The sequence below is a fragment of the Metopolophium dirhodum genome, chromosome 5 (assembly GCF_019925205.1).
Source record: "Metopolophium dirhodum isolate CAU chromosome 5, ASM1992520v1, whole genome shotgun sequence".
Classification (NCBI taxonomy): domain Eukaryota; kingdom Metazoa; phylum Arthropoda; class Insecta; order Hemiptera; family Aphididae; genus Metopolophium; species Metopolophium dirhodum.
This window is the reverse complement of record NC_083564.1, coordinates 4,198,135-4,474,248: the sequence shown is the minus strand read 5'-3', so window position 1 is coordinate 4,474,248 and position 276,114 is coordinate 4,198,135. Positions and strand designations below refer to the sequence as shown.

At 28.5% G+C, this 276,114-nt stretch overlaps 28 protein-coding genes across 44 annotated transcripts; 14 read left to right on the top strand and 14 right to left on the bottom strand.

Annotated features, from left to right (window-relative positions):
- The first annotated feature begins 16,365 nt into the window (after positions 1-16,365).
- LOC132945402 (EEF1A lysine methyltransferase 2) lies at positions 16,366-20,413 on the top strand. The gene is made up of 5 exons (XM_061015132.1): positions 16,366-16,610; positions 17,891-17,989; positions 19,691-19,775; positions 19,850-20,174; positions 20,238-20,413. The coding sequence occupies exons 1-5, from the start codon at positions 16,555-16,557 to the stop codon at positions 20,330-20,332; spliced, it is 660 nt and encodes a 219-aa protein (XP_060871115.1). The 5' UTR covers positions 16,366-16,554; the 3' UTR covers positions 20,333-20,413.
- On the bottom strand, positions 16,607-17,659 carry LOC132945401 (testis-expressed protein 9-like). The gene has a single exon (XM_061015131.1). The coding sequence runs from the start codon at positions 17,500-17,502 to the stop codon at positions 16,654-16,656; it is 849 nt and encodes a 282-aa protein (XP_060871114.1). The 5' UTR covers positions 17,503-17,659; the 3' UTR covers positions 16,607-16,653.
- Positions 20,339-25,180, bottom strand: LOC132945403 (uncharacterized). Its single transcript, XM_061015133.1, has 4 exons — positions 25,014-25,180; positions 21,315-21,467; positions 20,577-20,714; positions 20,339-20,483 (listed from the first exon to the last, which is right to left on the bottom strand). Exons 1-4 carry the CDS (start codon positions 25,141-25,143, stop codon positions 20,410-20,412), a joined length of 495 nt encoding a protein of 164 aa, XP_060871116.1. The 5' UTR covers positions 25,144-25,180; the 3' UTR covers positions 20,339-20,409.
- Positions 25,181-52,896: 27,716 nt separating this feature from the next.
- Positions 52,897-66,057, bottom strand: LOC132944945 (uncharacterized). Of its 2 annotated transcripts, none has more exons than XM_061014515.1 (5): positions 65,603-66,057; positions 60,889-61,041; positions 59,096-59,251; positions 54,766-55,483; positions 52,897-53,083 (listed from the first exon to the last, which is right to left on the bottom strand). In XM_061014515.1, exons 1-4 carry the CDS (start codon positions 65,844-65,846, stop codon positions 55,401-55,403), a joined length of 636 nt encoding a protein of 211 aa, XP_060870498.1. In that variant the 5' UTR covers positions 65,847-66,057; the 3' UTR covers positions 52,897-53,083; positions 54,766-55,400. The 2 variants fall into 2 exon arrangements, with proteins under 2 accessions (XP_060870498.1, XP_060870499.1); XM_061014516.1 differs by having other exon boundaries at positions 52,910-53,083; positions 59,096-59,233; positions 65,603-65,997.
- A 4,248-nt stretch (positions 66,058-70,305) lies between these two features.
- On the top strand, positions 70,306-71,232 carry LOC132944743 (uncharacterized). Its single transcript, XM_061014225.1, has one exon. The coding sequence runs from the start codon at positions 70,306-70,308 to the stop codon at positions 71,230-71,232; it is 927 nt and encodes a 308-aa protein (XP_060870208.1).
- A 513-nt stretch (positions 71,233-71,745) lies between these two features.
- On the bottom strand, positions 71,746-72,950 carry LOC132945418 (uncharacterized). The gene is made up of 4 exons (XM_061015157.1): positions 72,363-72,950; positions 72,216-72,302; positions 72,075-72,152; positions 71,746-72,034 (listed from the first exon to the last, which is right to left on the bottom strand). Exons 1-4 carry the CDS (start codon positions 72,579-72,581, stop codon positions 71,777-71,779), a joined length of 642 nt encoding a protein of 213 aa, XP_060871140.1. The 5' UTR covers positions 72,582-72,950; the 3' UTR covers positions 71,746-71,776.
- Positions 72,951-76,475: 3,525 nt separating this feature from the next.
- Positions 76,476-83,165, top strand: LOC132945167 (zinc finger protein 501-like). Its single transcript, XM_061014835.1, has 3 exons — positions 76,476-76,949; positions 80,435-80,594; positions 81,084-83,165. Exons 2-3 carry the CDS (start codon positions 80,437-80,439, stop codon positions 82,291-82,293), a joined length of 1,368 nt encoding a protein of 455 aa, XP_060870818.1. The 5' UTR covers positions 76,476-76,949; positions 80,435-80,436; the 3' UTR covers positions 82,294-83,165.
- Positions 83,166-95,754: 12,589 nt separating this feature from the next.
- On the bottom strand, positions 95,755-101,656 carry LOC132944443 (uncharacterized). The gene is made up of 2 exons (XM_061013772.1): positions 101,246-101,656; positions 95,755-97,129 (listed from the first exon to the last, which is right to left on the bottom strand). Exons 1-2 carry the CDS (start codon positions 101,387-101,389, stop codon positions 96,929-96,931), a joined length of 345 nt encoding a protein of 114 aa, XP_060869755.1. The 5' UTR covers positions 101,390-101,656; the 3' UTR covers positions 95,755-96,928.
- Positions 101,657-101,764: 108 nt separating this feature from the next.
- Positions 101,765-104,646, top strand: LOC132944442 (mitochondrial intermembrane space import and assembly protein 40-B). The gene is made up of 3 exons (XM_061013771.1): positions 101,765-102,198; positions 102,290-102,383; positions 103,895-104,646. The coding sequence occupies exon 3, from the start codon at positions 104,094-104,096 to the stop codon at positions 104,478-104,480; it is 387 nt and encodes a 128-aa protein (XP_060869754.1). The 5' UTR covers positions 101,765-102,198; positions 102,290-102,383; positions 103,895-104,093; the 3' UTR covers positions 104,481-104,646.
- A 1,933-nt stretch (positions 104,647-106,579) lies between these two features.
- Positions 106,580-122,543, top strand: LOC132944441 (sideroflexin-2-like). 2 transcript variants are annotated; one of them, XM_061013770.1, is made up of 9 exons: positions 106,580-108,883; positions 112,990-113,163; positions 115,939-116,149; positions 116,405-116,530; positions 116,616-116,682; positions 118,736-118,839; positions 121,140-121,187; positions 121,321-121,987; positions 122,065-122,543. In XM_061013770.1, the coding sequence occupies exons 1-6, from the start codon at positions 108,735-108,737 to the stop codon at positions 118,816-118,818; spliced, it is 810 nt and encodes a 269-aa protein (XP_060869753.1). In that variant the 5' UTR covers positions 106,580-108,734; the 3' UTR covers positions 118,819-118,839; positions 121,140-121,187; positions 121,321-121,987; positions 122,065-122,543. The 2 variants fall into 2 exon arrangements, with proteins under 2 accessions (XP_060869753.1, XP_060869752.1); XM_061013769.1 differs by having other exon boundaries at positions 121,321-122,543.
- A 558-nt stretch (positions 122,544-123,101) lies between these two features.
- Positions 123,102-128,333, bottom strand: LOC132945765 (uncharacterized). Of its 4 annotated transcripts, none has more exons than XM_061015523.1 (10): positions 127,930-128,333; positions 126,678-126,977; positions 126,113-126,289; positions 125,217-125,288; positions 124,979-125,148; positions 124,725-124,917; positions 124,478-124,654; positions 124,243-124,410; positions 123,972-124,139; positions 123,102-123,663 (listed from the first exon to the last, which is right to left on the bottom strand). In XM_061015523.1, exons 1-10 carry the CDS (start codon positions 128,011-128,013, stop codon positions 123,409-123,411), a joined length of 1,764 nt encoding a protein of 587 aa, XP_060871506.1. In that variant the 5' UTR covers positions 128,014-128,333; the 3' UTR covers positions 123,102-123,408. The 4 variants fall into 4 exon arrangements, with proteins under 4 accessions (XP_060871506.1, XP_060871505.1, XP_060871508.1 ...); XM_061015522.1 differs by having other exon boundaries at positions 124,243-124,416; positions 127,930-128,313; XM_061015525.1 differs by lacking the exon at positions 127,930-128,333 and adding an exon at positions 127,161-127,515 and having other exon boundaries at positions 124,243-124,416.
- Positions 128,334-131,591: 3,258 nt separating this feature from the next.
- LOC132944996 (negative elongation factor D) lies at positions 131,592-138,421 on the top strand. Its single transcript, XM_061014589.1, has 13 exons — positions 131,592-132,009; positions 132,176-132,291; positions 133,455-133,564; positions 133,748-133,857; positions 133,940-134,047; positions 136,083-136,235; positions 136,371-136,501; positions 136,563-136,747; positions 136,823-137,072; positions 137,337-137,547; positions 137,678-137,818; positions 137,887-138,016; positions 138,073-138,421. Exons 1-13 carry the CDS (start codon positions 131,956-131,958, stop codon positions 138,096-138,098), a joined length of 1,725 nt encoding a protein of 574 aa, XP_060870572.1. The 5' UTR covers positions 131,592-131,955; the 3' UTR covers positions 138,099-138,421.
- LOC132944999 (guanine nucleotide exchange factor MSS4 homolog) lies at positions 138,072-140,765 on the bottom strand. Its single transcript, XM_061014591.1, has 3 exons — positions 140,179-140,765; positions 139,858-140,117; positions 138,072-139,666 (listed from the first exon to the last, which is right to left on the bottom strand). Exons 1-2 carry the CDS (start codon positions 140,317-140,319, stop codon positions 139,872-139,874), a joined length of 387 nt encoding a protein of 128 aa, XP_060870574.1. The 5' UTR covers positions 140,320-140,765; the 3' UTR covers positions 138,072-139,666; positions 139,858-139,871.
- Positions 140,766-141,311: 546 nt separating this feature from the next.
- On the top strand, positions 141,312-143,025 carry LOC132944998 (calcineurin B homologous protein 1). The gene is made up of 4 exons (XM_061014590.1): positions 141,312-141,661; positions 142,140-142,409; positions 142,481-142,574; positions 142,643-143,025. Exons 1-4 carry the CDS (start codon positions 141,595-141,597, stop codon positions 142,785-142,787), a joined length of 576 nt encoding a protein of 191 aa, XP_060870573.1. The 5' UTR covers positions 141,312-141,594; the 3' UTR covers positions 142,788-143,025.
- Positions 142,916-147,930, bottom strand: LOC132944995 (protein transport protein Sec23A). Of its 2 annotated transcripts, none has more exons than XM_061014587.1 (17): positions 147,772-147,930; positions 146,475-146,627; positions 146,279-146,409; positions 146,123-146,209; positions 145,883-146,038; positions 145,613-145,794; positions 145,412-145,556; positions 145,075-145,349; positions 144,862-145,004; positions 144,635-144,786; positions 144,456-144,562; positions 144,233-144,386; positions 144,002-144,153; positions 143,760-143,934; positions 143,492-143,647; positions 143,344-143,409; positions 142,916-143,280 (listed from the first exon to the last, which is right to left on the bottom strand). In XM_061014587.1, exons 2-17 carry the CDS (start codon positions 146,620-146,622, stop codon positions 143,191-143,193), a joined length of 2,319 nt encoding a protein of 772 aa, XP_060870570.1. In that variant the 5' UTR covers positions 146,623-146,627; positions 147,772-147,930; the 3' UTR covers positions 142,916-143,190. The 2 variants fall into 2 exon arrangements, with proteins under 2 accessions (XP_060870570.1, XP_060870571.1); XM_061014588.1 differs by having other exon boundaries at positions 147,759-147,923.
- A 2,057-nt stretch (positions 147,931-149,987) lies between these two features.
- LOC132945449 (peptidyl-prolyl cis-trans isomerase FKBP8) lies at positions 149,988-154,100 on the top strand. The gene is made up of 5 exons (XM_061015197.1): positions 149,988-150,736; positions 150,795-151,003; positions 151,814-151,922; positions 152,848-153,228; positions 153,615-154,100. The coding sequence occupies exons 1-5, from the start codon at positions 150,353-150,355 to the stop codon at positions 153,717-153,719; spliced, it is 1,188 nt and encodes a 395-aa protein (XP_060871180.1). The 5' UTR covers positions 149,988-150,352; the 3' UTR covers positions 153,720-154,100.
- A 2,267-nt stretch (positions 154,101-156,367) lies between these two features.
- LOC132945000 (transcription and mRNA export factor ENY2) lies at positions 156,368-162,159 on the top strand. 4 transcript variants are annotated; one of them, XM_061014595.1, is made up of 4 exons: positions 156,368-157,061; positions 157,145-157,257; positions 157,960-158,120; positions 158,195-159,366. In XM_061014595.1, exons 2-4 carry the CDS (start codon positions 157,220-157,222, stop codon positions 158,293-158,295), a joined length of 300 nt encoding a protein of 99 aa, XP_060870578.1. In that variant the 5' UTR covers positions 156,368-157,061; positions 157,145-157,219; the 3' UTR covers positions 158,296-159,366. The 4 variants fall into 4 exon arrangements, with proteins under 4 accessions (XP_060870578.1, XP_060870579.1, XP_060870576.1 ...); XM_061014596.1 differs by lacking the exon at positions 156,368-157,061 and having other exon boundaries at positions 157,068-157,257; XM_061014593.1 differs by lacking the exons at positions 156,368-157,061; positions 157,145-157,257; positions 158,195-159,366 and adding exons at positions 157,264-157,806; positions 161,525-162,159.
- On the bottom strand, positions 159,403-172,073 carry LOC132944994 (catenin alpha). 2 transcript variants are annotated; one of them, XM_061014585.1, is made up of 18 exons: positions 171,618-172,073; positions 171,359-171,548; positions 167,027-167,193; positions 166,698-166,907; positions 166,446-166,631; positions 164,468-164,671; positions 164,333-164,362; positions 162,743-162,858; positions 162,554-162,671; positions 162,225-162,474; positions 161,959-162,159; positions 161,725-161,876; positions 161,353-161,422; positions 161,141-161,205; positions 160,853-161,034; positions 160,311-160,551; positions 160,107-160,229; positions 159,403-160,047 (listed from the first exon to the last, which is right to left on the bottom strand). In XM_061014585.1, exons 1-18 carry the CDS (start codon positions 171,717-171,719, stop codon positions 159,889-159,891), a joined length of 2,766 nt encoding a protein of 921 aa, XP_060870568.1. In that variant the 5' UTR covers positions 171,720-172,073; the 3' UTR covers positions 159,403-159,888. The 2 variants fall into 2 exon arrangements, with proteins under 2 accessions (XP_060870568.1, XP_060870569.1); XM_061014586.1 differs by lacking the exon at positions 164,333-164,362 and having other exon boundaries at positions 171,618-172,071.
- Positions 172,074-176,245: 4,172 nt separating this feature from the next.
- LOC132944470 (cathepsin L-like) lies at positions 176,246-190,108 on the bottom strand. Of its 4 annotated transcripts, XM_061013836.1 has the most exons (17): positions 189,788-190,108; positions 184,304-184,519; positions 184,137-184,247; positions 183,971-184,081; positions 181,661-181,807; positions 181,503-181,589; positions 181,310-181,435; positions 181,087-181,245; positions 180,937-181,008; positions 180,301-180,414; positions 179,919-180,138; positions 179,575-179,723; positions 179,321-179,417; positions 178,538-178,809; positions 177,193-177,286; positions 176,991-177,064; positions 176,246-176,630 (listed from the first exon to the last, which is right to left on the bottom strand). In XM_061013836.1, exons 1-17 carry the CDS (start codon positions 189,860-189,862, stop codon positions 176,556-176,558), a joined length of 2,199 nt encoding a protein of 732 aa, XP_060869819.1. In that variant the 5' UTR covers positions 189,863-190,108; the 3' UTR covers positions 176,246-176,555. The 4 variants fall into 4 exon arrangements, with proteins under 4 accessions (XP_060869819.1, XP_060869817.1, XP_060869816.1 ...); XM_061013834.1 differs by lacking the exons at positions 176,991-177,064; positions 183,971-184,081; positions 184,137-184,247; positions 184,304-184,519 and adding an exon at positions 176,874-176,947 and having other exon boundaries at positions 189,788-190,104; XM_061013833.1 differs by lacking the exons at positions 183,971-184,081; positions 184,137-184,247; positions 184,304-184,519 and having other exon boundaries at positions 189,788-190,102.
- Positions 190,109-191,191: 1,083 nt separating this feature from the next.
- LOC132944790 (uncharacterized) lies at positions 191,192-193,250 on the bottom strand. The gene has a single exon (XM_061014298.1). The coding sequence runs from the start codon at positions 192,957-192,959 to the stop codon at positions 191,745-191,747; it is 1,215 nt and encodes a 404-aa protein (XP_060870281.1). The 5' UTR covers positions 192,960-193,250; the 3' UTR covers positions 191,192-191,744.
- A 283-nt stretch (positions 193,251-193,533) lies between these two features.
- Positions 193,534-208,484, top strand: LOC132944471 (exportin-7). The gene is made up of 19 exons (XM_061013837.1): positions 193,534-193,724; positions 195,426-195,672; positions 195,751-195,917; positions 196,739-196,966; positions 197,041-197,241; positions 197,312-197,431; positions 197,598-197,744; positions 198,149-198,515; positions 202,010-202,233; positions 202,363-202,454; positions 202,519-202,663; positions 202,732-202,879; positions 202,953-203,315; positions 203,376-203,587; positions 204,895-205,033; positions 207,394-207,471; positions 207,599-207,780; positions 207,860-207,987; positions 208,062-208,484. The coding sequence occupies exons 1-19, from the start codon at positions 193,701-193,703 to the stop codon at positions 208,159-208,161; spliced, it is 3,312 nt and encodes a 1,103-aa protein (XP_060869820.1). The 5' UTR covers positions 193,534-193,700; the 3' UTR covers positions 208,162-208,484.
- An 824-nt stretch (positions 208,485-209,308) lies between these two features.
- Positions 209,309-217,641, bottom strand: LOC132944472 (scaffold protein salvador). Its single transcript, XM_061013838.1, has 11 exons — positions 217,011-217,641; positions 216,706-216,838; positions 214,428-214,507; positions 214,247-214,374; positions 214,072-214,186; positions 213,285-213,416; positions 212,427-212,523; positions 212,033-212,213; positions 210,813-210,976; positions 210,583-210,748; positions 209,309-209,756 (listed from the first exon to the last, which is right to left on the bottom strand). Exons 2-11 carry the CDS (start codon positions 216,794-216,796, stop codon positions 209,597-209,599), a joined length of 1,314 nt encoding a protein of 437 aa, XP_060869821.1. The 5' UTR covers positions 216,797-216,838; positions 217,011-217,641; the 3' UTR covers positions 209,309-209,596.
- A 781-nt stretch (positions 217,642-218,422) lies between these two features.
- Positions 218,423-227,373, top strand: LOC132944845 (spermine oxidase-like). The gene is given in 10 exon segments (XM_061014367.1): positions 218,423-218,779; positions 220,438-220,591; positions 223,043-223,307; positions 223,375-223,579; positions 223,893-224,123; positions 224,184-224,312; positions 226,569-226,604; positions 226,606-226,775; positions 226,909-227,032; positions 227,095-227,373. Coding segments are annotated over 9 exon segments (1,428 nt in total). The 5' UTR covers positions 218,423-218,779; the 3' UTR covers positions 227,209-227,373.
- LOC132944844 (uncharacterized) lies at positions 226,993-229,728 on the bottom strand. Its single transcript, XM_061014366.1, has 8 exons — positions 229,573-229,728; positions 229,226-229,336; positions 228,960-229,097; positions 228,831-228,878; positions 228,467-228,748; positions 228,293-228,397; positions 228,163-228,225; positions 226,993-228,093 (listed from the first exon to the last, which is right to left on the bottom strand). The coding sequence occupies exons 1-8, from the start codon at positions 229,639-229,641 to the stop codon at positions 227,476-227,478; spliced, it is 1,434 nt and encodes a 477-aa protein (XP_060870349.1). The 5' UTR covers positions 229,642-229,728; the 3' UTR covers positions 226,993-227,475.
- A 1,555-nt stretch (positions 229,729-231,283) lies between these two features.
- Positions 231,284-238,196, top strand: LOC132944927 (uncharacterized). Of its 2 annotated transcripts, none has more exons than XM_061014484.1 (2): positions 231,284-234,817; positions 237,839-238,196. In XM_061014484.1, exons 1-2 carry the CDS (start codon positions 234,285-234,287, stop codon positions 237,891-237,893), a joined length of 588 nt encoding a protein of 195 aa, XP_060870467.1. In that variant the 5' UTR covers positions 231,284-234,284; the 3' UTR covers positions 237,894-238,196. The 2 variants fall into 2 exon arrangements, with proteins under 2 accessions (XP_060870467.1, XP_060870468.1); XM_061014485.1 differs by lacking the exon at positions 237,839-238,196 and adding an exon at positions 235,935-236,656.
- Positions 238,197-240,417: 2,221 nt separating this feature from the next.
- LOC132944976 (mitotic apparatus protein p62-like) lies at positions 240,418-243,559 on the top strand. Its single transcript, XM_061014556.1, has 4 exons — positions 240,418-240,592; positions 240,950-240,999; positions 242,657-242,936; positions 243,006-243,559. Exons 2-4 carry the CDS (start codon positions 240,950-240,952, stop codon positions 243,441-243,443), a joined length of 768 nt encoding a protein of 255 aa, XP_060870539.1. The 5' UTR covers positions 240,418-240,592; the 3' UTR covers positions 243,444-243,559.
- A 4,912-nt stretch (positions 243,560-248,471) lies between these two features.
- Positions 248,472-254,588, bottom strand: LOC132945252 (zinc finger protein 678-like). Of its 3 annotated transcripts, none has more exons than XM_061014944.1 (5): positions 254,240-254,588; positions 251,427-251,536; positions 251,258-251,365; positions 251,064-251,174; positions 248,472-251,003 (listed from the first exon to the last, which is right to left on the bottom strand). In XM_061014944.1, the coding sequence occupies exons 2-5, from the start codon at positions 251,507-251,509 to the stop codon at positions 249,140-249,142; spliced, it is 2,166 nt and encodes a 721-aa protein (XP_060870927.1). In that variant the 5' UTR covers positions 251,510-251,536; positions 254,240-254,588; the 3' UTR covers positions 248,472-249,139. The 3 variants fall into 3 exon arrangements, with proteins under 3 accessions (XP_060870927.1, XP_060870926.1, XP_060870928.1); XM_061014943.1 differs by lacking the exon at positions 254,240-254,588 and adding an exon at positions 252,196-252,433; XM_061014945.1 differs by lacking the exon at positions 254,240-254,588 and adding an exon at positions 252,306-252,433.
- A 194-nt stretch (positions 254,589-254,782) lies between these two features.
- Positions 254,783-258,876, top strand: LOC132945253 (serendipity locus protein alpha). The gene is made up of 10 exons (XM_061014946.1): positions 254,783-255,183; positions 255,263-255,436; positions 255,533-255,796; positions 255,865-256,002; positions 256,103-256,280; positions 257,012-257,214; positions 257,271-257,457; positions 257,515-257,673; positions 257,808-258,056; positions 258,139-258,876. The coding sequence occupies exons 1-10, from the start codon at positions 255,079-255,081 to the stop codon at positions 258,294-258,296; spliced, it is 1,815 nt and encodes a 604-aa protein (XP_060870929.1). The 5' UTR covers positions 254,783-255,078; the 3' UTR covers positions 258,297-258,876.
- Positions 258,877-276,114: the final 17,238 nt, after the last annotated feature.

The window sequence follows — 276,114 nt, the reverse complement described above, 5'->3', positions numbered from 1 at the left end:
ATATAATTTTATAATAGCTATTTTTATACTAAAACCAAAATTGAGCGAGTTCTACTCAGACTGCGTAACCGCGTTTTGTGTATGTCGTCCGCGTGTAAGACGGATATAACACAATATGTGGTTTGGCGTCCTCTAAAATGTATCTATTATGATATAATAATTCGTCTCGTATAATATGATTTTTTTAAACAGATTTTCAAATTCGATATCCAATTAATTAATATTGTATAGGTATAGGTACCATCTATATAATCTATATACTTTTATACAACTATATATATAGGCACCTACCTATGTTTTTTCAAATAATAATTTAACTATTATTTTCTTTTAAGTTTTAGTTTATTGTTGACACAATTGTTCAATTATTGAAATATCAAAAAACTTAGATCGTATTGATTTACGCGTTGTATTTATTGGTCTTAGCTTCATCCGCAAATCGACGAAGCTATATAACCTCCGTGGTTGATAATACGGATTAGTACATCATACAAAACATTTTATATGACTGTGCAAATGTTAAAATTGAATGAAATGGATTCAAAGATCATCAGATCACACCCCTCATAAAAACAAGTGAAGCGTATATATACTATAATATATACCTACACGAAAATTCGTCAGTCATTTTTCATTACTCCCCTTTTTCATACGACTACACTTCTTAATATATTAATATTGATATATTAACATTGATAAATAATATTCATATTTAATATTAATAATGTGCAGTTTGTTGCCATTATAAAATCTATACAGCAATATAGCATAGATGTATATAATATAATATATAAAATCTCATAAATTTCACGAAACAATATAGGCGCAGATAATAATAAAAATAAAACTTGCGATTTAATTTAACTTGAGTAATACGGTGTATATAGACCTAACCAATCATAGATAACCAATCATAGATTAAACAAATTAAGCATTCTTCAAGTAAGTTTCTGGGCAAGACTTATTAATATGTAAATAATAGTGATAGATATATTGTATAAGTACCTACGAATATTAAATTAGGTGGATATTGAATAAAATATTTTTTAGCTTGAAGAAGTATGCCTAATGTTTATATAGGTATACGTATACCATATAGGCATATATATATAGGTACTACCATTTATTATGAAAACTAAATAAAAACTAATACTAATACTGTATTCATATAATCAATGGTACTATACCTACATTTACTAAATTATTAGGTATTTATAGTAATTCATCATTAAAAAAAAAAAACAATATGAAATGTATATACATATACTTATAGTAATTATGGATAGTTAATATTTTTAATAATATATAGGAGGTATCTGTGTATTATATTATAAAAATTAAATGCGGTAGCATAATAAACTATCTTACATTCATGAATAGGTTAATATGTTAATAATTTATCAAGTAGCAGATACCTATACGGATATACATTAACATTGTATTCATATAATACGACATCTTTTTGATTCACAACTATATTTGCCGACTGCTGACACAGTATATAATTTTATAGGAAACAGATTATCAAATGATAGGTACTGTAGGTTATTGTACAATTATTTATTTTCGGTTTTTACTATTTTAAAATGAGTACATAATAACTATTCTATATTTTATAATATAAACTCGGTGGAACGAATTATTCTCCCGAAAAGATATAGATACACGTATAATACAATGTATAAACTTGAAACTACATTTATAATTTAAATTTTATAAATGCTTATATTTACAGACAATATTACACCATATTAAACATTAAAATGATATGTAGATACCTACTACTATAAGTACCTATATATATACAAGTAAACTACATTTATAATTCATTAATAGGTACATGTTATAGTTAATTATATTAAAACCCTCCAGAGCTTAACGTTTTCAGAATATTATTATTATGTTTATGTAAATGAAATTAGCAGGATTATATCATTTTAAAAAAAACAGTTTAAATCAAAATATAATGTAATACGTATTATATTAAAATGATCTCAACTAATAATAAATCCTTTAATACACCATGAAGTATTCTCATGTTAATTAAAAAATATTATATTGAGGGTGGATCCCTCCGATCTTTGTGTGTTATCATTGACGTGCCAAACCATTGTATTCAGTTATATTATATACCATTACTAAATAGTGGGGGTTTAGAAGTCACTAATTTAACAATGCCCCCTACATTTTTCAAATTTGATTTTTATTCTAATAACTGTTTTTGATTTCATAACTACATTACCCGATACGACGAGACGGTATAAATATAATATATGTGTTATACATTTATAATAACTACGTGCGATAAAAATCATTTAACTTGTTTTTTACTTCGCCCATATATCATTTTTATGGCTTTGAATAGATTAACGAAAATTATAAATTTTAGTTCGTTAGCATTTGCCACAGTTCACTCATAAATCTAATCGAATGTATAAATACCATATAAATCTACTATATGGGAAACAAATTAAAAACCACTAAAAAAACCCCCCAAAGTATAGACGATTGTACAAGCCATATCCAACCCAATTAAATGATTAAAATATTTTTTACTATAATAAAGAATATTATACAACACTGGCATTATACAGGAGGCGGCGTCGTATAGGTATACGTAATAGTCTAAATCATGATCGTAATCATCCAAATCATACATCGTTCGAGATTAATTTAGTAGTATTCCATAGATCACATACAGTATGTACGTATAATTAACATTACCTATATTATACAATTTATACATACCTAAGACCTAAGTTACCTAACTGAATAGACATAGACAGATGTTCAGTTGTACATAATATGTACCCATACATTATAGGCTTGTGTAAAATACAAAATTAAACATTGGTACATTTGTATCGTTTATTTTGTATGGTTTATACAATTATAATATGCTTAACTGAGTCAAATATTTTCTATTTAAAATATTATAATATGAACTCTAAAGGGAAAAAAATAGTAAATTGTTTCTAGAACCACACAACCTATATTTATATATATATATGTATACATATATCCATGAAACTAACAACGTTATTCTAGAAATTAAATTAAAGTTGTTTCTAAAGAACAGAGCTAAAAAAAGTTATGGTCCGGGAAACAATTTTATATCTATATACCAACTAAAACAGTAAAAATTATTCATAAGCTATTAATTTTGTTCTGCGTTATACACAGAATATTATTATAAAAAATATTTTCTCGTTTTAGAAATGATTGTTTCAATATTTTTTTATAATACTTAATTTTATGTGCCACGTTTAACTAAATATATCAAATAGTTTTTTAATTTAAAAAGAGTATACTTAGATATAATTGAATTATTTTATAAATAATATTATATTATATATAATTTTGAAATCCATTAATCACTTTTATTTTATTGTTTCCCGTCAAAATATAATAAAATATATTTATATACAGTGGAAATCGCGGGTTATAATAATCGGTTCAACAAAATGTTGCTTAAAACAATTAAAAATGTAAAGTCCCGGCTGTATAGAATTACTGCATTATGGAAAAATCGTTTGCAACAAATGCCTAATATTGCTTATAATAAACAAATTAATATTTTCTTATACGAGTTTGCTTAATAACTGATTTCCCCTGCAGATACATCATAATATACGGTATAGCTATTAGCATAGGTAGAAACCGGGGGAGGGGCTAAGCCCCCAGATTTCCTACTACCACCCCCCTAAAAGAAGATGTATAACTTTTTAATTGTTCAAAGCCCCCCATCACATTGCTATGTTAGCTTCCCCCCCCTTGAAAATGTAATGCTATATATAAATGCCTATGGGTATTTGTATTATTATTATATGCCTATCTAATACCTATAGGTATACTGCAATTATATTTACTTCTAATATAAAGTACAACATTCATCATACAGTATTATAATTATTGAACACACCACAGCAACGAATCATAACAGTTGTTCTATACATGTGAATTATAAAATAGAATATGATATATTATATACGGTATAGAATTTTATGAATTATTATGAAATTTTAAGTATTTTTTTTGTATCCGTAGGTTTGCAGATATTATTAAATCATTTAAATTTAATACAAAAAAAAATACTTTAAATTTCATATAATAATTCATAAAATTCTAGTATGATTGTTGAAAAATTCAATAATTTTAATCGAAACTTTGACTCGTTGCCATTTAGTCAATTTTGATTTTATAGCTATGGTAAAAAGGACCAAATCGACTTAAAAAAATTCGGTCTATCCGAATTCGGTATTCAAAACACCTGTTTCCGTTTACAAAAAAATGCAGGTTGTATTGCGCATGCGCACACGGAAAGATCTAAAAATGTAAAAATCATCAAGAAATGTGTATTTATGTATATTCCCTATCCCCTCCAGAAAACCGCATATTAATCCGACGTCACTGGACAGAATTATTTAGTGTTACCTTTAAAAGGAATCACACTGTATATAGGTACCGATATATAGTAGGTATATATACTATTTAGAAGTAGAACAACGTGCATCATGGCCGACCGCCACATCTATATACAAACTTCTTATATACTTTATTCATTAATGTCGTCTCCGTGTATTTTTCGACCGTTATTTTCTACACGAATCTACTCGACATGCGATGTTTTTTTTTTTTTTTAGAAAGCATAAGAACAGTTTCGTACCTATAGCTTGTTTGTATGCCATCCGTTGACAATTTCGCACGACACATTCATCATGCCGCTTTCATTGTGTTATTATAAGTATTGGTAGGTACATATTATATTAAAATAATACATAAGTAATGTATGTTTTCCTTTGATATTTTCACGGATAAAAATAATAATATACGCTGTACTGTTATGGATTTAATTGTGTATACCTACATAATATTTGATATCGCAACACTGCAGCTCAAAACGATGCAATAATAATATAATATATCGAAAATAGATAAAAAAAAAAATATATGATTGTCACAAGATGAATACACGTATGGGATCGGATCCCCTAAATGGTAATTTTGTTTGCCCTAATTTGGCGTCAAAAACATCTGTCCGCCTTTATGCGAAGACACCTATAAATATATTAAGTATAGGTACATATATAGTGTGTCACAACGGATACAATATAATGAACCAAACAAATAATTTACCCCTAGGATATTTCGAAACACGTCAATACAAAAGGGAGAGGACTAGAGGAGAGACAATATAAAACTACACAATTTATTTGAAGTCAACTAGGTATATAATATATTACATTTTTGATATACTATTGTATATTATTTTCCTACTCAGAAAACCAGCAATTGAAACTGCAATCCGCGTATTATTCTGAATAATTAATGATCACAGTTGTTAAGATATAGGTAAGGTACACTACAAGGTTTCATTTTAACACAAATGAAAATGTTTATTGAAAAAAATAAAAAAAGTACATCACATTAATATTATAACGGCCATTTGTTATATTTTATACTGTTAAATATCGTAAATGTATATCAATAGTATGAACAAATTCAAAGACCATTTGTGTTTCAGTTTTTGTTTTCCTAAATAAAAAAATATAAATAAAAAATATTGTTCAATATAAAAATAAAAAAAAAACAAATGGAAAAAACAGAGAGAAGAAATCTTCTGGCAGGGATATTGTATTAAAACGGAAAATTAAAAAACATCAATTTACGCCGTTCTTTCTACATTGTTTATTGGATGCTAACTTTTTAATACAAAACTTTTTTTATACCGATAAGACTGTCGCAAAAGCAGCCAATTTTATTATTTCTTTTTGTTCTTTTTTTATATCCTTGATAACTTAAAAGAACCACCCCTGCTTATATACAAATGGCTTCGATATTGGCAAAGGTTTTCATAACTTTTTTTGATTTCTATATTAAACGTGTTACAAGTACAGTAATAAATTATACGCCCTAATAATGTTTTTTTTAACCTATCCACCTCCTCAAACTCTGCATTTACTTTTCGAAAGAAAAAACCTCCCGTCATCCCTTTGCAAATTAAGTTACTTTTAGTGTAATAACGAGAAAAGAGGGGACGTTCTTTTTTTTACACTCCATTAGTCTTCTAAACTATAAACAATCTCGTTTATTTTGAAAACATTTACAGCGTTATTATGCTATACTATGCCAATTTTTAGTGTAATTGATATTTTGTCGCACATGGCGACAACACCCAAGTTATTGAACGAAAATAAAATAAATACATTTAAACACTTCTTTGCTACTTACCAATTATATATATTGTAATAATTGTTTTAAAGTAGTCAAAAAGACAAGTTTAATAATGTACCCACTGGCCACTACCTATACATAGACCATGTCTTATCACATTAAACCACTTAGAGCAAAATATATTTTTACAAAAAAAAAAACCATTCGATTTTATATTCAGTTAAATCTATGTTAATTAAACTTTATGTATAGATAAATATAATAATATTATTTATAATGACTAAATCAACTTGAAAATAAATCATGCGTAGGTACACCTAACCTAACCTAAGTGTAAAAGTACGTACATAGGTAATATAATATACCTACCTTTATGGAAATTAGATATATTTTATATAATATCTAATGGCTATTACATGGATAAGATTGCTACAGTTTTAGTTAATTCTTTACGTGGAGATTCATTTTCTTTTTTATTATTGAAAAGAGATTGATAACAATAAAGTTTTTCTAACATTCCATGAACGAATGGATAATATATTTTATTAAACTCACATAAATATTTTTATTTTTTTGATAAATAATTGCATATTTTTTAAACTATACCTAATGAAACTGATACCGTTTATATTTTCAATGGATATTAACTATATATAGATTATGTTATGTAGCCCCGTAGTATTTTACAATTGTATAACCTGTTGCTCTCATCTATATGTGTTTAATAGAACTGTTAGGGTTAATTATAATAGATATTGAAACATTTTAAATTTAAATTAAAATGTAGGTTTTATTGAAATTTTAATTCACTGTTATATTCATTTTTAATATAATTACGTAAAATATTTTTGGAGTTCTCAAAACAAATGATCTAGGACCATTGATGGTATCATATTATTAATATATACCTATAGGTTATAATTATAAGTTTTTCATCCGTCACCTGCACATACTATTAATTTATATTATTATTTGTATAAGTAAAAATACTACCTAGAAATTTGAGGGGCTGTAAATCGGGAGCTGACCTGTAAATCAGGTCTATACTTGATACTTTTATAATATTTTTAAATTATAGTAGTAAAATCATTAGTTTTTTTTGGGGAGGGGGCTAAGCACCCCCAGTCCCCTCTATTTGCGCTCTATGACGAGTAGTAACCTATTATAGTATTATATGGCTAGATACTATTTAATTACCTTGCATATAAATAAATAATATACATTTGTATAAATACTATAAGCATACAGACAACACTTGTTGTCTGTGAATAGTCATTCCAAAGGGGTGATTTCTCAATCCACTGATCCTGTATTATGTTATTATCACCAGATGATAGTCTTAAATAGGTATGTATAATCAATACATTAGGATATTACACCAAATTATTGATGATTATTAATTTATTTTATAAAATAAGCAATAAAAAAGTTTTTAAGGGGTATTGGTATATATATTATAGTCAACTAGGTATGATAGCTGATATTATATTATTTATACAAATATTTAAAAATCAATTATAAAACAATACCTATATCATATACATATAATTCCACCTATTATACGTAGACTATCATAGTTATATAATTCTACATTTGAAGCTTTAAAGTTTAAACAATAAAGTACCACGCCTTTATCTTTTTCCATTTACGTCATCATGCATTACATATCAGCACTCGAGAAAGAGTATTAGAAAAGTTTTAAAGTAAATATTGTGTTTCAAATTTCCCCAAACATATCTCACACGGTATACCTATATGTGCAGATAAACAGCCGTCAGCCAGTCCAATAAATGATAATATATTGATTGGTATTTATTATAATATATTATTTCAATCAGTCCCATATCATAATGCGTGATTGTTGTGTATATAATGACGAAATCATATTTAAAATTCATCGAAGACGATCAGCTATTTTATTGCTTATTCTAATACAATAGTTTAGTGGTAAAACAAAAATTATAAAAATTATAGACAACCATAATTTTATGGTACCTCATATCGGCCGTTTCAGCGTTTGCTAAATTACTATAAGTATAGGTACCTTTTTTTTTTTTTTCCTTTTTGAACCGACGACGCCGCGGGGATTGCTTTCGCATTACTTCCGCGGCGGAGTATAGTTACCTACCTACAATAAACCTAACTATATTTCATGATATTTAATCTTCTAAATTCGCGTACATTTTCTTTTCTAAACGATTGCAATTTTTCGTTAAAATAATATTTTATAAAAAGCTATTTTAAAACTTTCGTTTTCATGAAACGTATTTTATCCGAGCTTTAATTATAAAATCAGTTACAGCGATGTGCGTCGATGCAGTGTTTGCAGTGTACAGAAAACTGTCTGTAAAACGTCCTCTTGATATAAACGGTTTAAATTTAATTGTAATTATAAATTAAATATTTATCCATATTCTATATTGTAGTAGATGAATATATTAAGGAATTAAATAATTATTTAAAGTATATTGATAAACCTGTAAATATTACAGTTACGATGGATTATAGTGTATTTAACAACGTTTGATCATTAAATGCATGTCAGTATTCAGTAACAATATTAAAATTGATTGTAATAAGTACACTAATAACCATGGAATCAAATTCTGACCAGCACTTGAATAAATATTATACCATGTGTAACTACACGCATATACGTATCTATATAGAGTGAGTCCGGGGGGAGGGGGGGGGGGGTAGTGAAAAATGGACAACGTCCGCGTGGATATATCATATAATATAACATTATGCGTACACACTGCAGCGGATCAAAAAGAGGGTGCCCCGAGGCACATGTGGTCAGCTTGATTTGTTTTCGATAAGCGAAAAGGTATGACCCTCGGGACCCTTTCTTGTATAAAGTATAATAAAAACCACGCCCACACACTTACATGCGCGTCGTAATAATTTAAATTTTTTGGTGTGTGTGGAAAAAGCATGACTTCGACGAGTGGAATGCGGGGGTACCAAAAAAGAAAAACGAATTGTGGAATTACGAGTTTTTATAGTGGAAAAAAAGAACATATAGGGGCAATACGGTTTTACGGTTACCTGTAGTCGTAACTCGGACGGAATATTGAAAACATCTGATCAAGTCGTAAAACGGTGTGTGTTTCGTAATACCGTTGTGGCCAGCATGTTGGATGCGAAATAGGAAATATCATTTCATTGTAAGGGATTTATTAAATTCTGAATTGAATGCCCGAAAAAAAGAAAAAAACATTTTCACTATGTCGCCGACGAATGTCATTTCATAAGACATTCTTATATAAAAGTTATACCTCTGCAGCTATAATGTTATATATACCTGTATTGATTTTAAATCTTGTATATTCTAGAGAAATAGACTTGGGCTATTACGTCTATATTATATGTAGAGGTATACATCATTATATTATATTAAATCAATTTTTAGCTGCAGGTATACGCTTAACGTTTTAGAAACGCCTTAATGCGAAAAATTATATACGCTTATTATATTATAAAATAGAATTTGATTATACATAGTATAAATATAATAGTATACCTTATTACTGCAATAATGTTTATTGTTTCATCATTAAGTATTAGATAATAATATGCAGTGTACAGGACGTTAAATACATAATATTAGGTATACCTAATATATAAGTATACATAATTTTTGATTTAACTGAATAATTTTTTTACTATGTATCCTATATATAGGCTATAATCAATGACAATATAGCTACTTATGTGCATAAACGTTTGTTTAAGTTCATTATAATGAAAACCTATAGGTTTAGCATTTTAACTCATAAAACCATGTACAATGTATAAAAATCATATTTCAAAACAATTTCCACCAGGAAAAAGATTAAAAAAAATAACGATAGGTTTTGATAATTTGTTTGTAGGTAGGTACTGTGCCTTAATAACGAATAGTAATTATTTATTATAGTAGTGATAACTTATAGGTGTTACTACTCACTTTATATAGTACACATAATCTATATATATAAAACTGAAATCAAGCAAAAGAGGAAATCTTTGTTACGGTTTGGCTTCGAAACTTCTTATCCAATTGTCATGCAGTTTTTTTTTAAATGAAAGAGGATATCACGGAGCAGGTTTTAGGCATAAATAAAGTCCGATAATGTTAGTCAATAATTAGTTATCTATACATATAAAATCCAAATACCACTGACTCACTGATCGCTGTATCTCAAAAACTACTCAACGTACGGACTTGAAATTTGGAATAGAGGTTCTCCTCATATTTTCATCGTGTAATAAGGAAGGATTTTCAAAAATGTTGCGTTTTAGTGGAGTAATTAACGATTATAATTATTCACTGCCAATACGTGATAAAATTTCTATCGTAAATCTCAAAATTCCTGTTTAAGCACCTACCGTGGGTGATCACTTCCCTTTTTAAATTAGCCTATGACACTCACAAAGAATGTAGCTTTGTATTGGTGAAAGAATTTTCGAAATCGGTTCAGTAGTTTCGGAGTTCATCCCGAACATACAAACAAACGCTATCATTTTATAGTATAGATAAAAATGAATATTTGTCTGTAGATTAGACCTCTGGGAAGAAGATAGGTTAATTTAAAAAATGTTAAATTTGTTTTTTTTTTTATTCATCGGATTTTAGTACGGTTGCGTTAGGCTTTTGTATTAATTGATCATATTAATCCTCCGAAGGTGGAATTAAGTAAAAATGACAAAATTTGTACAATTTTGATACTTTAGAGTTAAATATTATATACTTACGTACAAACAGCACGGTAGATAGCCTACCTGATAATATACTGCTGCGAATCAGAATTTTTATTCCGGGCAACAGAAAAGTTAAGATAAATTTTGAACACCATACACCCTACACCGAATATTAAATAACGATTTGAACAAAGTTTGAGTCATATAGAATTGGTACATTTAACGGGCAACTAAGTGCCAGCGGGATCAGCTAGTATTATATAATTATCATCATCTACCTATGTATGTTTTCTATTAATTATTAGCACGTCTATAGTAAGTTGATTATAATATTTATATTTTGTATTAAATTTTTTTTTTGAGATTACTGGCCTCTCGCACTGAGCCAACTCGTGTATAGTCGTGTTATAATATTAATCACTTTAATTTCATAAACAACCGACAACCGCACTGTACGATAAACGTAGTATAATTAAAATCTAAAACCTACTTAAATATAAAAACAATTATTTACTTTTAAATTGTAAATAGTTTAGAAAACTTTTATAAATTTGACTATGCTGTACTATACTATACTGTTCTACATACACCTTTACTCTTCAATAATGTTTATTGTTTCATCATTATAGGTATTAAATAATAACCTGTATTGTATAGGACGTTAAATACATATATCTTATACATAATAGTATACAGCATTTTAATTTAACTGAATACTTTTTATTTTTTAGGGAAATTTGTACTTTTCAAATGCGCGATTACTCTCGTTTACTATACGTAAACAAGATTTATAATTAAAATGTATAAAGTTATACCTTTTCTAACCAATGTCAAGCAGCCGCCATAAATAAACATAACAATAAATTATATTGAACCATTTAATTTAAATGGTTACAGCAGTTTTTTCCATTAAAAAAATAAAGTATAAACATTTCAGAAAAGTTTCATGCGAAATAATATATCATATACTATATACCTACCTGTATAAAAAATAAATAAAACTAGAATATTTTAAAGTTGGTCATATTTTTAATTTGTATTTAGAGAGATTTTATGAGCTTTAACTTAAACAAAATTAAGTGCATAACTGTATAGTTCGTAACTAGGTATATAATATGTGCATTTAGATGAACGAGTGCTAACGATGTAATATTGTATTAAATATGATTGTTGTAAATATGATTTTTAACAAACCGAATATTATATTAAGATATAAACTATTCTAAAAACTCATAGAAATAAAACAACGGCGAAAAAAGCTGATGTGAATTGAGCTTCGTTTCGACGGTATTTTTTTAAACAAACTGCAGCAGCTATTATTTTTCTCATGTGGTTCTCAAAACAGGCAATAGGCGATATTCGTGTTAAAGGAATTTAATTAAACGATCCTAAGTTTAGGACTTATTGCTTTGTGAATATTTAATAATTATTAATAGATAACAGTTTACCCTGCGTTATCGGTATAAGTTACGTACATTTGATATTTTGTCGATGCATTTGTAATTTTCATATTGTACCTAATAATCGTGTAATAAAATTGACATAAAATGGAATTAAACTCTTTTCAATTTAAGGGCTCTAATTAAATGGAATTATTGACCTGCAATGTTTTGATTGATCGTTTACCCGTGCTTATAAAACATAATATCGCGTATATAAGTATAGGTACCTCGTACCTATATGTAGTATATATAATAAATAATATTATTGCGGTGATTGATGACAGTATCTCTTTAGAAAAAATGTCGTACTACATGCATCGCGGTCTGGTTCTGTAATAAAGCCATTATTGTAAGTACCTAATAAGTGATGTTAAAATTGTTTTTTGTATAGAAATCATAAATAGACTTATTTCGAATATGCAGTACCTATATAGTTATATAATCATTGTTATATATACATATATACGTCGACTGCAGTTTTTTGCGATATATTGAAAAAAAAATCACGACAAATATTTTTATATTTTATGTTCATTTGATATTCATCAATATATATTTTACCATTCGAATACGTCGTAAAAATAAAAATAAAATAAAGATCGTACTTCGTCTGTCAGTGTGTGTACGATACTACACTGCAGCACGATATTGTATAGTGAGGACATGTTTACGCCTCAATTCCAATTGAATATTCTAAGGGTCCGGCGATGGCATCAATATTTTGTACTTTCGTGCATCTTGGGGGATTACCGTAGGGTAAAAACAAGGAAAGAAAATAGAGGGGTGGGGTCGGCAGAGAACGGAAAAAGGGTGGATATCGTATTCACATGCGAAGGCGTCAGGAGAAAATTGTATATATCAGTTTTGAAGCGCAATAAAATATTTCATACACGTTGTTATATATCAGTCGGGGGGTGAGAGGGGGGTGGAAGTGGAGGTTTGTACGAAACCCTTGAGTATAGAAGGAAAACCGAAATCAAAAAAAAAAAAAAAACTTGGACAGTCCGAATGGGGATTTTTATTATTATATATATTCTCCATCCGTATTCAAAACGCCTCGACCAATGATAATTCATTCGAACGTGTTAACAGGACAGCTATACGTGCATGTAGCACATCTAATGCTTCGGTTCTTCCTATAAGGGGAATAAACAATGTTTAGAATGTATAAAATGTATAAAATAAAAACTTTACAACAGTAAAATAAAAAACTTTACTATAACTCGTAACTTATGCGACCATCGTTTCGGCGAATTGCGACATTTTGTTTGCCCTGTACACAAAATCACTATATTATGTTGTGCTCTATATTATGTACACAAGGTTGGGTTTTTATGGCGGCCATATAAATAAAATGCAATTTTAAAAATTCATAATCTTAAAACGATGTACGTTTTTTTTTTTTTTTTGAAATAGATTGAAAAACCTGATACATTACTGAGCGTGTCCGAGTAATACAACAGTTAACAATTATTGGTAGATAATAGATAATATGAATATTCGGTATATTTGTATAATTACCTATATAGGTACCTAAGTCTATTTAGGACATTTAGGTACCTATATAATATGTGTTTTTAATTTTGTAGTTAAGACTATAGGTACCTTTCTACCTACGATTAATTAGGTTTTAAATTATAATGTTGATGAATGAGTTTTAAGATTATTAAGAGTATTTCTAAGATGCCAATATACCCATTAACCGCACAGAATTTATGTAATTTTTCACGAAAAGTAAATATTATATCGTAAATTTGTAAAAGTAATAGTACCTACAATGATGTTGACTGTAGATATAATATTATATTAATATCATGGCTAAATATATTGCCATATATAATTATTATTACTGTAGACTATATTATGGACTATGGTAGACATCTTATACTATGAGTATATTATAATAATTAATATTGTTCAAGTAAAAATTAGGTTATAACTTTTGAATAGCACAAAATCATTTTCAATCTGAAATGTTTAGTATAAAATATAGTTTCCACGATGATTTTCAAAAATCATCCCTGAAACCGCGGGGCCTATATGATTTGGTGTAAACTTAATGTAGGATCATCCAGTGGTGAACGCTCGGGAGAAGGGTCGGGTCAACCCAAACTTAACAAAAAATAATAATATAAAGTACCTACTATTAATTTACAACCATATCTATGAATATTATAACATTAAAAAAAAAACTCCCGCCCAGATGTTTTGCTGCGTAACATACAACATGACACGATATACGTGGCATTTATTTGTCGCTACTATGCCTATAAAACAATCTTTAATTATATTATGATACCCTTGTAACTTATTGTTAAAATCAATCACATTTTTAGATTCTGAGCACCGGTATAGCGATGGATTGATTTTATTAACAATGATGTTTTTTTTTAGTGTGTATGTTATCACCTTTCGGAATAGTAAAAATCATTTTCAACTTTAATATTTTTTCTGATAAGAAAGTAAATTTAGTAAGTACTTAACTAAGATAATTAGAATATTGACGAAATCGTAAAATAATGATTTTTCATTAGGAATCTCTCTCAACGATTTTCTTATTATGTTGTAAAGACTTGTAGCTTAAAAATAAATTAATGTAGATACATGAATATTTTCATAAATTGTTTATACTTATTAACATTTTTTACAATATGGTATAATTTAAAAAATATTTTGACTCTTTTTGGGCTATTTATATATATATTTAAAATTCTTATAAATTCCATAAGTATATACTATATAGTCTAAATTAAAAAAATCTAAAAAAAAAAATGTACATTCACAATTTTGTTTATAAACATTAAAGTTCAAATTTTGGCGAAATCATAGATAAACCTTAACCTTAACTCTTCAAAGACTGAATAAATGGACTGATGAATGGCGACAAAAAACCTCTGATAAAAATAACGTCATTGAACAAACTACCTAAAGTGTACCGGGGTTATCCGACTACCTCGGAAGGAATGGATGAATGACCCTAAATACACTTACAACTGATCTCGGAAATACGAGATAATGATATATAAAAGGAGACTTAGAGTTAAGAGATACACAACATGTCAACATGATACTCAGATAGTCATTCACATTGTGGAAGAATGTCCAGTACCTACGTAACATACAAAGTGGCAACAAACAATAAAATATTTAAATAAAACTCGCAAATAGCAAACGTATTGCTACCAGGACCAGCTCGCGCGAAAATAGTGAACTAGGCAATATCAAATGTTGCCGCCCTTAACAATAGAATATTATCAGTATTTTGAAAATGCCGCCCTTTTACTAGGGTGCGGCTTAAGTGCCGCCCTAAGCGTGGGCCTATGTCGCCTACCCCTTGAGCCGGGCCTGATTTTGCTACGAATATAAATGGTAATTTATAATGTAGGTATATCTATATTATCTATATTTTATATTTTATCAATTTATATCTTTTATTATACTATTTACTAATATTCTATACTTCTTTGTTGTTAATTATTTATAAAAACCTTTGGGTCTTTTAAATAATAAAGCCCCAGGGCCCCGAGCATATTTAAAATAATACCATCACCAGTATCCTCTATTATAGATCTGATTTTAATTCACAAGGCCGGTCTTTGATTATTACAAGTAGGTCGGTATACACCAGATTATTTTCTTTAATTTCATAATTTAATTTAGTTTAAACAAGTACGAAACCCCTTGAAAAATTCTGATTGAGCCACTTTACTTACATAGGCAAAGGACAAAGTCACAAAGGTACATCTAATTTTTGCAGCCCATTTATATGCAATAACAAAATATAAACTTTTGTTTATTGCTATCATATAAATATAAATATATGTTTCTACAAAAAATAAAAACTTAAGATCGAAAAGATCAAAATAGTTGGGTAATTTGTATTTATTTTTACATATTTTAATTCAATAAATTACAATTGATATTGCTGGTGCGCCATCTATAAGCAAAACCACACATAATCCTTAATATTATCTCAATATTATACTGTTAAAACAGATTATAATATTATATTACGAAAAAAAAAACTACACATTTACTGATAAAGTGATAACAATTATTTACATTTTACAAGTCGGTTATATTATATTATAATTTATTTTTTAGAAACTTCGTATTAAATTTAAATATCTTATAACTAAACAATAGACATTGTATAAAAAAAATAAATGGGCAATTGGTACCATAAAGTTTAAGCAAAGCATATTTTCGTTATTTCCTTGGTAGGTACTTAATTCATATTTTTTGTTTCAAAATGAGCTTTGATGAGGATAATTCTGAAGATAAACCTAACTTGGCTACAGAAGAATAGTAAGTTAATTTTTGACACCTACGACACATCTAATAAATAATCTTATTTACCCTCTAAAAGTTTACTAAATTCATTTTCTAAAACATTTATTTCTTCTTGTAACTTTGTTCGTACATTTTGTCTCTTCAGCGAATCAATTAATTCCAATTGTTTTCTGAATCCAGTAATTAGTACATCTTTTTCCCTAACACATTTTGCCAAGATATCGTCGTTCTTAGATAATGCTTTTGTATACTTTTCTTCAGCGTCTTTATGTGCGGCTTCCAGCTTTTTTACAGTTTCTTTTAGCTGTTTGTTCTCGTCTGAAGATTTTATAAAAATTGATCTTTGTTTTTCATGTATGATTTGTTCGTGTTTAAATTTTCTCTCTATACATCCTATATCTTTCAGTATTCTGTTCACTTCAGAATCTCTAGTTTTCAATGTTCCAGTTAAATGTTCAACTTCTCTATCTTGTTTTCTTATTTTCTCTTTGAGTAATGATACTTGATGAACATATTTGTCTTTTTCTTCAGTTAGTTTTTTATTTTCTTCTTGTAAATGGTCATTTAGATCATCTTTTTTCACTAGTTCATTGTTTAAACGATCAATTTCTTTTTGTAATACATAATTTTTGATAGTTATTTCTTTACTTGAAACAGTCTTGAATTCTTCAATAGTATCACCAGTATCAATAATTTTCATAAATGTATTAAATTCTGAAGATCTAATTGGTTTTGGTTTGTGTTTAACATCTGGTGTACTATGGTTATCATAATCATCTATCTTACTTTTCATTTCATTGATTTCATCCATAAATTTTTTTGTTATTTTGTTATTTTCCTCATACTTCATTTGTAGTACTTCTTCATTTTTTAATATTTCCCCTTGTTCCCTTGGCACGCGAGCCATAATTTCTGTGCTTAGCAAATATTAAGGACTCTCCGAAATTGTATTTACTGTATTATTTATTTTTCATTGAGATTAATTATAAATTAAAATATATGATATTATTTCATTTTAAATTAATAAAATAAAAATTAAATTAATGCTAAAATACCTACGTACAATTATTTGTTTTGTTTACATTTTTCAGTGTCCTAATGATCATGGTTACTATGATATTATCAATAAATTAACAGTGCTACCAAAAATTAATGTTTTTGTAATTTCTAAATCCTAACTCGGTGTATAAAAAAATTGCGAATCAACTTCTAAAGTTATAACTTTGTATTTAATATTATAACAAATTGTATAATTTTTAACATGTATTGTATTAATATATTCTTTTAAATTTCAGTTGGAATGATACTTACAATGTAGAATTGGACAATTTCAAAAACTTTGGTGACCCTGGTGCTGAATGGTTTGGCCATAGTATAGGACTCAAAATGATTAAGTAAGACGAGTGTGGCTAAACCATTTTATACAGTAAAATTAAACAAAAAAAAACCATTTATTGAAACATTGATATTAATGAATAATAATTGCTTAGAGGTGTTACTTGATTATAGTTAAAGATTGCAATAAAGCACCGTCCTTTCCTTAATAACTATTTGAAAATAGTTGAATACATTAGGTACTAATACAATCTGGAGATATTTGTAATGCCAAATGTGTAAAGAACCAGAACTAAATTGTTTTCAATCATTGAACTCAATCTTCATATTAGACTTTAATTGCTTATGCAAAAAATCTAATTAGTAAAATTTGTTTAGTTAAATTTAATAAAAAAACAAACTGGTTTAGGTAACTAAAATGTTATAAAAAAACAAATAAAATTAATTGCAATATTGGAAGATTACAGTTCACCAAGATTTCAATAATTACCAACCAAATAATATATTAAGAGGACGTGATACCCGCATGTGTGTCTCCGTCTTACAAGTACGTAACATAGCAAATTTTAGGCTCAGCAGAACATGTGTAGCTCTGTTAGTTTAAAAATTAGAGCGAATTGACCTCTTATAATTTCTTAATGTAAGATTATTATCTAGGCAACCTCATGGGTTTTTTTAATATATTTTAACTTTAAAGCGAGTTATGAGTATTTTAAGATTTACAAACAATTTTAAATTTTAAAATACTCATAACTCGCTTTAAAATTAACTAAAAAGCCCACGAGGTTGTCTAGATAACAATCTTACCTTAAGATTTTATAAGAGGTCAACTCACTCTAATTTTTAAACTAACAGAGCTACACGGGTTCTACTGAGCGTAAAATTTGCTATGTTACACACTTGTAAGATGAAGACAACACATGCAGGTATCACGACTTCTTAAATTTTAAGTTTTAAACATACAATTAATATTCATAGTTTTTGTTCTAACTATAAATATGTCGTTCTCAGTATGAGGGTAAATTAAAACTTCTTTGAATATTGTTGTAGCCTCCTAACATTTTAACATCATTTAAAATAATAACTTTGGATGAGTATTTTTCACAGTAGTGTTAATTTATTCAGCCCTAAATTAAACATTCATCAACATTTCAATTTGTAAGTTATTTAACCTGTAGATTCTAATCTGAATTACTACTATTTTGTTTTCAAAATATAAATTTATTCAAATTTTACATGTTTAAAGTAATTAACTTAAACTTAAATTTACATCATAGTGAGATTAGTTGTAATTTTAAACATGTTTAAAAGGTTAACATTTATCTTCATTTCTTATTTTATAACTATAGATATTATTCTAAATAAGTTACTAAGTTTATTTTGTATGGTTTACATGTAATTCCTTATTTGTGTGTATTTGAGCCTTGATCTATCTAAAATCTTAACTAACGGGAATTATAAATGAGTAGAAAAGAAATAAGGTTAAAGATTATTCAAGTTGATTATATAAAAACAAGAGTGAAGAGCTTATCTTTTTTAGATTCTATTCATATAGTCATATATATTTTAATTTTTAATTAATACAAAGCATGTTTATAAACTAATTCATTACCTATAGTAATAAGTTATTACTAATAACTATGAATTACAACAAATTAATGCTCAACTGTACCTATATTATAAAGTATAAACTGTTAATATTTTTATAAATTAAAAAAATAAATTATTTATTCAAAATATATTTATATATTTTTTTTTAGGTGTATACAATCAAACTGTAAAATTAGTCAAAAAGATTCCATTTTAGATGTTGGATGTGGAAATGCTTTACTTTTAACTCAATTAGTAATTATATTTTTATTTTGTTTTAAACATGTGTAATAATTAGTGTTGTTAAAAAAAAAAACAATTGTAATCAGGCTAAATTAGGATTTTCCAATCTATACGGCATAGATTATTCAGCTCCTGCAGTAAAATTGGCGAATTCAATAGTTAAAGATCAAAATATAGAAAATATAACACTAAAAGAGTTCGACTTTTTGACTAATGACGTGAAAACATTACCAACATTTTCATTGGTCTTGGATAAAGGTACTTACGATGTCGTTAGTATGGACGATGAAAGTAAAGAAAAGAGAAACCGATACAAAGAAAACATAGTCGACTTGTTACAGCCAAACGGAATGTTTTTGATTGTTAGTTGTAATTGGACACAACTAGAATTGAATGCACAATTTGGCGATGGTAAGAAATTACTGAGTAATAGTTTTATTTATTAATAAAGAAAAAATTTGTTTTTTCCTTTAGCTTTTCAAGTTGTTCACACTATACCGACTCCATCGTACCAATTTGGAGGAGCTGTTGGTAATACACTGTCAGCCACTCTTTACCAAAAATTATAAAAGAAGAAAAAATTTAATGTTTTATTCAATACTGTTAATTTACTATGTGGTATTCTTTGCAATAAAATCTAAGCTATTCAATTGTGGTTATTTTGCAAGATGGCGGCAACTAATACCGCTAAACATATGGATACCATTGCTCGTACACCACCTGTAACATAATTTAATACATTTTATTGTATTGACATGTCATTACTTATATGAAACTAACTCTATGTTATTTGTTTCCAAACATCCCACTCACCACTACAAGTCCCATCGTCATCGGCATACTCCTCTCTACACTGACACACCTTGATGTCCGAGTGCGTTTCACTAACATTGTGCGTACAATGGGCCAACTGGATGCATTGGATGTCTCTTTCACAAATCATTCCTAGCTCTGAAAACCATCATCCATGAGAATTATATAGCTGGTATACTTAAACCAGTGTTTGGCAAGTTCCTTATAAAAAGGAATTCGTTCCGTTCCTTGTTCCTTAAAAAAAAAAAATAATTCGGTCCTTTGGAAAATGCATCGAGTTCCCTTTTTAGCTCAAAATAAAATAAAAATTCTCATTTAATCACTTGTTTTTTTTTCATATGCATACTTATTTAATTTTTAATTATAATATTTAACTACAAGTAGGTACATATTATATAATTCTATTTTGAGATTTTCTTCAAAATTAAATTGTTGGCCAATGTATGTCGATTGTCTTAACATTGATACTCGATAACGATCACTAATTAGCTATATTATACACATTAAAAAAAATATATCTTAATTTCATTTATTTACATAATTATTTGTATAAATTATTGGAACTAGAAAGGAACGAACAATTTTGTTATTTTTCCTTGAAAAAAAGAACTAGTTCATTTTCTCGTTCATTTTTTATAAAAAGGAATTCGTTTCAGGAATCCGTTCCTTTTGGATCTCGTTCCTTCCAAACACTGATTTAAACACAATATTTCGAATTAAACCAACTCTCAGGATTACCTTGTGGGGATGTTATGCAATCGTCGTTGATCGGATGCGTTTGATCCGCACACAGACACCGACGTTGACCGTCTACCGGATCCTTGCCACATGACGTCTTTGGCCATGCCTTGCAGTTGTTGTCGACACGACACTCGGACCGTCGAATGGCGTCTAAAACCAAGTATAAATTATGTACTTACGAATAGTGAATACCTACCTAGTACCTATGATACATTTTCAAAACATTTCTAAGATGAACGGTAGAGATATTTTTGGCTTATTAATTATATGAACCTAATACAGGGGCACAGAGCACAAATTTAAATGCAAATAAATTATTTTTCAGAGTAGGTACAGTTGACCTCTAAATACCAGACACTCTCGGTTGCTGACATTTTGCCCGCTATTCGGAGGGTTTGTAGTTGGTTCCAAGTTTGTAGGGTATGTTAAGGGGGTTTCACTGTATTCTAAAACGTAATTGCTTTTCAAAAACAAAATAATTTCATAAATACTAAAATTTTAGACAATTTTATGAAAATAAAATATTTGTTTTGTGTATTTTGACTTTTATTTTAGTGAATAATTTGCAAATGTTCACATGTTTTATAAGTACAGGGCCGTCTCTAGAGCGGGGCCCCGGGCCATCACAACAGTTGGACAGGCTCCGCTTTTATAAATATAATTAAAAAGTCAAGTTAAGGATAAAAAAGTGGATGTCACTCTGCCGTTTAGTAGAATACAAGTGGGTCACTGTAACGGATGGTGTTAAATTTGAATTAAATGATATAATATCAATGTATAAGAAAAACGATTCTGAGCGATAACGGTCAGTCAGCCTATGATATTACCAAGTATATTTGATGATATTATTGTGAATAAAGTAATTTATACATATATGTAAAATAAAACCTTGTAAAATCAATACATTCATCGCTTCGCTCAGAATCTAAAATATGAATTTCAAACGCTCATAAAAATTTAATTAGACTTTCTTGTAAACATTTTTTTTTTATAAAGGTAGACAAACTTATGAGGAATCTTGTATAACATTTTCAAATCTTAGATTTAAAAAGAAAAATTTTTATGAATTCTCAACTCAATAATTTGCTAATTTTCGTCATTTTTACGTATTTTGTCAATATTTGAACTCGTTGCTTTAATGCTTATAAAAAAAAACTGTGACTATGGATTTTTAATTTTTTTCATCTGCTTTTGAAATAATATACTATGAGCCTTATATTACATTTTTAAGCTTTTTTAACCAACAAATAAAATGTTATTGATATTAATTGAAAAAAAAACTAAAAAAATTGGAAACTAAAAATGTTCCTTAACAGTTCAAAACAAATCAAAATATTTTGAAAATTTTATCGTGTATAGAAAATGCAAATATAAACGACCAGTGAAAATGTTATGTACCTGCGTTAATTTGTTTTAAATTTACACCAAAAACCAAAATCGATTTTGTGGAAAACCGATTTTGCGTAAAAATTCCTGTTTTTCCTTAATTCGTATGCTGTTTTTCCCGGCGCTTTTGAAAACTATTGGTAATTTTAAAATTTGACCTCTCGAATGCACCAACTAGATTCACTTTCCTTTCGAACAAGATACTGTTGATGAAAATCGAAGCAGTTTTACTGCCCCAAACCATGATGAAAGATACAAAAATTATAAATTTTAAAATTTTAAAAAAACACTCAGAATCTAAAATAATGTATCATTTATATTTTATACATTCTATCGTTATAATTTGTACTACCTATACTTACTTATATTAGTTGACTTCAAATGAATGTATCGAATTTTAAACGAGTTAATGATTAATATTCAATTTTCAAAAGTTAAAATTATAAAAATAACTATCTTTGAAGCGCTTTGTCCCAAAATAAGGCATCAACTTAACTATACTATCTGTAGAAAAAAAATTGCTGACCAACTAAAATATAATGCAATTATTGACACATTTGCTAATTTAAGACGTAGGAAGGTTAATTTATAATATTGTATTAGATTATGAGAGGTATTGATTTTACAATGATGTGTTTTTTTCTGTTTTGTCAGCCACATTTTGGGAAGTAAAAGTGGTAATTTTTATAAAATTGTTTAATACAAATAGCTATAGACTTGAGATGTTTACCAAATATTTATATTAGCATTTTCCATACATTGTAAAATTTTCAAACTTTTAAATCTTTTTGAGCTATTTATAGCCATCATTAATTTTGTAAATTATTTTTCAGTTAGAAATTCATAAAAGTTTTTCTTTTTGTAGTTAACATGAGGAATTTTAATAGAAAGATTCCAGCAAGTTTTTGTACCTCTATCAAAAAGAAAAAAGTTCACCAGAAAGTCACGCTATTTATAGCCGTGAGTATTTTTGATCTTTGTTCATTTTTTTTTTAACTATTAAATTTGATTATTTTTACAAGTATACAAGGCTGATACAACGTTTTTGCTCAGAATATTTTTTCGTATACAATGATTTATCAATGCAATTAAAATATAACACACCCAGTACAATAACGACATGCTACTCTATATATACAGCAGTGCGCCGCCAGTGCGGTACCTACTTGTCCATCTTTTATTATATTGTATTAGGTACCTACCTACTGGCTACTATATATTCATTGACTTATTAACTAATCAATATTATTAGGTATATTAAGTTTAATATATAAGCGTGATTGGCAGGCTACCGCAGGTACAAAGGAAAATTAATCAATCTTGATTAGTTCACAGAAGACAAAACTTAAAACAAGAAAGTTATAAACCGTAAAATGTGTATGTATTTTTTGTAACATTTAAGTACATTATAATAAAGGTACCTATTGATTTTTAAGACATTTTTTGTTTACACTAGTTTTTACTTTTTTAGAGCATTTCAATACACGCCATACTAATTATTACACTTGAGTGACAACTGCCGTCTATCTGTCTATCGGATTTTAACAGCGGGTGCAATTAACGAGGTCTTTATCCCCCAAATATATCACTCACCATCGTCAATCAATATACGAACCTACCTAAATATATTATAATATAGTCTTGACCATGATCATGAACATGCCGAACATATTATAAACCTTCGGTAGGTACCTATAATAACCTATACCTAATAGCAGTAATCTAGACCAGCGTATCTCAACCTGAAGGTCACATCAGTCAGAAATAATTAAACAGTGATGTAGAAAAACAACGTTTTATTTACATTAAAAATAAAAAACAATACATAATCATAATGGTAAAAATGAAAAAGTTAGTTTATAGAGGTTACACTATAAAGTATAAACTATCAATAATAAAGTAAAAAATATAAATTAATATGATATTTGAGATGGTTTTATATTCAAAAGTTTTTATTATAAGGGAGGGTGATGGGGTGACTGATTTTATTTTCCCCCTATTTTGATGGTCGTGAAGTGTACAATTTTGAGAAACGCTGGTCTAGACTCTAGGCTATATAAGTACGGTATGGCGAGTGATATATTCGGGAGATAATAGGACCTTGTTTACCTCGCCGATGTCGAGTCACCAGCGATTGTGGTGGTGGTGGCACCTACATTATATATATACGAGACTCCGAACTGACCAAATCCCTATATAGATTCTGAAAATGTTAAGGTCCGTCACCGACGCAATGTGCTGCAGCGGCAGTATAATAGTATTAATACTTGAATACCTACATTTAATAATAATAATATTTTGTGTACCTACCTTTGGGCCTGGAGGCCGCATTACCGGGAACTACACCTCGTTTGGCCCTGAGTGCTACGGAGGAAGCGTCGCAACAGGAAAACGTAATAATCGCGCATACCGCGACCAAGATCCTGCTTAGAGCGCGCATTTTGGCGGAATGACCAGGAACTCGAATTCTTGCGGTGGAAGGGTCGGTCTGGTCGTTTCCTGTCGTGCAACGCCCACGCCCTTGCTGTTATTTATTATGTACATAAACACACACACACACACACATGCATAAATGGGTTATATTATAGTTCTATATTTCGCTCACGTTATCTGTACATTTCGACATAATCAGACACATAAACCTTGAGTCTTGCATATATGAGAGTACGAAATTGTAATACGTATACGTCGAAACGATTGTTTTGATCGACTATATATAATATTATTGGTATAGGTATACATATATACCAAACACGATACGAGTGATATTTAATTTTCGACGAGCGTGCTCGGATGCAATATCATTGGCATATAAATGTGTAATATGTTATTATTATGACACTGTAGCTGTCGTCAACCTTTGTGTCTGCACTTTTCCAAATATCGCATGGAAATCGGGAAACGACAAACGCCACTCGTAGGTGCACTGCAGCTTAAACCCTTAAAGGATTATGACTTAACGACTTCACAACAATTTGAAAATGTATATGTACCCATAGCCACGTATATATAGGTAGATATACCTTATACCTATGTACCTACAGGCTACAATGTGTCCACACAACTGAAAACACTCATGATATCTCAACGCAAAATGGTTTCATTTTATTTATGATTTTTTTTCGTTTAGAAATTAATAAGAGTAATCGCTATTTAAATGTTGTGTATTATTTGCATGTGCGACGTGTATGAAATAATTTTTATTTATCGATGATTTTTGAGCAGTGTGAGTGTGAGATGGTCTCCCCCGCTAATTTTTCTTTCGTATGGTTTTTTTATATTTATTATTTGGTTTTGGCCTGTGATTATAAATATAGGTTAGCTAAAATTTGATTATGACTAGGGCAGTGAAGTTATTGCATTAAAAAAATTAAAATACCTAAATATAAATATGTTAACTAGTTTATAGCTGTATAGTCATATTTGTAGGTACTTAGTGAATTTTGTACACTGCGCTACTTAACTTAATTTTAGATTCTGAGCGGAGCGAATGATGTGTGTTTTTTTATTTTTTTATTTTTGTGTCTGTCATCACCTTTTAGGACAGTAAAAATGCTTAGATTTTCTTAAAATCACTTTACTGATAGGAAAGTGAATCTAGTAAGTACGTTGGGGGTCAAAAGTAAAAACTTCTCAGTAGTTTTCAAAAGCGACGTGAAAAACAAAAGAAAAATTAAGGAAAAACAGGAATTTTTACGCAAAATCTGTTTTCGAGAAAATCGATTTTGGTTTTTGGTGCAACTCTAAAACAAATGACCGTACATGAAATTTCGACTGAATGTTTATATTAGCATTTTCTATACACCATAACATTTTCCAAATATTTTGACTTATTTTGAGCTGTTTACGGACATTTTCAGTTTTCCATTTTTTTTTTTTTAGTTTTTTTTTATAAATATCAATAAAATTTTATTTGTTGATTAAAAAAGTGTGAAAAATTAATGCAAGGCTCCTGATATATCGTTACAATAACAGTTGAAAAATATTAAAAATACATAGGCACAATTTTTTTTAAGCATTTAAAGATCAAATTTTTTCAAAATTTATCACATTTAAAATTTAATAATTATTTTGTAGTTAAAAATTTATAAATGTTTAACTTTTATAGCTATAAGGAAAATTTAAAACAAGATTTCACGTAAATAGGTTAAATATAAATTACTTTATTCACAATAATATCATCAAATTTCAAATATACTTAGTAATATCATAAACTGACTGACTGTTTTCGCTCAAAATCGTTTTTCTTATACAATGATACTATATCATTGAATTCAAATACTGTGCAGCAGAGCGACATCCACTTACCCACATTTTTATTTTATAATACATAAATATTCTCAGAATTAGACAACAATTATGAAAAACAATTAAAATGGCACTAAAATAAAAATAATTGTATTTAAATTAATATTTAAGCGAAACACATTTTAGGTAAACATTTAGAAAATCGATGAAAATGCATTAACTTCAGTGCCTTAATAGAACGCCACGCACCCAAATTTGCAGTAGCTTTTAGTCTTACAAGTGCGTAACATTAGTACTAACATGGCAAATTTACACTCGGACAGTAATTTGTTGTTTAAAAATATTATTATAACATTAAAGTGATTATACTAATATATTATTCTTAATTATTATAATATTATCATTATAAAATTCTACCAATTCGTCTTTAGCTTTGTTAGTTTAAAAATTAGAGCAAATCAATCTATTTAGAAATTTAATGATATGTCGTATGTCTGTATTTTACGATAATTCAGTTTATGGCGATTGGCGAGTAGGTAATAAGAATTTTTTAATTGCGCCATGTTAAATACCTACTCAAAACTTGGTGAAAATTGAATTATGTATCGTAAAAAACCCGACTTACGAACACACATAATAAATACTCTAAGAACGACTTACCATTAAGTTTCATAATAGGTAGGATTCACTCTAATTTGTGAACTAACGAAGCTAAACGTGAACTACTGAACATGCATTTCCATGTTATAGGTACGCACTTGAGTGCACTTATTGTAAGACGGAGACAACAAAATGCGGGTGTGGCGACTTCTTATAATTATCACTGTTTTCAAACATCGTTCAAGGCATTTAGAAAACTATAAAAAATGGTCAACTCTATATTGAGTCATAAAATAATTTTGTATTTACCGTAATTATGCTGACTGCGTTCAATGAAACTCTTAATCTTTTGATCAGTTTTTAAAATATTATATTCCCGAGTTCATGATTGATTTTGCTTTTATCTGCTTCACTTAAATATTTTGGTTCCGTAGTTTATTATTTATAAATAAACCTATAAATGTAAATATATTACTGAGACAACATTTTTCATACAATTCTAATCGCAGAGTAGGAAAACTGTAATAACGAAAGGAATTATTATAAATAGGCTAATAAATAAATATAACACATACAACACACAAACAATAATGACACATAAACATAATTACACATGTATACACGCTGCACTTATCCACTCGATATACTCTATACTTACCTACTGTAACATCAATATGTATAACGTCCCTCCGTACATGCGTGTTGTGTGAATAACATATTATATAATATGTTCATGCATGTGAGTTCCATGGCTAAATATTTATATTCATGTGTTATTCATAATCATTATACTATATTAGGAAATTATTTGGAACACACATTTTTAATTTTGATCATGATGCACGATAATGTGTACAAAACAAAATCGATCCAATGCATTGAAATGCGGCGATGTTATTAATAATTTATCCAACTTTGGTATCACCCTATATAATTATTATTATATTTTGGTCATTGTGACCTACTATAGTAGGCTGGGGCCCGGGGTCCTGGACCCGTGTGTTTGACACACGCAACACACCCGGTTATATTGTGGCACTGCACTGAGCTAAAAAATGCCCGATTAGTTAAATAATTCACACGTTACACATAATATAGAACATAGGTCATAGCCTAGAATTTAAAGTGATACTACACAGGCCATTTTTTAAATTGTAAAGTAGGTTGAACCACTAATGTTCATAAAAAAAAAAATACAAAGAAAATCATAATTGATAGTGAAAATGGAGGCTCCAATTAAAAATAAAAAGAATTTAGTACTACGCTGCAGGTAGAGTTGGGTACTGACGATCTCGAGCGCGTGCGTAGGTATATTTACGAATAAATAACCCGTGGAGCGCAATAATTATTAAATTCGGAATTGTGCACCTATGCAACTACTTTGTAAAAAAATTAGAACGAATTGACCTCTTATAAAATCTAAAGGTAAGATTATCATCTAGACAACCTCATGGGCTTTTTATTATATTTTTAGTTTAACGCGAGTTATGAATTTTAATATTTTAAAATTGTAATTTTTTTATACATTTTAAAATACTCACAACTCGCTTTAAAATTAAAATATACTAAAAAGCTCATGAGGTTGTCTAGATAATAATCTTACCTTTAGATTTTATAAGAGGTCAATTCACTCTAATTTTTAAATTAACGGAGCTACACGTGTTTTGCTGAGCGTAAAATTTGCTACGTTACGCACTTGTAAGACGGAGACAACACATGCGGGTATAACGTCCTCTTAAGGTTATTTCTTATCACTGCGCTGGTATAATAATTAATATTACTTACATGAAGTCGCAGAATTCAGTTTTGATGTAGTTATTTAAATTCGAACCTATAATATCTACGTGATTGTGGATTTGTTATAACTATATAACCATGAATAATCGGTATACGGGTGTATGCAACATAGTGTCCACTTGGTGACAGTCTGTCAACATCGTCGTATAATCGTTATCTTGGCAGTTTATGCAGACAAAAAGTAACTAGCGAACTGATTTTGTTGAATCTTTTAATGCATTTATCATGACACGGTTCAGCCACGCAGAAATCGGTGCTGGTTGGCGGTTGCATCTTACATAATTAAAGGTTAAATGTATGTGAACAGGAAATGTATAGACATGACTCAATATGAATTATGATCTTGTTTGTACATTTACTAAGCAAAAACATACAAATCATAAAAGTATGGAGCGCTTACTAAATTGAAGTTGTACAACTTCAACAAGTACCTACTATATAGGTAGTGTATAAGGACATAATAAAGTATATAACCGAATAAAAATATATTTCTATGATTTTACATTTTAATATGTCTTACCTTATATAGGTAGGTACAAGAAATTTAAAATGCAATCAGTATTTAATTTAATTTTTGCACATCTGTGTATTAAAAAAAAAAAAAATGCTTTTTGACAACTAATATGGCGTTTACCATATTAATTCAAAATGATTTATGCGCCATATTATATTGTACGATCCCTGCGATACCTTCATGTACTATCTACTAAGTATACCAATTAATATGTACATATAATATAAGCTTCCCGCTTAAGTAACCGAGTAAGTATCTACTAAGACTAAACGTTACTATTCTGTCATTTACTGCAATAAATATTAAATACTAATCGAGTTCCACTGAGTATACATGTTTTATAATCGAAAACCACCTTTCGCCACATTGAAGATTTGAGAATGTTTTTCTGTTATAAAAAATCGTATTTTCAGACACGAATATAAACACATATAGGTGCATCATTGAAAACCGATATCGCTCCACTGAGAATCTAAAATATCTATTCGAAAACGATGAAAATGTTAAAAATGTTAAGTATAACAACAATAAAATATACACACTGTAATACTGTATAATATGTATACCTTTATAATATATAAGCTCAAGGCGGTCTTGATGACCCTATTTTCGACATCGTGGGTCGCATGGCTCGTTCGCACGCTATGCTCTTAAAGTTTCCACTTTATCAGATACAATGACGTTCGTTTTATTATATAGGTACCCTTAGATTGTAGCACGTTGATAGCGTTTAAATGTGACTATCGAGCGAATAAAAAATCGTTGTCGTTAGACGTTGGATATAGGTACGCGGGATTAACTGTTTTTTTATGGTTTTCGCATTATCTTGCTTGTAATCACGAGCATTATAATTAGGAATAAATGGAAATTAAAATATATACGTGTGTATTTCATTATAAATAATTAATATATACTAGGAGGTACCTACATATATTGTTAACGTTCGTAACAGGTAACAACCAAAAAACACGGTATCTCGACGAATTACGACTGATGGAAAATTTTGAAAAGTAGGTGAACGCTTATAGTAGGACAAAACACGATAAGCTGCAAGTGCACAAAATGTCATCGCGCGACGCCCGCTGGCCGCTGTTATAGGTACACCGACAACCAACTGGTGATATCATCTTTGATTTTAATGCGACAGTATTCGCTTTATAAAAAAAGGATTCTGAACCGTTTTTTTGATATCAACTTGGAAATAGTACAATGTTTTTGTCACAGCCAAAATACCGTCGACGTTTAGGTTTAACTCCGATTGGTTAGATACAGTTATTACGCTGTGCCTGAGGCCTCTAACCACCCAACACATTATAACCATGATATCATTCAATAACCATTGAGTCTTGACATTTGTACAGAAATTTTGTAAACGTGATGAGGTTTTTAAAATATTGTAGCTGTTTTTAAACGTACTATGAAGTTTTAGATTTTTTTTAGTTCTTTTTTCAAAAAAAAATTTGAAAATAAACCATTATTTTTAAAAGCGTTAAAAATTTAAAAATTTGACAAAATGTACGAATGATTGTATAGTTATATATACAATGTAGTGAAATTCACTTAATTTTAATACCTAAAACTTGAAAATGTAACAAAGGGTTGAAAAATAAAACTAAAAACCAGTTTGTAAGTATCAAAGTATCTATTGATGTAACTTAGATTAAAAATAGTCTATAGTGAGTCTATAGAGGACGATAATACAAACATTCGTACATTTATTCAGCAACTTGATACGCATTTATAAAATTAAGTATTGACTATAGAAAATTGCATGTATACTATAGAAAGATAACTATATTTAAATTTGGGTACCTATAATACACTTTATCTATCACGCTTTTTAGATTCTGAGCGGAGCGATGAATGTATTGGTTTTACAATGATGTGTTTTTTTTTTTAATTGTGTCTGTCATCACCTTTTAGGACAGAAAAAATGCTTAGATTTTCTTTAACAGTATTTTTTTCTGATAGGAAAGTGAATCTAGTTGGTACTTTGGGGGGTCAAAAGTAAAAAATGCCCAGTAGTTGTTGTAACTCTAAAACAAATTACCATAGATACATGTAATTTTTACTGAATGTTGATATTAGCATTTTTTATACTTGATAAAATTTCCAAATATTTTGACTCTTCGTGTTGTTAACGGAAATTTTCAATTTTTGGTCGCTTCGCTCGCATCAGATATTTAATCTAACGTCTTATAAATAAAATGTTTCGTACGAAAACGTATTTTTTGTTTGGTTGGGGGCTGGGGAAACAGCATATGAGGAAAGTGTTTTTTTTCGGTTGTAAGGGATTTTTGAAAAATTTCTCGTTAAGTCGTACAAATTCCGTACTAAATATCGGCATAGAAGTTTCACATAAATAAGTAGTTTTGGAAATAGGGAGGAGGGTGGAGAAACGTTTCTATAGCCCCCCACCCTATTTCTCGTATATTTTCGAAAAAATTTTGTACAAATTGAGGGTCTTATCGTACAAATTCGGACGAATTCTGTACTAAATATCGGCACAAAAAAATTGCAAAAACACAATATGGTAACACAATAAAAATTTAAAATACTATGTTAAAGATCCGTAAGCAAATTCTTGACTTGTCGTGGTATTATTATATTGTTAAAAATGACAGTAGGTAGGTAAGTAATAATAATTTATATAAAAAGATGAATAGTTTTAAATTCAAACTATTTGGTGAATATTTTATTCTGCAAAAAAACAATGTGTAGACCCGAGTGGGCCCTCCAACATAAACATAGACGGGGACCTACAGGGAAAATCCCTTTTTCCCTATGGGCCTATCCACCCCTGGGTTAGTATATGTGACCTATGGTTATACCTACCTACTTTAACTTTTGTTTATATTAATTTTTTTAATTAGTTGTCAAGAACTCAAGCAGCTAACTTAATATTTATTAAATGTTTTAATACATTTAGGACACTCTGGATTTTTGTAATTTATGATTCGAATAAAAGTAAACAATAAAATAATAATATGTACATTATTATAATTTAAATGTTACGGTTAACGAACTAAGTAATAAATTAATTCAACAAATAATCATTTCCATTTTATTTATTTTTAATTTGTTATTACGATATTATATTGTATTCATAATATAAACTAAACAATTCGAACCTTTTTATTACTGCAACAAATCAGATATAAAGATGAATGTTTTTATAACAGCTTTAAAGCCAATTTTAATGTTGTGCAAGATTGTAGGCATCATCAAAACATCGTATTATTTAGAATCAGCTAATGGATTATTGGTGAAAAATACAAACTCGAGATATCATTCGCTTTTTGAATTTTCAAAAACAGTTGTCTTGATGTTACTTACTTACTACAGTCACAGAAAATTCGACATTATCGATACATTGAATCTATATATATTTTGGACCGCCATTATTACATCAAGAATATCAGAAACCTGGATCATAAAGTATGATGAATATTTTAAATTGTTATTATATGAAAAGTTATTTTATTTTTGAATATGTAATAAAATCTCAACATTTATGTAATTATAATAACCTTATCATATCATAGGTGATAGTCGATAGGTAGAATGTATTGACCAATTTGAACTATTATCTTTTTTAAATTGTTTATGCAAGTTCATATGTTGGGTATTGCATAGGTATTATATGGCTGTGCCCCGAAGTTATATTCTTTTGGTCAATTGTTTTGTCTAAGAGCATTAGAAAAGTTTTATTTTTCAGATTAATATGTCTGGTTGTAAGAAAAAGTCGTAATTTTTTTTTGATAGCGGTTATTAAAATCAATGCGTTTAGTGTGTTTATAGATTGCCCATGTCAAGTAACGGTCTAAAATCATAGACCTGATAGTAATATTACGAGTTAAGCCTATTAATATAAATTTCACTATAGTAACACAGAAGACAGAACTCTATATAGAAATGACTAAAGTTCCTACATAACAGAGTCTGCGTATTTTTTTCTGGTCACGTGCCAACATTTTGTAATCAATGTTTAAAAAAAACCACGTGCCAGTAATAATATATGATCAATGATCATTAATAGGTTAGAACCTACCTAAATTTTTCTCAGTTATGGACGTCTTAAGAAAATTTGTACTGAAATTATTTTAATATCAGTAACGAATTTTTTTGGTCATAAAATATGTTAAATCACGGTTCACGAGCAACATTAACTGAAAGCAACACTGTACCTAGGATAGAAAGGTACAATCCACTCCTTTAGTCATGTTTGCAATAGATTACCTACACGTCGCACGGTAGACAATCCACCTTCACATCTTTCCACACTTAATTTTTCTTCTCCAATGTCTTTGTGAAAGCAGCACAATCTGTCATTTTGAAATGTAAAGTCAACATAGTAATAGACTCTAAATTTGTTGAGTGTTTTCACAATTGTCCATACCTACTTCTAAAACGTAAAGCGTTTCACGAACGCACAACATTAACACAAACCATGCGATTATAAAAAATATACAAATTGAAGCGAATCCCGGATAAACCCCCAAAACAGTGGGGTTGGATCACTAAAATGTACACTTTAGCAACATAATAGGTATACTAGCTAATACATCTTAAACGAATATATATTAAATGAACTAACAAAAAATAGTATAATCAATACATTTAGGAATAAACAACAGAACCAAATCAAACATTTACAATGTCAGTCACACAACAGAACGACCTAACCTACTTACTAGTTATCACCCACTCCTCTTGTCGTGTCCGCCACGGATCTAACCCGATTTGGTAGACAATCCACCTCCACACACATATATGATTATTAAATTATTAAAAGGCTCTCTAGAAATGACCACTGAACTAACGTTGGATCTATTAACTACTATAATATATTTCAGAAACATCTTATCAAATTACCGCAGAGAAAAAAGGTGAAAATAATTTACAATTATAAAACAAAAATAAATTGTACATTTCGAGTAAAAGATGAGGCAAGGCCCGGGATATATTTGAGTAGATTTTAGAATTTAGATAATGTTAGTACCTAAATTCCTAATGAGTAATAAGTAAATAATGATTACGAAACTCTTAATCAATTATTTCACATTCCACATACATAGAAACAATATGTTGTGTGTACATACCTTTTTGCCAATTACAATATAGAAATACCGGTAAAAACCGCAGTTAAGATTAATTTATGTTGATACGTCATCTCCATGATTATTTTTGGTTTTTTTCAGGTTGATTAATGGCATCATCGAATTTGATCAAAAACTGACATATCTCCCAAGGCGCTTACAGGTTCACCAGCGTCAGTTAAACAAACAACATTGGAATAGAATCTTTGTTTGTGCAACTTTGTATTACATAGCAATAACATTATTGTACATGTATTTATGGCCTGTAAAGATAATGGATATTACTATCGTCATTATATATTTTGTTCGCGTTCGTTTCATCGTAGACTTTACAGTGATTGTTTCTTCGCACTTTTATTTACAAAACTTAGAGTATAGATTCGAACTATTGAATGATTTCTGGAAATGCCTTCCAGCTGGATTGTTGGATGTTCCTGGTGAATGTTCACTCCATGATATAGCGATGATGGTGGATAACATACGATTGTTACACGCTGAACTATCTGACATATTAAGAATATTCAGTATGGGTTACGGACAAATGCTTTTGGGTTATTTTGTGCTCAATTACATCAATATATTGGTTCATCTTTTTTATACGATTTGCTTTAAATTTTCAATATCGGCAGACCGCAATGCAATGATGGAAAAGATCATAAAAGAATCTGTACTATTCATCTTTTATTTACAAAGTATAATTTTTACCATGTCCGTTTTAACTGCAGCCTCACGAGTAAATGATAAGGTAAAAACAATACACATATTTGAGTTATTAATCATAATAATTAATTATAATTGTTTTATTTTGTTATACATTTAATCATCATAACTGTTATATTTATGTATTGTTATATTTATTTTATCATTTAAATGTACAACTTTGATGCGATTATTATAAATTTTTATCTTGGTACCTTATATAAATATGATGTACTACTGTACTCAATATTTCAATCTCATAAAATCCCACGGTTGTTACCTAACTTAAATTTTACATTTACTTATTGTTTCTAATATAGTTATAACTATAATTCTTTTTTACTTTCCTAGGGATAAATATATATTTTTAATTCTGAGCTATGAATTTACTAGTTTTACAATAATGTGTATTTTTTTTGTCGGACGTCACCTTAGGAACAATAAAAAATGCTACGATTTACGACTTTGTGGATGGTATCCGTTCTCCAATTAGATGTTCAAATTTCCCAATAGTTCTCAAAATAATCTGAAAAAATTTAATATGCGTCTAGATTTAGACAAAATCAGTTTTTGATCAATCGGGCAATGTTTTTTTGTTGTAATAATTCTAAATTGAATAACTATATAGCAATTAGCCACTTGCAATTTTTACCAAATATTCACCAAGTATTTACCAAGTATTTACCCTAGTAAATCCCTGACTAGGGGGTCTGACGGTCTTGGACTAGGTATCTACTCCACACGTCTCAGTTTTGGACCTTAGTGGCAAAGTCTAGATCAGCGATCCAAACCTGACCAGTGACGATCTTAATATTGTTTAGTGTTTTAACTGTATTATACATGAATTGTACATTTATTTTACTTTATATTTTCAGAAAAGACAGATAATATCTTATTTACGGTTAACCAGGATTTCAAATTTATCCACTGCCTTAAAAATCCAGGTCATTAAATTAATTTAATTTCGATTTTAAACAATTTCTAGCCGGGGCAACATTGACATGGCCCTGACAACTAATTTATATTATACTGTATATTATAATAATTGATAACCACGATTTAGGGTATACAGGTTACTCAACGACCCAATGCATATACACAAGAAAAGTGATGAGCGAAAATGTTGGTCACAAACATGCTCCAAGCGTGATTAACATCGAAAAACAACGTACATTTTATATCTATATTGATATTTTTTGTAGTACCAAGAGAAATCACTATAATACAAAAGCGCTAACTGTAATTATTGCTATGACAAGATCGTTAACTTTTTGGGTACCAAAAAATAAGTTTCGTTGAGTAACCTGTACATCTCAAATCGTGATAATTACGTATGACTAATATTTTCTATTGGAAATATATTATACTAATTACTTTTGAATTAGATTAAAATGTTTATGAATCAAGTATCAGTTTTTGAATCAAACGAAATAACAGCTTATGGATTTTTCAGTATTAATTTGAATCTGGTTATGTCAGTAAGTATGTATGGTTATATAATAATAATAAGTCTTATTCAATAAAAAAAATTTTAAATGTAGACTATAATATCTACAAGCTGATTTATACCTATCTAGATTTAGAGTTTGATTATATTTAAAAAAAAAAAATACATCACCTAGGTACCTAATACCTATACAATTTTAAATGTACCTATGTATTTTTTTTTACAGATAATAATACTAATTATTTTTGGAATAGCAACATTAATACAAATGAAAGAACACCCATATATAATGCAAACAGTTAATGATACAAAGAATTTCTATCAACAGTTTAATATATCGGTGTAGTGTACTCGCTATGTGCACTGTTTACTATTATATTATTAATTATTATCGTACCTACTGGCGTTAAGCACACTACAGGGGGCTGGTTTATAATATTTGTTTAATATTTATCTTTTGAATAGAATATACTTTTTTTTACCAATGTTCGTATATTATGTACAATATATAGATATGGCCATATGGCTGACAAATAAAAAATAAGGAGGAGGCAGAATTTCCGTTGAGCTAAATAGAAGACCAGAGTGCCAAACCTTGTGAAAAGAGTAACTAATAAATATTATTAGTTAATATTTCGTTTGTAAAATTAACATATACAAATGTGTGATTGTAGATTAAAAATTTAATAACACACATTATGGTCTATACTAATATAGGTAGGTTTTTTTTATTAGATAAGATTACGAGTTTAGAATAAACTACCTAACCAAGTGCCCAATGGCTAGTAGTATAAAATGCAGGTGATATTGTGGCATATTGTGTTTAAATTGTTTAAAACACATATTTTTTTTTGTTTTTTTTCGTGGAATGGAAATACCCGAAATAGTATCCTATCAATGATAAAACGCTCTATAATTCAGAGCGACTTTCCCGTTTTCTTTCAAAATTGGAAAATTATACCAACCCTGGCGTATACCATGGCAACATGCATTTTTTTCAAGTACAGTATATTTATGCAGTACCTTATATAGTTTTTAAATTTTTATTTTTTTTAAACGAAGTTTTAATAAATTATCAATATCTTTAAAGGTATACTGGTTTAATATACTCATATTAGTATAGGTACTTACTTAGTATTCTATCGATTTTTTTGCACCTGCGATATTTTTATTTTATTAATTATAATTGATAGTAGCTACCTACTTAAATAGCATCTATATTCTATAAAGTATTATTAATAGTCTTTTTTTATAATGCTACCTATTCGCGTTACGATCGTGTCTCAGTCATTAGTCATTACTCTTATAAGTTCTTACCAATTACCATTACCTAGCAGTTTTTAGTTACGACCACCGATGTGCTATATGTGATATTCGTGTTGCAAAATATTTCTAAAAAATGTTTACTTAATCATGTTTCTATATATTATGCCCATAGTTTTATAAGTATTTACTATTTAACGACTGGTTGCAAAAATAATCTTGAACGGTCCGTTAAAAGTATAACAAGCTTTAGGCATGGGTAAGGAAGTACCTATACTAAAACAACAATAACTTATTAATTATTTTAAATTAATCAATAAAATATAATTGATAAACTAACCTGGGTAAGGTATAGAAACCTGGGACCACGGCTAAATAATGGGCTCAATGCTACGGAATTTTGTAGCGATACGCAGCAAAATTGTAAAACGACTATACCTATCTAAGGTCCACCGGAATTTAATATGGGAATATGAAATTTTTTTCTAGATGAGTTATACCTACGAAGTTCGAAAAACCGAACCAAACGAAAGTTTGAAATTTAATAATTAATTTAAACTCCAAAGAAATTTATGAACTCCAAAAATAAAATTCACAAACTAAATAATATGGTTTTTGTCTAACTTAGACTAACTGAGCAGAGATTTTGCCAATTTTCGTAATTTTAATGAATTTTGTCTACATTTTAACTTCAGAACTTTTTTAATTTCCAATAACAACAAGTTATGAGGAACGTTGTATTACAATTTCAAGTTTTTTGACCGTGCGTCCGTGCATAAAATATTTTAATTTGTATCATAACTTTACTATGACTTAAGAGTAACTGTATATTAGGTACTTCCATAATAAATAATAAGACATTGAGGCCGCTAAGTTTTGAAATTTCTCAATTAAATTTTAAAAATATCAGCACCACTGAATTATTTTAATTAAACATATCCTGAAATATCAACAACGACTGACGAGTACTATCAAAGTGATCCAAACGATATTTGTGACAAACTAAAATTATTATTACCATCGTCCATCACAAAAATTTAAAAATTAAAGATATAACTATAAAAGGTATCACGGCTGAAAATATTAATATTTATTCTAAACTTGTTACTATTCACCTCTAAATCCCCTATTCGCCCCATTTTACGGTACGTCGGTACTTATAAAAATATGAGATGCAAGACAGTCTTCGCTAAAATTGTTTTTTGTATGCAATGGTTTATCATTAAATTTTAATTTAACACATAGGTACCGACATGGTTACATCACAACAACTTACTGAAATACTGAATGACAAGGTACACTTGACACCTATTATAGGTTATGACTAATGTCCTATGAACTATACTGCGCCGCATAGTAATTATACCAACTCTAGCAGCTAACTTAATATTTATTAAATAATTTTAATTTTAATACATTTCGAACACTCGGTGTTTTTATAATTTATGATTCAAGTAAAAGTAAACAATAAAATAATAATATGTACAATATTATAATTTATATGTTACGGTTAACGAACTGACCTAATAAATTGATTAAACAAATAATCATTTCGTATCGATTTTATTTTTTTTTATTTTATTATTACGATATTATATTGTTCATAATATAAACTAAACAATTTGAACCTCTTTATTACTGCGACAAATCAGCAATAAAGATGAATGTTTTTATAACAGCTTTAAAGCCAATTTTAATGTTGTGCAAGATTGTAGGCATCATAAAAACATCGTATTATTTCGAATTAAATGGATTATTGGTCAAAAATACAAACTCAAGATATCACTCGCTTTTCGAATTTTCAAAAACATTTATCTTGTTGTTACTTACTTACTACTGTCACAGAAAATTCGAATTTCTCGAAACATTGATTCTATATCCATATTGGACCGTCATTATTACATCAAGAATATCAGAAACCTGGATCATAAGGTATGATGAATATTTTTAATTGTTATTATGTTGATGAACCCACGCGATTTGGTAGACAAATCACCTTTGCATACATATATGATTAAATCCAAATAATCCAATAGGTTCTCTAGAAATGACCACTGGACAAACCATGGATCTACTAAGTACTAATATATTTCATAAACATATTATCAAATTATCCGTAGAGAAAAAAGCTGAACATAATTTAGAATTATAAACAAACATAAATTAGACATTTAAAGCGAAAGATGCGGTAAGGCAAAGGAAATGCATGAGAAGATTTTAGAATTTAGATTAATGATGAAATACCTAAATACATAATGAGTAATAAGTAATAATGATTACGAAACTCCACATCAATTATTTCACTTTTACAGTTTTACATTACATAAAAACAATATGTACCGAGGACTGGAACCTTAAAGATTTTTACGGTTTTGGTTCCGATTCGGTTACCAGAAAAACTAAATTAGTAAGTAAGTTTCGGTTTACTTTCGGTTAAAAAAAAAAAATTAAGGTTTCGGTTCTTAAAAAATGAAAAATGTGTTAACTGTTATGGTTTTATATAAAGTAGACTGATGTAAAAAAATTTTAAAGTAAAAGTAGTAGTAAAAGTATTGGTTCCAGCAATGAACCAGTTTTTATATTAATTTAAATAAAGGTTCCGGTGAGGTTTCGGATTCCAATATGCAAAGGGTTCCGGTTCCAAAAACAGTTCTTTTCGGTAAGGTTCCAGTCCCTGATATGTACATACCCTTTGTCAATAAATTGCAATATAGAAATGCCAGCAAGAACCTTGGTGAAGACTAATTTAATATTCATTTTGATATACATTATCATGTATATTATTGGGGTTTTTTCAGGTTGATTAATGGCATTATCAAATTTGATCAAAAACTAACATCTCTACCAACGCACTTGCAGGTTCACCAGCGTCAGTTAAACAAACAACATTGGAATAGAATCTTTATTTGTGCAACTTTGTATTACATAGCAATAACATTATTGTACACGTATTTATGGCCTGTAAAGATAATGGATATTACTATCGTCATTGTATTTTTTGTTCGTGTTACTGTCATCGTTGAATTTACAGTGATTGTTTCTTCACACTTTTATTTACAAAACTTAGAGTATAGATTCGAACTATTAAATGATTTCTGGAAATGCCTTCCAGCTGGATTGTTGGATGTTCCTGGTGAATGTTCACCCCATGATATAGCGATGATGGTGGATAACATACGATTGTTACACGCTGAACTATCTGACATATTAAGAATATTCAGTATGGGTTACGGACAAATGCTTTTGAGTTACTTTGTGTTCAGTTACATAAATGTGATGGTTTGTCTTTTTTATGTAATATGCTTTAAATTTTCCACATCGTCAGAAGATAATGCAATGATGGAGAAGATCATGAAAGAATCTACACTATTAATTTATTTTTTTCAAAATATAATTTTTACTTTGTCCATTGTAACTGCTGCCTCGCGAGTTAATGCTAAGGTAAAAAAACAAATATTTTAGTTATTAATCTTAATAATTAATTATAACAGTTTGTTTATTATGTATTACATTTAACTATCATAACTTACTCTTATAACTATATTGTTATATTTTTTTTTTACCATTTAATTTAACAACTGTGATTTGATTATTTTAATTTTGATATACCTATAAATATAGTATACCAATATTTTAATCTCCTAAAATCCCACAATATTGTTAGTTGTTACCTAACATACAATTTTTTTTTAAATTTTGCGCAATGAGTTTAATAGTTTTACAGTGATCTCTGTTTTTTGTGTCTTACGTCACCTTTGGGAGCAATAAATAATGCTAAGAGGCCCTTGAACGTGGTAAAATTACCGCGGTGAAAAAAAAAAAGACTGTGAACATACAAATGTATACTACTGATGTTCAAAATTCCAAATACTTCTAAGAATATTTATGTTCTATTATTGATTCTTTAAAGGGTTAAAAAAAAATTTAAAAAAAGGAGAGTCACAATTTGAAAATGGTTGAAAACCACTGTCATACACTCTCAAGTTTGGATTGTGAGTTTTCGTATGCCGGGCAATGCTTGACAGCTTGGGGACTGTTTTCCCCATGATACAATAAAGAGCCCACAGGCATAATACATCTACACGGTTCAAAATTGTACGTTACCCTGGCTAGGTGGCCCGACGGTCTTGGACTGGATATCTACTCCACACATCTCAGTGACAACTTAGTAGAAAGTCTAACTTAGTGATCCAAACCTGTGATGTCAAACTAGTGACCATCTTAAATCTTAATATTGTTTAATGTTGTAATCGTATTATACATGCATATATTATTGTACATTTGTTTTACTTTATATTTTCAGAAAAGACAGATAATATCTTATTTACGGTTAACCAGGATTTCAAATGTATCAACTGCCTTAAAAAACCAGGTTATAAAATTAATTTTATTCTGATTTTAAACAATTTCTACTCGGGGCATAATTAACTATTGGCTCTGACTTTTTAATTCTCTTATACTGTGTATGGCATATGACTATTATTTTCTATTGAAAATGTATTATACTAATCAGTTTCATAATTACTTTTGAATTAGATTAAAATGTTTATGAATCAAGTATCAGTTTTTGAATCAGACGAAATGACAGCTTATGGATTTTTCAGTATCAATTTGAATCTGGTTATGTCAGTAAGTATGTATGGTTATCTAATAATTAGTCTTCTTCTATAAAAAAATTTAAAAATGTAGACTATAATATCTACAAGCTGATGTATACCTATCTAGAATTACGTTTATCCTATTCAGCACCTACCTATACAATTTAAAATGTACCTAATTATTTTATTTTACAGATAATAATATTAATTATTTCTGGAATAGCAACATTAATACAAATGAAAGAACACCCATATATAATGCAAACAATTAATTCTACAAAGAATTTCTATCAACAGTTTAATATATCGGTGTAGTGAACTAGCAACGTGCAGTGTTTAGAGTATTATAATATTATCGTACCTATTGACGTTATGCACACTACAGGGGGCTGGTTTATAATATTTGTTTAATATTTAACTTAGGAAAAAAATATTTAAATGCTTTAAGTAGATGGTCCACATTAAAATATGCTTTTATTATTATTTTAAGTGTTTTGTTTTTTTGTTTTAAAATAACCATTCTTCTTCTTCTTCTTTTGGCTTTACAATTCTTTAAGAATTTTGGCCGCCACCGTCACCGTTCTCCAATAATCACGATCCTGAACTCCATCTTCCCAATTTGTCACTTCCAATGTTTCTAAGTCCTTCCTTATTCCATCCATCCATCGCTTTCTAGGCCTCCCTCTTGGTCTTTTCCCTGTCGGTTGCCACTCCATTACTGCTCTCGTATTAGTGGTTTCTGTTTTCCGCATGGTATGACCAAACCATTTGAGTCTTTGACACTTAATGTGGCTTGTTAATAGTGGAACTTCAGTGATTTCTCTTAGTTCAGTATTTTTTCTTCTACGCCAATTATTTAGCTCGCTATCAAACACTGGACCACAAATCTTCCTCAGTATTTTATTTTCAAATACTAGCAGCCTTTTTTCTAATTGTTTGGTTGTGGGCCATATTTCACATCCATAGGTTACCATTGGTCTTATTATGGTCATGTACAGTCTGATCTTAGTTCTTCTGGAAAATAGTTTTGATTTGAAAAATGTATGTAATGCAAAATAAGCCCTTTCTGCCTTGCGTATACGACTTATAATTTCGGTACTCTAATCATTGTTGTTGGTAATCGTCGTTCCAAGGTATTTGAATTCTTTAACTTTCTCAAAGGTATAATCATTGATAACCACGTTTTCTTCCCCATTGGGGAGTAATTCCATTACTTTCGTTTTATCTTGGTTTATTTTTAACCCGACTGATTTAGCACCTTCTACGAGTGTGTTTATATTCTGTTCCACTATTTCCATACTATCACCAATTATGTTTAAATCGTCAGCAAATCCTAGTATATCAATTTGTGTGGTACCAATATTGGTTCCCAGGTTATTATTTTTTACACTACGTATTATTTTCTCTAATGCTATATTAAATAATAGTGGTGAGAGCGCGTCCCCTTGTTTCAACCCAGTTATGACTTCAAACTCTTCGGACAGCGTTTGGTCTACTCTCACTTGATATTTCGTGTCATTCATGCATGTCCTTGTTAGGGCGATAAGTTTTCTCGGGAAACCAAATTCTTGCATAATATTGTACAGACTATCACGGTGTATGCTATCGTATGCTTTTCTGAAATCGACAAACACTTGCCATATGTTTTGTCTAAATTCGAATTTTTTTTCAATTAATTGCCCTACTATTGTTAGTTGGTCAATTGTCGACTTACCCTTACAAAAGCCACTCTGGTATTCACCAATGCATTTGTCGGCTATTGGTTCAAGACGTTTTAGCAAAATCTTTGAGAATATTTTATATGCAGAGTTCAGTAAAGATATTCCTCTATAATTGCTGCAGTTGAGTTTGTCGCCTTTTTTATATAGTGGGATTATTATGGCTTTTTTCCAATCATTTGGCAGTACTTCTGTTTTCCATACTTCGCTACAGATTTCATGAATGATCTTATGTATTTCCTCGCCTCCGTATTTAATTAATTCTGCTGGTATCCCGTCAGATCCTGGAGATTTCCAATCTTTTAGACTTAAAATAACCATTATAGTTTTAAAATCAAAAAATATGTGAATATACGTAAACTCAATGAGGTGATTAAGACGTTCGTCAAATGGACGTATTCATTTCGACGTTAGACAATTTGGTCACTAAGTAATTTTGATCCGTGTTAATTAAACGCATATGACATAAATTGGACGCACCGTATCTCCGCATCCTTAAAATATTTTAACACCAAAAGTCCACATGGCATAAAACCGATATAATATAAAATTGATAACATATTATAGGTAATAACTAATAACCAATATATGAGACGAATACAAGCAGTTGGTCTTGTTCAAGAATATAAAAATTATTAAAAACAACGAATCCAACATAGGAAAATGGCTCAAACAATTATTTGGTCTTGTGTTTCTAGATCCTTACAAAGTTGAACTATGTTTTGAAAATGACTTTAAAAATGACCAACCCAAGGATGCACGAATTAAAAAAAATATCACTTATTTAGACAAAACATACATAAAACAGGATGCAACATTTCCACCCAGAATTTGGGCCAAAAAAGAAGCAACACTGGAAAGAACAACTAACAACTGTGAGTCTTTTCATGCCAAATTTGGTATTTATTTACTTCAGCACATCCAAATATTGCAGTTTTCATTAAAAATTTATTAGCCATGCAGACAGATTCTTATATGCGAATGAATTCTGCCAATAATAATGAAAGTAGGATAATTAGAACACAACAAAAAAACAATAAACAATTTATAAATAAAAAAATAGAATTGTATAACGACAACCAAATTGATAGGTATAATTTTGTAAAGAGTTTAGCCTCATTTAATGCAATTTAATTTTAATTTACATTAAATATTTTATTTTATTTTACCGACGACGACAATGTCTTTATTATTATTATTTTTATACTATTTAGATTGATCTTAGATAATAATTGATATGCATGAACCTTTTTATTCTAAAATATTATTTTTATTTAATTTTAATAATATAATATATTGTATTTAAAATAAATAATTTAATATAATTAATACAATAATAAATACGATATATTTTATACTGTGTGCGGAGTTAGGGTGTTAAAAAAAAATCCTGTATGCGGAGATAAGGTGTCGAAAAAAAACTTGTATGCGGAGTTAAGGTGATATATTGATGTATATATTAATGTAAGTTGTTAAGTTAGAAGTTACTATAAGAAAAAGTAAATTGTTACCTTTGTCATTTAATGAAAAATAATTGAATTTTGCTTAACTTAATTTTTGAAATTGTTAATGCCCAGCGTTAATAATTTGTACATACAAATGAAGTAAAAGTTAATAAGTGACTTTAGTTGAATACGTATAAAATAAAGTGGATAGATTCCAATACTGAAATATAAGTATAGCTACAATTTATAGAAAAAATACTTGAATTTAAACATTCAATTGAGATGGCATTAAATGCACAGAATACTGGAGTAAATGATCTCAATATTCCATATTATTTATTAATTGTTATTATACTATTTAATAGGTAAGTCTACGAAAAAGCTATTAATCCACTTTCTGATGAAGTATTCAAGCAGTGGCGGCATCTGGGGGGGGGGGGGGGGCTGGCATAAGGGTGCAGTTGCATCCACGACAATTTTCCTACAAAAAAGTGTCATTTTGCGCCCACAGACAGACAACCACAACAGTGAAAAATATTATATTAATATATTATATTTTTGTTATTTTTATTGCCAAGAATTGATACTGATATAATTTCATTTCACGCTAAATCGGTTTTCCACAAAATCGATTTTGGATTTTGGTGTAAATTTAAAACAAATTAACGTAGGTACATGACATTTTCACTGGTCGTTTATATTTGCATTTTCTATACACGATAAAATTTTCAAAATATTTTGATTTGTTTTGAACTGTTTAGGAACATTTCAGTTTCCAATTTTTTTAGTTTTTTTTTACAATAAATATCAATGACATTTTATTAGTTCGTTAAAAAAGCTTAAAAATTTAATATAAGGCTCCTAGTATATTATTTAAGAGATTTATTTTGAGTTAAATTCATAAAAAATTTCTTTTTAAATCTAAGATTTGAAAATGCAATACAAGATTCCTCATAAGTTTGTCTATTTTTATCAAAAGAAAATGCCTACAAGAAACTCAAATTAAATTTTTATGAGCGTTTGAAATTCATATTTTTACAACATTTGATATTCACTCGATTTCTCATGTAACGATTTTCTTATTTTGTTACGAATGACTGTAGATACTTGAAAAATTCACTGAATGTTTATATTAGTATTTTCGATAAATGATAAAATTTTGAAAATAATTTAACTGTTTTTGAGCTGTTTACGGACATTGTCAGTTTTAAATTTTTTTAGTTTAATTTTTTTTAAATATCAATAAAATTATATTTGTTGGGTAAAAAGCGTGAAAATTTAATGCAAGGCTCCTGATATAATGTTACAATAGCATTTGAAAAATATTAAAAATATATAGGCACAATTTTTTTTTATAAGCATTTAAAGTTCGAATTTTGACAACATTTATCAAATTTAAAATGTAACAATTATTTTGCAGTTAAAAATTTATAAAATGTTCAACTTTTATAGTTAAGGATTGAAAATTTAAAACAAGGTTCCACGTAAATAGGTTATATATAAATTACTTTATTCACAATAATATCATCAAATATACTTGGTAATATCATAGGCTGACTGACCATTTTCGCTCAGAATCGTTTTTCTTATACAATATTATATCATTGAATTCAAATTTAACACCATCCATTACAGTGATCCACTTGTAACCTACTGTACAGCAAAACGACACCCACTTGCCCGCCTTTTTTTTAATTTAGCTGTCAAGCACTCTAGCAGCTAACTAAATATTTATTAAATGTTTTAATACACTTCGGCCACTCGGTATTTTTATAATTTATGATTCTAGTAAAAGTAAACAATAAAATAATACTATTTACAAATATACAATATATTATAACTAATATGTTACGGTTAAGGAACTGACGTACCTAACAAATTGATTAAACAAATAATCATTTCGTATTGATTTTATTTTTTTTTACTTCATTATTACGATATTATATTGTTCATAACATAAACTACAAATTTCGAACTTTTTTAGTACTGCAACAAATCAGCTATAAAAATGAATGTTTTTATAATAACTTTAAAGCCAATTTTAATGTTATGCAAGATTGTAGGCATTATCAAAACATCGTATTATTTTGAATCAAATGGATTGTTGGTCAAAAATACAAACTCCAGATATCACTCAATTTTTGAATTTTCAAAAACAGTTGTGTTGTTGTCATTTACTTACTACAGTCACAGAAAATTTGAATTGATTGATACATTGATTCTATATAGATTTTGGACCGTCATTATTACATCAAGAATATCAGAAACCTGGATCATAAAGTATGATATATATTTTTAATTGTTATTATGCCAACGATCCCACCCGCATACACATATAATTCTGCAATCATGGAAGATACGAAAATCAAAATTTTATTTTATTCTAGGTATTATTCATATAGAATAATAAAATAAGAGAAAAAAACCATAGTAAATACTAAATTTTTTAGAGTTATACGCGATTTACTTTTAAAAATATTAATTTTTGATGAAAAATAATTACTTTTTCAAATTAATAAAAATAATTTGCACATTTTTGGTTTAATTGCGTATGTTGGTTGATAGAACACTTAAATACCTTTAAGATAAAAAAAAATTACGTCAAAATGTTGATTAGTTTTGAAGATACATAAAAAAATGTGTGATATGTTTGGTTTTGATAAAAAAAAAGTTAACTGCCCATAACTTAAAAAGTTAGACCCACTTTTTAAAGGGTATTTCTTCATCATTTTGGGTATACTTTTATATGACATCGGCCGGTCACTTCCCTCCGGAACACATTGTATAAGTAATGAGCAGGGCTCGGAACTTTATGCATTTGCACCTTTCTCGGGAAGCTGCATATTTCAAATCTGATTCGATACAAATTTGTTTCGTGAACCATACAGTTGAAATACAACAATTTATGTTGCATATTTTTGCATATTTTACTGAATTTATATGATTATGCATATTTAAAGATTTTGAGTATATAAATGCATTTTATGGTAAAAATTTATAAGAAATCTACAACAAACAAGTTTTTGATGGTTGAATATTGTAAATTAAATAATTTAAAAATAAATAGCCGCCGCACACGGTTTCCTAGTCTATATTTTGAATTATACTATACCGAGTAATAGTTGAAATATTGTGTAAATGTTTATAAATATTATAAATTATAATCGTCTTATTTAATTGAAAATATGTTTTCAAGAATAAAATATTTATTTTTACCAATCGCCCGTATGGTTTATAGTGTTTTTACTAAGAAATAAGAATTAGCCTTTAATGACCGTAATGACCGGCCAGGTTTACAGATTGAGTATTATCAAAAGAAAAATATAAATAAAATATTTATGATTCAAAAATAATTTTTTTTTCTCTATAACTATGCTTTTAAATACATTTTTTTTAAAAATAATAAATGCATATTATACCGCATATTTTGGTTTTTTTTAGTGCATACGTATGCACATATTTCATTGTTTTTTAGCGCATAAAGTTCCTAGCCCTGGTAATGAGTAATAAATAATAATGATTACGAAACTCCAAATCAATTATTTCACATTTCACATTACATAGAAATAATATGTAGTACATACATACCTACCTATATATTAATTTAAATAAAGGTTCCGGTCAGGTTTCGGATTCCAATATGCAAAGGGTTCCGGTTCCAAAAACAGTTCTTTTCGGTAAGGTCCCAGTCCCCGATATGTACATACCTTTTGTCGATAAATTTCAATATAGAAATGGCCGACAAGAACCTAGGTCAAGACAAATTTAATATTCATGTTGAATCAACATTGTTGATACATTTTCAAGTATATTTTTGGTTTTTTTCAGGTTGATTAATGACATTATTGAATTTGATCAAAAACTGACATCTCTACCAACGCACTTACTGGTTCACCAGCGTCAGTTAAACAAACAACATTGGAATAGAATCTTTATTTGTGCAACTCTGTATTACATAGCAGTAACATTATTGTACATGTATTTATGGCCTGTAAAGATAGTGGATATTACTATCGTCATTGTATATTTTGTTCGTGTTGGTTTCATCGTAGAATTTACAGTGATTGTTTCTTCGCACTTTTATTTACAAAACTTAGAGTATAGATTCGAACTATTGAATGATTTCTGGAAATGCCTTCCAGCTGGATTGTTGGATGTTCCTGGTGAATGTTCACTCCATGATACAGCGATGATGGTGGATAACATACGATTGTTACACGCTGAACTATCTGACATATTAAGAATATTCAGTATGGGTTACGGACAAATGCTTTTGGGTTACTTTGTGTTCAGTTACATCACCATGTTGGTTCATCTTTTTTATACAATTTGCTTTACATTTTCAATATCTGCAGAACACAATCCAATGATGGAAAAGATCCTGAAAGAATCCATAGCATTCATCTATTATTTACAAAACATAATTTTTACCATGTCCATTGTAACTGCTGCCTCGCGAGTTAATGATAAGGTAAAAAAAAACAAATATTTTAGTTATTAATCTTAATAATTAATTATGACAGTTTGTTTATTATGTATTACATTTAACTATCATAACTTACTGTTATAACCATATTGTTATATTTTTTTTTACCATTTAGATTTACAACTGTCATTTGATTATTTTAATTTTGATGTATAAATATTGTATACTCAATAATTTAATCTCCTAAAATCCCATACTTGTTAGCTAACATAATTTTTTTTTTAATTCTGAGCTAATAACCTAACCTAACCTAACCTTTGGGAGCAATAAATAATGCTAAGATTTACGACCACGAGGATGGTATCCGGTGTTCAATTAAATGTTCAAAATTCCAAATACTTCTAAAATTATTTATGTTTTATTATTAATTTGTTAAAGGGGGGAGGTTGAAAAAATTAAAAAATGGAGGGCTACGATTTGAAAACGGTTTAAAACCACTGCCATATACACTCACTCAAGTTTGAATTGTGAGTTTTGCACGCCGAGCAATGCTTGACAGCATGACGACTGTTTTCCCTATGATACATTAAAGTTTACGATATCATGGTTTTCCCCAATTTGAATCTTCCAAAATACGAAATTGATGGAATACGTAATATTTTAGTATTGCAATCACAACGATTGTTAGAAACTCAAATTTGTTTATTATTCGGAATTTGAATACCTATACTATATAGTATTAAATAGGTTTACGCTACATAATAATCCACTGTGCCTGATTGTTGAACCCACAGGCGTAAGACTTCTACACGGACTATGCCAGCCCGGTCCAAATTGTCCGTTACCCTGACTAGGTGGCCTGACGGTCTTGGATTAAGTATCCACTCCACACACCTCAGTTTTTGACCGTAGTGTCAAAGTTTAGCTCAGAGATCCGAAGCTGACCAGGGACCATCTTAATATTGCTTACCTAATGTTTATTTGTATTATGCATGCATATTATTGTACATTTGTTTTACTCTATATTTTCAGAAAAGACAGATAATATCTTATTTACGGTTAACCAGAATTTCAAATTTATCCACAGCCTTAAAAATCCAGGTTAAAAAATTAATTTTATTTCGATTTTAAACAATTTCTATTCGGGGCAACATTAACTGTTGGCACTGACTACTTAATTAAATTATACTGTGTATGACATATGACTATTATTTTCTATTGAACACTTATTATACTAATCAGTTTTATATTTCTTTTTTAATTAGATCAAAATGTTTATGAATCAAGTATCAGTTTTTGAGTCGGATGAAATGACAGCCTATGGATTTTTCAGTATTAATTTGAATCTGGTTATATCAGTAAGTATGTATGGTTATCTAATAATTAGTCTTATACAATAAAAAAATTTAAAAATGTAGACTATAATATCTACAAGCTGATGTATACCTATCTAGAATTACGTTTTATCCCATTCATCACCTACCTATTCAATTTAAAATGTACCTAATTATTTTATTTTACAGATAATAGTATTAACTATTTCTGGAATAGCAACATTAATACAAATGAAAGAACACCCATATATAATGCACACAATTAATGCTACAAAGAATTTCTATCAACAGTTTAATGTATCGGTGTAGTGTACTGGCTAGTAATGCAGTGTTTAGCGTATTATGCTATATGTATTATCGTACCCATTGGCGCATGCACACCACAAGGGGCTGATTTATAATATTTGTTCAATATTTAACTTTTGAATAGAATATATTTTAAATGCTTAAATAGATGTTTTACATTCAAATATGCTTTAATTATTATTTTAAATGTTTCGTTTATTTTAAAAATAAATTATAGTTTTGAAATCAAAAAATATGTCATCAGGTTATTAAGTAATTTTGATGCGTAATAATTTGACGCATATATAACATACATTGGACGAGCGCACATTTGATGTAACTCGTGTACAGGCGGTTCTATGAGATACCAGACCTTCGCTTCCCGGAGGACACATTCAGTCACTTTAGACATGATGGGTCTCTAGTCACTTTCAGTCATATTATTGGAACATTAATATAAAAATCCTGAATTTTGTTATGGATGTCTATGATCTACAACGATTCATAAAAAGTGAAAACACAGCAAAATGAGACGATAATAAAATTGTTTTTAATATTCTATCTACTAAAAATATTTTATAAGAAATATTCATTAAGTACATGTTTCAAAATATGTATAATAAACTAATAATAGATCAATAATTAAAAATGTTATTAAATACCTAAATATTGATATCATATTTTTTCCATAATTTCCTTTTAAATCATTTATTGACAATATGTGTAACAATATTTATTAACTATGATAGTGATTGATTGATTATTGTGAGTTCATTTTACTAAGTACTCATAAGTATATAAATAAATGTGTTGGGCAACAGATTTTTTTTATCTTTTGCTTGTTTTTGTCAGCTGAATACTCGTCACCGATTCAATTTCTTTAGCTACTCCATTAAATAAACAGCATCTGAAAAAAATTAATTTTAATTATTAATTGAATAGCTAAAGTACATACTTTTACCCTAAATTTATATCAAAAATAGCGTTTCTATTGCTATAGGAACAAAGTACTTATGAGGTACACTAGAAACGTACTATATACAGTAAAACGACTTCCCCAGTTTTTAAAATATTTGTTTCACATGATTTTCCTGCTTACTTCTTTATTTGTACCTATCTACTTTCTTTTTATCGTTTTTATTTCATCACTTTAATCTCATAAATATTTTCTAGTTTGTTGGATTAAGAAAATTAGAACGAACTTCACAAAATGATGATGATTTGACTTACTGCACCTTCTTAATTTTCATATCCCCACTTTCAATTCTCGGTCCATTCCTACATTCGCGATTCCGTTCCACCATAATTCTTACGGTGCTAATAATCCTATTGACCGAATATCTCGTGTACTTAACGGGCTAAATAATTATGATATGTTTATTTAATGTTATATATGTGCACTGTTTATGTAACTCATTGTTTAATTTTACCTTTTCATGTCATTTATAAGCATTGATACTTTAGTATTTTTAATTTTAGGTACCTTATTTGTTTATGTAATGTTTTTCTGAGTTATGTAATTTTTTATTGTTTCTCTGAATCGATGATTCATTCTCTGTCATTTTATATTTTATGATGTACTGCACTTGAGCCTTTGGGCGTTTACTCAATGAATAATAATAATAATAATAATGAATGAATGGGGAAATTTATAGGTAGGTATTGAAGGTATTCTATATTTTTGCAGTAATTATACTCGTCTTTTGTCCATTTATAATTTATCATTTTTATTGAATTTTTTTGGGGGGGGTATTTAGAACAATCTTACTATAGTTCATAATGCTGCATAATTTATATATTTATTTGTATGGGTTAGGATAAGTTTTTTATCTTGTAAATATGCTATGGGTTTAACAATTAAAAATTATTCCTAAGCATTTTAACTGGAATTGGTTGAACTTAAGTTTTCATGAACTTTAACTTAATTTTTTTCACAAACTTTTAGAACTTTTTCGAACTTCTACGAATTTTTAAAAATTTACCAATTCAAATTTTAGTTTATAATTGTGGTAACATTTTAAGTTTTAATAGTCTTATGCCGTGGTTGCAAGAACTTTATCAGTACTAAATATTTAATGAATAGCGCTCTAATTATCCTTTAAACAAGCTTTCTAAATTTCTAATCAGAAGCACACTTTACACACTCAAACATTTAACCTATTATTGAACCATTAAGTTGATAGATTTTTATGCAACCTGTTAAAAGAATTAAGAATGTTAACTAACAAGAATCAAATAAATCTGCTGACTGCTGCTGTACTTAAACATTTCGAACTTGGTATGTTGATTGGGTATCCTGGTTTTCACAATTTAACAAAAATTAAATTAATAATTTTGAAAATAAAAATGTCATTGCTTATAGTAAAATATATAATAAACGTATAGAAGTCCCCACAAATAATCTTCTGAATTACCTACAGCAAAATAACTAACATCATTATTCTTAGTTTAAAATCTAATGTCGCCTAACTCAAATGTATATAAATAAAAAATTTTTTTGGTTTCAATATCTATTGAAGAACTTATGAAAAACATTTTTAAATCATAGATATGACGGTTTGATCACTCATAGGGTATGTCAACACTTACACACATCGTATAGTAAAATCGATACATTATCGTCGTTGCTCCGCTAAGAATCCAAAGTATCATATTTTGTTCCTTTATCATTTTTATCTAAATATGGATTTATATCATTACATCAATTTATCATATATGTTATACATATTGTCTGATATATTAAATCTACCTTATATAATTAATAATATATATTGTACCTATACATACAGTAAAATAACAATTTAAATCAAACTTGTAAATTAGAATAAACAGTAAGTTTTATTTTTAATTCGAGTTTGAATTCGGTAAAATATTTTAATAATAAATGTATTCATATTAGTACAATATATTAATATATTATATTAAATTAAAATGCAATATATATAATATCGTTTCACTTAAGTAATATCAATCTTAAATAATGTGTAATAAAAAAATGATATAATATTAAAATAGTATAAATTATATTATAAATTAAAACATATTAATTTAACTAAAATTAGGCAAACGATATGTAAATATTACAACAGGACCTAAAAATATTATTTTTAATTTGTGCATTAATTTAGTGAAGTATAATATAAAATATTATAGTTTTATAATAGATAATAAATAATGTGCAAGTATAGAAAAAACATTTTTTTTTTTTTTTTAATCTATTATGATTATGCACGATGATAATTCCAAACCCATGAAGTGAAAACTGCGATCAACAAGGTCGTGTAATTGAAAGTTAATAAATCAGCATCTGAAAAAAAATGATTTCATTAACGATATTAGTATTTTATCATTAAAATATACATCTTAATATATCAATATTGTTAGTAACATAAATAATAAATATTAATAGGACAGTTAATATCATCTTAGCACTATAGTTTTGGTACTATATTAGTACCTATATGCTAAATTAATACTAAATTTAAAGGAATAGTGAATGTTAATGTTATGAACTCAATCTATGAAAACGTTTTATGTTTTTTTAATTAAAATCTTTGTTTTTTAAAAGCCAATGGAAACAATTTGAAAAAATCACACTATTGTCATTATACACTCTAGATAAGTATAAATTCACTCTGGTTAGTTTATATTTCAAATAAAGCTAACCAATTTGATGGATCTTTCGTTTATAATCTAATTTATTTTAAACCTACTGGATTATGTGAATTTAAAAAAATCTCAAAAACAATTTTTTCCTTACACTAATGTAATATACTACCTATATTTTACATTTCGAAAAACCTGGTCAATTGGTTAGAAAATATTCAAATATTTTAATTTAAAAGAGTTTTAAGAAACTTGTATACATAATATTATATCATCCATATATTATTAAAATTTATGATAAAATACGTATTAATGTACGACAAAATTGTTTTCTACACATAGCTGTACCGAAATTGCCTATCCAGTGCACCGTTTTCATATTATAATATATTAAAATATTATAAAGTTATAAGGTTGTTTTTTTTTCTTATAGATAATTAAATATTTTTAATTTTGAAGTACTTACGTATTATGAATAAAATTAGAAATATTTAATTACCCTTACAAAAATAATAACTTAAAATAATATTTTACACACTACACCGACTACACCGTTATATAATATAATGTAATAATATAATTTAATAAGATTGAATAATATTATATTTATTAGAATTAATTGTATTGATTTAATCAAATTCAACAAATAATAGTTGAATGATAAATATTATATACTTTATAATAGTATAAGGAAATATATTCGGAATTTTCTGTATAGGTACCTGATATCAAACATTTTAAAATGTTAATACAACGTCCCACAAAATGTTTACTTATAGTAATTTTAAAATATTGAAAATAAATGTTATGCACAATTTGTTTATACAAAATTTAGTTTTAAACAAAAAATAATGATTTTTATGACTAGTTATAACACAAAAATATCATTCGTAGAGACTTCACGAATCTGTATATTATTATAAAATATACACAATAGTATTTAAAAAATATTAGTATAACTAATAAAAAATTAGAAAATATATTCATTAGAAATATAGGAAGTTGACAGACGGTGATTTTTCATGTCATTGAATTTGAATTTTCCATATCCATTATATTGACCAACTCTATAGCTTGACAGTTGACACATATTATAAAGCAGATTGATTTTCCTAGATTTTACCCATTAGTTTTAAATTGCAAATTTAAATTAAAAAAGTACCTTCGATTAGTTATCTAGTTTCCATCGGTTTCGACAATTGTATAAATAAATAATGTGAATTCCCCCTTTGTGTTACTACTTATTTTTTTTTTTTTTTTTGATGAAATCAAAGTCTTAAATAAAAATAAAAATCCATTATTTAAAAATTGATGGACTATCAATATGTCTCACATTACACGAACACTAAAGGTCAAATGTCCAACCAACTTCGCTGGTTGCGCTATTAATAATTTGTCGGTCAATCGCTTTAAACTCGACCAAGTCACGCAATCTTCATAACAATAGAGAACAAACGGTCAATTAAAATAATTTGAACCGACTTATTGGTTTCTATGTTGATACGCCTTTATTATTACTGACATCTAACAACCGATTAAAATAAACCAAAATGTGTACATACGAACAATATCAATTTATAACCGACACCCATTAAATTAAGTACGTACGTTGGAAATACATAATATTATGTGTTATATAAATATATTATGTATTTATGTATATACACATAGACGACAGACCAACCTATATAAATATTATATCATCTATTTATAAATTATAAACAGAATACATAACAATTTACTCAAAATATTAAGTTTATATACTTGTAAACATATAACACGCAGTTATTTTAGAAAAAAAGACTACCCATTTTTCTCTTATTTAATTTATGTATACAGTATCTTATTTATCCTTAATCCTTATGCAATTAGAACACGAGATTTAGTCTTGGTTTATTGTTAAACATATTTTAGTTATTGCATACATTACTTATGCGATCGTAACATTTAATTATATATACGTCGGCAATGACTATAATTATTACAGAATAAAAAGTCTTAAATTAAAAAATTAAAAAATATGTTTGGCCTGGAATACAAGCTTTGCTTTTAAAATGAAAACTATAATTTAATTTAATTATGTGTTTTATTTGTATTATCTTATTATAATTTGGTGTCAATAAATGAACTTATTATTATTAAAACATGGTTGATTTACAAAAAAATTGCTAAAATTTAAATCATTATTTAAAAAAATATATAAATATATATTTTTTATAAACTCTAGAGTGCATTGTTAAACAGTTTGTACTAATTCAATATATTATGTATATTCAATAAAACGTTGATAGTTTTTTGAATGTTTTTAAAATTATACTAACAGGATTTAACGATTTATTTTTTACCTTGAATCAATAGTTTATAAAATAGCTGCGTGTATTTAATATAAAATATAAATTGTAAATTGTAAACTCCCAAAAGTAAAACTACAGTATTGTTAAAGCAATAAATTATCACTGACTCTTAAAAATTTTAATTGAAACTATCAAAAAAATACTAAATTCAACAGCAGATGTATAGAAAATAAATGTCTATAATTTAATAACGGTAAGGTAAAAAAAAGAAACTAACTAAATTCTATATTAATGTTTTGCTTTATAAAAAACAACTTTTAATAGACATTTGAACAATACCATGGTCGTTGAGGAATATTTTCGTCAGTGTAAAATATAACCATACGCCTATCTATATCCAAAATTAAACTTACGAAATTATTATTATCAAAATATTAGTATTTAGTATGTCTTCTAATTTCTAAAAAAACGTTTATCGTATTTAATTTGAGACTAGATAAAGAATCGAAAAATAGTACCCACATAGTTTACCCTACAAGTCTTATTATAGAATTAAAAATAATTACTTGTAGAGTTGTCATGAATTTTGTGAAATTTTCGGCGAAAATAAAAAATATTTTCAAATAATATTACCTACCTACATTTAAGTAAATAAAACGTACTAACAAACTTCAATTAAAATTTGTTTAAATTGTATTTTAAAATTTAAATTATGCTTGGTTTAACTTTTTACTCAATAGATCTTAGATGTAAAAATGCATACTTTATAAAATGAAAATAAAAGTTTTTTTCAACATTTCATATCTAGCCCGACAATTGTAATAATGAATTACCTTTATGATAGTAGGTACAATATAAGTATTTGTGTTCATCTGATAATCTTGTATTGTATTATAACAAAGATTATTTTATAGATTTTTATGTTAGTTTTTTTCTTTATTTTTAAAGAAAAAAAACCAGTCTAAACAGTTATGAAATGCTAGCATATATTAATGTAAAATTATTTAATATTTAATTACAGTTGCAAGACTCCTTTTCCTCAGTAAATCCATCTTTACATGCACATATCTTCAATCTTGGATTCGTTAATGTGGCGTTATTTTTGCATATAGCATTCGGCAAACATTCCACGTCCGTTTCACACGATGTTTTTAATGCTGGAACAAAAAGCGGTCCTGGCAAAAAGTTAGTACATACTAATACCTAGATTTATAATGCATTAATATGTAGGTACGAAGGCTAATTGCAAGAATAATTAATTAGAGTATCTAGAAAATAATGTATTGTATGTTATTTTGGTTCAATAAATATGGATTAGAATAATTCATGATGTGAAACTCAATAGTTGCAACAAAAATTTTAAGTAAAATATTATACAACTTATTGAAATACTGAATAATCAGGAATAAAATTAATAATGCTAAACATTGGTTACTTACATACACGGTACACGTTTTATAACGGTTCAGCAAAATTGAAATGATTGGAAATATTATAATCGTACTTTGGCAATGAATAAATTCCATTTTATATCAAATATTTATGTTTATCCAGTTAAAAAAGAGCTTAAATTCTGATAAGGTTATACCTATATTTATCATCAAACAATAAACAATTAACAGTTTATTGTATTTGTTTTATGAAGCTGGCGGCGCATTGTATGGACAGCGCATTACCTATGCAGTTTCAAAATCACAATGGGTAAACTATTCATAAATAGGTAATGTATGAATAAATATGATGTACTTATATTGAATACGTTATTATTTTAAATTGTAAATATATAAAAAATGATGTAACACAACTAAAATTGTTGATTCTCTAATTATCCGATTATTATTCGAAAAGACCTAGTCGGTTTATTATTTGAATACTATCGGTGGCTGTAAAACTACTTTTTTAGAAATAGTGACTGTTTTTTTGTATTGTGTATTTTCGTGATTAAGTCTGTGGTAATTACATATAGAATAATGTTACATTATTAGTTATTACACTATAATAATACAATAATGTTACACTTAATTGTTTTCTGCGCTTAGCTGTATCAAGATTGCCTATTCACTGCGCCGGCGTCATATTACGAGTAGGTAGACGAAGTTTTTTTTATAAACATTATAATAATATACTTCTTTTAGATTCTGAGTGGAGCCATGAATGCATTAGTTCTACAATGGTTTATATTTTTTTTATCATAATAAAAATAATATCAAAAAATCAAAAAAAATTTGGGATATTTAACCTTTTTTGCAATACTAGTTTTTGACAAAATCAATTTTGTTCTTTTGTTGTAACGCGAATGTAGTTAAGGTAACGTTGTTTAAGGTTGTTTTTAGAAAATATTAGTTCGACCTATCGTAGTACTGTATAACTAATAAAACAATTAATTATACTCATACACAATACAAATACATGATAAAATATCCTTAAAAATATAGGGTGACAGACCACCTTCACCCAGAATCATTATACAATTATATATCATTGAATTTGAAAACATATCCATTACAGTGACCTACACAATGACGAGGTACATTCAAAACCTATTACATAACACATCCCCTTGGTTTTTTTAAGTACCTATATTATATGTGTATGCTGTAGGGATAAAAAATTGTAAGATACATTTTGAAAATTATCATAGGCAATACACGAAATATTGATAAATAAAACAAAATATTTGATATTAATTTTGATATAATTTAGTAAAACTGAATATTACGTTTTAATAGAATAACTGATTTTGATTCAACTAATTTGGGACCTTACACTATTGTTTGACTTGATAAATTATTTATTGCGTATACAGTTATACCTCTTGGTTTTTTTAAGCAGTCACCATTGGATGGCTGTTTTCCATCTGCACACAGACATTTTCTTTTCTTGTCACTCGGATCGAGCGCACAAGATGTAAATGGCGTATCCAAACAATCGGAGTCTGTAGTACAATCCTGAACTGCATTATTAACTGAAAATAATATTCACAGATTTAATTTATTTCTAACTACCTAGCAATTTGTCGTTTTACATTACATATACCAAATTTAATTCATGGAAAAATAATAGTTCCTATTATCCTTTTGCCAAAACAAGACGTTTGAACAAAAACATATCGCGAATTTAATAAAGGGCAAAGCAGGATAAAAGTCTAAGTATGACGGTGATTAGTTTTTTTATAAATCACGCACTTTAAAACGAGTTTTTGAAAAATCCATTAGACACGCCCTCAATTGTATAATAAACAGTCGACATAATTTACACGTACATTGAAGTGTGAATTTTAACATAACAACACATTACAATGACGTAGATATTATAAATATATTGACATTAAGTTTTTCAGTTTTAAATTCTGACATAAATCGTTAACTATAGTAAACTGCGTATACTGTATACACTACCACTTACGTAAACTATATAAGTACCTATATAATAATTTTTAGGCAATTTTAATGTGTTTATTTTATAAATGTAATAGTGGCTCGGTGCGGTGCAGTGGCTGAAATCAATCACGCAACGTGATTGAGAGTAAGCTACCGCCCGCCGCTGCTACTAGTTCCCGGATGGGTGACCACCCGGGTCCATAGTGGCATATAAATACGTTTATCGATAAATGTTGTCAGTACTTTGTAGATTTTGATACAACGATAAAATATAAAATTATCAAATTACATAACAAAAAATCCCTGCTGTAGATAATATCTGATGACTACCTACCTATCTTTTTCGTACGAATTTCGTTAGTTTAAAACCGTACATCAGTCAAGACTTTTGAATTTATCGTGTGTCAGTGAGTGAACATACTACTATACTAGCTGTGTTTAAAAAAAAAAATTCATAAATTTAGCTTTATAAAGATTTAAAAGAAATTATTTCAAATAAAAGGGAAGATAATATTAATTTAAAGAGTTAAGACGTACATATTGTGTAACGGAGGTCCCACAATAATTTACACATACACACATTCATAATACTTCCTATAGTATTAATATATTTGTGTTTTTAATAACTTCCGACATTTAATACATTTATCTTGACTTTATATTTTTACTATATTTTTTCTAGTAATATTTTTTTTCGTAACCAATAATTTACTTATTCCTAATTATATTAGTGCTAAATACTAAATAATTATACTTACGTATGTTATCTACAATTTATTTATTATAAAAATAACATATTATTATGATTATCATATTATGAATTATTAAGCTAATGAAAAAATGATTAAAATGTTGAATGCCATAGCCCATATAGGTATCTTTGAAAATTAAATCGTTCAATTATTAGTGTGTGAATAATTTTATTTAACCGTTCACCACGCGTATTTGGATAATGTTAATTATTGGAAGCTAAAATCTGAAATATTGTATTATTGTCATTAGCTAAAATCTGCGGTTAAACTTAACGTCAGCTGAGTAATCTTAACATAGGCCAAGCGTCGAACATTAACCGTAAAGTGTATATTTGATTTTATTATATACCTAGTCAGGCAAAACGCCTATTCCGTTTATAACGTGACCCAAGTAAGGTGGGTATGCTTGTTTTCGTTAAGGGCGCTTTGCCGTTTTGACGTGTTATATAGCTTCAACTTATACATGCCTATAGAAATAGGTAAAACACCTGGCCTAATTCTAATACAATTTAAACGCCGAAACTATATAGGTACTTATCTTCTACATAATATATTCTATAATTGCAGGCTATTTCTGAGTTTGAACGCTTCAGTGTAATCTACTATATTATACCTACTAATATGATTTCATTGATGAATCTAGACATAATGTTATTTTTGTGGGTACTCTATTTGTGTATAAACTTTTGAATGGATCTATCGACAGGCCTGATTTATTGAAAAATATATCATTCAATGTAGATATCGTAAATAAATACTCGCAATTTTCGTGGCTTCTATACAGCAAATATTATGTTGTTCTAAATCGCCCCTCTATCAAATTATCATTTGTATTGATAATAAATTGAAACATCGTGCTCTTAATGTATTATAGGTTGCTATTGATTATTTGAATACATTACAATATTTATCTTATTATGTAGGTACCTATCTGTTTATGCGCGTTTAATGCTAATTGTACCTACTATTGCCCCTCATTTGCGTAAAAATCATTGGATAAAAATTAAATAATTACAATATATTATAATATACTGTTGTACAGTGGTCGACCGGATCACCCATCACCATTTGGTTGATTGCGACGAGTCTTTATTATTTCGTCTGCCCGTGCAATGCTTAAATCCAAGATGGTTGGCGTAATCCTTACATCTTCGTTTACGTTTTTATATTTTATTATATTATATTATACTCATGAAACTATTCAAAAAAAATTTAAGAGTGATCAATTTGTAATTTAATCGTTTTCAATTAATTTTTTTCAGATAATACATGGCGCCTATGTACTATATATTAACATTTTCATATTGGTATGGATCCAACACTGCTTAGATATGTAATCATAATTGAATAATGTATTTTAACGATGTCGGTTTTTATGTAACTACACATACATTATCGTTAAAAACAATCAAAAATACCTGTCCCGAAAATTCTAAAAGATAAAACGGAGAATAATAATACAATTGTTATTAGCGCCTTGTTGTACAGGAAGTTATTAGTAATACTCAGTATATCTTATTACAAAGCCTCATTGAGGGGCGGGAAATTGCTATATTAGGTACCTATCTTATATCGGTTAACGAAGCCACCAGTAATTCGCGTAAAACGCAAACAACCATAATATATATCAGTGAACGTCGTCGGAATACGGCGGGCTCGCTTGAATACCTACGCTAAAATGATATTATTCTTGCGCATATATTAATAAATGTCGAGGAAAAACCCGTGGTCGATGTGTATGAAAATGGTTTTTTATAACCGAATTGGTGATGCCACAATTGAACAGAAATATTTTTTGGACCCGAAAAGCACTCTGGCCCGCGATGTGGTTCACGAACACGCACCCACGGACACGACGTCGAAACGGAGAAAGCCGAAAGAAACCTCGGGAGGGAAAACGGACAAACAACCCTGCAAGCAAATCGTGTGTACACAGTATAATACATCATACTTTAACGTTTATAATAATTATTGCGATTGTTTGCACCGAGTTTTGTGTACATATATATTATGTTATAAATTATAATATAATATACCGTAACGCCACATAATTTTTTTTTCCATCTTTACGTCGTTATTTTAATATTATACCGTAAACCATTTCATAAAGGTCCTGCTACTTGTAAAAAAAAAAAAAAAAAGACTATAAAATATATATATATATATACACACATTATACAGGTGGGCGGCAGGGACACGCGGTACCTACGCGCACAAAACAAATTTTTAATGTAAAATTGTATGCACTTGGGAATTTTTTTTCTCTCTATTTACCGCGTGTTCGACGAAGGCGTCAAACCGTTCCGTTTGCAGTCGTTGCCGCCATGGTCGTCGCCACCACCGCTATATAAAGCACAGCACACTTATAATACATAAACATTATGATATATGTATGTATATGTATACATAAGTACCCATGCTGTTATACCTTAGCTGCCGCCGCAGCCTTAGCGTGTGAAACAACCGTAAATAGTGCATGTATATGTATGATTTTTTTTTTTGCGCCCCTCACTATTTTACTTTCTAACCCCCGGCCACCACTCTTAATCCTTTCTTTCCGCGTATTTTTCCTATTCACCGCTGACTTTTTAATTTCCCTTCATGTCCGAGCACGAGCATTGATAATATTATTCGCTCAAACACAATAATATACACAATGCACTGAAGTGTATACTGCGGATCGATAAAAAAAATTAAAACGGTTGTTGGTATACCTATAATATACCAGATACCTGTACAACAATGCTGTCGAAGCGTCAATGTATGAATGTGGAGTATAAAATAAGTAATAAAATTATAAAATAATTTATGAATCGGATGTAAACCAAAACGATTGAAATTTCGTGAGCGCATTCATAATCGTTCCATACGTTCTTCGACGTTTATGTATACTATTACGTCAAATTAGGGAAAAAGTGGAATGGGATGCTGCGAAATTCGTGTGACTTATCAGTCATCTTCTATATAATATTTCAAAAGTGTTATCTCTGTTGGTCCTGAGACTCAAGTTGTGTTTAAACTGTGCTTAAGTTGTCCCGGACGATGCTGAACCTACCTATATTTACCTATTTTCAGTCTGACCAGAACATTTTTTTTTCAAAAAAGGGAACTAATTTACTGAATAAGAGTAATGAGCATCATACTCCAAATCCTGCAAGTACGTAATAACAACGCAAACTTAAAATTTGTACTTGTAACGGTTGTACGTTGGTTGGTCAACGCATGCTCAAACAGCGCACTTGTGAGAACAAGAAACTGTAATGTTCAGTATAATAATAGTATTGTCTACACCAACGTGGATTTACGCACGCCGGGTACAAACCATAAGTGAGTCAAGCATACACTAGTCATTATAGTATAATATCATACCGTCATGCGGCCGGATCACGCTCACCTGTCACGTTCTTGTTGCCCGAGTTTCCTCCGAACGTCGTGGACCATCGCTTGTTCCGGGCGGCGGACGACGGTACCGGAACGACGCCGCCGGGGACGGTGTCTGCCGCGGCGGTACCGAGTGGGCCACCGCCGGCCACCCCGACGACGGCCATACCGGCTGCCGGCTGCAGCAGCAGCAGGGCGGCCATCGCGAAACAACAAGAGTACGCCGCCAAAAACTCGTGCACCGTCCGCTGGGCCATGACTGTCTTGTAGACGTGTCCGCGGCGCCGCGTCTCAATAACAAATGGCCCGCGGCGTCGGTCGCCGCTCGCCGCTCGCTGTTGGTGTGTGTGGCGTGCAGTGGCGTGTGCGTGTACGTGTGTACTTGCGTGCGCGCGCGTGTGTGTGTGTGTGTGTGTGGGCGAACCGTCGTTAAGAACTATATATAATATATATTATATATTATTATACGAATATTAAATTTTAAAAAAAAAACTTTTTCGAGTATGACTGGCGCGCGTACGCCTCACGCCAACTGTGGCGCCCATGTACACAATATTATTATTATATTATGTTTTGTGTGGCGGTTTTCGTTTTCGTTTAGTTTTGTTTTTTCGATTTTTCACGTTCAAATAAGGAAATCGGCTTAACACGCAAACTGATTAATGAAGTTTTTATTGGACGGTAAATATGCACGGTGGGGAGTGGACGTGAAGGTAGAGGTGGAGACGGTCAGTGTTTATACATAATATATATTATAATATACGAACATTGCGAATCCGTGACGGTGGAAGCGGCGATGGGGGACGGCCAACGGCAGAGTTTCGTTATTTTGTATTTTTTCTCATTCGGTAGGTTATATAGGTAATGTACGTGTACGTATGCACAAACTCGGCTAGGAACGGTCAATGAAATTAAAATTCATTATTTAAAACGCGTCCGCCGTTCATGGTTTTGATGAAATATATGACCAGCACCCGACTTACCTGTGTATACATACGGAACATAATATAATATAGGTACATAATATATAATACCTGTTGTGTGTGTGTGCGCGCGTGTGTGCAAGTACATACACATAGGTAATATACATATATACGCGTGCAATAATTTATCAAGACTTTTGTACAATACTAATATAATAATATTATTATATATTATACACAATAATATGCACGATTATATAGGGCACAGTAGCGCTTGAAAAAATTGTGCTTTGCGTTGTTTTAATATACATAATATTTTTAATATGTATTGTTAATTTATTATGCAAATCAAAAAACTAGCGTTGAATTATTATAACGATATATTTATACTCAGATTATAGCTATTTTTTTTTTTATTATATATTATTATTTTCTCGAAAGTACACCATTTTTTTTAAACGTCATAATTCAATATTCTTAAGCTTTATATTGGGTACCTACCTATGTTTTTATTTTTAATGTACATCGTATATACCCTCGTCCTCATCACTCATCCTCATCACCTCATCCTCATCACCTCATCATCATTACCGCCGATTCGTGACGTATATTATATCCCCGCGCGCAACCAGCTCAGCCGCATACGTATACGATATACCCTGCCACCCCGCTCTTGCCCCTTCTGCTGATCCACGTACACAGACGGCTGATCATCTATTACACACGTATACGATGTACCCCCGCCACCCCGCTCTTCCATATCAATTGGCCGCCGCCGCGCGAGGAAAATAATTAAAAAATTTTATTCACCGGACCGGGATTCGAACCCGCACGTCGATCGACCGCCGCACCGCTGCGCAACTTACTCGCTTATACTTGCGAGGTGTATTCTATCTAATTTAACTGGAATAATGACAATTGCTCGCATATGTACGAGACGTATAATTTCCCCCATATATTACACGTCATTCTAATAATATATTATTGTAATCAGTTATCATTTGTTATCATATATATATTTACCCGCCCGACCTTACCAACGGCCGCCCGATCACGCTGCACGTGTGCAACATACATTTAATCAGTTATCATACATTATCAGTTATCTTATTTCCGTACTTAGTCGATTCCAAACCTAATATATTTTACCCGTTAAAGTGTACACGATAAATATTATTTAGTTTTAAGTCTACATTGTTATCATATAATATATATTTCATCAGCGCGTGCGTACAACAGTCATGAGACCAATATATATATATATATATATATATATTAATATAGTTTTAAGTCTATACATTTTTAGTGACTAACTATTACTTTTTTTTTTATGACAAACTATTTTATATATATTTATGTTTAATGTAAAATATATCAAGTACAATATCAATAGCATATGGTCGAGGTTAACCCATTATAATGAAATCGTAGCAATTTCGATTTAAAATGTCTAACACATTAATTACCGATATTAATACTTTCTGTCGGATGCCTACAATAAAGAAATAATATTCGTTCTTTACATACTTATTCGCTCGAGTCGCCAGGATGTCGCAGACTATTAATAGCCATTTTATATTTGAATCGACAAACATCTTAATAATCGTATACTCTTAATAGCCTCCCCCATTAGATGAACATATCCGTGATTAAAGAAGAATACATTAGTGAATAACCGATATTAAGCCTAATAATTGTCACAGGTATTCACACGTCAATCAAATAAATACAACAATATATTGCCATTAGAATTAGATATTTCCTTATTCCATTATCTTAATAGCCATCACGGGAGACATTAACAACCGATATACCTACTTTTGTATATAAAATGCCATTAGGATTATTCGATATTATGTTAAATACCTATTTTTCGAAATTCGCACGACTCGTGTCGCCCAGGATGTCGCCGACTCATAATGTATATCCCTACACCACCTCTCACATATTATCCATATTCAATTCATCGATAATCAATTAAGAACGTACGTCGCACACTAAAGAGATATTAAAATGCCTATTAGTGAAAAAACACATTAATGACCGATATTAGTACCTTCTGCCGGACGTATACAGTGTAATATCAATTAAGTGTCAATATTCCCATTCGTCTTTATATATTCTGAAAGAGCCAACAGTTCTTCAGTACGTGTTAAACCGTCGTATACGCTCCGTCTTCGAGTATTTCTGAGTGTTTTGAAATGTTTACAAGTGCTTAAACATTTTATTATTTTTCTTTTTAAATATGTTTAAATGCGAACAGTGTCCGTCGGTTTTCACACGTAAAGATAATCTAGTCAGACATGGGAAAACTCACGATGGTGTTCGTTTCACGTGCACTATCTGCGCGTCATCGTTCAGTGTCGTGTCAAATCTTAAGAGGCATGAGAAAAATGCTCATGGTATGTATACTTATTTATTTTTATTATTAATTTATATCTAATATTAATTTATATCTAATGTTTTTTTCCAAGGCATCGTTCCGCTTCATCGTCAGCCTGCACCGGTTGTTGCTCAACCCACTCGACAGAGTGTCATACAGTTCGCGCCTCGCGTTGCCCCACAGGGAGACATACAGATTGCCCCTCAAATATTTGTCCCTGATGTCCCAGCTGGTGGCTCGAACATGATGTCAGAGGACGAGATTTGCATGGCAGCAATGGACGAATTTGAAAATGAAGAAGTTCAAAACGATAATACGGGTTAGTTTTTTTTTTTTTATTATTGGGGCCCGAAATAAAAGATTTTTTCATAACAAATTTTTAATAGATAGGTCAATAGATTTTTAATAGATTCCATATCACATTTTTATTTTCATTAGATATTAATTAGGTTTTTTTTTTTAAAAAAAAATTCTTACACCACATATGTTAACGGAAAACGCACTTCCACCGCGAATACCACGTCAGCTGCTAGGTTAAATTTGAATAACTCTGAGCCAGATAGAAAACATCGACTAAATTACGACGACTTCTGGAGAAGTAAGCTCTCGCAATCTTTTGGTTTTCAGTAATAATATCGTCGAAAATAAACACAGAGTTTGGTAAAGCTTTCTCAGGTTCAATAACTTGTTAATTTTCATAGAACGTAAATAATTTTATACCATCAATATCTGATAATATATCACTTAGCATTTTATATTTGGGTTGATCCAATGTTTTTGAATATATGTATACGTTGTGAAATCGTATTCCGTTTATATTGGTTAATAAAGTGAAAATTAAATTCGTTTTTCCGCAGCCGGAAGGACCCACAGTAAGCGCACGTATCGTATTAGGTAGAAGCGCTCCGTGTCTGTGTTTTTTATCCGATGTAGGCGGGTCCACGTTTTAAACCTTCAGTTTTATTTCTTGTTTGATGGACTTCATTATAAATAACTGAGCAACGATGATAAATCAATCAGTACACAATGTCACTCGCTCGAAGAAGAATAAAGGCGCTGGCCTTATCAACACGCTTATAAACAAATTACCAATCGAGCTTCACGTACCTGGTATTATATATTCGTTGAGGTACCTAGGCATCCAGTTTTCTACGAACTAAACACGACTTCAATAACTAAAGTAAATATCGTGCTAAAAGATCAAAACGATTGTCTAATTAATCTGCGCGGTGAACCGATAACAATTCGTTTACAAATTACGCGCGGATATGGCGCTCAAATTTAATATAAAAAGAGCTTCAATCAAAAAACCTATATCAGTATACCACCTGCCGTTAAGAAGTCTACATCTAAACCGAAAAATATCAAGCTCACGAAAAATAATTTAAATTTTCTCTGTTCTTTACTATGATGGATGACTCATATTTAGACGTGACAGCCGACTATGCCGACGATTGTAAAATAACTCAAAAAAGTTACCATTCGTTCACACCGTATTCAAGTACCGCTCTATCATACAATGAGGAAATTAGAATTAATTTTCAAAACATGGATTCTTACACTTTACCGTGTGACAGTTATATTTTCATTGAGGGCAAAATAAATAAACCTGCCGATGCAGTTGGAAAAGTTCGATTTTCGAATAACGGACTGGCATTTTTATTCTCCGAGATGCGATATGAAATAAACGGAATAGAAATACAGAAATTGAAATCACCGGGAGTTGCGTCTTGTTTGAAAGCATACTGCTCGTACACTCCAAACGACTTGAATACATTAGCTAACGTGGCTTGGGACTCGGCGATGGATAGCGAAGATAATACAAATTTTATGACCAATAATATATTTTCCGGATGTATTCCATTAAAACATGTATTCGGATTTTGTGAAGATTATAAAAAAATATTACTCAATTGCAATCAGCAACTGATTTTGAATCGCGCATCTACCGACCTTGATGCGATACATGTTGTGGGTGAAGGCGCAACCGCTGCCGTCGATAAAAATAAAAAAATTACAATTGAACTGACAAAGGTGGCTTGGAAAATGCCAATTATCAGAGTGAGCGATAAAGAAAAATTAAAGTTATTGAAAGTATTAGATTCTCGTAAAACACTATCGTGTGCGTTCAGAACCTGGGATCTATGCGAGTATCCCGTGCTCCCTAGAAACACTTCTCATTCGTGGACTTTTAAGTCTAGCAGCTTGCTCGAAAAACCAAGATTTGTGTTGTTTGGACTACAAACAGATCGGAAAAAAAATATCGAAAACGATGCTGGTCGGTTTGATCATTGTCAACTGAAAAATCTTAAGGTACACTTAAACTCTGAAGTGTGAAAGAAATATGAAGAATTTCGAGCTGATTTTAAAAATAATACCACCAGCATACTCTACAAAGCTTATACAGACTTTCAAAAATCGTATTACGAAAGAGATTATTGTGAACCGTTGTTATCAAAACATATTTTTCAAAACTATGTGCCAATCGTCGTTGTCGATTTGTCGTATCAGAATGATAACGTTAAATCATCGACCGTGGACCTACGAATAGACTTTGAAACGGACACAGTTATTTCAGAAAAGACATCGGCTTATTGTTTAATACTACATGATCAGATTATAACTTACAATCCGTTTAGTGGAGATGTTAGAAAATTGTAAACCTTGTAAATATCTTATAATTATTTTTATATACCTTTTAAGTATCTTATATTATTTTATATACCTTGTAAATATCTTATAATTATTTTTATATACCTTTTAAATATCTTATAATTATTTTTATACCTTGTAAATATTACCTTATATTCTAATAAATAAAAAAAAAACTTGTTTCAAGTATCACGCTTGTTTTTATTTTACACAAAATTATTAAATAATATTATTCAAACAGTTTGCGTTTAGCGTTCCGCTTATTTAATTTTTTCGTGGGCTCGCCGCCTGTGAAGTCGAGAATAGATGGCGAGTGGTTGAAAGACGTCGGACCGTCGTTCTCATCAACTGCGGGGCTCGTTGGTGAAGATTCAATATATTGAGGCGCTGTATACCACGGAGGGGGCTGTGCAAAATTGTCTGAATCAAACGATGCGGGAAGAGTGTCTATGATCGTCGTCGGTAGACTGCCAGGATCATCAATAGGCTAAACAAATAATTATTTAAAAATTAAATGTGAAATTTACCAATGGTTTTGTTTTCCGAGCTGGTGCCCATGTCGCCTGTGTTAAAAATTCATCGATACCACGTTCCTCGTCAGCTACCTAAATAATTATTATATTATAATTAATAATTGTATTATTTTTTATTTTTTAATTATAAATTACCCTTGCTTGTGAAAGGTCTTCGTGCATTGGAGACATACTCGAATATCTCGGAGGTGAAATGAGCCTCACTTCGGATTCAGTGAATAACTATAAAATAATAACTATACATTAAATATTTTTTACAAGCGATATAAATTAAAGGTTTACCTCTGGTGACATTTCTCCATTCCATCGTTGCGCCCATTGTTCAGCTAATTGAGATGAAGCATACATTTTGAGTTGACTGATGAGATTGACATCATTTTTTGGAATTTTTGAAATTACACTTTCGTCGTGTAAATTGTTGATAAATGCGATCATTTCTTCAGGTGTTTTCGGTGGTGAATCAACTTTGGAAAATTCGATATTGATATAGTTTAAAAACATTTCGAATTGTTGAAGACAGCTGGTTGTGTTATAATTGATTTTCTAACGACTGTTTCAAATATGTACCATTCCAAATATTGAAGTTGAATAACTTAAATACTACTATTATCATATACGATATACATTAAAAATAAAAATATAGGTAGGTACCCAATATAAAGCTTAAGAATATTTAATTATGACGTTTAAAAAAAATGGTGTACTTTTGAGAAAATAATAATATATAATAAAAAAAAATAGCTATAATCTGAGTATAAATATATCATTATAATAATTCAACGCTAGTTTTTTGATTTGCATAATAAATTAACAATACATATTAATATATTATGTATTAAAACAACGCAAAGCACAATTTTTTTAAGCGTTACTGTGCCCTATATGATCGTGCATATTATTGTATATAATATATAATAATATTATTATATTAGTATTGTACAAATACTGAGGGGATATATGCGCGCGGGGATATAATATACGTCACGAATCGGTGGTAATGATGATGAGGTGATGAGGATGAGAATGAGGTGATGAGGATGAGGGATGAGGATGAGGGTTCAGAACCGCTCTTTTTATACTACTGATAATATAAAAATATATAATTCTAAACCTCGTTATTCTCAAAATAATAACCCTCAATCATTTTTTTTTTAAATAGTCTCTTAAACACACTAAATATCAATCGTAATATTTGTTGTCTCGCTCACTTAAGTCTACTGAAATTAACTTTTTTCTATATAGGACCAACATTTAAAAATATAAATACATATAAATATATTTAGCCATGGTATACATGAAGACTAAGGAGGCCAAACTCTACCGCAAAAAAAGTCCCATAAAACATAGCACACTATAATTTCTCCACCAATCTGCGTGGCGGTGAAATCCGAGGCTGGCTGGGAGTATAATTAACCCGTATTAGATAGGGACATAGGCACTTGACTTTATTACCTTTAAAAAATTATAATTCAAAAACTAAATATCGTATTTAAATTATAGCTACACCATAGTATGCAGCGCAAATTTATCTATAATAATAAATTACAAAAATAATATTAATATTTACGTAATAATTGTACATATAAATAGTAAAAATAGGTAAACTGTTTCGTTTTCATAATTATTATTATTATTCACTACAGTTTGAATACTTTCCTGTTTTTTTTTTCGTTTTTTCCTTACTAGTTATAGTATCTTTATAATTGCCTCTTTTTACAATAAAACACAAGCGCATTATTAAAAAAACGGACAATATGACTTTAGAAAATTCTTCATTCTGATCAACACAACCAACCAACTGGATTGAATCATTAACGTAGTAGTAATAAATTATTCATATTAAGTTCTTCATTTTTCAATGTTTCTAGTGTCGATTTTCTAAAGTAGAAATTAAACTAAATAGATTATTAGATGAATGTATCAAGTGGCCCTTTGATCGCATGTCTATAAGTTTGTCTCTAGATAAAGTGGAACAATCATTTCTTAAGCTAGAAAGACATATATAAATTTTCAATAGTTTCTCGATTTAGTGTAATCAATCGGTGTCGTAAATATGAATCTGGGGGACGGAGTGGCCGAGCGGACTAAGACGTCGGCTGCGACGCAGCCGGCCCGAGTTCGATACCTTGGCCGCGGGCGGCATTTTTCTTCGGCATTTTTGTCCGGAGAACAAGTGCCGCCATCCCCCACCCGGGCATGGCAGATACCTACGGGTGCCCAATCAAAAATTCTGCCAAACTAAACACATACGTGTTCCTCCCCCTACCGACTTAATAACCTACAGTAAAAACCAAAAAATAGCTAATGGCCTCAGCTGCCGGGCTCAAGATCAATAAAAAAAAAAAAAAAAAAATATGAATCTACCACTAGAAAATAATATGCACCAGTATAATACATTTCTTGTCTTAAGAAATAATTAAAACACTTAATTTAATAATACAATTTATAACGTAAATACAGAATATTAATACTATTTTTGTAATTTATTACTATAGATAAATTTGCGCTGAATACGATGGTGTAATTATAATTTAAATTTTTATTTTTTTAATTATAATTTTTTAAAGGTAATAAAGTCGAGTATGTCCCTATGGAATACGGGTTAATTATACACCGAGCCATCCTCGGATATGACCGCCACGCTATGTTTTATAGAACCAATTTTTGTGCAGGCGGCCAACAGAGTTTGGCCTCCTTATCTCTAGTCTTCATGGTTTCTTACCATAGACCATAGACATATAAATAAATTTATTAAATAAATTTTATTTATATGTCTATGCCATGATAGTTGACCTATAAACTAATGGACAGCTCTTAGAGAGCGAAAGAGAAAAGAGAACGTGGGGGGAAATGTAGTATTAGTTTCACACGTCAATGATTACCCCCTTTATGTTCTTTCTCTCTTTTCTCTCTTCGTTCTTTCTTCTTTCTTTCTCTTATATGATTCCCGTGCATTGATGACAGGGCGGAGTAGAATGCGTTTATAGGTCTATGGTTCATACCATAGAATATTCTGTGTTCATACCACGGTTGTAGTATATCTTAAGCCGTGGTTCATGCATAGATAATAAAAGTATATCTACAACCACGGACTATCTTAATTCGCCCGTGTCGACAACCATAAAACGACGAAGGCTCTACATCTCGGACTAAGATAGTCTAAGATAGTAATCTTTACTATATTATGTACTGCTGATTCCCAAGCTACTTTGTTACTTTCGTATACTTTGAACAGTGTTACATTTATCTGATCTTCACGACTTTCACATTCATTGATTGAACATTTACGTACTTTACGTCTTGGTGCCATTTTGCAACTTTTAAAGTAGGATAGAAAAATTAAATTTGATGTAAATACGTATGTAATAACTAATAAGTAATAAAACCACCGACTAAGATAGTACTATGTATGTGACGGTAATCGGAAAAAAATCCCCAGGAAAAATCCCCCGACGAACAACCTCGGAAAAAATCCCCAGACTACAATATTACTCACAACCACATGCAACAAATATTTTTTAAACGTTAATTAGTATCTATAATTACCATTTACCACATTAATAATATTTAATTACAAGTACGTATATTATATTATGTTATTAAAAAAATTACATATTATAAATACAATTTTGTTTTAAATTACGATAATATATTATGTGTAATATGCCTCGTGCCTAAATTGAATAAATTATTGTTTGGTAATTATGATTATTATTACCTATATTTTGTATAATATTTTTGTATACTATGTTTTTAACTTTATTATTCGACGTATCGATCATACGAAATATTTTTATATGCTATATATTTGTGAAGTTGTTAAATTAATTAAGTTGAATTACACATAATATTTAAAAAAAAATATTATTCATAATGTATAATTTTTTTAATAATATAATATAATATAATATACGTATTTGTAATTGAATATTAATAATGTGGTAAATGATAATTATAGATACTAATTAACGTTTAAAAAATATTTGTTCATGTTGCATGTGGTTGAGAGTAATATTGTAGTCTGGGGATTTTTTTCCTAGGGTCGAGGATTTTTTTCCGGGTTTGTTCATCGGGAGATTTTTTTTTCCGGGATTCGTATGTGACTAAAACCAAGTCAAATGTGATGAATTATAAACACGTAAATAAATAAAAATTACAATAATATACATTGGAGGGAAAATTCAAAAAGTAGAAATGTATGGTTCTCATATATAAACATAGATAGAGCGCGAATCGTACTTGCCCAACTTCACCCCGCACAAGCCTACTCCTAACCTTAAGCGGACCCGTGATTATAGCCGTTCGTTTCCAGTCCATACTATCTTATAGTCCATGCTCTACATATATACTATAGTATCGTTAGTGCCCTAACCCCCTAACGTGTGTAATGGAAACTGGAAACCCGCCTTTACAAAAAATTAAGGTTAGAATATTTTGCTGACGTATCTCGTGCTGCGTGGCTGTGAACTGTGAAGCTGGTGTGACAAGCTGCGTAACAACAGGTGTCTGTTCCATCTTTTCTTCGTCGTGCTTACATCGTAAAATATAACAGCAGGCTTTACTCGTGCATTCTTCTGTTACTTTCGTACTCAATGATCATTGACCGTAGTATCCGAAAAGAAGTGTTGTTAGTTATTATTTATTATTACACAAGATCAAAGTGTTTATACAGATAACAATTTAATAATTTTTATATAATTTGTGTTGTTTATATCATGAAATCGTGATCGCACATACCTCGTTAGATACTCATAACTCATATTCGACATTCGCAAGCGGTGACTGCATTATGATGGTTTAAAATTGTAAATACTTATTGTCACAGTCCCACTGAGCACATACTACACATTATTTAGTATTGACACTCTTGTAAGTATATATAATAGTGCCTATATGGACTTTTAGTATATAGCAGGAATGGGCAACTCAAAGTTACTAGAGGGCCAATTTTTAGAAACTTTAAAATCTATTAGGCCAGGGCATAGATAACATTTTCCAATGCAACAATTAAAAATCATTAAAACATCATAAAAATGGATTTGTTTGCAACTCACATAACTCTAATTAAAATGTAGCATCTTGCTTTTAAATTTTAATTGCCATATAGGATTGCCATAGTTGTATGAATTTATTATCTACGATCGATTGATTGTTCTCCATGTGAGTAGCCAATTGGACACAGTTTACTACCCAGTACAATATGTATTTTTTTAAGAGACTGCATATTAAATCATAATAAATAAAATTAAGAAATACAAATAAAATAGTATAGTACACCTATGTCCTGCAGGTGTTAAGGTGTCAGGTATTAATGCATTTTATCAGTGGGTATTTTATATCTGCATTGTATTTAACTTCATATTAAATTGGTGAATATTACTTAGTTATCTTTGTCAAATTTCAGTCCCTGTGTACTTTGTTGCCTAAGTATATCTAAAAAGTGAAGTTTTGTTTATATGAATAATAATAATATGCTAATATTGTGTTTTCTCTCTGACAACGTAAATCAGCCAATACTGAAAATGTAATTATAATCTGTAACCTAAAGCAACCCCATATGTTTTAATTGATATCTACTAAAAATATTCGATTTCCGTTTGCCTGTGTGAACTTATATTGTGATAAATTAGCTAAGGATGTAGGAAATCAGGGCTGTATTTAAGTGGTGGTTCAGGAGGGCAATAGTCCACCCTCGTAAATGTTATGGAGCGACTATAGAAAAAAGTAAAAAGATGTTTTCGAATATGCTATGGAAAATTATTAATTATTAATAAATATACTAATACATTTGTGTAATATTGGTTCCTAATCTACAACCTCGGAATATTATGTCATTTTTTTTTTTTAATGATATCTTTTTTTACTAAATACTAAATTAGTTATCATAAATCCCAATAATTATACCTTGAGGCTTATAGCATACCAAATAGTATGCTATAGAAATGCTATATTTATTATTTTAAAACAAAATAGGTATCCAAATATTATTCAAGTCCTTAGTCCGCAAAAGAGTACTGTCACGTTAATTTATTATGAGAATAATATAATATAATTCAGTCTTCTATAAAAGTTTGCTATGTATAATTTATAATCATATATTTAGTAATCATAAAGACAATTTTTTTTTTGATTTTTGGTAGACAATAAATTTGTGTAAAATTATAGAAATATGAAAAATGAATCATAAGCAAAGTGGGGGGCGCCAAAATGTTGTTGCCTACAGGCTGAAAAATCTTCAATACGGCCCTGTAGGAAATTAATTTAATTCTACATAATTTAAAGCCCTCAACTGCATTATTGTAGTAAGTTACTATTATTATAGTCAATTCACAAAAATAATAATAATATATACTATACTCTATTCGGAATGAGATTGTACCCCGGTGGCCTAACCAACGTGTCACCGTAGTGGGGACGGCATCTGACCATATATCTGACCACCGCCCTACGAAAACTGGTCGCCGCCGGGGTACGGTCTCATTCGTATAGATTGTCTAGATTATAATCATAATACCTATTTGAGCCTTTTTCAAAATACTGCCAACTTGAAAATAGTTTCCATACCTACTGTCAAAAGGAACTTGGGTATCTCTTGTGTTTGCTTTCTAACAAATCTATTACATATGATGTATCTAACATATTTGTCGCATATAATTAGGTTCTCGTGTTTTTTAAGTCATACCTACTTTAATATCCTAAAACATAAAATGCATAAACATACATTCACTCAAAATTATGTTTGATTTTATTCAGTTATCGGTCTTAAATTAATACAAAATGTGATACTACGACATACATATAGCCATGAATAAATAAATGTATTTAGTCATGCATATAGCCATAGAGTCTTAATCTTAACAAGTTTGTGTGGTTCTAATCTAATGATAGTTATCTTACTACCTGCTAATTAATTACTAGGGCCCAGATTTATATGCATTTGCATGTTTTTTTTTAACAATCCAAAAAGTAGCTAGATAAGCTACAAGTATGAATTAAAGTCAATGGATAGAAAACAAATTTTTACATATTTTGTCATTTTTTTTTATTCATATTGCATATTGCTATATTTTACGAATACCTAAGTGTTTCATACCCATTGTTTTACCATTGTTCTTTGGTTTTTCTGGATTATTCTGGACAAGTCAACATTAAGGAAAAACAATGTATTTGACATATACGAACAAACCATTGCCAGAATTCGTGATTTTGTTTCAAATCACTAAATATGAATAAAAATTGTGTAATATAATATAACTATTACAACTAGGTACACTTATTTCCTCTGTACTTAATTTAATTATTAATTAAAATACATTTTTGTTTGGAAATTTTTGCATATTTTAAGTGCATATAATTCCGGACCATGTAATAATTACAAAGTAAAAATAAATATATAGGGTGATATTTAAACATGCTCGTCCTATTTTATTTTGCTCAAATTATGCATATAGCTATAATTATGCATTTTATTTCGATAACATTTTATAAGCTATTTATTTTATTTTATATATTTATACCTGGCAATTATGTTTAGTTTAGTAAAATATTTGTATTTACCAAATGTTGTGTTGAAAAAATAATAAGTGAATATTTTTAAAGCATATTTTTATGCGCTTATAATACTTTCTAAGTGCATTAAGTTCTGATCCCTAGTAATAACTATTAATTTATCAATATAAATAATTTGTAAAAATGATCCAAATATAATAGATACCACATCTAATATTACATACCTAAAGTTTTTATTTTTATAAAACCATTTTATAGGATTATTATCCTTAGTATTAACATTTTAATAACTCATTAGAATTTTGATTTAAATATATCAACAGTTTCAAGAAAAGTATCTGCTAAATAATTTTCAGTAAAAATATGGGGTTCTTGTTTGAAAACTATAAGTTTTATCACCACATGACACTCCTTAAGTAGTACAAAAAAATATCAGAAATTTAAAAATATAGTATTTAGGTATAAAAAATTAAAAATCAGAATTTGAATAAATGTACTATTAATGTGAAAAATGGGGAAAGGGCATACTTAAAAAATCACCCTGTAGATAATCTCATTGTTAAATTGTCTGAACAATAGTATATACAATTTAAAAAATGTTTCTTTTCCTTTATAGTTTAAATTTTCTTAAAATGTTCTTTTGTTTATAAAATCCTAAACTAATTTTGGATAAATATTATGACATTTTATGTCACATTTGGATTGCATAATATGATAACTTGCATTTATTTTTAGATTTCCATTGAAGAAATTATTAATCTAATGTATTGCTAATATATTAATCACTTAGTATTAGAAACATTTAATGTGTTATAAATGGTTACATTTTTCATTGTTTTTTTTAGATATGTTTTTGAAAGTTCTAAAGCCAAAAATGTTCAAGATTTCACCAAAAATATGTATGCCACAAAATATAAGACAACTTAGATACATTAAACAAGAATCTATTGATGAACCCACAGAAGACAATGTTAATTATGATGCTAATGATTGTCAAACAACTTGGTAAGTATTAGCTTCATAGAGACACCTACCTGATTGTCAATATTATTATTTTATTTTAATATTGTAGGATTTTTACCTTCATTTTTAATAGACTATCTCCAAACACATTAGCTATAACAATATTGTGCTTTGTATTTTTACTGATATGAAACCAGTATTTCTTAAACAGTTAGAAGTGTAGAACCCAATTAATAAATGTATATAATTTAAGAATAACAAAGGAGTCTCTTAAACACAATACAATATAGTACCTACAAAATACAAAAAATATCCATAAACATTTAAAATAGGTTAATTATAATCCTTTTTTTATTACACTTGTCTACTACTGTGTATTATTTTATTCTACTAATTTGTGTAAAAGGGCAAGCTAATCTAACAATAATTAGTGTTTACGTTAATTATGATTATACTATAAGAGTTTTTTGTTATATTTTAGCTGTTAGTTAGTTACACTATGTGTATTTTAAATATTAATTGTTGTTTCAGTGACATAAAAGATTTTAAATGTAAAATAGAAAATCTAGAAGCTGCGATAAAAACTGAAGTGGATGCAATTGGCGATAATATATATGAAACTTTTATCAAGAGTGAATACAATGATGTACCATCAATTGTGTCTAATACAATTGACAAGTTACACATTGGAAATAATCCTAAACATTCCAATATCAACACAAAACCCTTAACTACAGTTAAACACAAAGTGAAATCGTCAAAAAAAAATGAGGAAAAACCACACAAATGTACTATTTGTAACAAATCATTTGCATGTCAAAGATATCTTACTCAACACTTTAAGATTCATAAGACTACTATAACATACAAATGTGATGTTTGTAAAGAATCATTTTCTAATGCATCAAGATTTAATAGGCATACAATGATTCATAAACCTGGCTATGATATATTAAAACCATACAGATGTCATATTTGTTTTAAATCGTTTGCTCAATTATCATATTTATGTAAACACAAAATTATTCATAGAGCTCATAAACCATTTATTTGTGCTATATGTAATAAATCATTTTTTCAGAAACATAGTATGAGAAAACATATTAGGATTCATACAGGAGAAAAACCTTACAAATGTTTAATTTGTAACAAATCTTTTTCTGATGTATCAAATTTAAATAGACACAAAGTGATTCATATACCCTATGATCCATTAAATCCGAATGCTCAAAAACCATATAAATGTAATATTTGTTTTAAATCATATTCACAAAACCACGAACTCACAAAACACAAAAAGATTCATACGGGTGAAAGACCATTCAAATGCAATGTTTGTAAAAAATCATGTTTACGTAAACAAGATATGCAAAGACATGTTAAAATTCATACGGGAGAGAAACCATTTGAATGTTTGGTATGTAATAAATTTTTTACTCTTGAATCAAATTTAAAAAAACATAAAAAACTTCATAATATACCCCGCGATATGTTATATAAATGTGATATTTGTAATGAATCTTTTTTACGAAAATACCACATGAAAAGTCACATTCAGATTCATATGGAAGAAAAACCATATAAATGCATGACCTGTTATAAATCTTTTCTACATGCGTCAAGTTTAAGTAAACACAAAATTGTTCATAAAACCAATAAACCATTTAATTGTGCTATCTGCAAAAAATCATTTTCTCAGAAAAAACAAATAAAAATTCACCTGAAAAAACACAAAATATAGTATAATAGATAAAAAAGAGAATATGAAGATAAAATATATCTATTCTTTCGTTAAACTATATTTTTTATTTTTTATGTAATATTAAATTTAGTAGATACAAAATAGAAGAGTATATATTTTTTATTATATAATACCTAATACCTATACATATTATTTGAGTTATAAAATTAACATGGTTTACTTAACCGATTTTACAAATTATTTTATTTTTAAGGAATATATGGAATCATTTATTAATGTTTTGTGACTACACATTATCCATTATCTACATTGTGTCTTTATCATAATTATAATTTATTATAATCTTATTATTATTTTTATATTGCGTTTTCCTGATCTAAAAATTGGTTCGACATCTGAATTTTTATTAACTCTTTATTTTTTATTATTTAAAAAATTTTGTATAGAACAATCTTTTCCTGAAAAATTGTTTAATATAGTTTAAGAAATAAATATTAGGATTAAATTAATCTGTAGGTACTTTACTTTAAAATATATGTTTACTTTATTTATGTTATATTACTCAATATTATACATTTTAATATACATATTTAGATTTCACAAAATTAGTTTAGTTTATAATTTTGGAGTTAAGTTATGAATTATTATATTTTCATAAGATATTATTGTATTTTATCCATATTTTTTGGTTATTGTTCAGTGGCTTATATAGGGTGGTGGGTAGGGGTTCAAACCTACCCACTCCCTCTCCATGAAATTAATTCCTATATACGCCACTGTAATTGTTAACTGTATGATTATTTGGTAAATATGTAACAATTATGTATTTATGTTGTGTGCTTAACAATGTGTTAAATTTCAAAGGGCTTGTCCCATGAATTTATAATAAATAAATAATTAGTTACAATTAATTGATTTTTTTTTTTGATAAAAGATGACATAACGTCACAACTGAACAAATAATAAAATAATGTTATGTAATCATTTTGTTATTACCATAGACATATAGAACAACTAGATAGCCGACTATAATTTGTTATTGAAGCCGTGTCCCTTATAGCAGTTGCATTAGCATATGCCACCACGAACTAAGATATACTAGGATATTTTTTTTTTCAAGGCTTTTACGAGCCATTTAGATTCTTGGCCGCCAAAACTACTTCCTTCCATCGCTTTCTATCATATGCCTGCTCCCAGCCCACTCCAATTTCTTCTAAAAATTCCTTAATGCTGTCCTTCCATCTTTTCCGCAGTCTTCCCCTTGGTCTATTTCCCATTGCCATATATGTCAATGCTTCTTTCAACATACTTCCATCGGCCATACATGGACTGCCCATTCTATCCTTGTCCCTCTGGTTAATTGGACCACATCTTCTCTTTTGTAAAGCTGGTACAGTTGGGCGTTCGTTCTTATTTCCCATTTCTGTTCTGTATTGTTGAATACGGGTCCATACATTTTTCTAAGAACTTTTCTCTTAAATAACCGTAGTTTTTCATCATCACCTCTCGTTGATGCCCATATGGCACATACATGTCAATACAGGGTGGATGTAACTGATGTATAGATGTTCTTTTGTCTTCTTTGACAGCAGCTTAGATTTAAAGAGGGTTTTCAGTGCATAAGGCATCAGTTAGCAGCGCTCAAATCTGATATTGATCTCTACATGCATGTTGTTTTGGTTATTCAGGGTAGACCCAAGGTACTTGAACTCTTGTACTTGTTCAAAGGTGTTATTTCCTACGTGGAGGTTATTATGCCATTATGGTCACCCCTTCCTCGCTTTGCCATCATGTATTTAGTTTTTCCACTGTTGATTGTTAAGCCAATATCTTTTCCTATCTTTATCAGTTCTTCAACAGTATTCTGGATACCTTCTCGCGAATTCCCAATAACCACTATGTCGTCTGCATATGTTAGTAAGACATTACCTTCATCAAGGTTTAATGTCTCGTTTCGTGGAATCTTTTTTATTACACTCTCCAGTGCCATATTGAAAAGCCCTGGTGACATCGCATCCCCTTGCTTCAATCCATTATTTATTATAAACGAAGATGATATCTCGTTGTTCGCCTTGACTCAACTGCTGGTATTCGTGTTCCACAGTCTTATCATGTTGATTAATTTAGTTGGTAAACCAGAGTCTTTAAGAATTTTCCATAGTTTCTCTCTTTTTATGGTATCATATGCTTGTTTGTAATCTACAAAAACCATATGTAGATCTTTCGCGAACTCATAACTTCTTTCCATAATTTGTCTTATCACAAATATGTTATTTTTAATTCTTAATTTATTTTTTCTGAATCCGCTTTGGTAATTACCTACTATATCATTTGCATAAATTTGCAATCTTTTAAGTATGGTTAATGATAATACTTTATACCCAGTGTTCAACAAAGTTATTTCTCTATAATTCTCTACTTTTTTTCGTTTACCTTTTTTGAAGATTGGACATATCAATGATTCATTCCAGTCTTGTGGTATATTTTCCTTTGTGTAATTTTTGTGTTAGGTTTTGTCCTCCTAACTTCCATAATTCAGCTGCAATTTTATCATCTCCTGGTGACTTATTATTTTTTAGAGTTTGGATTGCATACTGTATCTCTTCTTAACTCGGGTTTAATACTTCTGGTTCAGCTGTATAATGTATGGTGTCGTCTTGTTCACCTATTTCTGTTGTTGAGTCTCTGTTAGGGAGTTTTTCAAAGTACATTCTAAATTCCTCGGCAATTTTTTCCGGTCTTGTAATTAGAGCACCATTATAACATCTTCTATCATCTGTATAGTTGGTATAAATCCATTTTTATATGTTTTGCAACGTTTGAAGAATTCTCTAGGGTTGTGTTTGAAGTTTTCAATCTCCTCTAATCATACTTTTTCCGCTATTCTCTTTTCTTATCAGTATAGTTACTTCTCTTCGTTTGTTATCGAAGTCCCTTGTGTTCTCGGGGGTTGGTGTGTGGATTGCTTTGATTCTGGCTTCATTCCGTTCTCTGATTCCTTTCTTGCAATTATCATTAAACCATTTATTTGTTTTCTTTCTTTGTGTGTGTTGAATGACTTTTTCTGTGGATTCCGTTATTGAGGTTTTTATTATTTTCCATGACTCCTTAACCTGTTGATTATCTCTTCCCTCTCTTTTTCCTAAAAGATTTGTCACTGTTTCTTGAAATGTCCGTAATGTTTCTTCATTTTTTAATTTATCCACATTGTGTTTCTCGAGTATTTTTTGTTTATTATTCCATTCCATGGACATCTTTACTTCGAAGTCAGTCAGGATCAAGTAATAGTCTGTGTCTGCGTCACGGACTAAGATATAATATAATTTAGTCCATGGTTTAAGCTATAGACTAAATTTTAACAAAATAATATTTTTTATTTTAAATAAATATTGTATTTTTATATGTATATAGAAAAATATTTATATAAAAAATGGTGTACACAAGCAAAGCGATTGGCTTCAAATACCACCTAATTTGTCTTCATGATTATTGTACCAATGAAAGTGTTGCACCTGCAGACGTTTAATAAAATTCAGAAAACAAAGATATTTACAATATTATTTAGATATTTATATATCTATGATGCATGATGGTTCATAAAGAATGAAAACACTGCAAAATTAAATGGTAAATTAGATTCCTTGAATATTCTTTATTTCTATCTTCTAATGTATATAATAATCATAAGAACCATTTTAATCGATTATTCAATAAATAGTATAAAATATATTTCTCTAAACTCCTTTAAAGTTATTTATTACAACAGTTGTTAGATAATTTTAATTTTAATGAACAGCATATTATAATAAATTGATATTTTATTTTATTTCTTATACATATTCATACCAACAATGATACTATGATAGTCGATAGGATATAATTTCTAGAATATCATAATATAAGTGTTGTGCATATTATACTGATACAGGTAGGACGTCAGTGGCGTCATTTGTGGGGAAAAGTGGACCCTGTCTGATTTTAAAAACAATTTACAATTAATAGTTGGAATATATTTATTTTATATTTAGACACATGCAGTACCTACATGAAAGTTGAAGTGTGCGTGTTATGTACTATAAATAATATGTATGTTTTGTGAAGGAAAAGGAACATATTGTTGTATGTACAGCAACAATAATAGACATTGGGTGGCCGAGCGGACTAAGGTGTCGGTTGCGACCCGCACCGACACCGGTTCAAAACCCCGGCCGCGGGCGGCATTTTCTTCGGACAAGTCACGGTGTCCGGAGAGAAGTCCCGCCATCCCCCATCCGGGCATGGCACATACCTACGGGTGCCCACTAAAAAATCTGCCAAACTGTGTAAAACGTGTTTAAACCAACAATACCTTCCCACACAGTTAAAAACCACCCAATGGCCTAAGTTGCCGCGGGTCAATAAATAATAAAAATAATAATAATAATAATAATAATAGACAATAATAATAGACAATAGGTATATAATTAATATCATAATCCCATATATACCTAATACCTATGTATAGTTGTATTTGTAAAATCTAAAGTTAATACAAATTTTAAAAACAACAACCGATTGGCATTCGGCACTCTTATTTATCATTGATTAACAAGTTCTATTAGAGACTTCAGTTAACTTGTGACAGTCCTGTACTCTATGGTGTTTAATTTAATTTATTATATTCAAATTTAATTTTTTCGGCATGTTTCTTTAATGTTTTAATATGGATAATAAAAAAGAAATGGATAGTATACTAGTGTGCCAAAAAAATTAAGAAAGTGTAAATCGCTGAATAATTGCCAATAATTGTCAATATGTTTATAACAAACAAACTTGAACCAGTAAGTATAAGCAATACAAAATAACATTATTATTACTTAAAATAATATTAGTTTACAGTTTTAATTTACAAGTACAATTGTTTTTATAAAATATCTGGTATCTTATATTTGCATTTTATATTGTTAACAAAAAGAGTTTCAACTATTAGATTAAAAAAAATATTAAAATTATAAAATATATTTATACATGTGAGACGAGAATGGTAATTTGATAAAAATGTAAATGGATTTGTGCTTGCGAGCTTGATTGTTTTAAGTTACACATTTGGGCTGATCAAAACTTTTACCCCCCTCTAAATAACGCCACTGAAGTAGGTACTACTATTACTTATTTTTCATATATAAAAAAAATCTGTTGATCGACAGATTTCTTTGATCTTTTGCCTACTTTTGTTATCCAAATACTCGTCACCGTTTCCATTTCGTTGCTGGTATATCTTCTATAAGAAGAGTAGTTGTTAAAAGACGAACGAACAGCTTCTGAAAATAATTAATTATAATTATTAGTTGAAGATCAGACTGAATATTATATTAATTATTTCTTATAAAGAATATTACAGTCAAATTGTTTTCTACGCATTTCTGTATCAAGATTGCCTATCCAATGCGCCGGCCTCGTATGCTATAAAATAGATCCAAGATTAAATATTAAAAGTAGTTTTAAATATAAAAATAGATATGATATCCTTATTTTGGATTTTGAGTGGACATCCAGCTGTGGATCGATGAATGCATGTATACGTTTTACAATTATATGTGTTTTGTTTGTTATCACCTTTAAGAGCGCAAAAACATCAAGTTCTTTTTAAAAGAAATAGTTCCTACAGGGAAAGAAATTTAAAAAAAAATCGGATCAACTGGGACATTTACGCAATATCATTTTTTGATAAAATCGATCTTTTTTTGTTATAATTCAAATATTAAGTTTTTATAGATTTTAAATTTCGATTTTTCTGTTTAGTTTCCTTTTCATAGTTTTATTATTGCTGCTGATAAAAAATGTTACGATCTGGGGTCCATTTTAAACACCTTATGAATGGTTCATATAGGTACGGAAAATTGAAATCAGTGTACTGAAAAATAACATGAAGATATTCGTATAGTTTGTAACTTGTAATATCAGCATTTTGAACATAATTGTTCATGCGCAAAATGTCTTGCATCTATTATAATCCTATAACCATTTAATGTTTAATAAAATATAAGAAAAGAGGCAATTGGGTATATTTTAATAAATACCTATACCTATCAACATGTTTCTTAATAATGCTTGGTCATTATTTTAGTTCAAGTTTAACCTATAATTCGAATTTAAATACCTAATTGTAATAATAATAAAACTTTATAATATGTAATATTTATATTATGTATATTATACATATTATAAGTTTTGGTAGTGCCGTAGTGGCCGGTCCTGACGAATTGAAGAGTGCTGCTGTGATCATGCACTGAAGTAGATAAAATAACCCGGTTTTTTACTGGATTAAATACAATAATGATTTAACCAAAACAAAAAAAATAAGGTAATAAGAAGTCAAGTAATAATACAGTAATAATACTTTCGGTAAGAAATAAAAAAACTATAATAATCAGTGATAATATCTTAATAATTATAGTTTGTAGTTCAGACACATAATTGTGAACACTATAGTCCACAGATATTTGATAATACAATAGTTTGTAGGACATAATGTCTGCGAACTACTAAACTAGGCAAAGAAGAAGCGTGATATAATATAAACAACTATAATAAAAAAAAAATAGCAAGGTATTAAGAAGTCTAAACTAGTGGTATTCAACCGGTGGGTCGCTACCCAATCATGGGTCACGTAACCTATAAAAATGGGTCACGAATCACGATATCGTCGACAGGTCTTTTATGTTAAAAAATAAATAAATTTATAAAATTATAAATTATGAATTCGAATAAGTTATGAATGCATTGAAGAACTATATTTTACAGTAGATAATATAATGACAGTTAAAATGTCTACTGACATAGAAAATCAATAAATTGTGCTTACTTGTGATCTCAAATTTAAACATATGTTTATTGAAACTGTTTTGGATATGTTTTGGGCACACTTGTGCACGGGAAATTACACAAAACTAGCAGCTAGTCTTTTTTACTTTCATGGCCTACAAAATTTACACGAGTGGTGAAAATATTGTTACAAAAACAGTGGACCGCGAGTCAATAAGTTTGAACACTACCTACTATTAAAAACCATAGAAAAGATGGGTACCTTTAGCTACCTAGGTATCTTTGACAAGTGACAACAATTTAGATCCACTCAAAATTTTAATAATTATTATTTTAGGCATTAGTTCGTACCGTCCCGGCGTTCCCCCGTCCAAGTAAAAGTAAATAGTTGGGGCAAAGAAAAAATAAAAATAGTAGAGGAGCTCCGTCCCCCTGCGCACACCACCAGTTCGAGCACTGAGTTCTTAAGTCAAGTTTAGTAATAATTTTAAATGCATCATGCCCTAATAGCGTAAGTCATATTAAATAAAAATCCAATTATCTTAAATCACTTAAAAATAATGAAGAATTGATTTTAAAGTTCTACTTAATATAGTTATCATAAAAGTTGGTATATCGAATATTAAATTTAATTAATTATCAGCTCACACACTATTGCAGTCTACGATTTCGAATGATTTTTCAATGTTTTGTTTAATCTTCCTGAAAACTAGTCATTTTTGACATTTATACGACAAGTACGCCAAAGATATGTTTCGCGCGATCTAGTATTCCTCCCAAGCACTACTATATCCTACGAAAGTATTTTGTCTTCTCCGACAAGGTGGCGTGAACATATTCGCTACAAAACACGGTTGTCAGTTGAATATAGAGTCTAGACGATTGTTCTATTTAGTATCTAGACGCCGTGTCACAGAATAATCTGATTTAAATAAAATAATGTAACAGCAACGTTTGATTTACATAAGTGGGCATTTGCCCCCCCCCCCTTGTCATTTGCGGGCCGGCTATGGGCTAGTTTTGGGCCGTCATATAGTAGCTAATAGGTAATATAAAATTTTGGTATCCCTCTATTTATGTATTGATTATTTAGTCATTGACACTCATTGTTATCGCTCAAAAAAGGGGGTATTTGACATTATTCTGTGATTTAACCACAGTTATCTCAGATAACCGTGATAGTATAACTAGCACGGACCAAGATTAATTATATATGGTCCGTGGTAACTAGTAAGTATAAAATTATGTAAAAAAGGCTATTTGTATTGAGATAAAAATGCAATTGTAGTGTAATGTAATTTTCAGTGAGCGGTTTTTTCAGTTTTATTATGGGCCGGTCAAAAATGTTGCCCCCCCCCCCCCCCCCCCTAACAAAAACTGAAATTACGTCACAGTTTGTATTACTTTACATATTATTACGATATTAATTAACGGTCACCGATGGATAAGATGAACTGGACGGGCACGGATTAATATACGGATGTATGTTGTATTCTATTGTAATTAAAAAACGATTGACTGTAGATACTTGAAAATGTCACTGAATGTTTATATTAGCATTTTCTATACACCATACAATTTTGAAAATAATTTAACTCTTTTTGAGCTGTTTATACGGACATTGTCAGTTTTCAATTTTTTTAGTTGTTTTTCTATAAATATCAATAAAATGTTATTTGTTCGGTAAAAAAGCATGAACATTTAATGCAAGGCTCCTGCCTTATATATTGTTACAATGGCAGTTGAAAAATATTAAAAATACATAGGCACAATTTTTGTTATAAGCATTTAAAGTTCAAATTATTACAAAATTTATCACATTTAAAATTTAATAATTATTTTGTAGTTAAAAAATTATAAAATGTTCAACTTTTATAGCTAAGGATTGAAAATTTAAAACAAGATTCCACGTAAATAGGTTATAATACATAAATTACTCTGTTCACCTTAGTATCATCAAATATACTTAGTAATATCATAGCTAGGCTGACTGACCGTTTTCGTTCAGAACCGTTTTTCTTATACAATGATATTATATCATTGAATTCAAATTTAACACCATCCATCAGGGCCTAAAATTGGGTGAAGTAGCTAATATTAAATGTTCAGTAGATAATTTTTAAGTGTCCAGTACTTATTTTCGGCTTTTATAAATTTTTATTTGATTAATATTCAATATTGATTATTGAAAATTACTATTTATTTTAGCATATTGTATTCGTTTAAAATCCTTAACAATAAAAATAATACAGACTACACCATATTTTGGGCGGCTTATAATATAATAATTATACTAACCCAAGCTATTTCGTTTTTAATTTTAAAATGTTCAGTCATATAACCATACAACCTATAGGTATCAAGGAATTTTATAGAAGATTGTCTTAGATTGTATTATAACTAATTAATAATGAATAGAAAAAACAAATATTAAATGATGTTATGTGTGGCATGTGCACTACTAGGTCTATGTTCATTGTTTTTAAATATTTTGGTGTGGAATCAGGTGTGCAGTAACAAATTATCTTAATTTTAGGCCCTGCCATCCATTACATTGACCCACTCAGGCGCGGATTCAGCCCCCGGCTATGGGTGCTCGGGCACCCCCTATCGTCTAAGCCACTAATATAATAACCAGAAAATAAATTTGTATTCAAAATTACATAATCTAAAATAGAAAGGTGTAACCATTTTTTTTAGATTCTGAGTGGAGAGATGTTTTTTTTAAATTTTTTTACTTTTATGATTCCTCATAAGTAGGTATGTCTACTTTAATCAAAAAAATATCTACCGCAAAGTTAAATAAAATGTTTACATCATTGTCTCTCGATTTCTCATGTATAACACGTAGCGATTTTCTTATTTTGTAGTAATTCAAATTTCAAACACGAATAACTGTAGATACTTGAAATGTATACACCATATGACATCTTATCAATTCCCATACTTGATAAAATGTACAAAATATGTTAACCCGTTTTTTGCTGTTTACGAACATTTTAAATTTAAAATTTTTTTTGTTTTTTCTTTAACTGTTAATAAAATGTCATTTGTTGGGTAAGCAATTGTTTTTAATAAGCGTGATAATTTAATACAAGGCTCCTGCTCTATTTTTACTATAGTAGTTGAAACATTTTTAATATATACATAAAGGCACAAATTTTTATAAGCATTTAAAGTTTGAATAATGGCAAAATTTATAATTTAAAATTTAAAATTATTTTGTATTTAAAAATGTATAAAATGTTTAGCTTTTATAGCTATAAGGATTGAAAATTTAAAACAAAGTTCCATGTAAATAGGTAAATAAATTATTTTATCCACAAAAATATCATCAAATATACTTCGTAATATTATAATCTTCGCTCAGAAATCGTTTTTTCTTATTATACAATGATATCATATCATTGCATTCGAATTTAACACCATCCATTAAAGACTACAATGATCCAATTGTAACCTACTGTACAGCAGAGCGACACACACTTGTCCACCTTTTTTATACTTGTATTAACTCAAAATATAACAAAATATCTAGGCTTTTAGGAAGCCAATTTAAAATTTTTAATTTTAAAAGACCTTTTAATTAAGTTTTTTTTTCAAAAATCCCATGAAATTGCATTACAATTTACATTTGTATTTATTTTGGGCACATCTGATTTTGAATCAAAAAAGTGATTCCTAAAGAGTATAGTCTAGAAGCTTTATAATTCAACCATTTTAACGAAATTACAATCGAACTTCAGACAGAACCTATGTTTAATTTACTAGGTACCGATTTTAGTAATTTTTTTAGTTATTCAAACAAGAATATTTCATTTTTTGCGAAGTATTGACATGTGCGAGAGTTGTATCCGACACGGCATTGCATAGCATAAGTACATTAATTTTCATTTACTACTCACACATAGACATCAGTGGCGTAATTACGGGGGAGGGGGAAACGACACCCAAATCCCCCCATGACTTTTTTTTAAACTGGCGAACTATATTTATGTACTTATTATTTATTGATACTAATATAGTATATATTTTATAGAAACGCAGAAATAGTACATTTAAAACTTTATTAAATAGTACATACCTAATTATTTATTTTCATGTATACAGATAACAGAGATAAGAGGTTTTTATGATAAAACCATATTTTTTTTTTTGGTGGTTGGTGGGGGGATAAATGGTTCAATCCCCCTCCCCCTACAAACATGACGAAATTACGCCACTGGTTTAGGTTCGATGACAAACCAATACGAACGAAGAATGGCTTTGTTTATAATAAAATATTAGTTGAATATTTTGTTGACATTGACTTGCCTAACTGCCTAAATCTGTTTTCAATAAAAAAGATCAAACAAAAGTTTGATGCCCGGGGCAATTCCCCCCCCCCCTTTATATACGCCACTGGATGATCTAAAATGATAAAATTTCAAAAATAAATTTACCTATATTGACCGGAGATAAAATTATTTTTATTCATCCACATTAGGCCACAGACCCACAGCGTACAAGTGTGTCTTTTTAGGTACCTAAGTTAAAGGGAATACCTTGTGAGCGCAGTCAGCGGTAGGAGAAATGAGTAATAAATACTAGGCGTTGAGTATTCCAAAAAAGTTATTATTATGGTTACACTCGACAATATACACTAGAATATAAGCTAAATAAGTATCTATTTAGAATTATTATTAAACCACATAATATAATATATTGTCTACTTGCATTACACCTACCTTCACTGTTTAGTTTTTATTGTTAGCCATTAAGGCAGATTCCCGACCAGGGTGCCGTGAATTTGGATTGAAGGTGTCGTCGTGATCTTATTTAAAATATAAAGCAATCATACATATTTTTACAAATTTAAGAAAAAAGATTTCTGCATGAAGGATGCAACCGGACACCCTATTTTTTACAATTTTTGTTTTGTTTTGACATAGGCATGTAGTTAAGGCACGCTAAAAACGATGGCGAAATTAGAATTTGACCGTTGGACTTAGTTTTTAAGTTACTATATTGTTATATACCTTATTATTATAATAATGGACGATTATGTAGGTATTTTATTTTGATTTAAATTCTAGAATATTTAATTGTATTAGTTTCTACTTTCGGTATTTCTACTTTCCGCGGTCCAAATAATAGACTTATTTATAATATGTTTCTTCAATTACTGAAACTAACAATATTTGTTCAAGCAGTGGAATATTTTTTTATTGATTACGATACAACCGTTAAAACCCCCAAAATTTAGTGGTTGCAAAATTACAGCATTACAAAATAGTCCGTTAAAAAGTTGCATTAGTGATTATAACTGTCTAGTGACCTTCAAGATTCGACGATGAAACCATCTCATGAAACCTACCAAAATGAAGTAGCATGAAAGTCCTTGAGTAGCTCATTAAACACAATTACCTTGCAAGTACTAAGTGTGTCATTATGTATACATTTCGACATTATGATGACAATAATAGTACAAGTTCAGCCAAATGTTTAATACAATTTCGAACATAATCGAGATTACTTAACAAATTAAAAATTCAATACTGTGCAATTTATTTTTAAATATGAACGTATATTATTTATTATTTAAACATTACCACTAGCCTTCTCTTTATTCATTCCATGTTGAAATATTACACAGTACCTACACGTATATTATAAATACATATTATTATTTGACACTAGATTTATAGAGATTTTAAAACATTAGCTAAATATAATATAATATTTTTGTAAAAACAAAACCTTTTATAGCCTTAATAATAACCTAATACAATTACTAAAAAACGTAAAATGTAATAAACTAATAAATAATTATTGTAATTTGTATATTCACTATGTAGAAGAAATCTATATCGGAAGTCTTTTATTGAAGTTGGCTATTTCAGTCCTACACATAAAACACGATATATATTTAAACTTTTTGATTTTTAATTCAATTTGGTACCAAATTGTTTTTATTTATAAAATAGGCAATAAGAAATATAAAGATAGTACATTTTAAGAATGCCAATGTACAATTTAAATTAGGGATATATTACCATTTCCCTACAATGGGGCAGGATGCACCAGTGTGCTTTAGCCTTTAGCACACTACGTCAGGGGACTGATAACCATTTAACAATATTACCGATTACTTGTAGGTACTCAGTATACCTTATGTTCTAGGAAAACTGAGCAATATACGATACACCTCCCCCCCAGTCCACCCAGTTTACAGTTCCCACTTTACCAGTTTCATAATTTTGAAGCTTACTATAAAGATTTTACCAAATATTGTATGTCCATAGTTTGTCACATCTATCAGCTCACATCTTCAATATTTTATTCGACCAGATAGGCACTAGAAATATGACAATTTTCATTAGTTTTTTAAGATAATCATAATATAACACTATGTCATATATGCTATATATTTTTAGAACCACCTATTTTGAATTATTAATCTGTTTTATAAAATCATAGCAATCTACGACTAAGCTTATTTCTTACTAAGCCAATACATAATTTAATTCAGAAAATATTTTCTTTTTATACCAATATTCAAATGTTGTATGCGGTTCTTTAAGTTTGATTTCTAGATTGTTTTAAAAGCAATTTCACTAATTGTATAGAGTACCTATCAGTTTCCCAGTCCTATTAATTATTTTAAACTATACTAAGATTGAAAACGGTGTTAAAAAAATAAAATGCAAATAAATATAAGTTTTTCAAATGACAAATTATAATACTATCTTTTTCACATCTTAACAATTATTTATATTGCAGGTCAAGTTAACAAGAAGATAAACATATTTAATGGAAGTTCAAAATTTTTACAAAACATAACACAATAAAAATTTTTTTTTTTTAATTTTGTTAAATTACTATTTCTGAAAAAGAAGTACATCATAAAACATAATAAATTAAAAGTTTCAAACAATTTTTTATTCAGCGCCAATTCATATTGCACTTATTGTACTATTTTTCTAGATCTACAAAGTAAAATATAAACTTAAATTTTATAAAATATTAATACTTAAATTGAATTTTATAGGCACTGATTTTACTAAAAAAATCAATTAAAAATTAATATTTATTGGGATGTCAAATTCAATATGTTAAAAAATTCAACAAATCTGTACTAAAAACCTTCCCATAAGTTTGAGATCAGGAAAAGTTCATTTCAAATTATATAAAGTGAATACTTTTAAAAATTAACATAAAATTAAAGACAAATGGCACGCCATGTTATTTAAATACGTTGGTGGTTTAGTAAACAATAGTAGTAACCCCTTTTTGAAATATAATTGAAACTATTATAAGAAAAAAAAATTGATGATAATGTGTATGCATTTTTCAAGTCTTCAATTGAACATGAATAACTTTATAATATAACATATTATGTTCAATTATTAATATAAAATACATTTTTGTTGGTTTTCTATGTCCTATTTTGTATATGATACTTGAAAAATGCATAGTTGTCAAATGCAGTGGTAGATTGGATATCTATACATTTACTTATTATTAACATATTTATTTTGACTACCCCTAATATATTACTAATAGGTCTACATCAGCACTATTCTTAAACAAAACAAGCATTTTAGCTTACATAAAATTAACTTACATACAATCAAAAATAAATTATTTTAGGTATTTTTAATGTTATACATAGAAATATAATTATATACTTAAAATAATTTTTGTTAAATAACCTTATTGCTCAACTTAAATCTAATAAAAACCGTTAGTAAAACACTTTTAGTAATTCACTGATGAGACTTGACAAATTTGAATAACATTATTCAGCTCATGTGTTTTGAACTCAATTTTTATAACAGTCTTCATTGAAAAAAAAAAAATAGGTATATACAATAAAAGAAGACGAAAATCAAATTGACTGTACAGCTGAGCTGAGGTGTATTTGTTGGCGTTGATTACACTCGTCTCTTCCGGTGGTAGATTCTACTGTGGTGCGAGATACTATACGAGCAGTACTGTGCTTTATCGCCATTTGTAATGTGTGCCTGCGATTTAATCTTTGAACACATGATACACATAATGTGAGCGGCAAACCATCAGAAGATTTAATCTAAAACAGAATAAAACATTCATTTGTCCCAGATTATTGACCAAGCATAATCTTTTTTATAAATATCATATAGAAAACAAGAAAGACAGTGTCTGTAATATAAAAATATCCCGAATAGAATAAAATTATTTATAAAGAAGTCCATAGTCAGATATAGTAAAGAATTAATTCCTTATATTTTTTTAACAGATTTACTTAGGTATAGTGTATAACTAAAAACAATGCACTATTTTGACTATAAAATCCTTTCATATAGTACCTATTATTTTAAGTATATTGAGTCTCCATCACTGAACTGTGAACATGTACATATAAGTTCACAAATATTTTACAATAAATTAATGATATTTAGAGATGATGGAATAATTTAATTTGTATATATTTTAAAGTGCTGATACTGTAGTATAGTTATATAGAACACTATATCATTGAAAACAACAAAGTTTATACGAAAAAAGGTCACACTTAGTTAATTTAAATTTTTTATTTGTAATAATAATAATCAATTCATTTTTACACTTTTACAATTAAGCTCATGTATACTTTGTCCAGTGAGAGAATGCGCAGATTCTGCGCACTCCCCGCCCCCGGCCGTCATGTCATCCTGATATCAAAACCGGTTCGCCTATGGTAGAATGTTGCATGGTGATGCGTAGAAGAACAGATGTTGGTCGGCCAGCACGCCAGAGTATAATTTAAATATTTTATAAACAAATATGAAAATATTAAATAAATAATCCATATCATTACAAATGATGTACTTGTGATAGTAAATATCTAATATCCTGAATTGTTTAATCAGATACCAATATTTTGTTTAGCAATTAGAACTTTAAGGATGGCTGATCAATAGATTCAGTTGTTATTTACTTAATAAATCGTACCACAACTTTACTACCTATTTATAGTTTGCTACTAAGATGATCACAATTTTTTTTCAATCCAAGTATTAAGTATAAAAAAAAATATAAAACATATACCATTTATTCAAAGAAAGTAAATTATTAATTATAAAACATTTAACACTAGTATGAATTCTAACAAGCAATCAATAAAACAAAAAAAAGAATTTGTTATTTTTACAGTTTAAGATTCATTCATATTCCTCAACATCTATAAATACTGCATTTAATTTGTTAATAGGTCAAGAATTTTGAATTTACGGCATTTAAATTCAAAAGAATTTATATACCCAACTAATTATTTATTCTATAAATTTAAAAATAGGAATATATTTTTAAATATGGGATATCTGAGACGTAAAATTAATGGGGAAATTCACTAAATTGGTAGGTTTGGTACCTAAATAGTTAATAAAGAATTTTTTTATCAAAAATTTCCAACACTACATTTTTATCCACTTCTCTAGTTTTTAAACTAGTTAAACTTGGTAAATGATTCTATACATAGGTATAATTTATAATATTTTTACTATTATACAAATGTTTAAAGATACCTATAACAATACAGTTATTATTGTTGGAGCACTTAATTTGTTAGTAGGTGATCAATTAGTATTGAGTATGTAGAATAATACCATAATTAATTAAAATTTACAAATTACTTTATAAAAATCTATTAAAATAACAATTAGGTAGGTACAAATTTTTCTACCACATTTAAACATTGACACTTACACAATACGTGTGAGTTCATGTATTAACACATTATAGTTACATTTTTTTTTAAAATTAATTGATACTTAATGAGTACCTAGTAAATAAGTACCTAAATAACAGGTAACTAGGTATTAATTTTAAAAGTAATGATAATGAACTTGATACATGCATTAGGTATTATTAATCTACGTATTTGGAGTACATAAATATGATTTATTAAAAATTATGATTCATCAATAAACGCAATATGTATCGAACAAACCCACAAATCTTTTTCATTAGGTAACCAAAATTAAGAAAATTCAATACTAAGTAATTAATAATGACAATAACATTCTTTTTAATTTATAAAAACCTATGATTTATGTTTAAGTTTTTCATTGATAAATATTACTTTTTTTTATTTAAATATGTCTCATTTAAAATATTATAAAATAAGCAACAAAATGGTATAACTTTAGATAGTACCTATGGGAGATGGTAGTAAATAATCAAATATTTGTTACAAATCAAGGGCACTTGAATGTTATTGTTATCACAAACAATTAAACTAAACAATAAAAAAAACATAATTGACAATTGTCAAACCCACAATCAAACAGTCTTCTTAATGTTAAAATAATTTAATATGGTTCAAGACCAAATAGGTATGTGTTATTAAGAATACTTTTCCTAAGTATAAATAAGAAAATATTTCAATAAATATAAATACCTATATATTAGTAGGTACCTATATTTAAATTAATTTCTATAAATAATAGGTAGATACCTAAAAGTAAAGAGTAAACATGAATATTTAAATTCTAGTCTACATAGGTTAGTTAAGTTAGGTTAACCTTACATACCTAATCCAAGAAATAAAATTTATAAAAATCAATTATCGTTGTATGCTATAGTTCTAAATAAATAAGGAAATAGTTCGTCCATGATTTGATTTTGAGCTTGACAACGTTAAGATAATGTCTAATAGGTACCTACAATAACTATGGTTAATCAAGATTTTAAAATAAAATAATTGTATGTAGGTATATAGGTAATTACACAAGGTAAGTATATTGATAAATATTATAACTTTATCTCATAATCGTCCAGTACCTACATCAATATGACATCACCAATTTAATCATTGTTAAAATTGCATACAATCTGTATGATTTCAATAGTGTAACCAATTTAATATCCTTGACTTATTTTCTAATACTTTTAATTTAAAATATATCCAAATAGTAGGCAATCTGGTAAAGTTGGGTCAAGGTTACAAATGGACCATGGAAAATGTTAAAAAAGGACATCAAAATGTCTATTCCCAATTCAACGTGTATTAAACTGCAATCAAATAATTTGCACCTAAATAATACAACGAAAATTGAAAGAAAAAAAATAGCAATTCACTTAGAAAGCCGATATTGTTTGAGACCTTGAAATCGAAACTAAAAAAAAAAAAGTGGACAGCAAGTAGACTTAAGAAATTGCACACACCATGTGGGTACCGACGTACTTGTCGTATGGTACGCTACTACTACCTATCCCGGGCAGGACACACACATTGTGGATGTGCCGCACGCGTAATTAGTTACTATTCCAAATTTAACACCACGACGCGCGGGCGGAGAAATTAAATTTCGAAAACGGGTACCTATTTTATAGGTAGTACACAACCGTTTGCGTTACAATATTATTATTGTGATATTGCCATCGAATATTACGCGTAAGGAGATCGAGCGTCAAGGCTACAGCGTCCTCGGCGCCTATGAAAGTAACACACTTTTAATAACCCTGAAAAACAACAAAAAAAATAGTTCACCGAAAAACCCGAGGTCAAGGTTGGTGGCGGCGGAGGCGACGTGTCGGTCGGAACCAAAGGTGGGACGGAGGAATAATGTGGGTCCCGCGAAAATGTGATAAAAATTTCGGTGGAAACCCTGGGCCGGGAAACGCCGAAGCCACGGGAAAACTACCGCGACGCGGCCCGCGAGAAACGCAGACCGTCGCCCCCGCGACCGTCTCGGCGATGGCGTAAAAAAACAGACGTGTTTCTACACACATTTAGTGCTAAATCGCAACGGCCCGGTGATAACGCAACACGCACACAACCTACAGGCGTGTGTGTGTGTGTGTGTGTGTTTGTGAGCGCGCGCGTGTGCAATGTGCATAATAATATATGACATGGTATACATTACTACACATATACACACACACACACGAGCGCGCGTGCGCGCACAGATTTCGTCATACTCGTTTCGAAACACAATAACGAAATTCAATAGGGCCGACAAAAACAAAAATCGCCGCCCGAAATTTTTTTTCAAACCCGACCTCTACCACGTTCATCACGAGGACCGAAAAGACGTCTCGACTTCGGAGAGTCGGCCGCTGGTCCGAACACGACCGTAGAACGGAAATACAATAACAGTAAAAAAAAAAATAAATAAAAATAAATATAGACGTCAACGACCGCTGAGGTGCGGTGCGATCGGTGTGAGTGTGTGTGCCTTACCTTTATGGGCAAATAGTCTCTGATCTTTTGAACCAAATTGTATTTTCTGCCTAGTTCGCCGTAGATGTGCACAACGCGCTTGTCGATTTTCGAACACAGACGACATATGAAACCGCAACGGACAGCGTTGTTCACGCTTCCCATTTAGACGTGTCGTCGTCGGCAACAAACGCAACGAAACGGCAACACGCACACGCACACGCACGGCACCACACATACACACGCGTGCAAGACGGGAGACAGCAACGGGCAACGGCAGCGTCGGCGAACTGCGCGAGATCGGTCGATCGGCACGGCAGACGGCGGCACACGCACACACGCACACGAAAATGGTGTGAACACGACGACCGCGGTGGCGGGTAGGTGCACTACAACAAAAATAATAATAACAACAAGAGTCTGCACTCTGCGGCGGCGGCAACCACGGGACGAATGGAACTTGGAAGCGAAAATCGAAATGATACCTATTTTGTCATTCAAAAAAAATTAACGCAACTCGTTGATAGCGCGGCGGGACGACGGACGGACAACCGGTGGCGCGCTAACAATGATCGTGTCGGAGGTCGGACCCCTCGGACACGGCCACTCAGCCAGAGTTCCGTTGGCCACACTGATCAGCGCCCGACGATTGAGATCTCTGAGGTCTTAACTCTTAACCTCAAATACGTTCCAACCCGATTAAAAATTGTTGATAATGCATTATTACTTATAATAGTGCAATAGCCAATAGTGCATTACTCGCTGGCCGCTGCATTTGCGTAAGGCACTTTAAATAGGTGCACTCGTCTTCTGCACATCCGTGTAGGTTGTGTCCGTTTTTTTTTGTATATTTTTTTTCCAAAATACAATCGTAGACCGTAATGGTGTAGTACGTCCTGTTAGGTTAGGTTACGATAGAATAATGTTGATAATATACCGATTATGTGTTCTTATTACTTCCTAGAAGTCACATTGTGAGTAACTTTTGAATCGTAAACCCTTGCTTAATCAGTATTTACTTATTTAAATTGTATTTATATTAACCGATTCTATTTCATTGTCTAGGAATGTTCTCGATAGAAAAGGCGATAACGTTGACGTGAATGACGGAAAATTTTCATTTTACATCAAGGAAGCCCTTAAAGAAGTTTTTGGCCAGGTACAAAATTATGTTTACTAATATGTGTTAAATTGTGTATTATTGTTGTTCTCTACAATGTTTAATGACCCAAACTGATAGTCATTCTACACCCACAGTATTTTTGACATTTCACTGACACTAAGACATTTTAATTTTTAATTCATTACAATATAAGTGATCACAGTGGCATACGCAGGATTTTTCAATGGGAGGGGCTTGAAAATAAGTTACTATTTTACTTTTATTTTGTCCAGTCTAATAATTACAGATGTTTATTTGAGGTATTTTAAAATGTTTGTCACTTCTCAACTTTTCTGGTAGAAAAAAATGCTCCGATCATAAACTTTGATGTATGTTAATGGATCTAATTGGTACTTTTAGGATGTTGAAATTGAAAATGCTCCTTGTTTTTTTAAGTAACTGGAAAAAAAATGAAAATTTATTAAAATTGTTTGGTAACCAGCTTGGTTATACTGTCCTCACTTGGATTTTATTTGATTAGTTAAATTTTTTTTTCTATAAATGTCAATAAAAAATTATTTATCCAGTCTAAAAGCTTAAAAATGTAATACTTATGTAAGTTTTTATTGTAGCTAAAATATTAACGTTGCATATATATCATGGTTATTATTTATAAGCATTTAAAGTTCAAATTGCTGGTAAGACTTATATGAAATTTATGTCTTGCTTACTATAGTTGACAGCTGAAACATGATAAATATTTTTTTTAAAAGTAATTTGAATATGGGCAATGGGGGGGGGGGCAAACAGGCTGTTTGCCCCCCCCCCCCGCGGACGCCACTGTGTGATCAACAATTTATTATGTTATTCAAATATTTCCAACAGTCAAATTTCGAAATGTATAGATTTTTAGAAATTATAACTTATATGTTCCTATATAGATTTAAAACTGTTTCTAATTTATGTATTTAATTAAACATTTCATTTAAATACATTTATTTATTTAGGTATGTCCACCATATTCTATGATCATAGACTAGATTTTGTTTAATGATTTACTTGATTTTTTAATTTACTTCATAGTTTATTTAAATAGACTTGCACTATTAACTTTTGGTTATACATGCTACACTTAAACATTATTTTACAATCACATAATTATTAATCATTTTAGTAACATTTTTATAAACTTCATAATATACAATGTGTAACTATTTTATGAATTCATTATTATGTTTTATATTGTTTTATCTACAAAACCAAACCTTAACACTTTCAACGCCACTGACGCGTATACGCGTCAACAGAGCTTATTCCAATACACTGGTGACGCGTTGACACATCACAAAATTATACATTTATTTATGCTATAATTAAACTGGATTTTTTTTTTTTTAATTAACTCTGAAACTAAGATAGGGTATTAACAATGAACTCTAAATTTAAAGGTATGGACGGTTTTAGTTTTTGTTTTTTCTGTCGTTTCTGAAATCACGAGGGGTGGCGTTGAACGTGTTTATGTTTCTTACATTATTTGGAAAAAATTTAATATTTATTTCTTTTTTTAGTTTGGATCGAGTGTCAACTTTGATGTACTAAGTTTTAAAGCTGGAAAAGGCATAATTCGGTGTCCATCTAATTTTTACATTAAATTTCGTGGAGCGCTTACTTTGTTTGGACGCCACAACTCAAATACTGTTGCATTTAACGTGCATCGTGGTGCTTCGTGTTTAATATCATTCATCACAGAAGACAGAACTTATAAACATGTCACAAGTAATTAAAGATGGTAAAGATACAATCATATTTGCCACAAAAGAAGATCATCAGTCACCTAGTAAAGTCATATTATCACCACCAGAACCCTCACCGGGTCTCATATTTCCAGATGGCTCCATCAACTGGAATTGTCCATGTTTAGGAGGAATGGCTACTGGGCCTTGTGGGGTTGAATTTAGAGAATCATTTACGTGTTTTCATTATAGTAAAGAAGAACCTAAAGGTATGGAATGTAGAGAAAAGTTCACAGCTATGTGGACTTGCATGGATCAATATCCAGAAGTATATACAGAAGGTTTAAAAGATGATGAGGAATTTTTAAATAAAGAAGAACAAGCTGGTGAAACCATCAAAAATAAAGAGACAAATTCGTAAGATTTGTTATTAAACTGTGCTGTTTTAGAATTTTTTTTCGTTTTAAATAGATGTTTTAGGTATTAAATTTATATTTTTGTTTTGTTTTTATGTGTACTTAATCATATTAATTATTATCAACATATTCTATTAGTAAAAACAAAGAATTTGTTATTTGGTTTATGAATCATGCTTAATCATTTCATGTTACCATTCCGCAAAATATGTTTGATTAAAGAAATATGAACGCCAGAAGATAAATCAAATAATGGTACTAATTATTAAAGGGTTGTCCATTTATTTCAAAATTAATGTAAGTGAAATGCCCTATACTCTGTTCCACTAGAGGACATGCCGGTTCTGTGCATCCCCCGGTGTTACCCTGCTATTGAAACTGGTTGTCCTTTGGCGGGGTGTCGATGGGGATGCTCAGAAAAACCAATTTTGGTCAGGCCTCGGCATGTTCTTTCATGGACCGAGACACTGAGTCTAATATAGTTATTTGTTGTCAGATTTACAAACATTTAAATGTCTATTATATTATATTTTTCAACGATTGAACCTATAGCTTTATGACAATATAGTAATTCTATGACCAGACATGTTAATTGTTCTCAAAGCATTTGATTTATTAATTTGCGGAAATCAGGGGAGCGTAGCCCTGTGTGAAGTACAGGGAAAAAGTAAAATTGTATTATTATAAGATTTGATTCTTAATTTCTTTTCTATCTTAATTGTAAAAATAATATGACAAATTGACATTTACTTAAAGCGGTCAATTGTGAATGAAAAAAGATTGAGAAACCCTGAAACTTCCTTTTTTTTTGTCATAGGTTTATTAATCCTCAATGATAGGGTCAAAAATCTTTGTATCAATTTGAACTTCAAAGATAATCAAATAAAGTTTTAGCCAAGAGAACTTACATTTTAAGTTGCACCACGGATTACGATATAAACATAATTATATCTTATTCCGTGAGTTATACGCATCGAGATAGATATTAGATAAACAACTATTATAGTTATTACAATTAAATGAAGTATTGTTTAAGTACCTCAATACTCAATGGTTATATCTTGCACACGATATTGTGATCTTACATGTTAGGTTTATCATAATATATAGACCTATACACTTATAGGCAAGGTGGATAAATATTGGATTATATATTTGGTTTATAGATATCTCTGGCTAAATATTTAGCCATGAGATATCTTAGCATAAACACAGAATTAATTAAATTTCATCTGTTCTGTGGTAAAGTCCGTAGTTTTTAGGTTGTTATCTTTCTAAACCACTACATATTGATAACGATAAGCGACAGAAGAAAGTCCGTGCAAAATGTAAAACTAGTAATTCTAGTATCTTTTCATTATAGGTATTCCAGAGTCCTGATTTGAATTTCCTATTTTAGTATTTGATTAGACATTAATTTAGATCACAGTGTTGTAAAATAGTGAAAGTTAATACCTATTTTATTTAATTGTACTTAAAATAATTAATGTACTTTTGTGGGTGTCTGGTGCATAGAGTAATACTCTATGGTCTGGTGTGAGCTCTGAAATTTAGTTAAATAAAAATAATTAAAATCACAGGCCAAGGACTCAGCATTCGGCGATTGTAGCTTAGAAAAAATAAATCTATGGATTTATGTAAACGATGGCAATCGTCACTTTGACTTACCAATTACTATGATCTGTGGTGTTTGATGTTCATTTAGCAAATCTTTATAATATGATTAAATATAAAATAATTTTTTTTAAAGTATTTTTGAACTGTCATTTGTAATTATTTTATAGTTATTAATATAGTTAGATCCTTTCAAAACGACCACCATATAGGTAAGTAAGTTGGTGCTCAACGACATTTCGTTGTATAGGTGACTGTCTTGAGTTTCTACTTGTCTTAAGCAGTGGTGGATCTAGGGGATGCGAGTAATGCAACTATTTACCTCTCCTCACACATTCACGATTCATTGTACATTTTATATGGATATATATAGTAGTATTATTTTAATATTTCCCTTTTCCTATATATAAAACAATACGTATCGCAGCCCCCCCCCTCCCAATGGCGTATTCACCACTGGTTTTATGAAATATATATAATAATATAAACTATTACTATAATAATGTAGGTATAGGTATGTAGAATGTACTATGCACCTATATGTAATATGTATCTTACCTTAGGCTATACTGTAATGCATAAATCGCGGTTCTCTCCTGGTCCTCGATATTACTTAAATAAAAAGAAAAAAGGCTATACTGCTATAGGTACCTACAGTGGCGTGCTGAACAGCTATTTTTTGAGATAATTGCCTCAGGGAAAATACGGGTGGGTGGGTTACTAGGTGTGCAACTGGGCATTATTTTGATCGTACATTTTAAATATCATATAAATGTATACAATTTGTTACAAAAAAAATAGCGAAAAAACCTGATGGTGGTAGGGTGGGTGGTCTAATTGTATAGTTTGCCTCAGGTCTGAAAAATGTTCTGCACGCCACTGGGGGGTACCTACATAATATGGCGTAAGAACTGCAAGCGATCACTTGCAATATATCTTCAGACCCCAAGATTAGGCATCGTTTGGCGTCTCCTGCACGCAGTAGGTAAGATGATTCCCGAGACCTACTTTATGTATTAGTTGATTCCCGGGTCATTTTTAGTTACGTACGAGTTGATTCCCAGGTCATTATATGTTACGGTATACTGGTAATTTCATTACCCGATACCAATTTTTAAAAACAATGTTACACATTTTTACCGAATTACAAACAGTTTTTAATAACAATTTTTTACCTAACAACTACATTTTTTAATAATAAATTTTTACCTACTAAATTTTTTTACAAATAATTTTTTAACAAAAAATTGAATGATTTTCAAATTATGAAAAAACTAAAAAGAACAACATCTTTGAGAAACTTGTCTGCCAACCTCCTCATGGTGTTTCTTGGGTTAGGCTAGGCTAATAGGCTGAATATTTGACTACATATTGAAAATAATATTTAATGACCAGGGAATCAACTCAACGGTATCAGTGCAGGTAAACAGGTACCCGGGAATCAACTCGTACGCAGCCCTCTTGCAGCTCCCGGATTCTTACGCTGGATTTCTACGAATCATCGCCTCACATACAAATGTATTGCTCAAAACCAACCGTAACCCCACAAAATGCTAATGGCCATAGTTTCCGGTGTTCCAAAAATTAATGATAATAATAATAATATCTTCCCAGTTCCACAATTACACACAACAATACAGCACGTTTTGTTTCATATTAAATACTTATACTAAATCCTAAAGTAAGCCAGTCAAATATACGTAAACATATTAATTACCTATTCAATAATGATAGTTATAAATACAAAAATTTGTTTTCCAAATTACCCACCCGCCAAAAATTGTTTAGGAAAATTGCCCCAAAAAAATATGTTCGTGAGTCGCGACATAATCCACAGCACATCGCGGAATTTAAATGGACAGATCAGCTGGATATAACCATAATTACACACTTTTTATTTAAGATTTTCATTTCTTCGTACAATCTAGATTCTTTTTTTTTTTTTTTTGATATTGAGGACCGGAGAAGGAACCATGTTGCCAGTACTTCTCCTGACAATCTAGAATCTAGATGTCAATTAGTTTTGTGACAAAGAGACTCATAAAATCTTACGTAGGTACCATATGCGCAAATAGAAGGGATTTATGGGCCAAGCCTCCACCAATAATTTTAACTGCACTCCCAAACATTTTCTAATTTTTTTTTAAGCTTATTCATTATAATAATAGTAGGGCTTAGGCTTCAGCTTCCCTAAACCTCAAACGCTATTTGAGCCTATGCTACCTACCCAGGGGTATTTAAAAAAATATATTTTTGAATGTTATCCAACATGAGATTTTTCCCGACAATTTTACGTAGGTACATAAAAATAAAAAATACGAAATATGCACAAATATGCTAGACATTTCAAATTCTAACTTTATTTATAACTTAATTCATAATTTATTTATTTCGCCATTTCATTATACAAGCTTATAACTTACCTAGAATAATCTACGACCACTACAAAAAACATGCAAGTACAATAGAAGTCCTGAACCCTGCCCATAACGTCATATAGATTACGAAATTGTACATTAATTATATATTGATACAAACATAGTTAAGTTATTCGCAGGGTTAGGTTAGGTATATGATATATATATATTATAATGTTGTACTAATGTACTCACCTATTTTTTGTTTTTTTTTCAGTACCTATCATAATGGAAAATCCTAAAACAGTGTCATGTCCATGGGACCTAAATACCTATTTTGGGCGATGGCTGTATTATTCTTGGATTACTAATCCAAAATTGAACTTCATCAGCTCTGGAACCATTGAAAATGCCAAATTATTACACCTTTCTTATTTGTAAGTACCTATTGTACAATTATTTTTTTATTCTAAAAATAAATCAATTTAAATGATAATCATAATCTGAAATTTCATATTCTAAAGTGGTTGATCACCAACATATAAATAACGTATAGCTATTAGCTATAGTATAATTTATATTACATATAAATAGCTAGTTACACTGTAATAAATAAGTAATAACCAAAGGTATTGGCAATAACTTAACTAACTAATTATTTTTGTTTTTAACTTATTAACTTAGTTCAGATTTTTATTGTTGTAACTTAATTTTTAAAAGTAAATTATCATTGTCGTGAAGTTAGGTTAATTTTCTTTTCGTGTCATGCGTAACTAGACAATATTGATTTGTTGACTATTTTTCGATTTTGGTCATTTATTTACTTATTATTAGGGCTCGGATTTCAATGCAAAGTGCATATTTTTTTGGTTGATCATACACAATGCTTTCTAACTACATAATACGTTTCATGTAACGAGGTTTTTGAATGCTACAAAATTTATTTTACATTTTTTTGCATTTTTTAACATTTTTTTCATTTTTGGAGCATTTTAAGCATTATCGGGTAATTTTGTTGGTTTTTAATGCATATTTGTTCAATATAGATATGAAATTTAGCCTATTTGAAATATTATCTAAAGATACATTATTTTTCTTGATATTTAAGAAGGCTTATATTATAGGTCAATTTTTTTTTTCGATTCAAATTTTATATTATCTTAATTTATGATGATTACTGCGTCACCCATATTCGGTCAAATAACAAATAATCAGTCAGTTCGTGTTACATCATAGGTTAGGTATAGTCATATTTCAAATTTTCAGTTTTTTTTTAATAAAATAATAAATTAATAAATAATAATTATATTTCATTTATAAATTACAATTTGTATAAAAAAAATATATGGCATTTTTGTGGTAAAATGCATTTTTTAAGGTCATTTTTGGCTATTTTTTAGAGCATATTTGTATGGTTTTGAATGCATTTAAATCCGGGCCCTATTTATTATATACCTATTATAATAATAAAAATAAAAATACTTTTAAGTGTTTTTTAAATTTTATATTTTAATCCATAATATTACTAAAAGTCATTTTTAAGTCATATTAAATTAGGTCCATAAAAAAAAAACTGCACTCCAATGTTGGTCTGCATTGTATTTCGGGCATGACAGAAATCTAAGGGTACCCAATTAGAAATTTTTCAAAATAGGCGTCTGAACTAGGCCTTCGGGCCTACTCCCAGACTCCCGTATCGCCCACATTTTAGATTCTGAGCGAAGCGATGAATGAATTATTGATTTTACAATGATGTGAGTTTTTTTTAAATTTTTTTTTGTGTCTGTCATCACCTTTTAGGACAGAAAAAATGCTTGGATTTTCTTCAACAGTAACTTTTCTGATAGGAAAGTGAATCTAGTTGGTACTTTGGGGAGTCAAAAGTAAACATTTCCCAGTAGTTAAAAGCGGCGTGGAAAACAAAGAAAAATTAAGGAAAAACGGGAATTTTTATGCAAAATCTGTTTACGAGAAAATCGATTTTGGTTTTTGGTGCAACTCTAAAACAAATGATCGTAGATACATGAAATTTCGATTGAATGTTTATATTAGCATTTTCTATGCACCATAAAATTTTCATAATATTTTGACTTTTTTTGAGCTGTTTACGACCATTTTCAGTTTCAATTTTTAAAATTTTTTTTTCTATAAATATCAATAAAATTTTATTCGTTGGTTAAAAACACTTGAAAATTTATAGAAGGCGCCTAAATTATTGTTTTAAAAGCAGATGAAAAAAATTAAAAATCCTTAGTCACAATTTTTATTTATAAGCATTTAAAGTTCAAATCTTGACAAAATACGGATAAATCACAAAAATTAGCAAATTGAGAATTCATAAAAATTTTTCTTTTTAAATCTAAGATTTGAAAATGTAATACAAGATTATCCATAAGTTTGTCTACCTTTATCAAAAAAAAAATGTCCACAAGAAAGTCAAATTAAATTTTTATGAGCGTTTGAAATTAATTTTTAATGTAACGATTTTGCTATTTTGTTGTTATTCAAAAACGAATTACTGTAGATACATGAAAATTTTACTGAATGTTTATGTTTTCATTTTCTATACACCATACAGTTTTAAAAATATTTTGACTTTTTTTGATATGTTTACGGACATAGCCAGTTTTCAATTTTTTTAGTTTTTTTTCTATAAATACCAATAAAATTGTATTTGTTGGGTAAAAAAGCGTGAAAATTTAATGCAAGGCTCCTGATATAATGTTACAATACCAGTTAAAAAATATTAAAAATCCATAGGCACAATTTTTTTTTATAAGCATTTAAAGTTCAAATTTTAAATTTTATAATTATTTTGTAGTTAAAAAATTATAAAATGTTCAACTTTTATAGTTAAGGATTTAAAATTTACACAAGGTTCCACGTAAAATGGTTATATATAAATTACTTTATTCACAATAATATTATCAAATATACTTGGTAATATCATAGGCTGACTGACCGTTTTTGCTCAGAATCGTTTTTTTTATACAATGATATTATATCATTGAATTAAAATTCAACACTATCCATTACAGTGACCCAATTGTAACTTATACTGTACAGCAAAGCGACATCCACTTACCCACCTTTTTTTTTATAAATGTGAGTTTTTTCATCCTTACGATTTCGGTGGTATCTGAAATTACCTGTCGTACTTACTTTTTATTTTATTGTTAGTAAAGTAATTTAATAGAAAACTGGAATACGCAAACTCGCGTACTTTGTACCCATAACTTTAAAGTTTAAAACTAAGGTCGACCGATAAATTCTAATTGCACCATTGAAATACCATTAAATACTCATTGAAAAAAATTTCAAAAATCGCTTGGCTGCTAAACCTCACTTATGTCACAAAATGCATAGTAGTTAAGGGTTAGGTTAGATTAGACCAGTGTTTGGAAAGATCGTTCATGCTTGTTTGCGCGTTCACGTTCATGTATAGTGAACAATACGAGAACGTCACTCGTTTTTTGCTAATAGAACGTGGACGTGAACGACGCTTATATTTTTAATGAATTTGATCGATTTTTAAGACGTTCATTTTATTTACTATTTAATAAATTTGATATGTATAAAAATATATATTAATTAATTATATTATAATAATAATATTTGTTTGATTGCAAAATATGTAAATTAAATACGTAAAATTACAGTGTCCCCGGCTAGACATACAACAACAATAATATTATGGATTTCCACGAATTTTTAATAAACCTAATCGGTTTATCATAATAAGTACCTTAATATTCGTTTAATTTTATCACTAAGAAATCCTTATCAAAATGTAACTCAAATACGTGTCAGATATTAAAAATTAATTCAGATACTTTTATAAATTGTATATGGTCTAAAGTCTAAATTGTATTTTTATTTTTTTGTTTAGTCGTTTATGTTTATGGGTTTTAATTTTTATATTGACTACAGGCTAACGATTCATAAAAAAAAAATTAAATGAACGACCCAATTAACGCGTTTGTTTTTTTAAATGAACGACCCAATTAAACGCGTTTGTTTTTTAAAAAGAACGTGAACGTGAACGCGTTTGTTGAAAAAAACACGAACGTGAACGTGAACGCGTTCCTTTTTTAAGGACTGAACGTGAACGAGTTCATTTTTTTAGTAAACGTTCCGAACGCTGGGTTAGACTAACCTTTACTTGTAAGCTAACCTTTAATTTTAATAAATAACTTTTTTTTGGTAGGGGGTAATTATGTTGCCCCCGGGGCGCAAAATGTTCAAATAACGACATGCGTAGATACCTACCTATTTACCTATAGTAGATTAAAGATTTAGTAGTAATTAGTAATAGTAGTATATACTTACCGGCTATCCATATACCTAAGTAATTTAGTATGGACTATATGGCATTTGTATACTATGCTTCAGAGCTCATGTAGCTCATGATATTTGTTTTCATTAGTCAACTCATATATAGTCCTCCTAAGTCCTAATCATATAATTTTATAATTTCGTGTATATTTTATGATATTTGACCATTTGTTCTATACTTCTATGTTAATGATCAATACTGGAATAGAAATGGATCAATTTCAAATGATGATATCACAGAAACAAAACTGTTATATGCACATCAAATCTACGAAAGTGTAATTCACCCCGACACTAATGAACTTCAAAATCGTTTTGGACGATTATCATTTATACCAATTGGAAAATCATTATTAGTTGCTGTTCTACTATCTCAACTGACGTAAGTTATATGTTTTATAAGGTATAGGTAGCATATACCTATAAAAAAACTACAGTTTTTGAATTATCAAAATATTTTACAGGGTAATATCATATTAATATTCGTTTATTAAGGAACAATTACAAAATATTACGTAGTTTTATATTAAGTCCTATTTATATTTTATAGTTACTACTCATATAATTTTGAAGTTCTTAATTTTTTTTAATTCATTTAGATTGTATTATTTATACAATTAATATTAAATTGGGTAAACTATCGTGTATTACTCGTTTTCCCATAAAGCTAATACTGTAGACTGTAGAGTGTAGGCAAATTTGGTAGGTACCTACCTTGTAAGTAATTGCACTTAAAAGTCACTATCCATCAAAAAAAAAACTTAAATTGTGCTGTTTTTACTATGCACTTTACTCAAATAGCTAATATTTATTTTAATCTATTATTTCTATAATATCTTATAAATTAATGAATGAATTAATATATTTTTATTAATATACTAATTAATTAATAGGTATTAGATATATTATTATATTATATCAAAACTTAAAAATAAATATAATTATCAATTATTAGTGGGCGTAATTTCGGGGGGGGGGGGGGGGGGCAAGGGGCACTTGCCCCCCTCCAAATAATCCACATTTAAAAGTATTCTTAACAAGACTGTTAACATAATATTATAATAGAAAAATATTTTTTTTCCTCAAATTACTTTATAAAAGTTTTATATTTATTTTAGGTTTATCTTGTTGAATAAAATAAATGTAGGTATTGTCAGTGTTACTGTTATTGCAATAATCGCATTATCGGTGACTATTATTATCCGTGATTTGTAAACACGTTATTATCTTGAAATCGCGATTATGACTACAGGAACGGCCGAACGGGAGGTTCATTTATTTGCCTCCCCTAGATTTTTATCCAGTTACGCCACTGAATTATCATAAACAATATAGGTATACAGGACCATATTAGCGCATAGGCACTGTACCTAGGGCCTACAAAAATGTGTGGCAACGATTTTTTTTTGTAATATTTTATGTTTTTTTTTATAATTATTATTATAATTTAATATGTAAAATTTGACAAGTAAAATATTGTGTATATAAGAATTTACAGGCTGTTCTGAATAATGATATCGTAGATATATTGAACCAATTTCTTAGGTTTTCCATCCAAGATATTTGAGCCTTGAGGTCGTCCGCGGTTCCTTTTCCCACCTATTTTTCCCTGAATTATTAGTTGGAGTAGACTATATTCTTTTGGATGAATCGCATAACATGTCCCAAATATTGAAGTTTTCGCGTTTTTCTTGTTTTCACTACTTTCAGATCTTATTAATTAGTTATAATACGTTGATATTCGATATATGTGATCGCACAATTAATTTTTAATACTCTGCGGTATATCCACTATCCACATCTCAAATGCTTGGATTCGGCGTGTTTGGTTGAAAGTTGAAAATTTGGATAGAGCCCAGTCCAAGTCTCTACTCCGTAATATTGGTAAATTTGATCAATTATATTTGTGAGATATATCATTAAATTTGAACTTAAATACTAATGATATTAATGCAAAATAAGAATTCAAAATAGAATATAAATAATGAACTGAAAAATGTATGTTTAAATATTTAATTATGCCTATATAGGGCCTACTAGCTACCTAGGTAGGCATAATATTATATAATATATATTACATTTTATCAATATTTATATTATATACATTTTAATATAGATTAATATGGTACATTAGTTTACTACTGACTACCGATATATATACTTAAAAATAAATAATAATAATTCATCAACAGTTATAGCTTAAACCCATTGTCCCAATGATAATATGGATTATGTATTATAGTATTATCATATTATGATATAATTGTACTGTATTGCGTATGTACTGCAGGACCATTGACGCAACTGGGGGGGGGGGGGGCTTATCCCCCCTGACTAAGATTTAGCCCCCCCCCGAAAAAAACCTTTATTGATTTAGATATAAGCCTCCTATAGGTTATTTTTAATAAATAGTTTTGCTAGCCCCCCCCCACCAGAATTTTAACCCTAGTTGCGCCTATGTGCAGGACGCAGGAGAACGGAGTACTCCAACTATTTTTTCAGACATTTTAGCGTAGCCAAACTATTATTTTTAAGAGGAACGCTCGGGATGCTTCATAATTCTGTATTTGTATCAAAATGTGCGAGATACCATCATAATGTGTCTTATGGATTAATATGATTAATTTATTTACGTTGATTATCCATTTGAGTTTGATATTATTTATAAGTTATAACTATAATAATATTATTTATAATAGGTTGCTACAATAATTACCCATGTCTTATATTAACTTGTATTTTTTTTTTCAATTGATTATTTATAAATATTTTTATATGATTTTAAAGAGGTTGCATTAGGAGGTGTCAGGGCATAGTCCACATGCCCACACCCCCACGGCTCAATAATGTTCAACAAGTGATGGGGACGCTCTTTTTTAAAATGTTACCAGAGTCTCACGATCCCCTACTTTAATTTTACCAAGTCGAGCACTGGTCTATACTCATTAGTCTATACAATAAATACATATTTTAAATTTATTATTGAGCTTATAATATTTAAGTTGTACATATAGTTATTGTTATATAATAAAAGCATAGTATATTGTATAGGTAGCATTATATTCATAAATTATGTAAAAATAGTTCAAATAGTATATTTATTATTAAATTATTTATACCTTCATTACTATACATTATATTTATTATAATATTTTAGAAAGAATTATTCCAGTTATGCTTGGCATGGTCTCAATCAATCATACGATTCATTAGTAAATTTTACTAACCGTAACGGTGATACCAAATTCATTCCAACTAATCAATTTAGATTCGGAATATCCATTTTGGCTGCCACAGCTACATCGACTTTGGCTGCATTTCATATTGAAAGATTTCTCCTTAGCAAGATATGTCATCCAATACTTTATGTAAATCTATTAATCCAATAACATTATGTAGTATGTAATATTTTACCCGTTACGCCTTTTCTATGAATATTATTTTCATTCGTCTCCAGATATATATAGTATTTTTAGCGATTACACGGTATGTTAATAATATAATAAATATTTGAATTCGCTACAGATGTAATAATAATACCTACTAAATGCTTGATTATAGATTCATTATTCATAATTAAAATTATATCTAATTTGTATTTGTTGTTTTTTTAATTACCAAAGCGGTTTGTCCCATTGATAACATTTGCGAGTGCCAGTTTTATTAATGTACCAATAATGAGACACAATGAAATCATAGATGGTGTAAGAATATATGACTGTAATAAAGAAAAAGTTGGATATTCAAGAGTTAGTATTTACTATTTTATGTTAAGATTATACAATTAAACACAAATAAAATTATTTTAACAATATTTTTGCTATTTGTTTACAGTTTGCTGGATTAAAAGGCATAGGAGAAACCATAGTTACTAGAATTATAATGCTCGCTCCGGGAGTAGGTATGTAAGAACTCTTAAATATTATAATGTTCCTAGGTAATTCAATTAATAAATTTTGCATGACTTAAATTATTTTAATGCAGCACACAAAACTTAAAATACTTTACCATATACCAGATGTTTCCTAGATGGCTAGATATGTACCTACCTTATAATAAATAAACATTATCTTTTAAAACTTGTTTTACAATTAATTTTGTGATACAATAAATCAGCTGTGAAAATAACAAGAAGCAAATTTAAAAACTAATAGAATACATTTTTTTTTCTAATAGGGTTAAGGCTTCAATTACTAAGATTATTAGCCTGTGGTACTGTGGGGGAAGGTACTGACGTACTGTAGATTTGTTTACACGTGTTTGTTTATTTTTGGCAGAATTTTTTGATTTGGGCTCCTGTAGTTATCTGCCATGCCCTAGGTTCAAACCAGCGACGGTGCGCATTGCAACCGACGCCTTAGTCCGCTCGGCCACTCCGTCCCCCTATAGAATACCAGCGACATATTAGCAACCGCGGCATAAAACTATTAAAACTTAAAATTTGACCTATTGCATATTTACAAAATTAAAAATTAATCCTAAAACATACAAATAAATATACACATTATGTAGCATTATAATTTATAAACTATTATAAGATTGTTTTAAATATCCAAAAAAAAAATGCAATAAAAATGACAAAAATCGAGTATAAGACATAAGTACTGCAAAAATATAGAATACCTTCAATGCCTATACCTATAAATCACACCATTCATTCATCATCGTTTTGTGAAGTTCCTTCCCTTTTCCGTATTGCATACGAAAGACGTTACGTTTCGCACCGTTAATAACGTTATTTCCGTTTCCGAAGTTTTTTTCTTGTTTTTTGGTTTACCCGATTATTTTGAAAACTGGAAATATTTTACTTTTGATCGATCCGCTCATAATCTAAAAATCTAAAATAGATTAAAATATAGGTAGTGGGAATAAATAAGAGTTCTTAAGAGGATGTCAGCGCGCTATTGGTTTTCTCTCTCTGGCCCACGCGCAACATAGACAAAACTCATTTGCGCAGAATCGTTTTTTCTATGTTTTTAAGTAATCTTAGAGTAAAATTACCCATTACAAAAAAGATAGAGAATAATATTTTTGAGGGAATGTCATATCGATTTCTCTAAATATTGTTTCAAAACAATTTAAACATCATTTAAATTTACAACATTCTTTGTTTATTTTGAAACTCAAATACAAAGTAAAATAACAATAAAATCTAAAATCCATATGACATTCTCTCAAAAATATTATTCTCTATCTTTTTTGTAATGGGTGATTTTACTCTAAGATTACTTGAAAACATAGAAAAAACGATTCTGCGCAAATGCGTTTTGTCTATGTTGCGCGTGGGTCAAAGAGAGAAAACAAATAGTGCGCTGACATCCCCTTAAATCGTTGACAAAGATAATTAATATCATTTATAATTAGGTACTAATTAGTTACCTACACCCGTACACCGCGTCACTGCGCACACTGAATAATATTTGAAATCTCAAATTCATAAAATATGATTCCCTTTAGCTAACCTAACCTATACCTTGAATATCCTTATTACTAATATCTTTATGGCTTAATATTAGGTACATTAATTATGCCATAAATACATTATATAGTCAGGGGGTTTTGAGTGTTTCACCTCCCCCACACACACATTGCCATCCCCTAATAAATGTATTATTATTTATTTGTATTATCTATTTATGAAAACTGTAAGAAACTTTGTTTAATTTATACTTAAACCCCCACCCCCCTTTCATAATTCTGGCTAGGACACTGAATATAGCCATATACCATAAGTTGCTTAAATTGTGTTTTATAGGCACATGTTGCATACTCACATACCTACAGGCTACATTATAAGAATAAATTGATGTTAAAGTAACAATACGTCACTACGCAATTGATATATGACGTGTTGTATTAAAATATATAATTAAAATTAAAATACCTAGGTACTTACCAATGAGGCACTTGCCATCTCTGTACAAATATGAAATTACAATTATTGCTATTTTTAGTTTTAATTCAATATTTGGAAGACGTGTTGGATAACAAAAGCTGCTGGTTTAGAAAAAATAAATGGGCACATTTTTGCTTTTAATTCAATTGGATTTGGAATTATGTAAGTACTACATATTATATAAATTAATATACATAATTAATTGTCAGAGTTATATTTTTTACCAAAATATGCGAAATACCTACTGACATTATAAAAATGACATACAGTTACAAATGTATACTATAGTATGTATAGGTATAGTAAAGACCTGCACAATTCCGGGTAAGCCCAGCCCGGACGGACTTTGGGCCGAGCCGGAATCTATAAATTGCAAGACCATCAATTAGCACAAAAGTTACGGGCCGGGGCGGGCCGGACTTTTCTTAAATAAAATCCTTAATAATATTTTAAAAGTTAGTTATAATATATTAGGTACTTAGTACTTACTACTTAATTTGTTATTCGAAAGACTGAGTATATTGTGTGATATTTGTTAGTATTTGTATTTTGTATGCTCAACATGTTGGTGAATTCTAATTTTCTTCTGATTTTCTTGAATACCTACGACCTTTGGAGGTTATGTAAATTAAAACAGTTACCTACTACCTACTACCTAGTACCTACACAATTTTATCATTAAAAAAAAAAATTATTTTAAAAGAATAGAGGTCTCTACTTAAAAACTACAAAAACTTCGGACTGGGCTTTCTCAAAAATTATTTTACCATGGTCATCATGATGGACGAAAAATATATGGACTTAACCATGCCGTGCTTAATCCATTCAATTTTTAGATAGGTATTGGGCAGGACCAGACAAATAAATAAAAAAATGGGTCTACCCATGCCAGGTTTACTTACGACAAAAACTATTCACGGGCAGGGCCGGGCCGGGCTTTCTAAAAATTTTACCAGGCCGGACCGGGCTGTATAAAGTATCGGTCCGTGCAGACCTTTAATAGGTAGTAGAAGCAAGAGGCGTGTTTAGGAATTATTGATGTGTGTGTGTGTGTGTGGGGGGGGGGGGGATATAACTTAGGCTATAACTTAAAAACTAATGAATTTTTGCAACATCGTTCTTATTAACTCGTTATAAATACTTATAATACATAAGATTTCCGAAAAAAAAATTTAAAAATTACCGTGGGTGCTAAACTAGATTTATTCCTCATAAATTATTATAATTATATATGTACCTAAGTACAATGTACATATATTATATTTATAAAATGTCCATATGGTGGGGGGGGGGGGGAGTTTAAAAAATCCTGTCTTTGCTTGATTTTTAAGTTATTTTTCTGAATCCCGGAAAAAAAACCAAAATGATAATATAATCAGAGAATTAGCATTATCACCATCACTGGCATAGTGGCATGCATAGACTTATAAACTTAATAGGTCTAAAGCGCGCCGTTCGGACTATCTTAGTACGTGGTATAAACATGGGTGCCAAGGGGGCCATTGCCCCCCCCCCCTGGGAATTTTTAACTGCATGTACTTTAATATCAATATCGCTATAACTAATATTAGACTACACTTGGGTCTAAAGTTAATAGGTCTATGCTGGCATGAAATCTACTTAGTCATGATCATCACAAAACATAATATACAATCTATATGCTGTGTTATCAGTATTATAAAAATTATAAATTAATTAATTATACATTCAAATATACAATTAATTAGGTATATATTTATTTTATCCAATTTCAAAGCTGAGCAAGTTAGACACTTTTTTCAACTAGTTAAGTTAGGTACTTTATTATAAAAAGTAACTAAGTTAGGATATGAGTAAGTTTCTGAAATTTACCAAATTTCTAACTTAGTTCGATAGAAGTTAGTTTTGTGAAAATAGTAACTTAAGTTAGAAGTTAGAAATTAGTTTTTTTTAGTTTAAAATATAAATTTAAAAAACCATTTTTTTAAATGTAATGTATTATATAAATTAATTTTTGTTTTTTTAATATTATTTGATAATAACAATACAATTATTATTATTAAGTAACAGTAATAGAATAAAGGAAAAATTTTGATTATATTATAATTTTGGTTTTTTTTTTTCCTTATACCTATTTTTCCCGGTGCTTTAATAGACTAATGAGAATATGGGATATTGACCTCCCTAACGCACCAACTAGATTCACTTTCCAATCGAACAAGATACTGAAGTTAAAAATCGAACCATTATTTCAACTAGTTACACTTTTGTGTACACACAATAAAAAAAAAACACATTTCATTGTAAAATCAATACATTCATCGCCCTGCTCAGAATCTAAAATGTTAAATACATATTGATTATTGTCCCTGTAGTCTGTACTATAGTATTATATTTTTGAATACCTATTAATTTGATAAATCATATTTGTATATTATTTTAATAACATAAATAAAACTTTTTATATAAATTTGTTTACACAGACTCATTGGTATGCTCCCAACAGCATGTGCTGTATTTCCACAATTTAGGTAAGTAATTTGTTTTCATAGTTCATATACTTGATTGACTTAAAAAAAAAATAAATGGTATAAATATATGCTAAACGACTATAATCTATATGTGCAGCCAAGACGTCTAGTATTATGTATTTTCACTTTTCAGTTCTGTTAAATTGAGTACATTAAAGCAATTTGATAAAGAAGCTTATAGTCAAGTCACTGAAAAATCTGCTGAACTTTCAGATACATTATACTTCAATAAAGGACTTTAAAAAATATTATCAACTAATAATTACAATTTATATTTTACATTTTAATAAACTTTTTAATATTATTAACTAGTGTACATTTACTACTTATTTAGTAATAAAATTAGTCTAATAGTTATTAGGGCCCGGATGTTAATGCCCTGGAAAAATATGAATTTATGACATAAAAAATGCAAAAAATAGTATATTATGTTAATCACCTCAATACTTTAATAAAGTAAAAAATAATTTTTTCAATTTAAAATTAAAAAATCACATTCTTACAATTTGTAAACATATGTGATTTGAATTTCAAAACGAGTTTTTATCTAGAAAATAATTCCAAATTTTGTTTTTAGTATTTTTTGTAATACTTCGGTGTTACAATCAATCGTTAAAAAAAATGTAAGAAGTTCTTAAAACCTTAAAAATTACATTTATCAAATAATTGCAAAATTAAAATTAGTTTTATGGATGTGTATGTTATTGAAACATATTTTAAGCTAAGAAAGCATCGTCGTCTATGGAGTATAATGTTCCAAAAAACATGCAAAAATCATCAACATCTATGGGGCCCTAACAGTAATGTACCAATATTAGGTTGTTATTAGTCACTTATTAGTAATTACATTTTAACTTTTTTTTTTTTTTTTTTTCAGGTTTAACCGACGGCGCCGTGGGAATTGCTTTCGCATTACTTCCGCGACGCCGCCATAATTACATTTTACCTAAACCTATGCAGTAGCATGGTGAACTTAAAAGTGTTCAGAGGCCTATAGTTAATTTAGAATACTAAATTATCACCTATATGCCATTATCCATCCATCGACCATTACCCATTGAAAAACACGGAGACAGCAGCCTCTCAATTACAGCTTTTGCTACACCACTAGCCTATAATTAAATAATGATTTAAAGATTCCAAGCAAGCATTTTTGGTTAATTTAATGTTTTTTAGCGGCTAATTAATAAAGTTCATGTAATAATCTTTTAGTCTCACTTGCTGATTTTCAAGGCTTTAGTGCTCAATAAATATACTTTCTTCATACTTAAGTTTACCATTAATCAACCAATAAATAAGTATCTGGACATTTAGATACTTGAGATGATTATAGTTTATCACTTGATCCAGTATTCACAAACCCATTCAATAATAAAGCTGTCATTGTCAAAGTTTATCTTAGTTGGATTATGTTTTAGTAATCTTTGGCTAAAAATGTATCATGAAGATTGTTTGATATTGAAATACGTGTATAGAAATAATTAATTTTACAAAGTATATCTGTAATTACAGAAAAATATTTTATTACTGAAAAATAAATATATGTCTTATATAATTATTAAGTTTTAAATAATATACAATATTTAATAATAGGTACATAAAATACATTTGAAACCAATGTCACTTAAGTTTAAACCAAACATATTTGGAACTTTCTAATTACAACACTTTAGATGAGGTAATTCAAATTTTAATTATTTACACATATGTAAAAATTTGTAATTATAAAGATGCCAACAATACAATTTAACAAAATTATCAATTATTAACTTATAAATAAATAATAATTTAATCATACTTTTTAGTATTGGGACAAAACTATAAATAGCTATCAAACTCAATTACCAGCTATAATTACTTAACATAATAATTGTGTTTCTTTTTTAATTTTAAATGGTAAGGAGAAAATTAACATAAATAAAGTAATGTACTGTAATAAAAAGTAAAATAATTAAGCATTTGTATAAGAGACACAATAGTATCATATGCTATCTATATAAAGGTAATATTTCTTATACTTATCATTTAATAATAATAGTAATTTATATATCAAACAGTCTGTACCTTACCAACAAAAAAAGTTAAATAATTATAAATTAACAACAAAGTAAAACAATTAAACATGTAACAAGAATGTTATGTAAAACATAATAACTTGGATATAGCATTGTAGGTACTATATAAATACTATAAAACATGATAAAGAATACAAATATAATATTCATAAGCAGGCAAACATTGAATCATTTGAATAAATCAATGGCACTGTTAAGTTAACATTGATAATCATCTGTTCAGAGTTGGTAGGGTCAATGAATAAACATCTACCATCAGCATGTAGTACATCCAATGGAACACTGTAAGGCTGTACTGGGCCACTCCACGAATGTTGATCAGTATCGTTACATAAATTACTAGTGGTCAGTATAGCTGTAGTTTGTGAAGCACTTGTATTGTCACCATATGATGAAACATGCTGAAAACAACCAAATTATTATTACAATTATATTGTTAACTATATTTTATTATATAAGATTAAGTTTGGCAATGACCACCCCGCTCGATAAAATTGATTTTCGTTATTAACTTATATTTCTAACGATTGGACACAACCAAAAAATTGCTGTGTTTAGGAAAATACAAGCTATACGGTGACGCTAATGAAATTGAGGCAAGCATTAACCCCCATGGCCACATTACCACTTACGTGAATAGAAGCACCCCACCTGAGCTTAATCTTATATGAAATTAATATTCAAATAATTACATCTAATACAATAATACCTGAATGGTGGCTACAAATGTACGACTATAGCTATCAAATGCAACGGTGATTATATAAATGGTATTTTGTACGAATTGTAAATGAGTAAAAAAGCAGAAATTTTGAATATCTTGACATCTGAACACATGTGCAATTGAATTTCCATAGTATATCATTTCTTGGTGGCACTAATAATAAAACAATTAATATATTATGTTATGTTATGTTATATTTAAGTAAAACTCATATAATTAACTTAAGAAGAAAAAGATTGAAAACAAAATTACTTACTGTAAACAAATGAACATATAAAGTTGCAGAATGTGAATACCATAAGCAACCAGCAATTGGACAAGGAAGCATGTTTGCAAATTCTGCTAGAGTGTGGTTTGATCCTATTGTTTGATCCTGTTGCTCACCATGCCCTGTCTGTTCATTTGAAATAGACTCATTATGATTCTGTAACTAAATAATAATTTGACTTAATAATTAATATAAAAAAGTTATAAACATATTTCTGTGTTACATGTTCTGGAAAAGACCAAGGACTTGTTAATAATCTTGATTCATAGTACTGCAAGGTTCTAATCACTTCACAACTGGAATCTGGAAGTTGCATGAACTGGACATTATTTGTTTCTATGTAATTTTGTATAACATCATTTTGTACTAATGCTGTATCTTGTGGCCCTAAGAGAGAAACCTAAAAAGCAACAAATCCAAATATACTTCTTGCTTTAATCGGGATAGTAACATTTGTAGAAATAATTTACATCGTCTAATGGATTAAATGTTTCACAGTTAACAAACGGTGTTGACATTTCTCCACTTTCCATACGAACTGACATAGCCCAACGTTGATCAAACTCTTGCTGTTCTTTTTCAATGTTCTCTGCAGACTCATTACTCAAGGTATCAGAATCATCAATACATAGCATTGTTGTTTCTGTATCAGTTTGATCATTTCTATAGAAAATAAATTATTTAAAATTGTGAATAATAATATAAATTATTCATATAATTTTACATGCTATAGTTAGAGTTATCTAGCTCAAAACTCGCATTAATGTCTACATCAGCCAGTTGTGGGATATCAGGAAAAGCTTGAAGGTTAGATAGATAACCACTTCCAGATACAGTAGATTTGATTTCTTTTGTAGGTATGTTTAACTTTTTATTGCTGTTTTTCCACTTTATCTAAAAAGTAAACACAAAAGTGTGAATAAATCAAAATATCAATAAATTCTTTATAATGCACAAATTACTCGAGATGAGTTTTCAGCAAACGATGAAGCTCTATGCGAAACTTCTAGATTTAGAGGTTTTGATTTGTTCAACTAAAACATATTGTTTTAAAATTAATACAGTCATGCAACGAGCATAAGTGAAATAAAGGGTTGACGGGTTGTTAATTGTATTTTATAAATATAGGTACATCTTCTATTTTATCCTATGAGATAACGCATTGAGTAGTAACTAAGACATTAACATTCCTATTATAAAACATACATATGGCATTCTCAGAAGTTACTGGGGGGGGGGGGGGGGCAGGAGGACTCAGTCCCCTACCTCTGACGGCGGTTAAAAAGTGTTCCCTTTAACAAATTAGGATTTTGTACATTAGACATTATACATAACATTATATATGGAACGCTTAAAATTATATGGAGACATTAGTCCCCTCTGGAATTTTTTCCGACTTTAACCCCTGGGCATTCTCACCAGATACCTTCATTAAACAATAGTCTTTGGTCATCTTTGTTATGAACACTATATTATGAAGCATAATAGTGGTAATAATTATGTTTGATGTGTAATGGTAAATTTCACTCAAAAGGTGTTGTCATAATGCAAAATCAAATATAAGTTTTAACACATATTATGTCAGTGTTATATTACAAGATTGTATATTTTGAGATAAACACAAAAGATAAAATATGGGTGAAAATCAAATAAAAAGATTAATTTAAAAATAGTGTACTTATACCGCTGTTTCTGGTATGATTTTTTAGAGACCATAAAGTCAGTGCTATAGACTTTTACAATTAAAAAATCAGTTATTTACTATAGTAAAAATACCTAGCTAGTTAATGACAAGTGAAATGTTAGGTTTGTTAGTGTTGAAATAATTAGGAAATTAAAATTTAAAAAAAATCAGTACCTGATAATAGTTGCAATATGGATTGCTATTGTTTGAAATAGTAAGACTAGCATTTGCTGAAGATCTATTAAACCTAGTTCTATCTGTTGAAAGCAACATATTTCTTAAAAGTGCACTTGTAGTCTTTGCAATTGGAGGTCGATAGACAATGTTTTCCATAGAGCTAGAAGAGGACACCTAAATTTAAAAACAACATTAACCATACAACAATTTCTTTGTCTTTAAATAAATTTACTTATGTCTAATAATATAACAAGTACCTAGTTCAAATTATCAAAATCTAATAACAATTAAACTATAATACCTAGGTAGGTGCATAAAACAAAAATTAAAATAAATAGTGGCAAGCAGCAATACATTTTTCACATGCTCAGAGAGCAACCACAATTATATGTCCTCCCAATTGTTATTTGTTGAAGAAAATAGAGAATGATGAAGATAAAAAAAGCATACACTAATACTCACTAATATTTCAATAGGTGTCAGTAACACATTGCTACTGTATAATGTTTTCCACTGATACAAATATCTAATTATATTTTAGAATATTAACATAAATACATACATGAACTTCAGAATTAGGCTTGGGTTGTCTTAAAGTTGAGCGGATTTGAGCTTTTTCAACTGGAATACTTGTAGCTACTTGTGTACGCATTTTTATACACTCTAATGAAGTTTCAGATGACAATTCATCATATTTAATTTTTGATTTACGAGGTCTTCCGACAGATCGCTTTTTTACCAGCTTCTTGGTACTGGTTTTTTTCAAACTCTGTCTTTTCGTTTTCATAATGTGCGCCAATGTTTTACATTCAAAGTGAAATCCCATTCGATGCAATCTCAATAATTCAACATACTCATCTTTCTGTAAAATATTGAATTATCTGCGTTTATTAAAAAACTTAGATGAAAAAAAAAGTAAGACCGAAACATCAATCGATGTGAAAGCGAAACTGTATTTCGAAGACAAACCACCCCACAAACTTTGGGTACAAAAAACAACATAGGTGCATAGTATTGTGGTATTATTTAAATCGAAAATTCGTACAGCAGACGAGGTGGACGCACAAGAAAATCGTCAAGCGACTGGCGCTGCAGGCGGTCGGTCGTCGGCCGGAAAAATAATGCAGTTCGTGGATCACGGGAAAAATGTTCAAAGACAACGATCTTTGGCGCGAAACACAGGGGCGGCGGCTGAAACGGGAATAAAGAACAACACACTTGGCGGGACGACGTGAGGCGAACGCCGATCAAGCACCAAACTGTCCGAACTACAGAAGTCCGATAATCCGATTGTCGCCTGTCGGCGGCGGGTTACAATCCGGCAATCTGCCGCTGCTGCCGCAAAGTCCCTTTGGCGCGGCAGCCATTGGCCGGTTGACCGATTACGTGTAATTCTCGAGCGTACCGGCCGGACGCAAAACCGGTTTGCGGCGACGAGCGCGTTCTATATTTACACTTATACACAGGACAGCGTCGGGAAAACCGGGAAAAGCACCGCACGCCAATCATATTATCGCGGACGACCCACATAACATACAGGACGGTACAGTACGGTTGTATACCTATGTACACGAAACATGGGTATATACTATATTATAGTATGCATCGTTAATTGAATTAATGATATTATTTTATCTAAGTTTTTACGCGATAGTAAGTAAACGCCAACGACGTCTTGCTTAATGATTGAGTATAATAAATTAAGATTAGACGATTATCGTCGCGTCTTGTTTTCGACGATTACAATTATTATTATTTATTGTTGTCAGTACACAATGTGTAACTACAACACTATAAAACCACCTGCAACTGACCTTTAGATTCCCGGGCAGGCCGAGGCTTAGAGCACACTTCACCAGCGTCCGGTACGGTGACGACTCCGTAATCGCATCCGTCATTATCGCGAGTCGTTGGTGACGTTAATTGCCTTGGATAGTGTATTCAGTGTTGAATATCAGTGCTCGAACCATGCACAAATGCACAATGCTGTAAGGTTTAAAAAAAATTCTAACACAACACTTGAAGATACTCGTGGACCGTGGTTTAAGGATAAGTGTATAACCAACAGCAGACGTTTTCTGGTAGAATGGCATCGATGTTTTTGTTCGAATTCTTTAGGTTATGACCGTTTTTTTTTTTACAAACAAATTTTAAAAATAGCCATACAGAGCAATCGAAATGAAAATAATTCGATTGTTGATACCTACGTGAATTTTGATTTGTACATCCATTATCTTTTGTTCGACTTCTGAATGATTAACTTTCTAATCTAGCGCCAATTTTTATTTTATTATCCTTTAAAATAACGACGTATAGTTAATAAATTATTATAATAATCATACGTATATAAATGTGCTACGACTATTTCCTAATCCTAAAACATTTTTTTGTTTAATTATATTTGAAAAGATTAACTATTGGTTATTATCATATTATATTATATTAATATTATCGTTGATTTTACACGGGATAATATTATTTATTTAAAATGTTTACGTGTTTTAAATATTATTTTGTTCACAGTAGAAAAATTCTGTACGAGTCTATCGTTTATTCGCGTATATGTATGACCGTGTATGTCCATTGTATGTGAATTATGTATAAATCATTCAATTTTGTTTGAAAAAAGAGTACTTTCTATATAGTTTTTATTTTATTATTAATAATTACTTTTGTAGTATTTATAATATCAGTATTTATTTTTTTACGATAATTACATATTATAATGATTATCTCCTGGACCCTGGTTTTTAATGTCATTATCATAATGAACAATGAGACAAACATTGAAGTATATAACTTGGACGATTAAATTTTAATGAACTTTTTTTTTTTTTTTGTGGTATCGAGAGCCAGAGGGGGAACCGCGTTAGCATTACTTCCCCTCTGGCCCCCATAAATTTTAATGAACTGTAAATTATCAAAATGTTGATTTAAATCATCTAAATCTGAAACATAAAACATACTATATTCTATATACCTTTAAATTATAATTATAATTTATAGTCTGTATAAATTCAGTGACGGCGATAGGATTTGCGACGTTGTGGTGCCCTGGACAATGCGTCATGTCTTTATTGTAACTGATGATAGCATATTATAATAATTTGCTGTATAAATATCAAGTTTAAAATAAATAATAATAATATTATAGGTAGGTAATTACTAATAATTATTTTATTTTTTATTTGCAATGTGTTACACGAAATTATTTACGGATTATAATTTATAGAATAACAATTAATTACGTACATATTCAAACTATATATAGGTAATTAAAATATGAAGATATTTTTTCCTCGATTTTTCCGACCAAAGGCATTTATGATTTTTTCATAATTTACTGATTATGATGATACTCCTTGTTCAATGGAAAGCAATGCAAGGTCTGATCATTTTTTTTGTCCAGTTCTTTTTGCGCAAGCCGAAGTTACTGGTACCAGGTAATATTGACCACATTATTCTTTGCAGCACTTCATAAATTATTGTTCATTAGTTAATAGTTCATGTTAATTGTTCAATGAGGTGTATAAAACCAAAATTAGTTGATTATGATTCCAGTTGTTTAAACCGTTCATTCAATGATTTAATAGCTTGGTCCATAGGTCCATTATAACAAAACAATATGTTACTTAAAAAGGTTCTTCTTCATTTTCTATCACAATTATTTGAAAACTGAATCTGCTTATTAATTTGATTTGATGTTGGCTAATTTAAAATCAATTTCTCTATTATTGTACTTTTTCAAATATTCAAGAAGACCAAAAATCAACTTATATATTGTAGTTGGAAACAAACATTATGTCCGTGTTAAGAGGACGCTACACCCGCATGTGTTGTATCCGTCTTACAAATGTACAACATACCAAAAACTGTTTTGCGCGGTAAAGAACCGAGGTTACAATCATAACTAAGAAAAGGATTTTCACCGTATAAGAATGAGAACTTTGGCTGTGCTACGTTGTTTTTATTTTTTTGATATCATTTATATGAAAAAAGTTTTTAAAGTTTGAAAAACACAAACAATAATGGTTTTTGAAACAGTAAGAACTTTTTTCAAAATCCCAGCCAATAGCGTCCTCTTAATATGTTATGGTTTTGTAAATTTTTACTTAAGGGGATTCGATATCGCGATTTTCGGTATTTGTCCAACACACACGCGACATATGATTTTAGACTGGTTCTTTACCAAACATACCAATTGATTTAATGAAGCGATAAGAATTCTGAAAACATATTTTAATTTGTCGTCAAGTCTACTTGAAATCGACTTCCCCACATGTTTGATATTATCCCCCAAATTCCTAAAAATGTCATATTATAAAAGATTATTTAAAAATGGTCGAATTTTAATTTTTGGAGAAGTTAAAATCAAAAAATCAAAAAGAGTGCACAATGGAGGAAGGTGGGTGTTCAACCCCCTTTTGGTATTTTTTTACCATATTTACAAAAGTATAAAAATTAATAAAATTTTAAAATTTTTATATAACCCCTTCCATTGAAAATATCTGTGAACGCCACTGTATATTATATTACCATTGATTAAATATATATATTTCTATTTATTTAGTCATGGATATTACACTGTTACGCATAGCTTAAATGGTAATACATAATATAGTGACTAGAAAAAAATAATGTACCTAAGTAGGACAAACATTTGAAAACTCGTCCTTGGACGTTTACTGAATGTCTCATGTCTGAATCTATAAAAAAGTTTATCTGTTGACCCTCCCTAAAAGTTTATCTTAAAGCAAAACGTTCTGGATTTACAATATTTTTTACTGTTTTTTAAATTATATTTTTGTGCAGACACTAATTTTGCCATTTTGGTAGATAAAATAAATAATTTTCAATTTTGGGGTAAGTTGTTACTGATACTTTGTGAGGTTAAATATAGAAATTTCCTAGTACTCCTGAACTTAATCGGTAAAAACAATAATTAAATACAAATGAAACACGATAAATACGAAAAACAATGTTTTTAATATTATAATAATATAGTACCTATTAATACAAAATGGTAGGTAACTAAATTAAATAGTATTAATGTTCACTACAATCAATAGTTTTAACTTTATAACATGGCAAAACTAAATTATAATAAATGTATAACGATTTGTTGAAAAGCGGAACGTTTAGTGAAGCTGAATATTTTATATTTGTTACAAAATACCTATAGATTTAATCATAACATGTCATTAGCGTAACACCTGCTAGAGTACCTCCACTCTACCACGGCACCACTCAACGACTTAACAGTTACCAATCACAAGTACATATTTTTTACGCTATTACCTATATCTATAATATATTAATATGTTACAAATTATGAAAAAGGAGTAGGTAGGTACTAGGTAGGTATAAATATACTATATTCACGTTGGGTTGTTACCCCCACCACAGCTGCACTCATTGTATGGCAACCGGCAAAATAACATTATTTCAGAAAACTACTTTTATAAACAAAACTCAAACGTTTGATATGTGTTATCAAATTTGTGGTTTAGCGCCAGGAGTGAATAATGATTATTAATTTATAAACTTTTTATATTGTTATTTGTATTTTTTTATGGATTATAGGTACAAATGGTACAATAATGGTACACTATAATTATGTGTGCAGTCGTGTCTAATAATTAATATATTTATAGCATTTTAAAGTTTTAAACCATTAATCTTCTTAATACATTATTCATTAGCACTAATAATATTTTAACCTAAGGTAGACATTATAAACATTTTTACTTTCTCTAAATATTCTACTGTCCATCAATTGTAACCGAGGCGTATCTACTTCGGTTTGTTTAAAATCAGTACTGATTGCTCTTTCAATCAAAATGGAAGACGACTATGATGAATATCGTCGCTGGGACGGTGACGTCGATGTAGAGGTTAGTTTTGCAACACTTTATAAATTATTACCAACTCTATGTTTATATTCTCTGAGTTATGTATTAAAAAAAAATAAACAATTCTCTAATAAATGTGAAATTATATTTATTCAAAATGTGTAATTACCTATACTGTTTTGTTGTATGATTAACTACTCTTGTTAAGGCTGATGACAATGACGACATATTAGAAAATCCAGAAGAAACTTTAACTCAATGTTTAGAGAAATTTAGTAGTGCTGATTATATCATGGAACCAGGAATATTTTCACAGCTTAAAAGGTATTTTTAGTTTATAATTATTACTCATTAGTATACCTATTACCTATAATAGTTGATTTGTCATCTAGAATAAACTTTGTTCATAATTATTTTAACATCATAAAGTACAATATTATGATTTATAAGAACAATAATTTGAATAATTACGACAATAAAAATATATTTAAATTTTATAATATGAACAAGCCTATTTCTTGATTTTTTTTTTTGTTGGTCTTGAAATTATAAATTTCTGCTTAGATTACTAAGGCCATTAACATTGGTATATACATTAAAATTTAAAAAAAAACTCATTCAATTAAAAATTGAGAGAAGAATAAAAATAGAATAAAAATCAATTAAATAAATAAATACTTCTAGATTTTTATCTTCTTAACAATTATAAAAACTTTTTACTTCTATTAATATTTTTTTAATAGCCTTTGATTTTATCTTTAAGAGGACATCTCATCTGCAAGTGTTGTTTCGGTAAATGTGTAACATAATAAATTTACGTTCAGATAATCTCATTTAGCTTTGTTAGTTTTAATGTTTGAGTGAATTCACCTTTTATAAAATTAAAGGTAACAACATTTTGTAGTTATTTTGATATTTTAGTTTTGAAGTTAAATATAAAACATAATAATTTAATAATGCTCATAACATGCTTCAAAATTAAAATATCGAAAAACACTTCCTATAAATTACAGAATATGTTGTTACCTTTAATTTGATTAAAAGTAATATTCATATATATTCAAATATATTCATATATTAGTTCATATTAAAAGTAATGAATCTAAATGAGAACCTGTAAATGCAAATTTGGTATGTTACGCGCTTGTAAGACTGAGACAACACATGCAAGTGATGCCTCATTTTAATAATTAATATAATTCAAAAGTATAATTGAGGTTAGCAAAAATATTAATTTTTCTTACTTTTTAAATGATTTGTATCTTAACACATTTTAAGTACAATTATAAAAAATATTATTTATAAATTAAAATCAAAGAATTCTTTTTATTTGATTGAATTAAGTTTTTTTAACTTATAACCTTTAAAGGAACTTATGTGCTTGATTAACTTATTATTAAATTTTTCTGGTCAAACTTTATATTGATTTATTTCTATATAAAAATAATAATCTGTAATTAAATTATACATTTTGTATAACTGTATAGGTATTTTCAAGTGGGTGGAACTCCTGAACATGTTATAGAATTATTATCTAAGAATTATATTGGTGTTGCTCAGATGGCAAATATGGTAGCTGAATGGCTGATTTTAGGAGGTAATGATATATTGTGTTCACTATTTATAACTTTAATATATTACTTTAGATTAACTTATATAGAAAAGTTAGTTTGTTTCATAAGCTTTTAACTATTTTACCATTGTATTTTTTTATGCTATATTATAAAAAGCCGTTTGGCGTTAATTATAATAAATAAATAAAATAAAAATATTTTAAAAGGTGTTGCTGTTGGTGAAGTTCAATCCTTCGTTGAAAATCATCTCAAAGATATGGTATTAAAAACATTTGATCCGAAAAAAGCGGATACAATATTCAGTGAAGAGGGAGAAGTATGATAATTATTATTATTTATTACTGTTATTAATATTTAAAGAAGTATTAATTATTTTTAATATGTATTGTAATCAACAGACTCCAGCTTGGTTAACAGAAATGATTGAACACAAAATATGGAGATCATTAATTTATAGATTAGCAGAAGAATATCCTGATTGTCTGATGCTTAACTTTACAATTAAGGTATTATGTATTAACTATTACTGTAATAGTTTTAGATTCTGAGCGGAGCGATGAATGTATTGGTTTTACAATGATGTTTTTTTTTGTGTGTCATCACCGTTTTGGGGCAGTAAAACTACTTCAATTTTCTTCAACAGTATTTTGTGTTTGATGGGAAAATAAATCTAGTTGATGCATTCAGGAAATCAGAATGTAAAATTCCCAATAGTTTTCAAAAGCGCAGGGAAAAACAATACAAATTAAGGAAAAACGTGATTTTTATGCAAAATCTAGTTTGGTTATTGGTTGAACTCTGAAACAAATGACTGTAGATTCATGAAATTTTCACTGGTTGTTTATGTTAGGATTTTCTATATACAGTACAATTTTCATAATATATAGATTTGTTTTGAACTGTTGTACGGGGGAGGTGCTAAATGTTTGGAAATTAGTTGAAAAATATTAAAAATACATAGTAATTATTTTTTTGTTAGCATTTAAAAGGGACCATAAGAGATGTTTGAAAGTTATTTCAATGAAAACCAAAAAATATTTAATTATTTTGTTAGAAATTCATAAAAAATTTTCTTTTTAAATCTATAACTTAAAAATTTAATGCAGGACTTCTCATATATTTGCCTAACTTTAACAAAAAAAAAAAAATTTACCAGAAACTTAAATTAAATTGCCACGAGCGTTTGAAATTCAAATTTTTACGTTGGAAATTCAATCGAATTCTCATTTAGGAATTTTCTTATTTTGCTGGAATTCTAAAACGAATAACTGTAGACACTTGATATTTACACAATATGTTTATTTTATCATTATTCATTTTTATACTTGATAAAATTTTCAAAATATTTTGACTCGTTCCAAATTGTTTACAGACATTTTCAAATTTCAATTTTTCTTTTTTTTTTTTATAAATGTTAGTAAATGTTATTTGTTGGTTAAAAAAAAAGTGTGAAAATGTAATACAAGGCTCCTGATATATTGTTACAATATTAGTTGAAAAATATTAAAAATACATTGGCATCATTTTTTTTATTAGCATTTAAAGTTTGAATTTTGTCAAAATGTAAAACACTTAACTTTTAAGTATGTCATTCTATAACCAAAAAATATGAAACAGTTTTTTTTATAGTTATTTTATGTTAAAATTAGATATTTAAGAACGATTTTAATTTTGTGTTATATTTTAAAAATATTATGTGTTGGTACTTGAAACTTCTAAAGTATATTATTATATAGAATTATGGTTATAAACAAATAATCATAATTCAACTTAACCAGCTACTGTATTAATAATAACAATATGAATATAATATAAAATATTCTAGGCTGACATATCGATTCTATTCAAAAAAAGAGGGCCGGTTAAAACCGGGGAGGGTGCACTTTGACCACTATATTTCCCTTAATATGTCATAGATTAACTAATTATATGTTAACAAATCATCCATAACATAGAATTAATTATTAAGGGGATTCGATACCGTGATTTTCTGTATTTGTCTAACACGCGACATCTGATTTTAGACTGGTTATTTGCCAAACATACCAATTGATTTAATGCAGCGATAATAAGTCTGAAAACAGATTTTAATTTGTCGTCAAGTCTACTTGAAATCAACTTACCCACATTTTTGATTTTTAACTTTTCCAAAAATTCATATGCGACAATTTTTAAATACTCTTTTTTAATATGACATTTTTAGGAATTTGGGGGATAATATCAAACATGAGGGAAAGTCAATTTCAAGTAGACTTGACGACAAATTCAAATCTGTTTTCAGAATTCTTATCGCTTCAATAGATCAATTGGAATGTTTGGCAAAAAACACATCTAAAATACTATGTTGCGCATGTGTTAGAAAAAAACAGAAAATCACGGTATCAAATTCCCTTAAGTATATCAGTATAATATCCGTGGTTTTTAATTTGGTTCACAGAGATTATTGATAATTAACAGTATTTACTCATCAAATATTATATTTTAACTATCTCCAGCCTTTTGATATTAGTTTAATATTATTCTTATTTTATTTACTTAAAGTTGATATCAGATGCTGGATATCAAGGCGAAATAACAAGTATATCTACAGCTTCTCAACAAATTGAAGTATATTCTCGAATATTAAAAAATTTTATTACAGAATCCATAAAAACTTCTACTGAGAATCGCCAAAATACAATACAAGAATGTGCTGTAAGTTAAAATGTTAACACCATATTGTTATATCTAATACTTTTTTAATTAAAACCATAAGCTATCATATATCAGTTTCCAGTTAATGATAATTACTTTATTTATTAATGCGTGAATATTATTTTTTTTCTTTAGAAAATGGTATGTCATAGCCAGCATACATATGTTTTTACATTAGTTGCTCTTCAAGTTTTAGCTAAGGAAACTAATGGAGGAGTTAACATGAAAAGATTTTCTCAAGAAATAACTCGCTGTGCTCAAGAGAGGTATTATATTAATTTTAAGATTATTAAATTAAAATTTGTTTCTCAATTTGGTTTTGTTAAGAAATGATGTCACTCCCATTACTATGGCATTAAATGGCGCTGCCCCGTATGACCAGCCTTGTGCAGCATTAAGTTCTATGTTATCGCGAAATGCCTTAAATCCTGCTGATATAAATGTATTACATAAACATTATTCATCAGCAGATTCTCCTCCCGTCAATTTACTCAGAATACCACAATTTCTTGGTTAGTTTAGTTTTAAATATATTAGGTACTAATTATTTTATTTATTTTTATGAAATTAGTATATATTTTTTCCAGAACTATTAGTTCAGGCTCTATTTAAGCCTGGAATGAAATTAAATCCAGAATACAAACCCAAGTACATATATCTTTATGCTTATTCTGCTAGTGTGTATGAAGTAACATCTGGTAAAAAAAGGAAAATTATTAATAAGGACGATTTAAAATCTACAATTCAAGCTGTTGATAAAGTTCATAGTATATGCAATTTGAATAAAAGTTCAACAGAATTAATTGCTGAAGTAGCAACTATTTACCATTGCATCAGGTATTTATTTATTTCAGAATAAATATTACACTTTTGTAAATACAATAAACTTTAGTATTAATTAAGATATGCACTATACTTTGACCAATGAGAGTATAACCCACAGCATTTTACCAGGCATTGACTCATGTCTTTATAATTCAATGTTGTAGGCAGTGACGTGGAGCTCAACATGCATGAAACTAGCATATTCTATTATAGATGCCAGCTGTTAAGTTTTCTTGTAATTTCAAAATTGTAAGAATTTTTTTTGTTTCTATGTAGATATCCGGCTGTTGCTGTTGGTTTAATATGTTGGGTTGAGAGTACTGTGACTGAACCAAGTTTCTTTAAGTTATGTACTGAACATACACCAACACATTTAGCACTTTTAGATGAAGTTGTTACATGCCATCCACAACTGCATAATATCATATTAAAATTATTTGTGTCTCTTTTTGAATCTAAACAAGATGAACTGGAAATTCTAGTACACGTGAGTTAATAAATAAATTATCAGTTTTGGTTTCTTCATTTTATAGCTCATTAATAACTCATTATTTTTTTATATTCTAATTCATTATTAAATGAGTATAAAATCATTCATAATTTTATTATTGTTTTAGTTGGAGATGAAAAAGATGCTGCTTGACCGTATGGTGAACTTATTGTGTTGTGGTTGTGTTGTTCCAGTTATAAAATATATTGAACAATGCTGGCATAGAGGAGATACTGATATTTCTTTGATACGTTATTTTGTTACAGAAGTAAATGATTATTTATACAATGTGCAAATGTCTATTTTCTTTTTCTGATTTCTTTCTTTTTTGAGTAGGCTCTGGAAGCAGTTTCTCCTCCTTATTCAGTTGAATTTGTTGATTTATTTTTACCAATTGTTGAAAATGAAGAAATAACTGGTACAATGAGATGTGACGGAGAAAATGATCCAGTTTCAGAATTTATTGGTAAGTTAATTTTCATATTTTTGATTTTTATCTAATATTCATACATTTTTGTTTAGTGCATTGCAAAGGAATGACAATATAAAATTAACAACATATTAACATATTTTATGGAAGTATATAAAAAAAAGAATGTATCAACTATTATTTTCATGTACAGCTTACTTGATTATTAGTGTATATTTTTGTAAAATTATAAGGCTTAAAATATATTTAATTTTATATTCATTTAAATTGTCGTAACCAACAACCTAACAAGGAGTGACTGGTCAGCTGCAATTGTTATGCAATTGTAACAATATATGAAGACCCTAGTATTACTTTTTCACACTTTATGACTTGATGAATTAAATTTTATTTACATTTCTAATAAAAAAAACTATAAAAATTTATGGTGTATAGAAAATATTAGTTTTAACTTTCATTTACCTAAGGTAATTTGTTTTAGAGTTACACCAAAAACCAAAATCAATTTTGCATGAAAAATCCTTGTTTTTCCTTAATTTTTCTTTTGTTTTTCTCGGTGCTTAAGAAAACTACTGGGAAATTTTTACTTTTAACTATCCAATCTAATAACTAGATTCACTTTCCTATCAGAAAAGGTGCTGTTGAAGAGAATCTAATAATATTTACTGTCCTAAAAGGAGAAGACAGACCCAAATAAAAAAAATTGAAACGCGTAGTAAAATCAATACACTCACTGCTCCGCTCAGAGTCTAAAAATCTTCAATAATCGATACTTGAAAACTTTTTATACACATTTTAACATTCTTCATATTAATGATAAAAACAAAATATTATATACCTCTAGGTCATAATACTTTTCTTATTAATAATATATTAAGTATTGAACGATAAGATATTAATAATTAATATATAACTCATGAGGGTTTATTTTCCAGCAAATGGTAACACAGTCCACCACAGTGTACTTCTATGTACTGCTTTTTTATGCGACCAATTGGCTAAAAATTGTTAGTAAGCAATCCAATTATCCGTAATGTTTATCTTATTGCTAATCACGTCTGTCAATTATAGAACTATGTAATAATTTATAACAAATTAATATTATGTCTTAGATATGACCAAAATTGTTTTAATTTATTTTTTCGGTAAATATTTAATAATTTAAAAACATAAAATTGATGGTATTTCACTATAATAATAATAGTTGTACGTAGACCTAAAAAACAATAGGTGCCAAAGTAACTTTTGCATCCCCTCTAGTTGTGCAAATAATCTATAGTTCTGTATCCAGTAAACAATATTCTTAATTTTTTATACCTACCTATATTGAATTTAGTATGTACTAGAATGGTCAACCACTTATTACGATTTATTTAAATCCAAATTATAGATAACCATCAAGTGTTATTGGTTACTATACTCTGTTCCAAACAAGTACAGACTTTGGCGGCGACCAGTTTTTGTTCCGCGGAAATCAGACGCCATTCCACCACGGCGGAGCATCAGGCACTGCCACGGGAACAAAAACCACGCCCATATGCACAACTCATTCGCTGAAGCCTGTTTTTTATTGTAGAGACAATCATAAAATCACATTAAAATAACATGCTGATGACCACTCTGATTTGCTGAGTGCACGAGTTCAATTTGTTACTAATTGACTCTTAGAATGTTAGTCAATAATCACTGCAAACACAAAAAAAATGTACTACCTATAAGTTAAAATAAATTACATGAATACTGTTTAATAAATAAATAATAAAAATGTTGGTATTATAAATAATTTAATTAATTTTAAAAATACATTTTTAATATTTTTAATTTATACTTTTAATCTATAAATATTACAATAAAATTAGAATGTTTCAAGTATTTACAATTTGATCAAATATCACGAATCTTCAGCGTGTTTCACTCTTGACAGTGCTACATAAGATTGCTTAGTGTTATCGTCATACCATCCAATTGGTCCAATTTCACAGTCAGCACATATAAGATATTTAATGCCAGATTCAACAGTCTTTGAAAATCCAATATTATCAAACATATACATATCTGGAACCATCCAGTAATCCGCCAACAGTTCGCATTCAACAGCCTCACAATTTTTTTTTTGAGACATGTGCGGAAGATTGAACTACAAAATAAAAATAATTATTAGAAAATTTACTAAAAAGTAAATTTACATGAAAAATTACTTCGATTCTTAAATGCTTTCCCATTGTAGATGACAAAATCTTGGATGGGCATTTTGTGCAATACACAGTGTGTTTGTTCTTTTCTTCAGTAATCAGATGATTAAAGTTATTTTTAACATCAATTGTATTATCATCAGTCATCTTAAAGAGTAAGCTATTTTACATCAATAATATTAATAAAGTGAAGCGCAAATAATTTACTAAATATTAACTTATTATACTGAAATCAGTCTTATCAGATTATAACTGAATTAATGCGGTTCTTTAGTTTTGATAATAATATAGATAAACGAGGATCAGGCTTGTAACCCTTCGGGCTCAGATCATAGAACATACAATTTTGGTTCTATGTTAAGATCACGGTCTTCTAAGACCGACGTGGTCGGGGTGTTGCATGGGCCTGATAGTAACCACCACGATTTAAGATATACCTTAAATATATCTTAAATCGTGGTAACCACTCAGATAGATAATTATCACGAACTAAAGATATAATGGACCGGAATCACGGACTAAGATAGAGAGGACAGTCACTGGACACGAGCACATTTTTAACGGGTCCGAAGTGCCTCTGCTGATTTCCGTTGTACCATAGAACAATAATTGTACACAGCTGGTCTTAACGCTACCTAGTGGCTTGGTGGAAAATGTGATGATGATAAGAATTAAAATTATATTATACAAATAGTTGATATTTTACCAAGCAGATAGCGTGCATGTTAGCTGGGTACAAATTATGGCGGGGAAGAGTAGAGGGACCGAGGCAATTGCGGTCCGGCTCCCCGTCACCCGCCAATCAAATCGTTTCCAGTCCTTTCTATCTTAGTACGTGACTGGAAACGAGCAGCTTTTCACGGTCACGAATGTATGTATAAGAGGCAAAGTTCGGGGGGGTCGCCTGAGTTCCTGGAGTTCACAGCGCCCTCTGCATTTAACACGGACTAAGATACAAATTGTGTAGTCAAATAAAACCACCGGTAGCGCTGAAAACTTCAAGAACAGTGTTCTTATCAGCTAAGTGACACCTTCTCGTGGCCGTTCCCCGACCCTCGCCGACCATGTCATTACCAGTCAATTATATCTTGGTTCGTGTTATTAACCCGTGATAGAAACACCTGCTAAAGGTGATAATTATCACGGTTTAAGTATATCTACAACCGTGATAATTATGATAAAATGAATCATAATAGAGTTGAAGTTTAGCGTTAAGATCAAAGTACCTAACACTGCGATTGCCAACTACTAACTAGTAGCATGAAATTATATATGTGCATTTGATTGTTATGGGTTTGAATTATGTTTTACATTACGCTTGGTGTTATTTTAAGGTCAAGGATATGAGTTACACAGAAATTTTATTTACTCAATAATTTACAATTTATATATTTTATTTTGAACTTTGATATTATTTTGAAAATGGGTAACCGATCATCGTTGCTTTTGCGAAAAGAAGAAATTGCTCAAATTAGAAATGAAACTGGATGTAAGTATTAAGTTGCAAAATGTGATTATGATTTTACTGCCTTAACTATGCATGTTTTTTTTACATTTTAAATATATCTAGATATACACAGAAATCAATTAAAGTTTCAATTAATTAACCTAGTGTTTTTTTTTAAACATTTACATTTATTTCTATTAATAAGAAGTAAAAATAGAAAGCTAGCTTTGACGACATTGACAAACTGGTTTTTATTTTATTAGTGATAATGGAAAAATTGGTTGATGACACAATGACGATAAAATTAGCTACTATTTACCAACTCTTTTTAGATGGTTTAAATGCTAGTGAAAAAAAGTTTTACTTGCATAATAATTTGTGACAAATATTATTACTATTAGTTTTTAAATACATTTTTTTGTTCTAGTACTTTTTGTATTATGTCAAGCAGAAAATCTACGATTTAGATTAACAATTTGATCCGTACCATGAAACTAATTTTAATACAATTATCTTACAGTCACTGCAAATCAAATAGAACGTCTCTACAGTAGGTTTACCAGTTTGGATAGAGGTGATTTGGGTACGCTCAGTAGGGAAGATTTACTGCGTATTCCAGAGTTGGCAATAAATCCCTTAGGTGAAAGAATCGTTGATTTATTCCACGCAGACTTTGGGAATAATTGTGATCGTATTAATTTCTTACAATTCATGAGAGGGCTGTCTAAATTTAGACCAATTCGACCGAATAAACCAAACAAACAAAACAATAGAATGGAGAAAGTAAAATGTAATCATTAATTATTAGCGATAAACCTCATAGGGCAGAATTTGTGTAATATATCGTCAATATCATTTTAGTTGCTTTTGATATGTATGATGTTGATAATGATGGATTGATATCAAAGGATGAACTGTTGGTTATTTTACATATGATGGTTGGTGCCAACATAAGGTAAACATTTTAATGACATTTGTATGTTTTTTTTATTAGATTCTAAAATTTTAATCTTTTTTTTTTAGTGAAGAACAGTTGTCTATAATTGCGGATAAAACAATTTCTGAGGCAGACGTAGATGAAGATGGATTAATTTCATTTGATGAATTTAGTAAAACATTTGAAAAGTCTGATATCGAACACAAAATGTCAATTAGATTTTTAAACTAATCGAACATGCCTATCAACAGATCATTCCGCTCATATTATTATGTTCTTTTAATTTTATAAATTGTTCTAGGTACACAGCATTAATTTTAATAATTAAAGTGAACTTAATATTTCAATCCAAAGACCAATATTTTAATTAATTTTTATTCTTTTATTACGTATAGAGTAGATTTATGCAAAAAAATTTTGAATACAATATAATATTTTAATATAACATAAAATTTTTATAATTTACAAATTTGTCTTTGATGTATTTATCCAACATAGAAAAAACAACTGTTTTCTACACAAACAATTATGTATGAGTATAAAACATTTTGAATAATGATCTTATTTTCAATTACCGAATAAATAAATAATAATAATAATAAAAATAACAGTACATTAGAATAAAGAATACTTTCTATGCATTGGATGAGACAGCTAGCTTTTTCAAATGTTCCATAAACAGTTGCAAGCTTACATCATCTGTTAAAACTGGTGCTCCACCATCCTAAAATTAAAAATTGACTTCACATCTATAATATACAATTATAAAAACTAATTCAATACTTACACCTCCATAAGCGTACATATTATTATGTGTTTGAGATGGGTTAACTTTGCATAGTAAAAATCTTGCCTGAAAATTAAAATTGTTATTTTTAGTTATAATTTATCAGTAACAATATGTTCATGATAGTAAAATTGTTCAAATAATTTACCTGACTACCACCTTGTTCTGTGTCAATATATCGAGGCATTGGGAATCGAGTTTTGAGTATTTCTTGAGCATCATCAACAGGAGCTTGAAGCAACTGTTTGAAGTTACTATACTCTGGTCTATTTTGATAATCCATAGCTCTCCATTGAGCAATAGTCTAAATAATAAATTATTATCTTATTCAAATATTATTTTTTTTTAAGGACCGTAAAAAACAAAAATAATTAAAATATGTATTTTTTAGTAAATATATATATATATTAACTCACTTCTCCGTGGAATATCAAAATATGGAAAAATGTGTCCATCAATAATATTTTGTCGGGTTGAATACTGCTGGTATCCAAAAGTACAGGTTCTGGCCTACCATTAAAACTATAGCTGTACAGAATTGGTTGTATCATGATTAAGCTCTGTGTAACATCTTCACGCATCAACATGTGTCTAAAAAAGAAACATAATTATTATTTATGGATAGTTTTTTTAACGTTCCATTAAAATTAAAATTTACCTATAATATGATGTTTCATCAGGACTATTGTTAAAAACTTGTAGAAATTGAGACCTTCTTAAATGATACATGAACTGTGGGTATAAACTGAAGTTTTCTGGCAATCGGAAACTATTTGGATCATCTTTTTGATAGTCACCAAATTTCTGACACTGTATTCAAATTAACAACAATAAAAGCTAATTTTTGTACAAATATCATATAAGAAATAAATATGTAAATATTCATTACCAAGCGTATAAGCGTACGGTCAGCCCACCGCATAACATCTGGACTATCTTCAGTTTCAGCACGGTTCACTACCATACGAGCCATTAAAACTGCAGATGCCTCTTGATCAAATGCTGCACTAACATGCATCATATTTTGCACAGGGTCTGCCCAACTAAAAAACAAAAACTCATAAGTCATAAGTATAAAATTAAATTAGTTTTGTATACAAACAAATACATACTTCCTAGCTAACGTGGTGACTCTTATCCGTTTATAGCCACTGGAATGTTGGTACTGAGTAATAAACTGAATGCAACCACGTCCTCCTTGAGGTATAGGTGATCCATGCTAAAAATAAAAATACAGATAAATATATAAATCGTATATTTGTGTATACAAAATGGTTTTACAATTATTTACTTGATTGACAATTTCGAAGAAAAATGCACATGTAGTGTTAGGCATCAAGCTACACATTTTCCATTGACATGTACCACCTAAACCTAAGTCACAGTCAGATACACATGGGTTTTTGATACTTAATGATACACATGGACCTATTGCACCCATAACTAAATAAAAATAATCATTAAAATAATTTATTTCATTGAATTATAATAAGGTCACAGTATACAAATGCACTTTACTTTTCAATTCTCTAGATGTTTTTACTTCCAAAGTAGCATTAAATGCCATTTTTAAATTGTTTTCATGATCTCGCGCCAATACTCTTTGGAACGTTTGCTTGAATAAAGATGAATTGAATGAATCACCCATTACCATATGGCCACTAAAATTGAAATAGAAATAGAAATCTTGGTTGAAATTTTTTATGAAAATATCTCATAATAATAACAAACCCAGTTGTATTACAACATTGCTTCATTTCCATCAAACCAGTTTGATCTAAAGCACAAGCATATATATCAATTGTATGTCCATTGGTTGCAGCACGAACTGCCAAGGTATCGTAATGCTTAGTTGCTTTTTTCATATATGGAGCATTATCTTTCATTATTTGGTCGTGGGAACGAATTGTATCGGATAACTTTTCATTAACTACATGACCTGGACCTTGGGAACATGCTCCACCAACAAACAACATTACACGTGCACCAGTTTGTGGATATGTAGACTGTAAAAATTACTATATATATTTCAAAATATTGTAATTTGATTAAAGTAATTAGTGATTACCTCCAATAAGCTAACAGCAATTGATAATGCCATTCCTGTGCTCCTTAATGGTCTCATTCCTTGTGGAACAGGCCATGGATCTTTTAAAAGCTCATTTAATAAGTCTGACATATTCACATCACAATTATGAACCGGTTGTATAAATCTATGTAAATATTTACATCAGTACAAGTAAAAATAATAATTTTACTTGGGAAATACCTGTTTGCTGGTACATTAACTTGTTGTTGTTGTTGTGCTTGCTGTTGGGGGGCACCAGCTTGTGCAGCTGGAGCAGCATATTTTCCAATTCCTAATATATCTTGAATTTGTTTTGGTGGCAAGTCTTTAGTACCTCTAAACACATATGATTTAGAAATACCTTCACAACCCAATTCATGGACCTAAAAAGGTATGTAAATATTAATTGTCTATAGACACATACAGTAGATTCATTAAATACATTTTACAGTTAAATACTATATTTCATACCTGAACAACATTGCCAAATGTAATTAATCCAACAAGAGCATTTGGTGGTAATAAACTAAGAGACATTTGTAAAGAGTCTTTAAGAGCACCAAGTTCTTCATCATCCATACAAGTATCCACAACAAACAAAAATATAGGTGGCATGGTTTTAGCTCTCTAAATTAAGTATACAATCAAATAAAAAATATTAAAAATCTTAATTTGTATCTATCACCCAACAACAAATATTTAAAACATTACCGTTATTGAGTATTCAATGGTGGAAAATGCTGGAATAAGTTCAGCTGGTTGGTGTTGATCTGAAATTGCTCCATATTGAGGAGGAAACTAAATAAATTTAAATATATAATTATTATAAATTTAAACAATAACTAAGACAATAGTAGTCATACTTACAGAATTACATTGAAAACAAAAATTACAGATCCACATTTTCCCTCTATAATCCACTTGACATAAGGGATTCAAAATTGCACGACAAGTATTACGTGTACATAGTACAGGATCATACTGTATTGGAGGTAAATCTATTCTTGCATAAATAAAATGTTAGAAATAAATTGATAAATTTTATAATAAACTCTATACTGACCCGGTCTTTCTTTCAATGGCTGGTAAAGACAACCTACTGGTACAACAAGACGGGTTGCTTCTAATCTACTAGCTGGCCAAACATTCCACGACAAGCGAACACCGTCACGCTCTTCATTTTGCTCAATAAATTCTTCGTACGTTGACATGTTTACTAAAATTAGAACAAATATATAAATAGTAAGTAATATTAATAGGAGAGCTTCATTATTGTTGGAATCACTTTTTAGCCCTTATAAAATAATAATTGATGACACCTACTTTTATTTAACCCTTATACTGCTACACTATTTATCCATTCTGCAACCTGTAGAATGCTACGTAAAATGAACTATAACTTTTTAATTTTAATTTTGAGATTTATATGATCTAATTAGGTAGGTTTAAAATGATGCAAGCAAAGGTTTCCGGTTAAAGGCAAATGAGAATAAAATAAAATACATGGACGTAATAGTGCGTCCGGAGTAGTGAAAGAGTTATTAAATAAATTTTTAGTTTGACCCGTTAATCGTTATATTATAATTTAGTATTAAGTATATGAAAAATAGAAAAACGTGGTAGTTTATTATCTATATATATTTACACTATAAATTATGTAAGCTTAGAATTTAAAATAAAAATATTTAACTACTTAATTATAGGTTATTGGTTAACTACAGTGAGTTCTGCTTAATTTGATTACACTGGTACAAATAATCTTTATTCTATTATAAGATTGATTAAAAATAAATTGTGATTTTAATTAGTTGTTTCTTTTATTATTCCAACAAATTGTTGAATCTATGAACAATTAAAAACAATAATCGGGAACTCACTGTATTCATACTAGATTATTAATTTGGATATTTAATAAAAGAGCAGTCAGTCATATTTACTTTAAACATAAGCTCATCTCTCATATAAAAATGTCTGAAATGACTTATTAACTGCAAATCAATAATTATACTTTTATATTATATTATTTAATATTATAAATAAATATAAATTAAGTTCAGCTTAAATATGTTAATGAGATCAGGACGGTTTATTTTCAAAATAGGAAATTTAATTGATTTTTAAACAATCAAAATAAATTAACCGAGAGAAAATCATATTCATATTATATTAAAGACAATTTAAATGCAGTATGAAATTCAAACAGGTACTACAGACACTTATTAATATTAATTAACACCAAAAAGATGCCCTATAAATAAATGTATATAGTCTAATAATCAAGAGTTAATTTTAAAGAAATGTTTGATAAAATGTAAACATAGTAAAACTGTGGTATATTTTATATTACATTTTTAATTTACCTTAACGACACGCCAATGAGCTGATTTTCATTACTTTTTCATTAACTTTAATATTTTGTAAAGTATTTAGCTTAGAAATATAGTATTAATTTATTAAAAAAAGGTAGAAACTAGAAACACTTTCCGAAAAGGAGAACACGTCACTGGTCACTGGTAGATAGGCTGTGGCCTTATGATAAGAAACCATGGTAACTCGCATAACAAGCCAAAAGGTTATTGGTCGCAAGCAAGGAATATTGATAAGGTGTCGTCACTCTAGACCACGTCGGCCTTAGAACAATACGCCTATACGTATCCACTCTTGATTGAAAATATTACCACAGTTCTATAGTCACCAGAGCGCGCTTCCTGTCCTATGAAGGCCTGTGTATTCATACTGTTAAATGCAAAATCTCTTAAAACATAAGAATTAAAATGCTATTTTTTTTTTTTAAATTGAAGTTAGTATTTACAAAAACATTGAATCATAATAAGGTTTTTTTTAATCGAGTTGGCATAATAAATTGGAGCCTGTAATCACACATTACATTTGCATTTTAATCATTTGCAATATTTTCTATTGAGTAGACATCAATTTTAAAATATGATGTATAATTTAGTCACTTATTCTTTGGATATTTGCGTCCTTCTTAAAATCTTTAAATTAAATTAAAACAATTATGATTCTGCTCTTAATTTTAATAGTAGTCTGGTAGAGTGGAGTATTATTTTCTAGTGCTCATAAAAGACTCTAAAAACATGTTTAAAATATTTTAGGTATTTTATTTATATTATAATATTATTCAATAATAGTTATCTTATAAACTTCAAACTAGTTTTGAAAAAATGTATAGTTTTTTTGGTGTTTTCTTGTTTTTAGCAACTTGCTCATTTTTTTCTTTTGCAAGTGAATATCATTCTTGTTTTGACATAATGCGTTATCATATATTTGGTTAATATTTGACTGTGTATTGAGCAACCAACCTTTATTTTTAAAAATGTTTTTTATATATTTCTTCAATTACTACAAAGTACAAATTATGTTAGAAAAATAAACAGTGAAAAATGTATATGAAGTTTTTGAATTGAAATGCAACATTACAAACATGATCTTTTACCGGGACAGCTAGTTATATATATTTATAGATATTCTACAATATAATCTAGTACAGTGCTTCTCAAATTTGTCATGAGGCTCCTTAAATTTAATGTAAAACTGTCAAGGCCCTCTTAATCAAAATTATTAATTGTTTTTTCTAAATTACGTATATACTAAAATTACATGTACTATTTCACACAGATAAATTATTAAAATGTATAGTAAATTAATGTTTCAATATACTTTTGAAAAATATTAATAATAATATTACAATTTAGGTATTTAAACTTTTTCTATAAACGCTTAAAGTCTAAAGAAAATAAGAACTAGGATGACCATATAAATCTATCAACCATTTAGCATATAGATATGTTTCTATCCACAGGATCTCGGTTAATAATATATAGGTAATAGCATTGATTTTATAATATATAATATAACCAATGGTGATAGGTACAACTGAGTAATAAATGCCCATAAAAAGGTATTCAAAATACATGCATTTTGGTAACACAGGTAATATGAATACTACTAATACTAGTATATTAATCAATATCAACATATTATGAATTGTATTTTAAATCAGCTTATTAATTAATAATTATGATTTGTTAATTGTAACACTTTGAAAGCATTATGTATGATAATTTAGTGAATTAACTCTCACATTTTTAATATATATTTTTTTTAATAGGAAATTTAAAAATAACAATATTTAATAATATTAATAATTGTATTTGATAAAAAAGAAAGTATTTAAATACATGCATATAAAAAATTTTAAAACATACAAGTCATTATGCAATGAAAAATTTTGAATTTTGTTCCTTAAATCATAATATATTTTCAATATCCTATAGCTTTGGTGTACAATACTGTTCGTTTATCGCATAGACCTATCTTTTATAGGTATGTGGGTTTATCGGCCACTTTAGGACATGCAGCGTTCCTGGTGGTGACGACTATCTGTAGTAAAATCACAGATTATATGAATTATATTTCATATAATCTGTGGTAAAATTTTCAAACAAGTGACGACACCTTATCAATACACCTTGACATGAACATATTTTTCACGGTGATAATGAATTTTGTTATCAGTTTTTTTCCGGATCCTGATAATCATAATATACCTATATAGTTACAACCATGATATCATGGTCACAAGCACAACTTACAAGTCAATAGTCTTTACTCTATACTTATAGTCCATATAATCTATGCAGACATGCAGTATGCTTGAAAATTGAAAAACAGTAAAGTAAAATAAAATCTTAAACTAAAAAAAATATAACTTTACAGTTTATCTTTGATCGTGCTTTTCAGTAATCTGTATTTACTATTCACTTTATTTGACTATTGTATATACACCATTTTGAAATTTGTTCAAATTAATAATTGTTTTATTTAGTAATTTATTCCTGTAGTCTGTAAATAATTTAATTACATTTGTGTTACTCTTGATCTTGTATATCCAAACACTACTTAAAAAATTATTTTAAAATGGACGACATGGAATTAAATCTAAATCAGAATAATACCATTCCACCAAACGTGACTTCCAAAATTTCCGATTTTATAACTGCGGAACAAGGCACTTCTTTGGAATCTCCGATTAGTTCTAATGATATTAAATTAGATAGTGAACAAAATAATGAAGATTTTCCTTCTCAACCAGTGACTGAAGGAAGTGAACCAAAGGAACAAACTTATCAAGATATTTTAGGTTCTGGGGATTTATTGAAAAAAATCATTAAAGAAGGAGCTCTTGATGAACGACCAATGAAAGGTGAACAAATTGTGATAAATTTAGTTGGTCGTCTAGAAGATAACGATGATATATTTGAAAAGGAAGAAAATTTTGAAATCACTCTTGGTGATTGTGAGGTAATATATATAAAAACGTGCATTCAATATTTTTAAACAATGATTGTGTTTTATTTAGGTTATTCAAGGTGTTGATTTAGCTTTAAGCTTAATGAATGTAGGTGAAATAGCTGAGTTGAAAATAGCATCACGATTTGGTTATGGTGAAAAGGGATTGAATCCAAAGGTTCTGGGTGGAGCTAGATTAGTTTATACTGTAGAACTAGTAACTGTAAAACCAGAAATACTTCCAGATGACCTTACTCCAATTGAAAGGCTTAATATTGGGTTTGTACATTTATATCTAATTATTATTGAACTTAACTATCATATAATTAAAAATTATGTGTACAAAATTAGTGTTTTGGTTGATCATACATTATTAATCTACGATTATATATAGACTAGAACTATTACACTTTATAATATTGTTTTAAAATCTAGATTAATTATATATTTCAACATTTTAATTCATATTTTATTATTTTCCCATTAAAAACACTTTTTTTCTATGATTTATAAACTTATATTAATAAAACTACATTGATAAATAATTAGGTAAATACTAAATACTGAATTAAACAAAAAAACAGTCTAATCCACTAGTTATAAAAAATTGTCAATGTACCCATTATATTAGATTATGATATCTAACCTTTCATGCATCTAAAAAATAATTATTGTACAATTTAAATATAAAATCCTTTAAGTACAAATATTAAGATAAATACTATATGAAATTGTTCAAAATTTTCAAAAATATTGAATTTTTAACTATTGATTAAAACAAAATATAACTAAAAAAATGCGTGGGCAACATGTGATTTTTCACATATTTTATTGCCTACATAATAATGGTAGGAGTTTTGAAAAACTAATTTAAGTTTAAAATAGTCATAATTCATAATACATGGTGCCATGTTGGAGTTAGGTTAGAAGATATAAAGATATATTATATACTAGATAGTAGATATAGACCAGTTATATCACTGTTGTGTGCAGGGAGGGGAGAAGAAACTGGACTAACATCTACCTATTGATTTTCGTTTAAAATTAAAAATTGTAAGGTAATTTTAAGTTTATTTTGTTTTGTTATAGGCTCAAAAAAAAAGATAAAGGAAACTGGTGGTATGCACGTAATGAAAACACTATGGCTTTACATGTGTATCGCAAAGCTCTTCAATATTTTGGCGGACCAGGAGATATAGTAAATATAATAATCTTATTAATTTAGTAATAATTATGAAATTTATTGAAGTTCATAAATCACAATATTTTAATCATATTTTTTTATATACATTTTAAACAAATTTAATCATAATATTCGTAGTTAAGTTCCTATATTTTTAAAAAGTGAATATCGATTTGGTTTTCCATTTTTATAAATTCAATTAATATTAATTATATCATGAATGGGTATAATAATATAGTTTATTTTGAATGTTTAATTTTTACTTATTTTCAATTCTCTACAAATATTTATCATTAAACAATTATTGCTATTTTATTAAGATTTTGTAAATTATGAATGAAATTATATCTTCATAGTGTCTCCTAGACCTAAGGGTAAGGTTTCTTTAAGGTAAAGTAGGAAGTAATCAAGAAAAAATGTTTGGAAATATTTTTTGGCCTTGCAGCGATTCTCAAACTGGTAAATAGAGAAAAATATACAAAAGGAAACAACAGAATTTTTTTCAATACCTAAAATTTAATTGATTATTAAATTTGAATGAGAAGAATCAAATGAGTTAACTGTGGCATGCACGGGGCCACGGGGAATCCATAGTTAATATTAAAAACAGTAGTTGAGATAATTAATAAAAACCATGGAAACATGTGGAAAATGGTTGCAAACCAATCTATGGATTAAAACTGCTGAGAGAAGGAATAGAGAAAAAATTAATCGGTTAATGGAATGAATACAACCTGCACCAGCATAATCATAACTAATTCATCAATAATATTTGTTATTATTTATTATTTACCTCAAATATTATGTGTAGTTGTTCATACAAATTTAGACATTTATGATTAATCGTTTTGTATAATTTATAATATATGCTTATACAGTTAAACATATGAACTAAAAATCACAAAATATTTACATTATTCTTTAATTAAAATTTTTTTAGATTGGTTCAGATTCAGAACATAAAGATATTCTAAGTGAACGCGTTAAGACATTAAACAACATGGCAGCTGTGCACATGTCTATGAATAGTTTAGATTTAGCTTTAAGTACATTGGACAGTGTACTCAATGTTGAACCTCATAATGAAAAAGCAATTATGCGTAAGGGTAAAGTACTAGCTTTAAAAGGACAAAATATAGCAGCCGCTCGTGAGCTTGAAAAAGCATTGCAAATAAATCCAAATAATAAAACTGTCCAAAGCATTTTAAGCAATGTTAAAGCAGCATTAATCAAAGAGCGAGTGCAAGAAAGAGAATTGTATAAAAAGATGTTGGGACAAAAAGATGTTAATGAAAAATCAGCAAAAGACGACAAAAATACGGTATAATGTTACATTATTTTTAAACTTTCTTTTTCAACAAGTTACCCTACTTACCCATTATAATACCTATTAGTAATACATTTTTTTGGAAAAAAATTATTATTGGTGTGCGCAAATATTTTGTTAGCCTGTAGAGCTACATAAAAATATAATTAATATTCACGTCTTTTCCCAACAACCAGTTTCCCACACTTGTTTATTTTTGAAACCAGTAAAAATAATTTGCGCACGTGGTAGTCAATAGTCTAAAAAAACATGGTTACATTTTATTATCACCAACTTCATAATCCAACTTGATTTTTGGGGAAAAAAATATTATTGTATTTAGTATATTGTTATTAGACTTAGAAATTAGTTAAATAAATTGGATTTGTGTCTTGTTTTAGAACACAACATTTATAATCAGTGGGCTTGTTGCCGGATTAGCAGTAATTTGTGGATACTGTTACCTTAACAACAACTTTCCTTTCAGCAAATTTAGTTTTCAATAGCAATCATAGTTTTTTTTTTATGTTTTTTAAAGTATATTCATTATTTCTTTTACATTCAACAATTAAAACATTCTATACAGTTCATTGTGATTCTATTTGACTGCAAATATCTTCAAACTTAATTCAAAACTACATTTAAAAAAAAAAATTAGTTGCCAGTTATGAAATATGTTATGAATTGTATGTTTTTATGCATTTTTATTTTTGTTTTTCTTGTGTTTATACATATTAATTTACTATATTATTTTGGTACTTTTTTGGTATGGTTGTTTTTGTATATATTTATTAAATAGGTCATTAAAATATGATTTACTCATTACTGTATTGTATAATTTATTGAAAAAATAAATATTTATACCTGTACAGGGTAGAAAAAAAAGATTCTCTTTGTTTTTTTAGTCAAATTGGAAAGTTTTTGATTTTAACTACAAGTTTTTATCATTAGGTACCTCAAAATCTGGTGCAAAATTATTATATAAATATTGAATTGATATTCAAGTATGCTACATCATTATGGTGCTCGATATAACTGTCCACTGTGTTAAGAGAGTGCCACACCCGCATGTGTTCTCTCTGTCTTACAAACACATAACAAAGCAAATTCTACGCTCAGATGATAACGTTTAGCTTTGTTGGTTTAAAATTTAGAGTGAATTGATTTCTTATAACATTTATAACATTATAAAGGTAAGATTATTATCTAGTGAACATCATAGGTTTTTTTAAGATTTTAAATTTAAAGAAAGTTATGAGTATTTTAAAATGCACAAACCATTTACAATTTTAAAACACTAATATTATATAATATAAATAATATAGTTATGTCACAGAATAGATGAAATTAGAACCTGCCCAACCAATAGGCGTCGACAGCGCTCCCAGTGTTAGGGCCGTTCTTACAATGTCCGGTAGTCATAGATAATATTATATTGTGTAAAGTCACTTTACTGAACATATTTGTAAAAACGGCCCTAAATTAGTGATGTGCTAAAAAAATCGATTTTTCGAATCGATTCTTGGACGGACCGATTCGATTTGATAAGAATCGGCATTTCCGATTTTATTAACAACTAGCTGATCCCGTGCACTTCGTTGCCCGTTAAATGTACCAACTCTATATGACTCAAACTTTGTTCAATTCGTTATTTAATATTCGGTGTATGGTGTTCGAAATGTATCTTATCTTTCTGTTTCCTGGAATAAAAATTCTGATTCGCAGCAGTATATTGTCAGGTAGGCAATTTACCTGTGGTAGTTCGCGGACCCAGTGCTGTTTGTACGTAAGTGTAGGATTTAACTCTAAATTATCGAAGTTATACCAAGTTAATTTTGATATTATAATATAATTCGAATTGATGCCAGCTTGTACCTGATCCGCCCGAATAACCAATGGCAACCAATAATAAATAATTACTAATTTCTACTGTAGAGTGTAACCAATGGCAACTATTAATAAATAAAAATAAAATTTCCAATTTCCATCTTGAACCTCAATCTCCCTGTTTGAGCAGCTATTTAAAATGCGAATTTCGAAAAATCCTTTCTTAGTGCGCCTATACATAGTAATAAGTACATTTACTGAAAATTTCATATCCATAGCTTCAGCAGTTCCGGCTAGGCGATGATGAATCACCCAGGACAAGTCTTTTTATATATATATAGATAAGTGTTTAATTACCAAGTATTTGAAAATTATTGCACATGGCAAGTATTTGTATTTCTGAATGGATGTTTTATGTGGGCAATATATTATAATATACATTATTATATATTATGTTAAATTAAAACATTTTAAATTTGGTAATTTATTCAATAAAATTTAAAAAAAATAAAAAACTAAGGCGTATCTCCTCCCCCCTGTGACCAACTGGACCAACTGTCCATTGAAGTGGCGAGTTCCCGTTGCTTTGGAGTAGGCCCTATAGGACTACAGCACTCACAGTGGTTTACTCTCTCCGAAATCAAGAGGAACTAAGGTAGGGAGTACTCGCTCTGTAATTAAAAAGTACAGAAAACCTTTATATATGAATCAATATGAACCCGGGCGTCACAAGGGTGAAGGGAGACGAGAGCTAGAACATCTGAATATGTCAAAAAGCACAATCTAGTTTATTCTAGTGATTTAAAAATCGTTATTTTAAGAATCGATTCTCCAAAAAATCGATTTTTTGGGCAACGATTTTTTTTGAATTGATTTTTTTCATTCCGATTTAAATCGATTCACCGACCTGAATCGCCCATCACTACCCTAAATCTGTCTTCCCAGTTCCCAACACGATTAAAGATATAGGGTTATAATAAACATTTTTAGCCATGGGTATATCATTAATCATGGTTCCCAATACGGAACGGAAAGGTCTTATCAATGTTTTTCTGAGTCCGCTTCTCACTGTTTGACACTTAGGTTATATAGGGCACGGCTTTAGATAGATTCTATCTAAAGCCGTGATCTAGGGCATAGTAAAACAAATAATGTATTTATTTTACTATGATATTATAGGGTATATGATCATATATTATGGTCTAAGGTTTGAGTGTTTGACTTGACAACTTGCTCTTTATACTTAGTTCCTTATTCTCCCGGTTAACACAGAACAATCGACAATCATATAAAGCGCTAGTTGTTCATTCCAAACCACGGCCGACAATGAGAACTGAGAAGGTTCAGTTGACAGTTATCTTACGCTCGTTCGGTCTTCGGTCATATATACCACGGAACAAACTTTGTTCTGTGTATATACTAATCTATGCGTTCGGTGTCCTGTATATCTTGATTCGTGCGCAACACTTTTGTTATATATAATTATTAAATTGTGCACGTGGGCATAGGGCAGTTGAGTAACCTTAAATCGCGATAGTGGACATAATCATAAATAACCACAGATATATTATACTAATTAGTAATTAGTATATTATATCTGCAGATAACTAGATAAGTAACAAAACCATAGATAATATAATATTATCTATGAACAAAACTCACTACCACTGTCTGGTCCATATGACATTATATAAAATATCATGATAAAATAACATCATGTAAAATCTAACTGTCATAAAGTATAAACTCATCAGACATCAAGTTAAATTTTAATTGTATCTTTATTCTCTTCTGTTCAAACTTAAAAGTTCAATATCGTAATTTATATTTTTAATTTTGTCATAGTTTCGTTATATTCGTTTTATTTAAAACTCGTGGCCCATTATTATTGTCCGTAATTAAAAATACTCCAAATACCTTGCATAGGTACTCGTGAATCATAGGCATATTAAAATGTGGAATATCTAAATAGTACTGTTATCTAATATTTATATTCTATAGATATTAAGAATAAATATATAGTAAGTATAAGAATAGGTTTAATATGTATTTCTATAGTAGTGTTAACTAATTTATTTGGATGTAACATGTTTAATGAAAACAGATATCAAACTTAAACGAATGCTTATTTGTTATTCTCTTACAATAACATATAATACCTACCTAGTACACCTGCACAATGTCTCAAAACGAAGTGACGTTTGTAGAAGAAGAAAAGTAATTATAACTGTTTTATTAATAATAACATTGTATAACTACATGCACAATGTCTCAAAACGAAACAATGTTTGTATAGATGAAGAAAATTAATTATACCTTTCTGTTTTTGATGATTAAATTCATTAACAAAGTAGGTTTAAGTAGGTTGGCAATTAGTGGCGCAACTAGAGAAAAAAAGGGGCCTAGGTGCAAGTCAAATTTTGGGGCCCCATATTTAAATTTTTGTCTCACAAAATTGCATAGCACCAAAAGCGCATTAAACAGTGGGCTTACAACTTCCTGGTAACAAAAAAACCCAGAAAATAATTTAACACCATCCATTAAAGTGACCCACTTGTAACCTACTGTACAGCAGAGCAACATCCACTTACACACCTTTTTTTTCTATGAATATCAATAAAGTTTTATTTGTGGGGCCAAGTTATAGTTCAAAATGAATAATATAAAATATCTTCATAAGTATAATAACATAACATTAGATGTTGCAGGTATCAAACAATTTCAATTTTCATCATGTGTTATAAAAACAGACGAAACAGTTAAAGGGTTAATAATAATTAATATTTAAATGCTTCTACCATTTTAATAAAAAATAATTTTAGATTTTTAAATTTATATTTAGATTAGTACTAAATAGATAACAAACAGATATATTTTATTTTTTGATTTGTATTTTATCTATTAATTTAACTATTACAGTTTCAAGTCATTAGTATGTCGAAGACTGGTTGAATGTGGTTGGATGGATGAGGTGACCATGTTATGCAAAGAAAAGTTAAAGGATCGTTTATCTAAAGGACAAACAGTTCAATCTATCACTGAAGACGACTTATTCAATGATGTTGCCCCAGATGCTAGAAGTATGATATTTAATAATAACAAAATACGTTGATCAATTAATGAACCAATTACTTGTCACCGATTACTATTATAGGGATGTTACCAGATACAATCAAAAGAGAATTAAAAGTAAAAGTACAAAATAAATTACTACAAACAGCTGGATATTTTGATGAAACGGATAGTGAATCTTAACATACAAATCTTGCTCTAATTTGTACTTATAGAAAAATAACAATTTCATTTTTATTAAAATAATTAATTTATCTTAAAATGAAACAAATCATAATTTTTATAAATAGAGTTAAATGAAGTAAGTAAGGTACTGGTTTATTATATCCTGCCCAGGTGTGAAAACTTTATAGTGCTGCTACACAAGATTTGTTAACTCACTACCAACCATAATAATAAATAATATATTAAAATAAACAGACCAAAAAATAAATAATAATAATAATAAATAGTATATAAGTGATAGTAAATCATTTTTTAATATGTATAACATAAGTAATTAAGTGATAATAATTGATTTTTTAATTAGTTTAATTATTATGATATATTAATATAAAAATTATATGTTATATGTTAATTGTACCATTGGGCTAAGCCCATTTATAAATATAAAAATAAAAAGTTTCAAGCATTAATAACGTGTATACACTTATTGTTTTAGCACAAATCTTTAAAATACATTTTAACAATATATGAAACAATAATAATGGGGCTATAAAGTTTATTCCCGGGTGGGGATATAACAAACCTGTACCGTAAGCATATTTTTAGTTTATGACTGCCATATGATTTGATAACTGAAATGAACCTACTGTATTTGCTTAATGATAATTGACCAACTGCTGTGCAAGTTAGATCTCACAAATTTAACCCATCCATTACAATGACCTATTCAATGACAAGGTATACTTGGGCGTACACTTGACATGTACTAAATAAAAAAACTTCCTAGTTTGCTACCCGAAACCACCCCAAAGTAAATTACCCCCAATTAAATTAGTTCTACTGCTACAAAAAAAACCATTGTAAGCCGATACGTTTAAATTTACACTAAAAATTCAAAACCAAGAATCTGAAAGGTCCCCTACTGCAAAAAGGATCTATAAGACTTTAAGAGAATGGGTAATTTGAAAAATACAACTAATATTTGGTAGATATATTTATTTTTATTTTTGTATTAAAAACATAATTTAATAAAATATGATATCAAAAATGTACTAAGCATTAAGCTTAATATTCAGGATCTACAGATAAATTATCAAAAAAAAGATCCTACCAGACGCAAGAATATAATAAATAGTTATTTTATTTTTTTTGTATAAATTTATTTAATATTAATGCTAAAAGTAATTTCTAGGACTGTATAAATAATAATTAATAATACTGTAGAATATATTATTACCCAACTATTTGGTAAATGAGAAACTAATTTTAAAAATACAAAAAAGGTTGATTATAATATAAAACTTTATATGATTATAATAATGATTAATAACAAACTAATTATCCATTAAGATTATATTCAAGAATTTTTTTTAGCCAACATTATCAAGTATATTTTGTCATTCATTAATTTGGCAACAAAACCATGTATATAAAATAATAAATTTGAATATTTTTTTTTCTCAATAATATACAAACAATATTTAATGTTTACCTTTAATTAATCTAGTATTATTTGGCATTTACTTTTATTGATAAATGTACAAGTAAATATACTTATTTTTCAAATTATTAGCTAAACATCTAAATAGCAATTAATAATTATTATACATTTTAAACAGATTCTGTAGGACTTTGGAATTCACTTAAAGCCTTTATTGGGTTTTGTACTTTCTTTTGAGAGCCTTTTCGTACTTTAGCTCTAACTTCTTCAGGTTTTTCAGGTCTAACAAGTGGTTTCTTTTCAGGAGCTTTCATTTTCCACACAACAAGCTATGGAAATAAATAACATTAAAAATTAACTATTTTTCTTTATAAAATAAAATAATTACTTTTTGGAGATCTGCTCCTTGTCTGGGGTATTTTGTACTGGCCACATATGAGGACTTGACGGTTAATACAACAGCATTCATTAAATTTTTTGCAGCTTGAATTAGAGACGTGGCACTGTCCAACTAAAAGTTATATTATTAGTTTGTTTTACTGTGGGAAAGTAATTTATTTGACATTTATATAATAAAATAAAAATATCATACCCCAGAAACAATTAGTTCACCACTTATATTTTGCACATCAGCTTTAACTTTAGAAGTGATGTTCAGCTGATGACAATACAAAGCAATACGTTGTAAATAAGCTAATAAATCTTTTTTGGTAGATGATTCTGGACATTGGTCAGCAATTTGTCTAGTAAGCTTATCTAACTTTGTTCCAGCTTCTGAAATTTTCTTAGCTGCATTAATAACATCCATAGTAGTTTTCAATGGTCCACGGCCACTTAAAAAATATAATTTATTATCAAAATTAATGTTATATAACCTTTTTACTGCTACAATATATTTATGCTCTGCAACCTGTGTATGCTCCGTCAAATAAATCATATTTTTTTCTATTTCTATAATATTATTTAATTATTTAAGTTTAAAATGGTTAGTGACAAAAAATAATATAAAATATAGGCACGATTATTAGATATATTAGTAGTACTATTGGAGCAGGTTAAAAATCAAGCTTATGTAATTTTATTATTACTAGTGAATATTAAATTATAAGTTATAAAATATTTTTAATTATATACCGGGTAAAATCTGTCATTTCCATCATAATCATACACATGTGTTTGGCAAGAACAATAATATCATTTCCTGTATCATCCCATTTGGCTACCTCACGGTCAAACTTAAGCTTTTCACTCCTAAAGAATTCAACTTGTTGAGCAATTTTTTGTTTATCTTCTTCTGTCATTTTTCTCATAGCTTCCTGTTAGTACATCATTAATAAAAACGAATAAATTAACAATTTCACTAAATATATTTCAAAATATTACTGTTATTAACAATAAATAATAAATATTGTCAATACATACACGTGCTGTAGTAATTCCACTAATATCTGGGTACTCATCCAAAGGTTCTCCAGTATGAGCACTTGCTATAAAATTATTTAACATGTATTATTGAAGTGTTATGAATACTTTAATTAAAATGAGTAGATCAACATTTTATGATTGTACTCAAAACATAATTCAAAGAAAAATGTATCTTAAGAATTTTTCTTAACCTAGATTACAATACTTACATCGGCTTCGTGTATCAATTGTATAATGTTCATCAAACTCTATATCTTCAGGGTCTAATTCTTCATCAGTCTATAATATTTAAACTATTAATTATTAATCATTTATTTACTTTTTTTTTATTGAGTTTAAGCCTAGAAACTATGATCATTAAGGCTGTTTTTTTGTTTGTAGGGGGAAGGAGCAGTAGGTTGAAATACGTATGTGTGTCAAAGATTTGTAGCTAAAAATCCCGGGTGGTCGATCAACCGGGAGCTAGCAACACTGGCCGAAAAGTACACTCGGAACATTTCTGCAGTTGAGTGTGCAGACCGCGCCACATCAAGCCAAATAATATCAATTTGTTACATTGAAAAATTAAGTAAATTTTATACCCTATTCATGAGAACAGCTCGACGAATCTCTCTTACACCATCATAAACAAGTCTAGAAGCATCAATAAAATCATTTTCATCTACTTCTTTAGGAGGATTGGTTGACAAGGCATCAACCGCTAACTCAACACGTTGAGCAAAGTTAGGCATAACTAAATTGAATTAACAAAAAATGATTCATTATTTTATCTTTTATTGCTTTGAAATTATAATTAATTGTTGCTTTGCATTTACCTTGATCACGTAATACTTTAATTGCTTCTAACACACGCTCAGTATATATTCCCGGTTCATAATTATCCATTTCAGCAGCTACTACATTACAAACTCTAGCTGAACGGCCTCTAATTGCTCCAGCAGTTCTATCTAATGGATCAGCTGATCCTTCTTGTAATGCGAGAACACATTTGTTCACATCTTCCAAAATGTGACTTTCTAAAATAGAATAATAAAATGTGTATACAAATTTAAAAATATAATTAATAACAGTAATTTCAAACCAGAAACAGCTAAGAAGTCATCAATTGTTGTTATATCATCAACAGCTTCAGTTAGTAGTCTGACTTGTGCTTGCCATGCATCTCTAAAAACGTCCATATTATCAAGTGCCAATTTAGAGCGGGGTCGAACAGCAAGTACTCTAGCTGCATTTATGACTTGAGGACATAAATTTTCAATTTGTGCAGCAGCGGTTCGTACCATTTTTACGCCATCTTCATTGTTCGACATACTACACGCAAGATTAGCAACCTGAAAACAAAATCATTAAAATTAATTAAGTAATACATACTACAACCATACAATTTACATTCATAAAAGTTTAATTTACTTCAACAAGTTTATTTGCATGTTCAGTGAATACAAGAGCACATTCTTCAACTTCTTTTTCGTCGCCTGAATGGGCTGCTTCAATCAAAACAAGTAACGGAACACTTGTTTCTAGGAAGCTGTGGTTTAATAAAAAAAAAGATTAATTAACTAAATTAAATACTAACCATTTCCTTTGAATTCATTTTACCTATCAGATACATGATCTACAACAGCTTTACGTAATTGTCGTCTCAAATCTCTAGTTTTTCTACACATATGATCAATAGCACGTTCCAATCCTTCACTAGTTTCTTTTACACTCATCTATTAAAAGGAATGTTTATAGTATATAATTAATATCTAAATTTAATATTGTAGCATTTATCTTAAATTATTCAAATAGCATGCCTTACAGTGATCTTTTTATTCATGCAAAATTGAAAAATACAATTGAACATTGTCGGCGACATTGTTATAGAACGACAGTAAAACACCGGTATAACATTAAGTATTAACAAAATTCAAGTACATCAAATAGTACAGGAATTACTGAGTGCCAACACAATTATTTACATATTAGAATGAAATTGAATCTTGAAGGTAATACAGGTGTGGTTATTGTTTTAAATTTGAACCACTGTACTTCAAATTAGTTACAATTGTTAGATGTACAACTGATATTATATATAAAAAAAAAAAAGAATTGATGGGAATATAAAGATTTAAACAAGACTAAATTGTTTAAAAAAAACTATACAATAATATATAGTCTTTAACTTTACAATCATTTAAAAATACAATTGTTAATATTAACCTTGTAAATACGCAGATAATAAATTGAAATGTATATTCAAATAGGTATTATTATGTAAAAATATTAATTTAATAAATTAATATTATCATTATCAGAAATAGATAATTAATAATGGATACCTTAAAAAACATGTTATTTATAGTTATCATTATTTAAAAGTAATTTGACTGACATTTTCTATTCTACATAGATAAACATTAAACACCATTAAAAAGTCTTAGATTTGTAATGGTACATTGGTACCTAATGACTAATGACTAATCACATAATATAATAATAGTTAACAAAAAGTTATTACATTATACTTTAAGTTAACTATTATAAATTATTGCAATTTTAAATCATTTTATGTTATATTATATGATCCCTAAATGTATGGATTCTACAATTTCTAGACACACTGTATATTATAGGATTGCTATGGTGCCATAAAGAGTGCTCAAATAGAGTTTAACACAATTATCTCAGTAAATGAAATTTATTTACAATCATGTCAAAATTTAATATAGTGAATGATTAATTATTATATAATTATCGTCATAAAATAAGTATATTTTATATATTTAGGCAGAGTTGCATAAAAAATATATTAATTTATTAGACCATTTGATCACTAATGTTTGGTAATGTTATGATTGTTTATGCAATGTATTTTGCATTAATATAATATATTGTGTATTAAATATTAAACTCTACTTGACTCACAAAAAAAAAGATAGGTAGTCGTGCACTCAAATATATTTTAATGTGTTAGTAACTGAAAGTATGAATTTAAAGTTGTAGACAATTTGTATTAAATACGTACAACTACTAATAAAACACAGATTAGTGATTTAAGTATCAAATTTAGTTTAAAAAAAATTTACACAACAGTGAATCAAAAAAGGGTACACAAAATGTATTTATTTTGTGGTCTATTTCTAAAATTTTAGTGTTAAGTGCAAGGAAGAACAATTTGTTTTTAACAAAAACCATAAACCATACCCTTTTTCCGACCCTTTGGAGTTGCAATTGCTGCAAACACCAACATAAAAATAATAATTCTTGATGGAATGTTAAGTTAAATGAAATATTTAAAAACAAAGTTCATATTAATTTACTTATTGTAAAAATACATACGTTGGACATATATTCAGACAGCAAATCCTGCAATGCTTGGCGCACAGCATTACACTCAGCAACAATTCTTTCTCTACGTTCATCACGGGTACACGAAGAATCAGCCATTAATGCAGCTCCACTAATAATACTTTCAAGTCGTTCTTCTAAAGAAGGACGAGTACGTACTTCATTATAAACAAGAGGATCCATAACCATTCTTTCCTAAAATACATAACATGAAAAGATAAATTTTTTTAATATAATGATATTTGTACTAATTGTTTTATATCATAAGGCAAATATCAGTATTAAGACTTTACAAAAAATCCAATCCAAAATGAGTTAATAGTTTTAAGGTATGATAGAAAAAAATTAAATAAGCGATGTCGCTCAGCTGTACAGTAGGTTATAAGTGGGTCAATGTATAATGGATTGTATTAAACTTGAATTCAATGATGTAATATCATTGTATAAGAAAAACGATTCTGAATGGAGACAGTTTGTCTGGATATTTTATATCGTTATTATTTATTATATTGTGTAAGTCGAATTAATATTATAATATTATAATTTTTTATTCTAAAACCACTAGCTTTCTCGCTCCACTCAGAATCTAATATCATATTATTTCATATTGTTTAATAAATAAATAACATAAAATTAAAATTTATAATCTCGATTTTAAGCGGATTGCAAATGGTTTGTTTAAAAGAGTTCATTATAGGCAGTGTTCGGAACGTTCACTAAAAATTCGTTCCCACATTCAAATTTATATTTTTTTCAAACCGACACGTTCATGTTTTTTGAAAATATACGTAGATGTGTGTATAATAAGTGATAATTGATGTGTGTGCACATCTACCCTAATACATAAATTTAGCACTCACATGTCTATATCATACAGTAGTGTGAGAAAACATTTTAAAAGTATTTACTTATAGTCCCATCATACCAAATGATCTATATATCAGATAAGACTTCTAGAATCAGAGTTGAATAAGTCATTAATTAATAATTTTCTTTAGAATAAAACACTTTAAAATAACTTATTTATTTTAAATCATTGTCATTAGAGCGCGGATCTTTAGGTTTTTACATATTTTTATTGACTTCATGCAGCTTTACGGGGATGAAAAATGTAAACGATTTATCCATCATAGAGTTCGTAGGAAAAAAATTTATTTGGCATATTTTAGCACACTTTGGAAATTATAGAATATTTAGCCTATTGTCATATTTTAGAATATATTCAATTATTGTTCATAAAAAAACATATTTTATTAATTTCTCAAGTTGTGATTTTTCTACAAAAAAAATAATTTGATTTAAGAATGTTAAAATAAAAAAATCATTGAATTATCTACTTGGTTGTAATTAAATTTGTAATGTTGGTCATACTGTTACTCTCAGTCCGCGATTGTACCATAGATTATCGTATTTGACAACTGATGAATGATTTTATAATAAATAAATAAATATAATAATTTATCTTTTACCAAAGAATGGTGCATACCAGTGGTTAATCCAGGGCTAATTTTTTTTTTTTGGGGGGGGAATGCTAACTTTCCCCCCTCTGGATCTGATACTGGTGCATACAAGTTGTTCATTGTTTTTATTAAACTATTCAAGAAAAAAAAATAATATTATCTGCATATTTACAAGTTTAAGTAATATTTAGAGATTATTTTAGGTTTTTTTTTAGAGCATATTAGCATCATATTTTAAGCAATAAAAAACCTCAAAATCCGCGCTTTACTTATCATAAATATTTTAAATTTCTGAAATGTCGAGATCTTAAAATTACATTTTGAAGATTTAAATAAACTGCATGAGAAAAATTATCAGTTAATGATTTATTAGTTCAATTGGTACAATTGACAAAAAAATGGGGCGCGAAATTATGTCCATTTGCAATCATCTTAATAATAATAAATATATGATGGAATTTTATTAATATATTACTTCTGAATATATTGTGAACTAAATACATAATTACATCAAAATCATCAAGTGCAGCAGCCAATTCACCAGGTCCATCATAAATTTGGTTTCCATTATCGTTCATTGCTGCAGATCGACCTTGGGCAACATCACTTATAGTGTTTACAGCTTCACACACTTGTTTCAATACAAAATCACGATTAGCTTTAGCTGCAGCAAGTTCTGGGTGTCTTACATAAACCTTGGGAATAAATTAATGTTATTTATAAATTAACATTAGTTGGATATTATATTACTAAAATTTTACTTTGGAAGCAGTTAACAGCATTGTGGAATGTTTTTTTAAAATAGCACGAGCTGCAGCAAGATCATCGCGTAATTGAGGATCCTTTAATTCTTGTTGTCGTTTTGCAGCTTGACTCATAAGTTCACTCGCACTTCTACCAAAAACTTTAATATTGTCAAGAAGTTCGGCTTGACTTGAAGCATTTTTAACTTTTTCCAAATCATCTTCAACCTAAAATTAAATTAAAAATATAGGTACATTTTTAATATGATTTACATTGATATCTTTAATATGTTGAATGAGTTATTTAATAAAATATTACGTAAAATAATAATGATAACAATACTTACAACTCTTAAAGACTTCAATAATAAATGCACATCAACCATATCTGCAAGTATAAGTAGGCGTGTTACGGCTGACAATAGATTTCTGGCCGCTCTTACCATATTGCTACGTTTAGCTGAAGCACAAGGATCTTCAGCAAACTCCCTTGCAGCAATACTCATAGCATCACCTACATATAATAATAAAGATTATGCCACAAACTTTTACAAACATAACTTCATACTGTATTAAAATTAGAAAATCATTATAGTCTATCAATCATTAAAGGATGCTACATCAACATGTACACTCTCTTCGACCAATATAATACAAAAAATAGTTATGTATTATCTGCTAAATGGGTTTTAAGCTAAAATTTAAGTACCTATGTCTTTTATTAATTTATTATCTCACTGATGGAGTAATTAATCTGTGTTTGTGATGGTGAGGAAACATTATAAGAAAAAGTTTCAGAAGGCATGTATAGCTTAGCATAGAATCTAAAAATTAAATATTCTACCAATACCAAAAAAATAAAAATTATAATTGTATAATAATAAATAGCTACTGTTATTATTATAAACTATTGCACATTGTAAAATACTTATTTAAATTCATAAATAATTTAATTTATGAGAGTACTAGGTGCAAAAAAATAAAAATAAATAGAATACTACCTATTAAAAAATGTTATTATAATATCATATATTGGTATTTATTAAGTATGTGACCTACCGGATCACGTGACCTATTGTATTGGGTGAACGCTTAGTATTTTCAATTAAATTATAAATCATAAAATTATGTTATGTTATTATAATTAATAAATAACCTAATACAAATATTAAATAATACAAGATTACATTTCATAATGTCAAAATCAGTCAAACAAAATATCAATTAAAAAAAATTTATAAATATTGAAGACATATGTCACGTGCCTTTTACAGCAATGTCAAAATTATTCAAAAAATTTCATAAAACTATTTTATAATAAAATAATTTTTTTACGCTCTGGATATACACCGACCACGACCAGACCGATAATGTACACCCGGCCAAATTGTTATCGGGGTGTGGACTTATAAACTATGGGAATGGTAACTGGAATAAAATTGGTAATTTACCAATTGTCTTACTATCCCTCTCTGAATGAACACACTTAATAACAACAAATATGTTTCAGACGAATTTCGAATGGTTTGATAAGGTAGGTATTACTGATATTAATTTTTAAATGAAACTTTCTAGCCTGTTATTAGTGGTTTTACGACAAAACATCCCGGCAAAAATATTCCATGACAAAATGTAGTAAAATTCAAAAAGTTACCACTATTCAATGTCTTACTATTAACACATTCTTCCTGAATATCATGGCAATTTTTTATAAAATAATTTTTCAATATATTTCTACTTTACAGGACACCTTTTTTTGTTATAGTTTTTATTTTTAAAATTTATGTAGTTAAGTATACTGAAAACGATGGTGGTCAGAATTTGGCACTCGGCATAGTTTTGAAGTTACGACACTTCAAAGTTAATATATAAAGGGTAGGGAAAATGATGTGTGGATGTACGGCGATTACCTTGCACGCTATAGTCAAGAGATATTTTTGATTTTTTTATCCTAGCGCAGCGAGCGAATGGCAACACGGACAATACTGATAACTGACGTCTCCCAAAACAAGTAGTGTCCCGTAAAGAAGAGAAGTTCCAATTTTTCACATATTATGGAACTTTTTTTAAAAAAATGGTATAGATATCGTGGTAATAAGTGGTATTGACTTTCTGTTTTGCAGTACAAAATTGTTCGATTAATTTACTTATATCTCGTTCTTGTGGCGAAATGCCTATTTTTTCGCAGATTATTTTCTATTATTTCTCTATTGAATGTGCGCTAAGTTCATTGACTAACAAACCAAGATCTGCAATCTTACTCTAAATATAAAATGTATCAGATTAATTGGGTTTTATTACAAGATGATTCAACAATTAAGGGGAACTGAGCAGTAAACACCACATAGCCCACTAAAAACAAATCATGATTATATAAAAATTAAAAATGTCGCCATGCATTTAGTAACCATCACAGATGCTACAACTTAATATACCTACCTAATATAGGTATATACTACATAATATTAATCCCATAGTTTATAACAAATCCACACGTATGCACAATTGATAACAATATGGTCGGGTGTACATTATCAGCCCGACTGTGGTAGAGAGTGCTTATTATAATCCAAACTATGGTTAGCAATGCACTTTTTGTATAGGTATTTGTTACAATTTAAGAAATGTATCTTGCCTATTAATTCGGTACCCGTACGTTGTACGTACTTAATAATCTATAGATTATCTTGGTAGGTTACATACTTAACTAATACAGGTACATTAAATATAGGTATCTATATACAATATATTTCCATTTTAAATATTAAAAAAAATTAAACAATAAAACCTTTCAGAATACTATAACTCAATTTTTTTAGTTTTTTTTTCTATAAATATCAATAAAAAATTTTTTGTTGGGTAAAAAGCGTGAAAATTGAATATAAGGCTCCTGATATATCGTTCTAATAGCAGTTGAAAAATATTAAAAATACATAGGCACAATTTTTTTTTATAAGCATTTTTTTTTTTTTTTTTTTTTTTATTTATTTAGGATATTTACAATCTATACAGTTTGTACAATAAGTAAATTTTATAACATAGGTAATAATATTAGTGCATGATTGAATAACTTGAGGGGGGAAAACCGTCCATCAACAGTACCTCCTATTAATTTGATGGGTTCAAATGTTCAAAATATGGAAACCGTTAGGCAAGAGCGTCTCTTGGCCATTTTCTTTTTAACCTCCTCGGAGGATTGTTGGGGATGGTTATAGAGGACATCCGGGAAATTAGAGGGTTTTGGTTTGAGTGCAGTTTGGAGTGAAATTTTTTATAGTGACGAGTTGCTATATCGTTGACTGTTGGTATTTGGAGGTCTTAGTGTAGTGCGTCGTTGGTCATGTACCATGGGACTCCAGTTATTTGTCTAAGACAAATAGACTGGAAAGCCTGAATGGGTCTTATATTAGATGGTTTGGCTTGGCCCCAAATTTGGATACCATATGACCAGAGGGGGGTAATAATTGTCTTGTATATTAATATTTTGTTTTTTAAATTCATTGAGGGAGACAATAATGGACGTAGGAGATGTAGACGTGTGTTTGATTGTTTTCTTTTGTGTTTTGTGTGTTGGGCCCAGGTAAGTCTTTTATCTAGATGAACTCCGAGGTATTTGGTTACATTTTGGATAGTGATTGGTGAATTATTGAGCAAAAGTTGTGGGCATTCGTTTTTTTTCAGAGAAAAATTTATTTGAACTGATTTGTTTTCGTTTATTTTGATTTTCCATTTTTGAGTCCAATTGGAGATTAAATTTAAGTGGTATTGTATATCGTGGATGGCTATGTTTGGGTCTTTGTTTGATGCTAGTATAGCGGTATCATCTGCATATGTCGCTAGGATAGTATGGTTTGTTTTGGGCATATCTGATGTGTAGATATTATAGAGTATAGGTGATAGGTCACTTCCCTGGGGATAAGCATTTAAAGTTCAAATTTTGACAACATTTATCAAATTTATAATTTATTAATTATTTTGTAGTTAAAAATGTATAAAATGTTTAACTTTTATGGCTAAGGATTGAAAATTTAAAACAAGGCTCCACGTAAATAGGTTATATATAAATTACTTTATTCACAATAATATCATCAAATATACTTGGTAATATCATAGGCTGACTGACTGTTTTCGCTCAGAATCGTTTTTTTTATACAATGATATTATATCATTGAATTCAAATTTAACACCATCCATTACAGTGACCCACTTATAACCTACTGTACAGCAGAGCGACATCCACTTATCCACCTTTTTTTTTAGTTTTCCTGTACTAAACTTGAATATTATAGAGCCATACAGGAACGCCATACTACTATTACCATAGTAAATTACCTACTAAAAAAGCTTGACAATTTAATGTAAAAATATAATTATAAGTTTATCTAATGGAAGTTCAAAAATGTTAAAGATACATAGGCACAAATATTTTTTATATACATTAAAACCAAATATTGACAAAATTCATCAAAATCTAGAAAATATTCAAATTATTTTTAGTTACTTATTACTTTTTCTTTCCATCACTAACATAGACTAAATTGAAGATTTGCTACACATCATTCTACCATTAAATAAAAGTTAATTATAGCCATAAGATATCTTCGATTTTTTTAAAATTATTAAATTTGATTATTCAACAAGTCTGCTAGAATGAAAATATTTAGGTATTTAAAATTTACCAGTTTTTCGAACTTCTTCGACTGCAGCTAACATTTCTTGTTTTATATCAGGATTTTCAAAAGCGATTTGTTCTCCTACTTCAATAAAATTCTCTGTAGCTTTTTCGACAGCAGCAACTAGAACATGAGCTCTTTTTGAACGTCCTTTCTTCTTACGTGAAGTTCCTTTAGTGTTCACTAAAGTAGTCACCTGCAACAGTTACCAATATTAGGTATTTTTTTAGTAAATAGTTATTTTGATATAACTGTAGGTACTTACTTGTAAAACTAATGGTTCTAATGTCTTTTCCACAGACATAGTTCGTATCTCTAGATTTTTGGGATCCCATTTTAGTGTAATGGGACCGAACTGATCAGTCATGTTGTATTATTTGGTTATATGTCAACGTATAAATGGCCAAAATAGTTATTAACTATTTGTAACTTTCAAATGAGTGTAAGCATAAACCCTAATGAAGACAACACCCAAGTTATGACGAATACCGGATTACACTACACAGAACAACTGACTACAACACGATGATATCATCGAATACGAATACCATACTATTATGAATTGTAAAAATATTCAAACATTTTAAGCATTATGAAATTATTAAATAACAATACCTACAACATTAGTCATAACAAAATACAAAGAAACAGAATAATCAAATGTTTTGCTAAACTCTTGAATAAATAGGTATTAGATACTAGATAGGTATGTCAGAGACTCAGTGATACGCATGGCCACCGATCAAATACAACTAAAACACTAGTTCACCACTTCTCATTGGTAGAGTGTAAAAGTTAACACACGAAGCAAATGGATGTTGCGTGGATTGGTCCAAAACTCGTATCACTGCCGACACACCTATCAATTTTTACTTGTTTTTACCATGTTTCCACAAAGCAGATAAGTGGACATACCCATACAAACGATGAGTAATTATTATTATGATTCATTGTAGTCGTCCATTTTGATTATATACTTCCAAAGAGATCCCTAAATAGGCGGCATTTTTCTTGTTTTAAATTCAAATATACGTTTATAATATTGTATATAATTGGAACTTTTATGTTTCAGTTCTATTACTAATAAAAAAAAAATAATAATAAATGTGAGTTAAATGTAGAGATAGGCAAGCCAAGCGATAAAGCTAAAAGCCCCCACCTCATATTGTCAGTGGCGTAATTACAAGGGTGATATGGGGCTAATATATCCCACAATGGTTTTTTTTTTAAAAAAATCATAAATTTTAGTTCATCTGTTATAGAAAATTCACGAAAAAAGAGTCGAATTCATAACGCAATTTTTTTCCTTTCACCTACCAACCTAATCCTAATGAAAAATATTCACTAAATGTTTTTTTTATAATTTTCTATACAATATGATAAATTTTTCAAAATATTTTGACTCGTTAAGTGTTATATAAAGCATTTTTAACTTTCAATTTGTTTAATTTTTTTTTTTATTAAATGTCAATAACATTTTTCGAGTTGTTATACCTAGTAGCGGGTTTGAAATATTAAAGATCCATATACTTAATTAAAGTATTTAAGTATTTAAAGAATTTATCAAAATCTTGAAAATTTGCAAATTATTTTGTAGTTAAAAAATTATAAGATGTTCAATTTTAAATTCTGAGCGGAACGAAAGAATGCATTGATTTTACAACGATATGAGTTTTTTTTTCTGTCTGCGGGCAACATTTTGGATATTAAAAATGCTCCAATTTTTGAGATCACCATCTTTTCTGATAGAAAAGTGAATCTATAGTTGGGAGGTCAAAAGTGAAAATTCCAAGTAATTTTTATGTGAAAACAAATTTTGAAAAAAACCAATTTTTGTTTTGGTGTAACTCAAAAACTAATACCCGCAGACCTTTGAAAATTTCACAAAATATTTATAATAGTATTTTCAATAAATGGAAACAATTTTGAAATATTTTGACTTTTTTTGGAGCTATTGTAGCAATGATTACTTAAATTGAAGTATACTTAAACGGAACATTAATTTTCTATGAGCTTTTGAACTTATAATTTGTAAAATAATGATATTCAGCAGTAAATTATTGATCGAGTTACACCGAGCCGAGTTATATCGATTTGATCTAGTGATTTTGTTGTTATTTATAAAAATATTATTTATGGGTACCTTCATGAAACTTTAAGTGTATATTATTAGTTATATATTTTTATACACAAAAATACACAATGACATTTTCAAATGCAATTTTTACGAATAACATAATTTAACCTACTATAATGCCTAATAGTAAAATTAATAACTTTATCACAATATACTGTCTTAAAAAGGTATGCTTAGGCATATTATATAGGCCGACAGACCGTCTTCGCTAAGAATCGTGAACATTGTGTGACGTTCGAAGTAAGAATGTAAGATCACTTGTTCGCGGAACAGTGGTGTATGGATATTCGAATCGTTTAATTTATTATTTCGTCCAAATTTGAACATAAAATAACTATAAAAAAAACTGTTTTATAGTTTTGAGGTTTTTTGGTTACAGAATAACCTACTTCGTGGAACCTTGTTTTAAATTCCAATCCTTAGCTATAATAGTTTAGGTATAGCATTATATAAATATTTAACTATAAAATAATTTTCAAATTATAATTTCATATAAAAAAAATTTGTGGCTTTGTATTTTTAATATTTTTCATCTTCTATTGTAACATTATATTGAAAAGCTCTTTGACTCAACAATTACAATTTTATTAACATTTATAGAAAAAAAAACTAAAAAACGTGGGTAAGTGGGTATCGCTCTGCTCTTCAGTAGGTTACAAGTAGATCAATGTAATTTTAAAATCGCCGGAAAAACAACATAAAAGTAAAGGGAAAACGGGAATTTTTACGCAAAAACGGTATTCGACTAATTCGATATTGGTTTTTGGTGTAACTCTAAAACAAATGACCGTATTTAGATGAAATATTCACTGCTTGTTTATATTTGCATTTTCAATACAGGATAAAATTTTCAAAAATGTTAAAAATATTTTTATTTGTTTTGAACTGTTTAGGGACATCTTTAGTTTCCAATTTTATTAGTTTTTTTTTTTTTATGAATGTCAATTAAACTTTATTTGTTGGCCAAAAAAGCTTGAAAATTTAATATGCTCCTATTATATTGTTACAATGAAATTTGAAAAATATTAAAAATTCTTAGTCACAATATTTTTATAAGTATTTAAAGTTCAAATATTAACAAAATACATAAAAATGAGGAAAATTTGCAAATTATTTGGAGTTAGAAATTCATAAAAAATTTTCTTTTTAAATCTAAGATTTGAAAATGTAATAAAAGATTCCTCATAAGTTTATCTACCTTTATCAAAAAAAAAAAAATGTACTCAAGTCAAATTCAATTTTTATGAGCGTTTGAAATTCATATTTTTACATTTGATATTCACTCTATTTCTCATGTAACGATTTTCTTATTTTATTGTAATTACAAAACGAATGACTGTAGATACTTGAAAATTTCACTGAATGTTTATATTAACATTTATATATACCATACAATTTTGAAAATAATTTGACTCTTTTTGAGCTGTTTACAGATCTTGTCAGTTTTCAATTATTTTAGTTTTTTTTTCTATAAATATCAATAATATATAATTTGTAGGGTAAAAAAGTGTGAAAATTTAATGCAACGCTCCTGATATATTGTTACAATAGAGGTTAAAAAATATTAAAAATACATATGCACAATTTTTTTTTATAAGCATTTAAAGTTAACAAAATTTATCACATTTAAAATTTAATAATTATTTTGTAGTAAAAAATTTATAAAATGTTCTACGTTCATAGCTAAGGATTGAAAATTTATAACAAAATTCCACGTAAATAGGTTATATATAAATTACTTTGTTCACCTTAATATCATCAAATATATTTAGTTATATCATAGGCTGACTAACCGTTTTTCTTATACAATGGTATTATACCATTGAATTCAAATTTAACAACATCCATACAGTGACCCACTTGTAACCTACTGTACAGCAGATTGACATCCACTTACCCACTTTTTCAGTTTTTGTCTTATTCATTTTTGTAATTGGTTAAAAATTGGTATATATTTATATTTTAAATTTTAAATTTTAAACTCATTATTTAAGATATATTATGTATAGAGCATTTTAAAGTAAAATCCAGGGGGCGGAGGTTAGCTACTTGGCATGTTGCTTCCTGGAAAACAAATAGGTACTCTACCTAATATATATTTTTCAGTAGGAATTTCTAAACGAAATTGGTACCATACAAAAAAAAAATTGATTTGCCACCTTTTGAATAATAAGCAAATTCATTTTGAGGACTAAAAAAAATCTTACCATCAGTATGGTGTTTACAGAATACGAGACCTTAACCTTGGCACCCCCCATAAAGAAATCCTAGATCTGCCACTGACAGCCATAATATTACAAAATGTATCAAATTAAGTTTTTTTTTAAAGTTCTATAATATAATTAAGTGATACTTATAACAAAGTCTTGTGGCCTCATGAGCAACAAAATACAAATTTGTATTATGGAGAATTTCATAAAATACATTTGCTTCACAAAAATTTTGTTAATTGGAAGTTTCACTGTACTAGAAATATGTAACTATAGTGGACACTTATTTATCAGCATATTTATTTTAAATAGTTTTATTATTAATATGACTATCTACACATATCTCTTTCTATGTGGATAATTTAAAAGTCCAATAGTCTATCTTGACGCATGATAGTGGTCATTGTCAATAATTTTAATTATTTATTTTGAAATGGTCTCCCATTGTCCGTTGAATTTGTTAACATTAAATTTAAAAAATATATTTTTAATGCGTTAGAAAAATAACTCTGAGGGGAATAAACTATAATATATAAAACAAATAAATGTTATAATTACTCTGATGCTATATTAGTTTGTGTATAATATAATAATAATTAAAAATAATTAAAACATACTTAGTACCTAATGTTAAATATAAAAAAATTAAGTAGATTAAGATATATCTTCATTTTATGATTAATACAAGACAGTGTTAGATACACTAAAGATCTATTTGTAAGTTCAAATTAATATAAAAAAATTCTATATCAAATAATGAAACATTAATACAATGTTTAAAATTAGGTATATCATTTTGAGAATATTTAATGGCTTGTAAAATATTTAAATTGTTTATTTAAAATTTAACATGAGATTATTCAATGATTGCTGAAGAAACCATTTGATTGACTCCACAAGATCCATCACCTCTGTAGAGCAAGTAGTAACCCTATAACAAATAGTATATTATAGAATTGTATAATTCAAAGTTAATCCCCATTAAACAATTAAGTAAATAATAGTCTAAACTATAAAGTATAACCAAACAAACACATTGCATTAAAGTAAAAACATAATACTTATTTTTTCACACTATTTGGACCATTTTTCTAATTGTTAAAAATAAGCACCACATAATTATTGAAAAAATATTATGATTTATTGTGTGGCTTAATTTTTACAAGCCCATTACCTGCATGCCCCATTTGTCGCCCCAACTGTTTTTAATGGTCCAAAACGGTAAAGTCGCATTTAAATAAGGATATTCTGAAAAAAAACATATAGTTTAATATATCTGAGTTTAACTTACTTTTTCTCCCCATCCAGGTCCCCAACTATTTTTAATTAACCAATATGGTAAATTTTTGTGGGTATATTTAGTTCCTAAAATGAAAATATTTTTGATGTTAACTTAAGTAATTTTTTGATTTGAAAATTATTATAAAGATCACTATATTGGCACATAATTAATTTTTTAATAAATTATTGTAAAATATGATGCAATAACTTACTGTGGACTCCATAGCCAACAATGGCCACACCGTGATCCAGTGATTTAGGGCTACATAAGGCATGGATTGGATGTGATACACCACCCATATAAAACTGAAACAACGGTAAATAAGCAATAAGTGTAAGTAAACTATGAATGTATGGTTAGTTATTCTAAAAATTTAAATTTTTATTTTAGATGAAAAAAGAACCACGGAAGTCCCTTTGCTGTATAGTAGGTACGAGCGTATCTCTATTACTGAGTAAGTATCAATGTTATGGATGTATTAAATTTTGATTCAATGATGAACCAATGTATACAATGAAAAACGATTCTAGGCAGAGATGATCATAAAATGTTATGATTATAATGAATAATGATACATAAATCATAAAAAAAACAAAACAATTAAGAAAATTTAAAATTTCTATAGGTGGTTTAAAAGAGGTAAAATATTTTTATTGTGTATAGAAAATGCTTATAAATATTTGGAAAAAATTTCAAGTCTACGGTTATTCGTTTTTGGTTTACAATAAAAAAACTAAATTAATTTATGCCAAAAAATAGTTTTTTATAATCAATCCCGTTTTATTGTTATAATTGTTTTGTTATTCCCTATTATTTTGAAGAGAACTGAGAATTTCTTTTGACTCCTCAAAGAAATAATAACAATATTCAATTTGCTACAAGATAATTTTCTCAGAATTGAAAATCAGAGTATTTTTTTCTACTATAAAAGTGTTTTTAGACACAAAAAAACCGCATCATTGTAAAACCAATACATTCATTGGTCTGCTCAGAATCTATTATACCAATGAGGACATGAGGTAAAAATAAAAATATTGAATACAAGAGTAATTTAATTATTATTTTGTAGTTAAATATTTATAAAATGTTCAACTTTTATAGCTAAGGATTAAAAATTGAAAATATGCTATACGTAAATAGGTTATATATAAATTACTTTATTCACAATAATATCATCAAATATACTTGGTAATATCATAGGCTGACTGACAGTTTTCGCTCAGAATCGTTTTTCTTATACAATGATATTATATCATTGTATTCAAATTTAACACCATCCATTACAGTGACCCACTTGTAACCTACCGTACAGCAGAGCGACATCCACTTGCCCACCCATTTAAATATTTATTTCTCAACCAAAAATTATCTAAACTCTATTTTGAAAATAAATATGAGTTTATGACTAATTTATTAATAGTTGAAAAAAAATATATACTTCATATGAAAATAGCAAGAGATATATGCAGTTAAAGTGAGATTTTGCATAACCACTGTTTGGTTAACCCGACCTTACCTCATTATATTATAAAATATTAAAATTGTTTATGTCATACCTGCATAGCATTAGCATTAACCCCAACAGAAAGAGGTCCATGTTTAACTAAAAATTTGGCAATATCTTCCTCATCTGTAGATACATTCACAGCTTTTGATATTGATACCTTTACATCACTTTTTTTTAACTGACATCCTTTACGATCTGCATGTCCTTCATAAGGATAATCAGACTCTGTCTCTAAACCTCCTAAATTTTCAACGGCTTCAAATGCTTGAGTCATTAAACCACCACCACATCCATTATCCAAATTGTCACAATCAATTAGCTCTATAAAAATAAAGCTTATATCAATAAAATAACAAGTAAGGATAGCACTCATTTTTTTAATAAAACACAATTAACTATTATTTCCATACAATTTTAAAAGAATTTGGTACTCTTATATTTTGGTACCTATTTTTTAATATTGTTTAGTATGAATCTATATTACAATTTAAAACTAAACAAATAAGTATTTGTTATTTTTATTATACTAGCTACTAGTATGGTATGAATTTATTTTTAATAGAACCTTTATGAAATTATTTATTTATTCAACTGTAGTATTAAAATATTTATACTAATAAGTCTCTAGTAAATGTATTTCTAGTTTCTTATTTTTAAATTAGAATACTATTACCAAAATTGTAAAATTAGTATCAACAATTGTAACTATGTATTGTTAACTAACGGACGGACAGACACAATGGGGATATAAGTAAAGGTGTTTTAAACTTATGTTTAGAAAACTGATAACCCAATTTTTTAATACTTATACTAAATTTATTTTATTAATTACCTTGTTCTGAGAGAGATAGCAGTTCTTTAGATTTTAAAGCATACTGTCCCTCAATATTGGCTATGGCTGAGAATGCCCAACAAGATCCACAAGCTCCCTAAAATGACAATGTATAAATGCAATTCATCATTTTATTTGATGTACTCTACATACTTTGTATCATTTTTTCAACATGTTTTATAATTAAAATGTATAATTATTAATGATTATAAATTTAATAAATATAATTTAAAATTACGTGTCAATAGTTTTACCTGATTTTTTACTGGTGTCACTGCATTATAGTCTCTCCAATCAAATTCATTAGGAATAGAAGCACTTTGAGGTATAACTGCCATAGGTAATGTTTTTTTGCTTGTCAACGAAGAGTCCAGGCCCAAGTATTTTTTTTTAAATTCATTTTCTATCAAAATATTAAATTATTATTGTATTATTTAATAATGTGAGTAGTAAATATTAAAAAATTAGTCTGATTTTAAATTACAAAAAAGAGGTAGAAATTTAAAAAAATTAGTTTTTTTATTGTGTTCTTTATATTGAAACATAAATGATAAATTGCAATTGACAAACATTATTTTTAAATTATATGGTTTGTTACTTGTAAGATCTGCAAATTGTGTAGCTCCATAAATAGCACTTCCTTGTTCATGGTTTTGTAATAATTTTACTTTTTTCATATTAGCAGCAAATATTCTGAATCTTCTACTCTTTTCTCCAAGACTAGTATAAATTTTATTATGTGTCATGATAAAATTTTCAAAATCTGACTTTAGTTGTAATCGATCATCAATATTATTTTTCTTGGTAGTTAATTTTTCCTAAAAAAAAAAAGAATAAAACTATTAAACAATATAATATTGAATAATGTATATTATAGTATCTTTTTTCTATAGATTTTTATAGATAAAAGGTTATTAAAATGGGTTTAAAATGTAATTGATATAAATAATTAATATTTAACATTAGTTATGTGAACTTACAGAATTTGATATATCTGAGTTAGTTTTATGAGGTTTATAACAATTGAATTCTGAGATATTTTTGTTGTTCTCCCATGCCTGTTCCCATACTTTAATATTACAAATCCTACAGTTCTGTAATATTACAAAAATACATAATAATATAAGTAGCAATCATTTTATTTTTATAATAAGTAAGGTAATTAATAAATAGTATACATTTTATAAATTATCATCTAACAATCAAAAATGATAACAATTAATAAATAGGTTCATAAATATTTTGCTGTAAATCCGTTTTAAACAAATTTTAAGGGAACAAACTTTTTTTTTCAAATGTAAGTGGTGCCTTAGAAAAGAAACAAAAAAATCATAAAATAAGATAAAATAACAACAATAAAGAGAAACCATTATGATTATGTTTGCAACTGCCAACAGTTTTTCCTCAATAACATTATTTTACGTTACTTACTAATTTTATTTAAAAATTATGATGAATTAAATATAAATATGAAATAATTATAAAACAGTATTGGTATCAAATAATTGCCACAATGTTGTATCTATTTATCAATATTAGTAGACAGTTATTGAGATAATAAAAATTTAAAAACAAATTAATCATTAAACTATCTAATAATTTATTTGAAAGATTACCTTTTCATCAACTTCACTTGTAGAATTATCACATAATTCCAATTCAATATTGTAGATAATTCCAGACACAATCTATAGTAACAAATAATTTAGTTAAGGGTTTAATTCAAATGATTACAAACTTATAAATGTTAACTATTTTTTTTTTACTTGTTTGGATACATTTATGATTTTTGATAACACATGTGGTTTGTTAGATCCTTCTTGTATATCAATAGACAGTAAAGCATAAGTCACTATGTCTAGAACTTTCTTGTCATTAGAATTCAAACTTATTTTTGCTCCAAGATTTACATTTTCATGTATGTCCTGTGCAGGGTAAAATGTATAATATATTTTATTTTTACTTAGGTACATTTCAGATTAATATTACTCTTTTAGTTACAGCTACGCTTGAAAATGAAGAAATGTCAGAAGGTTTAGAACAAGCCACTTTAGTAACATTTTTATTGTTCAACCATGATTGTTCCCAGATGGTTATATCACAAGAACGACAATTCTAAAAAAAGTAATTATATAAAGTTTAATAAAAGACCAAATTGTCAATGAGAATAAAATATACACACTTTAGGATCCATAACAATGTTCTCGCCCTGTGTTGAATCTTTTTCACATACTAATAATTTTATTTTATAATTTATTCCTGCAACAACCTGAAAGTTAAATAATTATGAATTATAACTTTACCTAATTAATATATATTTAATATAATTGAAAATTATACTTGAGATTTTGCGGAGACGACTCTGATTAACCCCAAGGATCTCTTAGACATTGTTTGTTGTGTTATAGAATCTAATGAAAAGAGAGCCAGTTTTCTGATGTTCTCATTGTCAGCTTCAATGTCGTTATAACCTCCCAAAGGGGATGGCTAAAAAATAAATAAATAACTACTTTAATAAAGCTTAGTTTTAAACATACATTATATTTATTTTTTATTTTAAAATAATATAACTTTCAAAACATTATTAAGTGTTGTCCTGTGTTCTTATGGAATTTGACTTTCTGTTTCTGGCAATGTGATTAAATTAGTAAATTGGTTTTAAGTGTTTCCAACAAATTTAATAATTTAATATGTGCAGGTAATGAAAAAAAATTCATGTTTTTATGCTTAAAGTTACCTTTGTAATATGTATCCATTAATTTATATTTTTAATATTATTAGCCGTTACAATCCATGAAATACAAAACTATCATTAACTCTGTTGTTGGAATAGGAGCAGATTGTTGCGAGCGTCATGGTGTTTTATCTGTGCGTTATGTGACCATCCTGCATGAGAAGACCGAAGTTTGGTCGCTATTAGTTCTAAGTAGTTAATACCTTTATTGTAGTAATTTTGTAGTTGTATTATCCTAACCCTAACAAATATATTGTCTTACTATTAATTATCTATCGTTGGGTATTCATTTGGCTAGGGAGAAATCAACACTTATTTTTACAATCAAATTCTATGAGTGATGCCTCCTATTAAATATGTTCATTTTTGAGAGAAATAGCTTTTCTACTAATTAAAAAGGAGTGAACATAATACAGTTTTCGGGTTACTTTCTAGCAAAATTACTATTATTTTACAAGTTATACCTTATTTTATTAAATTTTTTTATATTATATTATTTGGTTTAGCTTATATTGATCATGGAACTAATTAAAGACAAAAATGTATGAAAAAAATTTGTAATTACACAAGAATTAAAAGTTATAACGATGTAGAATGTTTCATATTTTGGAATTGTATTCAACACAGTTGAACTCTTTAATTTTTAGTTTTTAATCTGATATACTTATAAGAAACTTGTTAGTTGTAAAACAAAACTTTTAGACAGTTTCCAACAAATGAAATATTACTAAATAAATCTAGATGATTGTGATCACCTATATTGACATCCCATTCTCAATTTTTATTCAACAGTAATAATGGATGTACAAACAAAAAGCAAATATATATATAATATTATATCAATTATAGTTCAATTTTTTTTTTTTAAGTGAAATATTCAATCTGTATAAAATGATACGGAGACGGGGGTTTTCAGGAAGTGTCAGGAAGCCCTTGATACGATGTATTATATCAATAAAAATGACTTCACAGGAAAATCTTTCACGCCTCATTTTTAAGTAGAATTTTGATCATTTTTTTTTATTTGAAAGTAAAAATTTATTTCAGATTGGATCAAGGCCATTTTCATTTTACTTAAAATAGTGCTAGAAAAATACATTTGAAAAATAACAAATATTGAGCATTATTCAAATGAATATTTTAGCTTATATAACTATAATTTTGAAAAACTGGCTTTTATTCAACCTGCAAAATGTTCTCTTTTTTAATAAAAAAAATTTAACGAAATCCGACTATCCTATGGCATGAGAGTTTTTCGTAAAAGACATGGTTTTGTACTAAAAGCGTATCGTCTTCAACGTCCTTAATATTTATACCAACTGATTTCATGATATACATTTTATTTTTACAACTCATACATCAACAAAAAAATATTAAAATATAAAATTATCATACATTCACATTTTTTCATTTTTAATTGAAAATGTATTGTTGTCTTTACTAAGAACTTTAAAACTAAAAATTGAATACAAAAATACGGTATTTTGCATACATTTTTCTGTTATTCATATTTTCTAAACTAATATTTATTCGTATAAAACTTTTTTGTTTTAATTTGATGTTTTGAAATTATTCCAGTTTGATATCTGTAAAAATTGTATTAATACTTATTTTAAAATTGTCATTTTTTTTTACAAATACATTTTAAATTAAGTTCTTACAAAAAAAACTCTGTATCCATTTCATTAATATGCTAGATATGAATTCCAATTTAAATTTTTTGTTCACTAATTTTAAATTGGCAAGTCTTTTGAATAATCAATTATTTTTCGTTTCAAAAGTCTTCTATTTTGATCAGGTGTTTGAATATTCTTATTGATATCAGAAATATTTATAGTTGTTTTTATATTCTATAAATATATAACAAATTAAACACTTTCTTTATACAAATAGAAAATATTACAAATTTGTTAAACCTCTGGAACACTTATATAAGCACGAGAATCATGTAAGACACATTCCATTTCTACCACTTTATATGTACCGTTTTCCGTCTTATTAATTGTATTTTGACATACATCACAAACCTTTAAAAAAAAATGTATGTAAGCCCAAGAAAAATTTAACATATAAAAAACTCACAAAAAAATCATTTCTTGATATTTTTTTTTCAGGATGCATTTCTATTTCTGTTTTCTGATTTAAATCATTAAAACGACATGCTGTTACTTCTAATTTGTTTTGATCTGAAGTCTGCAAATTGAAGTTTAAATTTCCTAGTCTTATCTTAAATCATATTTTAACCTTACACGTGATATATTGCCAATTTCTTCTACTTCAATTAATTTATGCCCATAATCTGATAATCCATTCATTGATTTCAATGCAATATCTGATAATTGTTCAATAAATTTATTAATTCCTTCTTCAGTATCTCTTTTTATTTTTTTATGATTGATAATATTTCTCACAGAATAATGACGATTGTAAAGCTTAGAAATTAAAAACTGTTTATTATTCCCAATCTATAACAGAATAATTCAGGAGTGTAGTGGGCAGTAAAATAACAATCATAAAAATTAATATTGAGAACAATCAAATAAATGATATTTGAATGGAGGTGTTATTACTACTTATTTTCTATTTTTTAAATTTACCTACATATTTATTCATTAAAAAATTAAATAAATTATTAGTTACTAGTTAGGTACCATAATTGAAACTCAAGACGAATGCTACGGGAATATTTCACGTGGCTTTTCTACAGTGTTAAACTCAATGTTAGACATTTTAGTGTACCAATAAGCGCACTTCAAATTTTCATTGATTTAAACTATTGCAAGGAAATCATATTTAAATAAGTCCAATACGACCAATATTATTGTATAGTATAATAAGTGTTTTGCAGCGATTTATTTTAAAATGTATCACTACTATGTATTCAGTATATTAGGATTACTGAATCAAATTTGAGGTTCTGAGCAGATCGATGAATGTATTGATTTTACAATGGTGTGTGTTTTTTTTATTACTTACTTATTTATTTATTTATTTTAGATTCTGAGCGATGAAGGTATTGATTTTACAATGTGTTTTTTTTTTAAATTTATTTTTTATTTTTGTGTCTGTCACTATTTTTTGGGGCTTGTTCGATGGGAAAGTAAATCTAGTTGGTACATTCAGGAGGTCAAAATTTAAAGTAGTTCACAAAAGCGCCAGGAAAAACAACATAACAATTAAGAAAAAACTGTAATTCATGGTTTTTGGGTTCTCTAAAACAAATGACTGTATATACATGAAATTTTCACTGGTTGTGTGTATTAGCATGTTTCTATATACGGTAAAATTTTTAAAATAAACTGTTTACAGTCATTTTTTAATTTTTCTGCAAACGTCAATTCAATTATTTATTGGCTAAAAAACCATGACAATTTAAAACAAGGCTACTAATTTATTATTACAATGGCGTTTGAAAAATATTAAAAAGCCTTAGTCACAGTTTTTTTTTCAAGCATTTAAAATTCAATACTTGACAAAATACGGAAAAATCACGAAAATTAGCAAATTATTTTGAGTTAGTTATTCCTAAAAATGTTTCTTTTTAAATGTAAGACTTTGAAATGTAATACAAGATTACATCTTATAAGTTTGTCTACATTTAACAAAAAAAAATGTCCATAAGAAAGTCAAAATACATTTTTATGAGCGTTTGAAATTCAAATTTTTACAACATTGAATATTCACTCGATTTCTCAAATAGCTCTTTTCTTATTTTGTTATAATTCAAAAATGAATAACTGTAAACACTTGAAATTTATATCATATTTTTTTTCTATAAATGTAAATAAAATTTTATTTGTTGGGTAAAAAAGCGTGAAGTATTGTTACAGTAACAGTTGAAAAATATAAAAAATATATAGGCACAAATTTTTTTTATAAATAAGCATTTAATGTTTGAATTTTGACAAAATTTAAATTTTACAACTAAGGATTGAAAATTTAAAACAATGTTCTACGAAAATATAACCATGTATGGAAAATAGTAATTTTAACATTTAGAAAAAATTCCAAGTATCTAAGATTATTAGTTTTTAATTACAACAAAATATCATAAATTGATGAATAAAAATTCGTTAATTTATCTATTAAATTTTAAATTCAATCACTCATCAAAAGTTGATGCTACCTTTTAATGTTATTTAAGGTAGGAACGAGTTTTATGAATTTTTAACTCAAAAATAGTTTGAACTTTTTTGAAATTTTGAACTATAAATGCATATAAAAAATAATTGTGCCTATGTATTTTTGATGTTTTTGAACTTAGATTAATGAAACTAATAAGGAACCTTGTATCAACTTGTTTTCGGACATTTTCAATTTTTTTAAATTTTTTTATGAGCATTTAAAGTTTATAACATTTATCAAATTTAAAATTTAAAAATGATTTTTTAGTTAAAAATGTATAAAACGTTTAAATTGTATAGCTAATAATTGAAAATTTAAAACAAGGTTCCACATGAGTAGGTTATTCTGTAATATAAAAAAGCAGTTTTTTTAAAAGTTATTTAATGATTAAATTTGGATAAAATAACATATCATAAAACCATGAATAACGATTTTAGTTATTTTGCTGTAATTTTATAATGTTATTTCAACTTACCGGCTACCGTATTAATAATAAGTAATAATAATATAAATATAATATAATATATCCACACTGACAAAACGTTTCCACTCAGAATCGTTTTCGTACACAATGCTATTATATCATTGAAATCAAATTTAATACCATCCATTATACAGTGACCCACTTGTGACCTATTGTAGAGCAGAGCAACATCCACTTAACCACCTGTTTTTTATTTTGAGAATAATTTTATTATTATTAATAGGGCACATTGTGGTAGACACACAAATGAGGAGACAATAGACAGTTCTCATTAGTTTCTAAAAATGTTAAAAAGTTTAGTTAGGTTATGAACCAAAATATATTATTTAACATTTTTTTTTATTTAATCTAAAAACATAAAAGGTCAAAATATATTAAACTTTATAGTTCAGTTAGTAATTATTTAGATAAAAGTAATTGGATAATGAAATAGAGAAGAATGATTATGTAATCACATAATAAATGTTATGTCCAATTCCCATGTTAAATCTATTTATCTACTTCTCATCCAAGTGTTGTGCAGTGGGTAATATGGCCTTTGATTAGTAGAATATTTTACCAATTAACAAGTACCTACTTGATAATTTTATACTAACATTTAATTCTAAGGTTAGCAGAAAAATAATTGAATGACCTAGACAAATTTCATATTTTGAGCGAAAACTATATTCATATTTTTTCCCAATTCTTTCTTTTCTTGAGAAATTAAATCTAGGAATTAATTTTAAATTTAACTTGGATAGGACTTGATAGGATTATTATTAAATTTAAATTTAAATATTTTAGCGGGAAGTTTTAAAAAACACTAAGTAAATATATCATATTTCCAATAATTTAATGTAAACAAAATAAGTAAAATAATAAAAACACTTTTAACATTATGTTCTTTGTATTATAAGTTATAACTTACAAATAATCTAACTGAAAAGGTTGGGTACCTACTTGCTCGGATTTATGCTATTGGCTTTGTTATTAGTACTAATTAAATTTGTTTATCTAAAGACTAAAATACATGTTTATCGAATAATTCTAATAGTATATTATATATAAAAATATAAAACTACCTAATAACTATTACAGTGAAATCAATTAGTTTTAATTAGGTAGTAACAAGTTTATAGTTATTGAAGTATTTAAAATTGTGTACATTACATATCTGGGCTAACTAAAATGGCCATTGCCCATAAAATCATATTCCCCTAAAGTGCAACGTATGACATTTGTAACAACTAGGTTTATCTAGGTAAAAGTCAAAATATAACATTTTTCCCCAGTAGGTACTGTTATTAAGCGTTTAGCCAAGTTTAACTTATGCTCATAACTAGGGTTCGGATTTAAATGCTCTAAAAGTGTCCATAAAAATTGTTTTTTACCACTTTAATGCCTTTAAAAGTTGACATGTAGAATCATTTTTTCAATGCAATGTTTTATTAAGGTACACCTACCTAATTTAAAATAAATTTAAAATAATTTATTAAACATTTATTTAAAAAAAAAACAAAATTAGATGAACATTTTTTTAGAAGTTCAGAGTCAGTAGCGGCACCAGATTTTTTCGTCTGGGTAGGCCAAGCTGGGGTCACTGATTTAAAGGGAGTGCCAATGGCGTAGCAAAATTAGCATTTCCTATCGGGTAAGTGGACCAGCCGGGGGTTGAAGATTTTAGGAATTTATAATCATGGCTTACAAATGTTACTATTGGATACATATTTTTTCCTCTGTATAGGCTAAGTGGGTAAATAGTTAAAAATAGAATTTTTGGACCGAATGGATCTTCTTCCTTCCCCAAAGAAGACAAATCAAATCCGCTACTGAAGTCGTACGATATATAAAAATGCATTAAAACTAACAAACTTACCTACCAAAAAATTCTATAAAATGCTCAAAAAATGAAAAAACATCGAAATATGCAACAAAACGCAAAATAAAAGTTTCACACTGTAGAAGTCTGTTTTATGAGCAAATTATATAGGTACTTGGAAAGCATTGTCTAAGATAAGCCACAAAAAAGATGCACTTTGCATTGAAATCAGGGCTTCAGTGATAACATATTATATATCAAACATAAAATTAGTTTAAAATATAACATAATTACTTTAAAAAGAAGTTTAAACAATATTCGGTCTACAGTAGTATATAATATAATGTCTTATACCAGTAGTATATAATACATTTGTTTAGAAGTTATTTAGTCATTACATAATTTAAAGCAAAAAACGAATATATTATTTCATTTCACATATTACATTTTTGTAAATTTTAGATTCCAAGAAGAGCGATACTTCAGTATCTTTTCTGGTAAAAAAGTAAATCTAATCCAGTTTCCAGAAGTTTTCAAGTGACGAGAAAAACAAAGAAAAAAAAATAAGAAAAAACAGAGATTTTCATGCAAATGGACAAAATCGATTTAGTTTTTTTATGTAAATTGTTGCGTTATTTATAGCCTATAGGAATTCGTATGTTTTGTTTTTTATTATTATTTGTTTAAATACTTATCAGCATTGTACATCTTATAATACTCATACCTCGCTTTAAAATAAAAATGTAGGTCAATTCACTCAAATTTTTAAACTAACGGAGCTAAACGTGATCTTCTGAGCGTATAATTTGAAATGTAAGACAACAAATTTTGTTGTAACGTCTTCTAAATTATTGTCAATAAAAATTTTCGCTGAATCAAAATACTTGAAAATTGAATACAAGGTTCCTCATAAGTGTTTGTTATATATATAACAATTAATAATAATGTTTTCAAAATCTAGGTATACCAGTAATTAGATTGAATAGTATTCAGTATGTTAAAATGAAAAACAGTTTGTTTCAAATCCCTAAAAGTGAAATTTTAAAATGTCCTGTCCTTCGGATAGCAAATTTTCAGTTAGCCACAATTTCAATTATTAAGTATTAGGATTCAATATTCAATACAGATAATTTTAAACCAAGGTTTTGATTTAACAGTTTTATATTTCATGAGTTGATTTATAGAATTTGTGATGTAAGATGTAACTGAGTAATTGCTAGGATAAACATTTAATGGTTGAAAAAACAAATCAATTTTGATTTTTTGTAATCAGTTTAAAAAAATAAATTAACTATAAACCAAATCCACTACAAATATACTAACCTTGTGCTTTTGAGCGGAAACATTTTCTCCAAATAAAGCAATGAAGAGACAAAATCCTAGAAATAGTAATTTCATTTTGATTCCTTAAACTTTGATTAATGTAGGTAGTGATTTTAAAACATTGATGAACAACGTGAAATAGCAAACTAAAGTACAGTAAGTAGTAACCCAAACGTTCTCACAAGACACAAAGTTATTGCGTCGTAGCAATAAAATAAAAATATATTTTGTTGTTGTGACTTGTGGCTATTAACTTATAAGATTATACCTACTGGTTACTATAACGTCTATATACAGTAAAGTTGTTAGTACATCCATTATCCGTATATGAACATTGAACGGTCGATAATATAAACTACTGATAACACGAAAACAATAACAACGTTGTTATGACTTATGACCATTTACCTATTATGGATTTTAAGTGGGAAAAGCATTGTTGCATCGACAAATAACAATTATAATAATTCAATCGTTATGCTTTTTACCTTTTAGCATTCATACAGGTTATAAGAAACGGGTTGTCTTGATAGTCATTTGTATGTGTGTGTGTGTGTGGGGGGGGGGGGGGGGGGTTGAATATTGGCAACGTTTATAGATAATATTAACTACCTATGTCTTAAAACCTTGGTACATTGGCACCACTATTTTATTTTGTTTTTATTTGAACAAACAAGAATATAAAATTATATAATCTTTAATAACATTTATACAATATTGGTAGTATAAAATTATTATATAAAATGTGTGGTACCTAATATGGGGGGGTAAAAGTATACAGGGCATAATAGAAGCCCCCCTCCAATGATCCTACTTAAAGTTTTTTTAAACATTTTTTTGTGTTGGTATTATTTATTCATTTTTTTTTTTAAATGTTGAGAACGTCCCTGGGCCAATTTTGTTTAAGATCGTGTGATGGGTTATAAGTAAGTGTAAGAGACGAGAGGTTTGAAATTAGGGAATAAGAATGGTTGGAATTTTAAGGTCATAGTGAAAGAAGAGATGGCTGATGTACCAGGGGACTTTTGTAATGAGACAAAGGCAAATTGATAGGAATATTTAAAAAGTTTTAGCCGTATCCCAAGCTGATTGTTGTATGTATCTATGGGCTAGCCATAATATTACTAACTTAGGACTTAATATTAATATACTTAATACTTATTATAGATTGCTACAATAATACAATATACAATCTGAAGTTAAGCCCTTAATTGCCTAAAATAATTGTTTATGAGTTCTGTGGCTGTGTATCTCAAGTGTACTTCTGTTTCTCAGGGTTTTGTCCTACCCCTTTCCTCCCCACACCAAAAAATAAAATAAAATAGTACTACTTAATTTGAAATAGAAATTTTAAAAGAAAAAAATGCATTTTGTTTATAACTGATATTTTATTTGAATCAGATTCAATGAATAATGAATTCAATACATTAAGTTACTTAATCTGCTAATCTACCTACATGACTATTATTAAGTTATTATAAATCAATAAAAAAAATCATATTTAATTAACTTTTATATTCATTATTTGAATATATTATTAACTTATTATTTGTCATACTTAATTTATACTTGAAAAATATAATTGATCTAATATTTATATCAGTATATACATACTATAATAATAATAATGTAATGAATTTATTAAATATTAATAATTTACAAATTGTAGATTTATATTAAATATATTTTTAAATATGCTATTTATAACTAGTGGCACTAGGAGGTGCTCGTTGCTGTGTTAGACATTAATAATTTGTATAACACATTGAATATTTAATTTTTATTTCTGTAGAATATAATTATTTATTTTTTACATAATATCTTAAAAGAGTTAAGACCCAATTATTATATTATTTATTATTTAACAATAAAGTACTTATAAAAAATATGTGAGCTTATAAGTTAAAAAGCTGATTAAAATCAATTATAATACAGGAATTTTATATCTATGGCGATATTACATTGGATCCCAAAATCCTGGTGGTGTTGGAGCGTGATGTTGATGTTTATGAGAACGATGTCTTGAAAAGTGATTCATTGCATTTTTTGCATCTATAGGATTATCATTATTTTCTTCATAAAATTTGCAACAGTCTTTACAATCCCAACCATTTAACAACTTTCGTTCATTTTGTTTTCTAACAGGATCTTCTTTAAATTTGTAATTGGGTAAGTCATTTTTTTTATCATTCAACCCAGGAATAATATCAAAACTATCTAATAAATTTCCGTTAGGAATTTTGATTTGTTTTTTAAGTGTTGTTGTATTATTTAAAACACTCATTGATATATTTATTGGGCTACAATTGGTTTCATCATTTGAATGATCATGTTTTTCAGTTTGAATATGTGAAGTAATTGTTTCTTTTGAATTTAAAGTATTTGTTTTTATTATAGACAATATATTTTTACTAGGCTTGATAATTGTATTAAAATTACTTGAAGAAATATTAGCCGAATCATTTAGTCCTGTATTATGAATTATATTTGTTTCACATATTGTATTATCATTAGTTGTATAATTTTTCAAATTTAATATCTCAGGACTAAACAAACTAGAAGAATTTAATACTGATATTTTAGGTGTAGGACTGCTGAATGTAGTAATATCCATCTTCACCTTTTCTTTTTGTGGTCGAAGCATTAATGTGGTTTGTTTAGATTTCTTTAATAAATCAGAAGGATTTCCATCACGCTTAACTTGTAATTTCCATATATTATTTAATTCATTTTGACATTTAATTTTGTTTTCTTTTTCAGGTTTTGTACAAATTGTGTTATTTTTAGTGCTTTCATTAATCTCAGTTTTATCTTTAAGAGACAACTTTAGAGGTGAATATGAAGAATATAATTTTCTTTTCTTAGGATATTCAATATTTTTGTTTGAAAGTGATAAAATCCATTGAGTCAATATATCGATAGCAGACGCATCTTGGTCAGTTGTAAAATTTAACAAACTTGCTAATGTTTTAACTTGTTCATTAATTTGTTCTAATTTAGTTTTTAATTTAGAACAAATACATTGCAAATCATTAATTTTTATTTCAAAGGTATTTAACTTATCAACATTTGACATGTTATTCATTGTTATTGTTTTGATAAATGTACAAACATTTTGGCAAACATCTGTTAACATTTGTACATGAGCCTCTCCATCATTTTTATTATTCATTTTTTTAAACAAAATTTAATGTAGAATATATGATATTTATTTAACCGTATAGTTACCCGGTAGCCAGTAAAAATTTGAACAATTTTGTAATTTAATATTAAACTGGAGACTAGATTAAATCATGAAAAATGTACATGCCTATTTAATAAGTAATTATTATAAAATAACATTCGATTATTCGATATTCTGTATGCCTTGAAGAGTCATACTCATAAAGTCATAAGTTATTACTCACGACTCACGTTAAACATGAAATTATATACATTTGTGTTTATGTTTAAAATAATTTGATATCAAAAACTGTTAACAAAATAACAATAATTATTATTATTTTATTTTATCACTTTTTCAGATTAACCAACAATAATTAAAATTTTAATTTGTTTTACGATGTGTTAAAAAATTAAAATTACCCGTTAAATAAATGTTGATTTAGAACTCATTGTGTTGAAATGTATCAAAAATATTAACAAGTGTTTTTTAAATGCAACTTAATTTAATTTATGATTTATACATTGGTGTAATGTTGGTTAACATGAAAATAGATAGACGAACGTTGTTTGTAGTTGGGCAAAAATTTCTGTTTATTATTTTTTCGCACTGGATTTTTTAGTTTAGAATTATTATAGTGTGATTGCGGTAAAATAAGTTTGTTTGGTATACTATAATTTTCAACAATTTAGTAATAATATAATAAGGCTGTCACTATACATATTTCTGTTGGATGTTTAATGGCTTTTGATGGAGATGGCGGACGATATTCAGGCAAGTGTAATCGGCCTGCATGGTTACATTTGTTTTGTTATTTTTATAAATTAATGAAATTATAGTTATATATTATGATAATTTATTTACGTATTATACATTTTTGATAATCACTCAATATTTTATTTATTTATATTATAATATTTAAGTATAAGCATATTAAAATTTCCCTTTTTATCTTCATAATTTACATATACCTTTTTAAATAACTACTCGACAGTGTTAAAATAAAATAGTTATGTACTAAAATAATTGATATACTATAAATAAAGAAAAATGTGTATAATTAATTTCAAGAAATATGGTACACATTTAATGGATGTAATGTTTGGACTATCTAGAAAATATTAATTAACTAAGTATTTTAAATAGTACCTAGATTCATGGTACATCAGTATAATAGAAAATATTAGTAATTAGCTTAACATTTTTAGATGTAATACATAAAAAAAAAACATTTTGGATATGTATTTGTGTAATTGTATACCTACTTTGGTTTTGGTATGTTTAATGTAATATACTAAAATTACAATATTTATAGGTACCTATACCTGCGGTTCCCAAACTTTTACTACCACGGCATCCTTGGAAAAAAGTTTCGTGGAACCCCAATGTCTGTTAAACGAATATAGTTGTTATAGCAATATGCCAATATTATACTAGTGACATTAAATTTCAAACATTTATGTGAACTATTTTTTCGATGTATAAATAGTATAATATAAATAATTTTCTCAATATTCACGTACATCTGGCATTCTCAGCAGAACCCTTGAGATTGTCCCAAGGAACCCTTAGGTTCTGCGAAACACATTTTGGGAATCGCCTGAGTTGTTATGTTTTAAACATGATAAAAACATTTGTTTTAAATGTTTTGTTCATGAACAAGACAAATAAAACATGTATTTAAAACAGTGTAAAATCCAAGTGAATTTTGTGTATTTTTTTGGTTTATTATTAATAATAAATAATAATAGATATCCTTCAGAAAAAAACGATTTTGGAGAAGATATGTTATAATATTTAATTATGTCATATTACATTGAATTAAAAATTTATTAGATTAATATGTGTCTCATATAATATACTCTATTCAGAATTAGATTGAACTGCTTTTGCGCATGCAGTCTGAGCCGCCAAACAGTGCCTGACCCCCTCCCCCCTCCCCCCCATGCGATGGCTATGCGTAATGTGATTGGCCGACAGTCATTGTCAGTCGTTGGGCGCCTGTTCTAACGCTCTCTCCAATGTCTGGATTCTGGTCGGGATGCGCGGAAAAATATATATTAGTCGGCCGAACCTAACATATTTTACCTAACTTTTTTCTCTAAATACCCCATATTATATTATTATCTTTACAACTAGATTTTTATATAAAATATTTAGATATTTTTTAGTTTTAATATTTCCATTATACTTATTTAAATTAAATAATTATTTATAATTTTAATTTATTGTAAAAAAAACATTTTATCTTAAGTATTATGTAAATATTTATCATGAATAATTATTTTTCATTCTCGTTTTTAATATAAATATTTTTTATTTACCTACAGATTAGATTATCATTATTTATAACCATTATTGTTAATAATTTTTTAATCAACTATAATATTATGTTAGATTTAAATATATTAATTTGTCAAATCATTATAATATATAGTTTACAAATTTTAAAAATAATATTTATGTATTTTATAGAGTATTCCACGTTTGGAAATGCTATGCAAGCAAATGTACGAATCAAGGGATGCTACTCTGTGTGTAGAAGCCGAAAAAGCTTTGGTTTCATTTCAAAATAGTAATACCCCTAACACACTATCAAAGTGTCAATTGCTATTGGAACGAGCTGATTCACATTATTCTCAACTATTAGCCACTACCACTATAACTAAACTTTTATCACGCACTCCATTAACTTTAAATCTTGATCAAAGAATACAAATCAGTAAGTTATATAATTTAATATGATTTTTAAAAATGTTTTGTTCCTTATATTATAATTATTAATATTTTTTTATTTTAGGAAATTATATTTTGAATTATTTGGCTACTCGTCCTAAATTGCCATCATTTGTAGTCCAAGCACTTGTATTATTATTTGCAAAAATTACTAAACAAGGATGGTTTGATGGAGAAAAAGATTCCTATGCATTTAGAAATGTTGTATCTGATATTTCAGTATTTTTACAAGTAACTAAAATTTTGAGGCTTATAACTTAAGGTTAGATTATTTAATTTGTTAGGTACTTCTTTTAACCATATCCTCAGTATTCTTAACACAGTTATAGTTAGCAACAGTGGCAAAAAGTTGCATATAATTGTAGTACTACACAATTTATGTCTCCCCAGACTTTGAAAATAATAGTTGTATTCCTTATACTTAGTAGAAACTATGAGGTCCTAGAGTACTCCAATATGCCTCCCAGACATTTACTCAAAATTGTAATAAGTAACATCCAAACACAATAGAGTTATAACATGTAAATGGTTTTATTATTAGTACTGTTTTTCTCTGTTTAATTAAGAGGACTTTACACCAGCATTTGTTTGTCTGCGTCTTACACACGTACTGCAAAGCAAAAACTATTTTGCGCGGGAAAGAACTGAGAAGGCTACTGTCATAACTAAGAAACAAAATTTTCACCACACAAAAACTTTGTATATAACTTAAGTTGTGCAATATCATTTTTATTTTTTCGTTATCATAACTTCAAAAAAAGTTGTTATGAATTTTGAAACAATAAGAACTTTTTTCGTATAATTGATATCAAAAAAATAAAAACGATAATTGCACAGCCAAAGTTTTCTTTTATATGTGGTGAAAATGTTGTTCCCTAATTATGACTGCAGTCTTCTCGGTTCTTTCTCACGCAAAACAGTATTCGCTATGCTGTATGTGTATAAGACAGAGACAACAAATGCAAGTGAAACGTCCTCGTAAGGAGTTTTTTTTGGTATTAAGAAAAAAAAAATATTATACTGTAATAGATAATAAAGCATAAATGTTTTAGGGAACGAATGTTGAACATTGCATGATTGGTGTACAACTATTATCTCAATTAACAACTGAAATGAACACTGTAGCTGATGTTGAATCTCACCGAGCTGTTTTAAAACATCGAAAAGTGGCTTCATCATTCAGAGATACACAATTATTTGAAATTTTTCGAATGTCATGTCAAATGTTACGGGGTGCTAATAATAATCGAAAAAATTTAAATTTCACTGACGAAACCCAAGTAAATCCAAGTTCATCAAAATTATACATATAATTTATATATGTTTTGAATATATACATTGTTTTTTGTTTCAGCATGGATTCATGTCTCGATGTCTACAGTTAGCTCAGAATTGCTTAACCTATGATTTTATTGGTACAACTTGTGATGAATCGGCTGATGATATTTGTACTGTTCAAATACCCACAGGTTGGCGACCAGCATTCCTCGAACAATCTACTTTAACACTATTTTTCGATCTCTATCATTCCCTGCCTCCTAGTTTGTCAAGTCTAGTAAGAATAGCTTTTAAAAAATTGCACACTATGCCTCATCATGAAATTAATTATATTTATAATTGTTTAGGCTCTATCATGCTTGGTGCAACTAGCGTCAGTTCGACGTTCCTTATTTAGTACTACTGAAAGAGCTAAATTTTTATCTCATTTAGTAAATGGTGTCAAAGATATTCTACTTAATCCTCAGGTATTAAGATTTTAACTGAATAAACATTTTATCTTTATATTTAATAAATTGTTGGTTTACAACTTATTAAACATTTCAATTTTGCATTAACTATTGTTGTAGTTCCTGGTATTATACCCATTGAAATATTGTATTATTATTAAAATTAAATTTTTTTTATTCATAGGGTTTAGCCGATTCAAATAATTACCATGAGTTTTGTCGTTTATTAGCAAGACTGAAATCAAATTATCAGCTTGGAGAACTTGTGATGGTTGACACTTATCAAGAAACTGTTGGTCTCATTGCTAAATTTACTGTGGAAAGTTTACAGGTAAAAATGTTGTATCAAATATGTAGAGTAAATATATAAATAAATAAAACATAATAACAAAATTTAATGCTTATTTCACTATTAAACATTACATATAAATTTAGTAATAATATAGGTGTATAATTTTGAAATCTGTTTTTGCATAGAATACAATTACGTGAATAAAATTAGGTTTTAGTTGTAATTAACACATTATTACTGTCTTAATGTGTTTTCATATTTTTTTTTCTATTTTTCCTAATGTTTTTAATTTACAAATCAATTTGACAACAATGGTATTGTATTGTTGATTTTTACTTAAGTACCAGAAAAGCATACATATAATTTATTTTAACTTAAATTTTGTTAATGTAATTCTATATTCAAAAAAAAATATATATTAAAAAAAATCTGATTTTAATTAGGTATACCAATGTGCTCCAAACAGTTTTCACTATCTGTTAAGTTTCTGGCAACGAATGGTAGCATCAGTACCTTATGTCAAAGCTGCAGAACCTCATTTATTGGAAACTTATACTCCTGAAGTTACCAAGGCATACATATCATCCAGGATAGAAAGTGTTACACTTATTGTAAGAGATGGATTGGATGACCCATTAGATGATTTCACTAATGTTCAACAACAGCTTGAGCAGTTATCTGTGATTGGTAGATGTCATTATCAAAAAACATGCTCATTAATTGCTCAGTTATTTGATCAATCAGCTACCAATTATCAAGAAATTATTGCTTCAGCTTCTGCTTCTATTTATGATCTAAAGATTCAAGAAGGTGTGTAAAATTCATTTTTTCTTTAAGTTCAATTTGATTTATATTTTATTCATTTTAGCAATATCAGTTTATACTTTACTTTGTTGTATCCATTGTCTATGCAGTGTGATGAAACACCTTAATAATTAAATACATTGAGTACATTACAGTCCCTCAATAGTTTGAAATACAGCTGAGTTAAAAATTTGTTTTATAGAGGTGTTTGATTTACCGAGTGTATGGTAATGAAAATTGAATTACATAAGTACATACATTGTGTTTATTATTTATTAACTATTTTTTTATACAGGTTGATTCACCAAGCATGCTCACCCCCATTTATTCTAATTCTGATTTTTGGAATTTTTAAATATACTCGAGACTATATTTTTAATTTAATGATTATTTTTGTACTACTTAAGGAGCTTCTGTGGCAATACAAACTTCTGTTTTTCTAATGAGAACCTCCTCCTTTTTTACTGTAAATTATTTAGTGGATAATTTTTTTGAAAATGTTGATATAGGTATGTAATTCAAAAAATAAAACAAATATGGTTAGGTTACATAGGCGCACATTGGGTGTGAATTTAGGGGGTACTGGAATAATTTATGTAACACAGATCTGTGGAGGGCTTTGCCCCCCACACCCCCCCTAAGTCCTAATACTATAATAAACTACATTACATTAGTTTTAAAATTGTATACAATAATATGTAAATAGCAATGAATATAGTATATGAAATAGTCTGTATGATTGTTAAGAAGATGCCAACTACACCCACGTGACGTGTTGTCTCCGTATTACAAACGTAAAACATAGGAAAAACTGTTTTGCACGGGTATAAGAACCACTCAGCTGTACTCTAAGGTTAGCAACCAAATGTGTGCCTCCACACAATAAAAATGAGAACATTTAATGTGCAACATTGTTTTTATATTTCCGATATCAGAACTAAAAAAAAGGTTATTTAAGTTTGAGAAACTCAAAAATAAATAATTTTTAAACTTAGAACTTTTTTTGACATTTATGATATCAAAAAATTAAAAATAATGCTGCACAGTCAATGTTCTCCTCTAGTAGGAACATTTGGTTGCATAATTTGAACTATAACACGATTGGTTCTTATCCGCGCCAAACCGTTTTTACTATGTTTTATTTTTATTAAACGGAGACCACACATGCGGGTGTAGCATACTCTTAATAATATTTGTCATTCCGAATTTATTCAATTCAGCGTAGCCCACAGATTAAATAAATAGGTATATTAGTAAAAATCAAGTAATAACCAAAGTTATAAATAGAACATTTCGCACCCAACCGTGAACCGTAAGATAATATAATTTTCTATAATAATATTATGATTGCTGCATATTGACAAAAACTGAACACTGAAACGTGCATTCCCACAATACTGTTTTAATCGTGAATTTGTGAACAGTTGTGAGTTGTCAATATTTGGTATGGAAAAAAAAAATTCCGAACTAATAAACCACAATAATATATGAATGATTGGTGAAATACTGAAATAAATTGGGGGTGCTAAGCACCTCCAAGCACCCCTCTATGTGCGCCTATGTTAGGTTAGTTAAAGTATATTTAAAATTTCAAACAATTAGATTTTGAATAACTGCATTATTGAAAAAAAAGTTGGTTGTGCATGCTTGGGGATTCACTCTGTATATTTATATTTATATTTATTCATACACATTATTAAAGTAAATAAGTCAATGTTGTAAGATGGTCCTATTGTTTGATTATAGTTTAAAGTGTAAAAGTTGGGATACAAAAACGTAGGCCAAAATTTTTTTTATCCCTAACATTTACTGCTGCAATCACTTTTTTTATCGGTAAGCGACAAATGCTTGTATTTTACGGGACCCATACTCAGACTGACTACGTTTCATTCGATTTTAACAACTGTTTACCTATTGCAGAGATTTATTTTGGTAAAATGATACGATTAAAAGTCGAAAAACCACCAACAGACATTTTTAATTTTTGAAGGGACCGTAATACATGTATATTCTTCTAACTAAGAGCTTTTCTCAGAGGGCCATCGTTTAGTTGATTTATGGAACTTTTAAATTATTGAGTGATGATTATACTGATTTTTGTCAAAATGTATCGACAATGGATAAAGGTAAAGTATAAACTGACATCACTATTTCAGGAACAGTTTGCAACTGTGGTTTAAGTCTTACATTTAGAAGACTTCACACCCATATGAATTGTCTTCATTTTACAAACATACCACATACCAAATTTGCATTCAGTAGAACCAATTTTGTTTTGTTAGCTTTAGTATTAGAATTGGAGTGGATTGACCTGTTATCTAACTTAGAGTTGATAACATAATCTTTGTATGTCTACTTTCTATAATGTTTTAATTTTTAAAACAGTTATGACAGTTATTAAATTGCAATACCATGTACAGGGTGATTTTTTAAGTATGCTCACAGTATGCAATTGATATTTGATATCCCTTAATATTTTTTTCATTTTCATAATCAATTAATTTAATTTAATTTTTAAAAATTGTCCTTTTTTCCGTGTTCTCTTTTTCTTTTGGACTTTTTTTCCAAGATTTGATTTGGGGGTTTAGATGATTTGAAAATTTTAGTAATTACCAATGATCTATCAATATAAATAATTCGTAAAAATAATCTAAGTATAATGAATACTACATCTATTATTACATATAGTTTATATTTGTATAAAATCATATTTAAGGATTATTATCCTTAGTACAAACATTTTAATAATTCAGAAACTACTTATTAGAATTTTGATTTAGATACATCAAAATTTTCAATAAAATTACCCGTTAAATAATTTATATTAAGAAAGGGGATTCTTATTTGAAGAATAAATGTTTGTATCGCCACAGACACTCCTCAAGTACCTAGTACAAAAAATATTAGGATTCAGGAATTTGAAAATATGGTCTTAAGGTATACTTAAAATTCTAAAAATCAGAATTTGTATAAATGTAATATTAAGGAGAAAAAATGGGTGTGAGCATTTTTAAAAAAATACACATTTAATTTATTTATACATAATCAGAATTCACTTCAAAATTTAAATATCGTAAAATGCCAATTTTTAAACATAGTTTATGTTTTTAGCTTAAAGAATTCAACTCATTCTAATATTATTAAAGCTAACAACACTAACTTTTATGATTCCTCTAAAAAATGTATGGTCAAATTGTAATAATATAATATTGTATAAATGTGTGAAATTTAGGTATAATAATATGTATGTTAATCTGTAGTTCATATTTTCTTTAAGACCTCCCCTGGACTTGTATCTTGTAATCCATTTTAGTTATCCAGACTAAAATTTAAAATCATGATCGCTTTGGGTTATGTAGGTGTATTTTAAAGTTGATCATCATGTAATATTTTATCAATGTCTTATATTATTATGATATATTATGGTATGTTGTGTTAATATTTCTGTTTTAGTTTCCAATATTCTTTCTACTATAAATATATAAATTATTTTAATTTAGGTCGTTTAACTTGGTTGGTATATTTAATTGGAGCAGCAATTGGTGGTCGTGTAACATTTAATAGTAATGATGATGGAGATGCAATGGATGGAGAAATGGCTTGTAAAGTTCTACAGCTAATGACTTTTAGTGATTCAAGGTTGCCTCAAGGAGGTTATGAAAAATTAGAACATTCATTTTTATTTTTCTTTGAACAATTTCGAAAAATCTACATCGGTGATCAAGTAAGGAAAAATAATTATATGGATTATTTGAAGTTTTATTGTTTTGGCCATATAATCCAAAATAATTGTTACATTTATTTGAATTTTTTATATTTTGAATGAAGTACTTTATGTATTAAATTTGTATAGGTACCTAAGAATTCAAAGGTCTATCGCCGATTACACGATGTCCTTGGCATTAGTGAAGAGCACATGGTTCTCAGCATTTTTATGAGGAAAATGTAAATTATTTTAATTTAAATTTGATATTGATCACTATAATTTTGTCATTAATTTAATTTTCAGTATAACAAATTTAAAATTTTGGTGCTCCAGTAATACAGTAATTCAAAAAACATTAGCGTTATTGAATGATCTTTCTGTTGGTTTTTCTAGTGTTAGAAAATTAGTAAAACTTGATGAAATTCAGTTCCTATTAAACAACCATACAGTAATTTAAAATATTAACATATCATTTTTTTAAATAAAAAATGTACTATTAATAATTTTTTTTAACAGAGTGAACATTTTCCTTTATTGGGTAACACTTTTAGTGTTAAAGATATGAGACATCGATCATCGTTTTATACTTCATTAGGTAGACTCCTTATGATTGATTTATTGGAAGATGAAGATAAATTTGATAATTTTATGATACCTCTAACAGGTAAATGTATTCAACCAATATAATTCATACTGTATATATAATTAACTATTGTTTTATTTTTTTTTAAACTTAGCATCCGTTGAGTCAATAGGAGCTTTATTAGCTACAGTTAACGGTGTAAATGATACATCTGTATATTCAAATATTGAAGCCAAAAAAGCTCTAATTGGTCTCATTAGAGACCTTAGAGGCTTAGCTTTTTCATTCAATACTAAGACATCATTTATGTTATTGTTTGAATGGTTATATCCTTCATATACACCAATTTTACTACGCGCAATGGAACTATGGTATGCTGATCCTGAAATTACAACTCCGTTATTAAAACTCTATGCAGAATTGGCTTTGAATCGATCACAAAGACTTCAAGTTGATGTGTCTTCTCCCAATGGAATATTATTATTCCGTGAAGCTAGTAAAGTTGTTTGTACTTATGGTAAGGATTTCCTAAACTTTTTATTTTTGTAAACAATATAAACATAAATAATTTTTACAGGGAATAATATTTTAAATCTTGATGTTCAACAAGATATGTTGTATAAAAAAAAGTTAAAAGGAATATCTATTTGTTTTTCAATGTTAAAAGCAGCATTATGTGGAAACTATGTCAACTTCGGTGTTTTTAAACTTTATGGTGATGACACTTTAGAAAACGCTCTTAATATATTTGTAAAATTATTACTGTCAATTCCTCTGAGTGATCTTATGGTAAGTCGTATACTATTTGCCTTAAAATTAAACTACAAATCGATTGTAAAATTAAAATTTGTTCTTCTCACTCTTCTTACATTGTTGGGATGTGTAGTAGTTGATTAAATAATTTTCAATCTATTTATAAACAATATCAATATTTAATTATCCCAGTGACCCAGTGACTCAGCAGTATTCAAATGTTAAATTTTTTTAGTTAAGGCTTGAAAATTGAATACAAGGTTACTTGTAAGTAGTTCACATACAGATAAAAAAAATATAAAAAATATATATACAATTTTTTTTTAGATATTTTTAGTTCAAAGTTGATATAAAGTAGATATTTAAACAAAGAATAACGATTATATTTATTTTGTTAGGTATAATTTCAAAATAATATGAGTGGGTACTTATAACTTTAGAAGTATATTATTATATTTTATAAACACAGTGACGTCATTTTCAAATGCAATGTTTTTGGCAAAAGTTAATTTAACTTACTAGATTACTAATAGTAAATTAAATTACTTTAATAGCAATGATTTTATAAAATATACTTAGTACCTAATATAGACTAATGAACCAATGTATCTTCACTCGAAATTCTTTTCATTTTATCATTAAATTAAATTTAATATATCCATTGATAAACTCAACACCTAATGTATAGCAGAACGGTACCCACTTGAATAACTCTTTAATGTAGGTATTTGAATTCTCAGAAAATGATTCTATTTTGGCATATGCAATTTAATTATAACAATAAAATTAGTAATTAATAATTGTGTAGTAAAAAATATTTCATTTTCTCAAAAAAAATAGTGTTTAACTTTAAAATTATCATCTTGTATTGTGCAAGTATTGTATAAATATAATTTTCTTTAATAATAAAGATTTTGATTGTTAAAGCAGCTTAATTATTTTACCACTTACATAGGTGGCTTGAATTGTGTAATATTTGATGTTCCATTTTTTAAGAATATTATCATTTTGTATGTAGCAACATGGTATTTTATATGCAAATTGATTCTCTCTGAATTTTATGATTTTCAAGGTCCATTAATATTCATTTTATTTTATTTTCTTATAAATTATAATCTAATTTCCTATTATTCAATATTATAAATAATAATTAATTATATTAAGACTATCAAATAGTTATAATATTAACTAACTTATTTTTAGCTCTATACCATTGAGTTACATTGTATATTACAATCATCCCATCATAGTCAAACTATAACCTAAGTACCTGAGACTTTTCTCATATTAAAGTAATAGATTAATAATTGTAATATTAATTGTTAATTTTAATTTATTTCTAGCATTATCCTAAATTATCACAAACATATTATGGACTACTTGAGTGTCTTGCTCAAGATCATATGGAGTTTTTATCAACTTTAGAACCTCAAGTATTTTTGTACATACTTTCATCCATATCTGAAGGACTGAATGCATTGGGTGAGTTCTATATTGTAAAAATATACATTATATATTTTATGAGATAAATATTTTAGTAAGTATTGATATACAAAAACAAAGTATGTGTTAAAAATTGGTAAAGGTATAATAGACATTAAAAACTAATAAGTGAAAAATTGTAGTTACTTCATAAGATGTACGCAAAGTCTAATCCATATAATTTGTTTTATGTTTATTTTTAACTTTTTAGTGATAACACCGACTTAATTAATTAATATTATGGATAAAACTTATATAGGGTATTTCATTTAATGTAAAACAGTCATTACATAAAAGATTATAAACTTTTTCAAAATTTTAGATTCATACTTTTCAAGAAATGCGTAAAATTTAATTTTTTTTTCGCCCTTATATTTATCAGGTAAACCACTATCTACTTTTGATTTCAAAATACCATTTGGCAGGTTGTCGTGCAGTTCAGCTCACTGCACCGGTCATAATAATAAATAATGCTTATCGTTTATAAAGACCAGAAGTCATAAGTAATAAAATTGATATGGTTAGACCCAAAGGTCAATAATTGATTGCCATTACACATTGTACCGAATACATTAACGGCTGTAGATAATAGATAGTATAAGTATCTATGACAATAAGTTATTGTGGGTAGTAGTCAATAGGTACAATGTTTATCACCATTATACCTTTGGGTTGGACGATATCAAATTTATTACTTATAAGTTATAACTTCTGGTCTTAATGACGATAAGTATTATCATTACCAGCAACACAAACACAATATGTAGTGGACAAAACTACACAACACCCTGCCAAATGGGCTTTACACATTACATTTAGGGGCACAACTTAAGCTTACTGTACTTACTGAATTGATGTTAAAAATATATCTTTTATCCTGGCCATAAAAATCCTAATTGTTGCAGTAGGTACTGATTAGATAACATAAAAACTTCCCAAAACCACATAACTTTTAAGTGCTAAATACTAAATGGGTTAATAAAAACAAAAATTTGAACATGATAATAAATTCATAAAAAAAAAAACTAATCTTATTAATTTATGACATTTTTAGTATGGATTGTCATTTTGAAATCAAAAGATGATAGCGTTTTAAATAAATATAAGGGTGGAAAAATAAAAAAATGTATATACATTTCTAGAAAAGAATAGATCTAAAATTTTGAAAAAAGTTAATACTTTACGAAATAACAACTATTTTATGTTAAATAAATCACTATATGTTAATAAAAAAATGCACTAACTCATTATTTAAAAATCAGTTTATTTTGAGTTTTTGACCATAAAATATTAATTTAGAAAATTAAATTATATACAAAATCAAAATTAAATGATATAAACTTGTATGATGTATGGCTGGCCTGATTGAAAAGAACAAAGTTTAGAAAGCTCAACCAGTGAGGTAAATACCGGGTGAACAATGTGAGCAAACGCCACGGGTCTACAACTGATGAGTATCCTAACCAACAATACTCTATTTTTTTAAAATATAGATTACAAATTTCACAATAAAATAATAATATTTTAGTATTTGAAATAAATTCCACGACTTACGGACCAATGACTAATTATTAGAGCTATCTTTTGTTTATTTTTAAATGTTTAGGGGACCCAGGAGATTTTATACCATGGGCCTCTAAAATCCTAGTTATACCACTGAGCCCAACACATCATTTACCTAATCAGTCAAGTTGGTTTTTATGAATGTGTTCAACTAAAATAACTACATAATATGATGACAGATGGTTTGATTTAAAATTTAAATCAATTAATTTATTAAATATTTAAAGTAATGACTGGTGGGTAAGTGTTGTAACATTAGTGGAGAAGGTCAGTTAATGCTAAAGGCAACAGATTTGTGATAAAAAATTGTCCATCATGGAATGTTAGGAGAATTGGTACCAGTATGTTCGGGCTTAGAGAAATAACTATAGGAAAGTGGTTACTACTATTTGTATTAGCCATAGTGGATCAAGTTGAAGACTAGATCAGAAAAGCAGAAATAATTAAGAAATATACGTGTAGTATTTAAATAGTTGAGTTTATATTGTCGAGTGGATGCATTACCTGTATTTAGGATACTTAGCTCTAAAGATTTGATAATATAGTACATAATTTTACCATGGTAAGCAGCAAAAGAAGAACCCTAGACAGAATAGTGTATATAAAATCTCCAATAAAACAGTTTTTGGTTAGTTAAAATAAAGACATATAATGCCTTGGAGATTTTAGATTCATTAGCTTAACCAAAAAAAGGGAATAATATGGAGATTTTTGAGGTTCATAACTTTGAATTATTAATTAATTATAAAATGTTTAGTCAATATGCATTATTTATTGTTAACCTTTTTTTTTTTTAGATATGTCTATATGCACCGGATGTTGCACTACTCTCGATCATATTGTTACTTATGTATTTAAACAATTATTATTAAAAGGTAAGTTTTTAACTAAAATAGAGAAAGTATAAATATAAAAACCTTAAAAAAATCCATTGTGATATTATATAATATCAGTTTTTCCAATATGTTTAATTTGTGATTCTTATGCTGGTATTTTCCTTAGGTAAAAAAGTGAGGCGTCGCATGCAACAAGTGAATGAAATTTTTTTACGCACACTAGAAACACATTTAGGTGTATTTAGACAAATCTTACAGACTGTACTCAACATAATCATATTTGAAGAATGTAGAAATCAATGGTCAATGTCCAGACCGCTTCTCGGACTTATACTACTTAATGAAGAGGTATTATTATTGATTATTTATACTATTATCTAAAGTAAATAAAACCTCACTTATATAATATCGCATACATTTTGTTTAGTATTTTAATCAACTAAGGGATGTTATCTTACAAAGCCAACCAATTGATAAACAATCAGCAATGGCTCAATGGTTTGAAATGTTGATGGAAGGAGTTGAACGAAATTTAGCAAGCAGGAATCGAGAAAGGTATATATTATATTAACTAAACAAAATATTAAATAGTAAATACAATAAATTGATACCTATATACATTTTAATAGGTTTACTCAAAATCTATCTTCATTCAAAAAAGAATTAACTGAGAAAGGATCAGCAATATCTATGAATTCTGTTAATAATGAAGTCATGATAACCACATAACACATTGGATTGTTTAAAATGTGTAATTTTATTTAATAATTGTATTGTCTTCAAATGCCAATATCAATATTTTAAGAAACGATTATGGTTATTTATTTATTATTTTTTGAGCCATGTAAATAACAAAAAAATATTAATCTTTGTAAACAGTTATAACTAGAATATAGGGCCTACCTCCTAGTCATAGGCTATTACTGGATATTATTTTGAATATTTAATGATTATTAAGTGCATTAATTATTATATATGATACATAATTGCGATTAAGATATGCAGTTTTTAAACTATGTGTAAATATATTTTATTATTTTTTAATGAACAAATTTAGCGTTAGATAATTGTTGTATGACATTAAGCCTGATGTCACGTATAAACAGTTAGAGTTATAACTTTAAAACCTGAATATTGATGCCCTATAAACCTTCAACTGGTATTAAATTTTAAAAAATAAAATTGTATTATACCACTGATATAAAATATGCAAAACCCATTTAATTAAACTCTATATATGAAAAATTATTTTAAAACTAAATATTGGTTTATCCAAATCAAATTCTTAATTGTATCTATCCATGTTTGTATACTCACAGTCGTTCAATATTATTATGTTAAAACTGGGACAGTAAAATAAAAAGTGAATACATAACATTCTTCTAACATTTAAAATATTTAATATTAAAAATAAAAATATTATCTATTAGAATTTTGATTTATCTTAATTAAATATTACCTATTTTTGCATATAGACGAGATATAACATAATAATATAAAAGTGCATATTTTATCTTATTTTATCCTTGAAAATAAGGCGAGACAATCTTTAAAAAAAACCCAATAATGTGGGCATAGTGATAACCCATATTTTATGTAATAGATATTATATATATATAATTCAAAAAATACTAAATATTATTTACTTTTGTGGTTGATTTCAATATTGTCAAATTTTGATCACTTTTAACTCTTAATAAAAAAAAATATATTTTTAATTAAGTAGGCACTGTCAGTTACAACCACGAAATAAGATATATTTTAGTCTAAGGTTATAACTATAAAAATAATTTTTGGCAAAACAATGGACATACTTGAAGAGGTTTGGTTTTGAAGTAAAAATGTGCTTCAACAACATTAATAATAATTAAATAAGTACATCTAAAAAAAATTATATTAGCACTTGCTTTAACGAAATAGTAAATACAATAAAACCTATTAATTTTTTTATAATACAAATAATGGGCAGTATTATTTCAACCATATCCTTTAATTTTAGTCACAATAGTAATAATTACATAATTAATAAATTATCACAGTATTGTAGAAAAGCCTTAATTATATGTTAATATAACTCATAGTATCATTATAAGCAATGGTATTTGAAAACAATGTAAAATACCTTGAATGATAATATATAAAAATAAATTCTAATACTTAATAATTAAACTTTAGTTTCTGTATGTTGCGAAAGTGCAACTTCTCGTAAATTATCATTAGTTACATCAATAATACGTAGCCCTGGTCCATAACGGTTATATTCATTTGTATCAATATATCGCGATTGCATATGTCTTCTATCCATTTCATATAATAATGCAGATCTAAAAACAGATTTATACAAAAATATTTTTTTGTAAATAAGATTATTTTAGAATAAAAATAAGTTAAATTTCAACATTGTGATCATTGAAATAAAGCAACCACTATTTTTCAACCTTTAAATAAAGCTGTCTTGGATAAGTAAACACTTAACACTATTTTGGTCAATGAAACACTAACATAAATTTGTAATAATTATTTGTCTTAATTTAATTCCAAATAATATGATTAATATAAGTAAGACTCAATCAAACCTAATATCTTATTAGTTGTTATATAATATATATACTCTATTCAGGATAAGAGCGGTACTAGATATATGAGATACAGCCTGATGACAGACGGACAGCGGGCCTTAGTAGTAGGGTCCCATTTTACCGTACGGAACCCTAAAAATTAAATCAATGTTGCACAGTGAAAGTTCTTAAATATATATATATATATATATAGAAAAAATCTCTGCCATAGAAAACAGTTTTTCCATATAATTATGCAATTAAACAACCAACAATATTATATTAACATTGGATATTAGGACCTCAAATTAGTAAGTATTACTATATTTTATAATATCTGAATATTTTATTGATGATAATGTAACATATAATACACGTCAAATGGTCATTTGTTTTGACTAATGCATCCACCAAAAAATTGATGCAATGAGTTCTCAACACAGTTGTACTCATTTCATCAATCGTAGTTAAACAATATTAGAATGATTGAATTCAGTGCTAACTGCAAGTTTTATCTGATAAGATTATACAAGCATATCTAACTCCACTCACGGAATTAAAATTAAATCTAGAATAAATAATAGTAACAAACCTGTAAACTTCATAACGCATAACAATCTCTTCTAATTCTTGTTTATATAATCGTGTTAACATAGCATTGAAACAGTCAAGTTCTGGTAACCTAAACATTTCCCATTTTAGTTTATGGTCTGATGTTTGTGCTGCATGAGAATAAACACTAAGCCATACAGGGATTTCTTAAAGAAAAACAAATAGTTAAAACAAAATGAACATAACTTCATTAACAACAATTATTTTTACCTTGATTTAGGTAAGGATTTGCAGGCACAAGCATATTATGAGAATGGAAATGTGTAGATCTTGGCGGTGGAGGAGGTAGAAGTGGCAATGGAGGTCTCACTTCTGGTTGATAAATATAGTGTGGAGCACATGGATGCTCATATTGTGCTTGTCGAGAAATATGACTGAAAAATAAAAATAAAAATGTGTGGTATAATTAATGATGATAATATATTTAAATTATGTAATTTGGATTCTAAAATTATAAACAAGCCTTTTAAAATGCTTAATTTGTGCAAGATTTCTTGAACTTTTGTTTTAATAAATTAATATAAAACATTCTTAGTGCATAAAATAATTTTTAACATTTGATTTATATGAAAAAATAAGAGAAATATACTTATAGGCCTAGATTCAGTATTTACAGTAAAATAATATTCCCCAAACAATTGACTGATTTACATCTTCCCTTACATGCACAAAGAATAAATGAAAAATTCAAATAATACAACATAATGAATCAATAAAAAAACTTATACAAGATTAAGTTTTTGATTCGATAATGAAATATTAGTTAATCTTATTAACTAAAGTAAATTGTTAAATTTAAATAATATTTGAATATAGAGCATAATATCTTATTTTTAGAAAATATTTGGTCACTAAAACCGTTCAGTATATACTTAAAAAGACTTCAGTGCACTATTTGTTTTCATTATTTAACCCAAGAGACAAGGGCAATACAGAAAATGATCTTAGCATAAATATTAAAGCAAATTGACCTATTGTCAAAAATCAAATAAAAATCATTTGTATTTGTTTTTTTTTCAATATTTTAATTTTTCTGCGATGTGTGCATTTTTGAGTTGTAATATTTTGAATACTAATTGAAGTGTTGTAAAAATACAACATAGAAACACAGATAATTTTCCAAACTTTAAGTTTGATAGTAGGTCAGTGCACAATATAAAATTAAAGCTAATATTGTGTAGGTTTGTTCTGTCAAACACACAATTTGCTATGTTGTGAGTGGGTCAGGTATAAAACAAATAATGTACTGACATCACCTTAATAAAATATTAATAAGTATATTATAATTTATAAAATATAAATATGAATGAGAAAATATTAAAATATAAATTATACTAAATATTTTGATTTCATATAATTTATGGTTATTATTTAAAACTCAATAAATTAACTGTTTAAATTTAAGTACTATGATTTTATTTTGTACTCACTTAACAAAATATACTCCATACTCATCGCTTTCAATACGTTCCCATCCAGTAGGAAGACCTTCTTTTTCTAAAGGATGTGACCAATGAGTAGTTTTGGTATTGTGGTCGATAAAATACTTACGACCTCTTAATGTTAAGTCTACAGACCAACCTGGTGGTAAGGGGAGTTCTTCCCCACCAGCTGAAAAAAAACAAATTTGAATGCTGAATATTTTAATATCATTATACATTTTTTATAAAATTGTTAAGATCAACTTATGTATAAAATGTATTGATCAATTATCAAGTAATAATATAGTTTATAACCAAAATATTTTAGGGAGTATTTATAATAGTATATTTATAACTCAATAACTATTATAGATTTTAAGTATAACTAAAAGTTAATATTCACCTGGTTGTAAAGGTATTGGAACAGACTGTCCAATATTATGTAAAGCAGGAGTGGAATGATGAGTATTAATAATTTCATTTTTGTGTTGTATCTGAATCTAAAAGTTAAAACATATATGCTTCAATTACTATGTGATTCAACGGAAATCAGAGACAGACATTTTTACCTAATTATTATTTTACACTGGTTACTGAAATTAAGATAGATGAAATTTCCAAAGTTACTGTTACAGTAGTTTGTTGTAGATGTATGAAATCAATAACCATGAGTCAATTAATTAAGTTAATTTGATCTACATAATATCATATATTAAGTTAAATACTAGGCTTTTAGATAATTAGGAAATATTATTTTGAATTTTGATTGCAAACCCAAAGGTTTCTATACAATAATAATGAAAACATGGTAAAATTATTAACCGAAAAATAATCATCAATCAAAATTAAGCTAGCTTACCATTTTCTTTAAGTTAATAAAGCGTTACTAATGTTTTTCATCAAATTAAGACTAAGAGTGATAGCTGATGTATGTAAATGGTACTTAATAAGCTATTTAACTAATTGAAATTATAAGGATTAAATAATATAGGTATTTTACAATTAATTAAATATATTTGAAAATATTTTAGCTTATTGACAAAATACACTTGAAATCAAAAAATATTTAACCCTATTCTCATAGTAAATCTATTATATTTGGCCATATTAAATTACCCTAAACATTAGACTTACAGTAAGTAAAATGAAATGACTTTTATATATATAGTGTATATATTTTTTTAGGTTGGACTTTACATAAGCACAGATATGAAGCTAAACGTTTTTAAAAAAATAAAATCTAAAATAGATATGAACTTACAGTTGGGAAACATTGTGATAATGCTGGTGAGTAAATTGTATTGTCACTAAATCCATGTATAATAACAGAAGACTCTGCTAAATCTGAGTGTGAATGATAAGGCAAACAAGTGGCACTAGTGTGAGTTCCCATCTAAATAAAAATATAAAATTTAAATTATTTAAACATACATTCGAAACCAGTGCCATAATTTTTCATTATTTCATGATATAAATAAATCTACAATCAATACACCAAAACAATCGCTTTCCTTACATAAATGTTTAAGAGGACGCTACACCCGCAAGCGTTCTCTCCGTCTTACAAATGCACAACATAACAAAAACTGTTTTGAGCGGGACAACTATCCTCCCTCTCTATTTATAGTAGAATTACCTAAATTCCACAACACAAAAAAGAACTTTATCTGTGTCGTAGCATTTTTGTTAAGACTTACAAATAATTTTAATAATTAAACTAAAAAAAAACAAAAAAACATTATGTTCTCAAACCGATAACTTTAATGTGTTTATGTTATCAAAATGATAAAAACTCAACGACATAGATAAAGTTCTTCCCTATGCGTGGTGGAATTTTGGTAATTCTACTATAAATACAGTAGGAGAATAGTTGTCTCGCGCAAAACAGTTTTTGCTATGTTGTGCATTTGTAAGACGGATACAACGCATGCGGGTGTAGTGTCCTCTTAAACAAAAACCTTGAGATGCAAATACACACTCTTACATCTCACAAATTATATCACTATAATAAATTAACTACATTATCAGTTACAAAGTTATAAACTTGCTTGATGATTAATGTGGCAGTCATTGGAAATATATCTATTACTACAATTTCTAACACTTATTGATTGATCAGCAGCTATACCTGGTGAACTACTCCATAAATTAGCATTGGCAAATCTTTAAAAAATAAATATATTAACATTATATAATCATTTTTAAATTAATAATACTAAATACTTTTGAGCTAAATCAGGAACAGAACTACTAGGAGTATACTTTCCTTCATGGCCTATTAGCATTGATGGAGATGGTGTATTTTTCACATTACCAAATTTTTGAACTGAACCACTTGGTTGGTTTGTATTCTAAATGAATTTAAATTAAATAGAGCTTAGTTTAAAAATCAACTAATTCTTACATTCAGATTTGGGGATTCTGAAACACTAGTCCGGCTGTGGTTATTTTTTCTGAAAGGTTTTGTAGTCCATACATTTATAACTAAAAATAAAACATTTAATTTTCATCAATAGGTACTCGAGATTAAAGTGAAACATTAATATAAATACATTATTAGAATCTTTACATATATATTTACCTATATTATCTTAATATTATTAATATATAATTAAATACTAGAAACAATAGTGCAATAATACAGTAATATAGCTACTATATTATTATTTTTTTGATACTTGTAAAAAGTTAAATTTTAAGTAAAGCAAAACAAAATTGATTCAACTTTTAAGATATTTTATCACATCAACAAAAATTTTAATCGATGTTCGATTGTCTGTATTCATTAATGTGATCAGTACTTAAATAGTGAAAAATATTCTCTAAATGCCACAAATAATAATAATGCTCAATAATTAAATTTTTAATATGTTACAAATACAGGGTGATTCTTTTATCATTGAATACTCATTATTTTATGAAGCTTAAATGTTTTTGGAAATATTATTTTACATAGTTTCAAGTCAAAATTGTTACAAATCAACAATTTTATTAAAAATTATATTTTTAATTATTTTTTATCCTTATATTTTTTAAATGAGTTTTAATTTCATATTCCAAAGCAGAATATTTCGAAACATAAAATCGAATTTAGGGCGAATAGTTTATGAGTTATAGGTATTTAAAGTTATAACTAAAAAATTACTCGTTCTAAATTCGATTTTTATATTTCAAAATACTTAGACAAATATACTGCTTTGGAAAATGAAATAAAACTCTATGTCATCATTCAAAAAAGTTAAAACTTAAAAAATTATAAGGATAAAAAATATCTTAAAATATATTTTTTTAATAAAAACATTGTTTTGTAAACGACTTAAAAGTATATAAAATAATATTTTCAAAAACATTTACACTTCTTGAAATAATGGGTGTACAATGATAAAAGAATCAACCTGTATATGACAAGATGAATGGTCAAATAATTAAATTTAAAAGTGATCATAACTAACACAAATTGCATAATAAACATGATTTGGTAAATAAAATCAAACAAAACCAATCGAGAGAAATTCTCATAAGGTGACCAATAAAATAGTAAAAATGGATGTGACCGACGACAAACTTTACCGAGTGAAATTATATCTTATATTAAGAGGATTTCAGCGCACTATTTGTTTTCTCCCTCCGTACCATACGCAACATAGACAAAACGAATTAGCGCAGAATCATTTTTCCTATGTTTTTAAGTAATCTTAGAGTAAAATCCCCCATTATAAAAAAGATAGAGAATAATATTTTTGAGGGAATGACATATCGATTTTATATTTTATTGTTATTTGACTTTGTATTCAACTTTAAAAATAAACAAAAAAATGTTGTACATTTAAATTATGTTTCAATTGTTTTGAGACAATATTTAGACAAATCAATATGTCATTCCCTCAAAAATATTATCCTCTATCTTTTTTGTAATGGGTGAATTTACTCTAATATTACTTAAAAACATAGAAAAAATAATTCTGCGTAAATGCCATTTGTCTATGTTGTGTGTGGGCCAGAGAGAGAAAACAAATAATGCGCTGACGTCATCTTAAGAGCACATGCTGCATATTATGTTGTCTTACAAACGTACAACATACCAAATTTTTGTTTACCAGTTTCAATAGTGTTGTTAGATTTAATATTCAAGTTAATTGACCTAATGTCAGATTTTTAGGTAAGAAAGTGTTCTTATCTGTGTTCTCTCAATAGGGTTTTTACGATATTTAAATTTTTAAATGAATTATGAGCATTTTCAAATATTTATATTTATATAAGACATAATCATAACTCTTTTAAAAATTAAAATATCGTAAAAAAAAACTGATTGAGAGAACACACAAAAAATGTTTTTACATAGATGTTTGATAATAGGTCAATTCACTCCAATATCAAAACTAACCGCAGACCAGAAAGTCAAACAAGAAACCGGAGAACGAAAATTTAGTATGACGTACTTGTGTAAGGTGGAGACAACAAATGCGACCATGCGGGTATGGCGTCCTCTTATGTCTTATGAAACTACATTTATGACGGAAGAATCTCGATAGTCACAATACCTATTTATAATATGAATAAGAAATAACAAAATAATTTCAACAATATACTAATACATTCAACATTCTTAAACAATGAATGTTATATTATAACAAAGGTATTATTATTATAATATATTCTTTTTGTTTACTTTGTAAACTCACTTGGTATTTCAGGTGGCTTGTCTTTTTTAACATATTTTCCAACCACTCCTTCTTTAATAGTTCTTGTATCTTTATTTTTTCTCGACAACATCTTAAATAGGTTAACTTTGATCTAAGGCCTTAGTTTTTTTTTCTATAATAATTAAATGGAAATAATCATTAAATATATTTTTTATAAATGTAAGTGACTAAGCTATACTTTGTAATTGATTTTTTTTTTTTATTTAATTAGTAATTTGTATGGTATGAATTAAATAGGTACCCTAATAAGTGGGCTACAGAATAATTACACATAAAAAACTTACTTGTTTATATTAAAGTATGTAACAGAATACCCGCCTAAAATTATTTTTTTTCACTTAGGTATTTTGAATTTGGAGTTATTACTTATTTTAATGGTTGATAAACATTAAAAATTCAATGTACGTTATATATGAATATATTATGAGATATTTATATTAAATAATATATTGTAGAATCAAATACTATGTATATCTATAGTATTTGGTAGAATGTAGAACGTAAAATGCATTACAAATTAAATAGGTATGTCAGCAATATTACCGGTTTAGAAACAAATCGCGCACCCACCCTCCGCCCAGCCATGTACTGTGACGTAGGCATTTCTCCGGTTCTCATTGGTCCACCGCCGCCCCTGCTACAAATAGCCGCTGCCGCCGAAGAATCCACCACTACTCAGTCTGTTGGAGAAATACTTACGTCATAGACATGCGTATCACGAGTTGCTGACATACCTATTTAACTTGTCATGGTAAAATGTAAATACTAAATCATAATAGACAAGTTTAAAGCGATACCGATAATAAATAATAAATATGGTAATTTTTAAAGACGATTAGAGGTATAATGGTTGTGGTAAGCAGTAAGTTACCCCATGACAAGGTCGTCGTGTATTGATAAGCGGGGTTCACGCAACAGAATATAACCAATATAACAATATAATACACCGTGTCGTGTAAAATAATCACGGTTACTACACGATACCGCTAGTTGTATATATTCAACTTTTGAACTCCGCAGATTATAATCTGTGATAGACCTAATAAGCTAATGGGCATCTCTTAGAGAGAGAGGTCAGGAGTACGATATAGAGTAAAAGAGATAAGAGAACGTGGAGGAAATATGGTTTATAATAGTAAATAATAGTTTCATACGTCAATGATTACCCCCTTTATGTTCAGAACTCTCTTTTCTCTCTTCGTTCTTTCTTCTTTCTTTCTCTTATATGATTCTCGTGCATTGACGGCAGGGCGGAGTGGAATGCGCTGTCCATTAGTTTACAGGTGTGTGATATTGCTGATCGTTATCACCACGAACGTATGTCTGTGGTATATTTCTGTGTTTTAATATGATACATGTTTTATCATGTCAATGGCAATACGACGTATCCACTACAGCGTTGCGTTAATAACATATTAACCACGGACTATATCATAGTTTAATGAAAGTTTAAATTAATCATGGTCCGTGATATTAACATAGACATGAAACCTTGGGTGGTCGCCTCAGTATCACTATATCTTCTTTTTTTTTATAGTACCACTCACCACTGTACAAAGGTGTATCCTTACCACTATAATAATTTATTGTTCTATGCCACTATACTATGAAAAAAATAGTATCTATATCGGTGGTCGCCACAGTATTGTTATCATCATTAGTACTTATCAGTTTTCAGATAACGAATTTAAACTTTAATCCTTAATGGCTGCATTGGTGAAATAATTTTTTCTTTATAATATATTATTCACTATATTTCTACAATTCTATGTTAACACTTTAAACTTAAACACAAACCTAAACGTAAATATAAGTGAATTGCGTTTAGTGATTAATATGAATTTCGGATTGTAATTTTTTTCATATAGTGTTATAACTTGTAAAATTAAAGCCAACAAGAAATAATAAATAAATAATAATATTACATTTTTACATGTTTTTTAAATTTTTTTCATTATTAATTTATACTATAGCAAATCGTAACAACTCAATATAATAACATTGTTAGCGATATATATATATTAAATTAATTGACTATTGAAATAAATAGAAGGTAGGTCATATTTTTATTAATCTTGGGCAACGGTCGGGACGCTACGAGTTTTTTGTAAAACACTAACGCTACAACTACTCCCCCCAAAAAAGTAGATTCTATCACGATGGCTACTTTTTTTTGGCTGCTTTTACGCTATATTTTTTTTTTTAAATGTTCTAATTGAAAATTGATAGCTTATAGTTTGTACTGATTTAACATTTGGTCACTGGACGGGTTTTAACTACGCAAATTAATCGTGGATTAAACCCGAATAATTAATTTATAAACTCATAACTCATCATTATTACAAAATAAAAAAATAAATATAATAATTATACTATTTTAACTATAACCAAATAATTATTGAAGGAAGCGATAAAATAATGGTAATTTTCGCTATTATAACCGAAAATTCCCAAGTATATTGCTACATTAGGTGTATTGTAGTGACACTATATTTAGTGCGCTACTCCCGACCACTGATTTTAGGTACTATCTTTCTTAATATCCAAAACAAACAAAATGTTGTATGTTGTCATGTTGACGAAGTTTGAATTTAGGCCAATATATTTTAAATAACTATGAAAGTATTTGTATATAAATTATAAGTAAATATGGAAATAAATATCATTAGGTTTGTATTAGTTTTTATAGCTTTTAATACTTAATATTGTCATGTAGGTATTATGTTTATAAAGGTTATTACATTTCACTATAGTTCAAACTTTCAATATTCATATAATCTTAATAAGTAATAACTGTATTATTTAATAAATAATGCAATATTGCATTTGTGTGTATGTGAGATTATACTACTAATTTAGTCAAAAGTTTTAAAAGGTTTTTCTTATTTCAAATATTAAAGTTTTTGGTCATGTAGAATTTTTATTATTTTTTAAATTTTTTAAAAACTACTAAAACCAACCCATCCAACTTTATATATTGATAGATATGAAAATAAATATATCTAATATATTCTAAAAACTAATCTAATAGATTCTATACAGAAAAATAAATAATATGTTCATAAAAGTAGGGCTTGATTTAAAGATTCTGCAAGTTAAGGCTAAGATTGGTATGAGAAGACATACCAAGGATATATCCTATGTGATTGTCATGCCTTGCCCTAACCTTATAGTCAGATCACAAATAAAATATTAAACTATCTAAATGTTATAATTAAATATGAATAGGGAATTTTTAATAATTATCAATGAATTAATTTGTAATACTATTGTAATATAATATGCATATATTTTGTAAAATGTAAAAGGCATCAATATGACTGATGAAGCATAAATATTATTATTAATATTATAATTTGAATGATGGGCATGATTAAACCATTTATATAAAATAAATATTTGTACCTATTGGCTAGTTGTTATAAATACATGTTCATGAATTATAAAATAATTGTAACAGAAGTAGTTTTTATTTTTAATAATATGAACATCCTGTATATAAATCAAGTATTCTTAAATAATTATTCAATAATCAATTATTAGATTATATCTGTGATATTTCATTGTATTATTGTGTTGGGTGTGGCTATGGCTTTCATTCAACATTTACTCTAACAATATTACATTTTATTCTTCTACATTTTTAGTTATTTTATATTATTTATAAGATATTGAAAATATATATATATTTTTTTTTTATGTATGCTTAAGATGGCTCAATCTTACAACACGGTAATCATCATAGGAGCAGGTGTATCAGGAATTGCAGCTGCAACTAAACTACTAAAGAATAACTTCAACAATTTTATCATATTGGAAGCAGAAAATCGTATTGGTGGTCGCATTCAAACTTTACCTTTTGGTGGTAATTATGATTTATTTAATTAAATTTAAAATTAAGGAAGTTATCAATTGATTTTATTGATTTAACACAATTTTAGATATATGAATTTCAATAATTGTATTTCATTATTTTGAATACAAGCCCTTTATAATTACACTGCATAGTAAAACTTATGTTGGCTGTTATAGTCATATCTCAAATAGTAAAGCTAAAGATTATTATATTTTTATAACTAAACATCTCAATATTAACATTTATTTAATATTCAACTTGTAAAAAATAAAAAATGTTTTAGATACATACTTAGAATTAGTGCTGTTTACAGACATTTACTTGTAGACCCCCCCCCCCCCCACACACACACACACACAGATTAAAATATTAAATATAATTGTGTTGTAATAATAATAATTTATAAGCTATTGTAGTTATTAATATTGTAAATTCCATATTGACATATTATCCAATTATACCTTATACCTAATTAACAGTAGTAAAGTAATTATTATATATGTATAGTTAATAACTTAATAGTTAAATTGAGTATACATTTAACATATTCTTTTGAAGCATAATAGAATATTTATTAATATATATAGAGCTTTTAATTGTATTAAAACTACATGTAATATAAACTTCACACTTACCATTGATGCTATAAAGATAAGATGATAATTAATCATAACACAAATATGTATTCAAAGAATAAAGTGAATTCAGTGAACATTGTACTTTTATGAATTAAACCTAATTTATTTTAAACTTTATTGTGTACAAAGTTAAAATTAAATTTGTCAAAACTAATAATTGATCATAAAACAAAAGTTATATATAGTATCAAAAATTGGCGAAGTGAATTTTTTTTAATTTAAAAGTGTAACAAATCAATTATTGGAAAAAAAAAATTATTCAGTTTAAACAAATTTGGTCATGATTTTATAAAAGCTGGTACTATTTTTATTACCATCAAAGGACCATGAAACAAAAAAAAAATCATTTTTTTTTTATACTTTAATATAATATTAAAAATAAAAACTAAATTGTTTGTCTTTTCAAAAAAATTATCCGATCACTCCTTCTGTGTCAAATAGTAATCGTACGTATACGTGTGACGTCACTGGTGCGCACGGATTTGTGCCGCCTTATTATTTTACGCAGTAGATATTTACATGGCGTTTTATAAACACTTATTACAACTATTAAGTTAACATTATTGAAATATATTAATGCATTATTACAATGAGTATTTGAGTTTTACAGTTTACATTTAGTATAGACAGAATATAACAAATTTAAAGTGGTGTACTTACTATATTTTGAAAATTAAAATATTTAAATTTGCATAACAATTAATTTATATTTTTAGAATCTTGTGAATTTTTTTTCATTAAATCGTTGTAACTAGGTTTTGGTTGAGGAACTATATTGTTTGGTACCGCGGGTAAACTGCATTTTTCTAATATTGTTGAATTATTTTCTTTCATGTGAACGTGGACTTTTTGCATAATATTTTCGCGCCACTCATCATTTTTATTTTATTCGTATTTTTTTTTTTTTATGATATACCTACTGGCTGGTTTAGAAAATACTATTTTTTCTCCGACTTCCTTTTTATTTACGTTGTTATTATGATCTAGTATAGCAATGATACTTCTCATATACATACCTTTGTATTTTAAGTGAATACGTTTTGGCATATATTTTAATTGTAAATTGTGATACGACTAATCTACCTGTATGTACAAAATAAGTAGCATGTGTCAAATCCTTTAAAAATCTTTTGCCATGATAATTTTTTTCAAAGAGTAATGTGATTTGCTTTCTGGGTTTATCCACAGTTTATTTTGTATTTCATTTTCATTTAATTTTTCATGTTCGCATCTCTTTTTTTCACCATTATTATCCCACTCACGCTCATTTGATATGTTTTAGTATAGATGTAAATTTATCAATGAGTTTTTCTTCATCCCTTTCACATGTTTGTGCTGACCACCAAAGATGATTGTTAATTGACGATTTCCATAAATAATAGAACAAAATCATTTGGTTATGATTGTTAATTCCCTTAATATACTTTTTAATGCTTTAATCCACTATATAATCTCATTTACCCAAGATATCCAGTCATATTATCCTAGATTCTCTGTTTGACAATCCTTGCTTTATAATTTAATTTTATAACAAACAATATGTCTAGATTAATTGTTGAGAAAAATTGTTTAACCAAAATAAAATAAAATGTATAAAGAACCAACCTAACATAACCATACAATTATGCTTGATGAAAGCTATAAAATATAATCTCTGATCACATCAACAGATATCAACAGTACAACAGTACAACCAAAATATCAGTATATTATACAAGTTATAGTATATATTTGGTTACAAATTAAATAAATTATTTTGATAATAAATAATTACTTTTTAATTCAATATTATCAATAAGTATTTTTTCTTGTACTTTTCTAGATGGGCACATTGAACTAGGAGCACAATGGATTCATGGAGAAGAAGGGAATGTAGTATTCCAAATGGCTTCTGCTCAAAATTTAGTATCTGATAAAAGAGAAACAATACAGCAATTTATTAATTCTACATTTGTTACGTCATCAGGTAGCGAAATAAAATCTAACCATCTTCGTGATTACTTAAAAGTAGCTTATTCTGTATTCGATGATAGTCCAAAGGATGATTTAGAACGATTCATGTCGTTAGGAGAGCTTTTTCAAAAACGGTAATTATATTTATTTTATAAATATTGTTTTGATATAAACATAGAAATATTTTTGTATCTCTTATAGAATTGAAAATGTCTTAGTTGACACAGAAGAACTACCCCTGAAGCAATTTATTAATTGGTGCCAACATTATCAAAATTCTTATAATGGAAGCGATAGTTGGTTTGAAGCATCTGCAATTAATATAGACACATATCAATCTTGTCCTGGTTATCCTGCAATTAGTTGGAAATCAAAAGGATATTCAACTGTAATAGATTTGATGCAGGTATGTAAATTTTAGCCTCCTCAAAATTGTATGGGAATATTTTTTTTAGAATCTAAACATAGCAAATAGATAAGTTATATTATTATAACCTTTTTTTGACTATTTTTTAAGAAAAAATTGGGATAATTATTTAAAACTTTTAATTTCTGTATTTGAAATACTTTTTCCTGCATTTATTAGGAGAAGTTTCTGAGTTATATAACAATAACTAGATATCAAAATTCTAAGTGACTAAATGTGTCATTTAAAAAAATGTAATTTATTTAGTTGTATAAACATTAATTTTATTAATGATTTCTTTCTAATATTTTAGGAAAAGTTTAATGATGAAGTAGAAGACCTACATATTAAAGATAAAGTAATATTTGGAAAAGAAGTTGTAAAAATATATTGGTCTGGTGATCAAGCAGAAGTATTATGTGCTGATAATAGCCGTTTTAAAGCACAATGTATTTTAACTACAATGAGTCTTGGCGTTTTAAAAAATGTGTGCAATGAATTATTTGAACCTGAACTTCCTGAATATAAATTAAAAGCTATACAGGTAATGAAAAACTTTTTTTGATTTCTTATTGTGTGTACTTATCCATATAAAATGTTTTAGAATTTAGGTATTGGAACTGTTGATAAATTATTTTTGAAATTTCCATATTCATGGTGGTCAGAAGACACCACCGGGTTTAGTTTTTTATGGTCCGATGATGATCGTGAAAAATTTATTAAAGAAAATAAAGTATGTAATTATTATGGAAGTATACCACTTTTTTTTCACTTTTTATTGCTAGCTTTTTATTTATTTATTTTTTGATATTATTAAAAAATATTAATAAACAATAATATTATTTTGTTTATTTATTTAAATTAAAAATACCCAAGGGCATAGAGTACATACTATGTAGAATAAATTAAGTAACAAAATCGTAGATATAAAAATGCAAATTATTAATTAATATAATGTAATACAAATGATATAAACAGTTAAAGATTATTAGTATCTTTTTATTAGGTATTTATAGAGAGCACTAAAACAAATTTAGATACAGAGAATTATCTCTGTACACTATTATACAGAGAAAAAACAGATTAAAAGGGTAATGTATGTCCACCCAAGATCAATTGTATTAAATTATAATTTTTAATCAAATGTTTGTGGCAATTAAATCAACTTTATAAACGTTGCAAAATTTGCTCAGTGAATGGGACGGTATTAGTTTTTTGTAGCGCACTAACGCTATAGCTACTCCCAAAAAAGTAGCTTCCTATCATTACTTTTTTAAATTTCTAACGTTACTGTTTAAGTGTAGCGCGGTACTTTTTCACTATATTTTTTTTTAATTTTCTTATTGAAAATTGGTAGTATGTAGTTTGTAGTGAATTGACATTTGGTCACTGGATGGGATTTGACTTTGTGTAATCATAGATTAAACCTGAAAAATTCACTTATAATTAAATAAAATAGTTATCATAATATTTTAATTGTTTCCAAAATGTTTGTAGGTAGGTAGCTACAAAATGAATGCTACATTTCACTACAATAAATGTACATTTCTAACATGCTATAGTGTTTTGCTACATTAGGTGTATTGTAGCGATGCTACTTTATTTATAGCAATTAATGTTGTACTGTTGTGTCGTTAAAATTAGCGCACTTCTCCCGACCACTGCATTTGCTACATTTGAAACCACTTAAAATGTAAACTAAATTTATATTAATAGGCACATTGGTCATAAGTTTAAATTAAAATCAAACCTTATATTTTGCTTATATTTAGAGACAACCCAAAATCTTCTCTTATATCCACTATTCTATCTACAATTTTTTGGAGGCTTAACATATTATTCCCAAATACAACTGTATTATAACACTTTTATGCCCTCGTAAACTTCATCCAAGGCTTTGCAAAGTATGAATTCCGGATATAAGTTAAATAGAAGTGGTGACAGGATGCATCCCTGTCTCACTCCTCTTTTTATTGGAATATCGTTTGACATTTCTGCTTCTACTCGTATAGCAAAAGTTTGTTTCCAGTATAAATTGCTTATTATACTCAGGTCTTGATTGTCAATTCCAGTCACTTCTAGTATTTTTATAAGTTTATCGTGTTCAACTCTATCGAAGGCCTTTTGATAGTCAATAAAACAAGCATATACATCGTGATTGACATCCCTGGCCCTTTGAATTAACACCTGTAAGCTAAAGATGGCCTCTCTTGTACCAACTGAATTTCTAAAACCAAATTGTGTATTACTCATTTGAGTTTGGCATTTTTTAAAAGTTCTCTGATGTATGATTTTTAAATAGATCTTTGATAAGTGTTTCATAAGACTAATAGTGCAAAAATTATTACAATGTTTAGCACTAAGTTTTTTATGAAGTGCTATAAATGTAGATTTTAACCATTGTGTGGGTAATTTTCCAGCATTATATATATTATTGAATACTCTAGTTAGCCACGTAATACCTTCCTCATCTAATAATTTGAAAAATTCTCCATGTAAGTTATCCGGTCCTGGTTAGGTTATTTACCATTCTTGATTTAGATATTGCCTTTTTTATAAAGGTTAATATTTAATAGCTGTAACTTGGGCAACTGTATTCCATTTGAAAATAATTTTTATTTTCAACATCTTTAAAGTTTATTTTATTAAAATGATCCAGTGATCTTAGTGTATATATTTACAATGGTTATATATAGTTTATAGTATTTACAATACACAATACAATATTTATAGAAACATGCATGATGTACCTTACATTTACAATATGCATTTTTAATAAAACTCTAAAATATGTAATCGATGTACTTAAAAAAAAAAAAATGTACTCTTATAATAATTATTAAATAGAAGATGGGTACAAAATTTGAAACATTACTTGTTTGTTTTTATAACTTTCTTCCCATAAATGTATTACTATTGTTTTCGATATGATATTATTCTATACATTTCATACAATTATTGATATTTTTATAAATTTTTTTTAATACAGAGACGTGGTTGGGATTATCTGTGTGATGTATTTGGTTTTTTATATTTGTGATAACTGTCCAAATACACTCCTTGGTTGGATAGTGGGTCCTGCTGCAAGAAACATGGAACGGAAATCTTTAGACGAGATAAAAATTGGATTAATGTATTTATTGAATAAATTTTTGGGAGACACATACACTATACCATTTCCAGATTTAGTGACTAGGTAAAAATATATTATATTAAATACTAATGAAACATGATATTTCATCTGTAGTTACTTTTTAATTAATATTTTTGTTTTTTGCATGTTATTATATTACTATTGTATTTAATATTCAATACTAAAAATATTTAAGATCTCAATGGGGTTCCAATAGCCACTTCTATGGTTCATATTCTTTTCATTCTATGAACACAGATAAAGAAGGAAAAGCCAACAGTCAATTAGCAAAACCTTTAATAAATTCGAATGGAAAAAATGTATGTAATCCATAAAATATTATTGTTTTAAAATAGTTCATATTATTGATTATTTTTTTTAGATTTTGCTGTTTGGTGGTGAAGCAACACATAGTTCTTACTTTTCGACTGTACACGGAGCAATTGAAACTGGTTGGCGTGAAGCAGATAGGATATTAGAACAATTTATAGAATAAATATTAGAATAACATAAATTTAACAATCTTTGTTATACTTCTTATATCACTAAAAAATCTATTTTTAATTTAATTGCATTGATAAACTTTATTTATTAGTTATTATATAACTTTTACATGTATGTTGGTTATAATAAATTTTATATTTATCAGTATATTCTAAAATTAATTGATGTTGATTGTTTTCCTATTGTTGTCTTACTTGTTACTTATCCCCTTTTTAACTGAATATTTTAATATTAATTTGATAATATTTTGACTGTTTACCTATCTTGAGACTTGTTCCATTCGGTAATTTATTTTGTTTATGATCCAATTTAATGTCGAGCTTGCATAGTCATTTAACATATATAATATTTTCTTCATAGCTTTATACCCATTGATAATTCGTTCTTTATTTTCTGACACATATTGATTTTCAAATTGGTATTTAGAAATTTCTTCTTGTTTATCAGTAGATATCTGTTTATTATCATATGGGTTTGTTTCAAATTCATTTGTGTTGATTAATTGAGCTTTGATATTATCATTGTTTCTGGCTAAAGTTTCAGAAATTTCAGTGGGATTATTGTTAATATTAGAAGACTTTGGTTCCCACTCATCAGTATTTTGAAATGATTGATGGTCTTCATTGGTATTGAGGGAATATTCAGATTCATTGTAATTATTTTCTGTCAATTCATCTTCCGAAAATTGTGGGACAGTTGGATTATTTGTTGGTACAGGTAGATTTACTTGAACTCCATTAATTGTTATGTTATCTGTTGGGGTATTTTGATCTGGGTCCTCTGAATATTCTTCAACATTGTGACCATCTTCATTTTCTGACACTTCTTCATAATCATCTCCTTCAAGTGTTTCGAATCCTTGAGGATTGTCATTTTCCTTTTAAGATATATTTATTAATAACTTTAATAGTCTATTAAAAATAAAATTGCTCTATCTAAGATTTACTTGATTCACATTTTCTGGTACTGTGGGTTTAGAAATTGAAGAACTTTGCATAGGTTGACTTGTCTGAAATTTATTATGAACTATCATTAGATTTCATTGAAAGTGTTGGTTTACTTTTATATGTACTTGCCACAATTTTACTATTTTCCAAAGGTTCTTCATCTTCTATTTCTTCTTCTACTTCTTCTTCATAATCATCTTCAAGTGTTTCGAATCCTTGTTGATTGCCATTTTCCTTTTAAGGTATATTTATTAGTAACTTTGACATTCTAAAAAAAATAAATTTTCTCTGTCTAAAACTTACCTGTTTCACACTTTCTGGTACAATGGGTTTAGTAGAAGTTGAAGAACTTAGCTTAGGTTGACTTGCCTGGAATTTGTTTGAACTATTATTAACTTTTGTGGAGATTGTTGGTTTACTTTGAGTTGGAATTTTCACAGTGTTACTATTTTCCAAATGTTCTTCATCTCCTCCTTCCTCTTCTTCGTCGTCTTCTTCTTCTTCTTCTTCTTCTTCTTCTACTTCTTCATAATAATAATCATCTCCTTCTTCGACTGACTCAAATCCTTGTTGATTGTCATTTTCCTTTTTACATATATTTATTAACTAACTAATAAGACATTCTAATAACAATACAATTATTCTGTCTAAAAATGTCATTAATTACATTTGTTGGTACTGTAGTTGGAGTAGAAGCTCTTGATGGTGGAAGTGGCTGGTGATTTTCCATCATATAAATAATAATCAAATATTATAATACTATATTTAAAATAAAACAGTTTTATCTAAGACTTACTTTTATACTTGGTAGAAATGTATGTGCTAAAGGAGGTGTTGGAGGTTTTGGAAGCGCTGGAGAAACTGGAGGTGACGGTGGAGCAGGAACATTATAAGGAACTGTAGGATTTACTTTGAAATTCCCAAAAACAGGATGCTAGAAAGATCAAATATAAATATTTAAAAAAAGTTGAATTAGGTATAGGTATATTAGTTATTCATACATTCAAAGTACAATAGTATAAAATTATTTATGTCGTTCATAAAATTTAAAAACACACTTACATGACTTTTAATAGGTTGGTTGAAAACTAAAGTGTTGTATTGAGCTGGAGTATTTTTCCCATTCAAAGATGTAGATTTAACTGGTTTAAAGATGGCCGCTGATAAATAATCCTAAACAAAGTATTATAGGTGATTAATAAACAATACCTAATAGTTTAAAAAAATGAATATGAAATTTATTGGAAGGAATTGAGCTAATTTAAATTTTTTCTTCTATAATGATAAATATAATAAGAAAGAGAGCTTAAAAGAAATAATTATAAATAGATAACTATTTTCTTAGAAAAAGTCATTGATTAAAATTTGAGAATTTAGATAGAAATAACAAAATATGTTTATAAACTTGCCAAAAAATATGCTAGAAGCACAACCACTAAAATGTTGGTATTCATTTTCATGGTTTTTAAAACATTCATTTACGACTTGCTTTTTATAGATGTTATCCAGTAATTTATTGGCAATTTGTTGGTACTGTTATAACACCGTAACATACATTTGGCCATATTTTTTTTTTGTTATTTTTCATTTATTAGGTATGTACCTAATACATTACAATATTTTAGACAAAACATAAACATTTAAAAAAACAATAAATAATAATGCATAAAAGCAGAATAATTATTCACTTACCTACATTATTTAAACATAAACACGTTAAATGAACACATTTTATTCTTTTAAAGAATACATTTATATTTTAGATAGCAGGTGTAGGTATCTAAAAAAAGTTGGAAAGTGGGTACTGTTCTGCTGTAGGTATAGTAGGTATCGAGTGGGTCAATTGGTCAATGTAATATGGTATATGTTAATTTGAATTCAATAATGAATCATTGAATACAAAATTCTGAGCGATGACAGTTTGTATTATATTAATATAATAAGTAATAACTATTAGTATTTAGTAGGTACCAGTATTTAATGACATTGTTGCTATATTAATTTAATATGTATAATGGGTTAAATTAATTTTTGCATAAACTCTTGCATTTGAAAACGTCATTAGTGTTTAAAATATAATAACGTAGGTACTTTAAAATATTAATATTTTTAAATTACAAGAAAATAACTAAAATCGTTATTCTTTTGTTTAAATAAGTAGGTACCTAATTTTTTCCAAATTTGAACTTAAAAAATGTCTGTTAAAAAACTGTGTTTAAATATTTTTACATATTTTCATTACAATATGATCTACATAGTTGATATGAGGAACCTTGTACTATATTTTCAAACTTTTTGAATCAACAAAATTTTATTGACATTTACAAATTAAAGTAAAAATCTAAAAAAAAAGGTGGGTAAGTTGAATTAATATTATAAAATTACAACAAAATAACTAAAATCGTTATATTTGGTTATTTAATACGTAATTTCGTCCAAATTTGAACATAAAATAAGTATAAAAAAATTGTATTTTTATATTTTTGAGATTTTTTGGTTACATACAAAATAATCTACTTACGTGGAACCTCGTTTTAAATTTTCAATCCTTAGCTATAAAAGTTTAACGTTTTATATATTTTTAACTACAAAATCATTTTAGATTCTGAGTGGAACAATGAATGTATTGATTTTACAATGATGTGTATTTTTATTTAATTTTTAATTTTTAATGTCACCATGGTTTGGGGCAGTAAAACTGATTCGATTTTCCATTTTTCCCAATAGTTTTCAAAAGTGCCAGGAAAAACAACATAACAATTAGAGAAAAACCGGAATTTTTACGCATATCGATTTTTAACAAAACCGATTTTGGTTTTTGGTGTAACTTCTAAAACAATGGTTGTTTATATTCGCATTTTCTATAAACGTTAAAATATTTTGATTTGTTTTGAACTGTTTAGGGATATTTTCAGTTTCTAATTTTATTAGTTTTTGAAACGAAGTTTTTTATGGCACGATGCGGGTCTACCCGGAAAAAAACGTTATAATATATTTTTATAATATACTTTTTAAAACAGATTTGAATTCATTATTATGTTTACTTGAGATTGGTCGGTCCACTTTTCCCAATTTCACCCCCCCACCACCACTCTAAAATAGCTTGAATATTTTGGAATTTTCAAACGTTGATTCGGGATTTATTCCGAAACAGAAATCTTAAAATGTGGACTGACCGATCTCAAATGGACATTCTAACGAATTCAGATCAGTCTTCTGAAATATTATCGCATTAATAGATCGATTGGTAGGATGGAACAAAAAAAAAATAACGGGAGCAGTAAGTTGTAGTGACGGTTAGTAATTTGTATATACTTAATTTATTATTTATAAATATCTTGCGTATATTGATAAATGATAATATAATACAATTATTGATAATATAACACTACACTGCGTTTATTATGCATTTATAATTAATATAATTAATAAAATATATAAGTAATAAGTATATACATTGTGTCCCGTCTTATATGTACCACTAAATATCTAATCTCGAAAGCCTTAGATTTAAAAACGGTTTGCTGTGATAGATAGATGGTACCGAAGTACACATTTTGGGAAAATTTCAAATTCTTAACTCCTTTGGTTCGCGCATGCGCAATACAACTTAGGTTTTTTTTTAATAGCGACCCTTAATTTTGACACAAGATATGGGTAGATCATTTTTTCTAGGACATTTTGATCCATTGACTATAGTCCTATACCTAAAATTGACCGAATTACAGGCTAAAAGATTTTTAAAAATTGAAAATAATTCTATTTTTCGAAAAACATAATACACTTGTATTGAGGGGATTTTTTTCATGAATAGGTTCATAAAAAAATACATGAATACATGATACATAATTATACATAGGTACATAAAAATGAAACAAAAAGTAAATTACTTTGTATTCAAGGCCGGATTGGTTAGGTTTGGGCCGGTCGTGTGAGTGTGAGTGAAAATAAATTCATGTTTAAAATACGATTGGCCACATATAAGCTCGTAATAATTATAGACGTAATTTTGGGTCACTGAATATGTAAATGGGCCGCTTATAGAAGTGAACATCTCGATGGGCCGATACATACCAATCCGGTCCTGTTTGTATTATCTAATTTTTATTTAAGTACATTTGTTTATCTAATAAAATGTTCAAAATTGGCCCCATTATTTAAATGTAGGTAAGTATCCGTATTAGACAAAATGACAATAGCATATTGTGTGGCAAGGGCGGGAACTGGGAAGTGAACTATTTCAGTCGCGGGCAACGCGATAACATTTCGCACTAGACTGAAATTGCCTTCCCGCACGAGCCACACATACTATTTTTTGTCACGCCTCTGCGTTCATTGATCCCGCCATCACGACAGAGGTAATTCAAGCTAGGATCTATGCAACAACCAGACTATTCTACGAAAACAATATTTCATGAAAAAAAAAACGATTTGGTTTTATTTATTACAAGCGTCATGCATGGAGGTTATAATATGAATATAATATGTAACCAAAAGTTTATGTTTTGTAAGGACGTGGCATAGATAGATTTCAGTATAAATAATAATTATTATATTAAAATAAAATAAGAATAAAAAAATGTAATCAAGGCAAAGGTAATAAATATGCATTATGCGGAGATCTATGCAACAACCAAATTATTATACGAAAACAAATTCATGAAAGAAAAATGTTTACGCGTCATGCAAGGAGGTTATAATATGGATATAAGATGTAACCAAAAGTTTATGTATTATGAGGACCGTAGTATAGATTTTAGTGTCTGTTTGTTCAGAGAATACGCGTGAATGCGTGATATCTGAGCTCAGTACTCTTGGGGATTTCCATTTTACAGCCCGGTATTTTTGGGGATTTCCATTTTACCGCCCGATACTTTTGGGGAATTCTTCTTTACCACAGGGTACTTTTGGGGATTTCCACTTTAGCGCCCGCTGGACGGAAAAACATCGCTTTCCAACTACGCTTCAACTGTCATCGAAAACTAAACTTTCGGTGCAGGCGTGACAAACAATATCACGTACTATACCTACTTTTACTTAAGATCGCATAAATGTTTTGTTAATTGTTACCCACACGACCACACGCGTTGTACGTACCTACTTCTTGTTTTAGTATTTCAAATTTGTATTAGGATTTATTTGTTTAATCGACTTTATTTTTCGACACAATGGAAAACAATTCTGAAAGTAAGTAACATAAATAATATTTAGGTTTATATTTTAACTTTTAACCAAATTGTGGTGTAGATACAAAATCAAATTAAATTATTAATTAATTATAGCAAATAAATATAATTTCTGTTCGAAGATATAATCAAATTATTAACTTTTCGTCGTTTAGTTCGTTCGGAAGACTCCATAAATATTTTGACAGGACGGTCGACCAGTACGGCAGTACTGCCAGAATTTCAAACTAAAGTTTGTGGTATTAGTGCCTATAGTGGAGGAATTTCGAATATTGTATTAAGCCACCCATTTGTATCTTAATATCTTATCACGTTTATACTTTTAAGTTACATAATTGGTATAGATTGGCTGACAAATTATCCATATCGAGTAAATTGTTAAAATATTAGTTTTTGCGATAGTCCATTTATTTTTTATAAAAATTGTATTTGTACGCCGAGATGGTTCACTATCGCAAAAACAGATGTTTGTTTTTGAATAGCTAAGAACTAGCTCTATTACTTCCATTTGTTCTACAAATGAAAAAATTGCGTAATTTTAAGTGGCACTCTTTAGCAAATACAAAAACACCAAAAACCTATGTTTTTAATATTCTTAGTACGATGTAAAATAGAAAAAAATAAAATCTATTTTTAGTATTTTGTATTATTCAAGGATATACATAGTTTACATTAAAAGTATTGATTATTTTAAAAATATTTATACTACGACTGTAAAACATGTACAAGTATAAGACAACGTAGAACTATCAACGTAAGTATAACTAACTTATAGAAGTAAGAAAACATCTCGCGAACAATGGTATTGTTCTCGTGAAATTGGGCCTAGAAGGTTGTAGCTGTGTTTCAGTATTCCCAAGCGTGTGTAGCTATTGATTTTATAAAAAAAAAACATAAAAATTAAAATGTTTAGTGTATAGTTTTGGTCGCGTAAAATGACGTTTCAGACCACTGTGCCTCGGGCGGCCACCAGCTACCTCCTTGTGGGTTCTCGTCGGGCCGAGGTGCACTACAACAAGCGGCCGTACTCTGGGTGGAGCGAAAGGAGGATGCCCTGGTGCTCGACGGCGGTTACTATGGCATGCAGCGGCGGCAGCAGCCTGCACGGCATCAGGATCCGTCAAGCGGAGGACGAGTCTGGAAATCAGCCTTTGCCGGAGGACCACCACCACGGAGATACTGCCCGCGTCTGTAAAACCGGCCCGCGAGTGTTCATTCTGGGGGCTGGCAGGCTGTCGGCCGGGCGCTTCGGACTAGAAAGCTTCTGGCTGCAGATCGAGGTGTGGCCCGTGCGTGCCGGATCCGCGGAGATGGTGACATATGTGGAGGAGGAAGAACTTTTAGAGGTGATGGTGAAACTGATCGAATGGACTAAGAAGTTTGACGACGATGGCAGTTCCGAGAAGCGCGATAAGACTTCAAGAATTCCGGCGAGCATATCAATTGGAAGCTCGCCGGTCAATCGTAGGTATGCTGAAATTGTAATTTTACGGAAAATTATTATCAATTTTTATTTTTTTCACGACATATTATTTTTATATGGTATATTATACCATATATAATATTACATATTACGGAAAAAAATAAAGGTTTAACCCAACTATTTAAATGGTTACTTGAATTGTATTTTCAGGTTAACATAGGGACAATCTATATAAGAGTAGTTATAAATACTAAATTCTTTTAGTTAAAAAGGTTTAGCTGTTTCAACTATATATTTAGTCACAACTTCAATGAAACTACTTTTTTTTCCGAAAAAAAATATTAAAAAAACCTATTGCAGAAGATTGGCCCTTCTCGGGATCGAACCCTCTACCGGCAAGCCCTATTCGATAGAAGTAAAACCGACGCCTATATAACCTAACTATATCTAACAATATATTGAAATAATTGAGCAAAAGAGAGCTATTTAAACAAATGGTTTCTTTTAGTAACTTCATTTTTAAATTGTATTATAATTATTTGAGTTTAGAATTTCTATTGTAATTTGTATTATAATATTTTGAAAACCATTAACCATTGAGTAATATTAATCGATTTATCCTTTATTACTCTTTTTTTTCGCGTAGATGATTTCCCTTGGTTTTAGTCCCTGTGAATGCATTTGAATAATATATAGGTATAATGACAACGGCGTATTCAAAACATAATTACCCGCGGGCACGGGGGGATTTAAAATATTATTGAAAAAAAAAAGTTATGTTAAATTTCTAATCATACGTAATCTGAGCAAAATATTTGGATGGGGGGTGGGTCATCAACCCCAACCTCACAAAACCACGGCCTTTGGTAGTCAGTTGTACTATACTTGTACTAAATTGTATATTTGTATGGTTGGTATAACTATATTATATAATAATAATATAATAAGTCGTAACACTCGTTGATAACTACGTTTGTTTTCGCGCTTCTCGTAGAACTGCTACGTCTCTTCTTACCCCGTCCAGTTAATAATATTTATCGGTTTACGGACGATAATTTTACATGATAACGTCATAAAAAAAACATTAATGACAAATTGCATACTCTTATGAATTGAATGGAATTATTATCACTGAATTATCATTATTTTTTATAATACAAAGAAGGAGTTATCGAAATGGCCATTGTTGAATATAACCGTCTAAGAACTTTGTATACGCCAGACTTAATAACTATTCTATCTAAAAAGTCTCGACGACAAAAATATAAGATCGTACTTGGCTATCTTTGCCTGGTATTGACAACGCTCAAGAGTCCAATCTCTTAGCTTCTCAACAGAGAACCAATCGGTCTTACAAAAGAAAATCTACGACATATAAAAAAAAATTAAGAAATTAAAAAATTAAAAATAAAATAACACGTCATCCACGATGCTGAAGCCCGCAAAAATAAATGATATCTCAACAAAAACATAACTGTGAAAAAAGGCCAAAAAAATGTGACTTAAGTACTTAACACATTATTTACATAATTTTATATTTAAATAGTATATAATTTGATAACATTGATTAAATATACTTAAAATTTAATAACTGTATATGTAATCAATATTGATAGGTCTTTGATATTGATAGGACTTTGATATTGCCGTATAAAAAGAAAAATAATACCTGAAATAAAAACACCAAATTTTTCTTTTTGACGCCCTAGGGCACTTGCCCCATTGTCCTCCCTCCCCCCTTGGGAGTAGTTGGGACAGCTATGTTTATGGTATTCTATGGTGTATACTGTATATACAGAGTAGAGACACAAGAAAAACAAACGGCATACTAAATTGTAAAATCATACATTCATCCCTCTGCCCAGTATCTTGAATTATTTTGATATGGTCTGCAGTTCTGCACTATTAAATTAAATTGTAAACTAAGTAAAATATTTACTGTAAATACTTGTAAAATGTAAATTGAATACGTTTTTAGTTTTTACCTATTAAATTAATTTATAATTATTTCAATAGTACTTATGTCATATTAATATTAATATATTATATAAACCTACTGTTATAAATTATAGAAAGTAATTTATATTAGCCATATAATATGCAATTTATTCATGAATATTTTTATATTTTTAGTTATACCTATACAAATACAATCTGTAAATTTGTTATATAAATTACAATTTGATTTTAGGTAATAAGCTTGTAATACCGTGAGAGAATGAAACGTATATGATGCAATTATCCTGATATTCTGTAACTTTTTAAGTTCACTGTTGTTAAAAAATTATTTTTATTTTTACTAACCACATATATTATAACTTATATTTAATGACATGTAGGTATTGTATTTTTGTGAAATAAACACAAACAAGTGTATAGGTTGGTAGGTATATAGGTACCAGCTATTTCATTGTGTTTTTTATTTAATAGGTATATAGGGATAAACCTATTTAAAAAGTTGATTTTTTTAATACCTATAGGTTCATATATAATACTAGACACTAGTATACTATATTAGTATATTACTATAATAATATAATGTCTATAATATATAATCAAATATTTTTATATTAGGTATAATATTCTGTTGGATATTACCTTTTATTTTAATTATTAATGCTGAGTTGCATAAACAATTTATTCAATTTAATGGTTCACTAAAAATTTAATGGACCAATCGTGGGCCACTATAATTACAAAATCAAGTAAATCTTGTTTAAGGGACCATTAATTCGTTTATTGAATCATTAAATGTTTTAGGCAACCCGGCATTAGACTTTTGATTTAATTAATATTATACAATAAGACTTTTATTTAATTCATTATAACATAATAAAATAATAAATCTGTAGAGCAGTAGAGCACATGCAGTGGCGTATCTACGCGTATCTAACTGCAGTATAAAAATTATTTCCAAATGATGAATTAATTTCATAAGTTGTATAATTTTAGATTCTGAGCGAAGCGATGAATGTATTGATTTTACAATGATGTGTGTTTTTTTTTAAATTTTAAATTTTCTTATTAATTAAAAATTTTTTTTTTGTGTCTTTCATCACCTTTTAGGACAGTAAAAGTGCTTGGATTTTCTTCAACAGTAACTTTTCTGATAGAAAAGTGAATCTAGTTGGTACTTTGGTTGGTCAAAAATTTCCCAGTAGTTTTCAAAAGCGACATGAAAAACAAAAGAAAAATTAAGGAAAAACGGGAATTTTTACGCAAAATCTGTTTTCGAGAAAATCGATTTTGGTTTTTGGTGTAACTTTAAAACAAATGACCGTAGGTATATGAAATTTTGACTGAATGTTTATATTAGATATATTTGATGATATATTAAGGTGAATAAAGTAATTTTATATATAACCTATTTACGTGGAATCTTGTTTTAAATTTTCAATCCTTAGCTATAAAAGTTGAACATTTTATAAATTTTATCAACAAAATAATTATTAAATTTTAAATTTGATAAATTTTGTCAAAATTTGAACTTTTTAATGCTTATAAAAAAAAATTGTGCCTATGTATTTTTAATATTTATAACTGCTATTGTAAAAATATATCAGGTATTAAATTTTCACGCTTTTTTACCCAACAAATAAAATTTTATTAATATTCATAGAAAAAAAAAGGTGGGTAAGTGGATGTCGCTCTGCTGTACATTAGGTTGCAAAGGGGTCACTGTAATGGATAGTACATATTTTATAACTTGAAGTGCTGATACATGTACAGAACGTAAATACGCGGCAGGTTCAAACCGGTGAGGGTGTGCAAGTGCAATCGCTTTCTGCTTGGCTACTATATTTCCCTATATATATATATGTTATTGATTAACTAATAAATTATTTACTAACAAATCATCCTCCACATATTTTTATAAGCATTTAAAGTTCAAATGATGACGAAATTTATCGAATTGAAAATTTACAAATTATTTAGTAGTTATACAATTTTATAAAATGTTAAAATTGTGTAGCTTTTGTTCAAATACCTATGTATATATATATATATGTAGACTGACATACCTAACTACAGAATAGTTTTTCTTCGTAGGCGAAAATCCATTAAAAATGTAGGGGGCTAACATTATTAACATCAATGTGAGGATGGGACCTTTGATCCCACACAGCTAAAAAGGAGAGAGCTAAACGGAATTTGGGGGAGGCCAAGTCCCGTAAGCCCCCCTCTGATCTCCGCCTATGTAATTTTCTTATACAATGATATTATATCATTGAATTTAAATTTAACACCGTCCATTTGATCGACCCACTTGTAGCCTACAACTGTACAGCAGAGCAACACCCACTTTCCCACCTTTTTTTAATTTAAAATTTCAATTATATTTATTAAACGTACAATATCAGTATTCAGTATAATTTTAAATTTATAATATTAAGACGTGGGGATAGCAAACAGATTTAAATTCTCGATAATCGTATATTTTATAAAAGCTGAAGAACACGGATTATAAATTGTACTGACATTTTACGTTTTATGAAAATAAGTGAAATTTTAAATAAAAAAAGCAATACGAATTTAGTGATTTAAAGTACTTTGGACCAATGTACCAAACGTCCTATGGGTAAATAACATCATACAATCATTGTGTTTTGGCATTTTGGCCTCCGGGAGTAATAATTACAAATTTCCTATCTTCAGGGTTTTTTTTTAATGATTTTTTCTGACTGCACAAACTTATTCCCACAATTGGATTGTAGTAGCAGGGCATTTGTCTCTACGCGGACCAACCCTACGGACTGTTAACTATAGATCTGTGCCGGCTATATACTACTGCAGTCTACTGTATACTGTACTATCTACATTTTTTACTTTCATAAGAATGCATACCATACTTAGAAACGATACCTTTGTAAAAACATATAAATCCGGACTAATCCATGATATACCAAATAAATCATTTTATTTTGATGCACTATTTTTATTGTAAATAATAATTTTAAAATTTTGTTTGTAAATATATGTAATGATACTTACTAAGTAATATTTACTTGTAATAGGGGCATAATTCTGGTTTAGAAAAGTTGCTAAAACAGAATCGTTCCGTAATAGGTAATTTGTAATATTAATAATTGTTTATAAAAATAAATACAATCAATTGACCGGGTAACTTCTTTTTAATTTTTGTGTTAAACTTTTACATCAAATAATAGAAGGTATAATTTTATAATATACAATAAAAATCATCCCGAAATTCTTTTTTTGCACTGCACAAAGAAACAATTTTCACTGCACAATATTACTTTTCTCACTCCACAATAAAAAAATCTTAATAATAGACGGGTACCATATACATTACTACCGCATAGACTGGTTTTTTTTTAACGGGGAAACATCATTTTACCACTTCCCTTTGTAATGTACAACAGGCTAGCCCACATTTTTTAATTTTTATATTAAGTACCTGTACAACGTTTTGGTAATTTGTGATTTTTAGTGGTTATGAAAATTATGTTTTACAAACGCCCTCCAAAGATTTGTGTGTACGCGCCGAGTGAAATCAAGTATGTTCATTGTTTTTCTTCCATTCATATGAATTTATCAGATTTTGTTCCATGCTGCGTCTACACACTGTAATTCTAACCTAAAATAATCAATACTTATATCGTGTTCTAAGTAAATGTGTTTATAGTGTTTATACTTCATTTGAAATTTCTGTGTGGTGCCGTCTTGTTGGTGTGGTAATTCAATCAACATTTTACATTCGGCTCACTACAAATTCATAAGTTTTAGATTGTTTTGTTCTAATTATTATACTACTTTTAATAATATTTACCTTTTCCAATTTATTAACTACTATTAAAGGTAAGATATTAATGTATGGTTTGTAATTACAAATCCCTATTAATCACCATGTTACTTAATATTAGAATACCTGATGTGAACGTTAATCCATATGATTTCTAATTCAAAATGTGGAAACAAATGTTATGCGTTTCAAATAATTATTTGAAGTTAAATAATCTTTAAAATGAATTGTTAATTTTTATTACATTTTGTTTTGCTATTATAGTTACACATGTTATATTATTTACAAAATGTATATTATTTATTATATAATATCATTTATAAACAAAATTAAACAGTATCTATTAATCTAACGTTCTATAGTAACATTAATTTTTGTGGCTTTTAAATTATTGCATTTCTTATATGTTCTAGATGAAGCTAAAGACTAATAATTCTGCTAAGAAGCCCATGAATACAAACAAGTAATTATGCTATCATTTAAGTATTTTGTTATAGTACTGAGTATTGGTTAGATGTTAAGATAAATACCAAAAAATATTGTGTCGAGTAAAAAAATGTTTAGATGATTTGTTTGTTTTGCTATTTTTTTTATAAATAAATAGCTCCGTAAAAAGCTTAAATTTTTTATATCACATTTGTGAATTGTAAAATATTTATATTGTCTGTTGGATCAGTATTAAAAACCAAATAGATCAGTGAGAAATAGCGTACGGAGACTAAAATAAATAATAATACTTGATTCTATACAGGTTAAGTGTATACCAGTCTCGCGTATGCAGACTGAGCCGCCAAACCTGTAGGACCACTGGGCAACTACTAGACTCTTTGTCAACGAACATTAATAGTCGACGATCACATGTCCATGTGTGTCTATTATAGGTCCCAACCTATACCCATATACCGACACGACCAGTTTTTGTCAGCTGCTCTGTATGCCTGTATTCACTTATCCTAAATAGATTATTGTAGAGAAGTGATGATTCTACTTAGTATAATACATAATATTTGTTATAAATATACACTACAGGCTTGTCAAGACTGAAAACTAATTTCATAATGAGTGAACATGCATAAAACATCACAAATGTTGTTAATAAAAACCATGTTCAATGATTCTTAACCCCACTATACTCTACCTACACATCAAAAATAAACTAAAAAAGTAGTACATAATGCACAATATAAATAAATTATAATGTTGAAACACAATTTTTTATACCACACATACTAATTTCTAAATACGATGCTTTTGAAAGTTGAAACTAAAATGGCTTGTTGAATACACCTTCATGCTCATAAACAAATCAAACATACTACTTAAGGGATATATATATATATAGATGTACATACAGAGTGATTTTTATATTTATATCATGTATATATTCAAATTTTAGTTTTTGGAATTTGTAAGTGTAGGCAGGTAAAGACTATATTTTCAAATACTCAGATGAACAATTTCTGAGTTATCATCCATAAATCCTATGAATATTAATGATATATTAAAAGAATATTTAAACTAACTTTTGTTTTAAAAATCATTGTGTGCAATATTAGTCTATAACCATTTTGTTATATTAAAAAATTTCCTAAGTAGTAATTATTAACTAATATTTTATATTACATACTTCATTAAAAATAATAATTCCGGAGTATCTATTTAAAAAGTATTTAAAGTAGAATAGCTCAGAAACATTTAGTTCAAATCTCGATTACATATGCCACATTTTAAAACAATTTTCTTGTTCACAAAACTCGTAGCTACTCATTTAAAAAATCAATATTAATGTCGCCAATGCTCTGGATACTATTTAAATGTCATAACAAGTCTAGATTAATCTAAAGTAGGTATTAGAAAATATCGCCTTTAAATTTTCAAAAATTAGTATTTTAAAGTATTTAAAATTTAAACAAATTATGGTATGAGTATGCTTAAAAATCATCCTGTACACAATTATTTATTTTATTTTTCATAAATTTGAATTGTAGTAAAGCATTCTAAATCAAATTAAGTATGATTTATTGTTTATTTCTTATGTTTTATTTACCTGAATCCAATGAAATATCTGATAATTTTTTTAAATAAAACTTCAATATTATTAATAATAATGTATTTTATAGAAATAAGTCTCCGAAGAAACAAGGTAAAGGTGGTGTACAAGTTAGAAAAGAAAAACAAAAGGATATTGTCAAGCCAACTGTATTGAAAAAAGAAGGAGAAAAAACTAAAGTAGAAACACCTCCTAATCCTGAAAAATTGGCACTACAAGAGTTATGGTCTAAAGCTATTCAAAATGTTTCAAATATGACTAATCTTTCTGAGGAAGAGAGTAGTGTTGCTAAGCTATTAGGAGATTATAAAAATAAATCTTCTATTCCTCAGAGGAGTTCAAAACTGAAAGTAAGACAATATTTAATTTTTTTATGGACAATTAGTGTTTTTCTAATAATATTTTTGATATTTTTACAGAATATGATTACTAAAGGATTTTCCAAATTTAAGGATACTAGTGATGAAGTATTGGATGGAGTTTATGAAAAATTAATCAGTGAATTCAAAGCTGTTGGTGGTAACGTAGATAGTATAAATAAAGACACTAAAGTTAGGCCTAAAAAAACAGATTCCAAGACTCCAAAATCCAAAAAAGAAGAAGCTTCTAATGATGAAGTAATGGACGACGATGATGAAGATGATGACGATGAAACCGATGGTCTTGAAGTAGATGAAATCAACGATGATGATGAAACTGCTGAAGGTCTTGAAGTAGATGATGATGAAGAAGAAAGCGAAGAAGAAAAGCCTAAGCCTAAAGCTAAGGGTGGTTTCAAAAATGGAAAAGGTAAAAATGGTTCAAAATTTAAAGGTGGCAAAGTACAGAAAAATAAAAAGTTTAATAAGAAAAAGTAAGTTCTACAGTTTGTAACTTAAATTTTTAAATTTTTGACTTTTTTTATGATTTTAACTTTGTAATTGTATAAATTTACAAAAAATTAATTATAATAAATATTGCTATTTATAATGAATTTTAATTCTTTAATTTTTTTAGTAAGTGGTTTTTTGATAGTTGGATTTATTTAAGTGTATGAATGGTATTCATTATTTACTGAGTTATTTTTATTTGTCATTTTGACTAAAAAATATTGTTATATCAGCTTAGCAGTTTATTAATCTGAGGGTAGACGCTAATTTAGTTACTTTTTAATGTTTGTTAACATTTAAACTTGAAATAGTCATTTTTGGAGTTTCCTGAAAAGATTATTTACATCAACATATTATATTAGATTTTAGCAACCTTATCTATTTTATATTTAACATATGTTGATGAAAACAGGCTATTAAAAATATGTTCATCTTCAGATGATTTCTAAATTAAATCAAAATCTAATCTCTTTTTAATGTTAAAAACTATTAACTAAGTTAATATCAATGATAATATACAGTTTTTTAGAATAAAAAAGTAAATGCGCTGGTGTATTCAAATAATTGTCTGGGGGCTGCCACCAGATGTTCTGTGATCGGCTGTAGATTATTATCAGTTGCAATCATCATTTGCACGGTTGTTGTTTTTGTGTGACAGCTTGAATATAAGGAAGGGAGATATGCATACAAACTTGAACCGTGTTTTAAGCGTATTCATTATGATTCTGATAACAGTATAGTACATGTAATAAGGTCTTATCAATTAAAGTGTTTGGGCTCTGATACACAAAACAAAGTTGTTTCCTAAATACTAAAAAATAATTACTGTCGGTGCCATGCTCTAATTTTGTTGTTTTGGTTGAAAACTCATTTTCTTTACTTAAACGTTTAAAGACTCATGTGGTCTTGTTTAACACAAGAAATACATGACTGACAAATGACAATCAACCATGATGTTTGCAAACATTGCTGGAGTTAAGGAAAAAAATATGTATATTATAACTGAAAACATGTGATGTATGGATTAAACTTGTATTTGGTAAACTATCTTAAATACATTGTTTTTTTTTAATGGTTTCCAATATTTTTTAGTTAATAGTAATAGCACAAAAGCCTTTTTAAATCACGCTCCACAAAATATTTTTATTTTTGTAACACATTTTGATTGAATATTTTGCTTAAAAATGTAATAGTGATTCTGAATACATCAAATTAATTATTCCTAAATTCTAATGAAGAATAAAATATTTTTTTTTTTAATTTGTAAATCATACCTTCACATCATTTGTATTACTTAAAGTTAGTAAATTTTTTCTTTTACAATAATTTTATGTTATTATTTGAATATATATTATTTTTATTATTATTGTACGTTTGAGTGTTATTTTTTCAGAAGTTTTAAATTTTTTCTAAAGTGATGTAAATTACTAACTTAATATTGTTGTTTTGAGGATGTTAGAATAGGTAATGTAGGTAGTTTATTGCACTGGGTTACATTTTTGCAGACATTTAAATTACCTAGAAATAAATAAACTATTATGATTATTGATAATTATGGACATAGAATAAATTATACATTGGTGTTAAAAACTTATATAATATTGTATAACATCTTTTCTTTTATATACTTAATAAATGTATTATAAAGGTATATGTGAATAAAATATGCTTAGCCATAAAACAATTTGAAATATTGTTAATAAAACTAGTTTTCTCGATACTTTTTAGGACATTATATATATTTTACAAAATTTTTAGATATGATTATTTATCATTGATTTGGGACAATTTTGATTTATTTTAGTTTTAGGTACTGGTATACCACATAATTACTCAATATCTATTATTCACATACTCAAACTCCATTTAATATCATATTGAAACTTGATTTTAGAAAAGTAAACCTGAAGTAATAATATAATAGCTTGTACACCTAATAATGCTAAGTCAAAATGTCATATTCACATTATACATAATATATGTAAATCCAAAATGTATTATAATAAATAACACGTAACGATTTGCAGATAACTGACTTGTTGTTTATGTATTATGTCACACTTAGTGAATTCCTTTAGGCTAACCGAACACAAACATGTTTAGTACCAGTTGCTAGTAGTCTGGTTTTGAATTATTGAGTGGAGACTGAGTCGTCTACATATTTTAATTAAAATTTGATTTACCATAACTATAATAACCTACCGGCTACCTTATAAGTTATAGATAAATCATAATAGATAATTTGGTTGTTTCTCAACCCATACTTCTAGGTACCTACCTATGCTGTAGTCATCAATATGCTAACCTCGAGAACTAGGGTAACTACTCGCAAGTAATGCTGAAGGTACTGTATAATATTACTATTTTAAATATTTAATAAACCTTGGGGCTTTGTATACTTTGGTATTCAGCGTTGGTTTATGAGTTTATGGCTGCAAGTTTTTAAGACCTGTAAATATAACTATATTTACCTAATTATAGCATTCTATTTCATTGTATTATATTGTCTTTAAGAGGACGTGATACCCGCATGTGTTGTCTCCGTCTTACAAGTGCGTAACATGGTAAATTGTACGGTCAACATAACACATGTAACTCCGTTAGTTTAAAAATTGGACTGAATTGACCTCTTATGAAACCTAAAGGTAAGATTATTATCTAGGCAACCTCAGGCTTTTTATTATAGTTTAATTCTAACGCGATTTATGAGTATTTTAAAATTGTAAATTTTTTATACATCTTAAAATACTTATAACTTGCTTTAAAATTAAAATATAATAAAAAGTCCATGAGGTTGCCTAGATAATAATCTTACCTTTAGTCAATTCGCTTTAATTTTTATACTAACGGAGCTACACGTGTTCTGCTGAGCGTAAAATTTGCTATGTTACGCACTTGTAAGACGGAGACAACACATGCGGGCATAACGCCCTCTTAACAAAATGTATTTTGTTTATTTAGTGTAACTCAAAAACAAATAACCGTAGATACTTTAAGTTTTCATCAAATGTTTATATGACCATTTTCTAGTTTCTACCCAAATTAATTTTTAAAACATTTTTACTCAGCTAAATTACATAAATTTGCAAATTATTTTAAGTTAAAATGTAATACTAGATTCTACATAAGTTTTTCTAACTTCAACAAAAATAAAAAGTATACGTATACCGGAAGGTCATATACATTTTTTATGAGCGTACCTATTAAGTTTAAATTGTTATGACATTGGATAATGGATATTCACCAGATTTTTCATCAAACAATTTTCTTATTTCGTTGTAATTCAAAAATAAAATGAACATGATACTAAAATGCAGATACTTTAAAGTATTCTTCTATTATAAGAATAGACAAATTAAAACAATGCTTCTAGTAGTTTAACGATAAATAAAATGTAAAGATACAGATTTTTTATGTACCTATATTTTAACTTCAAATTTTAGGTACCTACGTTATTAGATATTTAAATGGAGAATAACAATTTTAGTAAAATCTGACTGAAAGTTTTTGCTCAAAATCGTTTAGTTTTTCTTAAACAGTGATTTTATATTATAAAATTCAAATTTAACGATAACCCACACAAATAGTAAGTACACATTATGTTATATGTTTGAGTGTACCTATTTAATTTTAAATAGGCAGATAGGTCAATGATGTGACAATAATCTACTAAAGAATCAGAAATATTACAATATTTACTGAGCAGCGGTTTTCATTTTGAATTTTATTATAATTCTTTAAAGAATAACCCTATAGAGAATTGACATATTTACCAAAACTTTATATTCAATTTATTTACTTTCAAGTTTCAATAAGTTAACAAAATATTTTTCTTTTTTTAGTCTATTTGTAAGACATTTGACATTATCGAATTTGTTTTCTATAAATTATGATAAAAAAATGTTCTTGATCTAAACCTTGAAAATGTAATACCTACAATAGGGTTCCTCATAATTCATAACTTGTTCTTTTAACAACTTAAAAATATCAAGTCATGCATTTTTATTGCACTTATTTACCCACACTTTTATTAAATATTGACTATTATTGGAAATTCTAACTAAATATACTAATTATGTCATTGCTTATTTTTTTATGATAACAAAAGGAAAAAAATAAACTTTAAAGTACAACCATTTTTGTTGGCTGTAATGTGTAAAATATTAAATTCATTTTTATATATTACTAATTAGCTATCAATAAAATACTCGTAAGTCGTAAGATGCTTATTTGCCGTCACTATCCAGTATCCAGTACAATCAAATGGTTTTCAATAGATACTTAAATAGCCCATTCAGCATAATTTCAATTGTGTTTGATATATTTATGGTAACTCGGATAAGCACGATGCAAGACAAATAAATAAAAAAAACAGGACAAAAAATCTATAATAAGTGTATTCAGTAGAACACTAGTGTTAAATCTTAAATAAAAAATAAACTATGTCTGGCTTATTCAATTTCAATAAACTTCTATATTTTGGTATTCAACAATATCTGCCAGCCTATAGGTTGTACCCGTGTAGGAACTACATGGTAACATGATTATAACGACTGATAAGTGTGTAACAATGGATCATTCATTATTGTACCTAATTAACCCAATTGTGGAGATGGTTTGTTTCTCTGATGGAAATTTATTATTACATTGTGGTTTTAAGCATTCTATTGATACATAATTAATTTATAGATTGCATTATTTTACTGATATTTATGATTGTTCAGTAGTAATAATTGTAGGTATATATAATAACTTATTACAATCTATAAAAAAATAATATATAAAAATGAAAATTTCATATTCAATTAGTGATGATAACTGATAATTTTTTTTTGTTCAAACACACAGGTTAAAGTGAGCGGGGATACAGAAGGACTCAGTCCCCCTACCTCTTATAGCGGTTAAAAAGCGTCCCCTTTAACAAATTAGGATTTTATACATAAAATTATACATAGAACGCTTAAAACTATATGGAAACATTAGTCCCCTCTGAATTTTTTCCCACTTTAACCCCTGTTTAAACATATATATTGAATCCCTTAAAACAGTTGGGTCAAAGTATAAAATAATTACAGCATATATTATATTTTACTTTAAATTCAATCAATTCAATACATTATTAAATTTTGTTTTCCTGCCTTCTAGTCTATAAAAGCATCAATTCTTTGTCAACAAAATATTACAATACAGTCACTTAAACAATTTATATTTAGAGGTGGACAGGTATACTCCATGTTAAAATCTGATACCTTTAGAAAATATTATAATTGGATAGGTAACCTTAACCTTTGAATATATATATTTTTTATTATATAAAATGTGAAATCATTTTTATCAGTTTATTACAATACATTGATATTTAATTAGTGAGAATGAATTTGATTTTTTTATTTGATATTTTATAAAGCAAGCAAATTATAATGTAATGATATATAATAACATAATATTAAAAAGAAATGAATATCTTATATTTTAATTCTATTCTATAGATTTTTTAATTTCAAACTGTATAATACATACAAAAACTAAATTTTAATAGCATTATTAAAAATAGACAGTAAAAAGATGTTGTGCCTTCTTAAATCCTAATTTAATATGACACTTGAATACATGATCAAAGCTTAATTTCTTTTACAAACATTTTCATTTACATACACATATACTTAATATTTAACCTAATAAACCTAATAATGAGTTTCTAGAATATGAGCAAATATTTGTGCTTGATTGAAAAAACTTTTCATACAAAGATCACATTTATATTCTTCATTTAAGTACATTTCTTCATTTACTGTATTTATTTCATTGGTGGAATTGAGTTTAAGAGAGGTGTTTTTTTCAAACTCAGTGTGATTTTTTCTATGTTCATTAAGACTAGTTGAACACATAAATGATACATTACAGATATCACAGTCATACAGTTTATTATCTTTTTGATGCATGTACCTGTAGTGTCTTTTAAGTGAAGAAACATTATCAAATACTTTTAGACAACAAGTACAAGTAGATGACTTGCATCTATGAGCGATTAAATTCTTCTTGTCATAAAATAGTTCTTGGCATAAATCACATTTAATGCATATGTCATTTTTTTGTGGTCTCTTGTGTTTGTTTAAGGATGACTTTTTCACCTTCTTGTTATTTTGATGTATTTTTAGATGAGCACTTAATGACCATGAATGAAAAAATGATTTGGCACATACGTTACACTTAAACTGCTTTCTTCTAGTACATTGTCGTCTTGTGCGTACTTCCATAGTAGACAGCTGATTATAACTCTTATTTTCTAGATGTTTTTCTTTAGCATGTATTCTTTTATGGGATAATAATGATGACATCTGAGTATAAGATTTTTGACAATAGGGTTTTAAATGAATATTTAAATTTGATGATTCTGGAAACCATTTGCCACAAAAATTACACCTGAATGGTCTTTCTCCAGTGTGAATTCTTTCATGAGATAAATAAAGAGAACATTTCGAAAATGTCTTAGGACAGAATTCGCATTTAAAATTATCGATACCAAGATGCCATCCATAATGCTGTTGTAGTCTATGAGATGTAGTGAACGATTGGGGACATACATCACATTTGAAATGGTTTTTTCCTAAACGTAAAATATAGTCCCGTGAAGAATCACATACATTTGTACAATCGTCACAACTATATTTGGAATAATCTTCTTGATGGTTTTCAAAAATATGAGATACTATTTCTGAACGTTTATGAAATACTTTTGAACATCTTGAACATTCATAATTTTGAGATGAACTGCGGACTCTTTTTGTATGCCTCAATACACTATAATTTAAGTATTTTAAACGAATATTGTATTGGTTAATACATCTTAAATTGTGTATTCTTTTATGATCTTTTAAAGATGACTGTTTAAAGAATTGTTTATAACATATATCGCAATGCAATGTAATAGTTTTATATTTTTCCAGGGCGTTCAATTTATTATTCTTTGGAAAAATGCATATGTGAGCTTTTAAAACAGATAATTTAGTAAATGACTGTCCACAAGTTTTACATTTCCATGTATACTTTTCTTTAAGGTGGTGATTATTTCCACATGCAATACTATTTAATACTGAACATATATTACATAAGTTATTTCCTTTAGTATGCAATATGTTATGCCTTTTTATAAATTTGCCATTTCTAATTAAATTTTGACAAATTCTGCACTTGTTGGTCATATTTTTTGTATTATTAGTTTTTAAATTACTTATGTTGATGTATGATACTACATTTTCAGAATTGTTGCAAACATTATAAGTAGGGTTGCTGTGTTCAAGATCAAAATGACTTCCTGGAAAGCATAAACTAGTTCTAAAATGTTCAATAATTGCAATACGCGTAAGATATATTTTTCCACAAATATCACATCCATACTTCTTAATTTGTGTATCTATTTTACTTTGTTCTTTGATGGATATTTGACTTGAATCAGATTTTACAACTTTACTTTTTACGACTTTACAGCTATCAATTGGAAGCAATACATTTGCTATTGATGAAAGAGGTAGCTCATTATCTGAATAACTAAATTATAAATACAAATAATTATTTATAATTAAAATTAAAATATGACATTAAACTTACTTTTCTATGTCAGATTCAATATCATCCAAATTAATATCTTGATGTTTTGCATTTCTATGGTCAACATTAATCGTGGATATTGATGAAAATGGCAACTCATATTTTGAGTCTCTAAAATTTAAACAATATAATACTTTATTATTGAAAAGAACATTTAAAATAAAATGTTTGGTCTTAATTGATTTTATATGTACTTTTTCATGTTAGATTGAATATTATCCAATATAATATCTTGCCATTTTTTGGTATCAATGTTACTAGTAGTCCCTATTGATGAAAGAGGTAATTCATTGCCTGAACAACTAAAATTTAAACAAAACATAATGAAATTATTGAAATAAAAAAATACGTTTTAAAACTCACTTTTCATGGTCAAATTGAATTTCATCCAATACAAATTCTTGCCATTTTCCAGTATCAACGTTGTACTTAGTAGAACTCAACATAATTGTTCAGTACCTTGTTAAATAAATCTAAAATAGTTGAACAAACAAATAAATAACTACATTTTGGTATAAAATAATATACTATATGATATTACATTTCAAATATTTAATAAAAATGTTATTATCAAAGTCAATATGCAGTTATATACTTTTGATAGTACCTAAGTACTTTTATATTTATTATTAATATACTAATGTTGTAAATACAATTTATATTATCTTAAAAATATGGAATATGGGCATATTTTAAAACTATTAAAAAAAAAATACTTTAACATTATTATTATTAACAGATCGACCAAAATGTATCTTTTTGTTAAACAATTTATTTGCATAGATAGATAATATTAGTATGTCCTGAGGTATTGGATAATTAATAATTGTAAGAATTATAAATATACCAATAGGCAATAAATATTAAAAAATATATACTTTTTCAAAATCAAAAGTGTTAAATTATATTAATTCTTCAGGCTCGTTGATAAATAATAGGTAATCATTCAAATAGGTGTACCGTATACATATTGAAAAATTAATTTATATTGTAATTTTTACTTAACTATTCAACAATATTTAACAATGCAATGTTTATAAAATGAATAGTACATTAATTTCATCAATCAACTTATATATTATATGTACATAAAAAATATTTTCATGTACTTTTTAAAAAAACATGTACGTACCTATACAAGAATACCAATATTTCTAATATGCTTGTAAAGTTATAGCAATAATTAAAAGAACTGAAAACAGTATTTATTAACACTAAAAAAATATTTTATAAAATACATACCTACTTAAATAATATCTGAATGACTAAATATTGTAATATTTTAACTCTGTCCTCTGGGCACTGATAACAACAAATTAGGTGTGATAGAAATAATATTTTCAATCTCATCCAATATTATAATATATTATATAAATTTAAAAAAATTGAATTTGAAATATTTATGATAATAAAACTTACAAAATTACTACCTATTAATCAATAGATGTTGCACATTTTAGCTATTCTTACTTTGTATAAGAAAGAAATATTTGTAATTTTATTCAATATAGAAATATGTAGGTAATAATACTTTTAAGCCAACAAGTTTAAAATTAAATTCAAAAATAATATAAATATTTATATGCTGAAATAATCTATATCATAACAAGAGTTTTAAATAATTACCTAGCGTAAATTCTGTAAATTGTAATGAAATAATTCTAATCGTATTTGAAATCATGATATTTACGATTAAAGTACCATTTTAAAGATAATAAGTATTTACAGATATTACAGTAGTACACTACCAAATAGTAGTGAGATAATTATGGTATTATGTTTTTATGTTCTCAAATTAAAATTGAATATATGAATAACATTTTTAAGATTCAGTATTATTTATTGAAAAATCTCGCTAAACCAGTAAAATATATATTTTTTTAAACTTGTTTTTGCATTGATGTAATTTTACATAGAAACATATAATTTAAAAAAGAAAAGAACTATTTTCACCAAAAAATTATACTATCACCAAAGTATAGAATAATTCTATATAATATTATAATTTACTTTTAACATACTGTTTAATAATACATTTGATGACGAGCTGTATGCTACAGCGTCACTTTTTCCAGAATTTTTTTTCTACTTGGGATGAATATTGGCTCTAAATAGTTAAATATTTAATATGAATTGTATGAAATATAATAATATTCCAGCATAGCTACTTATGGGGTAGAGGAACAAAATATCAAATAGACACAATATTATTTTCAAGCAGAGATGGGTGATGCATGAAATCAACGCCTCATATTATTTTTGCATCCAACTTTATGTTCAATCCATAAAACTGTAGACTTATATTTATAAGAAGTCTATTGTTAAATTAATTTAATATGTATCTGTGTGAAAACAACAGAATCAACTAACATGTACTCATAATAAAAAATTGCCCCGAAACATTAAATATTTTGAACTAAATGGAGTTATGTTTTGCACTGTTCTTTATCATTCTACGACTATATACAAAAAATAGTGACAATAACATAAAGCAAACAAAATATATTACAAGCAAACAGGAAAATTACAGCTTGAGAAAATTAAATCATAATTACAATCTTATTTTTATATTTATGCAACGTACAATATATGTATACAAAAAAGGAACATTTATACTAGAATTTATATGCCAGGATGTATAAACAATCACTAAAAAAAATTAATCAATAGTAAGCTTTTGGTTCCTTTAGGTACCTATTTAGTATTTTAGTAGCCCATTAAATTAATCAATCTTTTATACTGATCGGCTACAGAATATTATTGTTTTTAGATAAAACTACAATTATAATCAATAATCAACTATACTTACTACTAAATAAATTACACACAATTAAATATTCCAACTACCACCAAGTTACATATTTTTTAAAAAACTTTTGCAATAAATTTTTGATAGGTAATAATATATAACAATAATTATAATATTATACATTTATACTAAAATCAAATATATTTAGAGTATAAAATTATTTAAGATACCAAACTATGCTTTCGCAAGTTAATTTTCATCATCAACAACTCAATGATTTTTTTTATCACATTTCAATCAAAAAAAATAATAAAACTATACTTTTATTATAAACATAAAAGTTGGTTTGAGAATTTTTTTTATAATATATAAAGGCATTTATTAATTAATTATTTAGTAATTATTATTAAATCCAATAACAACGTACTTTAAAAAATGTCAGCATGACCGCATACTATATAAAGTTTGATCATGGCAATTTAATAATTATATATATTAATATAATAATTTGAGTATATAATTTAATTTTAATAATTTAATATTTTTATATTTAAATATAGATATTATTGACAACATAATGAATCACGTTGGGAACTGCAAACGGAAATTTGAACGTGAAATATGCAATAGGCTTACTATATTAGTTAGTATAATTAATTTAAATATATTATTAAACTTCCAGATGAATTGTACTTAAGTACTAATTTATATTATTGTACCTCCTATTGGTACTTATTATAAAATATATATTGCCATGGTACCTTGGTTAAAAACTAAAAAGCTTATTATTGATAACTGAACAATTGAGATTATATTATCTAGTAGTTAACAGATCATGGTCATGGTACGATTCCAGTATTCCACGGTCATAGCCCCCCATTGGAGATTTAAAGGTCGGGCAACTTACCCACCCACCGGCTATTATTGTAGGATGCCCATAATAATTATTGTAAGGCACCATAATAATAATAATAATAATAATATTATAACCACAGAAATATAGATAGTTGTGTAAAGAACTTCTTTATAATCTTGGTTATGTTGTATGGTTGAGTACTTGAGTAGTTAACATCACGATTCATGGTCTTCTATAATAGAGGTTGATATCGTGATATCGTTCCGCTGTTATCGTAACTGAACACAACCGTCGTTTGAAAATTCTTAAAAGATTTTTCTAATTCGAAATTAGAGAGTTGGATCACATACAATTTTTAACATTGATTTATTTACTTATTTACAATTTTGTAGTCCTAATTATAAATTATAATGGATGATTTATATTTCAAAATTAATATCGTTTTAAATGAGTGTTCTAGATATTTATGTAATTTTGAGAAAAAAGAATTTCATGAATATAAAATAATATTCATAGTGAGTGGGAACAGAATATTTTGTGTCCTAGTGTTTTAATCAAGTATACTTATCTTTTATTAATACAAATTAATTTCAGGAATTAATAAACGGACCACTCCTTCAATTTGTAAAATCAATTCAAGTTTTTTTAAAAACATTTAAAAATAAAAATGTTTACATGCTTTGTGTATGCTTAAGTCAAATTCAAAAATGTCTCCTCTTGTATGAAACAACTATATCAGAACAAAATAAAGTTCTAAACTTTGAAAAGGTATGTATATTTATTGATTTTGCTGTGTAGTATTAATTAATTTTATATTTGATATTAATATTTGAATACCTAATACTAAGCATTTATTCATATTAGGTTTTAAGCATGTACATAATTAAGCGGATTCAAAAATGTTTTTATAAGTTGGAAGACTGTTTGGAAATGATAGATTTAACTGACGTGGATGAACATCCAGGAAAATTCATCGATCAAATGAATATTGTTTTAAATGCGCTAAGCAATAGGGATCATTTTGAACTTATTAAATCTAATATCAATAAAATTTTATTTCAAGCTATAACTATTGCTAAAGTTGCAGATACAATAGACAACTTAGAAATAACATCTTCATCTAAACATGTAAAAAATTTTTACAATATAAATATGTAATATTTTAATATTTAGATCAATTTTACTTATTATTAAAGGTTTTAACAGCGATTCAACAATTCGAAAAGATAAATATCAATGAAACTGATAGTTTTTTCCGATATGATTATTTATCTTCCTCATTATCTATTCTTGAAAGAAGAATTAATACATCAGTTTTGCATCTTATTTTTAAGGTATAGTATATCAATTATGAAATAAATACTAACATTTTAAAACATTATTTTGTATTAGGTACTTACTAATATATTAATTTTTACATTATTAAAATTTTAGATTTTTAATGATCCATTTCTTACTATCAAAAAACTGATTAAAAAGTGTGCAGATTCTGTTGACACTCAACTAAGAAGTTCATCAGATTTACACAATATGATTTGTGATTTGGATAAATATACTGACATACTAATTCAGATTGGACTATTTTCTGTGGCCTGTTGTAAAAATGATGAATGTAAGTTATAAATCAATAATCATTAGTTCTTTAAAACAAATAAAATGTATACAAGGTGGTATATTTAAGCATACACTATTTCAAAAAGTTTTAAATTTTTTGAAACTATTATTTTTAGGTACTTTTATATTGTTTTTTTTTTTTTTTTAGAAAACAAGAATATATACAATCTGTAATAAATGTATACAATAGGTAATATGTGGGGGTGGGTTATCAGGAAGAGTAAGAGAGGAGAGGTTTGGTATTAGAGGATTTGAATGGTTGAAAATGTTTTTATGAAATGGTTTATAACGGTGGGCGGCTAGTGTATGAATGGTTGGGATTTTGAGGTCAGAGTGGAGAGAGAATTCTGACTTACCAGTGGGATGTTATGCCACCTATAACTTATATAAGTATTTAAACTTTAAAATTTAGATGAAGTAGTATTAGATCAGTATTTAACGCAATACCCCTGTAAAAGTTAAAAAATAATATTTTTAAAAAAGTAAAAACTTTTTGAAATAATTATGTATCAAAATGTATAATGTATACTGATCACCATTTTAAAATATTGACTTATTTAGTTTTAATAATATAAAGAATGAAATAGTATAGACAGACACTTAACCACTAAATACTGGTGCAAGGTTTTTGTAGTCACTAAGACTGTCCCTGCATCAACTTGAATATTTATTTAATACAATCAATTATTTTTTATTGTGTCTTACTTTAATATTTATAAATGTATTTAGATGTTATTCCTTTAAAATCGTGTATATCAAGCTTGGAACTTTTGGACAGTGATATGGTACCAGCTATTATTGAGTTTTATTTAGATCCGACTTCATTAGTGAAAAAAACATTTTTAAAGCTGCTAATAAACCATTGGGTTTGTGAGATTTGTGAAATACAAAATCTTCTAGACAAAATCGTCGATCCCTATGCATTCATTCAAGTAATGTTTTTGAACTTAAGTTTTTATTACTAGTTAATAGTTATATTTGTAATTAGACAACAATAGAAACTTCTATGAATATTATTGATACTATCCAAAAGAGTGATCCAAATGCCAACATGGATTTATATGTATATTTGTTAAATGGAATGAATAATTTTTCAAAGTTTATTGAAAAAATATTTACACTGGCCCTTTCTGAAAATAAAGAACTTTCTATGACTTACAAGCAGTATAAAAATGGTAAAAATATACTTTCGATACATCTTTATTATATAGTACTGAAATGTTTTATTTTAGCTCTGAGAGAGTATAATGCATGTTTAATCTATAATCAAAAAACAAGTCACAGTTATAATGATTCAACTAAAAATCAGTTACTTAAAAGATGTGCAATTGTAATCAAATATTTGAAAAATATTCAAACTATAATTTCTGATATGCTGGAAGATAAAAGTTGTAAGTAATATATTGTAATTGGTTTTTAATTGTTAAGCTTTTTAACATTGTTTATGCCTACATTTTAGTATATTTGAATATTTGAATATATAATATTATATCTTTTTCTTATATATTAATTAATTTTTTTATAGTGTCTGAATTAGAAAATACATATTATATTTTATCTAAGACAAAACAATCCTCGCTGAGTTTGTTACAAAATGATGACCTAGATAATAATGATGATCTGAATTTGTTGCTTACAACTATTCAAGGTCAAAAATCATTCTACAATAAGTCAGAACGTAAAATTTCTAATAAACTGTGTCATCAAGATTATAATTGTTTACCCTCTACTAATGAAACAACCTATGATAATATTGTTACAATGGATCTTACAAGTAAATATTTTTAAATATATTTTTTGTATAATATTTAAAATAGTTATAAAAAATAGTATTGTAACAATATTATGTTTGGTAGACATTTTAGATAACTTTATTCATGAGTCATTCAATATGAATAAGGATAATATAAATAAAGTAAATATATGGGAAGAAATAGGTATTGATACTCCTACAAGAATACAAGATCTAGAAGATGTTGATAATAAGATTATAAGTGTTAAGAAATGCTGTTAAAACACCAATTTATTTTAAATCAAATTGTTACAAATATAATGTAATTTAACATCTGATTAATTGTCTAATTTATCAAGTAAAATTATAACATATTGTATTTTGTGTTAAATGTAAAAGCTATTGACAAACATTGAGAATAGATTAAATATATTTTTAATTTTAATATAAAATATATCATAATATAGTTTTTTCAGGATTCAATAAAGAAGAAAAAAATCGAATTTATCTTAAATAGTATAAAGAATGAAAAGATATTAATTAAATTTACATAGTTTGTAATGCTTTAATTTTGTTTTAATAATATATAATTAGTAGTGTAAAATCAAGTTTGAATTACTAGAAATGCCATAATTGGCCTTATTATATACTTTTTATTCTATATAATCTACATGTACACTGTGTGCCCACAGAAACAGGGTATACTTTATAACTTTGTCAGTACCCTATACATAATTTCATGTTTTATACATTATGTCTATGTATGTAATTTAAAACATATAGGGCTGCATCATTTTAGAACTGTATTCATATTTTACGCTGGGTTCATTTAAATTTAAATTTGAGTGTAAATGTGCTTAGGGCTTACCGTATTGTTTAGATTTATAATTTAAAAATTAAATTTCTAAATCATATAGAAATTGTAAAGAAACCTATATATTTAAAATTTACCATACAAGGTTACTTAAGCGTAAGTGGTGTCAAGATCTTTTACGTAACTAACATGCACTTAAGCTCCTAAATTGAAAGTATGGTACCATTAGGTGGATCCTTAGTTCAAAAATACTCATTTTTTTTTTTACTCTTAGCATATATGCTTTTTGTGTCAACTGATACAGATTGTATATTATATTACTTATTAAAAAAAAAAATTATACATCCAAGGGCCGTTCTTACAATGTCCGGTTAAAGTTAAATGACACTTAACCGGCCGAATTCTGCTGGTAAAATATCTGTTATCAGTCAGTTAGCGTTAATTGACACTTTACTTAACATTGTAAGAACGGCCCTAAGTGGTGAATATTATATTATATACTGTGTGTTGGCGGAAACAGGGAACCCTATCACTCATAACCCTGTAAATATTTTTCAATTTAGTTTGTGGAACTGGTGGGACTAGACTAATGGATCATAAATTCCTATAATTAACATTTTTTAACTTATTTATTTTGCTCATGTGCAATACAGCTTAATTTTTTTTATGATAACCCATATTTAGAAAATCATTTTTTGATTGATCGATTTTATATAAAATAAGTTGTATTTAAGTTAACTTGGATACAATTATACAAAAGAATTAAGTTAATTAAAGCAGGAAACTAGTAAGTTAAGTTAATAAGTTAAAAATAATTTAACTCTTAAACTATTAACTCATTAATGCCCAGCTTTGAGTTTAGTTAATTTTGGAATTAAAATACAAGTAAAAACATCAAAATGACTAAAAAAAATCCACTATTCCGAGAATGATATTCTAAATAGTTGTTATAACAAAAAAAAAAGTGAAGTTCAAAAAATTGTTAGACTGGAATTTGAAAGTCAAGTTTCATGTTCCTCAAACAGAATTTAAAAATATATTTATGTGTTAATTATGTACATTGTACTGAGTTAAAAAAGTGTATGTTTGTATATTGTTTCTCTGAATACATATTATATATAACTTATCGTCATGGAATACTAATAATTGACCTAGTATATTAAAAGTAGTTTGTTCTGTGATAAAAGAGTATAATTAATGTTCCAGCACTTATGTGTAGTTTAACTATAACCTATAGTTTGAAAGTGCAAAAAATTAAAATTTTTAATGTGCATAAAAAAATTGTATAGCATGTATAAACATGTTAAAATCTTACAAAAAGCTCTTATAACTCAATATATATACATTTGAATAATATACTGTTTGAGTGTGTAACAAATTTTATTTTCAAAATAGTGGTTACCTACTGAATAGTGCAAACCATGTCATGAAATCTCGATTCGTTTTTAGTTACATTAACTTGCCCTAATGATGTGATGTCTGTCAAATAACTAGTTTAATTATTAATCATAATAAAATATCAATTAACTAAAGAACTTTTTCTCATGGTATTCAATTCTTAAGGTTGATTTTGCAGTTGGACATGCGCTCTCCACAGTTGGGTGTAGCTTGATAGTTAAGCATAGAAAATCATTTGTTTGGCAAATTAAGTTTACCTTTTACATAACATAACTTTTTATCTTCAATTTTCCTTTCTATTATTCAATAAATTAGCTCATTTTCGTGCCTCAATATATGTAACACATTATGTTTCATCGTCTTTTTCTGTAGATGGTTTTGAGTTTCTGCGCTCATCTATTTCACTGAGTATGCTTTCGTTGGTACGGTGTGTAGTATTCTATCCAACTCACTCTCAGCATCCTTCTCCAACACCGCATTTCAAAACTTTTGACTGTTCGTTGTTCTTCCTTGTTTAGTATCCATGTTTTGCTACCGATAGACAACCAAAAAGTCCGAGGCATAAAGTCATAATTTCAGAACAAGAACTAGATAAAAATAAAAATGATTTAAATTTATGTATTATTTTTATATGACGATAGTAATAATTAATACTTAATTAAACTGAAAAATCATAATAATATATTATTTACAGTAAACAGCAGGTATGTCCCAAAAATCCCGTATCACCCTCAGTATCTCCGTGGAAAATCAATATATTTAAATGCAGTATTTTTACAGTAATAATTATGGAAATTCTGATTGAATAACATAATATTTGTTTTTTTTTTCAAAAATTCAAAAATGATCTAAACAATTTTTTAAGCAAATGTTTTTTAAATTTCCAAGGCTCACAGGTGACTGCGGATGATAAAGCAATTCTCGCCTTACACTCGGAACCTGAAATAGCATAAAACCTAATCCAATCACACCTTAATAACCTACTACAAACATGGTACAAGGAATGGGGAATCAAAATAAATTAATCAAAATCCACACTCTGCACTTTCACATTAAGACAATGCTCAAAACTCTCAATAATCTACCCATCCCACAGAATGTTCGCTATCTAAGTCTCCAACTGGATAAAAGACTGACCTGGGACCACCATACTAATAGCGCGTATTACCCTCAACAATAACCGATCCCGCCAGATGCGGTTCCTCCTATAACTTCCAAAAACATACAACTAAACAATAAAATCCTCCTATATAAACTTCGCCTAAAACCAATATGGTCATATGGCATACAGCTCTGGGGTTCAGCTAAGCCCTCAAATATAAAAAAAATCCAAATGTCTCCGTCAAATCACAAAAGCTCCTTTCTATGTATCAAACGATACATTCCACAAAGATCTCTCCAATCCAACAGTAAAAGAAGTAGCCAAAAATGTTTATAAACGCTTTCACTCTAATCTATCTAACCATCGCAATCCACTTGTTAGGTTAGGTTTGTGTGTTAGTACTTAACATTCCTTGTGATCCCAGCAGGCGCTTGAAACGTAAATGATGCAGGGATCTTCTAAACGATTAAACAATTAAATCTGTCAAGAAGTTCCATCATTGGATGGATTCTTCTTTCAAGCCTCCAACCCATCAACTCTCACAGCGCTTGTACTTATTGTAAAAAAAATTTTTTGTATTAGTCCATTTTATTTATCCATCATTCGTTGATCACCAATCACCTTCAATATCTAATTCAGACAGATTTTTAGGTAACGTTGTCATTAACTTCATACGTTTTCTGTAAGCTGAATTTTTCACACTGGTATATAAATTGGTATAGCGTCATTTATTTTGGATTCCGTAGAACCCTCTATTCCTGAAGCCATGACTGATTGAAAATTGAAAATAAAGTTCCACGTAAGTAGGTTATTCTGTAACAAAAAATCTAAAAAAATATAAAACACAATTTTTCTTATACCTAGTTATTTTATGTTCTGTGGCAACGTGTTTCCCTACCTTGCTGGAAGAGGGCAAAACTTGTGCTAATCCACAAGGGCCCAGGGAAACCCTTGGATACCCCTTTCACCTACCGGCCGATATGCCTCCTGGATACTCCAGGCAAGTTGCTGGAATGATTGCTCGTCTAAAGACTGGAGAGTCAATTTGACGCCCAAGCAACGAGGAGAGCTCCGAATCAGTTTGGCTTCAGGAAAGGCATCTCTACTGAATCAGCAGTTGCGTCCGTTCTCGGGATCGCAAGTGCAGCCGCAACGCAAGGGCGTACAAAGGACCTCTGTGTGCTTGCTACTTTGGATGTGAAAATGCCTTCAACACGCTCCGATGGCCCGTCATCGACGCAGCCCTAGGAGGAAGTCTACCCCTGAGTACCTGGTCGAGATGTTGCGGTCCTGGTTGTCGGACCGCTTATTATTGGTTGACGAGGCGGGATCGTCTAGACCAGTGACCTATGGTGTTCCTCAGAGTTCGGTCCTCGGGCCAATCCTGTGGAATGCTGCATATAATGATCTATTGGCCATGCGAGTACCTACAAGCGTCTACCTAGTGGGATTTGCTGATGATCTAGCTGTGGTTGGTGTGGCAAGAACGGGACCTTTACTAGAGTATCTAATCAACCCTGTGTTGGAACAGGTTGATAGATGGATGTCTAGCAGAGGTCTCCAGCTCACCCACCAAAAGAGTGATGCTGTTATACTGACCAGAAGACAGGCATACATCCCCCCGAGGTTGTCGATAGGGGGCCAGGATATCAGCCTGACAAAGCACGTGAGGTACTTGGGCGTCATTATGGACAGCAGACTGATGTTCAAGAGACATGTGGAAACCGTCGCGAAAAAGGCATCCAACTAGGCAGTGGCTTTTTCGAGACTTACGCCGAACCCGAACATTGGGGGTTCATGCCAATGGAAGCGCAAGCTTATCACCTCTATTGTGGAGAGCCAGCTGTTGTACGCAGTACCATATTGTGGATCAAATCGGTAACCTCGTCGGCTAGAACCAGGGCAGACCTCGTTCACCCACAGATGTCTGCTGCCCCCCTTAGGGCGATACGGGCATATCGGACGGTGTCTGACAAGGCGGCACTGCTGCTGGCCTTCATGCCTCCAGTTGACCTTCTTGGCTTGGAGAGACTGAGGATTAGGGCCCGACTGGTCACCGGGAATATCCCTGGGGCACCACTCCCTTCTAAAAACCAGGTGAAAACTGAGAAGCGGAAAGTTCATCCAAGGCGTCGTGGACGTGACTCGTAATCCTGGACGTAGGCAGGTGGCTTAGGAGGACCGTGCCGAAAGTGTCTCTGATATACCACATGACCCAAGCACTGACGGGTCACGGTTGCTTCCAGTACTATCTGTACCGGATGTGCAGGGCTTTCAGCTCGCGTTGCTACCACTGCGATGGAGAGTCCAACACGGTCAATCATACCCTGTTTGAGTGCCCGTACTGGTCTGGACAAGGAGGAAGGAACAGGTGAAAGGAACCTCCCTAGACCGCCCTCCCAGGTCAATACTACAATCCGCGGACCGAAGTAGAACGCGAAGGACGACAGTACGAGATTTCAGTGCGGCGGGAACGAGAAGACAACCACTGACGAGATTCCCGGTCGGCCCGCGAAACCAACTGCATAGGACATGCCCTAAGCCATATATATATAAATTATATATAGTTTAATGCAAGCCTACCTATATAGCACCGCTCCCAGGAGGGCACACTGGTAGCGGAGCGGGATGCATCCTAGGATGCTTATTGCTGTGAAATAACTTTTGCTTTTTTTTTGCACAATAAACGATGGGGACCGGGGGAGAAGCAATGCTAAAACCAGTCCCTCGATGGTTCTCAATAACACGGGAAAAAAGTTATTTTATGTTCAAATTGGACGAAATTAGATATTTAAACGAAGAAGAACGATTTTAGTTCGTGTTATATCTATTTAAAAAATATTTTTCGTAGGTACCTAATTGAAACGTCTAAAATATATTATTATGTACTAATAATAATTCAACTTAACCAGCTACAGTATTAATATTTAATAATATCGATATAAATATAATATACAATATCCTAGGCTGACAAATCGTCTCCACTTAGAATCGTTTTTCGTATAAGTACAATGATACAGTCTTGTTAAGTATTTCAAATACTTTTCAAATACTTAAAAAATACTTTTTATTTGTATTTTTATTCTAGAATACTAAATACTTATTTTAATTCTCGTGGTCTACTCCAAATTCTAATTACTAATATTTCGGAATGTACTATTTTAAATTTTGTTTTTAAAATATTATTTTAAAATGTTTCTAACTTCTGATAATTTATAAACAAGGTTTAGCCAAAATACAAGCAGATAACAGAATGACTAAACACTGAAACCCCGTCGGCTCCTCATTCCCATATTATACCATGGAATACAAGACACTGACCACCACTGATTGGATTGACATTTATCTTGAATCTTTAAATAGACTTTCTTCTTATTTGGTACCTACTACTGTGGTAGTAGTTTATAGTTTGAATATAAGATATTGGTATTAATGTTATTGAACTTTTTTTTTGTCATATTCATTTTAATTTTTACAATCTGTATAAAATATTTTTACAATAAGCACAATAGATGGAGAGATACATAAAAAGGGTTTGGTTGGCTTGATTAAAGAAGACCGACTTTCAGTCTATAATATTACTAAGTAGGTATATTTTAATATTTTATGATATTATTGTGATTAATTTTAGTATTAGACGTTAGTAGATATCTACTAAAGTAGGTTAAATTTATTTTTGCCAAAAAATCCCATTTGAAAATGTCATTGTGTAGACATATAAAATATAATATTATGCTCTAAAAGTTTCATATACCCACAAATAATATTTTTAAATCACAACAAAATAACTAAAAACGTTATTCTTGGTTTTAATCAGGGCCTTGCACCCGAATCATTTATTCGGGTTTCGGGTTTTGGGTGCTGGATGTATTTGGGTGTTCAAACACCCGAATAAAAAATTTAAACAAACATTTGGGTTTTTAAAACCGTTATTATTTGGGTTAATATTGGTTAATAGGGGTGCTGAGAAATCTGGATAAAACAGAACTTTTGATAACCCCCCCCCCAAAAAAAAAAAAGTGTTCATGTTTATGTTATTTATAATAAAATATAAAAGTTTTACCCAAATTCGCAACGTTTGTTTTTAACTAAACTAGGTTAATCAATGCACAGTAGTTACCTTTTTCTATGAACTATAAGGTTAATAAAAAATAAGACAATGGGAAACTAATTATTTAACTACCTATTCGTTTTATTATAGGCATTAGAGTCCACGTAACTCATTTTTTTTTACTATATAACATGTCTAAAATCTAAATAGGTACTGGACTTTAATTACATACTAGCATAATTAAAAAAAAAATTGTACTTATTAAAAATATTCAGAAAAATTGTATTTGATAAGCAAACAAAAAACAGTCATCAAAAATCAAAATGTTTACAAGGCTTTCTGTGGTCAAAAAATAGTTAACTTGCTAGAGCCTAATCCCATTTAAAAGTAAATACAAAAATATAATGAATAGGTATATTTTACAAAATCAACAGTTACAACAGATTGATATTTTAATTTTGCATAATGTTACGTACCTATATAACAGAATAGGTATTGATTATTTTGTGATGACTTAAAAATTAAAAAAATTAATCTTTATAAATATTATGAATAATATTATTATACTATAACTAAAAGGTAATATAAAAAATATATAGGTACTTATAAATTGTAGTTTGTACGATGAAATAATAATACAAATGAAAATTGAGTAGGTACGTAGTGAGAGGCGCGTCGTAGACTCGTAAACCGAATGTGATACAAATTACAAATGTACAATTTCCCACATACCAACGCCAAGTCGATGGATATAATAAATAATAAAATATTAAAATGTTTAAAATAGATGTCCATAGGGGCGCTGACTGTTGAGCCATAGACAAATAAAATAAAATATAAATTATGATTTCGTGATTACCGAAACACTGGTAAATAATAAATATAGCCGCGTATTACGATTTTCGAGTTACTAAATTAGATATTAAAGGACATGGGTAATTCCGCTTTGGAAGTTCGTCGCAAATAATGAAATAACACAAGTTATTATTAGTTATTAGTGTTTGGTATTTTGGTCACGGCTGTCAATACTTTCAGTTTTGTTGAGACCACGTCTATTTTATATTGCTATTGGCTATATTTGGATTTATTTTACTAATAAAGTAATAAAGTAATAAATTATATAATTTAATAGGTATAAGAAATAATTAAATACTTCGTATTTTAATCAGAATCAATTAAATTATTAAACATTTTAATGGATTTTATTTTCAAGAAATGACCTATGATTGTTTGTTAGATTGTTCCTGTTATTATTATTATTGATTATTTAACTCAACAAAATCAAACTCACCACAAGAAATACATACGAAATGATATGTCGCATGAAGAATGAGAAAAAAAAATTATTCGGGATTTCGGGTTAACCCGAAACGGGTGTTATGAAAACAGAATCATTCGGCTTATACGGGTTTCGGGTGTTTGATTTTTTAAAGGTGTTTAGGGGTGTTAGGGGTTCGGGTTAAATCGGGTGCAAGGCCCTGGTTTTAATACCTATGCAATTTACTAACATCGTTACAACTGTTTACGAGAATATTTGTTTTAACCTTTAGATCCTTAGGTATAAAAATTGAACATTTTATAATTGTTTAATTACAATAATTGATCATTTTCGAGATTTTGATAAATTTAGTCAAAATATGAACTTTAAATACTTATCAAAAAAATTTTACCTACAGATCTTTAATATTTATCAACTGCTATTATAACAACTTTTAAGTAACCTTGTTTCAATTTTCAAGCTTTTCAACCCAACGAATAAAATTGTATCAACATTTATAGAATAAAAAAGAGAGACACACTAGGGATACTAAAAAACAAAATCGAGTTTTTTTTAAACCCTTGCGTAAAAATCTCAGTTTTTCCTTAATTTTTTGTTTGTTTTTCCTGACGATTTGAAAACTTTTAGGAACTTTTGTCCCCCCCCCCCCCTCCAAGTACCAACTAGATTCACTTTCTTGCCAGAAAAGGTGATGTTGAAGAAAATTTAAGCATTATTTTTACTGTTCCAAAAAGTGATGACAGACATAAATATATATAAAAAAAAAACATTGTAAAATCAATACATTCAGTGCTTTGCTCAAAATCTAAAATTCTGATGTTCTCATAAACAAAATAGTGTTTCTTTTTTTTCGTATTAAGTATTAAGAGTGTATTTTTATTTTTATTTATTTTAACGGAATAATGGGTGCGACTGAAAATGTTTGGGCCTAGATTGTGGGTGTGGTATATATGTACCTGTGTAGGTAACCTAGGTTTAACAGTAAATGACTGCTGTACTTCACAGGTTCCTATTGTGGGGATGGATATTATAGTTATAAAACGCGATTTAGGCAATGACCATTATTGTGATTATAGGCGTGATTAAGAATATCAATAGATATATTAATTGTAAAATCAAATTTCAACCTTGGTAAAATAGTCGGCGTCCGTTAAATGTATTCACCCTTGGAACGCAGTTTTTAAATCGTTGGATTGAGCTCATCTATACTTAAATTTTCCCAATTTGAGCCATATAGGTATTTATTTTTTGATTTAGCTTGTCCTGAACCATTTTATAAAGTGGATATTTGTTTTGCGTAAATTAAAGTAAAACTAAAATTTTCCGAAAAAAACATAAATGGAAAAAACCGTTTCCGAAGTGGTTACCGGTAATCTTGAAGAATTAAAACCACTTCCAAACCGTTAACTGGTAACCACATTTTTAGAGATAATTTTGGTAACTGGTAATCAATTACCACTAATTCATAAAATCCCTAAAACCGGTAACCACTTATGAAATTTTTTTTGAGTACTATCGGACCCGGTAACCAGATTTTTCATAAGCGGTTTCATGCTCTGGAAAAAAAACAACGCACACTTGAGAATTTCGGGTTATGTCCGTGGGGACGTTTATTTGTGATGAATAACAAGTATGTTACAAACGGTGGTTGTATAACTATATACATATCATACAATTATGAACCAAACAAGACGTCAACGGTTTCATATTATTTTGGGGCTAATATTTACTTTTTAAACTTATCACCACCAATTCGTGATGGATCAACATCAGCTTCCAATTCAATCAAACCCTCCCTCCAACTCAGAATCGCCGTCACAGAAACAAACCTTCGCAGCAACGACATCCCTAAACGCTTTCCCCAGAAAACACCAAGCTATAATTTTCGATACAATCGACGGGGTCCCCCAAAAAACGTATTTAATCGTATTAAAGCAAAATAATTCTTTCTACAAATATCATTTTCGCATCCAGGATCTCAAAAGTCCACTAATTGTATTTATCTTTCAAAAAAAGAATTGGTAGACCAACTCATCCAAAATAATCAACATATCACTATCGGCAACCAGACAATCAAATTAAGAAGATTACATAATCCCGACAAACGAATCATACTATCTAACGTATTCCCCAATATTCCAAACGTCCTATTTTAGACCAACTATCAAAATTAAATATAATACCTATAAGCCCAATTTCTTTTCTCCGAGCCGGGTCAATCGCCAATGGTCTCGACCACGTACTAAGTTTTCGAAGACAATAGTTCATATCACACTATGACATCGACAAATTACCCTCTCCAATGCTAATAAACTACGATTTCGCGAATTATAGAATCTTCCTGTCGGACGACACTGTTCCATGTTTCATTTGCAAAGAGAAAGGTCATACCTCTACCTCATGTCCAACGTACCTAACTAAAATTCCGATACCCGATACAAGCCTCACGACTCCTCCAATGGACCTCGATATTAAAACAAATGAACCATACCAAGCCCTATAGCAAACCAAACACCCCATGTAGCAGACTCTAATAAAAAGGGCACAGTATCCGACAGTGATGTAGTCAATCCACTCGACAAGAACAATCCAACCACGCCTAATATGCCAATCCTATAACCAGCCACAGTAGAAAAATCCCAGACAGGAGGCATCAAAAGACCAGCACCACCGACTTCGTCATCAAACTCATCACCACCACAATCTACCTCGCCAAAAACACAGAAAAATAAACATAAAAGCAACAAAAAATAGGAAGAAAATATCACAAAGAGCAATTGAAAAAAAAAATTTACATAGTCAACCGTGTATGAACAAGGTCAGCACAGTATCACTCACCAGAGTTGTCTTCAACTTGCGGAATGTATCCTGGTGCTCTTCACCCCAACAGAACTTTTCTCCTTTCCTAGTTAATTGAGTGAGTGACGCGGCAATAAGCGCAAACTTCGGAATAAGCCGTCTGAAAAAAGTTGCTAATCCGAAAAACCGCCTCACCGAATGAGCGTCTTCCGGAACTCATTGATAGCACGCGTTTTCCTCGGTCCCGTTCTTATTTCACCACCATCCACTACAAATCCTAGAAACTCGATACTTTTCGTCCCAAAAAGACATTTGGACGGCTTTAATGTAAATTTCACAGGCTTGAGTCGTCCCAACACGGACCTCAACTTGCTCAACAGATCAGCTAAATCTGCACCGTCGATCACCATATCGTCTAGGTAATTGTGCACTATCTTTCCTTACATCGGCCCTAACACATACAATACATACTGCATCAGCCTCGTAAACTCAGCTCAACGAGTAAAGACGTACGTAACCGGTTTCCTGCGAGCATTCAACTGCAACTGCAATCTGTAATTCCCCCAGATGGCGTGGCGTGTGGCTGTCGCTGTCTGGAGAAGTTGCTATACTCTATAGAACAGTTAGTATTCGCAGAACGAGTGCGTTTTTTCGCGATGTCGACCTACGCTTCTTGAATGTTAAAGAGTGATTAATGAAGTTGTTTCTATTGTTTAAATCGGTTGTTAGTTTTCTTTCTATTTAGTTGTTGCTCCTATCTGAGTGAAAAAGTTAACTTAATATTTTTAGAAGTGGAATATTCAGAAAAAGAAAAAGACGTAGTGCGTTAGACTACACGTGTTCCGTTGAAGATTGAAGTGTGCGATCGTAAATTGAGTTGAGTTCAACACAACAAACAATCAATTACGAAACATTTTTCCGTCACATCACCAATCAGCACCCGTTCAAAGACCCCCCAACCTACACCACCCCACCACTGAATACACTCGCCTCACCGGTGACACGTGTGTTCAACATCAACCGGCTCATGGGGCAGCCACAGGTGTAGGGACAAAGGCAACAAAGACACGGGTGTTCACTTGCACATGTGACGGGGACGCAAGCGCACACACCGCGAATATCCCCGCATTAAGTCAGTCCGCGCACGTTAAGCAACGAGGTAACCGATGTGGACAGCATGGTTATGGCGGTTAACACCGACGACCAGACAACCTCCGTCGTGGTTCAGAACCAGTTGTCCAACTCGACCGATTGCAATACGACTAATAATGGTACACGAACACGCCCAGACAAAATTCCAACCCCCGCGGTCGAACTAGAATTTCCGTCAGGCTCGTAACAGCCCTTTCGCAAGCACAAAAATCGTACGTAAACCCGACAGTAGCCCGTAAATACGGCAAAACACCCCCCCTCCCCACGGACCAACAAAGTCCGGATGGCAGACCCCTCACCACGACAACTCTCGAAAATTGGCATTCCGAAGACTACGATTCGTGACGTACTCGCCGGTCACATGTGGGACGGTCCAGCGCGGAACGATAAGAGCACAAAATCAGGAACCGACGCATATGTTTTTTCTGACGGTTTCTTACGCGTAACAGTAGGCCCCCACACACTCATCGTGATACCGAAAACCAAAGCACAACATGTAATTTGGAGGTGTCACAATCATGTCTTATCCAACTATCCGGGTTGGAAAGAGACGTATCGGGCGGTTCGACAACGGTATTATTGGAAAAGCCAAAAGAACGACGTCAGGTTATATGTCGGTGCGTGCCACGTATTCGCGTGCATGAAACCACTAAACTCGCGTCCTAACGACCCAATGCAACCTATAATCCCCCGCCAACCATGGGAAGTTATCAGTGTCGATCTAATCGGCCCATACCCACGTTCCGGTAAGGAAAAATCGTACATACTGGTAGCAACCGATTGTTTTAGTGGGTGAACCGAGGCTTACCCCTTAGGAACAGCAACCTCTAAAACAATAATCGAAACGTTAGAACGCGAGTTCTTTTCGCGTTTCGGTTACCCCCGCGTGTGTCTCAGTGATAACGGCCCCCAGTTTGTGTAAAAGAAATGCTAAACGCGTTAGAACACTGGAGAACACAGGGTTGGACAACTCCAATTTACGATCCGAAGGCCAACCCAGTCGAACGCCGTAATCAAGATTTAAAAAAAGGTTTGCGCGCACAGCTTGTCGACGGCAAACAGATTAGGCTATCGTTTCCAGACTTCCAGTCCATTCTATCTAAGTCATAAATTTTATAAGAATGGATTGGACATCGGGCTTATCAACTGAGAATAAAGTGATACATTTTTGAGGTTATAAATGTTCCTTTGTAATTGATAATTATAGTAATCTCACCTCAAAAAGTCAAAAAAAGGCCTCTATAGTCTATCTCTCTCCTAGAAGAAAACACCAAAAAAGACCCGAACCTCTAATTGCGAAGCCAGTATAGACGTCGTGTCCTATCCATTTTTATAATCTTAGTCCGTGATATATAATATCAGATAATAGATAACGAAAATTACAATATATGTCATTATGAATATATAGAAATAATAATATGCTGGTATATGCCTTATGGTATTTTGGGTAATTACCGAGATACGGTATTTTCAGTAATTACCGGGGGACGGTATTTTCGGTAATAACGGTAATTACCGAATCACGGTATACCGGTATTCTGAAATACCAAAAATACCGAATACCGGTATTTTTTAAATACCGGTAATTATTGGTATACCTAAAATACCGCCAACCCTAGTTTTATATTTAAATATAATATTAATGGTGATTAAAAACCATTTTTTTCGATGGGCATGTTCAGGCAACAGTGTTTTTGTTATCACAATTGGAATGGAATCGGTTCCTTCCCGTCCCGGGATTTAGTATGGGTTTTAGTATTACCCCCGTATGCATAGGTAACAAAACCATTATTCTTAGAAATTCAAAATAATAATTAGGTAAAATAATAACTTGGTTGATTTTCATTAAATTAAATTTTTTTTTTTTTAATTGTTTTAAACAATATGATCAACAAATCGGCTATCTTGGTAATATAAAAAACTTAATTGACTCAAAAAATTATTTAGATCATTTTTGATATTTTGAAAAAAAAAATCGAAACTTGTGTTATTCTATCAGAATTTTTATACTTATAACTGTGAAAAAAACACATTTAAATATATTGATTTTCCATGGAGATACTAAGGGTGATACGGGACTTTTGGGACAAACTATATATAATATATATATATGTATTATTTTATTTTTGTATGTTCCTATGGAAAATTGCATTACCTTCTATCTAGGCACTCATTAAAATTCTCTCATCAAGAACTTATCATCCATCGCAATCCCAGTAGCCCAAGGTGACTTAAACGTAAATAGGGCAGAGATTAATTATTACATTGACAAAAAAAAAAAAACCATAAAATAAAAATATACAAGACCAAATCAAATTAAAAGTATCATCAATGGGTGGCTTCTTTCCCCAAATGATGTAACTCATATTCTATTTTTTTTCTTAAACCACATATACTTATTAGTTATTATGTCAATGATAAAGGTTAGATATTTTCTCTTAAAAATAAAATAAAAATTGTTTTTTGTATGAATAATGATTTTGATGTTTTTATAGAGGTAATGAACCTAACCTAATGATACCTACTAAGTAATTATAATCATTGCATTTTTTTTTAAATAAATTATTTTAAATATTGTTATAGGTATTTAAATTTTAAATATGGGACTTTTTTGCCTCGGACGTTTTTTACTGCAAAACCATTTACTTATGAAACAATATCAGTTCAAACATTTACCGAGGACTTTAAAAAAAGGTACATTTACTAGTATCATCTGCGCTTGTGCACATTTTTTCCCCATTTATATAAAGTAATTAAACATAGTTGTACAGAAAAGTACCAATAACGTCTAATTAGTTATAAATACTTATAATACTACATCATCATTCATTATACATAAATTGAACAAGACTCTTGACTCTTGAGTACATTACCAACAAGTCAAACTAACATTTTGGATTTGTAGCAACAAAAAATAACAAAATATTCAAAATATTAAATATTTATAGTATTTATTCTGGGAAGTGGGAAGCTTTGAGTAATGCTTTAAGGTTTCCAAGCTGTACAATATAATATAATTCAAGATTCAAAAAATATAAATAATTTTATTAACTTTTATATGTTCTCTGCTAGAGTGTGTTACTATCGCATAATTTTGTACCCTTAACATTTCCTGACCGGTATTTGGGCATACGCACAATTTAAGAAATTTAAATATACATACACATACCAGTAGTATTGTATATATTTGTATATAATTATATAATTATAGCTTTACAAATAGTTTTTTACTAAACACCATTTTGTATTTCTTACATAACAATTTAACAGTATTCAACATGTTTTTAACATTATTTTAAGAAATAATTTTTATTGGATACATTTACACACTTCTATAGTTAATTTCTCTTTTATTTAGTATTTTAAATTGAATGAGATTCAATTCATTAAAATGTATACTTTTAAATAAATGTTCCCTATTAAAAAATCACCAGGTCATGATCTAATTAGTAATGTTATTACAAAGAACCTTCCCAAAAAAAATATTATTTTTTTATCACACATATTCAACGCCATCTTCAGACTATCGTACTTTCCAAACACTTGGAAATACTCGGTCGTTATTCTAATACTTAAGCCCAATAAACCACCACAAGATCCTGCCTCTTACAGACCCGTAAGTCTTCTCCCAACCTTTTCTAAAATTTTTGAGAAAATTCTTTTAAGAAGACTAATTCATTTTGCTTCTTCAAAAAACATAATTCCACACACACAATTCGGATTCAGATCAAAACATTCTACATTGCACCAATTACACAGAACAGTCGATATCATATCCAGCTCCCTGGAAAAAAAACAGTTCTGTACAGCAGTATTCCTTGACATCTCCCAAGCCTTTGATCGGGTTTGGCACGACGGACTAATGTACAAACTTAAAAGTTCTTACCCGCCCCTCTTTTTCTCTTGATAAAATCATATCTGTCAAATTGTTTCTTTACTGTTCGCCTAAACAACACCTACTCACCCCGTTACACTATTAGAGCTGGAGTCCCACAAGGAAGTAACATCGCTCGATTCCTTTACTCGATTTTCACTCATGACATACCCAAGACATTTTATACATCTTTAGGCACATACGCTGATGACACGCTAATAACCGCCTCCCACGAAAGCCACGTCACAGCCAGTGAAATGATCCAAAACCATTTAAATATGATCAGCTTGTGGGCAAACAGATGGAAAATCAAAATAAACGAAACTAAATCTGTTCAAGTAACTTTTTCACTACGTAATCTCGATTCTCCTCCTGTTACGTTAAACAATATAACAATTCCTAAGGCAAACAAAGTTAAATACCTTGGGCCAACTCTCGACAAACGCTTAACCTGGAGCCCACACATAAAATTTAAACGTAAAACTGTTAACTCTAGACTTCATATCCTCAGACCACTCTTAAAATCTAAACTTTCCCTTTCCAATAAACTTACTATATACAAATCAATAATTCGACCAGCTTGGACATATGGTATCCAGTTATGGGGCTCTGCAAAGCCCTCTAACACCAACACGCTTCAAGCTTTTCAATCTATCTGCCTACGATTAATAACATCTTCTCCTTGGTATTTCACAAACAATAATCTTCTCAAAGACCTAAAAATTCCTACACTCAATCAATTAGCAAAAGCCCATTACTCTAAATTTCACTCCAACTTAAACTCTCACAGTAATCCATTAATAAAGAAACTTTCTTCCACCTCACTTCCTGGCAATGTAATTAGAAGACTCAAAAGACAGTGGCCTAGAGACCTACTAAAATAAAAAATAAAAAAACCACGACATCTAAAATGTACTCGATCGGGTGGTGCTGCTGAGTGCCTGCCCAAAAATGTCAAATTCTGCTACTTATACTATATTGAATATCCTATTTGCTCATTGTACATAACGTTGTATAAATTGTAAATTACTTAAATGAATAAAAATAAAAAAAAATATAAATGTTTTTTTTTTATTATTTAAATCATTCACTTTCCCATGTGCAGAACATAAAGATTATATTATTTCTTATTTAATAAAATATCACATAAGTATGCGAATGCGACAGTACACGAGACAATCAAATCAAGATAAATCTAAAGAATTCTAAATCTAAACTAAGAAAACAAATCATCCAAATTTTGTAAAACATAATAATAAGTACCTACCTATAAGTACTTTTAATTTACCTGTAAGATCTGGGTATTTTAAATGATGTTAGGTACTTTTAATAATTCAATAATATTTTTTCATTTTTAGATTGTAATATTTATACTTGTATAGCCTTTATTAATGTCTCATACTTTTAAATAATAATTATTATACTATTCTAACAGTAAAAATGTTTTTCTATATTTTATCTTTGAATGAGTAATAAATTATTAAAATATAAATTACTACTAGAGCGCGATCAGACAATAAGAGCACTAGACCTGCACTACTGATTTGTGTAAATTAGTTGGAGAGTAAGTTGCATAGGCCTGATATTGACAATGGTTGAAACTTCAACAATTACGGAACTAAAATCTATAA

Bases quoted from the DNA above. Each gene is read 5' to 3' on its own strand.
- LOC132945402 (XM_061015132.1), top strand. From the start codon at position 16,555: ATGAGCTTTGATGAGGATAATTCTGAAGATAAACCTAACTTGGCTACA. The intron at 17,990-19,690 runs GTAAGACGAGTG...ATTTTTTTTTAG, and splicing joins ATAGGACTCAAAATGATTAA to GTGTATACAATCAAACTGTA. The intron at 19,776-19,849 runs GTAATTATATTT...AATTGTAATCAG, and splicing joins CTTTACTTTTAACTCAATTA to GCTAAATTAGGATTTTCCAA.
- LOC132945401 (XM_061015131.1), bottom strand. From the start codon at position 17,502: ATGGCTCGCGTGCCAAGGGAACAAGGGGAAATATTAAAAAATGAAGAA.
- LOC132945403 (XM_061015133.1), bottom strand. From the start codon at position 25,143: ATGCGCGCTCTAAGCAGGATCTTGGTCGCGGTATGCGCGATTATTACG. The intron at 21,468-25,013 runs GTAGGTACACAA...ACTTGGTTTTAG, and splicing joins TGCGGCCTCCAGGCCCAAAG to ACGCCATTCGACGGTCCGAG. The intron at 20,484-20,576 runs GTGAGTGGGATG...ATTATGTTACAG, and splicing joins TGACGATGGGACTTGTAGTG to GTGGTGTACGAGCAATGGTA.
- LOC132944945 (XM_061014515.1), bottom strand. From the start codon at position 65,846: ATGGCCCAGCGGACGGTGCACGAGTTTTTGGCGGCGTACTCTTGTTGT. The intron at 61,042-65,602 runs GTGAGCGTGATC...TATTATTTTCAG, and splicing joins GGGCAACAAGAACGTGACAG to TTAATAATGCAGTTCAGGAT. The intron at 55,484-59,095 runs GTAATTAAATAT...ATTTTTTTTCAG, and splicing joins GGAAAAGGAGTCTTGCAACT to ATGCTGATTTATTAACTTTC.
- LOC132944743 (XM_061014225.1), top strand. From the start codon at position 70,306: ATGGATGACTCATATTTAGACGTGACAGCCGACTATGCCGACGATTGT.
- LOC132945418 (XM_061015157.1), bottom strand. From the start codon at position 72,581: ATGTTTTTAAACTATATCAATATCGAATTTTCCAAAGTTGATTCACCA. The intron at 72,303-72,362 runs GTAAACCTTTAA...ATTATTTTATAG, and splicing joins ATGGAGAAATGTCACCAGAG to TTATTCACTGAATCCGAAGT. The intron at 72,153-72,215 runs GTAATTTATAAT...ATAATTATTTAG, and splicing joins AAGACCTTTCACAAGCAAGG to GTAGCTGACGAGGAACGTGG.
- LOC132945167 (XM_061014835.1), top strand. From the start codon at position 80,437: ATGTTTTTGAAAGTTCTAAAGCCAAAAATGTTCAAGATTTCACCAAAA. The intron at 80,595-81,083 runs GTAAGTATTAGC...TTGTTGTTTCAG, and splicing joins AATGATTGTCAAACAACTTG to TGACATAAAAGATTTTAAAT.
- LOC132944443 (XM_061013772.1), bottom strand. From the start codon at position 101,389: ATGGGAAGCGTGAACAACGCTGTCCGTTGCGGTTTCATATGTCGTCTG. The intron at 97,130-101,245 runs GTAAGGCACACA...ATTCTGTTTTAG, and splicing joins GAGACTATTTGCCCATAAAG to ATTAAATCTTCTGATGGTTT.
- LOC132944442 (XM_061013771.1), top strand. From the start codon at position 104,094: ATGTCACAAGTAATTAAAGATGGTAAAGATACAATCATATTTGCCACA.
- LOC132944441 (XM_061013770.1), top strand. From the start codon at position 108,735: ATGGAAAATCCTAAAACAGTGTCATGTCCATGGGACCTAAATACCTAT. The intron at 108,884-112,989 runs GTAAGTACCTAT...ATACTGGAATAG, and splicing joins TTATTACACCTTTCTTATTT to AAATGGATCAATTTCAAATG. The intron at 116,683-118,735 runs GTATGTAAGAAC...TGCTATTTTTAG, and splicing joins AATGCTCGCTCCGGGAGTAG to TTTTAATTCAATATTTGGAA.
- LOC132945765 (XM_061015522.1), bottom strand. From the start codon at position 128,013: ATGACGGATGCGATTACGGAGTCGTCACCGTACCGGACGCTGGTGAAG. The intron at 124,918-124,978 runs GTAAAATTATAT...TATTTTCTATAG, and splicing joins GATAACTCTAACTATAGCAT to AAATGATCAAACTGATACAG. The intron at 124,655-124,724 runs GTAAATTATTTC...GTTGCTTTTTAG, and splicing joins CATTTAATCCATTAGACGAT to GTTTCTCTCTTAGGGCCACA.
- LOC132944996 (XM_061014589.1), top strand. From the start codon at position 131,956: ATGGAAGACGACTATGATGAATATCGTCGCTGGGACGGTGACGTCGAT. The intron at 134,048-136,082 runs GTATTATGTATT...ATTTACTTAAAG, and splicing joins TGCTTAACTTTACAATTAAG to TTGATATCAGATGCTGGATA. The intron at 137,819-137,886 runs GTAAATGATTAT...TTTTTTGAGTAG, and splicing joins TACGTTATTTTGTTACAGAA to GCTCTGGAAGCAGTTTCTCC.
- LOC132944999 (XM_061014591.1), bottom strand. From the start codon at position 140,319: ATGACTGATGATAATACAATTGATGTTAAAAATAACTTTAATCATCTG. The intron at 140,118-140,178 runs GTAATTTTTCAT...TTTATTTTGTAG, and splicing joins GAAAGCATTTAAGAATCGAA to TTCAATCTTCCGCACATGTC.
- LOC132944998 (XM_061014590.1), top strand. From the start codon at position 141,595: ATGGGTAACCGATCATCGTTGCTTTTGCGAAAAGAAGAAATTGCTCAA. The intron at 141,662-142,139 runs GTAAGTATTAAG...ATTATCTTACAG, and splicing joins AATTAGAAATGAAACTGGAT to TCACTGCAAATCAAATAGAA. The intron at 142,410-142,480 runs GTAATCATTAAT...ATATCATTTTAG, and splicing joins TAGAATGGAGAAAGTAAAAT to TTGCTTTTGATATGTATGAT.
- LOC132944995 (XM_061014587.1), bottom strand. From the start codon at position 146,622: ATGTCAACGTACGAAGAATTTATTGAGCAAAATGAAGAGCGTGACGGT. The intron at 146,210-146,278 runs GTAAGTATGACT...AAATTTATTTAG, and splicing joins TTTGTTTTCAATGTAATTCT to TTTCCTCCTCAATATGGAGC. The intron at 145,795-145,882 runs GTATGAAATATA...ATACCTTTTTAG, and splicing joins CATTTGGCAATGTTGTTCAG to GTCCATGAATTGGGTTGTGA.
- LOC132945449 (XM_061015197.1), top strand. From the start codon at position 150,353: ATGGACGACATGGAATTAAATCTAAATCAGAATAATACCATTCCACCA. The intron at 151,923-152,847 runs GTAAATATAATA...AAATTTTTTTAG, and splicing joins TTGGCGGACCAGGAGATATA to ATTGGTTCAGATTCAGAACA. The intron at 153,229-153,614 runs GTATAATGTTAC...GTCTTGTTTTAG, and splicing joins CAAAAGACGACAAAAATACG to AACACAACATTTATAATCAG.
- LOC132945000 (XM_061014592.1), top strand. From the start codon at position 157,694: ATGAATAATATAAAATATCTTCATAAGTATAATAACATAACATTAGAT. The intron at 157,807-157,959 runs GTTAATAATAAT...TAACTATTACAG, and splicing joins ACAGACGAAACAGTTAAAGG to TTTCAAGTCATTAGTATGTC. The intron at 158,121-158,194 runs GTATGATATTTA...TTACTATTATAG, and splicing joins TGTTGCCCCAGATGCTAGAA to GGATGTTACCAGATACAATC.
- LOC132944994 (XM_061014585.1), bottom strand. From the start codon at position 171,719: ATGACTGATCAGTTCGGTCCCATTACACTAAAATGGGATCCCAAAAAT. The intron at 171,549-171,617 runs GTAAGTACCTAC...TAACTGTTGCAG, and splicing joins TAGAACCATTAGTTTTACAA to GTGACTACTTTAGTGAACAC. The intron at 161,206-161,352 runs GTAAGTATTGTA...ATAATTTTATAG, and splicing joins AATTGATACACGAAGCCGAT to CAAGTGCTCATACTGGAGAA.
- LOC132944470 (XM_061013836.1), bottom strand. From the start codon at position 189,862: ATGAAATTACTATTTCTAGGATTTTGTCTCTTCATTGCTTTATTTGGA. The intron at 181,808-183,970 runs GTTTAACAAATT...TTTATTTTTTAG, and splicing joins CTTATATAAGTGTTCCAGAG to CCATCCCCTTTGGGAGGTTA. The intron at 176,631-176,990 runs GTAAGTTAAACT...TATTTGTTATAG, and splicing joins GACCTGGATGGGGAGAAAAA to GGTTACTACTTGCTCTACAG.
- LOC132944790 (XM_061014298.1), bottom strand. From the start codon at position 192,959: ATGAATAATAAAAATGATGGAGAGGCTCATGTACAAATGTTAACAGAT.
- LOC132944471 (XM_061013837.1), top strand. From the start codon at position 193,701: ATGGAGATGGCGGACGATATTCAG. The intron at 197,242-197,311 runs GTAAGAATAGCT...ATAATTGTTTAG, and splicing joins CTCCTAGTTTGTCAAGTCTA to GCTCTATCATGCTTGGTGCA. The intron at 207,472-207,598 runs GTAAGTTTTTAA...TATTTTCCTTAG, and splicing joins TAAACAATTATTATTAAAAG to GTAAAAAAGTGAGGCGTCGC.
- LOC132944472 (XM_061013838.1), bottom strand. From the start codon at position 216,796: ATGTTGTCGAGAAAAAATAAAGATACAAGAACTATTAAAGAAGGAGTG. The intron at 214,187-214,246 runs GTATTTAGTATT...TATTTTTTAAAG, and splicing joins GTTCCTGATTTAGCTCAAAA to ATTTGCCAATGCTAATTTAT. The intron at 213,417-214,071 runs GCAAGTTTATAA...ATTTTTATTTAG, and splicing joins ACTGCCACATTAATCATCAA to ATGGGAACTCACACTAGTGC.
- LOC132944844 (XM_061014366.1), bottom strand. From the start codon at position 229,641: ATGAATGTTTTAAAAACCATGAAAATGAATACCAACATTTTAGTGGTT. The intron at 228,879-228,959 runs GTAAGTCTTAGA...GAAAATCACCAG, and splicing joins CATTTCTACCAAGTATAAAA to CCACTTCCACCATCAAGAGC. The intron at 228,094-228,162 runs GTAAATCTTAGA...ATATCTTAAAAG, and splicing joins TACCAGAAAATGTGAATCAA to GAAAATGACAATCCTCAAGG.
- LOC132944927 (XM_061014484.1), top strand. From the start codon at position 234,285: ATGACGTTTCAGACCACTGTGCCTCGGGCGGCCACCAGCTACCTCCTT. The intron at 234,818-237,838 runs GTATGCTGAAAT...ATCACCTTTTAG, and splicing joins AGCTCGCCGGTCAATCGTAG to GACAGTAAAAGTGCTTGGAT.
- LOC132944976 (XM_061014556.1), top strand. From the start codon at position 240,950: ATGAAGCTAAAGACTAATAATTCTGCTAAGAAGCCCATGAATACAAAC. The intron at 241,000-242,656 runs GTAATTATGCTA...TGTATTTTATAG, and splicing joins AAGCCCATGAATACAAACAA to AAATAAGTCTCCGAAGAAAC. The intron at 242,937-243,005 runs GTAAGACAATAT...ATATTTTTACAG, and splicing joins AGAGGAGTTCAAAACTGAAA to AATATGATTACTAAAGGATT.
- LOC132945252 (XM_061014944.1), bottom strand. From the start codon at position 251,509: ATGTTGAGTTCTACTAAGTACAACGTTGATACTGGAAAATGGCAAGAA. The intron at 251,175-251,257 runs GTACATATAAAA...TTTAAATTTTAG, and splicing joins ATTCAATCTAACATGAAAAA to AGACTCAAAATATGAGTTGC. The intron at 251,004-251,063 runs GTAAGTTTAATG...TTTATAATTTAG, and splicing joins ATTGAATCTGACATAGAAAA to TTATTCAGATAATGAGCTAC.
- LOC132945253 (XM_061014946.1), top strand. From the start codon at position 255,079: ATGGATGATTTATATTTCAAAATTAATATCGTTTTAAATGAGTGTTCT. The intron at 255,184-255,262 runs GTGAGTGGGAAC...AATTAATTTCAG, and splicing joins AATATAAAATAATATTCATA to GAATTAATAAACGGACCACT. The intron at 256,003-256,102 runs GTATAGTATATC...TTAAAATTTTAG, and splicing joins TTTTGCATCTTATTTTTAAG to ATTTTTAATGATCCATTTCT.